The sequence below is a fragment of the Chanodichthys erythropterus genome, chromosome 16 (assembly GCF_024489055.1).
Source record: "Chanodichthys erythropterus isolate Z2021 chromosome 16, ASM2448905v1, whole genome shotgun sequence".
NCBI classification, from domain to species: domain Eukaryota; kingdom Metazoa; phylum Chordata; class Actinopteri; order Cypriniformes; family Xenocyprididae; genus Chanodichthys; species Chanodichthys erythropterus.
Genome location: NC_090236.1, coordinates 26,751,130 through 26,961,129, shown reverse-complemented (window position 1 = coordinate 26,961,129; position 210,000 = coordinate 26,751,130). Strand labels below are relative to the sequence as shown.

The following is a 210,000-nucleotide window of genomic DNA, read 5'->3' as shown; positions in this document are numbered from 1 at the left end:
CCTTTTGTTCCCATCACTTTGTGCAGTCTCAGATGACTCTGACACGGCAAACAATCACCTCCCTCCCAGCCTTCACAGGTACAATGAGAAGGCCAGTTAACACAAAACAGGAAGCACCAGCTTAGAGCTCTGTGGCAGGACAGAACGGCCCGTTGCTCAGAGGGAGGAGTTGTGTAATGTTCCTTATTTGGTGGAAAGAGATCACATGGGCTGCCGCGTCTGAACAACAGTTGTGAAGAAGTCAAGGAACTTCGAACTCTGCCAAACCCAGGACACTTGGGGTGAGACAGAGAGAAAAAAGACTCAAGAAAACAAACAAAACAGAGCACATGGTGTAAGGGAAAATGCCCACCAACTTCACAGTGCTGCCGGTGGAGGACTCCCCATTATCAGAGCCAGACTATGATGGACACATACTGAAAGAAGAAGACAAGGAGGAGCCAGACACGGTAGCAGGACCCTACTCAGGTGAGAGCTTTCTGGGGAAAAAAATCCTGCCTAGACATGTGCAAACAGAAGAGCAGAACTTTAAAAGGCTTACAGTTAAAGGCGTGGGGTTTTTTTTTCAAACATGTGTCTGTGTAAGTACATCCTCAAAGAAAATGTGTGCCATGTTTACTACCATGTGTTTGTGAAATCATCTCCCCATGGAGTGTAAACAAGTGGCAGTTTCCTGATGCCTTTTTTCCTTTTTCCTGTTTCTCTTGTTACTCTGACGTCTTTTCGGTGCTTATCTTTAGATAAATTACTACACACCATTGCACCACTTTTTTGTACACAATAAAAGTGACCTTAAAGCCAAGTTGCTCTACTGTGGAGGCATTTGTAATATTCTTCCATTCTGGTTCTTCTGAACTTCTTTCTTTTGTGGGTTCCATTCAAAGTGAAAGAGATTGTTCACCCAAAAATGAAAATACTGTCGTCATTTATTATTTTCTGTGGAGCACAAAAAATATATATTTTAAAGAATATTGGTAACCTAAAGGTTTTGTGACCACTGACTTTGATTGCACAGAAAAAAAAAAAAACTCAAGATGCAAATGGTATTTTATGTTCCACAGAAGAAAGTGATACAGGTTCGATGAGGGTACAAATCATGACAGAATTTAATAAGAGCTAAATATGAGTTGTTGTTGTGGTGTTGTATCATTATTTATATAAAAAGTAATTGTGGTCTGGTGCCAACAACCCATTGGTCAGTGATCCTTTCTTTTCGGGACACAATAGGAGTTGCTGTCATCATCTTAAAGGTGCCTAAGAACGTTCTGTCACAAGATGTAATATAAATCTAAGGTGTCTCCTGAATGTGTCTGTGAAGTTTCAGCTCAAAATACCCCGTAGATTTTTTTAAATTAATTTTTTTAACTGCCTATTTTGGGGCATCATTAACAGTGCACTGATTTACACTCGGCGCTGCCCCCTTAAATCGCGTGCTTCCTGCCACATGAGCTGTCGACTATATTACAGCCTGATTACAGCGTATTTACAAAGTTTACACAGCTAATATAACCCTCAAATGGATCTTTACTAGATGTTCGTCATGCATGCTGCATGCATGCTTCAAATTATGTGAGTAAAGTATTTATTTGGATGTTAAAGTTTTATTCTGAGTGAATTTGAGGCTGTCCTCCGTGGCTAACGGGCTAATGCTACACTGTTGGAGAGATTTATAAAGAATGAAGTTGTGTTTATTAATTATACAGACTGCAAGTGTTTAAAAAATGAAAATAGTGACGGCTCTTGTCTCCGTGAATACAATAAGAAACGATGGTAACTTTAACCACATTTAACAGTACATTAGCAACATGTTAACAAAACATTTAGAAAGACAATTTACAAATATCAGTAAAAATATCATGATATCATGGATTATGTCAGTTATTATTGCTCCATCTGCCATTTTTCGCTGTTGTCCTTGCTTGCTAGTCTGATGATTCAGCTGTGCACAGATCCAGACGTTACTGGCTGCCCTTATCTAATGCCTTTTATAATGTTGGGAACATCATGGGCTGGCATATGCAAATATTGGGGTCATACATATTAATGATCCCGACTGTTACGTAACAGTTGGTGTTATGTTGAGATTCGCCTGTTCTTCAAAGGTCTTTTAAACAAATGAGATTTATATAAGAAGGGGGAAACAATGGGAATTGAAACTCAATGTATGTCACTTCCATGTACTGAACTCTTTTTATTTAACTATGCCAATATAAATTCAATTTTTGAATCAAGGGCATCTTTAAAGTTTATAGTTATCCATTCACATTCACATAAGAATTGCACAATCCAGATGTTTTCTTTTGCGTGTGTTAATGTGTGTACAGGGGTGTGTAGCAGAACTTGTGGAATTTGTCCTCTTCCTTTAAATTGCTCTATTTAAATCATTCCATGACAAAAATAAGTTTAATTGTGCTGTTCCCTTTTTGTAATGAAACTGCTTGCGAAAATACCTTCCCGTGGCTGTGAAGGAGTTCTGTATAGAACATTGCATAATCAGTTGATAATTTGATAATTTAACCCTCATTAACCCTATAAAGTTTACTGCATCATATATATATTTTTTTATCATTTATTTATTTTACTTTATCATTTCTTAGAAAAAAGGTTCACTGTGTTCTAGACTCATTGTTAAAGAACCTTTTATGCCAAAAAGGCTCTGTATACAGAGCAAATATCTTCAATGATTGCATAATACTTTAACGTTTAATTTCTTCTAAGTGATGTAGGCCCGGTTTCACAGACAGGGCTTAGCCTAAACCAGGTGTCAGTGTTATGTTGAGATTCGCCTGTTCTTCAGAGGTCTTTTAAACAAATGAGATTTATATAAGAAGGAGGAAACAATGGAGTTTGAGACTCACTGTATGTCATTTCCATGTACTGAACTCTTGTTATTCAACTATGCCAATATTAATTACATTTTTAATTCTAGGGCACCTTTAAATTGTAACAGTATTTCACAATATGACAGTTTTCACTTTATTGATCAAAATACTTGGAGCCTTGTTGAGCATAAGAGATTTCTTTCAAAAACGTTTAATAATCTTATCTGACCCCTAATTAAGATCTTGATAAAAACTATGAACTTTTCCAAAACATCACAAATTAGTCCCTTTTGGGATTTCATCATTTATATACAAAATTAGCTGCGCACAAGATTGTAAACACAATTTACAAGCCACACGGAAGGAATTCTCAGGAAAAGGATGTTTCTGAGGCCTTGAAAGCCTTTTATGAACCGACGCTGTTATTGTCCTGTTCTCACTGTGGAAATAGATGTGAAATTAGATCAATGGCATCACAGGTCAGGAAAACAGATATTTCCCAAGTTTACTTTTTTCAAAATCTGCTTTCTTATAAACTACTTAATATAAATATTTTACACAGCTTGTTTTAATATATATAATTATTTAAATGTCTTATATTAAATTACTTTTTCCTCTTGCTCTGTAATTACACTAGCATGCAGATGAACTAGATTTCAAGGTTTCTCTCTGGAAATAGTCTTATTCAGCAGACTAACTGGTTTTTAACTGAAAATCCCCTCCCCTATTCAAGTTGATCAGAAGTTATTTAAGACTTGCGCTCAGTGCCGGCAGGCAATGATCCTGTACTGAGGGTTAAAGAAACACAGGAGTCACGGAGTCAGTCTGATGCTGTTATTGAACCTCAGAAAGAACAAAACAAACTGGAGGGCAGGGAGAGGCGGATATCACCAACACACAGCATCTACTGGAGCCAAAAAATTAGTGAAGAAGATAGAGAGTTCGAGACAATAGATACGAGAAGTACAAGACTTGGACAACCAACTGCGGGAATACAGACACAGACTGATCCCACTCAGATGGACCAACATTCCTCTTGACAAAACTAAGGAGTTTGTCAACAGTGCATTGAAATTCAAATGAGATTAGCTGCACGGTTCAAAAGATAGTGTTGCATCAGAGGAGACTGTACAGGATTTTGCAGAGGCAATAGTGTCTCATATTTAAACCAACAAGAGACAAGGTAAAAAGGTTCTCACTAGACACACCTTTGTCTCCCTCTCAGCATGGAGTGTGAATCAGATTTGAATGCAGAGACATTAGGTGAGTTTAAATCTCATTGATATGGATCATTAAAAGATCATTACAATGGCAAGAGTAAGATTACAATTTTAAATAACTTTGGCATTAGTGTTTTGTTGAGCATTTGTAATTTTATTTAGTAGGAAATCGTTTTACTTTTCTTTTTAAGGCCACAATATGTTTCAGGCAGAGGTATTCACATGGGCGGTAGATGTGTACAGTTCACAAATTTGCTGTTGTGGGAGTTTAAGGAGATGTAAACAGATTAAAACATTAAAAGAGTTCTACGTGATCATACAGTATTTATCATATCTTAGAAAAAAGGTTCAGTGGGTTCTAGACTTAATGTTAAAGAACCTTTTATGCCAAAAAGGCTCTGTATGTGGAGCAAATGACTTAAATGATTACATACTTTCCTGTTTCATTTCTTTTAAAGGTGCCCTAGAACTTTTTAAAAAAAAGATGTAATCTAAGTCTAAGGTGTCCCCTGAATGTGTCTGTGAAGTTTCAGCTCAAAATACTCCATAGATTTTTTTTAAATTCATTTTTTTAACTGCCTATTTTGGGGCATAATTAGAAATGAGCCGATTAAGGGTGTGTGGCCCTTTAAATCTCGTGCTCCTCGCCCCAAGAGCTCGCGCTTGCCTTAAACAACATAAAAAAAAGTTCAAACAGCTAATATAACCCTTAAAATGGATCTTTACAAAGTGTTCGTCATGCAGCATGTCTAATCGCGTAAGTACAGTGTTTATTTTGATGTTTACATTGATTCTGCAATGAGTTTGAGGCTAACGGCTAATGCTACACTGTTGGAGAGATTTATAAAGAATGAAGTTGTGTTTATGAATTATACAGACTGCAAGTGTTTAAAAATGAAAATAGCGACGACTCTTGTCTCCGTGAATACAATAAGAAACGATGGTAACTTTAACCACATTTAGCAGTACATTAGCAACATGCTAACAAAACATTTAGAAAGACAATTTTCAAATATCACTAAAAATATCATGTTATCATGAATCATGTCAGTTATTATTGCTCCATCTGCCATTTTTTGCTATTGTCCTTGCTTGCTTACCTAGTCTGATGATTCAGCTCTGCACAGATCCAGACGTTCTGCCCTTGTCTAATGCCTTTCATAATGTTGGGAACATGGGCTGGTATATGCAAATATTGGGGGCGTACATATTAATGATCCCGACTGTTACGTAACAGTCGGTGTTATGTTGAGATTCGCCTGTTCTTCGGAGGTCTTTTAAACAAATGAGATTTATATAAGAAGGAGGAAACAATGGCGTTTGAGACTCACTGTATGTCATTTCCATGTACTGAACTCTTGTTATTTAACTATGCCGAGGTAAATTCAATTTTTGAATCTAGGGCACCTTTAAGTGATAACGTGTGTTAGCTGTTTAATTAATAAAATGTAATCAAATCATAAAAAATGAATTAAAACCAATTAAAACATATGAGTTAATTAATTAATTAATTAAAACTAAATCCATCAGATCATCCCATGATGGGAACACCTAAAAGGTTCTATATATGAAGCGCCTGACAGAAAACTTTTAAAGGGTTAGCTCACCCAAAAATGAAAATTCTGTCATCATTCGCTCACCTTCATGTCACTCCAAACCGTATAACTTTCGTTCATCTTCGGAACACAATATACAGTTGTTAAACACATCAGGAGGATAATGTTGAGGAGAACACAGGTTGAGTGTTTTCTGGATATGGATGGACAAAAATAATCTAGATGATCTGTTGGAATTTTAACTTATCGCACATCTTTCAGTTGAAAAAATATATCATGCTTGTTTTCTGTGTATTTACCATGTAAATTAAAAGTTTCGGTTTCATTTCTTACTAAAAAAACAGAAGAGTTGTGTGGAAAATATTACAAAACCTGCATGTTTTTCCAAGACAAGAATAAACATGTCAAATACAGTTAACACTTTCAGTTTTATTGTTTTTTGTACAGTACCTGGGACACAACACTTAAAAAAAAACAGATCTGAAAAATCTCTACTTAAGGCTGAATACATTTCATGACTCTTGCACAGATTTTTGCCCTGATTTGCAGTCTAAAGGAGTCGAATTTAGGTGCTGAAAATTAGAGCAAGTCTGCTGATTTTGGCCAGTTGGAGATGACAGTTTTCAGAGAAAATCACATAGTGTACGATGGGCACATAGTCTGTTTTTTTTTTTAGCTTTGGAAACATTTTAGAGCACTTATTGTTTTCATCTGTCATGCATCTTGAAGAGAGGTATGTGTTTACGTGAGTTTGAAACGACTTTAAAGTCTGTTATAATGATCAGTTAGTGTGATGACCAGTTTTTCACAGTAACCATTTACTAAGTCAGCAAATGCATTCTGCCTATAATGTTTTAAAATCTTTTCTGCGATTATGCTAAAATCAACCTCTCTAAACTAAAATATATGTTTGTTTTCTGTTATTTGCCAGGTGAAAACACCCCCAGAGAAACCAGCTCTTTAATCAGTACAGATCATGATGACAGCATCTACGGCAAGAATATGGCTCTTTATGAGGTAACAAGTAGCTTGAAACCCATACACCTTTCATCCTTGTACATCAGCTATCACTGTAGGAATATTTTATTTTCAAATGAAATACCTCAGCTTATGAAATTCTTTTATATTGTGTCACTAAGTTGCAACACTGTGCTGTATGTATTAAACTATTTAGCTCCTCCATGTCTTTACTCACAGGATGAGATGGACAGCACTCCGATGGTGTCATCCCTCCTCAACAAACTGGCCAACTACACCAACATAACCCAGGGGGTCATCGAGCATGAGGAGGCTGAGAGTGAGGATGGGATTCAGAGAGTCACCGTAAATGTGAGTCTCCAACAAGACTCTCAATTAAATATGGACAAAACCAGGAATTGGGTTGTTTTTACCCAGCCATTTTTTTCAACCAATTTTGGATTTATTTTTTTAGCCAGCAATATATTAATATAGTAAAAGGCATGTTTTTGCTCACCCCCAAATAGGGGCAAATTTGTGGGGTATTTTAAGCTGAAACTTGACCATACCAGAGACTTATATTACATCATGTGAAAGAGGGCATAATAGGTGCCCTTTAACCCAACCTGCTGGGTTTGTCCATATTTTACCCAGCTTGGGTTTTTTAACCCAGCATTTTTTAGAGTGTGGAATCGCAGTTTGTCTTACATAGCTTAAATGTTTGGTTTTGTTTTGTGTGTCAATCTAGCTTACATGTTTTTGTTTTGTGTGCCAATCTGTTTGAAGGGCCCTCAGATGGGCACATTCATAGGCGTGTTCCTGCCCTGCATGCAGAACATTCTGGGTGTGATTCTGTTCCTGCGGCTCACGTGGATAGTGGGTACCGCCGGAATCATGGAGGCCCTTGCTGTCGTCTTTATGTGCTGTATTTGCGTGAGTTTTTCCCATTGACAATTTAAAAGATCTTTTTTTGTAATCTGGTTTACTTAGAGAAGGAGTTTTCAAAATGTGGGGTGGACCTCCCAAAGGGGGCGCGAGGGCACATCAGGGGAGGCGCAGAGGAGTAGGGCTATACATCCTGGAGACAAGTGTCAAATTGATAGCTGTATGTAAATGTATCCATGCAGTGCAGGACTGCTTAAAGTTACTGGCATGTTAGATTTATAAAGAAATGGATGAGAAAAATAGCGGAATGTGCTTGATAAGTGCAAGAGAACTAAATTCAGTGCTCACACCGAAGCATGCGCGCAGAAAGCTGCCTCTCAGACAATGTGGGATCTGGGTTCTGTGGCTTAAATACACACACATTTGTTTGTCAGAATGCCCATCATGTCTTAAGTGAACGTAAACAGTTGGGAAAGAAAACTGATGTGTACAATGTGTACATTACATCTGTGCTTTAGGTCTTAAAGTGACAGCAGCCTAATAAAACTGAAGTATTTTTACTTGAATACTAGGCTAGATCCACCTGAAAAACTTAAAGGATTAGTCCACTTTTAAATAAACTTTTCCTGATAATTTACTCACCCTCATTTCATCCAAGATGTCCATGTCTTTCTTTCTTCAGACGAAATAAGTTTTTGATGAAAACATTCCAGGATTTTTTTTCCATATAGTAGACTTCAATGGGCACCAAAGAGTCGAAGGTCAAAATTAGTTTCATTGCAGCTTCAAATTGTTCTACACAATCCCAGATGAGAATTAAGGGTCTTATCCAGTGTAACCATCGCTCATTTTCTGAAAAAAATTTAAAATTATATAAGTTTTATCCATAAATGCTCATCTTGAACTAGCTCTCATCTTCTTCTCTGTTTGAATTCCAGCATTGTAGACACTGCTAAGTGTATTACTACCCTCCACAGGTCAAAGTTTTGAACTAATTTTTATATGCTAGTTCAATAGTATATAACAATTAGTTCAAACTTTGACCTGTGGAGGTCAGTAATACGCTTAGCAGTGTCTACAATGCTGGAATTCAAATAGAGAAGAAGATGAGAGCTAGTTCAAGATGAGCATTTATGATTAAAACTTATATAATTTTCAATTTTTTCTTTTTTTTCAGAAAATGAGCGATGGTTTCACTAGATAAGACCCTTATTTCTCATCTGGGATTGAGTAGAACAATTTGAAGCTGCAATGAAACTAATTTTGACCTTCAACTGTTTGGTGCCCATTGAAGTCTACTATATGGAAAAAAAAATCCTGGAATGTTTTCATCAAAAATTTTCATTTCTTTTCGACTGAAGAAAGAAAGACATGGACATCTTGGATGACATGAGGGTGAGTAAATTATCAGGAAAAGTTTATTTAAAAGTGGACTAATCCTTTAAAGCACTACTTAATTTGTGTCTTTGTTATGTTGCTTGTAATTTTCTTTGTAATTTGCTTCTTTCTTATTTTATTACTGATTGTTTACTTCAATAATTGTTTAAGAACTTTTTACATATATTAGGCTAGGTTTGCTGTGGTATGGAAATTATTTGTGTTTGTCATCAGCATCATGCAAGTATGAAGGGAGGCCCACTGTCTTTGACTTTGAAAACCCCAGACCTAGAGTATCTAGATGTAAAAGACACATGAAGGCGTTCCTTTAATCATTGCTTTAATGCCTTTTTGTCAGCTTTGACAGTTTGGCACATACACAAAAGGAAAACTTGACATGGCCAAGAGTATGTCAACATGTCCTCTTCCAGTGAAGAAAAATCTTGATTTGAAACATTTCAGAGAAATGTGTGCTTGAAAAAAATTGTGCCAACAGTCTCAGCATGACAATGCCTGTGCACATGTTAAGTATAATAATAATAGACATGTTAAGATAAAATATAAAAATCATAAGGCCGCACAGAGAAAGTGCTTTTTGCTTAGGCCCTACGTGTGGTTTCAGTTGGTATTACATTTTTTCATGAATTTAGAATAAATTTTAGTTCAAAAGGATTTGGTTAATGATTTTTTCATGAAAACATTTCACGCACAAGTTTGCTTAATGATTGAGTCCCAAAGTTCTTCTACAAGATTAAATTGTTTTTTTTTTTAATGGCTAAAAAAAGTTAAAAGTTACATAAGATAGCAATAACATTAGACCATGCTGAAAAATTAACTTACATTAAAACTTAACATTAGCCCTAAAATACTAAAACTTAAATAAAAACTAAAACTGAAACTAGAAAGCTCTGAAATAAACTGACAATAATAGAATGAATCATAACAAAAAATAAATCAAATTGTGAGTAAAATGGAAATAACTAGGCCTAAATTAAAAATGATAATTACCCTGCAAGGATATATAGGTTTTGTTTTACATGAGTCTTTTTCTTCATCCATAGACCATGCTGACTGCAATTTCAATGAGTGCCATTGCGACTAATGGTGTAGTGCCTGGTATGATTTCAATATGTTATGTTACACTTATATTATTTTTATTTTCTCCATATTTGTTTTAAGTCAACTTCTCTTTCCATTCAGCTGGTGGCTCATACTACATGATTTCCAGAGCATTAGGCCCAGAGTTTGGAGGAGCAGTGGGTTTGTGTTTCTACCTGGGCACCACATTTGCAGGTTCTATGTACATACTAGGAACCATGGAAATATTTTTGGTGAGTCAAAACTTGGACCAACCCTAATATTTTCTTGTAAGCCAATACATACTCGTTCTGCACTACAGAAGAGTTCATCAGCACTGAGCTAACTCGAGTCAGCAGATTCTATCAACTTACCCTTTAATTGCCCTAGTCACATGACCTCAAAAATCAGATTAATTTTTGCACCCTCAGTAAACCTTTCTCTCTCTCTTTCCTTTTATACCCTGCTACAGACATACATCATGCCCACTGCTAATCTGTTCAAAGATGAGCCAAATTGGATGCAAAATAACATGCGTGTTTATGGCACATGCTGTTTAGCTACCATGACCCTGGTAGTGTTTGTTGGAGTGAAATATGTCAACAAGCTGGCCTTGATCTTCCTGTCCTGTGTGGTGCTGTCAATTATGGCCATTTACGCAGGTGTCATCCAAAGCGCATTCAAGCCTTCCAATTTTCAGTGAGTAATGCTGTGATTTTTACGTGCACATTTTCCACAAGCATGGAAAACATTATCTCCCCAGGCTCAAGGACAAGGCTTAAAGGGATAGTTCACCCCAAAATGAAAATTTTATGTTTATCTGCTTACACCCTGGGCATCCAAGATGTAGGTGACTTTGTTTCTTGATGATTTTTAACTCCAACCATTGCCGTCTGTCAGCCATATAATGCATGTCAGTGGGAACTTTGTCTATAAGGGTCAAAAAAACACGACAGTCAAATCCAAATGAAACACTGCAGCTCGTGACGACACATTGATGTCCTAAGACATGAAACAATCGGTTTGGGCAAGAAACCGAACATCAAACCAACATCAAATTTTCATTTTTGGGTGAACTATCCCTTTAAGGCCAGTCCCAGACTAAAATGGATGCTTGAGCTCTTTTAACTGAAAGCAACTTGCACTGACACATCTTAAAATATGTCAGTGTTTTGTCTCAAGATGCACACCAGGAATGTTTTTTAGGGCACGTTTATAAAAACTACTTAAATGTCCAAATTGAACAAAGGCTTAATCCTGGTTTAATCTAAAACCCTGTCTGTGAAACCACCTGGTCTATTCTGCCTTCAATTACTTGGGTAAAGTTGGTTTTATGTTCGCACATTCGGACATCCGTATTCAATAGCCTTGTTAATCACACTACATTGGACATTCAGTGGACATTCACAAGTAAATATGCCATTAATACTTGCCTATTTTGATCGACTTTGAAAAATGTTGTAAGTTGACAATCGTTGGTTGCCAATATCATGTCGCTGCTTAAAATTCGCAAACATTAATTTATTGTACATTTATTGGAAAGTCTGAATTTATCAGAAGTCCGAATGTGTGAATAAAACCAACTTTACCCAAGTCCTACAATTACAAATTAATATGTCTCACATTCAAGTCGGAAACATCACATAGAAATAGACACAAAATAATTATACTGTGAACAATAAACCCAAATAATAACTACTAGGCCTACATCTGATTTCAAAATAATGAAAAATATCCATTGCTATCATTTATGGTATCACAAATAAATGTGAAGCAAACGGTGAAAGTTGAGTAAGTAACACCATTTGCTATATACTTGCTTTCCGCTCACTCAACTCTCTCTTTATGATATTATGAATCTTATCGATACGTGTTTCCATCAGGTTTCAATTCGACATGCTCATTCCAAAGCCCAACTTCCAAGAAGGACAAACTTGGACACTCGTGCTTCATCTAGAATTCAGAGTAAATACGCTTTGTTTGCTCATTAATATGCTTCAATCTTTCCGTCTTCACTTGAAGGACACATTTATGGAAGTACTGAGACGCGGCAAAACGTACATCTGTCTAGCTAGCACATATTTTACATAGTAGGCTACAAAAAAAAAGGCTGCGCAGTGGAACGCAAAATCGTTCTACACTTGGAGCGATGCAACGCAATCAATCACAGAACAGCCAATCAGAACAGTACTTGCCGTTTGCTCGCGCTCTCTTGCGCGGGAACCTCACAGCTGCCGAAAAGTGTAAACTAAGAACATATAGGCTACCTTGTATTCTCGTGGCGTCCGTGATGCTTAACTGGACGGCAGGCCTTTAGGGGTTTCCTTGTGGAACTTGAGAAATTTGTCAAATCATATCCGTTTCTAAACTTCAACAGTAATTTTTTTCCACGACACGTCCTTGTTCGACACGTCAGTATGGGCGCCTGGGCGGGGCTACCTGGCACTTATGTCACAACAAAAGTGCTGACACTGCTGAGGTTTTTTCGCTTGTTTGTTTGTTTTAGATGCTTATGCTTTATAGCATTTGATTGAAATATGATAAAGATGTTTATAATTTTAAGATAGCCTATATCAGATATTATGGAGAGTGTTTAATTTGAACACAGTTAAATTAATCTATATTTACGGTCTCTTGTGCATCAACAGAATCTGTCTGCTAGGCAACCGCACCTTGCAAAATTCTAAGTTTGACAAGTGTCTAAAGACGGAGGTCATCGACAATGTAACCCACCCCACCGAACTGTGGAAACTTTTTTGCAAAGGTGACTTTTATGTAAATGCATCATGTGATGAGTACTTCACCAATAACAATTTGACGGAGATTGAGGCTGTTCCTGGCTTGCTCAGCGGGGTCATATCAGGTGAATTCTCAAATAAAATTACACAGCAAACTATACACATCTTATTTAACTCAAACAAAATCTTAAACTGAAGTCTTATGTTTGTGAAAATGCATCAGCTGATAAAAAAAAAAAAATCAGCTGAAGCATTTTCACAAACATGAGACTTTAGTTAAAGTAACTCAGTGCTAATCAAGTGTTATTTGCTATGTATTTATGTTTCTCCTTCCTAGATAACATGTGGGGACACTATGGACAATACAGGGCGGTAGTGGAGAAGAAGGGACAGAGTTCAGAACGGGTTTCAGATAACACGGACGATGATATTTTACTGCCTTATGTCTTAAATGACATTTCCACCTTCTTCACCCTTCTGGTTGGAATCTACTTCCCCTCGGTTACAGGTATAGTTTTCTAAAAAAGAAATAGAAAACGTAAATGTCTTTTACTTACTCACCTTCATCATGTCATTCCAAACCCGTATGACTTTCTCTGTTCTGTCGAAAGGTGAATTTTTGTAGTACTTGCCATTTTCAATATAATGTAGATGAATGTGGACTGGGATTTTCCATTTCCAAAATGACAAAAAAGCTCCATAATAGTGGTGCACACAGATCTTTTCTATAAATCAGTTCAGTTGACCTGATTCATGAGTTCAACAAGTCATATGGTCACATGGAGCATGGAAGTGACCAGAAGGTCTACATGACTCAAAATTCTTTTGTTACACATGGAAAAAAGAAAGTAATGCATGTTTGAATTATGGATTTTCATTTTGGGGTTATTTTTGACCTAATACATGTTTTTATATGTGTAAAAATATCTTAAATGTGTTATCTTCATGGCTCAAAACAGCTTTGTACTTGTGCTTTTGTGGATTTTTAATGTTTTTGATACTCTTTTGGCTGCAAATTGCATTTACCTGCAGCAAAGAGTTGTCCTCAAAGTGTACATGCAGGAGTTTAACTTGATCTTCACCGTTTACAAACACGATAGGATGCTTCTGTAGATTTGGTTTCAGTGGATTGTGGGTAAATATCCAATTCATCGAGCGGTCTTTTTGTTCAAAAAATTTAGAAACCATTCCAAATTATTCAGTATATATGAGTGATCTATAAGAATGATTCAGACTGAATCGAAAACTAATTCAAGACCACTTGGTCGATCATTTGAAAAGAGGTGATTCATTATTGGGCATCGCTGGCAGGAATTACCAGGAATTTCAACCTATGCTGACTGCTGAAATATTGTCGAGGAAATAATGTAACATTACATAATCTGTCAACACTCCCTAAAATAAGTCACAGCTTCACTACTTAAAATACTACATGGTTTAAAAACTAGCAACACTACTGAAAAATGTAGTTAAACCTATTGCTTCACCATTCGTGATTGTGTAAAAGCTGTTATTAAAGTATTATGAAACACATCAGATGTTTTTCTCTGATTTTTACAGGAATCATGGCTGGATCGAACAGGTCTGGAGACCTTAGAGACCCTCAGAGGTCCATTCCCACTGGTACCATTCTGGCTATTGTAACCACCTCTTTCATCTGTATCTTTTTGCTGCAAAAATGGGAAGAAGAAAACCTCTAGGAAAAGAATTTTAAGCAGTCTATTTTATAAACAATTTTATCATTTACTCATTAACCCCTTAATTATGCTAAACAGACATTTCCTGTGTAGTGTTATTTGGAGCATGTATTGAAGGTGTGGTGTTACGAGACAAGTAAGTGCTATTTGGTAGTAGTAATAATAATAAACAGTATGTAATAACAGTGGGTTACAAAAATGCTTGATAATTCCATTCAGATAAGACATTCTTCCTGTTTTTACATGTTTTTGCATGCTTGCTTTCATAATAGGTATGGTGACTCAGTTAAGAAAACTCTAGTTGTTGCAACACTAGCTTGGCCATCGTCATGGGTCATTGTGATTGGCTCGTTTTTCTCCTGTTGTGGAGCGGGGCTACAGAGCCTCACCGGTGCTCCCAGGATCCTTCAGTCTATAGCGCGAGATGGCATCATGCCATTCTTACAGGTAACAACATGCCCTTTTATGATTTTTTTTATTAGTTAAACACAACTTTACATGTCTTGAGGCACAAATGTTTGTATAAAATGCTGTTGTTTACAGAAATTGTATACAAAGAAAGAAGTGAAAGTGTACAACACACTTGAGAGAACAGTCTTGACTATAATCCTATGATGTAACTAACATGACCTACGTCTCATTGGCAGGTGTTTGGTCATAGTAAAGCTAATGGTGAGCCAACCTGGGCCTTACTCCTAACTGCAGCCATCTGTGAGATTGGGATTCTCATCGCTTCCCTGGATGCTGTTGCTCCCATCCTGTCAATGTGAGTGTGTTCCTCTTGCTTTCACCTTTTTACTTTGTGGCAACTAGAGCCAGGTGGAATTTGCTGGGGTTTTTTATGTATTATTATTTGCATTTTTGTGCGTTTTTTTTTTTTTTTTTTTTTTTTGTATGTATGTATGTAAAAAAAAAAAAAAGGCTATAGTTATGTGAAGGGCTCAACAATAAGGACTACCCGATGGCCTGGGGCCAGTGTAAACGACATTCAGGGCAGTTGACAGAACTGTCACTTGGCCAGTCGGGCCAGTGCTGCATTGTCACCAAAGTTTATCATTTGCATGTGTTAACTTTAAGTGTTGCCAATTTAATATATTTAAGCGCAAGAAGATGCAAAAGAGAGCTCAATTTGGAACTCGCTGTGTGAGAAGTTTTGGGTGCACAACACACATCTGAAGCTCACACCCAGAAAGCCACCTCCCAATTATGTTCTCTTTCACATCTTCTTGCCCTTGAATAGACATATTCACACAGTTGTCAACATGCCTGTATTGGCGACTATCCTTGTAACATAGTCAGTTATGTCTTAAAGGTGCCCTAGAATTAAAAATTGAATTTATATTGGCATAGTTAAATAACAAGAGTTCAGTACATGGAAATGACATACAGTGAGTCTCAAACACTGTTGTTTCCTCCTTCTTATATAAATCTCATTTGTTTAAAAGACCTCCGACGAACAGGCGAATCTTAACATAACACCGACTGTTATGTAACAGTCGGGATCATTAATATGTACGACCCCAATATTTGCATATGCCAGCTCATGTTCAAGGCATTACACAAGGGCAGCCAGTATTAACGTCTGGATGTGTGCAGAGCTGAATAATCAGACTAGGTAAGCAAGCAAGGAAAACAGCGAAAAAGTGCAGATGGAGCAATAATAACTGACATGATTCATGATAACATGATATTTTTAGTGATATTTGTAAACTGTCTTTCTAAATGTTTCGTTAGCATGTTGGTAATGTACTGTTAAATGTGGTTAAAGTTACCATCGTTTCTTACTGTATTCACAGAGACAAGAGCCGTCGCTATTTTCATTATTAAACACTTGCAGTCTGTATAATTAATAAACACAACTTCATTCTTTATAAATCTCTCCAACAGTGTAGTGTTAGCTAGTTAGCCACAGAGCACAGCCTCAAACTCATTCAATATCAAATGTAAACACCCAAATAAATACAGTACTCACACAATTCGATGTATGCATGCAGTATGCATGACGAACACTTTGTAAAGATCCATTTTGAGGGTTATATTAGCTGTGTGAGTCGAGAGCTCGGGAGGGGGCGGAGAGCGTGCGATTTAAAGGGGCCGCAACCTGAAATCGGCTCGTTTCTAATGATGCCCCAAAATAGGCAGTTAAAAAAATTCATTTAAAAAAATCTATGGGGTATTTTGAGCTGAAACTTCACAGACACATTCAGGGGACACCTTAGACTTATATTACATCTTTTTAAAAAAAGTTCTAGGGCACCTTTAAGTGAACGTAAACAGTTGAAAAATTACAGTACAGTAGAAAAAAATCCTTAAGGCCAAAGTATACCTCACTTTTTACACGTACGCAAGGGTCAGCTTACTGTACGTGATGCAAATTTCGTCATCAGAAAAGTACACGCATACTAAACGCGCGCCACTGAATTTTTGTAACCGCGCTTACTTTGTACGTGCAGGTCGCATATGCGCATTTAATTTTTTTTGCAGTAATTTCTTTATCCACAAGGTGGCAACCATGCCCTGGGGTGCCAATTCACAAGGTAGTTCAAGAAAAACTACATAAATAGAACAGATCGGAATGCGTTCGCACATAAAAAAACAAAGTATACTTTCTGCTTTAGCATTGAGCCCTGTATGTGCACTAAAATATTCATTGCTTCTTGACTAAATTATGTGCTTAAATGTATTTGAGATGCAATCACTTTGATTTTGACATACTGACATACAACTTCATTTCATATTCCTTGTCATTTAAATAATTTAAATGTCATTAACATTAACAACACACCATTACACAAATATGAATTTTGTGTCAAAATTATTACTAAGTGATTTTTAATTTTAAAATGTATTCTAATTTTTAAATGTTTATACTTTGAATGCACTCTAAATGTGACCATTACATTCAGTTTGTGAATTTCGTGTTTTAGTATCATTGAGATACTGTTATACAGGTAGTCTCAATTAATAGTTTTAATTTTTTTTTGTTGTTTTAATTTTAATTTTTGTTAAACATTTAGCAACCTTTCTTTAATGTCTATGTAGTTTTCATGACATTTTATTTTAGCTGTTTTAATACATCAAGTTAAACTAAATGACAATAAGAAATGTTTCCTTGGCAACCAGCTGAAATAAATAAAATAAGTTTGTTTTTTAAATATTCTATTTTATTTCAGCTAATATTTATTTCAATTCACATTTTAAGGTTTTAATTAAAAATGAACTATAATAACCTTGGATTCAATTACTATATTACAGGTTTTTCTTAATGTGTTACCTCTTTGTAAACCTGGCCTGTGCTGTCCAAACACTTCTACGCACCCCAAATTGGAGGCCAAGATTCAAGTTCTACCACTGGTAAGACATGTTTGGATTTCCAAAGGAACAATCAACAGCTTTGTTAGAAGTGCATATTCTGTTTTCCTACATGCTAACAATGTCATGCTGTTACGTGGACATGGGTTTTTCATTAACTAAATAGGTGTAGTGTAATGGTTATTAGTTCTTTCTACATGTGAATTGAGGTAAAACGGAGCAGTCAGAGTTAATGTTTGCTTGTATTAACTACCATTAAATGCACCATTGGATTTGTTTAAATGTCTGCAGGTCACTCTCTTTCCTTGGGATGAGCCTGAGTCTCTCCCTCATGTTTGTTTCATCTTGGTACTATGCTTTGGTTGTCATACTTATTGCTGGATGCACCTACAAGTACATTGAATACAGAGGGTAAGCAAGTGTCCATCAGATTCGCTGTGTTTTTAGGTTAAATGTTTTATATTAACTTTATTCCTCCCTATTTTATTTCCCCAACACCCCTCAGGGCAGAGAAGGAATGGGGTGATGGGATTCGAGGATTATCGCTCAACGCAGCTCGTTATGCCCTAATAAAACTGGAGGAGGCGCCACCTCACACCAAGAACTGGAGGTAAGCATTCAACATCTTCAGTGCTATATAAACATCATCATTCTTGATTCAAAAATCATTTAACTCATCTTCCAGACCTCAGCTGCTGGTGCTCCTAAAGTTGGACTCTGAGTTGGGGGTAAAGCATCCACGTCTGCTCTCCTTTACCTCACAGCTGAAGGCTGGGAAAGGCCTGACCATCGTCTGCTCTGTGCTGGAGGGCACCTACATGGCTCGTGGGGCAGAAGCTAAGCTCTCTGAACAGGTGACGGCATTAGGTCAAAACCAAATCAGAGATGATTATCAAATACAGAGATGATTGTTATCCAGGGAAGTGTGTAATATCTGTACAACTATTGTCAGCACATGAGATACAAATGAAAAAGAATTCTTCAAATTTTCTGCATAGTTTTTGTCACCTTGCCCTTTAGGGTGGCTTACAACCATAAGAAAAAATAAATAAATGTGAGGTTAAAAAAATGTTAAAAAAATTAATAAATAAAATAATAATAATCATCATCATTTTGCAATTGTTTTTTTCACCAATTATCCTTATTTCACCAATGATACTCAGGGCTGGTTACCAGAAAGGTTGCTCTCTCAAACCCTACAAGAAGCAAGCCATGACCATTGTGCCCTTGAGCAAGACGTTTAACTGCAGATTGCTCAAAAGTGAAAGTCCTTGTTAATACATTTATGGCTTATGGTGACATTGCGTGACAATCACGAAAGCAAATTCCCCTTTAGAATCCTGACCTTCCAGTCATTTTAATCTACCCTGTAGTCAATGTTGTCTTTTTGTTAAACAAAGTTCTGGGGATTAGTAGTGATTAAACAAGACATTTGCTTATAAATAAGACTTTCTGACAGCATATGCACTCAGTCATCTCCCATGGTTGGTAGTCAGTGCATTTTATTGTATTCACATTTTATATTCAAATTTATTCAACATTGAGTTTTACTAACATATATCAATGTCTTTGTTTTTGTATTTCACAGAATATCAAAGCAGCTATGGCAAAGGAGAAAACGAAGGGTTTCTGTCATGTGGTGGTGTCCTCTAACCAGCGGGATGGTTTCTCTCACCTGATCCAGTCCGCAGGCCTGGGTGGCATGAAACACAATGCAGTCCTTGTGGCCTGGCCAGCCAACTGGAAACAGTCAGAGAGCTCCCTCTCCTGGAAGAACTTCATTGGTGCGCACTTGTCATTTTCTGATACTAAGCTGGCAGTAAGTCAGATAATCATTTTAAGGCAATGAGGTCAGGGATTATTATAGAGGATTATAAGGGTTGAGAGGGTAGCTGAGCTTTATTATGAGTGAACTGTTGAAGGCTTTAGGTCTCAAAGAACTGAAAAAAGCTGGTTAAAGAGGAGTAATTCCACATCATTTTAGATCAGTTTGTGAAATATTCTGTTGTTCACAATGATGTGAAAACATTGTATGAAATATCAATCAGATTGACAAAATAGTAAAAATGAAAATGTTTTTTCCCAAAGAAACCATCAGAGAGACAACAGAAGCCCACCAGGCTCTGTTAGTGGCAAAACACATTGATACATTTCCCACAAACCAGGACCGGTTAGCTGAGGGTACCATTGATGTCTGGTGGATTGTCCATGATGGTGGTCTACTCATGCTTCTTCCTTTTCTGCTCCGCCAGCACAAGGTAGAAGGCAACAAATTGTCTTGATACAGCAAAGTTGCTCTTTTTTTTCAACCAAAGATTTCACACTGTGCTTTACCCTGTCCTGAAATCATGTAGGTTTGGAGAAAGTGTAAGATGAGGATCTTCACAGTGGCTCAGATGGATGACAACAGCATCCAGATGAAGAAAGACCTGCAGATGTTCCTGTACCACCTACGTCTTGATGCGAAGGTGGAAGTTGTGGAAATGGTGAGCAGTGTTGGGGGTAACGCATTACAAGTAACTTGAGTTATGTAATCAGGTTACTTTTTTTCAAGTAACTAGTAAAGTAACACATTACTTTTAAATTTACAACAAAATATCTGTTACTTTTTCAAACAAGTAATGCAAGTTACTTTGTTTTTACATTTATTAACTGACAGCTCTCCTGTCCCCATGTTGAGAGAAATCGTGAGTAAGTGCACAGGCATTGTGTGCGCTGCGTGAACATGATGGTTATTGTAGTTTTAGAATAAATGTGAGCAGGCATTTACCCATCTCAAAAAAACAAAAACAAAAAACAGTATTACTCACAATGAATAAAAAACAGTGAAATGCAATCTCAGAATATTATGCAAACATGCAATAATTAAATATATTAAATTACACACATATACTTTATGTACTTGATCTCACTTTATTAACCAAAGTCTTTGCTGCTAATTACATATATTAAATTACACAAATATACTTTATGTACTTGATCTCACTTTATTAACCAAAGTCTTTGCTGCTAATTACATATATTAAATTACACAAATATACTTTATGTACTTGATCTCACTTTATTAACCAAAGTCTTTGCTGCTGACCTTCGATGATCCACTTCAACCATATTAATAAGCAAAAATGACTTTAGATCACATTTGTTTTATTTTTTAAATATTTGCTGAAGTAAGCGTGTTGAACTTTCTTCTCCTGCATTCTTTTCTTCAGTCCAGAATGGCTGAACAGCTGAATTTATTTTAAATATTTTTATTTAACTATCGCGTTCCAGAGGGTAAAATCTTTTGGCAGCGTTCCCCTGGTAAAATTTGCATTCCAGGGGATAAATATCATGTTATTTGGGGTCGTGTCAACCCACGGACATGAAAACAAACTTGAGGCAACAGTGCTAAAGTAGCGGGAAAACCGCAGACTTGGCAACACTGCCTCTACTGTACAGGTGCGAATTTACATTTCTTTCAGCCTGAAGCTTATTTGTTTCACTTTTGGTGTGAAAGGCCCTTTACATTTGACAAAAATAGAACCTTTTTTGTTGTTATTACAACAAGCATTATAAACAAGCAAGCCTTGCCCAGGTGAGAAAAAGTAATGCAAAAGGAATGTAACGCATTACACTCTAAAAAATGCTGGGTTAAAAACAACCCAAGTTGGGTTGAAAATGGACAAACCCAGCAATTGGGTTGTTTTAACCCAGCGGTAGGGTTAAATGTTTGCCCAACCTGCTGGGTAGTTTTATTTAACTCAACTATTGTTTAAAAATTACTGTATTGCTTAATTAAAATTAACCCAAAGTATGTTGGAAATGAACATTTATTAATGTTCAATTAATAATTATTAAACAATAAACATTTATTAAATTGCTTATTAATAAATTTATATTAATAAACTATTAAACTATTAAATGTATATTAATAAAATATTAAAGCTTATTAATAAACATTCACCTTTTGTCTATTATTGTTGTCTCTAATTGCATCTGGATTTTAATTTCCAAACTATTTTGGGTTCATTTTAAGCTAGCCATATAGCAATTTTTAAATAATAGTTGGTTTAAATAAAACTACCCAGTGTTATGATATAGACACGGAGGCAGAGATAAAAGCAATCCAGGTGAGTTTATTGGAATAATATGTGGAACACAGAGTGGTAATGGCTGTTATCAGGTTCTTGAGAGATGAATATAAAGTAATACTGTCCTTGTGTGGTTTGTGGATCCAGGAGTTGAGCTGAGATGGAGGGAGACGTTGGAGACACTCACACACACAGATGGGTAAGCACACGAAGGGACCAGGAGACGAAGGAGATGAAGGAGATCGCTGGAGCAGGTAAGTATGTTGAAGGGGAGTCCTTAAGGTAAGCATATACATGGCGTAGTGCAAACGAGACCGGACAGTGAGTGTGTGTGAGAGTGGTGGCTTTGTAGTGCTGGTGATTGCAGAGTGAATGAGGTGCAGGTGGCGGTGATTAATAAGCTGGTGATTGAGTGCGTGGGTACTGTGGTGAGGTGGAGCCTGGCGTGTCTGTGACAGTACCCCCTCCCACGGCCCGCTCCTGAGGGCCGCGGACCCCGACGTCGTGGTGGTCTTCCCCTGGGTCGTGGGGCAGGTCTGTCTGGATGGTTGGTATGGAAGTTCTGTAACAGAAGAGGATCAAGGATATCGTTCCTGGGAATCCATGAGCGTTCCTCGGGACCATAGTCCTCCCAGTCCACGAGGTATTCGAGTTTACCACCACGGCGCCGGGAATCCAAGATCTCGTGGACCACGTAGGCTGTGCCGTCCTCTAGGAGAAGTGGAAGGGGGGCTCGGCGGCTGCCACGTCAGGCTCTGTGGAGGGAACAACAGAAGGGTGGTGAGGTTTAAGTAGAGACACGTGAAATGTAGGATGGATTCTACTATACTGTGCCGGGAGTTGGAGACGATAGGTGACGGGGTTGATCTGCCGAAGGATGGTGAACGGGCCAATGAAGCGGGGACTCAGCTTTTTGCAGGGCAGACGCATCCTGATGTCCCGGGTGGACAGCCAGACCTTCTGCCCCGGCTGGTAGACAGGAGCCTCGGAGCGTCGAAGGTCGGCTGCCATCTTGCGTCTGCGCAGGGCCCTCTGCAGCTGGTGGTGAGCTGAGTCCCACACCCTCTCGCTCTCCCGGAACCAGTAGTCGACTGCCGGAACGTTGGAGGGTTCCCCGTCCCAGGGGAACATCGGGGGTTGGTAGCCGAGTACGCACTGGAAGGGTGTTAGTCCCGTTGAGGCTTGGCGGAGAGAGTTTTGTGCGTACTCGGCCCAACCCAGGTACTGGTTCCAGGAGTTCTGGTGGCCGTGACAGAAGGTACGCAGGAAGCGGCCGATCTCCTGGATCTTCCGTTCCGTCTGCCCGTTCGACTGAGGATGGTATCCAGACGATAGGCTGACGGTCACACCCAGGAGGGAGAAGAAGGCTTTCCAGACGTGTGAGACAAACTGGGGTCCTCTGTCGGAGACGATGTCTTCAGGTAATCCATAATAGCGAAAAACATGATTAAACATTAGATCTGCGGTGGCCATGGCGGTAGGTAGACCCTCCAGGGGTATCAGACGGCAGGACTTTGAGAAGCGGTCCACCACCACCAGGATGCATGTGTGACCGTCAGATTCGGGGAGATCGGTGACGAAGTCCACTCCCAGGTGTGACCAGGGTCTCTCAGGAACGGGCAGAGGAAAGAGCTTGCCGGTGGGAAGATGGCGTGGGCTCTTGGAGATGGCACACTCCCTGCAGCCCTGCACGTACCTCCTGACGTCGTTGGCCATGTTGGGCCACCAGAAGCGTTGTTTGAGCAACGAGAGGGTCTCCTTGACCCCCGGGTGACCAGTGCCAAGTGAAGAGTGAACGTTGTGCAGGAGTGGAGTGCGACGTGTCCGTGTGATGTACTGCAAGCCCGGTGGGCAACCCGGCGGAGTGCGTGTGGAGGCATTGGCGGAGGGAATGGTTTCTTCGGACCACTGGATGGGGCCCATGAAGATGGACTCCGGCAGAATAGTATCAGGTTTTTCGGGCTTTTCCTCAGGAGCATAGAGGCGAGATAAGGCGTCAGCCTTCGTATTCTTTGAACCAGGACGGTAGGAGATGGAGAAGTTGAATCTAGAGAAGAACATAGCCCAGCGAGCTTGGCGAGGATTGAGTCTCTTTGCGGCCTTCAGATATTCGAGATTCTTGTGATCAGTGAGGACTTGAAATGGGTGAGTAGCTCCCTCCAACCAATGCCTCCACTCCTCAAGGGCAAGCTTGACGGCCAGGAGTTCGCGGTCACCGATGTCGTAGTTGACCTCCGCCGGGTTGAGCTTGCGGGAGAAGAAGGCGCATGGATGGAGTCTACTTGGTGTCCCCTGCTGCTGTGAAAGGACCGCTCCCACTCCGGTGGTAGATGCGTCCACCTCTACTATGAACGGGAGGTCCGGGTTAGGGTGGACGAGGAGGGGAGCGGTGGTGAAGGCCTTCTTCAGGGTCTCAAAGGCGTCGGTGGCTAATGGAGACCAGGACAGAGACTTGGGCTGGTGACGGAGGAGGTTGGTGAGTGGACTGACGATTGTGCTGTAGTTTTTGATGAACCGGCGATAGAAATTGGAGAAACCTAGGAATCTTTGGAGTTCTTTGATGGTGGTAGGAGTGGGCCAGGACTGTATGGCGGAGACCTTCCCCTCGTCCATCCGGATGCCACTGTGATCAATCACGTACCCCAGGAACTGGACGGAGGGTTGGTGGAATGAGCATTTTTCAGCCTTGAGGAAGAGATGGAACTGCCGTAAGCGCTGGAGGACCTCCGCAACGTGGTGGCGATGTTCGGCCAAGCTCCGGGAGTAGATGAGGATGTCATCTATATAAACCAGAACGGACTTATGGAGAAACTCCCGGAGCACCTCGTGGATGAAATCCTGGAATACGGAGGGGGCGTTGACCAGGCCATACGGCATCACGAGGTACTCGTAGTGTCCAGTGGGCGTGACGAAGGCGGTCTTCCACTCGTCCCCCTCACGTATCCGGATGAGGTTATACGCGCTGCGGAGGTCCAACTTGGTGAACACAGTGGCACCGCGGAGATGTTCCAGGGCCGCTGGGACGAGGGGAAGTGGGTATCGGAACTTGATGGTGATCTTGTTGAGTGCACGGTAATCGATGCATGGCCTCAAGCCTCCGTCCTTCTTTGCCACGAAGAAGAAGCTTGAAGCAGCAGGGGAAGTAGACGGGCGGATGTAACCTTGTTCGAGTGCCTCCTTGATGTATTCCTCCATGGCCTTCTCCTCCGGTATGGACAGGGGGTATATGCGTCCCCTGGGCACTGGTTCACCCGGCAGCAGATCGATGGCGCAGTCCCATGGCCGGTGTGGAGGAAGCTTGGAGGCGCGTTGCGGGCAGAAGACGTCGCTGAAGGGGGCGTAGTCAGGGGGAACATCCACGGAGCGCTTCTCAACAGGGCTCTCGATGGACGTGGCATTCACGAGAAGAGACTTGGAGAGTGGAGGTCTTGGAACAGGAAGCGCTGGGAAGCAGTCTGGGAAGCAGTGATCGCCCCACTTCAGGACTTCGCCCGTGCGCCAGGAAATGTTGGGGTTGTGTTGTTCCAGCCACGGGCGCCCTAGAACCACGTCAGCGGTGGATTCCTCCAGAACCAGCAAATGGATGTGTTCAGTGTGCAGGATACCGATGCTGAGTTGTAGTGGGCCCACGCAGTGACGGATGTGTCTGCGGCTTAGGGGTTTGCCCGTGATGGAGTGGATTTGATAGCTCGTCGGTGAAGGAGAGATCTTAAGGTTGAGTTGTCTACAGAGGGTGCCTGAGATGAAGTTTCCGGCTGACCCTGAATCAAGGAGCGCCACCACTGGAACAGAGGTGTTAGCAGCAGTAAGAGTTACAGTTGTAGTGAGTGGTTTCATTTTCTGAATGGAGGGAAATATTGCACTCACCACGGGTCGAGGAGGACGGATTGGGCATGTGGAGAGATTATGCCCCATTGTTCCGCAATAGAGACAGAGATTCAGGGCCAGCCTTCTTTGTCTTTCGTTAGGGGTGAGACGTGAGTGATCAATCTGCATGGGTTCGTGGGCTGGTTCTGGGGAGCTGACGGGTTCGGACCGACGGAGGAGGTTAGTGGTGGATGACTGGCCCTGGTGTTCTTGAATGCACGACTGCATACGGGACCCCACGCGGATGGCGAGTTGGATGAAGCGTTCTAATCCCATGGAGTCCTCGTATGCAGCGAGATGCAGCCGCACGGAGGGTTCCAGCCCCTGACGGAACGTGGTGATGAGGGCTTGCTCGTTCCATCCGCTGGTGGCGGCTAGCGTTCGAAACTGCAAGGCATATTCGTTAACAGATAGGTTTCTTTGCTTTAGATTATAAAGTTTCTCACCAGTCGAGGAATCAGTCAGAGGTTTCCCGAATACTTCCCGGAAGTGGGAGACGAACGCCGAATAGGATTGGACGACTGGGCCTTTCTGGGTCCACAACGAATCTGCCCATTGCAGAGCCTTCCCTTGCAGTTGTGAAATAATGAACGCTATTTTAGCCGTGTCTGTGGTGTAGAGGTGCGGCTGCATCTCCAGGACCAGCTCACATTGGAGAAGAAATCCGCTGCATTCCTCCGCCGATCCAGAGTAGGGCGCCGGTTTGGCCATGGGACTGGCGGTGAATGCAGGTGAAGGAGTGGTGCTGGTGGGTGCGGAGACAGCCGTGTTGTGGGATGACGATGTTGAGGGCTGTGGTGTGAGTGCTCGACGCAGCACGTCCACGAGTTCCTGGAATGGATCGTTTGTCATCATGCCGTTAGTTGTTATGGTCCGGTCTTCTGTTATGATATAGACACGGAGGCAGAGATAAAAGCAATCCAGGTGAGTTTATTGGAATAATATGTGGAACACAGAGTGGTAATGGCTGTTATCAGGTTCTTGAGAGATGAATATAAAGTAATACTGTCCTTGTGTGGTTTGTGGATCCAGGAGTTGAGCTGAGATGGAGGGAGACGTTGGAGACACTCACACACACAGATGGGTAAGCACACGAAGGGACCAGGAGACGAAGGAGATGAAGGAGATCGCTGGAGCAGGTAAGTATGTTGAAGGGGAGTCCTTAAGGTAAGCATATACATGGCGTAGTGCAAACGAGACCGGACAGTGAGTGTGTGTGAGAGTGGTGGCTTTGTAGTGCTGGTGATTGCAGAGTGAATGAGGTGCAGGTGGCGGTGATTAATAAGCTGGTGATTGAGTGCGTGGGTACTGTGGTGAGGTGGAGCCTGGCGTGTCTGTGACACCCAGCAGGTTGGGCAAACATTTAACCCAACCGCTGGGTTTGTCCATTTTCAACCCAACTTGAAGCATTTTTTAGAGTGTACTTTCCAAAAAAGTAACTAACACGATAAGTTACTTTTTTAGGGAGTAACACAATATTGTAGTGCATTACTTTTAAAAGTAACTGATTGTGAGATACAATTTGGATCCATTATCATGTTTTAATAAAGCTTATATATTATATTATATTATATTATATTATATTATATTATATTATATTATATTATATTATATTATATTATATTATATTATATTATATTATATTATGGTGTAAAGTTTGCAGGATACTGGAATTTCACTTTTAGGTAAAACTTAACTGGCTACTATATCATTATCTCTGTAGCATGCAGGCGATATCTCGGCCTTCACCTATGAGAAGACACTTGTGATGGAGCAACGCTCTCAGATGCTGAAGCAGATGCAGCTTTCTAAGACAGAGCGGGAGAGAGAGGTATTATTTCTTCAGCAGTCTGTTCTTTTGTCATTATTGTCAGGTTATTATGGGACTGTGCTGGGTATAAATCCATATGGTTGAAGTCAACACACTTCACACAGAATCATAACTTTTAGAAGCAGATTTCAGCCATTACTTGCATTAGAGTAAGTTAGGGCTCTGTTTTACATAAGGTATCTTCCTCCTACTTAACAATTTTGGATTGTTTGCTCTGTGGCAACTGCCAGATTCAAAGCATTTCAGATGAATCCCGGAATTCCATCAGGAGGAAGCCCTGCGGGCAGAAGCCATCTCACAACAACAAGTTACAAGTGCCAACTGTAATTCTGGACGAGGAGGTAGCTCAGGGGGTTTATCTCTTACCGTTCACTCTTTGTCAAGGCGGCTACTACTAGATAACCATCCTGTATAACTCTCCTGATCTGCTCCATCCAAACCACCTCTTTTCCACTGGGGCTGGTGCCTGAGCTGGCTTGTGTTTCTACCGATTTGGGAACTGCGCAAGTTCTGCCCACTGGCATCACAGGTTCTCTTGTTCGAGACCCGGTTTTGGGCACACGAGAGTTTTTTGTGTGTAAAAGTGCAGCTCTGTTCCAGATTGGGCAATGGCTCTGGCACCAGCCTGAAAAGTGGTAATTCACATTGTGAGACATGACAGAGCCACAGCTTTCATCAAGGGCTGAGTTATGCAGCTATAATTCTGCTATGGTTTTCACCTCACACATTTGAAAATTCCTTATTATTTAGTAATAAGCATAACATGGCAATGAAAATGACTGTGGCCCTGAAAATGTCAAAATTTTATTTGTTTACAGCATGTCTGCATGTCATTATAGAGCATGAGTGAAAAAAGTTTATCGACTTCTGAATTTTGAGTGAAAACGTGTGCAGCTCTACTAAAAGTTTAGGGTTGGTTAGATTTTTTTGAAAGAATTCTCTTATGCTCGCCAAGGCTGCATTTATTTGATCAAAAATACAGTAAAACAGTAATATTTTGAAATATTATTACAATTTTAAATAACTATTTTCTATTTTAATATATTTCAAAATGTAATTTATTCCTGAGATGGCAAAGCTGAATTTACTCCAGTCTTCAGTGTCAAGTGATCCTTCAGAAATCATTCTAATATGCTGATTTGCTGCTTTAGAAAAATGTCTTATTAAGGTAGTCTTTGATAAATAGTTAAGAGGTTTGATGAAGTTCAGAAGAATAGCATTTATTTGAAATACTTGTAAATGCAATTTCTGATCAATTATATGCGTCCTTGTCATATAAAAGTATTAATTTCTTTCAGATAAATCATACTGACCCCAAACTTTTAATAAGTAGTGTATACATTTATTTATTGTATATTATGTACTGTAACTGTAGAGTGTTTGGTTTTATGAATTAGTCTGATTACTAATTCATAACTCTGGATGTGGGTATTGCAACATTCTTGCAACACTCATTTCCCCGCTGAAAAGATCAGCATAACTGGTTTTAAATACTAATGTGCTGGTGATAGCTTATCGAGCAAAACTTGCTTTGTCAACCACCTTGATCTACAACCACACCAAACCAGCATAAACCAGCCTGGACCACCATGAAGTTTCACGTTGGCCCAAGCTGATCTTTTCAGCACAACCTTTTAACAAAGTTTATCTATCTAGGTCCTGCCGACCTGCTTTCCAGCAGCATTGAATGTTAAGGTAGTTTATTGTTGTAAGCAGTGTGTGTCTTGCTCTTTCAGCCTCAGCTGATTCATGACAGGAACACTAAGTCACATGCGATTCTGAACGAAAAGCCCACGCCTACTTCAGACCGGGTCCATATGACCTGGACCAAAGAAAAGCTGATTAGTGAGAGAAACCGCCAACATCGAGAGGCCAACATGCCTGTGCGGGACATCTTCAATATGAAACCGTGAGTTCATAAGTCCATTATTGCAGTTTATCTTAATGTTTTTATCATGTTTCAAAATTAAATTGTTTTGTTTCTTTCATGCTAAGATATTTTGTTTTGTCCTTCCAGAGAGTGGGAGAATCTGTAAGTTCCTTTGACTATTATGCAAGCAGTTTGTGTGCTTAAGAGTCTGCATCAGTTGTCTGTATTACAGAAGTAGATGTAAACAGGATGTGTTGAATGTGTGTCACACTAAAAATGCAGCATGTGTCTCTGTGTGTGGCCTGCTTAAGTCAGTGTGAGTCATAGTCACAGCATGTGTCAGCATGAAGAATTGTGACATAGATTTTTCTGTCTGCATGTGTATCAACACTAACTTTGTGCTTACTACAGTTAGTCAGATAACATGATGGCATTCATATTTTTAGTGCTAAGTCCAGTGTATTAATTATAATAATAACAACACATCTTTATGCTGTTGGCATGTTTTTGGTCATTAATTTGTTGCTAATGTTTAATATTAACATGTAGATGAATTGTACATTTATTTTACATTTCACTCATTTAGGCTTATCTGTTTTCTAGCAAAGTAGATTATTGCTTCATATAATCCTTTGCAAAGACTGGCCTTTAAAGGATTAGTTCACTTTAAAATGAAAATTACCCATACTTTACTCACCCTCAAGCCATCCTAGGTGTTTATAACTTTCTTCTTTCTGATGAACACAATCAGATTTATATTAAATAAATATCCTGATGCATCCAAGCTTTATAATGGCAGTGAACGAGACCAACGAGTATGAAGTTGAAGAAAGTGCATCCATCCATCATAAACGTACTCCACACGGCTCCGGGGGGGTTAATAAAGACCTTCTGAAGCGAAACGATGCATTTGTGTAAGAAAAATATCCATATTTAACAAGTTATAAAGTAAAATATCCAGCTTCCGCCAGACCGCCTTCCGTAGAAAAAGAAAGTGTAATGCCTCTCGCAGTTCAAAATGCTTATGGTATGTCCTACACCTTCTATATTCAAATTGGGGGAAAAAGGCGTAACTGACACGAGGTCAGTTACTCCGTGTGGAGTACGTTTATAATGGTCAGATGCACTTTCTTCACCTTCATACTCGTTGGTACCATTCACTGCCATTAGAAGCTAGATTATTCCGGTATATTTTTCTGTTAATATGAAAAATCGTGTAGATGTAGCAATATGGCAGGTGTATGATGTATATTCAATGTTATGATAAACTGTATGCCTTTCTCCACTGACGTTCTGAGTTGTTCTAAGGATACTGATTGTTAGAAGGCAGCTGTCTGACTGATATTGTGAACGGGAACATGGTTTGAGTAACATTAGCAACACATGATTAGCTGTTTGATAACATAGTCAAGCAAAGGGCAAATCATATTACCGTTATGTGTCTGATGTTGTAAAGAGCGATACCATTGTGCAAGTTGACCAAGTGGATCGCTGAGCTGGCGTGAGCGAGTGGAGGTGGGGCTTATTTGCATATTCATTGATCTGCGTATATTAAATGAGGCAATAGTGTACAGTTACATTCAATTTATTTTAAGGAATGAAGAATTTTTTTCACAGGAAAAAATGTTTAAATATGTCGTTTTTGAAAAGATGAGATTTAAGGGATAAAATGATTGACTACATGCAGGGAGAATTCTGAAGTCTAATACTTAATCACATCTCTATCAATGAGGTTATCATTAATGCCTAGCATTGGATCCCTATCATATTTCAAACCATTTTTTAAGGAAATACAACAAAATATGCTCACTGATATCATGATGTAATGAACAAACAAGAATGAATCTCTGCTAAAGTTACTTTACTGATTAATTCTTCAGACATACACTACTAACTACAAACATACACTAAAATTCTAACGTTTGGGGTCAGTAAGATTATTATTATTATTATTATTTAAAAATGTAATACTTTTATTCAACAAGGATGAATTGAATTGAAACGTAACCAAACTTTGTTTATATATATATATATATATATATATTTTTTTTTTTTATTTTTTTTTTTTAAGAAAAATCACACAAATAAATTACATTTTTAAATATATTAAAATAGAAAACAGTTATTTTAAATTGTAATAATACTTTACCACATTAATATGTTTTAACTCATGTTTGATTAAATAAATGCAGCTTTGGTGAGCGTAAGACTTCTTTTAAAAAAAAACATTTAAAAAATCTGATCGACCCTAAACTTTGTTTTAAGTTTTGATGCTAAATGTGAATGACTGAATTTTTCACAGGGATCAGACTAATGTGAGAAGAATGCACACTGCAGTGAAACTGAATGAGGTTGTAGTCAACAAATCCCAGGGAGCCCAACTGGTGCTGCTGAACATGCCAGGACCACCCAAAAACAAGGGCGGGGATGAGAACTGTATCCTTTCATCAGCTGAAATGCAGACAGTGGCACATCTACTTAAAGGGGCTGTTATGTAGCTGAAGTGTAATAGAAAGAATCATGAAAACTTGGTCTGTTATTTTCTTTCAGACAGAGAGTTACACTTTAAATGTCACCTTCATATACAGCAGAGCATTTGCAGTTCTCCACACTTCTCCTTCACTCTGAGTTCAGACATGGAGTTTCTGGAGGTCCTCACAGAGGGATTGGAGCGGGTGCTCCTGGTCCGAGGTGGTGGCAGGGAGGTAATCACCATTTACTCGTAGCATCAAGCAAGAACAGGCACTGAGGAGAGCATTTCTGTCAGGAGAAGCTGTCCAGAGCTGCACAGATACTGTACAAATGGGCTCAGGACAGGAAGTCCCACTCCAGCTGCAGGCCAGCACAGCACATTTGAGGATTCTTCTCATTTAGCATTGTCCACTTTTGATCGGATTGACAAAAACACACTATGGAAAAACCCAGATGTAAATGCGGCCTTGGATGTGGTCCTTATTAATCATTTAAATAGAGACAAGCCAAAGACTTAGATTTATCCCATAAGACTTGAAGAGAGTGGCATCGGCTGTCTTGTTTCTCATGTAACCTTAAGGGACAGTGTTTGAATCATTTCAAGTATTTGTATAAGTAATTTTGTATTTTTTGTAAATGTAGTTTTTCATCTCATCGCAATATTCTGCTGAGCTTTATGTAATGTGTCATGTTAGTTTGATTCAATAGATTTTGGTAAGTTTTGTATCAGTGTTGCTCACATTGCAGTATGAGTAAAACTGTGATTTTTATCATCAGCCAAACCTGAAATCTGTCAGTACTAAAGATTTCATATACTTTTAATACTCCTTTTCTTCCCTATAATGTTAAAGTTTGATATTCTTTTCATGAATTTTTTTTGGTATTATTTTTCTCAAAACAAATATGTATAATTTATATGAAATTTTCTACATATTTTATATTAAATAAAAAAGGTTCTCACAAGTGTCCATCATAAAGGTTCATATAATTTTTTATATGATTACACTCATTGTTGGAAAAAGTGTAAATAAAATGAAAATATAACTATATGAATCATTTATGTGTTGCTGTATATTGTTGTCAGGAAATGTTTTTTGTCAACAAACATAGACCTTATGATCAACTCTTGCAGACAGGCCTGATGTACAATTCACACCCTCCTCTCCAGTAGAGGGGGATGAACACAAACCATTAAATACTCCTATTGTGATGTTCTGTTTTGAAAATGGCATCTCAGCTTTCAGTGCTATTGACCAGAAAGGACTGAAATAATTAATATGTTTTATATTTAATTTTCTGTGGGTGCTGTCCTGGACACTATATGAAAGATTTATTGTCAATACTTATATTGTCAATACTTGCAAAAGAATACTGACCATGCAAGAATATACTTTTAGGGAAAATCGCATCTCTTTATCATGTAAGACACTAACTACTTGCTTGATATGCTTCTTGATTTCACATAAGGCTCTATTTTCAGTTAATTCATTTGGCTAGTTTTCTTGTCATGTGTTTTGGAATGACTAATTTCAACAGCTTACAGTCATAGCGCTCTTCCAAGTGCACATCAGTACAAAAAGACACTGTATCCTGAGCTATTCATATCTCACCTGCCTTAAAGGGATAGTCCACCCAAAAATAAAAAATCAGTTACTCACCCTCAAGTTGTTCCAAACCTGTATGAGTTTCTTTCTTCTATTGAACACAAAAGAAGATATTTTAAAGAATGTTGGTAGTCAAACAGTTGATGGAAACCATCCTTTCATCGAAGGAAAAAAATACTATGGAAGTCAATGGCTACAGTAAACTGACTGGTTATCAACATTCTTCAAAATATTCTTTTGTGTTCAACAGAAGAAAGAAACTCATAGAGGTTTGGAACAACTTGAAGGTGAGTAAGTGATGTGAATTTTCAGTTATAATTTTACCAAGGGACTTTCTACATGATTTGTGCTGTATTCAGCAAGAAAATGCAGAAGGTTCAAATATGGTGATAAGATTACACAATAAAATTAAAGCTGCAAGAAGCGATGAAAGGGCCCTCGTACCCGGGGCCACCACCACCCGGTGGCCTTAGGAAAACAGTGAATAGTGGGTGACATGCATGTAAATACAGTTGAAATATGGCAACGTCATTTTAACATGCTACACTTCCTGCTGCCAACAGGTGGCATGTTGACTATAACTGAATATTGCCATGTAATTGTCTTCAGGCCAGGACTATTATCAATCATATGAAGTTTGGAGCAGATCGGACATTGTTTGCCTGAGTTACAACAACTTCCTGTTTCGTGGCGTTAATCGCAAACATGAAGCATCGGATCACAAATGAATCAGTGTGTCGAATCATGATTCGGATCACGTGTCAAAGGCGTGCCGGTGTTACAATATATTCGGTTCCTGAAATATTCTGTTCCACTGGGTGGCGCTTACGCGAATATTCATGATATCCTCCTTTTGTGGGCGTGTTCTTGAGACAACGCGCAAGCGAATGGAACTGAAAATATTAGTAGACGTTTCTCAAATCGCATCGGTTTAATGGGTTTTTCGAAAAGGTAATAAAATATTCCTTTGGAATATACCTTTGGAACTTAGTTTTGATGACAGTCTTCATGCCAGCAGCTATTTAAAGAATGCTATTTTTGTTCAAAATATTATAATTATGATAGGAAATTATAGTTTAGCTTCATTATATTTAAAGTTTGACAAGGCAGGATATTGCAATACAAAACCCTGAAATGTGTCAAATATGACACATAGGCTACTCAAACAACCTTATGTAGGCCTACCTGATTTAAAACAATTTAAAAAGCAGTCAAATAAAATAATTCTGATAATAATAATAATAATATAGTTTTTTTTTTTTTTTTTTTCTGTGAGGTAATACAGCACAAATGAACAGAAAAAATAAACAATTGGGTAGCTCTGGCAGTGTGTGATCTAGACATAATGAAGGCTGTTCCCGAGTGCCAAGGCCCTGTTTTAATATTTACCTCAGTACCTCACATTTAGCATTTCCTCTTTTCACACATTGTTTTGAATGTCTTTTCAATTTGAGTTACATCAATTACTACTGTACTTGTTATAACATTTAATGTAATTAGTATTTATATGATTTGTTAAAAAAAAACACCAAAAAAGAAAAGTAATTTTTCAGGATAATATTTTAAAGATAATTTTGTACAATCCAAATGAGCTTTACAGATCTTTAGAAAGGGTTTTAACAATGTCTGTCATGTTTTTCAATTATTGCACATGCACCTATAGGTCAATCAAGGCCAGTTACAATAACTTAGGACACTAAAGAGTCCTTTCTACTTACTCTGAAAAACACCAGAATAAAGATGCCGAGGGTCTCTGATCACCTGTGTGAACGTGCCTTATTCCTGCTGCAGGAGACAAGAGGACTGCAAATGTGAACAGAGCAATAAACTGCAATGTCCGTAATGTAAGATGCCTGAGACAGTGGTAAAGGGAGACAGAATGACAGCTGATTGTCCTTCCAGTGCCAAACCACATGTAACCATAAGTACCCCAGACATGTTTGAGAATGTGAAATGCCATGGTGGAAGATTGGAGTAACATCACACAGCAAGAGCTGCAAATCTGGTGCTGAGGATGAGATGCTCTAAAGCAGCTGGTGCCACTTCAGACTTTCAAATACTCTGTTCATCAAATGTCTGTGAAATTTGTTCAGTTTGTCTCAGTTGTTGAATCTTTTTTTTTTTTTTACAAATACTTTAAGAAATTTGCTGGGGGAAAAAAAATGCTGAAAGTGAAAAACTCAAATTTTTCGAAAAATTTTGTTGTTGCTTTGCAACAAAAATATGTGACAAATAACATCAAGTATTACTTGTTTGACTTTGTCATGATATCCAGTAAAATATGAGAAAACGTGAAATATTTGTAGTTTAGAGTTGATAAGGGTAGCCTCACTGTGGTGATAAACACTGAAAATATCCAAATAGTAAAGAAATTAAGGATGACAGTATATTCACACCAGGCTATAGCTTATACACTTTTTATTAGGTCACAGATACATTTGTAGAGGTTTATTTCAAGTTGTCAACACTATGCAGTAGATAGTCACAAAATGAAAACGAAGGAAGCAAACTATCAAACTATTCAAAAACTTTCTTAAAGCCTCACGAATAAAAACGCTAAACAGAAAACACATCGGTGTACAAGGTTTTTCGCTCATGTTTGCTCTGCTGTATCCTTCTGTTTATCTGAAGGCCTGTACTCAATCAGGCAAAATAGCTCAGACGATCATATTAAACAAACTGCATTGCTTTGAACATGTGAACTGTTGATTAACACTGAATATGTTATTACCTTTTCGAAATAATCCGTTAAACCGATGCGATTTGAGGAGCGTGTACTAATATTTTCAGTTCCATTCGCTTGCGCGTTGTCTCAAGGACACGCCCACAATAGGACGCTATCATGAATATTCGCGTAAGCGCCACCCAGTGGAACAGAATATTTCAGGAACCGAATATATTGTAACACCGGCCTCGAGTCTCTCAAGGAGGAGCTCCGGAGGCATAAAAGGAGGAGCGACTACAGTGAAGGATGAGAGAGGACCAGGCCTGGACTTTATTTTATGTTTTATTATGTTTGTGTGGCCAGCAGACGTCCGCGAGGGTCTGCCGGCATTACTTTCGTTTTGTTCTTTGTTTATTTTATATTAAAGTTTGGTTCAACGGTCGCCGGTTCCCGCCTCCTTCTTCCCACAACTATTAACCTCGTTACATTATATATATATTTTTTATTATTATTTTTTTTTTTTTGTCATTAATTTTGTAATGAATAAAAACATTCATCCAGGATTCCACATCCAGTTTTTCTGTCTTTTCTCACAGACCGGAGATGTGCTCTCAACATAATGGGTTCTTTTGTTCACAGCACTAAAGGATACAAGTGTTTTGTGATGATTCCTTGTGCCAAAGCCTCTCTAGCTTTTCACACTGAACATTCAAAGTGATTTAATGATCATGCCACATAGTTTTATCTATATCATATTACTTAAATATTCAAGATAATTTGTTAAATTATATTTATGGTCCATATCAATGCTGAACTTCTGAATGTCATTTTTATTTCTAATTTATTTTTTATTAAATAAAAAATTAAATCAAATTCTTAAAGAAAGAAAGAAAGAAAGAAAAGGGAATCTTAGCCCACATACTATGTGCCTTTCCCCTTGTTTCTTTGATCTTCTTGAGAATGAGCAAAGGTATTGTGTAGGTGTCAAGTGAATGTCACGCTGAAGATCCTAGATTTGACCAGGGTCAACACATAGCTGCAGTATGAATGTCTTTCTCCTCCTAGTCCTCAAAGTCAGAACATAATAACAGTCTCTTTCATGCTAGGGTAAAATGTAGGTGGAATAGTCTTAAAAATAAAAGACCTAAATAGAGCAAAAGAGTGTTTCATAGCTGATGCTATAGGAGAACCTTTGTCTCATATCGAACTTTTTATTTTCTAGGTTTCTATTACAACAAAGAATACACGAGTAATCAAAAATTCTGAAATCTGCCATATTTTTGCGTTAATCACCTGAGCTGTAAAGGCCATAGCTGCGCCTGCATACGAAGTCACATACTTCCCTACTAAATATAGTAAACGAAAAACTGTATATGACATAAGTATGTCCGAATTCACAGGCTGTGTACGAAATCGCTCCCTATAGCCTCATTTACTGTTCCCTATATTAGTCCACTAATATAGTTCACTTGAGGGAGTGAATGTAAACGAGTGAGTGAATTCGGACACTGAGTGCACCGGAAGGGCTGCAGCTTTTGCATAGTTTGTGCTTGCTGTTTAATAATTATTCGTAACTTAGTAAGCTGGAGCTCCAGTAGTAATGAAAAAATGTATCTTGAACTCTGTCATGGAAACTATGTATAAAACCGTAATTATACAAATTAATATCTAATTAAAACGGAAATTGGTACCTGTCTGATATTACACTGTACCCACATTGGATCAGCGGTTTGGAAAATCGATGGATAAATGACGAAGCTGCGGGCGCCATCTTCTGGTCAGATGCAGGAATTCATTCGGCACGCAACTCTCACAGTGCATTATGGGTATTCTCTAGTCGCTGAGCGTACACCGCTTGTACACACGTTATTGCGGTGCATTGTGGTATTGAATGTGTGCACTCGATAGCATCCACTATGGTTTCAGACATCACTACAAATTGCTGTCCCCTCAAATAGTGCACTATTTAAGGGTGGCAATTCTGGACACAGCCACAGTTAAAAGTTTTTTTGACAAAATAAATATTTCTGCAAGCAATATATATAGGCTTTTTGGTAAAATTTCACTGTTATATCAAAGGTTTTACTAGTGTAATTTAAATTTAAATAAAGGTACAGTATGTAACTTTTGGCCATATAGAGGTTAAAAAACAAAACTGCATGCATTTTGCAGAAGAACATTGTTTTGGTTGTGCTTCGGCTCTGCGTGACTCTGCAGATGAATATAGTTATGATCATAAAACATTCACTACTAGGCTTAAGAGATATACAGTAACCAGTTTAGATGGAAAGGATCTGAAGCTGACTAGTTGAAGACGTTACTGTAGCTATACCCATTAATAGACATGGTACTTCCTTGAAAAATAAATTACAGCACACCCCTACAACAACCATAATGACCCTTCACAATAGATAATGTTTTTCAATTAACTCTATGAACTCAATAAACAGTGAAATCTGAGAGCTACAAATGGCAATTTATTTGTTCAATAAAATACCTAACTCACCTGTTGAGTAATGAAAACACCATCTCTGCGTAACTTTTACAACATTCCAAATCCCTCAAATCTCCGAAAAGCCAAGCCAATGTTGAATATTGTTTTATTACAAGCTCTGTTGTGTTCACTTTTTGCCAGCAGACTCTCAGTTAAGCTTTTTTTTTTTTTTTTTTTAAATCAGATGATTCCTCAGAAGATTAGTGTGGCCCATGTCAACGTTTTTCATTCATTGTAACACTTAAAGGTGCCGTAGGATGGAAAATTTAATTTACCTCGGCCGTTGTTATTTTCATTATTAAACACTTGCAGTCTGTATAATTCATAAACGCAACTTCATTCTTTATAAATCTCTCCACCAGTGTGTAATGTTAGCTTTAGTTTGTTAGCCACGGAGCATAGCCTGAAACTCATTCAGAATCAAATGTAAACATCCAAATAAATACTTACGCGAGCTCGGGGGGCAGGGAGCGCGTGATTTAAAGGGGCCGCAGCCTGAATCAGCGCATATTTAATGATGCCCCAAAATAGGCAGTTAAAAAAATTCATTTAAAAAAATCTATGGGATATTTTGAGCTGAAACTTCATAGACACATTCAGGGGACACCTTAGACTTATATTACATCTTTTGAAAACACATTCTACGTCACCTTTAACCTATGCCACCAAAGTTCACCATTGCAACTTTAGGTTAGGTGAATTTCCCTGTGATAGGCTGGCCATCTATCCATGGTGCTTTCCCTGCCTCTGGCTTAGGCTCCAGCCCTATGACTTAGAAGGTCATATAAGCAATAAAGAGAGAGAGAGTGATACCTTTAACCAAACATTAAGCCCCTTTAAAGGCGGGACTAGATTTTTTAACATTCTTGTTATGTTCCTCAATAGCTCTGATTCAATCAGTGAACAACATTCACCAATTCACCAGGATGTCTTGACTTTATTTCCATTTTAGATTATAAATCAAGACCACTCGGATTTATCCACAGTAAGACACAAGGTCTCCTCTGTGATTATAGACTACATTTTGGGCTTGACTGCAGTAATAAATGTTGCATGCTGAAAAGCGTGAGGTCAGTATTTTATGTAATTGACATCCTCGCCAGTGCTAGGGAGCCCTCGTGCAGCTAATATCACATCCCACGAAATGAAATTCCTCTCGAGTCACACTGTGTCAGTGCTCCCAGCCATGTGAATGCAGAGTCTGTTCCCTCTTCTGAACTTATGATATTATTTTGTTACTATAGCAGTAAACAGTGTAAAGGTACACATGTTTGATGTTCAGATGCCATGCTGAAAAAAATCAGCTTAGAGGTCTAGAATGGTTTGTGCTGGTTTGGTGCTGCTGCTGCTGCTGCCTAGCTAGTTGACCATGTTGTCCTGCTGCTTTTTATAGCTAGTTAAGCAGCCTGGTGCACCATGGGGACATCAGGACAACGGCATCCCAGTGTTCCTAAAGGTTTCCTTTAAATTCTATGCATATCATCAGAACAGTTCTGGTGCATGGAAATAAAATGACTTAATGTTTCCATTAGAATCCATTAGAAAACTGACTTTACAGCCACCAATAAATAAATAAAGCAGCTGCACTACTGAACAAGCCATTCAGTTTTTTTGTATTCGCAATGTTGTCCATCACAGCACCAAATAATAAAGATAATAAAAGTGTATGCCGACAACGAATAACCAAATATCCTTGGTGTCCATTTACATGAGATTTAAAATTGAATTAACTTCTGAAGTTAATGAATAACTAATGAGAACTGAAAACCAAGTCAAAGCTTTCAAAAGCAAGTAAATAGAGACTTATGAGAATAAGGAAGGGAGCTGTTTCCCATGTTTATATGAGAGACACTGTCTTTGAAGATGAGGAAGTTGATCAGAGAACATTTCAGCAACATCAAAAACATTTAAACAATCTCATGTTAGTCTCATCAAACATAATGAGTCATCAGGAGGCTGGGAAACACATCCATCGTTTTTTGTTTGTATACATTATAATGAAAACAATTTTTCTATAACAAATCCAGGAACTGACTGCTCTCTGAGACCAGACTTTCACATTTTGCTACTAATCTACATAATGTTTATTTTAGACACTGAACTTGGGTAAACAGAAATATGGGTAAATATTGATTTTAATATTGTGAATAAATGATGCTAAAACCTTGTTCTCACTCTCACTACTTGTTCAGTCAACTGGATGCTTTGCTGTTGCACATTACCTTCTTCTGGGAAGCCTGTTCAAGCTACTGTCATATGCTGCAAAGCTTAAACTAGTTAGTCCATCTAAACTTGGCATCTGTGTACTTAACCTATTGCTGAGGTCAGCTGACATCTGACCTTGTCAACAACCCATTATGTTTGAGTTCTGTCAGAGCTTAATCTGGGTGCAACTGACATTAAAACATAAAAGGTAGGGTAGGAAATTGCAGAGAGGCTAGCAATAGCAAATAGCAAGCTAGCTTTGAGAGCATGAGATCCCACCCTCCTTTCAGAGCCATCAAAAGCCAACAAAAATATATCTCCAAAGCCATGCCTCCTTCAAAACACATGAACTCGCACAGCAGAGTCTGCAAAGTGCCATGAGATGAATTACCTCATGTCTCAAAGCACATAACTTTACAATAATAAGGAATGTAAACAAGTTACAGAGCTCTTACTTGTACCACCTGACTGCTGAAGATTCATTTCGGCATTGATAGTGTTGATATAGAAACGCATAAATCCGAGTCAGAGGACGTGAACAGCTCCGGGCAGAACGTCATGGGTTGTCGTCTCATAATTACGTTTATACGACATGGTGTGAATGCAGCATAGGCTCATTGTTTTGGTTCAGGAGGAACTGAAAAGGCAGCTGCTGTTTGTTTGTGGCACTCAGTGACTGTCTGTCTACAACTCTGCATAGCCTTATGGAACGCGCTGATGACGATGTCAGCGCGAGCGTGTGCTGAGGTATGGAAATACATGTTGAAATGCATCTTTGTTTTACTTCAACTTAGAAAAATCATTACAACATTATGTCAAAATCATTTATGTCTAAATGCAAAACAATTTAGCTGCTCATATAAAGGTGCTGGTCATATAATTAGAATATCATCAAAAAGTTAATTTATTTCACTAATTCCATTCAAAAAGTGAAACTTGTATATTATATTAATTCATTACACACAAACTGATATAATTCAAATGTTTATTTCTTTTAATTTTGATGATTATAACTGACAACTAAGGAAAATCCCAAATTCAGTATCTCAGAAAATTAGAATATTACTTAAGACCATTACAAAGAAAGGATTTTTAGAAATCTTGGCCAACTGAAAAGTATGAGCATGTACAGCACTCAATACTTAGTTGGGACTCCTTTTGCCTGAATTACTGCAGCAATGCGGCGTGGCATGGAGTCGATCAGTCTGTGGCACTGCTCAGCCCAGTTTGCTCTGATAGTGGCCTTCAGCTCTTCTGCATTGTTGGGTCTGGCATATCGCATCTTCCTCTTCACAATACCTCATAGATTTTCTATGGGGTTAAGGTCAGGCGAGTTTGCTGGCCAATTAAGAACAGGGATACCATGGTCCTTAAACCAGGTACTGGTAGCTTTAGTACTGTGTGCAGGTGCCAAGTCCTGTTGGAAAATGAAATCTGCATCTCCATAAAGTTTGTCAGCAGCAGGAAGCACAAAGTGCTCTAAAACGTCCTGGTATACGGCTGCGTTGACCTTGGACCTCAGAAAACACAGTAGACCAACACCAGCAGATGACATGGCACCCCAAACCATCACTGACTGCAGAAACTTTACACTGGAGCTCAAGCAACATGGATTGTGTGCCTCTCCTCTCTTCCTCCAGACTCTGGGACCATGATTTCCAAAGGAAATGCAAAATTTACTTTCATCAGAGAACATAACTTTGGACCACTCAGCAGCAGTCCAGTCTGTAACGAGGTTAGTAGATGTGGGAAGAAGGAGGCGGGAACCGGCGAACATTCAACAAAACTTTAATATAAAATAAACAAACAAAACGAAAGTAATGCCGGCAGACCCTCGCGGACGTCTGCCGGCCACACAAACATAATAAACCATAAAATAAAGTCCAGGCCTGGTCCTCTCTCGTCCTTCACTGATGTCGCTCCTCCTTTTATGCCTCCGGAGCTCCTCCGTGAGAGACTCGAGGCCGGCACGCCTCGCAGGTGACGCTCATTATCACTCGCGTCACCGGCCTCGCGCCGTTCCCTCACGGCTCTCGCCCGCCCTGCTCGTCACATACCCCCAACGCCCCTCGCTGGCCGGGGGGTACCTCCGAGACTGCGCTTTACTCCCCCCCGGGGCCTGTCTCGGCGGCCGCAGCACCTGGGGGTAAGGACAGACGAGACGAGAGAAAGGAGACGGAAGCAAGGGGAGCGACAGGACGAGAGAGGGGAGAGAGGAAAAAGAAAGAAAAAAAAAATGCTGGGTCCGGCTCCCAGACACACTGCCGCTCGGTCCTCAGCCTGCCAAGAGGCTCTTCTTCGCGGTGCCATGCGGTGGCATTGGACGCTTGGTGGACGGCCCGATCCTCGACCGCCTCCTGGCGGCCGGCGATGGCTCCTCCGACTGAGGGCAGCCGGCAGCGAGTCCCCCGTCCCCTGCTCCTCCCCTTCATGGCGGACGGCAGCAGGCTCCGGCCCACGGCAGACGGCGGCGACTCCTCCGCTCCCTCCAGGTCCAGGACGGCAGCCACCCCACCTCGTCCCAGGAGCACGGCATCCGGGTCTCCGTCCCACCTTTCACAAGGCTCCAGCACCACCGCCTCGGGCAGCCTTTCGCGGTCTTCACTTCCGCGCTGCCCGAACTCCGCAGCACCGCGATCCCCCTCAGCAGCGAGGGCTCTCCGACAGCATGTCCCTCCTTCCTCCCGGGTTTCGGCACCAATGTAACGAGGTTAGTAGATATGGGAAGAAGGAGGCGGGAACCGGCGAACGTTCAACAAAACTTTAATGTAAAATAAACAAAGAACAAAACGAAAGTAATGCCGGCAGACCCTCGCGGACGTCTGCCGGCCACACAAACATAATAAAACATAAAATAAAGTCCAGGCCTGGTCCTCTCTCGTCCTCCACGGTAGTCGCTCCTCCTTTATGCTCCCGGAGCTCCTCCGTGAGGGACTCAAGGCCGGTGCGCCTCCCAGGTGAAGCTCATTAACACTCGCGCCACCGGCCTCGCGCCGTTCCCTCACGGCTCTCGCCCGCCCTGGTCGCCACATACCCCCATCGCCCCTCGCAGGCCGGGGGGTACTCCCGAGACTGCGCTCTACTCCCCCCCGGGGCCTGTCTCGGCGGCCGCAGCACCTGGGGGTAAGGACAGACGAGACGAGAGAAAGGAGACGGAAGCAAGGGGAGCGACAGGACGAGAGAGGGGAGAGAGGAAAAAGAAAAAAAAAATTCTTGGTCCGGTTCCCCGACACACTGCCGCTTGGTCCTCAGCCTGCCGAGAGGCTCTTCTTCGCGGTGCCATGCGGTGGCACTGGACGCTCGGTGGACGGCCCGATCCTCGACCGCCTCCTGGCGGCCGGCGATGGCTCCTCCGACTGAGGGCAGCCGGCAGCGAGTCCCCCGTTCCCTGCTCCTCCCCTTTATGGCGGACGGCAGCAGGCTCCGGCCCACGGCGAACGGCGGCGACTCCTCCGCTCCCTCTTGGACGGCAGCCACCCCACCTCGTCCCAGGGGCACGGCCTCGAGCTCTCCGTCCCACCTTTCACAAGGCTCCAGTACCACCGCTTCGGGCAGCCTCTCGCGGTCTTCACTCCCGCGCTGCCCGAACTCCGCAGCACCGCGATCCCCCTCAGCAGCGAGGGCTCTCCGACAGCATGTCCCTCCTTCCTCCCGGGTTTCGGCACCAATGTAACAAGGTTAGTAGATGTGGGAAGAAGGAGGCGGGAACCGGCGAACATTCAACAAAACTTTAATATAAAATAAACAAACAAAACAAAAGTAATGCCGGCAGACCCTCGCGGACGTCTGCCGGCCACACAAACATAATAAACCATAAAATAAAGTCCAGGCCTGGTCCTCTCTCGTCCTTCACTGATGTCGCTCCTCCTTTTATGCCTCCGGAGCTCCTCCGTGAGAGACTCGAGGCCGGCACGCCTCGCAGGTGACGCTCATTATCACTCGCGTCACCGGCCTCGCGCCGTTCCCTCACGGCTCTCGCCCGCCCTGCTCGTCACACAGTCCTTTTTGTCTTTAGCCCGGGCAAGACGCTTCTGACGCTGTCTGTTCAAGAGTGGCTTGACACAAGGAATGCGACAGCTGAAACCCATGTCTTGCAAACGTCTGTGCGTAGTGGTTCTTGAAGCACTGACTCCAGCTGCAGTCCACTCTGTGAATTTCCCCCACATTTTTGAATGCTTTTTGTTTCACAATCCTCTCCAGGGTGCGGCTATCCCTATTGTTTGTACACTTTTTTTCTACCACATAATTTCCTTCCCTTCGCCTCTCTATAAATGTGCTTGGACACAGAGCTCTGTGAACAGCCAGCCTCTTTTGCAATGACCTTTTGTGTCTTGCCCTCCTTGTGCAAGGTGTCAATGGTCATCTTTTGGACAACTGTCAATTCAGCAGTCTTCCCCATGATTGTGTAGCCTACAGAACTAGACTGAAAGACCATTTAAAGGCTTTTGTTGGTGTTTTGAGTTAATTAGCTGATAAGAGTGTGGCACCAGGTGTCTTCGACATTGAACCTTTTCACAATATTCAAATTTTCTGAGATACTGAATTTGGGATTTTCCTTAGTTGTCAGTTATAATCATCAAAATTAAAAGAAATAAACATTTGAAATATATCAGTCTGTGTGTAATGAATTAATATAATATACAAGTTTCACTTTTTGAATGGAATTAGTGAAATTAATCAACTTTTTGATGAAATTCTAATTATATGACCAGCACCTGCAAGTGTGTTTATTCTCAGATGGCAAATCATCCAGCTTCACAATCATAAAATATTTCTGCAAGAATCGCTCATTCCCTGAGCATGAGTTAGTGCTCCAATTAGTGGTGCATGTCAGGTCATCTGCATTCTCCAGGATTTCAAAGGCTTTCACACAAAACCATTAACATTTCAAGACTAGCTAATTGCAGGTTGTTGACAAGAATCACCCATTAATTTATCACCTTAACAAAATGCTTTATCTTGTAGACTTTTGTGGGCTGAAATACGAGAGCTTAACTGAACCGGAATGAGGACTCTTGTGATGATAACAGGGAGAGTGTGCTAGTGAAGAATAGAAAGGTCTCTCGTGGAGAAGGATCTTTTGTTCAGGACCAAAGTCTTCTGTCTGACACAGGATCTGTACCCCTGATTTGTTGCATTGTTTCAGAGAAAGGTATGAGTGCCTTGAGGCAGCTCTGCATGTCTCTGTGGGGACAGTATGGGGTTTAAAAGCCCCCTGGTGAAAATCAAAAAAGGCTTTTGCTTCCTGGGTGGTCCTTCATAGACGTTATCTTCAAGTAGGTCTCTCAGGAGTTTGATCGGTATGGTACAAGGATTCCCTAAGTATGTACTCTTGTCTTAAAAGCACCAGGGAATAAAGAGGAAATCCATTTTAACTTAATAAAAATGGTGGAAAAAACCTTTGTTTGATAAACAAGATATTTGTTCTTGCATGCTAATGGAAAATATTAAGTACAGAACTCAAAATATTAACTTTTGTAAATCAAAATTGGAAATGCGGAAGATGAATACAAAAATTAAGGCTTCTAAATTTGATCATGGTGTCTCAATATTGTCTATAAGAAGTCGCTGATCAGAATTACTGATTGTGGTTTAAGGATCAGTCCTTAAACCCAAAAGTGAAGGAGCTTTTTCAAGCCTGGGAATTTCCAAAAGATTTCGGAAATGCAGTTTTATTTATAAAATAAACAAACAAATGAATAAATAAATCTCCAAGGTCATTGTTCGATTCTTAGGGAATGCATGAACTGCAAGCTGCTTTGGGTAAAAGCATCTGCCAAATGCAATAAGGTCTGTTATTCATATAAACAAACACTACTGTTCAAAAAAGTTGTAGAAAGTAATACTTTTATTCAGCAAGGAAAATGCATTAAATTGGTCAAAACGGACAGTAAATACATTTATAATGATACAAATTATTTCTTAAAAAGTAGCCTACATATCAGAGTTTCCACTAAAATACTGTTTTCAACATTGATAATAATATGAACTGTTTCTTGAGCATCAAATCAGCATTTTAGAATGATTTCTGAAGGATCACGTGACTTAAGACTATATAAATGAAGCTAAAAAAGTCAGCTTTGCCTTCACAGGAATAAATTACATTTAATAATAAATTAAAATAGAAAACAGTCATTTTAAACTATTATAATATTTTTTTAACTGTCAAATAAATTCAGCCTTGGTGAGCATGAAGAGACTTTTTTTCCAGAAACAAAAATCTTACCGACTTCAAACTTTTGAACGTGATAAATATAACCTACCACAAGGAATTGAGTTTACCTACTTGATTAATCACACAACAACAACTTATAAGCAGCATAAAGGCCTAAAAAACTTTCTCTCCGGTTTGGCCGACTAGTTTGGCATTGAGATTGAACAGCTTTAAGGCTACAATATTGTGACGAAATGCTTGTTTTATTTCCCTAAAGAGTACTGTAACGTTAGATGTTTTCTACTTGAGCATTTCGTCGAGAGTAAATTCGTAAATAAACTGCGTCTGACCGTGAAACAAAAAACGCATTTCATATTTTCTTCTCGGTGCAACATGAAAAGATTCGTGAGCAACACCGACGCGTGTTGTAACAGCCAAGGATGATTAAAAAAACCCTCATATTTGTTAAGGGATTGGACAGCCGAGCTGTTTATGGGGTCACTGCACTAAAACGGATTTGAAAGAGTGGAGACCGTCGCTTCTCAGAGAATTTTCGGGGTCGGATTTCAGCAGTCCGTAGCGCTGCATAGTGCGGAGACTGAGGCAGTCTTTGTTCAGACAGTCTGAAGTGAGAGACTGGAGAGTCAGTCAGGAGGAGAGAAGTGAGAGAGGAGAGAGAAGAGTGGGTGACAACACTCTGGAAGTGTTGATATCCACGTTTTTGCACTAATCTTATGCTCATACTTCTGAACAAAATGAAACTTCGGTAAGTTGATGGGATGAATATATATAATTGCTTCATGCAAACAATTGTGGATATGTTGTACTGTATTTGCGTTTAACATCACTGCATTCGTTTAGCCTCCTGTCGTGGCTCGTTGGTGCGCATCTCGCCTTGTGTCTCTCATCTGCGCTTCATGTGATGGAAGGTAGGTGAATGATTTAAATACTTTAAGTGCACATTTAGTACTATATTGACATCATGTAAGTCACAAAGTTGCACTGAAGGAATTTTGCATAACTCTTTACAGTACAAACTAAACTATTTCTACCTGAGTTGACCCTTAAAAATACTTTAATTGCTGTTGTACAGACAGTACAGTATATATTTTGGTTGATTTTGTCATATTAAATAATACATTTGACTTAAATCAAACATGAAGTATACTTTTAGGGTTTTTTTTACAAAGTTTTACAGTGTGTTAATGGGAAACCAGTGTCATATTGTGGTAGATTTTTCAGAAAAACTGGCAAATCTGACACCTGTAGGCCTTTATATGATGTAATGAACATGACAGAGTTGTAGACAGGTAAGATTATGACTGAGGTCACTATGCATACTTGATATGATTTCTTTATTATACTTATAGTTTTTACTGATGATTTATAATAAAATTAATCAAATGAAACCAGCCATGCTTAAGCTTTAATCAGTGTGTGTGTGTGTGTGTGTGTGTGTGTGTGTGTGTTATACATCTATCTTTGTGAGGACCAGTTTGAGTTTTGGGCCAATGGAGTGAGGACAAAGAGAGTTAAGTGAGGACATTTTGGCCGTTGTGTGTGTGTGCTTTCTGTGTGTGTGAGAAAGAAAGAGATGCTTCATCAGTTGTCTTATGATCACCTATTGGCTATGGTCACTTGGCAAAATTCTAATCAGATCTTAAAATGCCTGGCAGATTAATAACTTTATTGAACTCCTACATGCATGTGATTTTAAATCTAGATAGATGTTTATTTCAGGTATTTGATTTCCGGTCCAGTATTGTATTTATATTATAAAGCAAATGCTTCTGTTGTTTTATTTTTGATATAATGCAGGCATTTATTTATGTTTGCTTAACCAAAAAAATATAACTTTTTAAGAGTAAACCAATAGATGCACTGAAAGGACCTGTGAGATGTTATAATGTTTTTTTTATCCAGGCCTTGACATTTTGTATTTTTATGATAAAAGTTTTTTTTTTTGTACTGTAAATATTCAAGTTGAAAGAAATTTTGTCAGTCTTAAGGAAGCACTTGCAGAGATTATAGCGCATCTGAAGGGACGGATTAACCCTAATCTCAAAAAATCTAAGTATCGTGGAGCCTTCAGAAAGGTCCGTTATGACCACATCATAATCCATCCCATCCCTCACCAACCATTTAACAGCATCCTTCGTATAGAGAACAAAGTGTCTATGTGTGTCTGCTTGTCATCAGGTTTGATGTGGCTGCCTGTGCAAACTCTGAATTAGGTGACATGCACAGGTAAATGTAGGTAAACATTGTTTTGTCTGATGCCAATTTCTGACAGCACCAATAGAACTGTTTAGAGAAGGCAGGTGACCTCTCTTTTATTGAGATATTGTTGTGTATGCTTCCATCGCTGTCCAAAGCTTGGAATAGTAGCACGCCACGGCCTACATTTTTCAACACAATTATGTGCTCAGACGTCTGGAGTGGCCAAAAATTGGGGGATAAACTGTCAGAATAAAGTAAATCTTTCATATCCTCTCTGTGCAGGTTAGTTAATGAGCTCACTTTTTCAAAAGGCAGTCATCCAAACAACCATGTAACTTTAGATGCTCTCCACTGACCTGAAGACCCTCATCAGTCTGACTTTTATCTCTTTTAACTGCTAGCACTTTTAAAATCATTAGAAATTTTAAGTAATAAATGTCTAAACATTTGCCAGCACTTTATAATAAGGTTTTACATGTTAATATTAGTTATTTACATTAAGTATCATGAATTCACAATGAACAATAACATTTTTGAACAGCGTTTATTAGTCCTGTCAATGTTATTATTGTTCATAGGTCATATTACTTATGTCAGAGGTGCGTGTAGTTTAAGTCCAACAGATAATGCGTGATGCAGAATGAACGATTAACTAGCAACTTTTAATGAACACGAAGATATATCTGAAGCCTTGGTGCCCTAGGCGAGATTTTAGATTCCCACCATTAAAAAATTCAGAAAATGTAGATTTTTCAAAACGTTTTACTATAATATAACATAACATAACATACTAAGTATTAAAGGTAGAATTTGTGATATTTTTTTCCGCTAGAGGTCGCTAGAAGCCTATTCAAAACAAAGGCGTAGATTGACGACGCCAAGTTTTAGAGCGGAAATTTGGGACATGTGGTCTCCATCTCAAAGGACAGTGCAAAAGAATAGGGATTGGAGTCTGGAAGAACTCATGTTCGTGGATGCGATTATTAACGTTACTGTAGTATGAAGCAGAGCAGGACCGAGTGTTGCGGGAGCTGAACGAGGAGCTGGAGCGATTGATCAACACACACCTCACGAGCAGCAGGACTTTTATTATGACACAGTCGCCGGCGCCGCTTCCGCTTTTTTGGTCATGAGTTTACGGGAGCTGTCCTTGTCGACAGAACCAGCGGCAGATGGTAAACAGTAATTATGTTCCATAAATAAGTAACACAATCCACCATAAAACAAGTAGAAGTAAGAAGTAAATAAGGAACTGCTTGAAGCAAGCTAGTGGTTTGCTGGACGCTAGACTCTACTTCCGCATTTGTCCACGGCACTGTTGTCATGTGGTTTCTACGTCAGTAAAGGCGGTAACAAAGGTAACTGGCGTCATTGACAGGCGACTGCACTGCCCCGTGTCACTGTTTAGAATGGGAATTTTCTCATGATTTACAAGTAGTTGAAAACATTAGAGATATTGTTTGTAATCAGCTGGACAAAATATATAACACTAGCCTAGTGGTTTTGGGATATTTTACTGCAAAAATTTTACATATTGTACCTTTAACATAAATAAAAAGTAGTAAATCAATTGGTGTAGGAGCACACGATGGTCACAAGAGGATGCTCTTCAGAGAAAAAAACTTTTGTGCAGCTCCCCCAGTCATTTTGTGCCCTAGGCAACTGCCATTGTCGACTATGCCATGGGCCGGCCCTGTCAGAAGCTACACATTCAACTAGGGTTGTCAAAAATACTGACTTCGGTACCAAGTCGGTATTGACATTTTAAAAATGTGACAATACCAGCATTTCCCCTAGCATTTTGAGCACTGTTGAGCGGATTCTTAAACACCTCTGATTAGCCATTGTGTTCACGAGCTCAACAGAGATGACTGTGATTGGCTACAATGATCAACGCTTCAAAAACATGATGTAAATAGACATGATGCTTTGATGCTTATACAGATACACATGAGAGTATTTCATGTTTGAAATCAGGCGTCTATCAGCAGATATATATGAGGGATGCTTTCAAACACTCCTGTGTATCTGTGTAAGCGCTCGGTGAAGAGCGTTAAAGATTAATACACGGAGGAAGATCATTAACAGAACAGGGAGCAGGTGTGTACTAATCAGAAAACATGACAACAAGTAAGGAATTAGAACACAAGCAAAACAGAGGGTACGTTTACATGACAATGATGTACTAAATACGGAATAGTTTTTCGGTCGAGTTTTTCATGTACAGATGACAACATTTTCAAAACAATCCCTGTTCACACTGAACTGCAAAAGCTATTAAAATATATTATGCTCCTAGGTCAGTAGTTGGCGATGTCACTTTGTAAAAAAAAAACTATGCGCCTAATACGCGTAATACGCATATGCATGACGTCACTATTTTCACAAATTCGTAGTTTACATGGAGACAATAACAGTATCGTTTTTAAAAAAATTAAACCTTAAAAACCATTTTCAAAAATGTGCATTTTCAGACCTCCAAAATGCCATTTTCGTGTAAATGAATGGCCAAAATGCATAAAAAGTTTTCCGTTTTTAGTTGAAAAGGGTGAAACGCCCCTATGGACAGTCTCTCGTTTATTTAAAAGTGCTCTAAGCGATCCCGGTGGAGTAACTTCCTGTTGATGTTCGAAGTGTTGTCAAACAAAACAGAGGCTAGCTAGACCCTCCCTCCTCCTCCTCCCTCTCCCCTCCGTGCTTCCTGAAACAGTCATGAATGCGCATTTAAAATGGAAGTAGCTTGCCTATTGGCTGGAGCATGTTTATTATGTTTCATGGTCCAGACTGCACCAGTTTGTTTTTGTTGCCGTTTTTGGAGCTTGTGGTGTCTACAGAGACCGCGTTTTTTACAGTGTGTTCAGGGGACAGGCAGGTAGCGGATAGTGAGGAGATGTTTGCTGTATGTGACAAAAAAATGTTTTGGCCTAAAAACACGTGACATCGCTTAGAGCACCTAATCAAAAATACCGTGAAGACAGAAATATTGTTAAAATATTTTTTTTCTATTCGAATATATTTTAAAATGTAATTCATTTTAGCATCATTACTCCAGTCTTCTTCAGTGTCACATGATCCTTCAGAAATCATTCTAATATGCTGATTTGCTGCTCAAGAAACATTTCTTATTATTATCAATGTTGAAAATAGTTGTGCTGTTTAATATTTTTGTGAAAACCATGATATGCATTTTTAGAATTATTTTATAAATAGAAAGTTCAAAAGAAAAGCATTTACATCAAAATAAATCTTTTGTAACATTATAAATATCTTGACTATCACTTTTGTTCAATTTAATGCGTCCTTGCTGAATAAAAGTATTAATTTTAATAATCTTATCGATTAATAAATGCTGTAAAAAGTATTGTTAGTTTTTGTGTCACTTTTGTGTTGACTAAAGTTCAAATAGTAGTATTACCATGGCAATATGTGGCTTTCAAGTATGGATGACACAAAAAAATGGTCTTGTTCTTTTTGATTATAGATTAAATCCTCAGATTTAATGAATGATGGAAAAGCAATTTTAAACAAGCAGCTCTGTTTAATATCTGTTTAAGTGAGTGAACACTGAGAACAAGAGAGAGTTTGAGATGTTGTTGTATCCTCATTCTATGTTTTATGCAGCTAATTCTACATAATTTCTCCTTCTGTCTGGTTATATTGAATATTATTTAGATGTTTCATTTTTGTGAGCCTTTAATGCACACTCTAATCGAAACCTACTTCTTAATTGGTTCAAAAACTATTATGTTTGTCATATTGTACATGGGTTCATCTCTCCCATTCACAATGAAGATGAGGGTTAAAAGTAGTAGCATTGTAGTAACAGAATATTTGTATAGTGTAGATAATAATATAGAATATTTTTGTCATTTGTCTGGGATTGTCTAACTACTTTTAGTTAAGACAGCATTTACTCACTTGTGGCCAAATACGGATTTGTGGAATTTGAGCCAATTTAAGTTCAGATTCAGCAGTGAAGCTGTCTGAGGAGAGATCAGACACTCTTTTTGCCACTATTCCAATAATAAAATGGAATTTTCAGTAAATTTCATACAGAGATTGGTGAAGTAGACTGTTGCTGATGCTGCTGAAGTTTGATTCATTCCTGTACTGCTCATGTTATGCATGGCTGTGTCCTGTACCTGATGTATAGTTGTGTATAGAAGGTCATTTGTATGTTTTTACAGTGGCTTGATTAGGATTTGTTGGCATAATTTATGGCATCATATTTTTTGGAGGTTGTCACTGCATTTCTGAATTCACATCGAGAGGAAGGAATCCTCTAAATAGCCTAATATCTTTGATCTCTTTCTTGCTGTGATAACACCTGCCTAGGAAGTCCTCTAAATATAGCAAAGCAGTCATGTAGAATGTGTCAGTTTTAGCCAAGTGGTTAGATAAATATAAAATATAAAGCTTGTATTATTGTTTATCTACCATTTGTCACCGATATGTTGATGGTTGTGGTCTGTGGCTTATGCATGACATACTTTGCTCTGTTGAGTTTAAATGGCTGTGTTTCACTCCAAAAAGTCCCTGTTTGATTTTTCTAGCCTCAACACTACAGCAGACCAGATCACCTTAGAAGAGTTTGTAGCATCTTTCCTTTGTTTTCCTTAAATGAATCAGATACTGTAATACGCTGAAAAAGTACATTGACCCTAAAAGTGACATCATCAATTTGCAAGGAAGTTCCGCTCTGCAGTTTTTCTGATTTACAATACATCCATTTAGCCCATACAGTGATATATTACACACATCGGAAAATACACAGCATGGAAAAAAACACATCACCCCTCCAGCCCCCCACTCCATCAAGCTCATCTTTCCCAGGGAAGTCTTGGTAAGGGTCAGACTGAGTTTGAGAATGGCCTGAATGGATAGCTGTTGTCCACTGTTGTGTTTTCTTCCTTGTCTACACTGTGCTGGTCTAGGGTTTGTCAGTGTGCATGGTGTACATAATTACCTAATTCCTACAGACAGTCTGTCACAGCACACACTATAATGATCCTGGAAATAAAGGTATGCGAGTTTGCAATTGTGTTTGTATGTGAAATCACAATGGGGAGTAGAATTGCTATAAATTGCTATTGCTAAATGATTCTATCTAATGAGTCTAAAAATAGTGTGAGTTTGCAAGTGTAGTTTTATGTGAAGTCACAATGTGGGGTAGACTTGTTATATATATATATATATATATATATATAGAGAGAGAGAGAGAGAGAGAGAGAGAGAGAGAGTGCATGTATGTGTTTGTTTATTATTAATTTTATTTTTAATATGGTGAGTAAGGTTTATTATATGAATCTTTACCACCACATAAACAAACGAAACAAATAATAAAAAAAACAACAATTATCTACACTGATGAGCCAAAATATTATGAACATCACAGGTGAAGCAAATGTCATTCATCATCTCATAACAAGGCCACATATTAAGGTCTGGTTAGAATAGATGGTAAACAAACAATCTGCTTTCATAATCAACGTGTTACATGCAGGAGAAATGGGCCGGAATAAAGATCTGAGCAACTTTGACAAGTGCCAAATTGTATTGCCAAAGCGACTGGGTCAGAGTGTCTCTGAAACAGCAAGGGTTGTGGGTTGCTCCCGGTCAGCAGTGCTGAGAATTTACCAACAGTGGTCTGAGGAGGGACAAACCAAAAACCGGCAACAGGTTCATCAATGCACAAGGGCAACGGAGGCTATCCCGTCTGGTCTGAGCCATCAGAAGGTCTGCTGTGGCACATGTCACATTAGATTTTAATGATGGTTATGGGAGGAATGGTTCAACACACAGTGCATTGCATTCTGCTGCATATGAGGCGGCGTAACCGGAGACCACTCAGAGTGCCTATGATGACCCCTGCTTGGATGGCCATGTATGTGTGCACCATTTACCTCGGGAAATGATGACACCAGGATGCGCAGTTCAAGAGTTAATGAAGACTTCAAAGTGTTGCCCTGACCTCCAAATTCCCCAGATCTCAATCCAATTGAACATCCAATTGATCATTTTGCTGGTCCAATGCTGGTCCATGCTGGTCCTAAGCTGGTCCAGGTCCAGCATGGACCAGCATAGGAACAGCTCTGGACCAGCATAGGAACAGCATATGAACAGCATGGACCAGCATAGGACCAGCTCTGGACCAGCATAGGAATGGCATAGGAACTGCATGGACCAGCTCTGGACCAGCATAGGAACAGCATATGAACAGCATGGACCAGCTCTGGACCAGCATAGGAATGGCATAGGAACTGCATGGACCAGCATAGGACCAGCAAGGACCAGTATAGGACCAGCACTTGACCACCATAAACCAGCTCAAACCAGCATACCAGCTTCAAAACCTACCTTAACCAGCATATGCTATTTTTTTCAGCAGGGTTGTCTGTCTGAGCAGCCTTAAGTTAAGAGCACTGCACCACAGAACCCACAAGTATGTTTCTCTGGGTTAATATAGTCAACAATCTGCTCCTCTAATGATGTCCATTCAGTTGGTTCATTGGATTTGTCTTTACTCTCACAGTGAACCACAAATATTCAAAGAAGCAAAGTCAGGCACATTTAAAAGCATTTAAACAAACTTTGTTAACTTAGTTTTTTGGTATTAGCATTCTGATATCAACATCTGTCTCAGTTTATCTGATCACAAACCCCATTTCCTGGAATTCACTTCAACATGAAGCATCACATAAAAGTGTTATACTTCCCTTATGTCCCACAGAGGTACCCCAAAAACCTTTTGAGGGACGCCTTTTCTGTCTCTGTGAATATTCTTTGCCTTGCTCTCCTTCTCTATGCAATTTTGTAATTACTTTAGGGAGCCTCCTTTATTGTCAGTCAACTGTGACCTCCAGGTGGGTGATTGAATGATTTAGGATTGACTGAACTGTGATTCTGGGGCCTGGACATTCCTATCATTCTCTGCCCAGGAGACGAGCCTATCACTGACCCTTAGGAACACTGAACATGGTAAACTCCGACTTTACTGGTACACATAAGAGGGAGTTATAATGTATAGCATGTCCTGCTGTTGCCACATTCATGCTGAACTCCTCTTCATATTTGTATAATTGAGTAGAAGTTGTAACTTTCTGACACTACACCATCCATGTATGGCAAATCAATGGTGGTTCAATTTAAAATGTTTCACAGTTTAATAAGGAAAGTTAAGCAGTTAAATGTAAGAGGAATGGATTGGTCACTGTAAACACGCATAAAACCGAACATTTCCTGCTCTCAACAAGCTGCAGAAAGCTGTGCTTACTTGCATATCTACAACAAGAAAAAAGCGGGTGGGGACTGTTGCCATAAAGAAAACAAGTTACACAGAAGCAGCATTGAGTTTGAGCTTCTTTCTACTCTTATAGGTGTGTGAGGAGGTTATAATGACCTGAGTCAGAGTGAAGAACACTAGGCCACTGTCTGCTCGGACACAGTTCCTCCCTCCCACCCAGCAGCTTAATTTGATTGGTTCAAAAAAACTGACTTTCTGTGATGTCACACATTGGCTTATGTCATGGTACCAAAGAAAACACCCACAAATACATATTGCTGAAAGCTAAAATAACTTGACTACTAAAATATTTGGCAAGATCTCACTTTAGTGTGGAGGAGATCGTTTTGTTGGTGTCCAAATACCTGTGTACGTGGTAAAGGGTTCATCTCATGGCACATTTCAGTAAAGTTCTTTCACTTAAATAAGTTCAAAATAAAGGGCAGTTCTTGCGTATTAGAGGGAATTTACTGTAACTGTACTAGATGGGTGGATGCATTCGCTACTTATTTACGATTTAGTTCATGCTTGAATTTGCCTAGTGGCCCCAAAAAAAATTTGGACACTTTGGTGTCACTTAATGTATAAATATCTTTGTATTATAAAACAGAACATCAAAGTGGCTTTTTATTTGTTAATTTATTAGTTTTATTATTTATTAAAGAATGAGTGCAAAAGTACACTTTCAAAGCACAGATGAGTTTTTTAGGCTTGAAATTACAAAGACAAAAGTTTTATGAACATTTTCTGACATTTATTTCTTTCTGACATGAAGTTTGACCTAAGTGTCCGGAAGGGTTCAAATACTTTTTGGGGTCACTGCGCAGTACACAGTATTTACTATAATTTAGCCAGATATAAAGATTCCTTGCAAAGCAACAATCTCCCTATCTAATTCAATAGCCAGTGCCCACTGATTGTTTCCCTGGGTTGTAGCTGTGGGGTTTCTTCTCTTAGTTGGAGTTGATGATGTAAACAACTAATCAGACAACAGGCCACAAAATACCGTCTGACATCAAGTATGCTACTGCCCTTGAGTAACAGCCCATGGAGTCACTAAAAAAAACAGACAAGTGCAGATTTTACTGAAAAGCCTCTGGAGTGTGATTTTGATTTAATGTGGCCAAGCACTGTTTTTGTTCACCCACAAAGCCTCCTTCATTTTGCTAATTGATTACTGAAGCCCAACTACTGTCAGCTTCTGTTCTCTCACTAGCGCTGATGCTAATCCCTCAGTACTAAGACCCTCACATGCACTTACGACCAATCAGTCAACACAATGGACCACCACACTGATACTTGAGCCAGTGCAGGGTTCAAACTCATAATATGTGTTTCTACACCGAAATATGTTTTGATTTAAAATGAGTGATTAGCATATTAGCTAATCGCTTTGTTTATATGTCTTCACAGGATTTTCAGTATTTATACATGTTCGTGGGATACAGTTCCTGACACATTTTGTGTCGTTTCTGTGAGCTTGTTTGAGTGACTTGGTAGATCTTACACTAATGGTGAGTTTCTGTAATTCACCACTAGGGAGAGCTGGATGATCACTGTTTGTGATATTACCAGGATTCTGACACACACTAGTCAGTTTGATTGTTGAAAGGGTTCAAATTTAATTCCATTCCATTTACAGAACCTTCACAATATGTGATTCTAGAGTCAGTTGTTATTATATTCTCAAAAAATGTTTTTTTTTTTTTTATAATTAAGTCTCAGTGCCTAAGTACCACAATAAGTGCTTCAAGAGGTTGAATCATGTAGTAATTGGCTATTAGAATATATTTACTCTGTATAAATACTGACTTTTTCAGTAAGAGAAATGTGATGCAAACAAGGTGTCTAGGACTTAATTCATGTCTAGCTCTTAATTCAGGCTTTGGCATTTAGAGGACAGTACTGTCTAATTGGTCCATTAGGCATAATGCCCTTGAGTGGAGGCCATGGGCTGCTAATTGAGACTTTTCTATAGACAAGAAATCCACAGTATTGCACAGCTGATGACTTTCAACAATAAACCAATTACTGAATGTTACTGGGGTACAGGAAAGGGAATAATGTGGTTGGTTGGATGGGAAAAACATCTCTGCTGCTTAACCTGTGGGTATCAAATAAAGGATAACAGTGTGAGTTCCTTCATATTCACATGAGACACAATGGCAAGCTGACCCTCTGCCTTCCTTATTATTGACCTTTACACTTCAAAACCTCTTTTTTTTTTCAGGGTAGATTAAGAGTTACATTTTCATTCACCCAGAGTCAGGATTTGACTCTGTGAGACAGGATCTCAGACCACTTTCGGAGAGAATCCCCTGGACAAAAAGAGTACAACAGTTTATATAGAAGAAGTGCATGGCAAAGGTGACGATTCATTAGGCCTACATAATTTTTCTCTATGATTGTTTTATCATATTTGTAATTTTCTGTTACTAGGTAAAAGCAAATTTGGATTTCTTGATAATTCAATTTGCTACTCAAGTCTTGAGGTCATATATTTAGACAGCTGTCTAGTTTTGTTTCCTCTTTTGTTATATAACACACACTAATTTTGGTGGACATTGGGGACATTTAGTTTTCAAAAGCATGTTAATCCTGCAAGAAAAAGGAATGTTAGATATGATTAATTAAAAAATTCCATCACAATAGACACATCAGATTGGTAAATGAAGCAGGATATATTAAGTGGATTTTAAGGCTGAAGGGCATTAAAGGCAAGTAACTGTCAATAAAATCAGACTGTTTCATTTGTTCAGCTCAGAGTCTTTGTCAGTTTTTTTTTTTTTTTTCACATCTTTAAGTCTTACTGTATGTTTTTATTTTGACAGATAAATGCAGGATTAACAGTTACTTTAGTGTGAATGTCCCCATTGGCCCTTCAGGTCTACATGAAGATGAAGCTTTTCTTCTCCCAACAACCCTATTGTAAATTAAACCCTAACAATCTGCAACAATCTCAAGCACACACTGTCACCCTATGGATCAGAACAGACTCTCTTTGTCACTGTATTGATGTGCTGTGATCACTGAGCTGTGGAGACTTGGCTGATGAATTTGGCTCAGTATTTCCATGCCCTGGTTTTTCCTTCAGCTTGCAAAGTACAAACTCCTAGTTTTCCCATGTTCCAGTGAACATAGAGGCCCAGAATATGACTGTCCTTCTGAGAGTTGTCTGATAACTCCAGGCTAAAGTTTTAATAACATAGAAAGTACAAACCGTTCAAAAGTTTGGGTCCAGTAAGATTTTTTTTTTAAAAATAATTATTATTTTGAAAAACATTAAAACTTTTATTCTGCAAGGATGCATTAAATTGATCAAACGTGACAGTAAAGACTATTTCAAATAAGTAGTGTTTCCTTTCCCCAGGAAGTAAGGACATTGGGGTGGTACTTAGTGTGTTTCGACCGCAGCGACCAGGGTCTAAATGAAGTTCCGGGTAAAAAATTCCCCCTCAGAAAGTCTCAGGAGGTAGCACTTTTTCAAAATTCTGGAACTTTCTGGGGTGGGACTTGGGTGCTGAACATGCTGATTGTATGAGTTCACGCAGTATTTTGATTGGTTGACTCCACGCAGCATTTTATTTCAACCCCCATTTATAAAAGTCTGTTGCAGTGCATGTTTGCTATTCAAATCAACTCGAAAATCTGACTAATTTGCATAATCTTCACGGTACTTTAGACCGTGATGGAAATGCAGACAGCAACAGGTGTAAGGGAAAATATTTTCCTGGAAAAAACAAATTGTTCCTTGTAATTTGGGTGGAAACGCAGCTTTATATGCTGTTCTTTTGAATTTTGCTGACTCTCATCAAAGAATCCTGAAAAAAATGTGTCACAGTTTAAAAAAATATTAAGCAGCACAACTGTTTTCAAACTTGACAATAATAATAAATGTTTCTTTTTAGCATATTAGAATGATTTCTGAAGGATCATGTGACACTGAATGCTGGAGTAATGATGCTGAAAATTCAGCTTTGCCATCACAGGAATAAATTACATTTTAAATGTATTCAAATGGAAAACAGTTATTTTTTTCCAGGATTCTTTTATTTAATTAGAAATAGAAGTCTTTATTGTCACTTTTGGTCAATTTAATGCATCTTTGTACCGCTGATCTGTTGTATTACTTTCTTTACCTTCCTGAACTTTTACTTGAACTGAATCCCAGTGGCACTGAAAATTCATCCAGCATCCTCATGCCTTCTTATGGAAGCGTGCTACTCCCTGCACTCAGTGTAACTTTGCTTGCACTGTATGTCCTTATAAGATGAAGAAAAATATTTAGCAAGCTTTAAAGCGCTCCATAGCTGCACACTTTTGTGAAATCCTCCATTTTTTGTAAGTAAACACCATTGCCATGAGCTGAATGTTTGTCAGAGTCAGAGGTGGTAAAAGGTGGAGGGGGTTTAAGGAGGGGGCCGAGGTGGGGGTCAAAGGCTGTGCATTCTCCCTCTGTGTGTGCTCAACAATCCCATTATGATGGCGTAGAGGATCGGACATTTGGCTGCCTTGCTGAATACCAAAGTCTGCATGGTGCACTGGGGTACCGAGGGGGTTCCTAGGGGGTAGAGAGCAGCCGTGCGGGCGGAGCGTCATAGCGCGTTCTGGATGTTTTGCAACAGCGGTTGACGCACGCTCATCTACCTCGCTCAGACAAGCAGCATGGCTGTCCCGGTGCTGCCGCTGACCTGTCTGTTGCTCCTGAGCCTGGTCAGTGTCTCCTCTCAAATCCAGTGGTTCAGGTTTCTATGGGTCCCAGAGAAGACCTCACCCACACCTGCTGTCATCATATCTGCACCCATCACCACAACATCAGAGGAGAGCAGAACCCCTGTCCTCCCAACCTCCCCTCCTCGGCCCACAGAGGGATCCGGCAAAGCCAGAGCTAAGAAACCTCTCAGAATATGGAGTGGTGAGTGTTGGTGCACTGTAAAAAAAATGTTCGTAATTTTTGCAGAAAATAACCTTAACATATGGTGAAAAACTTTAAATAGTTTATTAATGCATTATATTTAATTCTACTGTAAAATACTGTCAGTTTTTTTTTTAAATTGCAAGTAAAAACTATTATAATTTATGGTGAAAAACAATAAAAGGACATTCCAGAAGTCCCTGCATTACACAACATGATTACATTTAAATAATTTAACACGAAATATTTTTTTTTTCTCTTATTTTTGTTATCAGTAATGTACATTTGTGTGTTTTGTGTTACATTTGATGTTGTTTAAGTCATGTTTATTATATTATTTTAGTGTTGTTTATTATGATGGTGTTTTATTATGTGTGTATGATCCTGTGCACCATATGAATATTGGCATTGTTTAGTGGACAGTCCACTTACAAAAAAACTGATTAATCTTGTGGCTTTTTGTTGCACTCCTTGTTCTATTGTGGTGGTTATTGGTACATTTCAAGGTAAAAAGGCAGATTTTGGCAGTTCAAGCAGGTATATTAACATTATATCACTTAATGAAATGTATGGTTATAATTGTCAAATATACAGGAATCCTGTGAACATTGTCACAGTTTGCTTTTTTTTCAGTGAATTTCTGGCAACCATAAATTTAACGAGAGTTTTCACTGTGTGGGAATGGGGGATGAGGGGTAAGTGTTGAAACATGTTAGTGAAAGGCCATTTTCGATGTTAACTCAAAGACGCAAACATCCTCATTGACTGTAAATGTATTTAGTTTCATTGAGGATTTCATAATATATTTTGTAATGAACCAACTGGAGAGATTTGTATACGCAAGATGTGTTATTGTGTATTGCTGTATTACTGTCTTATTAGTTTTAACTTATCCAAATGTAATTTGGATTTAGCTCTGCAGTTGAATCATTACTGAGATTATGTTTCACCCATGAGGCTAACAGATATTAAACTGCAACTTTACTTTAAATTTTAACTCTAAAATGTTTCTAATTGCGCCATCCCATCGTGTGAGAGAAATCAGCCTGGTGGTGTTTGATGAGCTCTCTTTTCTCAAAGAATAGCTTTAAATCCCTATCACATGATATTACAATAATAGGATTAGCAGCAGGAGGTTTTCTGGAAATTGGTCTCTGATGGAGCGTTGGTTGCAGGTCCACCTGCTGATTATAGGCATAGAGGAAGATTGTGAAATTAACCCTGGGGTCCAGACTTGTTCCTTAATTAAGATTTCATTTATCCCATTACTCCATAGTCACTGAAGCAATTTCACTCTATATATCTACTCTATGATATGCAGTATAGTGTAGTACTTTGTGTCTCTGCTACCTATAAGCTACATGTAATTTTCTTTTATAAGTTAGGAGCTACTTTCACATGGATTTTGATTGGATCGATATCTACAATATTTCATGACAATACTTTTAAATAAGGTCACTTTTTAATTCGTACATGATGTACAGTGAGCATTATATTTGCCTATTAATCATGTTTAATGTTAATGGATACAAACACAATAGTTCATTGTTAGTTCAACGGCAACTTTTTAATATTAAAAATATATTAATAAATGTGTAAGTGTTATAAAGTGTTTCCCATTTTACTGTACAGTATTATGTGATAATATTATCTCCTTCATGTTGTAACAAATAGTTCTTAAAGACACAGGCAGCATTTCTATCAGTAAGCAGAAATGGTGGAAGAGAAAACCCACATGTTCGAAATACTGTGGTTGTTTTGTCACGGAATGTAGTTTTAAGAGCTTTTCGGGCTAGAATGTAGTTGTTTAAAATACGAATCTGCAGTTTATTTATAAAGATAGCACCTAATTGAAAATTTGCTCTGACATTTTCAGAGTTGCGAAGACTGGGCGATCAGCGCTCATGTACTCCGCCAACATTTGCCGCTGGCTACTATTGGATGTTTCTGTAGTGGTTAAATATAAACATGCTCTACTCAATAATAGGGCTGGGCGATATATCGCATGCGATTGTCACACGCATTTCGTCAGTAAAGTCGGTTCCCTGATTGCTGCTAAATCGCCATCACCTGCTTTCAAATGGAGCGGCATTTAATAGACAGAGCCGTAGTTCACTGACAAGCCACGCAATATCGCGTTCATATTGCAGATGAATCGCCTTCGATAATGAACGCGATATTGCGTGGCTTGTCAGTGATCTACGGCTCTGTCCATTAAATGCCGCTCCATTTGAAAGCAGGTGATGGCGATTTAGCGGTAATCAGGGCACCGGCTTTACTGACGAAATGCGCATGCGCTGTGCCTTAAACAGCAAACACAAAGTTCACACAGCTTATATAACCCTCAAAATTGATCTTTACAAGATGTTCATCATGCATGCTGCGTGCATGGATTGGATCATGCGAGTATAGTAGTTATTTGGATGTTTACATTTGATTCTGAATGAGTTTGATAGTGCTCCGTGGCTAACGGCTAATGCTACACTGTTTGAGAAGGTTGTTTATGCATTATACAGACTGCAAGTGTTTAAAAATTAAAATAGCGACGGCTCTCTTGTCTCCGTGAATACAGTAAGAAACGATGGTAACTTTAACAACATTTAAAAGTACATTAGCAAAATGCTAACGAAACATTTAGAAAGACAGTTTACAAATATCACTAAGAATATCATGTTATCATGGATCATGTCAGTTATTATTGCTCCATCTGCCATTTTTCGCTATTGTTCTTGCTTGCTTACCTAGTCTGATGATTCAGCTGTGCACAGATCCAGACGTTCTGCCCTTCTCTAATGCTTGAACATGGGCTGGCATATGCAAATATTGGGGGCGTACATATTAATGATCCCGACTGTTACGTAACAGTCGGTGTTATGTTGAGATTCGCCTGTTCTTCGGAGGTCTTTTAAACAAATGAGATTTATATAAGAAGGAGGAAACAATGGAGTTTGAAACTCAGTGTATGTCTTTTCCATGTACTGAACTCTTGTTATTCAACTATGCCAATATAAATTCAATATTTAATTCTAGGGCACCTTTAAAGTGTTCAATGAAAATTGTTAAATGAAAATTCTGTTGAACTGTTCCTTTAATAAACATGAAATATTATTTAAAAGAACAATGGAATTTATATATATATATAATATGTATATATATATATATATATATATATATATATATATATATATATATATATATATATATATACATGAAAAAATCTGTGTGTGTTTAGGGCCTTCTAGTCTTCATTGCAACACTTTTCTCGTTCTCGTTTTAGATTTTCATATTTGTGAGAAGGGAATTTATGACTGTGTATATTGTCCTTCATTTTAACCATTCTCTTTGTTACTGGGTGATTTCTTTTAGAGCGAGGGTCCAAGGGTCATCTAGTGCTCACTGAGCTAATTGGCGTTCCTCTTCCTCCATCTGTGTCCTTCATCACTGGCTACGAGGGTTTCCCTGCATACAATTTTGGGTCTAATGCTAATGTAGGTCGACTGACCCAGTCCTTTGTACCTGAGCCCTTCTTCACGGACTTTGCCATTATTGTTACCCTCAAGCCCTCCAGCTCTCGAGGAGGGGTCCTGTTCGCCATCACAGATCCCTCCCAGAAGATTGTGCACCTGGGCTTGGCCCTGACACCTGTGGAGGACAAGACCCAGAGGATTGTACTCTATTACAGCGAGCCAGGGTTTGCTGACACCATGGAGGTGGCTTCCTTTAAAGTGCCTGACATGACACAGCAGTGGAACCGCTTCACACTGACGGTCGAGAATGAGGAAGTTCGGCTCTATATGGACTGTGAGCAGTACCACAGCACACCCCTGAAGAGAAGCAAGCAGCCCCTCAGCTTTAAGCCAGGCTCGGGCATCTTTGTGGCAAATGCAGGCAGTACTGGCCTGGAGAGATTTGTGGTATGTCACCATCTACATTTTCACAAAACTCAGAAACATTCTTTAGAAAAATACAGTTTACATACCACATAAATCATAACTGAAGATAAGCTGAAAGCCCATTGAGTTTTCTCATTTTTATATTCATATTTACCTTGTCCTTTGATTTTTAAGTGGTGTGCATTTATTTCCAGGATATGAGTTATAACTTTGTTTTGATTTTGACTGAGCATATCAAGTGCCTTTAGTAAACTGACTGGGGCACAATGACATTCACATTCACCTTGACAGTTTATCATCTATTACTGATCCATTATCAAAAATTTGGTTATTCACAGCCATCTAGAGCAACATAAGAGTATAGGCACAAGTAAGAACTCTTCAAAGAAGTGGTGTTCTGTCATTTGAGTGATAATGTTTGCTGTGATTATAAACTGATATCGGATAGGACATTTTAATTTATTGTTATCAGCTGATATTGGATTAATTGTGCATGCTTATTTCCCTTTGTCCTCATCTAACACTCAAAGTGAATTTCATATAAAACAATTTGATATAATCTTCAGCAAATCTCAAATTTAAAATCCATTTCTCATACTATACGTTATAATGTTGTGATACCTAACTCAGATTTTAGTTTTTAGTAGGCCTGTCAAACGATTAATTGCGATTAATCACATACAAAATAAAAGTTTGAGTTTGCCAAATTTTTCTGGGTGTACTGTGTGTAATTATTATGGATATATAAATACAAACACGTTCAAGTATATATTTGAGAAATATTTACAAGAATATTTATTTATTTATATTTTTATATAATTTATATTATACATAAATAAAAATATTTTGTACATAAATAAAAATATTTTGTACATAAATAACATATTTCTCTTAAATATATACATTAATTTGTGTGTATTTCTATATACATATTAATTACACACAGTACACCCACATATATTAGGCAAACTCAAACTTTTATTTTGTATGCGATTAATCGCGATTAATCATTTGACAGCCCTAGTTTTTAGTGTTTTATTTTGTGTATTTAGATGAAATAGTACAGAATTTAAATATTATTTATTGGTTATCTAAAGATGCCCATGTCCACCATATAAAAAAAATCCATGCTTTGGTAAATCAATAATTATGACATAAAAAGTGATAATTAGTCCAAAAAGAAATCCAAATCCTGTTAATACTTCCCCCTTCAAACCATACTATCGTATGTCGTTTGTAGAAACGTGACTCCTCCCCGTCCAGTCAGTGGCATAAAAGCAACACGAAGGTGAACACTGGTTCAACCAACACATAGTGATGGCGCACGAGCAGTGAGCCTTGCGCCTTCACTAAACTTTGTCAGTTGTATTTGTTTTAAGGTTTGCCATTTTGGACATTCAAGTGATTTTAGATGATTGCATGTATATTATTTAGAGCTACCATACTCGCGCAGCTGCATTGTGGCACTTAGTGAAATCACTTTCACCCTTACTGGTACTGTGCTAATTTATCTTAATCTGATTTACAATGAGCAGAAATCTGTAAGAAATGTTACAAACCATTGATAAAATAACTGCTGAAAGTGCGCTGTTATGTCAGATCACTCTTTCAATAGGTAAAAATGACACCTTTAATAGTCAGGCATATTTACAGTACAAACCTTGTCAGTGAACTATGAGGGCAAAAAAAACCCGATTATAAACATATAATCGTTATATACATAATAATCCTTCATTAATCGCAATCGAGGGAAATTTTCAATTAATCGAGGTTTTGATTTTAGGCCATAATCGTCCAGCCCTAGTTCCACACCCGTAAGACCTTCGTTCATTTTCGGAATACAAATTAAGATATTTTTGATAAAATCCAATGAGTCAGTGAGGCCTCCATTGTCAGCAAGATAATTGACACTAATAGATAATTAACACATATTAACACAATAACACAAGATAATTAACACAGAAAGCTACTAAAGACATCTAAAACTATTCATGTGACTACAGTGGTTCAACCTTAATGTTATGAAGCGACGAAAATACTTTTTGTGTGCCAAAAAAAACCCAAAATAATGACTTTAGTCAACAATATCTAGTGAAGGGTGATTTCAAAACACTGCTTCATGAAGCTTCGAAGATTTACGAATCTTTTGTTTCGAATCAGTGGTTCAAAGTGTGTATCAAACTGTCAAAGTTTCGAAATTTCGAAACATTTTGTAACACTTATGACATAACGAAGCCTCGTTTACTAAAATCACATGACTTTGGCAGAACGTCGCGATGCGCATGTGGTGCATATTCCAGTCGCATTGAGATGAAAAATTTTCAAGTTTTCAGAGTGCCGCAAGCGCACCGCAGGTCACGTGACAAGAGCTTCAGTCTTTCCGTAACAAAACATCGAAAGCTCAGCTGAACAGGTGATCATAGCTGTGCAGGGTGGTTTTTATATCTCATCTCCATAAATATATCTAGTAGTAACGCTAATGCAAGTGCTAGAAATCAATTTATTCTTTGCTGAAACTTCCTCGTCCTCTTGGAGAGCGCAGTTCATGGTTGCATAGCAACAACAGACACATTTTTTTAGATGCGATATGTGAATGGCCCCTAAAGCGGTCATAGTTTTTTTAGCCATTATGGCCCAGAATTTTAATATTGGTGCATATACCTGTTTGGAACGTTCAAGAGTATAATTTAATAATTTGATCATTTAAAATTTTGCTGAATAATTTCTTTGGCCTGTTGGCTTTGTTGATTGCTTATTTTGTTTTCAAAATATTTTTTAACACATAACATAATAATAAAAATTACTATACAAAGTCATTAGTTGACTATAATTTCATCGTTCCTTAATTTATTCACATTAAAACTCTGCCACACTGACTGTACCAAAAAATGATTTCAAAAAGTTTTCAGATGTTTTATCCTCTGCCCATGATTGAACTATTCCAGCTGAGGAGCTTTTGTCCCATTAGATGTTGTGTTATTGTGTTTAGGGAGGCTTGTTGGCATGGAGAAGACTTCGGGAAGTTAGAATCCTTTGTGTTGAATGGCATAATGCTATGGGCCTCCTTCAGGAAAAAAGATCCACGACTAACAATGAAACTCTCACACACTCTTCTATACAGCTACAGACAGAAATGATACATTTAAACCTGGCTAGTACCCCAAAGGTCTCAGGTTCAAACTTCTAGAGTGTTGCAATTACTGTTGTGCCCTCTTAGAAAAGCACTTTTGAGGTTTGTCAATTTTGTTGTTGAGCTTTTGTTATTTCATAGTTCCCTTCAGAGGCAATACTAATGAAAGTTATTGTGTTAATATGTGTTATCTGCGATGGCTTTAATTGAATTTTGCTCGTCATTGTTTTATGGTTGTTAGGACTGGGACATTTCATAATGCTTTTAATAATAAAAAGTAGTTGATGGCCATCATACTGTAATTCACAGCTGTGCTTTAATGAAAGTGTGGCTAAAAGAACCCATTAAATCCTAATGAGTAAAGCAGTAGGTGCTTCATCTGAAAGCCTGCTGATAACTGTACAAAATTGATTACCTTCCCTTAAGTGCTGCTGGCACATCTCCAAGCGCTGGATGAATCTGTGCTGCTATTCTCCTGAACGCTGTCTGCTGCTGTTAGAATGAAAATAACAGAACAGATTTCATTATGAAAGTAGTTCTTACAGCTCCAGGCAGCGCTTAAGTATGAACGTGATTGGAGTGTGATTAACCGCTTGGCATTCTGCAAATATACACAGCAATCTTTTACACAAGCAATTTGATTTTGTTTTAAACGGCTGAACAACTATTCCCCACATTTGTCTCTGTCTTTCTTTTACTCTCTCTTTCTTTCCCATTCTGTCAGGGGTCTATCCAGCAGCTGGTGATAAAACCGGACCCCAGGGCAGCAGAAGAGCAATGTGAGGAGGATGACCCCAGCGTAAGTGCATTTTCATTACTCTCTCTGTCTCTTATTCATCTCAGAATAACAGTACACTGTCCTTGGCCATTTTTATAAAGGCAATAAAATTTCTTATTGTCAAGTGAAAGAATGTATCTTTGGGGATGATGCTTGTAAAGCTGGCACTCCCTCTTGTGGTGGAGTTCTGGTGCAGTTGTGGTGCAGGCTCACTGCTGAATGTTTTGCAGGGGGACAGAAGTGGTGATGGTGAAGATGATGAAGAAGAGCATGGGAGACATAACGGAATCTTCGTAACGGCAAATGAGAGAGAAGATAAAGAAAAGGTTTGACAGAGGCACCTCATTGCAAACATTGCATCACATTATTTAATAACCTGATTATTTAAATAAAGACAGTGTTCAGTGTAAATGAGTACACCCCCTTTGAAAAGTAACATTTTAAACAATATCTCAATTGATACAAAAACAATTTCCAAAATGTTGACAAGACTAAGTTTAATATAACATCTGTTCAACTTTTAACATGAAAGTAAGGTTAATAATATAACTTAGATTACACATTTTTCAGTTTTACTCAAATTAGGGTGATGCAAAAATGAGTACACCCCACAACAAAAACTACTACATCTAGTAGTTTGTATGGCCTCTATGATTTTTAATGACAGCACCAAGTCTTCTAGGCATAAGTTGGCGACATTTTGCAACATCTATCTTTTTCCGTTCTTCAAGAATGACTTCTTTTGGAGACTGGATGCTGGATGGAGAGTGATGCTCAACAGCTCATAGCTGTTCGATTGGGTTCAGATCAGGAGCCACTGAATCACTTTCACCCTGTTCTTCTTCAGAAATCCAACAGTGGCCTTAGATGTGTGTGTTAGGATCATTATCATGTTGGAAAAGTGCACAACGACCAAGGGCATGGAGTGATGGTAGCAACTTCTCTTTCAGTATAGAGCAGTACATCTGTGAATTCATCATGCCATCAATGAAATGCAGCTCCCCGACAGCACTAGCACTCATGCAGCCGCACAAAAGGACACCGCCACCACCCTGTTTCACTGCAGGCACCATGCATTTTTCTTTGTATTCCTCACCTTTGTGACGCCATACAGTTTTGAAGCCATCAGTTCCAAAAACATTTATCTTGGTCTCATCATTTCAGAGTATAGAGTCCCAGTAGTCTTCATCTTTGTCAGCTTGGGCCCTGGCAAACTCTAGGCAGGCTTTTTTGTACCTGGGCTTTAGGAGAGGCTTCTTTCGTGGACGGCACCCATGTATGCCATTCCTCTGCAGTGTACGGCGTATTGTGTCACGGGAAATAGTCACCCCAGTTTGGCTTTCTACTTCTTTAGATAACTGCAGTGAACTTGCATGCCAATTTTCTTCAGCCCTTCTCATCAGAAGACGCTCCTGTCGATGTGTTAACTTCCGTGGATCACCTGGACGTCTCTGTGAGATGGCTGCAGTTTCATCTTTTTTACATTTGTACCACTTTTGCTAGAGTATTCTGACTGATAAGTAAAGCTTTGCTGATCTTCTTGTAGCCTTCACCTTTCTTGTGTAAAGAAATGATTTTCTTTCTCAAGTCTTGTGACATTTCTCTTCCTTGTGGTGCCATTGCTGACAGCATGAAATAGGAAGGGGTTTTAACACCCTTTAATAGTCAACTGTCTGCTGGACACCTGTGTAGCAAATAATTAGACTCACTTGTGGTTGAATTCTTGTTAAATTCTTGTTAAATCTCGTTTTGCATCACACTAATTTGAGAAATTTGTTCTCTAAGTTATATTAATAATTTGTTCTCTAAGTTATATTATTAACCTTTCATGTTATAAGTTAAACAGACGTTATATAAAACTTAGTCTTGTCAACATTTTGGAAATTGTTTTTGTGTTATTGAGATATTTTCATTTACGCTGAGCACTGTAATTAAAAAAAATATATTTTTTTTTAGAACATTTTTAGAAAGAAAAAAATCTATTAACCCAATTACATAGTTTTGTCATTAAAATGTATTCCCATCACTAGTACTTTCTGTGGCCTATCCAAAAATAATTGTGGCTCTTTTTTTTTAAATTGTCATTTATCAAATCCTTACATTATCCTGGACCATTATACCATTAAAAAATGAATTGATTTTATGTTTTTTTAAGGTATTAATTTACCCTGCTGTTCAAAAGTTTGGGGTCAGTAAGATTTTTTTAAAGAAATTAATAGTTTTATTCAGCAAGGGTGTATTAAATTTATCTTATACTATGGGGCTATTGAATGATCAAATCTGATTGGTTGACCAACATTCTAAGGTGCAGAATTATTTTCAGGGAAATGCACGGCTAAAGTAGTTCTAGCAGGACTTGACCGGATACAGTTCCATATCACTTCACCAAATGATTTCAGTTAGGTCCTACAGCCTACAACCGCAAAAGAACCAAAACCCACAACGACACAGAACAAGCAAATAAATATAGTAAACAATGGGATGAAAATGACAAATTATTGTCATGGTTTTTCCCACAAGACACATTTTATTGTGTCCTGAAAGCGCATACTCTCTCTATCTCTTTCACGGACACACACTCGCACAGAAACGTTTGGACAGCGCTGCTCTGACAAATTAATCAGTAAAATAGTTTAGCAGCTTAAGATACATGACTCACCAGCGAGGTAATAACTGTGTGGTTCTTGAGATAAAGTTATAATTTCGCAATTAGTAGAGAAACTGCTGCCCTTAGAGACGCACAGATCAGGTAGGCTAATTCACGTATGCTGCTTATTCTCTCTCTCTAACTGTGTTAATAACTGTATCAACGGTATTATTTTGCTATCAAGGCTCAAGCCTTCGTTACTAATTCTGAAATGACGTTTTGGAATTAGCAACGGAGGCTTAGGATGAGATGTGTAAGAAATTAGTCCCACACTCAAGAGTGTTTTAAGGACAAAAACCTGACAAATGTCTTGAAATGTCCGCTTCGCATTGTGGCCTCATTACCTCCTTAATAATTATTATTCAGTAAAATGTATTAAAATATAAAACAATTATTTAAAATTAATAATTATTATTCAGTAAAATGTATTAAAATATAAAACAATTATATTGATTTGTAATAATATTTTACAATATTACTCTTTTTACTGTATTTTTAATCAAATAAATGCAGTCTTGGTAAGCATAAGAGACTTCTTTCAAAAACATTAAAAATCTTACTGACCCCAAACTTCACAAAGGCTTCATATTAATTGTTTTCAGATTTTGAGTTAAGTTTTGAAAGTTTTGTAATGAATTAAATGCAAAAATGCATAACATTTTTCACAACTGATTAGGTGAGCATGAAGTAGAAATCATTGTTGTATTTGTTTGGTTTTTTATGTGCGTGTTAGTAGTCAATGTAATTATTTCTTTGCAGACATTATGCTTTATTTTTCTTTGACAAACAGGAAACAAAGAGATTGATTCTCACTCCAGGGTGTTTAGCTGTGTTACAATATTCAGAGGCATCAAAAGGGTTTAAATCTTCAGTTCTCTCCCAAATCATGACAGAAAGAGCATAATTATGCATCAGCGTTGAGTCAGAAGTGTAGCAGTTTTACTTTCTTTGCACACTTTGCACACTTTTTTTATAAAGTTAAAGGGATAGTTCACCCAAAATGAAAAAATAAAAGTAAAAAAATTCTCAACCTCATGTTGTTTCAAAATATATTTTGTTGGGTTTCCATGTTTTATGGAGACTTTCCATAGACATAATCATATACTATATCCCATAACCTTAACCCTTCCATTAAACACAACCCTCATAAAAAACATTCTGCATTTTTACATTTCCAGAAAAACATAATTTAGCATAATTTATTAGCTGTTTTTCTCATGGTGACCAAAAAATGTCCCCACAAGATCAAAGAACACTATAAATTTGGTCTATACAAGTCTTCTAAAGCAATATGATTGTTTTCAAATTAAAATACTGTACATTCAAATATGGCACTCCAAAACACATAATGGCAGTGATGACAATAATGGCGATCGGTCACAAGAGACATAAAAACCACATGCGAACCTGCTGTTAATTATTAATAATTGCAATGCATGACAAGAGAGAATTAATCTGTTACTCCTCTTTCATTTTTGTTCAGTGAGTGCGACAGCCTCAGAGACTTCTCTTACTGTTATTAAGTTGTTTCAAGTTGGCTAGTGCAATGCTGGTGTTTCCTAGCTTGGGGCCCTGTGTAAATTTAATTAAAATAAAATGCAAAAAATTAAAACTAAAATGCTAATTAAATTATCAAAATGATTAAAAATAAGTTATTTTAATTATGTTCAGATAGCAGCGTGTTAAGATGTTGTAAAAATATTTAAAGTTACTTTAAATATCAGAGGGCTTCAAGTAAATAATTTAGGTCATAGGGGTTCAGCTGACAAACAAGGAAACTTGGGAACCTCTAGTTTGAGAGATCCGACAACTAATGACAACTAATAGATCAACTAATGGCGTGAGTTTAAGGCTGGGATACCTGTTTATCCAAATGATGGAAGATGTGGGTCAGATAGGAGGAGTATTTAGAAACCTGCAATTCCAGACTACTGATGGAAAAATTGCACACTGGACCCAAAAATGAAAATTGTCATTAATAGAGTGGTGCAGGTATGACATCACTTTGTGGGCCAAAACGCGAAAGTGAGTTAGCATTTTCCGGTTCCATTGCCCTAAAGTCTATGGGTTTTTTGAATGGGTTTTTGCTAAATCGCCTGAAATAAGGTCTGTGGTTAACAACGCCTCTAAATATTTTCACGTTTTGATCTATAACATAAAACACACCAGTTATTGTAACGAATGGGAGGCTCAGGCAGGAGATCCAAGTGCAGCATTTATTTACAAGTGAGAGTGGTTGTACAGGCAGGGTCAAAACAGGAACAAACAGGAACAGTGAGGAACAGGCAGAGTCGTAATCCAGGTACAGGCAGAGGTCGGGACTGGCAGATATCACTCACAGGTCGGTACACAAAGCAAGGGTCAGGACAGGAAGCAATGGGTCAATAAACAGGAAACAGGCAGTAACGGCAACAAACAGGCAGACAGGAATAATAATGCTCGGAAATGACACACTGGGTAATCAAGACTTCGCGATTGGATGGTGTGAGTGAGAGTCCTTTTATAGTCCAGGTAACAAGCTGCAGCTGGGTGTAGTGATTAGTGTGGAGTGTGCATGACTGTATGTGGCAACAGGTGATTGGTGGAGTGAGTGCATGTGATTGAAAGGGAGGATTATGGGAAATGGAGTCCGGAGTGAACAGGAACAGACTGTGACCGTGACATAACGCCCCCCTCCCGGAAGGCGCGTCCTCGCGACGTAAAGGAACAGCTAGGGAGGGGGGGGTGGGTGCATTGGAGATCTAACAGCAGCGGGGAACGGGATCTCCAATGCAGCCCCCGGGACTCAGGCAGCCACGGTGGGTCAGGTGGCTCGGGTGGCCACGGCAGGTCAAGCGGCTCGGGCAGCCACGGCTGTCTATGCAAGTTTTATTTACTCTTATAAAAGAAGTTCCCATTGACCCACATTATAAGACTGACAGACAGCAACGGTTGGAGTTAAAAATCATAATTTGTGTTCTACTGAAGAAACAAAGTCACCTACATCTTGGATGCACTGGGGGTAAGCAGATAAACATTACATTTTCATTTTTGGGTGAACTATCCCTTTAAGTAAAGATCATGTTCCATGAAGATATTTCGTAAATTTCCTACCATAAATATATCAAAAATGTATTTTTGTATGTGGATATGCATTGCTAAGGACTTCAGTTGGACAACTTTAAAGTTGATTTTCTCAATATTTAGATTTTTTGCACCCTCAGATTCCAGATTTTCAAATAGTTGTATCTCGGCCAAATATTGTCCTATCCTAACAAACCATACCGCTTATTTATTCAGCTTTCAGATTATGTATAAATGTCAAAAAATTAAATTTCAAAACTAGTTTTGTGGTCCAGGGTCACATTTTTGATGAAATCTGAGAGCTTTCTGATAGACTGCAAAGATATTACCACTTTCAAAGTCCAGAAAGGTAGTAAAGACATCGTTAAAATAGTCCATGTGACCACAGTAGTTCAACCTTAATGTTATGAAGCGAGGAGATAACTTTTTGTGCGCAAAAAACAAACAAAAATAATGACTTTATTCAACAATTTCTTCTCTTCCATGTCAGTCTCCTACATTGTTCACATAGTAAACAGTGCAGCGCTTCAAGGTTCTACATCAGAACGTTGACTCATTATTGGCCAGCTCTTGCATCAGTATCACACGCATACGTTGTGCTGCTCACGTGAACAGCTTTGGCCAATACTGAGCCGGCTTTCTGATGTAGATCCTGGAATCGCTGCACTGTGTTTACTATGTAAACTACGTTTATTTGCACACAAAAAGTATTCTTGTCACTTCATAACATTAAGGTTGAACCACTGTAGTCACATGGACTATTTTAACAATGTCTTTACTACCTTTCTGTGCCTTGACAGTGGTAATTTGTGTTGCAGTCTATCGGGGACCAAAAAGTTCATGGATTTACTAAAAAATAATTTGTGTTCCAAAGATGAACGAAGGTCTTACGGGTTTGGAATGACATGAGGGTGAGTATAAATGACAGAATTTTCATTTTTGGGTGAACTAACACTTTAAAATACTTTTATGAAATAGGTCTACCATTGTTGTTTTTTACCACAGAAACAATCATCATAATAGATTCAGATGTGTAGTTTACATTTATTATGGCCAATTTATGTTGTAAGAGCATATGCATATGTATCAGTTGGTGTATTTTTGCTTGCAGACACATAGACCCACCTTTCCTGTGCAAGCCCCGCCCACTGTGTCACCTGAGGTGGAAGAGGGTGAGTTCTCAGGACATGTGGTTAGAAGTGAGAGGACACTCTTTAATTAAATATAAACAATTTGCTTTGTTTTGCCTCTCTTGTGAATGTTCATTTTGATTATTATCTAGATTTCAAAGTTTGGAATAATTAAGATTTTTTTTTTATGTTTTTGAAAGAAGTCTCTTATATTCACCAAGACCGCTTTTATTTGATAAGTAAAAACTGCAATTCAGTGTCACATGATCCTTCAGAAATCATTCTATGTTGATTTGGTGCTCAAAAAACATTTCCCATTATTATCAATGTTGAAAACACTGTTTTTACTGTAGTTGTGGAAACTGTTATACATCATTGAAAATCTGGGGGTAAGAAAGATTAAAATGAACACTTTTGAGGAAGGACAGAAGGCGCATTGATGTGATTACAAATGACTGGAAATACATTTATAATGTTACAAAAGATTTATATTTCAAATGCCGTTCTTTTGAACATTCCATTCATCAAAGAATACTGAAAAATATGTGTTATGGTTTCAACATAAATATTAAGCTGCAAAACCTCATTGAAAATAATAAGTACCATTATTAATAATCGAGCAGCAAATCAGCATATTAGAATTATTTCTGAAGGATCATGTGACACGAGTAATGACTGCTGAAAATTCAGGTTTGCCATCATAGGAATAAATTACTTTTTGAAATATGTGATGTGATCTGCGAAAACCCATCACATGGTGAAATTTTACCTATCACAGGTCATCTGAATTTGGCTGATCGCTCTGATTTTCAGGAATTCTGAGAAAAACAGGTTTAATTAACTGTAACCCCCTTTTTTCGCATAGAAATGAAAATGCACTATCCAAACATAAATGGTTGTAATTCAAGAATGCTTTGGAATATAGACCTAAGGTTTAAAGAAGACACTTGTCAGATTATAGTAGACATGAAATATATTATGAAAGTGAAATAAAACAAAGTTTATGTTTATGAAAATGTAAAGTTTTAATTGTTTATATTTTATAATAATATATTACAAAGCATGTTTTACTCTTAAACTGCAAGAAAGTAAATGCCAAAAATGTCAACATTCCAAATTTTAGGTTGAAATATTTAAAAATGAGCTTTCAGTAAGATTTAGTTTGGGTGCAGTACCAAACTTTTTCACTAGATGACACCTAAGCTCCATATCTGACCATTTAAGTGCGCCTCCATTTATTTGAGTGATCTGAACCATATAGTTCCATATTTTCATCCATTTTATGAAGTAGACATCCTATTCAGAAGTAGAATGGGCAGTTTGGCAGTATTTGATTTGAATTCAACCAATAAACACATAATTAGAACATGTGTGTTTATTATAGCTCCATTGTTCTCTTGTGCTCCGCCTTTTCACGATGACGTTGTATTACAAAAAAACACAGGACTGGTGGGAAATTTGCATTAATACAACTTCATTCTACATGTTATGTGGTTTATTTTGATAGGTGAACTGTGTAGTGTTAAGAGAGGGAAAGCTATGGCCGTTTTTTTTTTTGTTGTTGCCACTATTTTTCTGCACTCTCCAAGATATTTTCAGAAATGATGTTATAGAATGATAATTTAATGAAAACCCAATTTTGACAAAAAAATGACATTCAACCTTTTTTTTGACTTTACTGAAAACGTTCCATCATGATATCCGATGGGTTTTCCCAGATCGCATCACATATATTAAAATAGAGAGTCTTGGTGAACATAAGCGACTTCGTGGTATCTGTCAGTTAAAGGTGCTATCGAACGTTTTTTTACAAGATGTAATATAAGTCTAAGGTGTCCCCTGAATGTGTCTGTGAAGTTTCAGCTCAAAATACCCCATAGAATTTTTTTAATTAATTTTTTAACTGCCTATTTTGGGGCATCATTAACTATGCACAATTCATGCTGCTGGCCCTTTAATTGCTTGTGCTCTCCGCCCCCCCAAAGTTCAAACAGCTAATATAACCCTCAAAATGGATCTTTACAAAGTGTTCGTCATGTAGCATGTCTAATCGCGTAAGTACAGTGTTTATTTGGATGTTTACATTTGATTCTAAATGAGTTTGATAGTGCTCCATGGCTAACGGCTAATGCTACACTGTTGGAGAGATTTATAAAAAATGAAGTTGTGTTTATGAATTATACAGACTGCAAGTGTTTAAAAATGAAAATAGCGACGGCTCTTGTCTCCTTGAATACAGTAATAAACGTTGGTAACTTTAACCACATTTAACAGTACATTAGCAACATGCTAACGAAACATTTAGAAAGACAGTTTACAAAATATCACTAAAAATATCATGATATCATGGATTATGTCAGTTATTATTGCTCAATCTGCCATTTTTCGCTATTGTCCTTGCTTGCTTACCTAATCTGATGATTCAGCTGTGCACAGATCCAGATGTTTTACCCTTGTGTAATGCATTGAACATGGGCTGGCATATGCAAATATTGGGGTCATACATATTATGATCCCAACTGTTGCGTAACAGTCTGTGTTATGTTGAGATTCGCCTGTTCTTCGGAGGTCTTTTAAACAAATGAGATTTATATAAGAAGGAGGAAACAATGATGTTTAAGACTCACTGTATGTCATTTCCATGTATTGAACTCTTGTTATTTAACTATGCTGAGGTAAATTCAATTTTCAATTTGATGGCACCTTTAATAAACAATAAAGCACAAGAGACAGGAGTAGTGAACTTCATCCATCTTGTTGTCAACTTCTGTTACTGCTTCACTTTCATTCCATCCGAACACAACATTTTTTCAAAACAGTAGTCAACAGTACAATTCACTCATGAACACAACAGAATTCTTTCAAAAACATTTAAAAATCTTAGTTATTCCAAAAGTATTTCAGCAATTAAATATTAATATTAATTAATATGGTCTCTATTTGATTATGTAAAATATTGGTTGTTAATTATTTCAGAGAGTTACAAAACACATCAAACGGAGGAGATTACAGCAGATGTAAGTGATAAACTTCATTGATGGTTGTAATAGGTAAAATTATACTTACTTTTGAAAATAAGTGATGTTCTTTAATGATGGTTAAAATGATGCAATAATCCTGCACTGAGTTTCCTCTTGAAATGTCTCAGCGTTCAGGTCAGGGACAAAAAGGGGAACGTGGAGCACCTGGACCTGCAGGCCCCCCAGGACCCCCTGGACCTCCTGGATCATCTCTCCCACCCAGAGATTCAGGTCAGCCTGGAAAGAGAGGCCCACCAGGTCCAATGGGTCCACCAGGAGGACCAGGGAAAGATGGGCAACCTGTAAGATTATTTCCTGTAGGATGATGAGACATTATTAAATATGCACTGATTACACTTTTGCTACTTCTTCCGATTCTTTGTGAGACTAGGATATGATAACGATGTCTGTGTACATACTATTGAACATTTCATGTCTCTGTAGTATAGATTGAGTGAGCTATCAATTTTTTAATCTTTTGAACTCTTTCCTCTTTTACAGGGAAGCAAAGGTGAAGAAGGAAAACCAGTGAGTAACAATTTGCTTAGATATGGACAGTGGACTGGTATGTAGAGATTAAGGACATCCATTCAGTACAGTATTACACAATGTTGAATTAATATATTGACATTATTGTGCACACAGTAATATTTTTAATTGAACAGTCCTTTCCATTTAACAATATATTTATTGTATTTTCAGTTTGCATATCACATCAGATTACACAATGAATAACATGTGTCATGTAAAACACAGCAAACATTTTTCACCCTATTCTCCCTCCATTTCCCTGGCTTGAACAATCCTTTCTGGTAGAAATACAATGAGAACTTTTTTTTTTTTTTTTTTTAGACCAGATGACATTCAAAAAGAGCACATGGGTTCTCTTTTGGTTTAGCATTACAGAGACGAAAAGTATAATTTGTAATTGTTATAAAGATTAATGTAAAAAAAATAGAGTAAAAATATCAAGCCCCTAGTACCTTAATAGTTTTGTATTGCATCACATCCTGTGACATAAATACCCCTTTGTTATGTTTAAAATATTATGTTACAAACTGCTCTAAGACACAAAGGTTGAGGATCCAAGTTCTGTTTATTGAGGGGTAATTCAAAGACGTAATCCAAAAAGCCAGGCAAAAGGTCAAAGCTCAGGGTTAACAGTCCAAACATTAACAGGGTACAGGAACAGGGGGATAACAAAGACATGGATAACAAAGACATGGAGAACAGGGAACGTTCAGAACTGCAGTTGTAACACTAAATAAGATTTTGCAAAGAATGATTGCAAAAAAACAGGCTTATATAGGGTAAACAGCAAGATAATGAGGCATAGCTGTAGACAATCAGTGATGATGAGTCCTGGCAAAGGATTATGGGGGATAGAGTTTATGAGGGAATGACAGTAGTCTGCTAGTGGACAACCAGGGCACTCTGGTGATCGTGACACATTTGAAGCAATAAATATTCAGTGTCATTTACTTTTGACAAATTTGCAGAATTTTCATTTAAATCCAGCTTATTTTTTTACGTAAGAACAAGCACAGACATTTTTTTTAATGTGCTTTCGCTGTCAGCTGCTTGACGTTGCAAACTTTTTTATTATCATATTATTTTAATTTATTACAATAATCATAAACACACTGTTCTGTAATGCTTTACTGCACTTTATTCTACTTCTAATTATTTACCTATAACGGCTAATAAATCAGTCTCTTCATGTGAACATCAATATTTATAAGCAGTGCTGAAGGTTTCTGTTCCTTGTTTGTATGTAGTTTGTTGTGGTTCATTTTTGTGTAGGTATTTTAAAACTTTAATAAAAAAGAAAATAAAAAAATGAATCAGAAGTCTTGAACATTTACAGGAAATATATTACTTCCACGTTGAAAAATAATAAATAATAAAATGATAATAATAAATAATAATAAAAAAAAAAATAAATAAAATGATAAAATGCCATGGCTTCATGTTTACATCTGTCTCCGGCTCTCCGCTGATCTTAATATATCAGTCCACGTGTCTCTTTAATACAGGGACAGAGAGGACTGCCAGGACTTCCGGGATTACCTGGAGAATCTGGGGTTAAAGGAGAAAAGGTGAGGGATAATGCAGTTGAGTTGCCTCCCAAACATGTGATTATCCACAATGTAACATTGTAGCAAGCACTTCCTGCTATGGCCTGTTGTGTTGTTGTTTTTTCAAGCTTGAAAATAAAAGCTTGTATTTAAATCTTTTTTAGGGAGATCCTGGGATGGGTAAACCTGGATTGCCTGGTCCACCAGGGCCTCCCGGCTCACCAGGGCCATCCAAACCAATTAAAGTTCCTGTGAGTATATTGCACAAAATTCGTGGCTTGAAGTATTGCTTCATATTGGGGGGAAAACTGAATTTGTTGCCAAAGCATGTGATTTGTAACTGCACAATTTTTCAAAATAACATCTTTGAGGGCTGGACGATATGGCCAAAATTTATATCACGATATAATTCTTAATTTCGGTTGATACAATATAATTCCGATATCGATATGAACTATATAATAGCCTCAGAAAAACTGCCAAGAACGGCCACAACGGTTGTCTGTACCTACAAACGTCTGAAAAATGAATTTGCCAAATCTATGAAATCTCTTCCTATATAAAAATATTTAATATTTTAGAAATAAAAACAGTACAAATAAATGTATGTTCAGCTTTTATTTGTATTTAGCCTTCATACAAACATAAAAATAAACATAAGACTCACTCACTTTAGTAATATTAATATCTTTAACATTAAACTATAACGTAGGCCGATTTTATTATTCTTAAAGGGTCATGAAACCCCAAAACACTTTTTTTGAGATGTAAACAGATAGGCTGCACATCATTGAAAACACTGTCGGTAGCCTACTCATTAATGTTATTCATAAGTGAAAAATAGTTATTTTTGCATTTTTCAGAGCAATTTCTGTCTTCCTGTTTGAAAAGCTGAGTCGGAGCAACGTCACAAAATCTGACATAATCGTGTACTTTCGGCCCAAGTATGGGCATGGTCGAACATGCTGACGTAGACCGTTTCGAGCGAATCTCGACATATATTCATGACATAAAGCTCATTTAATCCAATCACTGCGCTGTAGTATGCATAAGATTATAATTGCAGTATTATGCATGAGGAAACATCACTTCTCTCGGAAGTGGATTGTTTTGCTGTAATCTACCAGTACAAATGGAAAATATGTTCGCATGAGATCGCATTACAGAGGAGAATTCAAATAACACAAAAGTGCTGTTCATTCACCTCTGTCTGCTCTAGCTGTGTTCAAACACGCAAGCCGTAGGCTGTTTACCTCAGCACAGCACGTGTGTTGTTTGTATTTTGCTCGCGATGCGGTCAGAACTGGAGTTTGAATACGAACACATGAAAAATACGATTGTTTTTTATGATATACAGGCGGAGCGCGCATATGCATGGTTTCAGCGCGGAGCTCCGCGATGAGTTTAATAACACTAGCCACGTGACACATAGCTCATACAGAATAAAGTATCCGTGTTTAAAGTTTTTATTTAACATATTCTCCTGCACCAAACATTAACCAGCACGGTGTAGTTATGCACACATATTTTCATCAAGTTGTGGAAGCTTGTTCCGTCGCATTTGCATCAGGTGTACTCATTTTGTAAAACTTGCCGCTTTCGCATTTGATCTGAGCACTGGCTGGTGGCTGCATGTCTCTGTGGTGTAATCACGCAGCCAATCGCGTTCTGCTCTTAAATGTGCTGTAATATCGAAATACCGGAAATGTGTTTAAAAGTCATATCACCGTTATCGAAAAAAATTATATCGCGATATATATTGATATTGAATTATTGTCCAGCCCTACTTTGACTACTGTAAATCTGATAGTCTGATGTAAAATTGGTCATACTGTGCATCCTGTTTATTAAAATGCATCACCATTTTTTTTGACAGTATGGATTTGATGCTCTCGGCTCTGGATTTGGAGATGTTGACATTGATACAGAACGTCTTAGAGTGAGTAAAATCTGACCATGTTGAGAGGCATGGTTACATACTGTATTTAATGGCAATTAACAGTAAGGATTATCATTGTTTATATGTGATAATGTCATATTCTAGGGTCCACCTGGTCCTCCAGGCCCTCCTGGGAAACCTGGTCCACCTGGTCCTAATGGCTCCTTTGGGGGTTTGCTCCCTGGACCTCCGGGTGCCCCTGGAAAGGATGGGAGAGATGGGCAACCTGGAATTCCTGTGAGTTTGTTCTCTCTTCGCTTAAATCAGCTGCTGAGGAAAGGCTCGGTTTACATTTTGTTAGAATTCCTATCCCATCTCTGTACTCCTTTTGTTGTTAACTCTGATGCACCCAGACAACCTAAAATGAAGCTACGTAAAAAATTATAAGTAACTCAGACCAGCAGATAAATTATTCATTCCACATCAAGCACTTCTTGAGACCTCCTAGTGTTGCTAAATGATGGCTATACTGCAGTCCTTATCTGATTCGTGTTGTCTTCTTTTCTTCTCTCAATTACCCAGCTGTTTGAGGACTGGTTTAGTGGGTCTGGCACTGACTCTGGGTTTGGCTCAGGGTTTGGCTCGGGTTTTGGTAAAGGACAGACATTGCCCTGGTTCGTTCAGGTCACTGAACCAGTAGGTTGGAAAAGACAGAATTTTCTCTCCAACAATTTCTGCTTTTCCTTATTTGCCTAAATGCAAACTGAGATTTGCAATAGGTTACAGTGTTATATTTATGAATGTATTTTCTCAGTTACCCAAGCAAAAACTCTTCCATCACGTTTCCTTTTTACATCTTAAAAAGTCTAATCACTATTAATTTAAAAAAAAAAAAAAATCACAATTAATGAAGTTAATTGCAACTTATCTCACAATTTAGCATTTTTTCTCAAAACCATGAGATATAAACATTCAGTTGCAAGAAAAAAGATGCAATTATCTGTTTTGTTTTTTATTCCATGACAGAAACAAACTTCCATGGCTGCTAAAAGTTCTAGAAGTTGTCAGATATCTTTTTCAGGGTTTTCAGTTTTCAGTGCAGACTTAATTTAATTAATAATAGAGGAATAATGAAGTATACAAACAAACACCATTTCTAATTAAAATAATTTCTCAGTAAAACAGTAACATTAGTCAGATGTGGTTGCAGTTTTCAAAGAAAAACAATGGCCATTCTGTTTGAAAGGGTATGTACGCACAAACTACAAGGTTGCATTTCAGGACAGCTTGAAACTATGCTGCCTTTTTCTAAATGTTGGAGAAAATCTGTCTTTTTAATTTTGAACTGTCTGCTTGTACTAACAGCAATGGCAACTTAAAACATTATGTTGACACACAGCATAATCATATATGTCATATAAAGACACACACAAAAATGTATACTACTTTTAATTCATATTTGCTGCAAAAACAAAATGTAATGCAGTGTGTCTGATCAGGGGTGTCGAAGTTCTAGAGGGCCACTGTCCTGGAGAGTTTAGCTCCAATTTGCCTTAACACACCTGCATGAAAGTTGTTAGTATGCCTAGTGAGATCTTGATTAGCTGGTTCAGATGTGTTTAATTGGGGTTGGAGCTAAACTTTGCAGGATAGTGGCCTTCCAGGAACAGGACTGGTATAGATGCTGACTTTTATTGATGTCAAGTTGTGTCATAAGCTGGCGTTTTGATCTGTTTCACCTTTAAAGGGTATTCCTGGTCAGGAAGGCTTAAGTGGACAACAGGGTCCAAAAGGAGCAAAGGTATGAAAATGACCTCATCTTAATGAAAGAACTCACTCAATGTCATATAAAACTGAAAATAAAATCTTTCAGAAACGTTCAAGTTTGAGCTTTACACCTCATGACTTTCTTTTATAGGGTGAACAAGGAATAAGAGGGCCCCCTGGACCTAAGGTATAATGTTTATTATGTACAAAATATGATGCACAAGGGTACGTTTTAAGGATGAAATCCAGTCATTTTAATTGGAATTCATTGGAATTCACGTCACCACATGTGAGAGGATTTCCCAATGCAGATTTCACAACAGGTTCAAATTAGTACAGATTTGCAGAAAGTGACTCCTGTGTGAGCTGTGCTTCATATATTGCTACACAATTGACAATAGACAACCTTTTTTGTTCGCGAAATTTTGCCAAAAATGTGGCTGCAAGTTGAAACCACCATTATTTTCAATTTTATTCCTCATTATTTTGTTGGTTTTATTCTTACTTTTTCTAAAGGGTGAAAATGGTGACCCTGGCCTGAGAGGTCCACCTGGCCCTATTGGACCTATGGGGCCGAGGGGTGTACCTGGACCACCTGGCCCTCCTGGCCCACCAGGGCTCTCAAGCAATAACTTCAAGGTGGACACTTTGATGGTCTGAAAAATCTACTAGCAATTGATTTAACAATAGATATCACAGAAGTCCTGTTTTGTTTTTTAGAGGCATCTTTAGAGGACATTATGGTCAACAGCGGACTACTGTTTTGAAATGATCCTGCTATTGGTTCATCTGAAACATAATTACTGTGACAAGGGTTGAGATAATCAGATCCTCTAATGTTTCTTGAGTAATTATACATAAAAACAGGTCAGGCTTAGCCTCAGTTAGTCATGTATTGATTTAGTGGAATGCCAACTTCAGTTAGTCAAGTGCATGATTTAGTGGAAAACCAACTTCATGTCGAAGGCCTTTTTTGATGAAGAGAGTCTAAAGCAAATAAGCTTTCAAAAGATACATTCATGTGACATGAACAGGACGATTCAAGGATCATATCAGATCTAATTTTTCCTTGGTTTTTGAAGTTTTAGTTTTATCATTTTTTGTTGTAAATCAAACTCATAAAAGAGAGCTGTATTGCTTTTGAGATAATATCAGTTCTTTGAGGCAGAAACTATTCAAACATCACTTTTCAAGGCCAGAACACCATATGGTCCATTCAAACCCTTAATTATTAATTTTGAGGCTTTTCAGTTGGTCTGGCTTTTATAGTCATTTGTCTAAGGATAGGGGGTGTTTTATTCTAACAGGATTTGGACGGTTCTGGTGAAAGCGAAATGTTTCTCGGAGCCGGAATTTCAAAAGGCTATCAAGTGAGTGTACAAAAACCATCACAACTGTCATGCCATTCTCAAATTCTATTCACATATCAAGGTCTTTTATTAACCTTGGATGCATCATCGCATGCTACATTGGTCAGAGTTCATTTTACTTGTGCACACAAAAGCTATTTGTTGGATCTTTCTCCTCTCCTCTTTTCTTATCTCCTCTAATTTAAGGGGCTTCCTGGTCTTCCTGGCCCACCAGGACCTCAGGTCTTTTTATCCTCAGAAACATTAAATATTAATTTTATTTTTATATATATTATATAGTATTAATATACATGTTCTGACTCCTTCCTGTAGGGACTTCCTGGAGCTGACGGAGCCCCCGGTTTGTCTGTAAAGGTTTGTCAAACTTCACTACAGTTTCACTAAATGGCTACATAAAAACACCCCAAATAATTTCTAAACTCAAATGAGTTTGTTTCATTTCACAATGTCATGTTCCTGATCCCTGTCTCTTCTCTATTCAGGGTGAACCAGGATCACCAGGACCTGATGGAAAACCTGGATTAGCTGGTTTACCAGGAGTCAGGGTTAGTCTTCTGTTTCTTGCATTCTTGGAGAAATCATGTAATAATGTACTAAATAAGTATTCTAGCAGTAATAAGTGACTGGTTAATTTGTATAGAGAGAACAAATTATTAAAAAATACGGAAGTATCTGTGGCACAATAAAATGTGTAATGTTTCTGGCTGTTGTTTTTGCTACCTTAAACAGGGGCCAAAGGGAGACAAGGGCAGTCCAGGAAAGAAGGTATTATATTGTTTATTATTTTGAGCAGTTATGTGACATTATCATCTGACCTTTGACCCTCATTATTCACACCAGATAATGAATAATACATGATGATATTCAGCCCAAGCCGAGTGCACAGTGTGTGATTTTTGCAGAAAAAATTCCCTTTGTGTGTAGTACATGCTGTAATTTGCTGTATTGATTGTGACTCAGGGTGAGCGAGGTCAAGATGGACTGAGCATCACAGGGCCTCCCGGCCCCCCTGGCCCTCCTGGACCAACTGTTAACTTTCAGGATGTAAGTGTGATTACCTGCTTTGCTATAATATTATGTCTGAGATCCTAAAAAAATAATGATTTCCCCCCCTCCCTCCAGCTCCTTTTTAATGATACAGCAGCCAAATTAAACCTCACTAAGATCCGAGGACCGCCAGGCCCTATGGTATGTAAAGCAGCTCATTGTTTTCCCCTCAAAAGCTTTTTAAGATGCAGCATGTTTAACATGGATAATACAAACGTCAGCTTTTAAACTATATTTTGCAAGAAGCGTGTCTGGGAGCAATCAAGTTCCCGCGCCTGATGGCACAACGCTGCTAAATGCCTGGCATGTCCACATGATCTGGAATGGGTTTGTTCTTTGATCATGCATCACATAATTGCTTGCTTCTCTGTGTGTGGTGCATGTTGCAGGGCCCTGAAGGCTTGCCTGGCAGAGCAGGATTTCCTGTAAGAATATCATTCATCTTTCAGTCTGCTTTATACATTGAAACTATTTTAAGATGATAAACTGGTGATAAAATGATGCAAGGAAGTATTCAGACTTGTAGTTTGGTTCTCTTGGTTCTTTTATTCTGGACCAAAACAGAAAAATATACATTTCGTACTGGTTTGATTAGAGACTTAAGACTAAACCTAGCTTTTATGAAGTATATTTTGCGGTGGAACTTAACGAACATCCAAAACAATGCTGTATGCTGTCTCTGATGCCTGTAATGGGCATCATCGTGAATATGATGAAAAGGACCAGGTATGGTTGAGCATTCTGGTCTTTTTAGAGTCACATCTTGTGACATCACATCCTGTTCTTGGTTTGATTAGATGTCTTTGATCTGTGTTGCGTTCATATTTCAGTCAAACTGCACCAGAGTTTGTTTGGATGTGCACTAAGACCCACCTTTTCAGTGGGTACAATTGTTTGGTATTTGGTAAAAGGTTCGGATGGCAGCATTCACACTCCGCACTAACAGAGTAATCGCACCTGAGTTTGTTTTAATTGAACCAAACCTGCCAAGTGTGAATACACCCTAAGTTGCTGAAAGCAACAGATCCCATGGGTTAATCCATCTCAAGTGGTCCAATGAAGTTTGCTTGACCATTTTTTATTTTAACAACAGATGTGTGGTTTAATAAAAATAAAAAACTGGTGGGTTTTAAGAAAGGTGTGTAATAACTCAAAAAAAGGTCAAGCAACCAACTTTACTTGAGAAGTTGAGATGTACTGATCCATCATCATACTGTATAGCGATTTTGCCAGTTTACATCAGTTACCTAAAATGTTCATAATTTGGTGGTTGTTACATTTTTCTCTCCTCAAAAATGTGTGGTAAAAACCACTACTGAAGGAAGATTTCAATACATAAGTACAATACATGTATAAAAAAAAAAAAAAAAAAAAAAAAAAAGAGGGAAATAAATCAAGGTTACACAGAGGCACTTATAATGGAAGTGAATGGGGACAGTTTTGGAAGTATTAAAAAGCAAAAATGTGAAGCTTATAAAATTATAAAGTTACTTACCAATGCAATTCTTCTGTTCAGACTTGTGTACAAGTATGTGCTTTGTATTTGATTTTTAAAAGTTTAAATCTTAATTTTTAAGGGTTTACAGTGTTACATTGTTATGGTCATGAAAACTGGATATAACTTAACACTAAAATTATTGTAATGCATATTGTTTATGTCTTGTGGTTATACTATTGAAACAGTGAGTATTTTAATGTTTACAAGTTGGCCCGATTCATGTCCATTGCAAGTGCCTCACTGTAACTTCGATTTTTGCTGTTTTTACAGAAAAGAAGGAATATGTCTGAATTATTTTTGTGGTAATCAAAACTATGTGAGCTGACTCTGTTTTTTGGGGTTATAAACTTTTAAATAAATCATTATAATGGTAGAAATAACTTGCACGAATATTGTCATGCTCAGGGCCCAAGGGGACCAAAAGGTGAAATTGGGTTTCCTGGTATTCAAGGACCTCCAGGACTGAAGGTATTAGTTTAAAAAATGATCAGAAATGACCTGCTGTACTATAATGAAGCACAAATTCTCCCATCAATTTATTGTATCATTTGAAAGGGAGAAAAAGGGGAGCCAGGCAATTCCATAGCCGCCGATGGCTCGCTAATAACAGGCCTGAGAGGATCCAGAGGACCAAAAGGAATGAAGGTTGAAACTATTTCCTTTTAAGCTTGATAATTTTTTGCTCCTCGATTGTTTGACATTGATGTCGTTGTACTTTGCAGGGAGACATCGGTCCCACTGGAGAACCTGGGATTATGGTGAGATTCATCTCTAACACCAAACTAAAAGCATTCATAAATAAATACTACTATAGAAGAATATATATGTTTTTCTATGATCTTTAGGGGCCGATTGGACCTCCAGGACAAAAAGGAGGATATGGAATGCCTGGTCGACCAGTTAGTTTTATTAATTTTTATCTGTTTATTTATAGTTTTACATCTCATAAATGCTTATTTCTACTCACTCCCTGAAATTTCTTTTAGGGTCGGCCTGGAACAGTTGGAAGGAAAGGGGACAAGGGAGATGCTAGTGGGCTCCCTGTAAGTTAAACATTATTTTCTTTGCTTCCATTATGTTTTAAATCTTTAAATCTAATTATTTATGACAACTTACCTGTATTCAAGGGTCCTCCTGGTCCACCTGGACCTCCAGGGCCACCAGGACGAGTGATTGGCCTCAATGGAGTAAGTTTGATTCTCTTAGCAGATTTGCAGTGTATTGAAATTAAATTGAGCGTCACAGTGAGGTTTATCCTAAAATGTGCAATTTTCACAAAAGTTATGAAATGATTCTGCTCTGAATCTTGAAGACAGTTTTCCCAGTTCCTCCTAGACCACACTGCAAAATACCAGTAAGTTAATGCGTGAAATTCTCAGATTGGTGGTTTGGCGCATGTCATTCTGGCTCGGCTCCTTTGCCTAATACACTAGCCCTGCCCACTTTGCTCTCTAAGGTGCTTGGGTTTATGGTCTTAAAACAGCATAGAACAGGCTTAATTTACAAAACAGAAAATTACATTTTATTTAAAGTCAATATATATATTTTTAGATATTTGTCAGCTCAATTATGCCTGCCTTATGCTGTCATTTACAAAAGTAGGAATGTCTCTTCTCTTCATGGTCCTTTAACCCAGTTTCTCTTCTCATCTGAGGTGTTCTCCTAAGCTCACCAAAGCATGTTGCATGAGCTCTAACATTTGTTGGGCTCATCAGTGAATTCATTTTAGGATCTGGTGTGCTGTGTACATTTTAAAATGTCGCACTAACAAAACAGTTCACTCCTGAATATGCTGACATTAGTCGACATGGGTTCATATTCATTTTATTATTTTATATCAGACAGTATTTTCATAATCATCGGTTCTGTCCAAAAAGTTGTCTAATTTTATACAAAAATTGTTTGTCTTATAGGTCAACAACAACAATTCACAACAAGGTATATGTAGCAGCCTTTTCAACAATTTGTTTTTAATAGTTAAAAACAGATTAAATAATGAATAAAGAACTTTTGACGTTAAAAGGTTAAATCTGTTTTTTTTTTTTGCATTGAAACAGGCAATGGAAGAGTGTCATTTGGAGTCAAAGGGGAGAAGGGTGATGTGGGAAATCCTGGGTTGCCAGGAGCTCCAGGTATAATAAAAATGTCTTATTTTGAAAAATTAACCATTAACCTCCTCATGCTCACTAGTAAAACGCTGTATGCTCAAATTCCAGTCTGACATGATATTTCTCTGTACTATACGTCTCTCAGTTTGTAATTAATTTCTTGTATAAATGTCTCAATTACAGTAGATAGTAGGCCTATAGATAACAGTCATTTCTGTTGGGTTTATTTTGTTATTGAGAGGAAAGCACATGGCACATATTACATATGTGCTGCTCTCAGCAGATCACTAATTGTATACCGGTGCAAAGGTATTTCAAACTTCTTTTTACCCCTAAGCAAAGAATGAAAAAGAACTTAAATCTTTGCTAACTCAGTTTTTTCCACACTCCCTTTCAATTTCTTCTTCTTCTTCTTTCTTAAATTTGATGTTTACTCTGCATTTATGTATAAGGTTAGCAATTTCATTAAAACAATATTTGAACTCCATAACCTTAGATCTATTGATTATTCCACAGATTCTCAAATCAATATATCACTAAGGGCATTCTGGGCTGAGCGAGTGGCCCTGAGCAGACTGAGCGAGCAGAGAGGAATCTTCAGAGAGGCACTCTCTGCTCCCCTCAGCTCACATGCTCTGTATAGCACACATTGACAGGCAAAGAGTCCAATGACTAGTCATCAACACTTTTGTATTGTTTTATCTCTTCACAGTGCCTATGTTTCCCCAAGATTATGTGGTAAGTACTTGTTCAATATCTCACATATCCCATGAATAATATCTTTTTTAGCATTTGCATAGAAGGACACTTAAAATAGACAACATTTTGCACACACCCTTGAGTTTAAGATAAGTTAGGGGTTTTCAATCTAGGGTCCGGGGATACTTGCAGCTGTAGGGGAGCAAGTGTAGCCTCTCTAGTTCACACCTGCCCGCTCCAAGCGGGATTCAAACCCGGGCCCGTCTGCATGGGAGGTGGGCACTCTAACAAGGAGGCAAAAGACCGCAGTCTCTAGCGTCAATCACTAGAGCACCTCTTGTGTTCAGGGGAGTGAAGTTTACACGCATATCTCTTACTAGCCTACGTCTGTTACACAAGCTCATAAAAGATTAAATGCGCTTCAGTTTTTCGTGTTTGTCTGGATTATGACAATTTACTTCGCCAAAATCGGCAGCAGAAAAAAATCTGATAAAAATAGTGTAAAAATGTTTAGATATATAACTAGTAATAAATAGTAATGATTTTTTTTTTTTTTTTTTTGGCTGTTCATGAAGTGATTGACTTTGCTATTGTTTTGTGTATGTATGTATGATTTTGTATGATTCTGAGTATGTGTCTCTAAGGGTGTTAAAGGTGATAATGGCTACAGAGGGCAAAAAGGAGAGAAAGGGGATCCAGGTTTGCCTGGCACTCCAGGGCTCCCTGGGAGAGCAGGCCTTGTGGTAAGTCTACTATAACTAATCAGTTCAGAACCAATACAAAAAACTAAATCTTACTATTAAACTAGGTCTCTAAATGAAACAAAAACTTGAACCAAGTCTGTCCTTCTTTTAATAAGCCCTAATATGACACTGTGTTTTTGCATTTTAGGGACCTAAAGGGGACTCTATTGTTGGCCCTCCTGGGGACACTGGTGCCCCAGGCCTGCCAGGACTGCCTGGGTATGGAAATCCAGGACCACAAGGGCCACCAGGACCACCTGGGCCACCAGGTAGCCCATCTGCATATGGCTCAGGTGACAACAAATACTTTATCATGACTTAAAATAGTGAACTTTTCCAAACTTTTGTTATCAAGTTATTTTGAGTGACTTTATCAAGGCAAAGAACTTTTTAACAACAAGCATCAAACTTCTGCTTTACTTGTTTCCGTCTCAGCTGCGAGTCTTCCTGGACCTCCAGGTCCTCCCGGGCCGCCTGGTGCTCCAGGCCATGGAAACCCTGTAAGTCAGATGTCACAGAGCTCAGCTGTAGGGGAGCAAGCTCATAAAAGGATTAAATGCGGCTTGATTTTTTTATGTTTGTCTAGATTATGTCTGCTTACTTTGCCTTTCCAGGTGAGCACATATAGAAACAGTCAGACCTTGATGAGAGAGACCGGTCGAGCTGCAGAAGGGACACTGGGATATGTTAACGACAAGAGTGAACTGTACATCAGGGTACGAGGTGGCTGGAAGAAAGTTGAGGTATCTACTTATTTTCACATTTCCCTATATAACGAACATAAATAGATCAAAATGTCTTTGTTGTCTGCTTATTCTTATTTTGATGCGTAACTGTGTTTTTAGTTAGGAGAGCTCATCCCAGTTCCCCAAGAGAGTTCCTCATCTGAATTGTCACAAGGCCTGAGCAGACCCAGTGACCGCAGTGTACCCAGAGTTCACAGCCAGGTGTGTCCATAAACCATACACAGCTGTTATTAAAATTCTGTGCTGTTTTAAATAAATAAAAATTACAATCAGTAATTGTACTGTTACAAGTAGTAGTAAGTTATAAGTGAATATAGGAATCACAACATTATAACATAATTTTAAAATGGATATCCATTTTGCGATCAGTGTTATTTTAGAATCTATATTCTATAGTACTATAGTATTATTTTTATATTTTCAGTTATTTCAGTTTTAGATTAAGTTTTATTGATTTTTTTCCAGTAATTTTTTTGTTTACATTTTTCTTGTAATATTTATATTTTATTTTAACATTATTTAAATTGACAAAAGCTATTTTTAACACTTTTAGTTAAAAGTATTTGAGATTTGCTAAAAATTAAACTTAACAATGTTAGTAAATTAACTTAAGTTAAATATAAGTGAGAATTAGATTATGGCAAAGGCGACCTAAATTTAAAAATAGGGGAAATTGAAGCATGAAAAATTAAATATCCAATATGGTACTTTTAAATTATAAAAATCTAATATCGGAAAATAAGCGACATGGTACAGATATCCATAATATGGCCTTAGAATCATTGCTTGTCTACTACCATTTATCAGACCAAGAGAAATGTTAAAATATTCTGGAAACAAATGCTTATTTCAGCAATAATGTTATATACTGTATCTTAGTTTCTGATGTGAACATATAGTGTTAATTGCAGGAGTTAAAGAGTGTCCTGCCAGGTTTCAATGTTCTTCCACACACTGTACACTCGATGCCTGCGGTAAGGATTGCTTAAACCTTGTTGCATCCTTAATGATTGATGTGAAAAGGTGCGCACTTTAACATGACCTCTGACCTTTGAACCTCACAGTTGCACCTGGTGGCACTCAATACCCCATTCTCAGGGGACATGCGTGGAATCCGAGGGGCAGATTATCAGTGTTACCAGCAAGCCCGTTCCAGGGGCCTGACATCAACTTACAGAGCTTTCCTCTCCTCTCACCTACAAGACCTATCCACCATCGTCAAGAAAGGGGACCGCTTCAACTTGCCAGTGGTGAACCTCAAAGTATGTAGGAGCATATTTGCATGATAGATTGCAATGAAGAGTTTTTTAAACAATGTGTTCTCATTACATGTAGTTTGCTTAAGTTTAGCCTGTCTAAATGAAGCTTCTTGTGCATCCTCTCTAGGGAGAAGTGCTCTTCAGCAGCTGGATGGCTATGTTCTCCGGCAATGGGGCTGTTTTTGATCCGCTCACTCCGATTTACTCCTTTGATGGAAGAAATGTCATGACAGATCAGGCTTGGTAAACAGCTTTTTCTTTTTAATTTTTTAGACATGTAAACTGAATTTTAACAGTCTAAATAATGGTCTATATCATTGGTTCCCAAACCTGTCCTGAAGGACCCCCAGCACTGCACACTTTGGATGTCTCTCTCATCTAACACACCTGATTCAACTCATCAGCTCATTAGTAGAGACTGCAAGACCTGAAGTAGGTGTGTCAGATGAGGGCGACATACAAAATGTTCAGTGCTGGGGGTCCTTCAGTGCAGGTTAGGGAACCACTGGTCTATATGTTATAATACTTAATGTATTAAATATCTAAACATGAACAAACAATGAACATGCATTTATTAGGGGCCAAGCACCAAAGGTGTGTAAACACCTATTGTAATCGTTAGTGTTCCTATTCTTCTTCTTCTTCTTCTTCTTCCGCTCTTGAAGTCTATGGCAGCCCATAGAACCACTTGCATGAAAGTTATGAAATTTGGCACGTAGATTGAGGAGAATCTGAACATTAACCACAGCCTTGTTGGAGTCTCTAAGTTAATTGCTCCAGTGCCACTAACTTTCCAAATTTTCACTTACGTTGATGCTAATAACTTTTGAACGATAAGGGCAGAAAAAAAGTTATTTTTTCCACTAATTCCTTGATTCAAGACGATTGCACCCTATGACGTCATTTTTTTGAACATTTTTCCATCGTAAGAAACTACTTTTTAGAACTCCTCATAACCTGTTAGTTTGATTTACAGGAAAACTAAAACAGATGTATCAGACCATGCCGACAAAAAGTTATGGAATTCAAGATGATTCATCAAACCGTTCTTGAATATTATGCGAACGAATTTGACAAAGAGTACACCAAAATGAAAGTGAGGGTATATCTCCGCAACGCTTTAGCATATTCTGACCAAACTTGGTGTGTGTTATGACAATGATGACCTGAGGCTACCTGCACAGTTTCAGCACAGTACCATCTAATGGTCAGGCAGGAAATATGAATAATTGCTACTTTTACTTATACAGTGGGTACGGAAAGTATTCAGACCCCCTTAAATGTTTCACTCTTTGTTATATTTCAGCCATTTGCTAAAATCATTTGTTCATTTTTTTTCCTCATTAATGTACACACAGCACCCCATATTGACAGAAAAACACAGTTGACATTTTTCAGATTTATTAAAAAAGAAAAACTGAAATATCACATGGTCCTAAGTATTCAGACCTTTTGCTCAGTATTTAGTAGAAGCACTCTTTTAATCTAATACAGCCATGAGTCTTTTTGGGAAAGATGCAACAAGTTTTAGAGTACCCTGAAGGTACTCAAAAAGTTTCAGTGCCACCTTGTCAAAAGTTATAATGAAATTTCAGAAATTGCTGAAAGCTTTTAATTAACTTTGCCTAGACAGTTGTTCCGATTTTCACCAAAATCGAATTGTTGACAAAGTTGACTATATGTATGATTTTACAGCCATCTTTGTTAAAAACAGGAAAATCCCGCACACGATCAACTTGCAAAGCAATAAAAAGATACTTTATTAGCAACGTTTCGATCGTAAGGTCTTCATCAGGCATAAACATTGTATTCAAACTCCAAGTTGATCGTGTGCGGGATTTTCCTGTTTTTTCATATTTTCATACACTAGATCAAAATTGCATTGTTGAGAGAAAAAAAACACAGTCGCACTGGTGTACAAGTCACATTTTATTATTACATTCAGATATAATGTAAAATACCTGTAAATAAAACAAACATTATAAGCACTATAAACATTATTTTAGTTCCCCTCACTCTGCAAAACAAATTATTTAAATTGAATAGCATTGAGAACAGAACAGGAATTAAAAAGAAAAGTATAAAACAAACATAGGTAACACTTTAGTTTGAAAGTCCACTTTAGACATTCTACTAATTATACTTAACTTTGCAACTACATGTCACTTACCAGTCATTAAAGTATTAGTAGACTGTCTGCTTAATATCTCCTAACACTTTATTTTGATGGTCCCCCAACAGACATTCTACTAAATATAACTACAAATAACTTTCACGTCAAGTACGTCAACTTACAGTTACATAAATTGTAATGGCATTCATTAAAAACACTATTTATTATAAACTAATTAATTGAACAGAAATTACCAGCATGTGGGAAATGTGCTATACAAATAAATTTGGGCTCATGTACCTTTCTCATTCGGCATGAATCCAAATGTGTGCGCTTTGTATGCTTGACGTTAATTCCATTATGTAAGTTGCTTTGGAATATAATTCATTTTAGATGATAAGAAAGTGGCATTCTGTAAATGTTAAAATATTTTTAACATTTCAAGTTGTCTAAATGAATATTATTTCATATATTATGAACAAACATAAATTAATCAGTTGTACATGTTACTATGACTCAAGGCCTCAGAAACTGGTGTGGCACGGCTCGAGTACAGTGGGCATCCGAATAACAACTAACTACTGTGAGGCATGGCGGACGGGTGACGTGGCGGTGACCGGACAGGCATCTCTTCTGCAGACCGGCAGATTGCTTGGGCAGCACACACGTAGCTGCTCAAACCACTTCATTGTGCTTTGCATTGAGAACAGCTACATCCAGGACCCTGGAAGGAACTAGAAAGCTGACCATTTTAAAGTAAAGTAATGCAGATGTAGGGAGCAGCAGTAGCTGGACTGCTAGGGGAAATATCCAATCTACTCTTTTTTTTTAAGTTTATATTTAGGGATAGAGTTCCTGTGAGAAGCAACAAGCCAGGGAAAATGGCACTGCAATCATGTTTCAGTTCTTCTCTGAGCATGGTGTAAATATGTATAAATCACCCACTGATATTGTTCAGTCAATGCCCCACCGTCTTTTATTCAACTATTAGAATACCAAAGAATACCTCAGCCAGACATCAAGCAAGTGTAGATCCATAGTATGAATTCACTGCATTATTGTGTGTCTTCTCAGATGGTCTCAGTCCCTCCTTAAAATGACTAATACAGAGTTTTCTGTGTGTATAATATTAACTACGAAATTAAAACCACAAACATCGATAGACACAAGATGCTTTCTTTTAATCAGACTAAATACCAATATTTAGATATCAGTATTTGGATATATTCAAACAACAGTTTTGGAAGTTGTTTAAATGCACTATATTAATAATTTCTTGTGTTTTTTGGTTAGAGTTTTTCATACCCGTAAAGCTACTTTCTGTGAACTTGCATTTAAACTAGTATTTAAAAGAGCAAAGATGTCTAATTTATCATGTAAAAGCACATAAAACTAAAACCCAGTGCCAAGTACATACTTACATAGGCATTCATTTCAAAAGTTGACAGTGGCCACAACCACATTATAACTCTTCACTGTGTTTAATCTTTCTATATGACTTATTTAGAAAGACAAACTAGAAAATAAGATACATTGTTTATCTTCTAGAAGTCGGGTATGATTCAATGATACAATGATAGAGAGACACCTACCCCTTTCTTTTTTTTCATATTTGAATGGTGCTCAGTGAATAAATGTTTTGTTTTATAAGTATGGCTGGTCTTTCTTTAAGTTGTGGCACGTTTAGTTGTGGGGGGAAATAGAGATTTAATGTACCTGCTGTCTCTTCTTCAAGGGCAAATGAGACACTCCCTTTCAAATGCTTGGGGTTTGTAAGATTTTTGTAATGTTTTTGAAAGTTTCTTATGCTTACAAGACTGCATTTATTTGATCAAAATTACATTAAACAGTAATAATGTGAAAAATCAAAATAAAATATTTTCTATTTAAATATATTTTAAAATGTAATTTATTCCTGTTATGGCAAAGCTGAATTTTTAGCATCATTACTCCAGTCTTGTAACATGATCCTTCAGAAATCATTCTAATATGTTGAATATTTTTGTGGAAACTGATACATTTTTTTCGAGATTCTTTGGTGAATAAAAGAACAGCATTTATTTGACAAATATATTCTAACATTATAAATGTCTCTATTGCCACATTTGATCAATTAATTCATCCTTGCTCAATAAAAGTTTTAATTTCTTTCAAGAAAAATATTACTGACCTCAATCTTTTGAATGTATATCAGGTCACAAGGGGGCAGAGTGGAGACAAAGCAGGATATGTTACTCAAAAAAGCACATAGTTTGATTCAGAGCTTATGTACTGTAGGTGTACAATGTGACATTAATATAATTCTGTGCTAAACTTGGCACAAATATTATTTTAGTGTTATTCTTTGCAAAGCTGAAACTTGCTGATGCCAAGTTTTCTCTAAAAAGTATCTCAAATGTTTTAGCTCTTGTCCTAATAACCAATTATTGTTGGCCTCATTCTATTACATTGCATCATGTCATTGCCTATTTTGTATGTCTGCAGCAGCCAGAGACTAGTTTACTGAGCAGTCAAACAAATAGAAATGCTCTGTCAGCCTGAATCAAATGGCTCAGTTCTAACAACAGGAAGAGGAGTTTGCTATAGAGTGCTAACTACAGATAATAGCTGCTCATCAATCTTTGCCTTCAGGCTGTGTGTCTGCCCTGGCTTGTTTCATTCTCAGGACATATAGTTCTGCCATCTCTGGCCAGCCTCATTTCATTCACAATAATGATTTAAAACCTTTTTTCTTTCTTATTATGTCTTTACACTACTGCCCAAAAGATGCATCAGAAGCAGCATATATAACAAGAAAGTGCATTTACAGTGTTTAGACTGCTACATAAAGGCATCATAAATGCATTTACAACAAATACAATAGCATGTTATGGTATTAATAATGATTTATATAATAAATTATATTCTTATAGCCTTAATACAGAAATAATAAACAAGTATGAATATATATATATATATATATATATATATAATTTATATATGATTGTTTTATTATTAATACATTATTTAGTATTTAACCACCAGTATAAACCAGCAGCAAACCATTTGGCTGCTAAAGATGTCATATACGATTAGATTAACTGAAATATTTTAAATCCCTGATCATGAGAACTGCATGTGGGATGATCAGATTAATTTCCTAACAACATTCACAGGACAGATTCGCAGTAGTTTTGAGGCATAGCTGAAGTCCCCGGCTAAACTGAGGCAGGGTAACTAGTGATCAATGTGGGCGGAGCATATTTCTCCGTGCTGACCAATCAGAGCGCCCCCTTTCTCGAAGCAAAGACTCGACTACTTGAATGTGTGAGGAAAAAACTGACCAGTCCTAAAGAATCATCTCTACCACGATGGACGTGGGAACATTACTTTGCCGCTCGTTGCTGCTGGCTTTACTTGTATTCTCGGTGATCAAAGAGGCGCGAGGTAAGTGTTTGGGACTGTAACACTTCGTAGTTTCCCCTCGTCAACATTTTCTTAAGTTTTATCTGCGCGTGTTTCTTTTTTTTCTCAAAATACTACCTAGGGGTGTTCAAATATGGCGCAGGTGTTTAGAAAGCCGCGCTGGCATGAGTGTTTAGTGTCTTTTTGTGCCGTGACATCGGTTACATCCACATCAGTTTGCGCGAGAGTGCGTTTTTCGTAGGGGGAGATGGAGTGACTCGCGCATGCAATCGGAGCACCGCGCGAGGTTTGGATATCGCGACCCAGTATTTATTTACCATACTTCAAAGCTCCTGTTAATTTATAACAACCTCTAGATCAAATGTTCAGTCATCTGAAACTGTTGACGAGATTTGCTTTCATGAGCGAGCTTGAACAGCAGTTTACTTTCAGTCAGTTCCTATTTTACGTCTGTTCAGCACGTGTTTTGTGGTGATGGGCATTTTTGCTTTCATAAGACGACATTTAAAAACTCTCTGTCGTAAAATGTCAGACTCTTTTACTCGAATGGGTTTTGGGACATATCCCAGACAGATATTTCCGATCCACTCGAGTGACATCAAAGGCTTCGAGTCTGTTATCAAGTTATGTGAGCTGACAGGAAACCCGTTTTACATGTTTACGTGAGTTGTAACAGATCGGGCTATTTATGTACGTTACAAATATCATAGGCTATTCTTAACATATGGCACAGAAAACCAGATCTAAGATAGCTGATATCTTCCATCCATTATTTTTAGTTAAGTCAATTTAATATGACTGAACGTTTAAGGATGCAACAGTTTGTTTGATCAGAGGCGTTTTCTCGTTTCCCACAATACACGCGTCGTAGCTACATCGTTACAGACGTCATAGTTCATATATATATATATATATATATATATATATATATATATATATATATATATATATATATATATATATATATATATATATAACGAGGATAGAAATAACAATGCATTTGTGTATAGCACATACCATTCAAATGTTTTTGTTAACTAGATAACATGACGAGGCTTGTTTGTATTCTGTCTGTTAGGCGTTCCTTCACACAAACAAATGCGTTTTACTTCACTCAGTCAAAGCATGAAGGGGTTTTTAATTAATGCGAATTCAACATAAAACAATTTATTACTACATTCAACTATCAAGGGATATATGATGGGCAGAACAGAGGAAGAAAAGGAGGACAAAATTAGAGGGTATACCTACAAACAGTGATGGAAACATTTTGACAAAGAATGTCAAACATGGTTCATATTCAAGGTGTTTTGAAAGCTTTCTTATTAATAGACAATGGGATTGTAGATAAATGCTAATCAAGTTCTTGCTTAAAGACATTACACATTTTGTGTATTTACATTTATGAATGTAAAACTGTGATGCACATGTAAGTGGGATGTCCTTGATTCACATACTGTGATAGGCAGTGAGGAAACATCCTATATTTACTCCATCCCTCCCTTCCTCTCCCATCACTGAGCTTCCTCTAACACAAAGATTTATTTAGTCTGATCCTGAAATATCAGAAGGAAAACAGCAGTGTTGTAGTCGAGACCAGCTCATTCGAGTCTGAGTCAAGACCGAGTCCAGAGAGGGTCGAGTACGAGTCGAGACAGAGACCAAAGAGGGTCGAGTACGAGTCGAGACAAGACCTAAAGAAATCTAAAAACCTAAAAGAATATGTATATGTTTGATGGAAACAATAAAATTGGTACCATAGGCCTACTCATCAAATATACCATGGCATGTACACTGTATTTTATGTACTTAGACTGATATTGGTTTAAAAAATATTATCAGTTTAGGGTAAAAAGGCCACATAGTAGCTGGTGTAAAGGCAGTTTGTTAGAAAAGATTTCCATTTTGAATAAATGCTGTTATTTTTAACATTTTTAAATAAAAGATTTTAAATCAATCGACTGAAGGAACACAGCATGTTATAAAAAATATTAAGCAGCACAACTCCACTTTCCAACTTTGAAAATGAATCATCATATTATAATGATTTCTGAAGGATCATGTGACTGAAGACTGGAGTAATGATGCTGATATTCAGATTTGCATCAGAAAATATATTTTAAAGTACATTCAAATAGAAAACCATTATTTTAAATTGCAATAATATTTTTAAAATATATATTGCTGTTTTTGATTAGATAAATGCAGGCTTGATGAGCATAAGACACTTATTTCGTAATGCCGCATAAGCTAAAAATGATCAAAAAAGGTAATATTCACGTCACCATTTCACCAGCCTACACATAATAGGCCTGTAGGTGGCACTTTGGCTTCATTAGCCTAACTATGATAGTTTCATCAGATGCTAAACGATGTATATCCATTTTGTCAGCGATGCAATTTAATTTATAAAATGAGACAAACAGCAGAAATCGCTCATCTGTCCATATAATTTCCACTTCACGTTGTCTAAGGAAACTTGAACTTGTTGTGCCAGCCAGATCACAATTGGTTGGGGTGTTAAACATGACTAACCGGCATTGGTGATTTATGTAATATTTTAAAATATATAACAAATAGATTTTTAATTAAATCGACACGAGCTTCCGTCGAGCCATAGGCACTCAGTGAAGGAACCATATATGGCTAGAGAAGTTTTGAACACTGTGGAAAATCAGTCAGTCTCACACGCACGCAACCCATAGCAACGCGTTATGGCAAAGCCTCACACTGACGAATTTTCTGATTCGTTACTATTGTATATTGTCATGTTAATTATAATTCAAATGCATTTTGTTTTATTGACCACAATATTATCATTGCTCTTTGCCCCCGAACATTAAGCATGAAATATTTTGAATGGTACTCGACTGGTCTCGGGAATGAGTCCGAGTCCTAATATGCACAAGTACGAGTCATTTCCGAGTCAATATGCACACGAGTCCATGACAAGACCGAGACCGTTACAATATGGCCTCGAGACCGAGTCCGAGTCTCGAGTACTACAACACTGGAAAATAGTTTCAGTTTGTGTTTGTTGAGTTGTGTGAGCTTGTGTTTGTAACGTGTCAAAATGTGGAAAAGTTCAGTGGGTATGAATACTTTTGCAAGGCACTGTAGCTTGCATGTGTTCTGGTCTGTTTTGTTTATGCAGATTTTCTTCAACTACCTTGTGAATCGACACCCCTAGGGCACGGCTGGGGGTGTGCCCTGGGGGCGTCCACGACCACGGTGCGCAGTTGTCATGCCTACCGTCACAGCCCTAGCGCACTGTAACCTAATGCATGGATTCAATACACTGATACTGGTACACATCTTTCGCTACGGTTTACGTTCACATAACTAAGCCATAACAGACTATGTTTACTAGGATACTCGCTGAGACAAGATTTTTGACATATTTATTTGTTAATTTGTCCGTTCAAGTGCAAGAAGTCGTGAAAGAGAACTCAATTCAGTATTTGCATGCTGTCTGAGGTTAACAAAGCAGTAACAGAGTAATGAATTGAGATCTCTTTTTTTCTGCACCTTTTGCATCTTCTTGCACTTGAATATTTGAATATTTAAATTGACAAACTGTCCCGAGTGTCATTCACATTTATTTACGTTCATGTTCACACAAAATTGCATTGTTTGAATTCATAAAAATTTTACCGGTCAACTGGTGACTGACACTGTTACATATACTCGCCAATAATGATTTTTACTTGCATTTGGCGCCTGGCGAGTGTTAATTTTAGGTCCTGTGTACATCCCTGTTATTATGTGTAAAATATTGTTTTCTATTTCAATTTCTGTATTCAAGCTCAAATGTTCCTATACATCAGGCCAGGTGATACTGCCACATAAGAAGATCCATTTCTTCTCTCTTGACTTTAAATCTACACAAGAACAAAAAACCTACATGAAAAGAATCAGGTAAAAAGACAAACACTACCTGTAACAAAACCACAGTTAAAAAATGTATTTTATTGGGATTTTATGTGATAGACCAACACAAAATCGCACATAATTGTGAAGTGGAAGGAATATGATAAATGGTGTCCAAAATCTTTTACAAATAAATATCTGAAAAGTGTGGCATTCATTTGTATTCAGCCCCCCTGAGTCAATACTTTGTAGAACCACCTTTCGCTGCAATTATGGCTGCAAGTCTTTTGGGGATTTGCAAATTTTGCCCATTCTTCTCTGCGAAATAGCTCAAGCTCAGTCAGATTGGACTCTATTTACTAATTAGATGACTTTTGAAGGCAATTGGTTCCTCTGGATTTTAGTTAGGGGTAAAGGGGGCTGAATACAAATGCACTCCACACTTTTTTTTTTTTTTAGATATTTATTTGTAAAAAATTTGGACACCATTTATCATTTTCCTTCCACTTGACAATTATGTGCCACTTTGTGTTGGTCTATCACATAAAATCCCAATAAAATACCTTTTTGTTTGTGGATGTAACGTCACGTGTCAAAATGTGGAAAAGTTCAGTGGGTATGAATACTTTTGCAAGGCACTGTACAGCAACAGATATATATATATATATATATATATATATATATATATATATATATATATATATATATATATATATATATATATATATATATATATATATTCATACCGATTGTAAGAACAGGTTAGAAAGTACCCTCATTTGTACAACTCTAGCATGAAAGAATACAAATATATTTACATGGGTTGTAACTCGTGGCGAGAGATTGCTCAAAACTGCGTGTGTTGAATACATATGTACGCGTATGAGTCAACTGAAATATACTTTGCAAGGCTGTGCATTCGACGAGTGTGCGCGTAAAAAACATGTATGCCCAGGGCTTAATTGCCTCTTTTTATGTTTAGATTGCCTTTCGCATCATCTAATATTCACTTTAAAAACACTCATAATTTAATAACGTATTAAATGTAATATTTAGAAAATTTCAAAATGATTATCTATTTTTCAGTACTGTACATTATGCTGTGCTGCCTAAATTTATTTTAGTATTTTGTGTTTTATTTAACATCAGTTTCCTCAAAATAGTATAGAATTTTACAATTGGCCTTTTATCGGTTATTTACCACAACATGAAAATATTGTATCAGCCAAAATTAATTAATATTGGTATGTTTATGTCAGAAATGTCAGATGCACATAGCTGTGAGCTGTAAATCTGTATGATACAAATGAAAATGTACTAAAGTATGTGTCTTGTGTAATGGTAAAACAAAGTGCATGCAGATTTGTCTTTGTGAGAGACCTAGTTTTGAAAGCTGCATCTTCCTTTGGAAGATTGCGTTAAACTACGCAACTTGGATGGGTTTTCATTCCTCAAACCACATTCGGAGGTAGTCCAAAACACATGGGACCACATTGCTGTTCTGTTGTATATCAATTATATTTTTAGAGCATCTGTGAGAACTTTTCTTTTCTTTTTTTTTTTTAATTTTCCTGTGCTAAACATTCAGATGCATGCTGATGTAATAAGACATGAATTCCACTTAAAGGAATCCAATCACAAGTTTGGATTGAGACTGAAGCACTAAGTGTGAACAGTAATGTCACTCTGGGTGAATCAGATCGCCCAGTGGGCCTTGTGTATAAAACTTTGCATAGATTTCATTCTAAAAGTATGTGTATGCACAAGTGGCAGGTTGTACATACTTACAAATGTTTTCATATTTATAAAACTATGCATACACCACAACCTGTACACAAAACACTTTATAAATCCCAGCTGGAGATTATATGTACATGCACTAGCTTTATTTTTTACTCTGAAATCCTAGAAATTACCATAAATGGAGCTTACAAACTTTATTGTTCATAATTTCACCTGCATGTAATTTTTTGTGCATATTGCCATCCAGACACATGGTACTGATACTAAAAATAATTTTCTTTATATTTTTATATATTTTATTTATATTTTTTCCCTGTAAAATATCTGAATATCCTTAAAAAAGAGGCAAAATTTAATATATAGAGAATATATCTTGATTAGATCTATTATTCTCACAATACTAGCAGACTGTTTTTACATGTTTTAAATTATTTCATACAGTATTAAAAACAAGACTTTGTAGAGTTTTAAGCTTTTGAACTTTTAAAAATAAAAACGTACACAATGTGCTATTTCCTTCATTTGACTTGGTCACAGGGGTTAACATTGTGATCAGGTTTCAGTGGGACAGTCCCCCCTTTCCCCCCTACTGTGCATTGCAGTATGGTTTTGCCAATCCCACCAATAGCACACCTGTGTAGGACAGAACAGTACACAGACATCAGATGAATCCAGACAGCCAATCACAGACTAATGGTGCGTTTGACTACCAAATGTGTCTGGCAGTGGCACTGTCACTATACAGTCTGTCTAACCAGACCAACTCTCATAAGTCAAGTGTCAGGGCTCAACGCTAAGGATTTTTTCTACTGACCCGGTTGGGCCAGTGGTTCAAATTTTTACTTGCCCTGCCAAAATGTTCACTTGCCCCACAACAAAATATTAATAAAGAAAATGGGCCTATAAAATAAGCCTAGTTACTGTTTTTGTTGTTTTTGATACATGTAACCTTAATAAATAGGGTTGTGACACCAAAAGCTACTAGATTAACTCACTTAAATTTTAAATATTGTTAGACAAATAAACAGTAAGTAATAAAATAGTAACAAATAATCAAATTATGAGTAATAGCAAAAATAAATACAACGGAACAAGCATATAAATGAAATCAGTGCTTTTCATGTAGGAGACTTTCAGGTACAGAAATTGTAAACTAGTGTATAACTATATAAAGATAGATTAATCAGTCAAGAGCAGTTACAGATGCATAAATAATGTTTTGAAATGTTGAAAATATAAAACATTAAATACTGTTGTTTGAAATTATTTATAAAATGAAAAGACACTTTAAATGTGAAATTAAACCCGCCAGTAGGTGGCAGCGAATGCCATTGAGATTTAACCGATTCATTCAAACGGCCGATTCATTCAGGAAGTGTTACTCAGAGACGCAAAACAATACTATTTTCATAGGCAAAATAGAGTGAAACAGGCGATTTGGTTTCTAAAATGTAGCCCAAGTCACTTGATATTAGGTTCTTGTTCATTTAACTGTAGGCTATGCTGTATAAAATCAATATCACACTTGTAATCATGCTGATATTTGGAGAAAAACAGCGCTCTTTGTTTGTAAACTATATTAAATTATATAAATATGAAAGATTTACAGGGTCATTCGTGTGCATTCTAAAAGCATTTTAGTAGACTAAATCACGCAGTGAAATCGTGCACTCTAAATATGCACACACACTAGTTTAACCTACCAGACTGTCACGTAGTGCATGTGTGCACTCAGTGGGTGTTTTTGTTTGTTTTTTGTAAAGTGAGGGACATACTCGATAATTTCAGATCATTAAATCAACAATTGCAATATCATAGACGATATATATTGCACACCCTACAGCACTGGACAGTGACCGTTCCGTCTACTGTCCCGAGCGTTGTTCACACTGGCCCCGGGCTATCGGGCAGTCCTTATTGTCGAGCCCTGAGTGTACATCAGAGACTGGTCATAATTTGTGTGAAAAATTTTTTACTTTTAACCTCGTTAAAGGGATAGTTCACCCAAAAATGAAAATTCTGTCATTATTTACTCCCCTCAAGTTGTTCCAAACCTGTATGAATTTCTTTGTTCTGCTGAACACAAAAGAAGATATTTGGAAGAATGTTTGTAACCAAGCAGATCTCACCCCATTTTTTTTATTATTGATTATAATTGACAAAAAGGCCCATCCTTACTAATATGTGAATATTTGTTTGGCAAAGTCGCCAGCGTTAGGACAGTTGCAATGAACAGTTTTTTCATTGGGCTGAAGATGTGTTTGCTCTCGCCTTACAAAAAATGTGGGTCAGCACATATACTGATTTTCTGAGATTCTTTTCTTAGATTGAACTTTTCTGAGTCAGCCCGAGGAACTCAACTTGTGTCCTGCTCACTTTTGTAAAATATGACCATGATTTTCCCTTTTTTTACCCCTCTGGGGTAGAAATTCTTGAGCTCAAGACAGACCACAGTTAACATCACATCCAGTGATTAATGAGTAACCTCTATGGACACTGTCACTGATGGACTGATATGAACCTTTGCTAAGAGAAATCCATAGAGAGAGTAGGTGGTTTGTGGTTTACAGAGAGATTCGTGCATGCCTGAGCGTATTCTCTCATGTGGAAATGGCGGCGGGTCAACATGAATGTTTACGGAGCAGGTTATTGACTCGTACCATGCTTCAGATAACAGCAAATAAACTGAAATTGAATTCTCAGAAAGCATTTCAGTCAACAAATGAACAGCCAATGATTGTTCTTACATTAATTTAGCAAATATGCCTTCTCAGACTGAGGTTACACTAATTGAAAAGAAAAAAAGTTGGTGGGCCAGAATTGAGGTAGGATATATTCTAGACTTTTAAGTCGTGTTTTGTTTATTTCCCTCCTCATTGTTTGATTTGGTCATATGGTTGAATATCGAGTGTCACTTGGTTGTAGTAATCTAAATTAAGTTGATGGCGTTGTGCTGCTGGCTATAGTGTCTTTCGTAGTGTGACTCACAGCAGGGGACTGATTTGGCTGTGTAATATACTCCAAACTTGGCAGCTTAGGACGTCTGACTCCCTCCTCCAGACAAGCTGAATGTGCGTATGACTAAGGAAATATGTTCAAAGCCAGAGGGTTCTCTGATACTATAAAATTGAATGTCATAACATATGTCAGAGTGGGAAGTTTGAATAATAAAAACTTCTTAAAGGGATAGTTAACCCAAAAATGAAAACTATCCCATGATTTATTCACCCTCAAGCCATCCTAGGTGTATATGACTATCTTCTTTCAGACACACACTTTTGGAGATATTTTTAAAAATGTCCTTGCTCTTTAACACTCTGAGGTCTGACGGTATCGCCGGCGATACCACCGTGGTTTTTTTCTTATCAGTGTGAAAGAGACTAAAAATACTCCGTCAATGTTGCACATACAATTAAGAGTTATACACCATTTTAATCTGTGGAATATCTTCTTTCATTTGTGTACACTCAGAGTAAAAACAGAATGTTGTGCTTTTTGTAAAATAAAGAAAACTAACATGATGCGTGATCTCTCCTCTCCCTCTGAACGAACTCCAATCTGATAGTTCTCAGAAAATGAACTGTAACTTAGTGAATACTAATGACAAAAAAATTACACTTATGTCTAAAAAAACGTTAAGATGTCAGGTTTTAAATCATGTAAGTCAAATCGAAAACAAACCTTCTTTGTTTATGTAATCTGTATGAAAAGAGAGCCATGTCAGAAATCCGTGATTCAGCTCATTATCTGCTAATGCGGCCACGCCCACGGAGCCAGCGCTATTCAGACGCTAATTCAGTCAATACATGCATTCATCGTCTCAATCGTGTATTTATTGTCTTGAAAAGTGTTTATCTGGATGTAAAAGTCATGGTTAGCGATCTCTAGAAGACATGCAGTTACTTCCTGTTTACTTTTCTTCTACAGATGAATTTTAGATGAGTTTTTGTTTCTTTAGCGCCCTCCTGCTGCTGTATGAATTGGAAACTCCATTCATGGAATAGCCGCTTCTTCTTTTAGATGAATTTGTGGACTAAAAATACACAGTGCGCCCTCCGACTTCAAGGATGAATTGAAAACACCAGCGCTCATAGTAATGACAATGAATATTAAGTTAATATAACTCCTCTGTATAGAAAATTGACATAAGCATATGAGAATCCAATATTTCTCCAAATGTGCATGCTTTTAAACTAAAAGTCTATATCTATATCTTTTTGCATCACAGAAATACATTATATTTTAAAGTATAATATAAAATCATTACTTTATATTGTAATAATATTTTTCTGTATGTTTCATATATCATAATGAGCTTGAGACATCACAGAAGGTTTTTTTTCACAGCCTACCTGACTGAAATGCCTCATTAATATGCAAGTCATTTCAGCTCATTACTATCCAATTCTTTTGTCTTCTCAGGTGAGAATGGCCCATTTTCAGTGGTGATTCACGCCTCCTCGCATACTGTGTTTCTTGGCAAAAAGTGTCTTACAAAAACTAAATCAATATATTGTTTTATATGAAGGAGTAGGCAGCATAATTTTTACATAATTTTGAAGCAAAAACTCTAGTCTACAACCTCCAATACCCTAAAGTCTTATGAACACAGATTTATTATACTTTTTTTGGCCTTATTTCAGTGACTTAAGTTTTTTGTTTTTTCAACAACCACGCATAAATGTTATTCCTTCAAAAACACAAACATGTACATACATGTTCCTCACATATTATTGTAGCCTAGTTTGTGCTGAATACAGTGTAATGACACTTTTTCCATTAATATGTTTATGAACAACTGAAAAAAGCACAAATGTCAGGGCATGTCAAAAGTTCTCCAGGCCCCAAATCAGCCTCAGACTCCAGAGGGTTAAAGGGTTAGTTCACCCAAAAATGAAAATTATGTCATTAATGACTCACCCTCATGTCGTTCCGAACCCGTAAGACCTCCGTTCATCTTCGGAACACAGTTTAAGATATTTTAGATTTAGTCCGAGAGCTTTCTGTCCCTCCATTGAAAATGTATGTATGGTATACTGTCCATGTCCAGAAAGGTAATAAAAACATCATCAAAGTAGTCCATGTGACATCAGTGGGTTGGTTAGAATTTGTTGAAGCATCGAAAATACATTTTGGTCCAAAAATAACAAAAACTACGACTTTATTCAGCATTGTATTCTCTTCCGGAATCCTTTCCATTGAATTGATTCCATTGAATCCTTTCATCTGTCGGCGTTGGTAATGCACTTTTACGTCACCGTGGTTGTTTTTGGCGATTAGGACATCCGCGACATGCACACTTACGCACCATTTTAAAAAATATAGCAATACCAAAATAGTGAAGTGGCTTTATAATGGTAGTGAAGAAGGGGGCCAGATTTTGAAGCCCAAAAAAATGTATCCATCCATTTTAAAAAATAATCCATACTAGGGCTACACGATTAATCGTAATTGAATCGAAATTGCGATTTGGCTTAGTGCGATTATGACATCGCAAAGGCTGCGATTTTTAATGATATAAATATGTACACAGCGTGTTAGTGAAGAACTGCTCTGTGATCAGTAGTAAATGACACTCCATCTGAGAGCACTGCATTAGAAAAAGCAACACATGTCAAACATACAACAAAACAAAACACAACATTTAATGTGCTTTTACTCCAAACTCACTTCATAACGTCAGTTGAGTGTTTGAAATAGCATTTTAATTAGCATTGGATTATAAATATACTTTATTATTTCGGAAATACCCGAGAAGGCTTGAAGAAAACAACATATAAACCATGTATTGTTGGTCGTCTGTTTATTTTATTCATGTTTAATCAATCAAAGCGTTTCTACCTTCTTTTTATTCAGTCACAGCGGTAGCATGATGCACACTGGGGATTTCCTGGAACAGCGTTTGTTATATCGCGCATATTTGGAGTATCTGCTCAAGGGCGCCCTCTGGCGTCCAGTATGAAACATATGTTTAGCACAAAGTAATTTCAGGGTAAAAATAGGAAAAATAATTCCTCTCTCCAAAGAACTTTGAGGGAAACAGATAATTAATGTTTTTCTCCAGCATACATAAAGTGTACAGGTTTTTTTTTTTTTTTTTCACAGTGGATGCATAAGAGGCATGTAGTTCATATGTATTAAATAAATGGACTCCATTTTTGATTTTGCATACCTCCTGACAAAAATAAAGAAATTATCATAATAATATAATATTTGATAATAAATCCTTAGACCTTTTTACTGATTTATAGACATACTGCTTGCATGTTAACAAGTAACCCCACATTTTGTCATACAAGGTTTAAATATTATTTTCTAATTATTATAGGCCTAGTTATATTTATAATTAAATACTAATGCTAAATACTTTAATAATGAAAGTTATTACAACAGTAATATTTCTTATTTGGTTTAATATTTTTATTTAACAACAACAACAATAATAATAATAATAATAATAATTAGTCAAAATAATATATTAGCACAAAATTTCAGGCCAAATTGTGCAGCCCTACAAACAAGCAAAACAAGCTTGGTATTGTTTATATATATTTTTTTTTAATTTGTTTTATTAAATCGCATTTTAAATTGCAAATCGTAATTTTAACCAGAAAAATCGCAATTAGATTTTTTCTCCAAATCGTGCAGCCCTAATCCAGACGGTTCCAGGGGGGTTAATAAAGGCCTTTTAAAGTGAAATGATGCGTTTCTGTAAGAAAAATATACATATATAAAACTTTATAAATTCAAATATCTAGCTTCCAGCGGACAACCATACGCATTTGTTTTGCTCTATCCTCTGAGTTCATCATTACATCATGCATCGGGTCAAAGGCTACTCTTCCAATGCAAATCAATGTGTACGGCCACCTGCTGGAAGCTAGTTATTATAATTAATAAAGTTTTAAATAGGGCTGGACAATTATGACCTAAAATCAAAACCTTGATTAATTGAACATTTACGATTAATGAGCGATTATTTTGTTTCTGTTTTGTTTTTGTTTCTATGGTTCGTAACATTTCTTACAGATTTCTGCTCATTGTAAATCAGATAAAGATAAATTAGCACAGTACCAGTACGTAATGAGAGCGATTGCATGTGTGAGTTAGTCATACCGTCTCTATTTATTGTGAAGCTGTGGGTTGTAAACGGTTACTTCAAAAGTAGAAAAATATATGCTATAATAAGTTTTGAGTTTCTAAGCTACTTTAGTGATAAATCACAGGACAGCGCTGACGAGTTTTTGCATTCCTCTCTGTGTGCGCGATCTTCACATTTTGCGTTGCTACTGTTTGTATGAGTGTTCGTGCCACAATGCAGCTGCGCAAGCACAGTAGCTCGATATAATAATACACATCCGATCATCTATAATCGCTTGAATGTCCAAACTGGCAAACCAAAAAACATATACAACTGACAAAGTTTAGTGAAGACGCAAGGCTCACCGCTCGCGCGCGTCTCTGTGCGTTGATTCTGTGTTTACCTGCGTGTTGACTGGACCGGGCGGAGTCACGTGACTACATACGCGGTAGTATGTTTTTAAGGAGAAAGTATTAAGGATTAAAAAAACAAAATAACCGTCATGGGAAAATTACATCAGTTAGAGGTTCTGAATTTCAGTTTTGATTAATCGTCCTGCCCTAGTTTTAAATATGGATATTTTTCTTACAAAAACCCATCGCTTCACCTCAGAAGGCCTTTATTAACCCCCCTGGAGCCGTATGGATTACTTTTATGATGGGTTTTATGAAATCTGGCCCCCCTTCAAACCATTTTAAAGCTTTTTTAAGGATATTTTTAAATATATCTTCGATTGTGTTCATCTGAAAGAAGATACCCTCAAGCCACCCTAGGTGTATATGATTAAGTAATTCATGGGATAATTTTATTTTTTGGGTGAACTATCCCTTGAATATTTTTATGGAAACTATTACAGGTTTTTTTTTTTTTTTTTTTTTTTAATGAATAAAAAGTTCAAAATATTTTGTAACATTGTGTCTTTACTTTCACTTTTGATCAGTTAATGCATCCCTCGAGTCCTGAATGAAAGTATTATTATTATTATTTTAATCTTAGTAGTCCCAGACAGTAGTGTTTGTGTTTATGTTTGTCGGGTCGGGTACCTTCATCTTGGTTATGTAGATACTGATTCAGATCTGCATGTCTGGGTTTTGTTTTGTCTACCGTTTTCTATATTTCCTGTGCTATTAAAAGAATGTGATCCTTCCTATTCAGTCACCCAGGATGGAAACCTTTAGTTTTGAGTACTAAATGGAAATGCCAGCACACTCAGTTATTACTCATTACATTGGCATGGCTGCGGTTTAGTCCGTGCTGTCTGGACACGCCCACTTCTTTTTTTCTAGCCTGATGAATTTTCAGTCCTATCGCAGTGAGTGAGAAAATGCCCAGCCATAACATGAGCTCTTCATCTTGTTTTGTATTTTAGTACATTTGAACAAACATCATCATTCATCCAATGTTAAATGAACAAACGACTTGAATAAAGACAGTTTGAAATGCCAGAGTGAAAATAGGGCAGACATAAGATAACTTTTTTTTTTTTTTTTTTTGAAATTGTAATTAATACATTACATACCTGCATTAATATACTAATTTTACCATGTTTTACAAGCATTGCTGTAGTGTTGAGGTGAGGTGACTGGATGGGTGTAGGCTCAGAATGATTAATGGGATTTTTAAAGGTAACTGAAGGCAATGGGTTCAGCATGTGCTGCAACTACAGTTGCTAAGCGACAGAAGTAATTGATTCTTTTTTTTCTGTGGTTGCATTTTAAGTATGGAGATAAACATAAAAAAAAACTATTTAGTGTCGTGGGCTTTCCATCGGAAGACAGATTAACTAGGTAAACCTAAACCAGTCCTTTAGTTAGCTAGGTTGTTCACTCACATTCACCATTTGTTTTGTTCTTTAGGTGTGTGTTGTGATTAAAATTGAATCAATAATAAATGTGTTGTATAAAGGTGCCTGCCAATTCCCATCTGTTAACTAATGTAGAAACTTCAGAGGCCTCCATAGTGTATTATTGCAATTATTAATGGCAGCTTTTGATTAAACCTTTTGATATTAGTTAGTTAGAAACTCTCATTTACTTACAGCTTCATTCAGAGGAGTGACTGTGACAGCCCGCAGCATACATAGCATACATAATGACCCCAGTGGGCGTAGTGTGAGACACTTTGTTCGACTTTCTGCTCCTTATCTCTTCTCTTAGGGAATCGCTTAATTGGAACATTGCTTGATGTAAAATCTCACACCTATAATCAATTAATGTTGAAGTTGGCAACATGACACAAGGTTTTTCTCCTGTTGGGCCAACAAAACTGCTCAAAATGAAGTATGATTTCAATTTTTATTTTGAATAATGTACATCCTTGTGAAATTCTTATGTGCGAGACTGATGTACTACACGGAGGCCGCTTTTTTCTTTTTTTTTCTTTTTTCTGGGTCGTATTCACAAAAAATCCAGTTACAAAAAATCTATTTTGTTACAAAAATGTAGCTTGCCATTTTTTCTGAGGCTCAGGGTTGTTATGGTTCACAAAAAAAAAAAAAAAAAAAACATTAAAAAAAAAATTGTTACTTGAAAATAAAATAAACCAAAAAATAAAATATAAAAAATGTACTCATTTCATTTCAGATAAAAATTAATAACTAAAAACTATAAAGACATTTAAAAAACGATAAGTAATAAAAATTAAAAATAATTGAAAATAAAAACATACAAAATATTAATACAAATTATACTAGTATCTCAATAAAATAACTTTTAACTTTATTAAAGGTTTCAAATGTATTTTCTTGAGAATGTTTGTTTGGTGACTTGCTGGTGAAAAGAAAAAAGCCAATGCAGTTGTTTCTCTGTTTGATGCAGTATCTTCTTAGAACTTACAGTTCAGATCTTGAAGTGATAATTGTGAGAAGTCAGATCTGAAGTGATAATTTATCCAAAAAAGAAATTTTGTCATAATTTTATTCACGTACCCACAAGGAGTTCCAAACAAATATTTCTGTGGAATACAAAAGGAGATATTTTGAAGAATATCCTGGCCACTCTTTCCAATATAATGAAAGTGGAAAAAAGACAAAAGCTCCAAAAAAGTATAAATGACTCATGCTCTATTTTCTAAGTGCTCTAAAGCCATATGATAGATTTGTATGAGGAACAGACTGAAATTTAAGTTATAGTTCACTAAATATTGAAGAAGCACCGAAATTTTAGCTACTGAACATTTCCGGCCGAAATAGCTGTTTTCTGTTGAGAGTGAACTAAACTTCACTAAACATTTGTAGCGTGCCTGCCATCCAGTAATTGCATTAAGCTTTGTGCTTTGCTACTTTTAATATGAAACAGTTTCATCTTTCACATTTTGTAAATTTGATCATGAAATTCAAAGAATAAATGTCATTTTGGCTTTTTAATACGGAGTGACAGGACACTCACTGTAGCCACAACAGTTCAAGCAGCAACATGTATCAAGCTCACATGAACTGATCATCTCTTTCTTTACTTCTAGTTATAGCACTAAAAGATTTAAAATGACTTGGTGAAATGTATCATGTCTCATGTAGCCTAATTTCTCAATGTGTTTCAACTGCAGATTTTTTTTTCTTTTTCTTTTTTTTTTCAGTTTCGGTTTCGGCCTAATGCATCCTGAAGTTTCGGTTTCGCTCTAGAAAGTTAATTTCTGTGTAGCACTAGTAAATTTCTTGACATAATAATGTCTGATTCATGAATGAATCTTTCTCTTCAGTCTCTTCCGCAATGGTTAACAACACAAGCAAGATTTTCAGTGAATAACAACTTAAATGTTTGTGTACTTTCTGCAAAGCTATGGAAGTTTTAGTGCATGAGTCATATGAAACACTTATGAGATATTTTGATGGTTGTTTTGTCTTTTTTGAAGCTACAGTTCTGATTTATTGCAATGAAATTCAAAAGAGCTACCAGAACATTATTCAGAATTTCTCCATTTGTGTTCCACAGAAGAAAGTCTAACTATCCCTTTAAACGTTCTGTTTTTTGGATCTTTTCCTGCTTCTTTTAAATGCCAATCATTTTGCCACATGCATCCTCCTCACAGTGAATTTCTAATAGGGGTAAATGAAGTGCTGTTGTGAAGTTTTGTCTCTTTTTCCATTTCATGAAATGTTGGTCAAATTACCACTAAAGTATTTTTTTTCTCCTTCCTGCTGTTTTTCTTTCTAAAGAGTCTATTATCTGCATCTTGATGACTGAATCTATGATTATTTCCTGTGGCATGTTAGCAAGCTAAAGAGAATCACTTTAACCAATCAAAATTTCCAATGTAATTACAAAAAAAAAGCATCATATCTAATACACCAAAGACAAATGTTCATCTTACATAATCTAAAAAAACAAAAAATAAAACCACAGCAGAAGTCAAAGACGTTTATATGGTATGTACAGCCTGTGTACAAAACTTTACCATTTTGAACTGCATTTATACTAAGAGTTGTGTTTTTATTCAACCCTTCTGATGCTTTTTAACTACATGGTCTTTATTGCTCTGAGTTAAGGAACTTGTCATTTTATAGGTGTGAAAAAATTTCATCAGGAGATAAAGCTGATGAAAGCAACAGTCTGTTGGGAAAGTGCATAAGGGGAGGGATGCATGTGATTTGTTTGAAGCCAGTCTGTAAATGTAATGTTAGTTCTTTGCATAACCTGTGACTACCAACCTGTAAAGTTAAGGGATGGTTCACCCACAAATTAAAATTCTCTCATTATTTATTCACCCTCAAATCCAAACAACATTGGACCCAATTAACTTTTACTGTAAGGACAAAAATAGACATTTTTCCACAGAAGAAAGTCATAGGTTTGGAATCAATGACAGATTTTTTTGTTTGTTTTTGGGTGAATTATCGATTTAATGGGTCAGTATCTTGTTGCATTCACTTAGGGTGTACTCCCACTAGGCACGGTTGCCTTGAACCGAGCCTGAGCGCGATTATCCCCACTCCCCCGCTGGCCCGCACTCACACTGCACTTAACGTTCCAGGCCGAAATGCACAGATACTGCCTAATGTATTTATCATTTATCATTAATGCCGTGCACTTGACACGTTGCGTGCAAATTGAAGCTATTAGGACATCGCAAAAAGATTTGTCAGCACAGAAAACACTTCATCACTGGATAGATTTTTATTTTTTTCATTTATTAAAAGTGTGGTTTATGTCAGCTGCATGTGTGGGATGCCTGTCAGAAAGGTAACATTGTTTTGAGCACTATTCACATCTAGCGGTTATACAGGGGGAAAAAATTCAAATTGCGACACATAAAACATGGATTCGGTCTTCCGAAATTTAGCATTGTGCCCATTGATTTAGATTATTATGTGGGAGGGAGAGAGAGCTAATATGCGCCCTATCACAAGTGCAGAAGTCAAATAAGGCTTTGGCGGAACAAAAATTTGTTTTGGCGGCTGCAAAATTTTTTTTAATGTAGGAAAAACCCTGAAAGGAAACTATATTACATTTGCTCAAAATTGGTTATATCAAAATGGTCAAATATCAGATGAATTTTGTACATGGCTTAATCTTTTAGGACACTTCCTGTGCTGTTTAACAAGCTGACCATCTAAATGTATCCAAACCTAGAGTCTCTTTCTCTCTCTTTTCTGAATCAGGATTGCTGTGTTTTTGTGAGCGATGTGTAAATAGGACATGCAACACAACCGGCCTGTGTTTTGCGTTTGTCACAAAGTCTGCCGGACAGATCGTAATACAGGAGGGTCAGTGCATTCAGCAAGATCAACTTTACCCACCGGACAGGCCTTTCCAGTGTGCCCCCTCCAACACTCTCAAGCATCCATACTGCTGCGACACTCATATGTGCAACAAGAACCCAAAAGTCAGCCCAGGTAAGAGAATAATGTGATCATGATGACTTTTGAGTGGGCTTGTTTTGTCAAGAATTTGTGACTCTATAACTTCAGTATGTCAGAGTTTGTCAGAATACCTGATTTCATATTTGTATTGGGGTTATGTTTTTAAATTACTTTACATGTTGATTTTGGTTATAGCATGCATTGTTTTTTAGTGTGGCATCCAAATTCTGTGTTCACCTTGGCTCTATATCAGCTAAAAAAAAATTTGTGGTGACCTTGAGCTCACAGACGCAAGACCCCATTGTGTCAATGCATTTCCATGTCGGTGTTGGATATAAAAGACGTATTGTGTCCTGAAGTAGTCTGAAAACCTTGGGAGTGCACACTGGCTATTATGTTACAGACAGGGACGTTTAGTAATGAATATATGGCTCTCATGCTCTCCACTTTACAGTGACACTAGGGATATAAGTGCTCTTTAAAGCCTGCTTTGTTGCTTAATTATTTCATTAGTTTGAACCATAAGTTTAGATTAAAAGAAATTGTGATGTGAGACTTTGATGTAGCCTACAGTAATGTACCAAAGATAGATAACTCCGTTATTAATTTGTGTTTTTTATGATGCTTTTGCATTGTCATCACAATTAATTCTGAATAGCAGAGATTCACAATATGTCAGCACTTTTTTTTTTTTTTTTTTTTTTTCATTAATTTATTCACTTATTTATGGTTATTGGATATTTATGTCAATAAAATGATCAACAATCTTTTGGGAAAAAGTACATTAAGCTTGATGTTATATAATGTTAATGTTGTTTTAACATTACTGAAACTTCTCATTTCAGTAATTTATTATGAGCTCTTATGTTATAGCAGGTTACAAAAGTAATATTTATTCTATTTATCTTCTATACTGTAAATTTATACATTCACTTAAATTAAGCATAAAACGTTTAGTGTTTTAATTTTTTAATAGTCTTTTAATTTTTCTTTTTTTTTCTTTTTCTGATCTGATCCATGTCGTGTTGTAAATGATGATTATTTTATTTTATTTTTTTATGCTAGTGCATGAATTGCTTCAGACCGGTCTTAGACCACATATCACAAAAAAACTTCCATTGCAATAGAAATGGGCTTGATGAAAATAGTTCACTTCTCCAAATCTGTTTAAAGGGATAGTTCACCCAAAAATAACAATTTACTCACCCTCAGGTTGTTCCAAACCTATATAAATTTCTTTGTTCTGCTGAACACAAAGGAAGATATTTGGAAGAATGTCTGTAACAAAACAAATCTCAACCCCCATTGACTAACATAGTATTTATTTTTCCTGCTTTGGTATTCAATGGGGGATGAGATCTGTTTGGTTACTGACATTCTTCCAAATATCTTCCTTTGTGTTCAGCAGAACAAAGATATAGGTTTGGAACAAATGTTGATGACAGAATTTTCATTACTGGGTAAACTAAGTCACCAATCAAAACAATCGGTTAGTATAAATTGATACAGCCACTTTTCACCACAGGAGCTCAAAAAATTCTCACAAAAGAACTAACAAAGGACAAACAACACAGAGGAAATATCACATACCAACAAGAATAGCCATCCACATAGTTTGGGTGGCACATTCACATGCTTTCACCTTTTTAATGTTAATAATAAAGAGTTTCAATAGTTTAACCAAAATGTCTTTGTGTTAGTTCAAATTGAAATCCAGAGAAGCAGAGACTGACATTAGCATTAGTGGATGAACAACACAGACAGAAAAAAAATTGCTGAAAATTGATTGTCGGATAGTCACTCTCTTAAAAAAAAAAGTCAAAAGAATGACTTTCAAAGTCTCACTATCCTATTGTGCATATTGAATAATAAAGCAAGGCTGTTTTTTCCCCAACTTATCCACATTTCCCAGAAAATAGTTTTGGCGCGACCAAGGCTTTTATACAACTTATGTTGTATAACTTTTTTTTTTTTTTACTCAAGTTTTTTTTTGTTTGTTTGTTATTGAAAGGAAAAAGAATATTCACAACAGTGGGGGGTGGGGTGGGTGGGTTTGATCCGTCAGCTCCAGTCCACTAATTTGAAGTGTCTCATGCACAGTTAAGTCTTCTCGTGCGCGCGAGCCTTTCAAAGATACTCCTTTGCCCTCTGAGCGCGCAAATCTTTCAAGTATACTCCTTTGCCCCCTGAGCGCACAAGCCTTTCAAAGATACTCCTTTGGCCTCTGAGCGTATGAGCCTTTCAAAGATACTCCTTTGCCCATGAGCGCACAAGTCTTTCAAAGATGACATGGATGACATGGATGACATGGGGTTGAGTAAATTATCAGGAAATTTTCATTCAGAAGTGAAGTAGTTTTTTTTTGTTTGTTTGTTATTGAAAGGAAAAAGAGTATTCACAACAGTGGGGGGTGGGGTGGGTGGGGTTGATCCGTCAGCTCCAGTCCATTAATTTGAAGTGTCTCGTGCACAGTTAAGTCTTCTCGTGCGCGCGAGCCTTTCAAAGATACTCCTTTGCCCTCTGAGCGCGCAAATCTTTCAAGTATACTCCTTTGCCCCCTGAGCGCACAAGCCTTTCAAAGATACTCCTTTGCCCCCTGAGCGCGCAAATCTTTCAAGTATACTCCTTTGCCCCCTGAGCGCACAAGCCTTTCAAAGATACTCCTTTGCCCTCTGAGCGCGCAAATCTTTCAAGTATACTCCTTTGCCCCCTGAGCGCACAAGCCTTTCAAAGATACTCCTTTGCCCCCTGAGCGCACAAGCCTTTCAAAGATACTCCTTTGCCCTCTGAGCGCACAAGCCTTTCAAAGATACTCCTTTGCCCTCTGAGCGCACAAGCCTTTCAAAGATACTCCTTTTCCCCCTGAGCACACAAGTCTTTCAAAGATACTCCTTTGCCCTCTGAGCGCGCAAATCTTTCAAGTATACTCCTTTGCCCCCTGAGCGCACAAGCCTTTCAAAGATACTCCTTTGCCCCCTGAGCGCACAAGCCTTTCAAAGATACTCCTTTGCCCTCTGAGCGCACAAGCCTTTCAAAGATACTCCTTTGCCCTCTGAGCGCACAAGCCTTTCAAAGATACTCCTTTTCCCCCTGAGCACACAAGTCTTTCAAAGATACTCCTTTGCCCTCTGAGCGCACAAGCCTTGTGACATGGGGTTGAGTAAATTATCAGGAAATTTTCATTCAGAAGTGAAGTAATCCTTTAAATGGAATTGAAGACGGGGGCATATCTGGAATCATCGAGCCAATTGGCATTAGTTCACTCTTTTGATAAGTAAGTTTATAGCCAGACAGTTGGCCAAATTCATTAAGTAAATGTAACAAATTTGGAAGACTCGATGCTGTATAACTTTTTTGACTCTAAAGCCCCCCTTTTTCTGAGACAGTATTCGAAGGCCTTCTTATCCAAGTTGATATGTAAGCTGATGGTACTTCTGTTGTAATAAAAACAAAAATATGATGTCAGTTTAATGTTGTACATATTTATTTTTAGTGTTTGTCTGAATTGTATTAATATTAATATAAATTTAAATTATTTTTAAGACATTGGGGGCCCCCCTGGAAGTTTGCTGAGGTCCTCTTTTGGGCTCTGGTCCCCTGATTAGGAACCACTGGTTTACAGCCTAAAGCAGGGTTCCTTAAATCCAGCCCTGGAGGGTCACTGTCCTGCAGAGTTTAGCTCAAACCATGATCAAACTCACTTGCAATTTTCTGTTAACTGTGAAAACCTTGACTGGCTTGTTCAGGTGTGTTTGATTAGGGTTTGAACTAAACTCTGCGGGGCAGTTGCCCTCCAGAACCTGATTTGAGGAACCCTGGCCTAAAGCATGTGCTTTGCTGCTTTCTGTTTCAGAGTTGCCTGATATTGAACCCCAGTCTCTGAGTCCCGTAGCCTTGGCCGCAGTGATTGCCGTCCCCATCTGCATTCTGAGCTTCATGCTGGTGCTGCTCTTCTACATGTGCCATAATCGCTCCATTATCCACCATCGTGTGCCAAGTGAGGAAGACCCCACTATGGACCACCCGTTCCTCGCTGACGGCACCACGCTGAAAGACCTTATCTATGACATGACCACATCTGGATCAGGCTCAGGTATTTTACATACTATTATTAGCTCATTATTGTTTGCCTTTCTACTTTCTAAGAATCCAGCTGTACCGTTTTTTAATATCACTTAATGTACAAAGATTCCATCAAAATCATTAAATTCCATTTCATTTTTATGTATTTGGAGGATGTTTTTTTCTGTATTACCCATCATCAACCTCAAAGTATGCTCAAGCCAATTCTTTACCATAACTTTTTTTTCAAAGCCCCTTGGGAACAATTGCGGATGTTAAATTGACAGTTTAATGCTTTCCGTGAGTTATGAGCCTCACGCCAAACTGGAATCGCTGTAGGCTTTATCTTTAGTCTAAGATCTTAGTCCAGATGCTGGACTAAATGGTTTTGTCTAGTTTAGAAACACTGTTTATTTGGCAGTGTATTTGTTTTTTTTTAAGCACCTTCATTAAGTCTTCATTAAGTGTTCAAGGTTTGTCTGGTTTGCATGGCTCTATTATCCCCTGCTGGCAGATGCCGTAACTACACTGTTTTAAGGACAAAGCATCTTTCTCCATTGACAGTAGACGTTGTTGTGTATTCTGACAAAATATATATTTTTAATGATTTGTAAGCTTGAAGTTGACTTTTCTGTATTTTTCCCTGACTGCTTTTTCTTGTCTTCTATAGGTTTACCACTGCTAGTGCAAAGGACCATCGCCAGGACCATCATCCTCCAGGAAAGCATAGGGAAGGGGCGATTTGGAGAGGTGTGGAGGGGCCGCTGGCGTGGAGAAGAGGTGGCAGTGAAGATCTTCTCCTCCAGAGAGGAGCGCTCTTGGTTCCGAGAAGCGGAGATCTACCAGACTGTCATGCTTCGTCATGAGAACATCCTGGGATTTATTGCTGCAGACAACAAAGGTCAGACAACAATGAAAGCGCTTCAGTTCCATTAAGTTTGATTGAACCATATTTGCTCTCTAGTCTAAGTGTTTAGGAAGGTAGCACTTCACATTTCTGTGGTGTTATTAGTCAGTTCTACTATATATACAGTGTTTTACCGTCAGCGATCTCACAGGATAACAGGGAATTTTGAAAGTTTTGATTTCCAGGCCCAGAAAAGTAAAAATGATAAAATTCCCGGAAAAATCATGGAAAATCATGTTTTTTTTTCTATAATTATTATTATTATTGGTTATTATAGCAATGTTCTTGTTCTGCTCTGCTCTAAAATCAACTAGATTTTACTCTTTGTGAAACTTCACAACCCAACATAGTAACATCAGTCTTTCAGCTGAAAGTAACCCAGGTCATTCATTGGACTATAAGTGTGTCGTGGGACACATGGCGGCCCAGAAAGTCATATGATCCATTGAGCCACATTCAAATCTTGTTATAAATTTTTTCATTTACATAAATCAGACATCAGCTGCCCTCCTGTGTAGATTTTGCCATTGGATTTGTCCATAAAAAAATAGTATCAGTCAACCACTATTTAACAGTGTCCTGCATTTTGTTTTAAAAAGATATGTGTCAGCATATACAATAATGATCTCAATAAAACTACCCAACCAACATTCAGCAAAATGTATAAAGTATTTTGAGCTGCCAGAAACTAGAAGTGTAAAGCATTGAGTGGTTCTGCTCTTTCTATGCATCTCAGATAACGGCACATGGACTCAGCTGTGGCTGGTTTCTGATTACCATGAGCACGGCTCCCTCTTTGACTACCTGAACAGGTACACGGTCACAGTGGAGGGCATGATCAAGCTGTCTCTCTCCGCCGCCAGCGGTCTGGCTCATCTGCATATGGAGATTGTGGGCACTCAAGGTGAGTCACAATACACATATAACTTTTATCTTTTATCCGTCCTGAAAAACCAAACAAACATTTTCATATAAATAAGGATATACCGATACCGGTATCGGGCCCAATACCAAGCTTGTGTACTTGTACTCGTAAAGATACCCCCGATACCAAAGACCGATACCTCACGTGACGTAACTGACAGAATTTTCAATGCACAGAGACACCGGCGGCAGCAGCAGAAACAATGTAAGCCTCAGGGGTGTGGAAATACTTAAAAAATGAATGATGACAACCCACACATTGCGAACTGCATGCTTTCAATCACAATTCGTTATCGATTAGTGAAGGCGGGATAGGTGGAATTGCACTGAATGACACAGACCAGAAGTGGTCTTTCTTGCGCGTGATCCCAGTTCTCTCAGACAGCACATGATCAGTTCTCCTTGCTCCTGAATGGTCAAATGCACACATAGTTGTCAAAATGTCCATCGTGTGGAGTATCTCACGTTAATACAGTCGGTTATGGCTTAAGTGGACGTAAACATTTGGGTGAAAACAGGATGTGTCAGTATCCATGGATTCGGTCTTAAAGGGACCTATATTTGTCATTAATGTTAATAAAACAACAAAAGATGTTAAATAAATGTATACATGGTAAATAAACCTACTGTATCTGAAAAACAAGTTTATTTAATTTGTATCTCTATAGTATTTGTTGTATTGTTTGTAAATTTCTTTTTATATAACAACAATTACATATATTGGTAATTATGCCCTTTGAAGGTTATGGGACACTGTGAAATTTTTTTTCTTTAAGTTTGTGACAAGCACATAAAAATGATTACTTTTTTCATTAGAGTAATAATAAAGAAGCAGTCCTTCATTAGTCTCACTGTGTTGTGCTTGGAAAACTGCAGCATCACAAAAAAAAATCTATAATAAATGAGAGGGAGAGAAAGAAATCAATAAATGTATAGGCATTGGTATCGGTATCGGCAAGTACCAGAAAAAAAGTAACGGTACTCATACTCGTGAAAAATGGTACGTCTATATAGTTATGTAGACGATTTTGAACTCTGTGCGACACGACAGGAAAAGAAACAAAGCAACTGACTGAGGGTGTGTTCACACTTTGCTCACAGGTTGTTTCTCTTGGTTGTTTAGATTTGAACCAAAAAAGAAAATAGTACATATAAGCCCCGTTTCCACCGCAGGAACCTTCCCTAGGAACTAGGGACTTAAGGGTGGCACTTGGTGTGTTTAGACCGCAGGAACCAGGGTCTAAATAAAGTTCCAGGTAAAGATTCCCCCCTCAAAGAGTTCCTGCTCTCGAGGTAGTACTTTTTCAAAGTTCAGGAACTTTCGAGGGTGGGACTTGGGCACTGAACATGCTGATTTGTTAAGTTCACGCAGCATTTTGATTGGTTGACTCCACGCAGCATTTTATTTCAACCACCATTTTTAAAAGTCTGTACAGTAAGAGTTGTTTGCTATTCGAATCAACAATGGAGTTTAAAAAATATGACCTATGGACCGACAATGAGGTTTATTAAGCTTATACATGGAGGACAAAATCCAGTGGGAACTGGAAAGTCGTGTGCAGTCGTGCACTTGCCTAATCTTCACGTTACTTTAGCCCACTAAGACTGCATTCACACGGGGCGCCGGCGTTAACGCTTCTCGTTTACTTTGAATGGGTGACGTCATGCGTTGCCGAACTGAATTGTGGGTTCCGTCGCGTCGCTTCACTCGCGTTGCAAGCGGCAGAAGTTGAAGATTTCTTAACTTTTCAAGCGCCAACGCAGGCGTCATCCAATCAGATCGCCCTATGCAAATACCCTAGAGCAGTCGCAGCCAACTGCGTTCGTGCAACACCGGAAAGTAATGTGATTGGATGTAATCACTATAACGGTTGCGTCAGCACAAGCTTCAGACACGCCCTCCGTCAAGCGTTGGCGCTGACGCCCCGTGTGAATGCAGCGTAAGGAAACGCAGACAAGCAACAGGTCTGGGGGGAAAAAAGTTCCTGGGACAGATTGTTCCAGGTAATTTCAGTGGAAAAACAGGTTTAGCGTTCACACTGTTATTTTTAACACCAAACCTAAAAATACAAAAAAACAGCTTTTATGACGTATATTTAGAGATGGAATTTACCGAACATCCAAAACAATGCTGTGTGCTAGGCTAAATGTGCTCGTTGTATGTGCGAACATATGATAGTATTTTCACCAGTTGTGAATTCATGAAGAGCTTATAAAATGTGTAAAGGAGTCAAAACAGTGGCAGGAATTCCTCTTTCAAAGACACATTCGAAAATCTGCTGCAAGGAGAGTGTTTCTGATGCCTGTACCAAACTGTAATGGGCAGCTTAGCTTTTCTATGAAGAGAAGTACGCTAGATGCAAACTCCTCACCTTTCAGTGACAACTTTATGAGATCAAAATAGGTTATTGCATAGATCCAATGAGAAAGTGTTTTATGGGGGGTCGGGGGGTCCTACAAGGGTAAATAAAGAACTGGTTGTTTCAATAAGTACTGTACAGTGCTTCCTTTACACTTTACTTTAAAAACTATGTCTATAAACAATAATATTTTATGTATTTAAAGTCTGAAATGTGGGAACGGTGAAGAGAGAGCATTTATTTCCATCTAATCAGCCAATACCATCTTAAATTGTGTGCATAGCATTTTATCTTTTATAACATGACCCAATGTTGACTTTGGTAAAATGTTTCAACAATGTTAATTTTTTTTGTGAAAAGTTACAGTTTTGGACATATAAGTTAATAAAATAATTAATTTAAAAAACCCTTAAAGTAACTACAAGTGAGCATGTTAAGCAAATATCTTTAAAAAATATTTCATGTGGAGCATACCCCCTGCCCCATGCAATGTTCTCACCTTTTTTCCCCCTTACTTGTTTGCATCTCTGGCTTGTGCATTCTGTCCTTTTTAAGATCTCTTGTGACATCACATCATGTTATTAGTTTGCTTAGATGCGCAAGTCGACTTGGGCCAAATGAGTAATCCCCTGATGCTATATATGACGCAAGACGTAGGAGTATTGTAAGTTTAGGCGCCTCTTGTGGTTCAAACAAATAGGGCTGGGCAACAAACTCAAGCTCCTCTTCTCTTATTTCAAAGTCCTCCATCATTTCTCTTTAAAACATTTTGTCTGTTCAAAGGTAACACTTCCGCTCTTTGCTGCAAATCAATGCGTACAAAAGTTTTAAATACGGATATTTTTCTTACAAAAACCCATCACTTCACTTCAGAAGGCCTTTATTAACACCCTGGAGCCGTATGGATTACTTTTATTACTGGTGGATGCTTTTTTTTAGGTGTAAATCATGGGATAATTTTCATTTTTGGGTAAACTAACCCTTTAAGAAAAAGACTCAATTAAGATGGAACCATTTAGTCTTTTGGAGAATGTTAGACATCAGAGGAGTACTGATTTGAAGCATGTTTCATGCTGTACTGCATCTTGTCCAATCCTCAGGTAAGCCTGCCATTGCCCATCGTGATCTGAAATCCAAAAACATCTTAGTGAAGAAGAATGGTACTTGCTGCATCGCTGACCTTGGATTGGCTGTGCGCCACGACTCAGCCACAGACACCATTGACATTGCACCCAACCACAGAGTGGGTACTAAAAGGTCAGTAATTCATCACTCTGCACCGTTCACAGTGACGTGTCTAGATCCAGTCAACAGACTCACGCTCTGCCACAGTGTTTGTTTGAGATGAGGGCTTTGTGTGCCTGTGAATATTAGGCCCTGTTTACATCTGGTATTAAGATGCGTTTTGGTGGATCGATTCACAAGTAGTCGAGGGAGACACATTCCTGTTTAAACCTGGTATTTTAATCCATCTCTTTTGTCCACTTTCAACCACTTCTTTCCTGATTTCTTCGAAGGGAGGGTCTATGGACAGGTAAATATGCAGTTTTTTTTTTTCTTTTCTTTTTTTTCTCAGATCTTTCGATCTAATAAACAAAATAAGCTTGCTCAATTTACATATGAATGTGCCCAGAGATGACACAAAAATGCATGGAGAGCATCAGCTTTCATTTCTGCTCTGACAGCCCCAAGACCATGCCGAACCCTATGGGCCAGATTTACTAAACGGGGCAAATTAGCGTGAGAGCGCAATTCCACAAATGCGCAGATGGGAGTGACAAGTTTTGCGCATGATGTACTGTTGATGCGCAAATTAAAGTACGCAGACGCGGTCAAATCATTTACATAATGACCAACGCAATCTTAACAAGAGCTGCACAAATTAGCATTGGGATGCAAATAAGCAGAGCTGATGCTCATCAGGTGTGGGTCAACACAGGCACACTCTCTCTCTCTCTCTCTCTCTCTCTCTATAAGATATATATATAATATATATATATATATATATAATATATATATATATATATTATATATATATATATATATATATATATATATATATATATATATATATATATATATATATATATATATATATATATATATATATATATATATATATATATATATATATATATATATATATATTATATATATACAGGATGTGATTTGTAGGGGAGGACGGGGGGATTTCCCCCCTTCTGGTCTATGTATCCCTGCCTCTGCTGAATTATTTTTATCCCCGGTAGGGATAAAAAAATATCCCCCCCGGGTGACGCTACTCCACAAACCACCAACAGAGCATATAAAATAGCAAAAATAAAAATATTTTTTTTAAAATATCGCCAAATAAAACGCTGCGTTTATAAAGAACTGTCATGCATGTATTTATTGACATGGTTTTAAAGCTATTGTTATCCAATTTTTTGACCTTAAACCGCTTAAAAATGCACATATGTACACCAGGGAAATCTAAATTTTCTCGGGGGAGCATGCCCCCGTATATAACTCCACTGTGGTTTTTAACAAAAAAAAAAAAACTTTTCAAAACATCCCCCCCCATCTGTTTTTTTCACAAATCGCTCGCTGTATGTGTATAAATATATATACATATATATATATATATAAATATATATATATTTATATATATATATATATATAAACATATATATATATCTATATATATCTCTATATATATATATATATATATATATATAATGCGCCAACATGGCTTGGTAAATGATATGTTCAGATAATGTCTTCATCTGGAATTCCAAAGAAATTAATATGAGTAGAACCACACTCCCTTCTACCACGTGCTCTCTGCGGTGTCTCCTCCTAGCAGCAACAATTGCAGTCATGGTACAAGATGGGTTAAGACATGCTTTTTTTGGGGCGTTGAATAATGGCGCAAATACCAGTAAATTGACGAGGGCAAATATTAGTAAATCGAATTGCGTGATTCATTTAAATGAAAGGGAAACTCCTACAAATGCATATGCGATAAAGTCAGCCGGAAAACAACTCAGTCCACACCTTTTCAGCACTAATTTTGCACTGCATGCCTTTAGTAAATCCTGACAGTAGTTTTTTAATGCCAAAAGAGGGTTTGCGCTGGCACAAGCTGTTAGTAAATCTGGCCCTAAGAGTGTGTGTTAGAAATCAGGAATGGTGAGAGAACATTGTGCTTGGTACATTTTTCGTCTTCAAACCAAACTGGGTCTCCCGTCTGGCTAGCACTCTTCCCATAATGCTGGCATGTTCATCTACCTCTGGAAGTGGTCAAAAGTGGACAAGCTCAAAACGGTTTAAACCCCGTTTACACCTGTATTTAGCATTATCCACTTGTGGATCAACCAAACACACATTTTAAAACCAGGTGTAAAAAGAGCCTTAGTGTTGTGAAATGACCAATGATTCAGGTTTTTGCAAGAGTAAAATGTGAGTGGTTTCTTAGGATAGCACTTAGAGCCTGTTTGTTGCAATTCAGTGACATAACATCTCTTTCACACTTTCACAAGAGGGTAAAAAAAAATCCCAGAAATAAGTCACATAATGCACGTTTTTTGACCCCTCAACCAATCACATCCAGACAGATGCTCCTGTAGACTGGTATGTTTTTTTTTAATTGTTTGAAAATGCAATTAATATAAATAATTACTTGATTGCACATGTTCCATGATAAACATTCTATCATAAAAGAATACATTTCTTAGAAAGAAAACTTTATTTAAACAGTAATAGTGTAATGTTATATTTTTAGTTATATTAGTTATAATTTTTTATTAATAATAGTAATCATTTTATTTTATAATATATATATATATATTTTTTTTAAATCAACAAAACTGCTTTACTATGTAATTTCAAATTGTAAAATGTAAATTGTAAATTGTAAATATGTAAATTGCTGAGCAATATAATGTAGTGATTTAGTAGCGAAGCTAATTTATTAACAAAAGTCACAGAACAGTGTTGACAACAAGTTTCTGTGGTCCTGAATTTTCTGGTACACGGTTTTATCACACACCTTCCAGTCAATCAGAATCGAGTATTCTGACAGAAAATGGTAAAAGGATTAATCACTTGTGATATGTCAAAAAATGTCAAAACTTCACAATCTCTCTCCCCCTTTAATTGATGATGCTGGCTCGAGTGTGGGACAACTTGTCACTCACATGAGATCACAGCAATAGCAAACCACAACTATCAAATCAATTCCTGATAGACAAAAAACTCCCGCCCTACATTTCTTTATTGTTCGAGAACTAGGGATGGGCATTTTTGGCAATTTTTAATTTCGATCATCGATAAGTTTCAAAAACGAGTAATCAAGTACTCAGGGGGTGGGGCGTGTGCGGGGGGCGGGGCATGGACGTCATTTACATAAAGAAAATATGAAAATGAATGTTAAAAATAAAAATATGACATGAAAACTTGTCTATGAAACCATGAACACATGATTAGAACAATGTTAGATTATGAATGATGCAGCAATGTTATTAGTAAAGAAGCATCTAAAAGGAATAGCTGCCTGAGGTAAAGTGACTTTATGCCAGTGAACTGAAGCCTGTTCTATGACACATCCTAAAAGACGTAACATTACAACCGGTATCTGCACACAAAAGGATGCAAATGACAGTGAACTTTTAAGTTATGCGCTATAGCAAGAGTGAGAGAGAGCTCCCGCCGTGATGCACTTTCATGACCGCGCACTGAAACGCGCTGAATTTACTATAGATTTTTATAATGTTCTCATTATAATGCTATGTTTATGGCAGATTTGTGCTATATTTTCATCTACATTATTAAGTCATTCCATAAATCGCATGCACGTTTTCAAAGCCATGCAAATTATACGAATTAGCCTATGCTATTGAACAAATATGATGGAAAAAAGCACTGCTGCATTATTATAACATCAGTATTTTTATTTTATTTATTTTTTTAAAGAAATAGCTATCTAAAAGCAATATGACAGTCTCAAATAACTCAGATATTGGGCATTGCATTTGAGCATGAAACTAAACACTGATATGCAGCGCATTCAGCATGTTAGGCTAATAAATGTTGATATCCCAACGCATCCTATATTAGATTAATCAGATGTAGCTATTACAACTTTCATCTGCAAAAAGTTGCACTATAAAAACACAGCCAAAGAAAACACAACAAAATCTATTAGGGTACGTAGTGTCACTATTGTAACTTTTTTAAATTTATTCTAATATTTCATTATTTCATTAATGACTCACCCTCATGTCGTTCCAAACCCGTAAGACCACTGTTCATCTTCGGAACACAGTTTAAGATATTTTAGATTTAGTCTGAGAGCTTTCTGTCCCTCCATTGAAAATATATGTACGGTATACTGTCCATGTCCAGAAAGGTAATAAGAAACATCATCAAAGTAGTCCATGTGACATCAGTGGGTTATTTAGAAGTTTTTGAAGCATTGAAAATACATTTTGGTCCAAAAATAACAAAAATGCTAGATGCTAGAAATTATTCACCCTAAAATTATTTTTAGTGACCCATCATTAGATGATCCAAAATTGTTATGCAGGCTTCTTTTGACATACTCCGTTGGGAGTGGGCCCTCACTCCTCAGGCACCCTCAACAGGTCTGAGGTCTTCAGTTGACTCAGAGGACACTCAGAGGGTGAGATGTGTGTTGTGAAGGACAGTGCTGCGGGGACGCCATTCCCCCTGTTGTCACCACAGGAGTGTGTCACATCTAATATACAGCGAGAGGCTCTCAGCGGTGCGCCCATTCGCTTCTGTGCCCCCTGGACACCATTCGCATACACACACACACACACTGCAATTGACTACTCTTGGGTGTAACAGGCTGTGGCACCCACACACTGACACTCAAATTTTTCAGTATACAACACCCACTACCGTCTCCTGCTGTGATCATAACTGAATGCGACTTTTGAATGTCAAAGTGCTCCCTCACAGCCTTCTGTCCCCCTAGGGTTCACTTGAGTGATGTTGTCTTGCTCTGTTTTCTCGGTTTCCAAAGGAAATCCATGTTTTAGGCCTCTATGTAACCCTAAGACACCTGCACCAGCTGAACCTTTAATGCTCTGCCTTAAACACATGACAGAGCAATCCTACCTTAGCAACTGTTGCTGTCTGCCATAATATCAGTATATGTAATTTTGCATAAATTACTAAAAAAGTCAAATGTTGTTGCTTAACAATAGTTTTTTTTTTTAAATCTTTAAATAAAAGGGTCACCCTTCATTCCCAAATGAACATATATCAATTCCCCAGGATTTTGTAGGACTTTTTCTGATTTTTGCAGACCAAAATAGTACAATTTTCTTTATATCTTCTCTGATATTTTGGTGATATTTGTAGCATTTTTCAGTGAAAACCCAGGGCCAGCGCTACCTATAGGCAGAGCAGGCACTTGCCTAGGGCCTCGGGCATGGAAGAGGGGCCTCCATTACCATAACATCCCCCTAGCAAATTCTAGGCTTTTTTTCCATTGGATATATGAATTAACGGTGACTCTCACCTGTAATTGTCTTAGAGGTGCTAAAGAGGATGTTTTGTTTTATACATTTTTACATCATCTGTGCACGAGGTAGGGCCTTAAAAACATCAGCCAATTGGCCCTCTGGCTTGTCAATCACTGCCGTGACGTTCCTTGTGAGAGACGTGAGCGGATTGGCCCTCTGGCTTGTCAATCACTGCCATGGCGTTCCTTGAGAGAGACGAGCGCGGCTGCGCGCTCCGGTAACTTTCCACACTCCACAGGCGCCGCATGCGATGTTTTTGTCCGGAGACAGGAGTAACAACTGCAGATTATGAGTTACCTGCGGTGAGTCCGACATAATGAATCCACTAACACGATACAGCGAATTCCGGTGGTAAACACTTGTGTTCCAATACTCGTGCACGAGTTTTGGGAGGCGTTCCCTCGAAAGGAGGGGGGGTTGTTCTTATTTCAAAAACTCAGTAACAGTCTTTGGTTTCTCAGTTGACGAAAAGATCCTCTTTATCACCTTTAACTATTGTCTTACCTACTGAATACATGAAAAAATTTATGAAAATGCAACTTTTCTGCAGCTGACTGACTTTAAATCATTGAATTATGATTGCGCCGACATGATCGTGGGGTGCAAAGCCAAAGGCCTAAACAGTCACGCAAAGAAGTGCAGTTCGTAATGTAGGTGTGCGAGTTGTTCTCATCATCTCTTTAGGATTGATTGTAATGTAAAAAATAAACACGTTCTGACGATCAGCGTTATTTCTGGATGTATCATTTGCCGGTTTATGAGTTTAAAAGAGCGTGAGAGCCGCCGACGTGTCCAGACACTTTAAATTCGTGCGTAATGAATGACATTGTGTTGGGAGCTACCAAGATACTTAAATAAAAGCAAAGTTCGCATTCAAAGTTGAACAGCTAGAGTAGGCTATTACAGCACTAGAGTACTTTTTTAATGTTTCAAAAACTGTACCTGAACTGTCTGTATCTTTTAAATTCTGCTGTTTACATTACTGTTCGACCATAGTACTTACAGTTTTCAAATATTGTTGTTATATTTATAAAAAAATAAGAGTATTTTATAATTAACTATTTATGCTTAGTAGTTTGTCTCTTTAACTTTTACTATAGTAGTTGATTTGTGTAGCGTATAAACATTTTAAAAAATAAGGTTCTTTATTGGCATCTGTCTGTGGTTACATGAAGAACTTTTAAAATCCACGGAACCTTTCCATAACTCAAAAGCTTCTTTACTGTGGAAAAAAAAGTTCTGTTACATTGTTTTAGAATGTTCTGTACACTAAGTAAAAAAAAAAAAAAAAAAAACTGAGGTTCTTTGGGGAACCCAAGGTGGTTCTTTTATGGCATCACTGTAAAAACTCCCTTTTGGAACCTTTATTTTTAGGAGTGTGTAGTGCACATTTTAAGTATTGCACTGCAATACATATGATAATATTGTCTAAATTGGTTCAACAGGAGGGGGAAATCCTCAAAAAATTATCAAGGCATGATGTTCATTTACTGAAGTGGTTTTCCTTTTCTTTCATTTTACTGTAGGCCGCATAGGCAGAGCGTGTGTAAGGTTTAGCCTTCCCCTGGCCATGGGTCAAAAATTAATGGGGGTTCAGCCAAAAATTCAGCTGCACATTTAAACTAAATCAAGTAATAAAGTGAAATTAAAAACTAAATGAAGTGTCGATTGTAGCATTTAATATAGATCTGCTCATGTTATGTCATAATTTTTACACATTTTACAGTGTTGCGTACTATAACCAATCTCACACAATTCTGTTGAGCTTACAACTGCAATGGCCAATCAGAGGTATTCAGATTAGTCATCGCTGAAATGCCGGAGTTTTGTTCAGTGTGCGAGCTGAACTCAATTCTGACTGAATTCTGCACTCTCGCTAATGCTCTCAGTCTCATCATAAACTGATAAACATAAACAGATTTGGTGATTGTGCTCCTTAGAGCGTCGAAACTAATATATAAAAATTCTCAGCTTTCAAACTTTGTCATTTTTTTTTTAAGAATTTCAAACAATAAATACTGTTTTGTGGCTCTTTAATGTGTCGTGACAGACCGCTGTAGCATCTCAGTTCAAGTGGTACGTGAACCGATCATCTCTTCCTACTAGTAATAGACATGAATTAACATTAGAACCAATAGAATGTTAGAAACATTCACACACCATTTTTTAAGTTCTAGTCCACCGATGTGAATTTATTAACTCTCCTGACTGGTTTGTCAGACAAAATGATTGGTCAGATCACCTATCAATTAAACTCCAGTGAAGGGTGAATTGTGGTCCTAGAAAATATTAACCCCAATTACCCGAATTATATTCAGTTTTTATATATATTTGAAAATATCATTAAAGCTGTAGCTTATAAACGTTCATTTCTTTTCAAATGCTTAACATGGAAGGATTCAGAACTATGGATTTTGATTAGTGAAGACAGCCTGGATTTTCGTTTGTTTAATGCTGATTTTTCCCCATCAGTTGAATATTTCTTTGCAGAACAATTGCATAAATAAGAAATTCAAGCTAGTGTAAATAATGAAGAATTTGTTTGAATTTCCATTAATTCTTATGATATTGGGTGTGTACAACATCAGTAATTGCCTATATTTGTTCAAAGATAAATTACTGTTATTAACCTAATGTTAATTCATTTATGTATTAGGATCAGTTGGGAACATTTCTGCTCACACTAATATTCTCTCTTTTAATTGCTTTCAAATATTCATTAATTTATTCATTTGACTGTGATATGTGATTTCCATGATTCTGATTCCCAGTTTCCACAGTTTTTAATCCCGTTTAATCATGTAATTTAACAATTCCTAAAGTAAAACGGCAGATAAAAAATACTTGGCAGTGGGACGCTTCATACCAGCCTGTGTAAGAGTAATACCAAAAATGTTTGACCACTTTATGAGCACATTTTACTGAAAGTCATGCTGTTCACAGAAAATGTCCTGTGGAATGTTATATAAAGCTTTTACTGTTGTGAAAGGGAAGATTCATTTTCTCATTTTGACAATCTTTGGATGCTTGTCAAAACAAGCAACTGTAACCAAGGGGGATGAAATGGATGTTTAGATGTGGACAGAGATGTGTGAGGTTGTGTAAATAATTTGTAAAGCCGAGGGACATCTGATGACATTTGTCATGTTCACAGGTATATGGCCCCAGAGGTGTTGGATGACTCCATTAACATGAAGCACTTTGAGTCTTTTAAAAGGGCAGACATCTATGCCTTGGGTCTGGTGTTCTGGGAAATTGCTCGCAGGTGTTCAATCGGAGGTAGGACACTTTGATGATGATATTGGCTGATTAATGTTCTTCAGTGACGTATTTGTTTATTTTCTGTCTTTCCGTTTGTCGAGTTGCATGATAATGATAGCTTTGTTGTGAGTGCTTTATCTTTAGATATGCAAAAATACAACTTGTTTAGCGATTCATGGTGGTGCCTGAAGTCTGAGACCACTATTTAAAATTCTTGTTTGTTTGTTTTTTTGCAAGTTAATTTAAAAACAGCACATTGGAAAATGTATGTATGTAATGTAATATGTAAATGTAATGTTGTGTGTGTATGTATATACATATATTTCATACTTTATATTGTCCTTAACTACTATGTACTAACATAAAGTGTGTCTAATATATAATATATTATAACGTATTATAATTAATCCCAGATAAATGGTTTCAGACTTTTGGAGCCCACTTACAATATTATACATACAATATTCTTAGAAACTATAACCTCTTATGCTAAAAGGTCATTAAATATGTGCTCTAAATTCTCCATTCAGGCATCCATGAGGACTACCAGCTTCCTTACTATGACCTTGTACCATCTGATCCGTCAGTAGAGGATATGAAGCGGGTAGTGTGTGACCAAAAGCTTCGTGCCAACATCCCTAACAGGTGGCAGAGCTGTGAGGTGAGCTTTCCTTCAGGTTTTTTTTTTTTTTTGTAGATGACTTTGTTCATAGATGTATTCACCCAAAACTGCCCTTTTTCATTTTGTTGATCTCCGTTAGATTACTTTTCCTCTTTTATTTCTTCAATCATTTGTTCTCCGCTATCAGCATAAGAGTAGGTGCCACTCTTTCAACCCTCTATCTTGATGTGCTTTTTACTGCTGTGAAAGGGAAGGAATTCAATTGCATTCAATTTGCAGTCCTAAAAAGCCTCTAATCTAACTATCTGTCTGCACAGCTATCACAGCTTGCCAATGTAAAAGACACATTTGATTACTGTGCTTCTCAATATTAAATGGCTGTTCTCTGATTTTCACACTTTGTAAATGGTTATTTGAGGGAAAACAGATGGGGAGAATAAGCTTATTAGATCAGGCCTGAACTGACATGCTAGATTAAATATTTCAACCCAATGCTGTTAAAAAGTGTCTTGGGTTTTGTTTGTTTTTTCTAATACTAAATGTCATCAGATCTTCAACCAAAACCCCTCATGTTTTTATTGTTTATATATTTTGAATGTGCTTTTAGTAATTGTATGTGCTTTTTTCATTTTGTATTATTTTTTGTTACTTCAGATTAAATGTATTTATTTCAGTTAGTTGCCAAGGCAGCATTTCTCATTTAAGTTGTTTACAGTTTTTCATCTAATGTTTCTAATTTATTTCAGCTCTATTTAAATTAATTAAAAGCCTTTAAATAGATTTAGTTAACAATAATGCTGGATGAATGCTGTACTTAGTCACAAAAATTAAAAAGTTATCACTGGTTTTGATTGATTTTTGATCACTTCTGTGTATCTGAGATCTTTGGCCGTCTCTCTCTGTAGTCAATAATTTTATCCCTTAAAGGTGTGGTTCAATGTGATTTCACTTCTTTAACTTTAGATGGTGTGTAATGTTGCTGCTTGGGCATAAACAGTATTTGCAAAGTTACAGCACTGAAAGTTCAATGCGGAGATATTGTCTTAGTTAATTGTCTAAGTTATGGCAGTTTAATGCCTACAATTACGACCAGTTTGAAATACAACAAGCTTCTTCCCGGGTTGGTGACATCATAAACCCTGTAATTAACATGAACCCTACCCCCGGGAACACGCAACAATACGGAAGACAGCTTCCAGAATCTACATGAGTTCAATGCTGAATTTGCACAAAGGCTATTACTGAAAGATGAAGCAGTTCCCACTTTAAAAGCAGAAGCTGTTTATGGGCCCCAACCTGTAAGCATGTTTTATTGTTTGTACATGTCTTACATAATGTCTTGTCTTGTCTTGGACATAAACAAAGACCAATGCAGTTTGGCTTCGCTAGCCAGTTAGCTAAATTCTATTGCATACTTCTCCAACAAACGCCTACAAACACCAACAAACTTCTATGGTCGTAGATAAACAGTTGTTCATGCTATAAATTAAACAATACCTTTACAAAAATGCTACTACTCAGTCATGTATTCAGCTACAGTAAAGCTTTAATCAGGATAAAAACTAGGGATGGGAAGATTAACCGATATGTATCGATACGCGGTCATGAGCGTGCACGATGCGAGTGCATCGGTAGAGCAGCAGAGGATGAATGAAATTTTGGAAGCATATCGAGATGCATCAGTTTTTGCGAGATGCATCGTTTTTTTCGAGATACAGCTTATCCTTTTAATACAGATTGTATTTCTGTATTTATTAACAAGTGTTGTCAACCTGTTTTTTGCGCATAATTTAATCGACCTATATAAAGTAGGCCTATAGCAACGGACTTGCGGATGTGTGTACACTACAACTCAATGTATCAGCTGCGCGGATGAAGCCAGTGATGCGCCCAAAGGTAGTTGTCAGGAAGCGAAAGAAGTAAGCAAAACAAACATGTCGGACACCGAGATAATTTATCCTCCACTGAATTTTAAATTCTTAAGTTTGGGATCTCTGGATTTTACAAGAAAGACGGACGACTTGACAAGACAGATGCAATTTGTAAAATGTGCCGTGCATCTGTAAAATACACGGGCAGTACGACTAATGTGATATCTCACTTGAAAAGCCAGTTTGTAAAAAAGTATTGGTTTTACTTGGTTAATAAATAATCAAACTAATTCAATGGCACCACATCCTCTTTCAAATCACCACATATACTTGATCTAATTAGCTAGTGCTGAATTATCGCATCTTATCGTGATGTGGGTGTGTATCGTATTGCATCGCAAAATGCCACACATGTATCGTTAAAATGTCAGAACGGATACTCTGTATCGAGATGCGTATCGGATCGGCATTATACCTTAGATGCCCAACCGTAATAAAAACGTATATTGAAAACTAACATAAACAGCAGTAACATTTACAAGTGACAGCATAATTAAACACTTTGACACAAATACAAATGGAAACACTTACCATTCAGAAACGTCCTTTAAAAACCGTGCTTGCAGAGGTTCTGCTTGACCCTGATTCAGGCTCAATTTGATAAGGCAATATAGATGCCATTATTTACATTTCCACCGAAGCACATGCAACAACTAATGGTAAGGGGTGTGGTTTTTGTGGATGCTTCAGCGAATCACGATACACTGGGCCAGCTAACCAATCTGAGCTCATTGTGTATTTCGGAGGGAATTCTATCATAGAACCAGGAAATCAACCAGCCGTTCAAATTACAATGAAGAGAGCGGTGTAGAATAAAGCTAAAATATATGAAAAATACAGCATTTTTTTAAAAAAAACAAAGCATTAAGACGTGTTAAACTGCGCCCCATAAACACAATCAAGCCTAGAAAAAAACTGTGAACCACCCCTTTAAAATTCATCTTTGATAATCAAAACGACATATTTAAACATTTCCTGTGAAATCATTTGTTAATGCCTTGAAATAGGTTGAATGTAACTCTACACCCTTGCTTCATTTAGTATACGTGGAACCATGAATATGCAAATTAGTTTCCGTCTCCACTCAATCATACCAACTTAGACTACATGATCTGCTCGATCAACTATAATAAACGCTACGCGATGGCAAGTGGAAATATTAGTTTAATTCAGCTATATTTGTTTGAACCAGAAACTGATTCAGAAGAAGAAGAGGAAGAGTGAATTATACACAGTCCTGTCGATGTATCAGATTGGTAATGCGTTTTATGTTTTACAACTTCGGACACATAACAGCAATTGATATGATTGATTAGCCTTTGGCTTGACTACATTATCAAACAGCTAATAATTTGTTGCTAATGTTAAACAAAATATGTTCCATTCACCATCTCGAAGTCAGACAGCTACTTCCTAAAAATTAGCATCCTTAGAAACGCTTTGAACATCATGGAAAGTCAGTGAAGAAAACCCCCGCCCCACATGCTGAAGGGATTGGTTATATATTTGTAACGGTGGGAAACAAGGCAGTTTCAAAAAGGGTTTTTTTAGACTCTCATTGGTACACTGCAGTTTTATGACACACATTCAATTCAGATGTTACTCAAAGAACCTGCACATCTCACTCTTTCAAAAAACTGATTCATGTCAATTTACTTTCAGAAAGTTTCTGTTTTAAAAGCTTGGTGAACTCTGAGTTCACCTGATATAAAGTTTGTTTTGAACGTTTTCCTGAATGCCCACTGTCCATTGCACAGGTGTGTTTAATAGAAAGAGCTGTCTAGACGGTGATGTTAAATGAAAAGGATGAGAAGGCCACAGCTGATGCTTAATGCTGTCTACATTTAAAGGTCCTACAATGAAAATATATCAAACCCAATCTTTGTTAAATGTTGATAGTATTCAGAAGCAGCTATATGCTATGAGGTCTTTCACACATTACATTGATTTCTTGATTTCTCCATTGACTTTCGAACACTTGTGTTTGCCGAAGTCACGAATGTAGGTCAAGAAAATGATGAGGGAGTCATTCGTTCTTAAATGAAAAGGTTTAGAAGCCAAATTACCTTTACAGAATTCCTTGATAAATATGGTTGCTGTCAAAAATGCTTTGGTTCATTGAGTTAATAGCTTTTTACTTTAGCTTTTACCAATTCACTGCTGTGTTGAAGAGAAGGTTTGGTATATTCAATATGAAGATTAATTAGTTTTATTTAGAATACATTTGTTCCACTTTTTACACTGTCCTTCTAGTGATTATGACTGCATTTGTGCCTTATAAATATCACTGTTTTGTAAGAATATATAGGCCTGTTTGAAGAAAAAAGTAAAATGTGGTTTCAACCAGTTTTTTTTTGTCAATTCAAACAATTGGACCTCACATTAACCAGTAACCAATATTTTTTTGTAAAATATTTGATAGATTTTTTTTTTTTTAGAATACCATTATTAATTTATTAGAACAAAACTATTATCAGTGTTATTTCAAATTGTTTATGTACTTTTATAGTATTTAATAATATTTTGAATTACCTTTTGAAATTTTTTCTAAATTTGTTTTGTGCTTTTTTCATTTTGTTAGTGTTTTTTATATTTCTATTTAGCTTTTTGTTTATTTATTTTTTAGCTTCAACCAAGGCAACATTTTAAATTTTTGTTTAATATTAATATATGATATTTGTTTTATTTCAGCTTTATTTCAGTTAAAGCTGCAGTCAATAGCTTTTTTTTTTTTTTGGGTTAAAAATTATCCAAAGTCTATTTTTGAGCAAGTACATAACCAGACAGTCTTCAAAACTATCTCCTTACCTTTACCCGATTTATAATGTAAGCATGTAATAATGTTTTCTAATAAAATCGGTACTGGTGGGTTTCCGCGGGAAATTCAAGCATGTAATGCTTTTTTTTCTCTGTTGGTTAGAACAAAAGTGGCAGACATGTTACTTACTTGTTCAGATGACATTTTCCGGTGAAAATTATCATTTTGGTCGTACTCCCAAGACGTAGAATCTGTGATTCCGAAGTACAGTATCCACACCGGTGTGGTGACTGACAGCAAACATCGGATTCATCCTCGCTGAGGAGCCGTGCCGATCCACAACCCATGTAAAGATAATACTTCCGCAAATAACTGTAATTGCAGGTTTCAAACAGAGATGGCGACAAAGAGCCAAAACTTACAGACTCCAGCTTTAACAAAACTTAACCAAATCTATTAAAAATCATTTAACAACACTGGTGAATATGTATCTAATTACACACCGTCAAATCAACAAACCAAGCAGTAAATAGACTGATGTAAAACTCACAAACCTGAAATGTTCATTTTGATTTGAAAATATGACTCTCAGTTCAGTGAGGGAGTCTGTTGTAATGGCTCTGAATGATTGAGTCTGATTCAAACCACTAACTTTGTGAGACAAAGTGTCTTGCACTGTCTTCATGTGGAACTCCAACAAGATGATATCTGACTCATATGGATGTGCACAAAGATTTACAGACTAGAAATAGATTTAATTGATTGGTGACAACAGAAATATGTTGCCGGCAAAGGTCAGTGTTGTGCTTGTATGCAAGAGAGTGAGGATGAGGAAGAAAGGTAATGGAAGTGTATAGCATAGCAATTATATCTGTGATAGCATCAATGTCCTCTTGCCCGCAGGCCCTGCGTGTAATGGCAAAGATCATGAGGGAATGCTGGTACGCCAATGGAGGGGCTCGCCTCACCGCGCTGCGGGTGAAGAAGTCGCTATCCCAGCTGAGTCAACAAGAGGGCATCAAGATATAGTGCAACAACTCATCATCTTTACACTGCCTATCCACTTCCTCCACTCATCTAGAGAGGTAAGCGAGGGAGCTACATCCGCTGTGGAGGTGAATCAGGGATATCAAGGGGCCAGAAGCAATTGGTGCTGTTCCCTGTTGTCCATGAAAAGATACGTCCTCATCATGCAAAACAACCTTAACCAGGAGTCCGTCACCCATGCTTCAACTGGTGAGTCACCAAACAACTAACCAGCCATTCGGTGTCATTGATGTGCTTTGCAAGCTGGACTTGAGCCTTTATGGACTTCTGTATATAGTCTGTTGTCTATAGCTGTACATATGTGATTGGACTTGCTTGTATGTATTTCTATGCTCGTATGTGGCTCATACACAGAACCACATACTATGTATATGTAGTCCTTACTGTGTATATTTAGTCCCAGAAAGTGCCACTGCTACCAATCAGTCATGTTTACCATATTTGGTAAAAAAGGATCTTTGTAGGTATCAAGTACTATGTCTTTTTACAGTGGACATCAGATTCACCAGAAGCTCTTGTTTGCAAACAGCTCTGCAGTTAAAGGATCATATTCTGCTGTAACATCGACTCAAAAGTCTTGCCTGATTATGCAGAAGTGTTTTTGTAATGTGATTTCACCATACCACTTTCCAGACACAGAGTGAGCAAGGCAGCACATTCAATCATACTGCATATTAGAAGCAGCCTGCGGTGTTGCCTAAAGGGACCAGTCCTTAAAGAATCAGGCAGAAAACTGGGTTAGTTATAAAAGCCATTTGTACAAAGACCAACTTAACTACAGCACATCTGTGTTAAAGGGTTAGTTCACCCAAAAATGAAATTTCTGTCATGTCGTACTCATCCTCGGAACACAAATTAAGATATTTTGATGAAATCCGAGAGTTTTTTTTTTTTTATCCTCAATGCTAAGCAATGAAATGACCGCATTCAATGTCCAGAAAAGTAGTAAAAATAGTCAATGTGACTACAGTGGTTCAACCTTAATGTTATGAAGTGAAGAGAATACTTTTTGTGTGCAAAACACAACAAAAATAACAACTTTATTTAACAATTTTTTTCCTCTTCCCTGTCAGACTGTTACGCAGTTGGCGCAATGCAGTGTTTCCGTGTTTATGTCCGAACGCCGGCTCATTATTAGCCGGCTTCTGCGTTAGCATCACACGCATGCCTCGTGCTGCTTACGGGAACAGGCGTTGGCAAATACTTGGTCGCCGTTCAGACGTAGAACCTGGAAGCGCTGCATCGAACAGGGGAGAGATTAATTTGTTGAATAAAGTCATTATTTTTGTTTTGTTTTTGCTCACAAAAAGTACTCTCGTCACTTCATATAACATTAAGGTTGAACCACTGTAGTCACGTTGACTATTTTAACGATGTCTTTACTACTTTTCTGGACATTGAATGTGGTAATTTCATTCCTTTCAGTGGAGGATAAAAAAAACTCTCGGATGTCATCAAAATATCTTAATTGTGTTCCGAAGATGAACGAAGGTCTTACAGGTTTGGAACGACATGAGTACTTAATGACAGAAATTAAATTTTTGGGTGAACTAAACCTTTGATCTAAAAAGGATGTGTATGTTTTGTTTAATGCACATTTAAAAACATGGTGCTGTTGTGATTTATTAAGATCTGATTATATTTTTCTGTATTACTATTTACTGTTTCCATTCATGCTCCTTGAGACTTTAAGAGAACATGGACACATGTAGCTCAGAAAGACACAAATTATGACCTATCTATTGTATTTTGCTCTGTGCATATAGTCTGTACATGTTCCTCGGTTTTGCTGTAGTTTTGCTGTAAGTGCTGTTTTTATGGAGCCTTTTTCATTCAGATCAGTACAAGACACCATTTTTGACTGTTTTAAATAATGTGACCTCACACATATTGTTGAGCAACAGTAATTGAGCTGCAGTGTATCTCGTGGATGTATCATACTCTTTCTGTGATCTCGAAACTTTTTGTCACTTTAGAGAAATCTGTCTTTATTTGGACAGTCAAACATAAAAAAGAAAGGATCTTTTGGAGTGTCTTTCACAGTCAAGTCAGCTGGAAATCATATTCTCTGCACCAAAGATACTCTTTGAAGATGTGATCCAGGTTACATTAAAGGGTTTGTTTACCCAAAAATGTAAAAATTGTCATCAGTTACTCACCCTTGTGTCATTTTTAAATCCATAAGGCTTTTGTGCATCTTTGAAACACAGATTTAAATGAAATTTAATGAAAATGAGACATTTCCATCCCTCCTTCTAAAGTCCATGTAGTTAAAAATTTGACACTTCCAGAAGTTCATAAAAAGATCAATGTCAATCGAACTATCATGATAAAAAGCGATTTTGCCTCTTTAGAAGACTTGAATTAAACTGCTCAATTTATGTGGATTTGTTTTAGAGTGTATTAATGAACATTTTGAATCATCAAACTTATGGACTTCCAATGGACTAAAAGGAAATTAATTTCATTACAAATATCTTCACTTGTGTTTTGAAGATGAACTAAAGTCATACAGGTTTGGAAGAACATGAGGATGAGTAAATGACAGAATTTTCATTTCTGCATCACTCTTGTGACTCTCATTATAAACACACGTCAACAATCACCAGCAGTGTTCAGTACGTTCCTGTCAAAGAATGAAGCAAATATCTAGGTTTCTCTAGATATCCACAACCTCACATTGTCCTGAGATTCAGTTACTATTTTTTATTTGCTGTTATTTACATTGTCTAAAAAGTCTACATGTTCGCTTTGATGGCATTTTGAACACATATTTTCAATCATAGCTTATGAGGGGGTCGTGCTTCAGTAGCACCATACTGTCCTGCAACCCATACTGGCATTAACTTTATGAATGAATGAATTGCACAGAAGGGCAGGAAATGATGTGGGATGCAGCCAAGAACACTTTCGCTGTAATATGCAATCTCACTGTGTTCTCCAGTGCATGATGCAATACAAGTGCCTCGATTTTATAAAGATTTGTGCTCTCTGTAAAGTCCAAAACTATTGGTTTTCATAAGGCCCCAAATGTAGAATGAATCTATTTGTAACTATTTCCTGATATTTGAAGGTCATCATACCTCTTCTCTGTTCATTCCAAGGTCCTGGTTTATGTGCGGACAAATGTTGATATTCAGATTTAGTTTCCACTATACATCATTCCAGAAGCCTTTTTATAATGAATTGGTGTAAATGTAATTAGTTTGGGTCACATTTGGCATCTTTCAAGAGCCAGAAACATCATTTTGAAAAACACTACTGTGCAAAACTCAACCATAACTCATGGTAAAGCATATTACCTCTTTGGACCAATGTGATCATTTACCTCAGTGTATATAAAAGTTTTATTCATTTAGATGTGACATTAATTTGTACAAAGTGCTTGCGTAAAAATGTCTGTGTGTTTTGTTTCTTTAAGAGAAATTGTTAATGATAGTATTCTAGTGCTGTCCCTAATATTTGAAACACTGCAGTTGAGAGGCTTTTGAATCTTATTTTCTTTTTCAGTGTCATGTTGTTATTCAGAGTAGAGTGATCACAGGTCAGATTAAAAAATTGTCACAGTCACATTGAGATGAATCACTATTTGAATGAAAATATGAATGCTCAAAGAATTGTATTGGATGTCTTTTTGTCTGTCTGTTAAACTTGTACATTTGAAATCAATGTAATAAATAGGTACTTATTTTACCTGAAAAAGAATTTGTTGTTGTTTGTTATGAAAGCTGGCTTTCAATACATTGTCGATGTTCTCGTATGGATGTCTGTAGTTTTATTTCTCTGTTGCATCATTAAACATCTTGAAGAATTATCTTTCATTGATGCCAGTTTTGATTTTTGCCACAGCTTTTCTTCTCTGGTTGTTCAGAACCACTAAGATTTCTCCACTAATCGACCTCTGAGGAAAAGCATACATACACTACCGTTCAAAACCAATTGTAGTCAGTAAGAGTTTACTTTTGTTCATACTTTATTCAGCAAGGGTGCGTAAAACTGATCAAAAGTGACAGTAGAGAAATTTATAATGTTACAAAAAATTCTTTTGAACTTTCTTTTCGTCAAAGAATTCTGAAATGTATGGTTTCCACAAAAATATTAAGCAGCACAACAGCTTTCAACATTGATAATAATGAGATGTTTCATGAGCACCATATCAACATATAAGAGTGATTTCTAAAGGATCATGTGATACTAAAGACTGGTGCTCCACAACCCAAGAGCTCGCGCTTGCCTTAAACGCCGTAAACAAAGTTCACACAGCTAATATAACCCTCAAAATGAATCTTTACAAAGTGTTCGTCATGCAGCATGTCTAATTGCGTAAGTATAGTATTTATAAGGACGTTTACATTTGATTCTGAATGAGTTTGATAGTGCTCCGTGGCTAAAGCTAACATTAAACACTGTTGGAGAGATTTATAAAGAATGAAGTTGTGTTTATGAATTATACAGACTGCAAGTGTTTAAAAAATGAAACCTGGAAAAAAAAGAAAGTGCTAAATACTCATAAAAGTTGATTTGACTGAACTAATGTTTAATTTAAGTTTGTTCTACTCAAACCAATTAATTATTTTGAGCATTAGAGTTTACAGTGTAGTGTATCTAACAGCTACATATGTTGAAGGACTTGATTTCTGTAAAGTGTGGTAACCTTCTAGTTTACTTTCAGGTGTTGCACTTATCTAAGGGTCCTCTGGTGCACTGGAAGTCTACCAACTTATTTGTTTGTCTTTCACAACACGTCAAAGTCCATCTGCTTCTACTACCTCTACACAGCACAAGTCAGGGATGGGCAGAATGTAGGATCTCACAAGTAAAAGAAACGGCATATCTGAAAATCTGACTTGAAAAGAAACTTGACCATCAAAATAATATACACTGTAAACATCTAGTCGAGTTCATTTAATCCCTGCGGACACTGAATATTTTACTGTGTGCGAGTCTATGATGCTGCCTCATGTTCCACAAACTGAGGATTTGCTTACACTTGTTTCCTGATTGTTGTCTATATACATTTTTTTTTTTTTTTTTTTTGCCAACTTGCATATTCAAACAACATAACATTTTTTTAACATCGAGTGAAAGAAATGATTTGCAGTGACAAGCATGTAGACAAGACCAGGGCGATGCATTTGTAACATTTTTCAAACATTTTCTTTTCAAACCTTTCCTTTGTTGTTCCATCTAGAACATTTGTAAAAGTATAATAGATTCCGAGTGCCTGTTCTTTGAGCCCTCTTCATATTGTGTGCTTTGAAAGTGAAGAGAATAAACTCATCCACATTCTGGACTGTCTGCTCAGTTGTGCTCAAACTTTTATGAAGTCTGCATTATAAATAAATGAGAAGAGCTGAAGGTCAAACAAAGGTTGTCTTGTGATGCGGCTCACAGGATATATGGCTTGTTGAAGCACGTATTATTTATTTTTTTCCCGTCCTCCACTCTTACGCACCTGAAAACAACCTAAATGACATACCTTGAATTTGACATGATACGGAATTTGCGATAGTCCAGATAGAAAACATGTAGAGCGGAACTTGATTTCATCCATTGGGAATTGATGGTTGGATGGTTTTGCTCATGTGAATGACAGGTTGTCCCGCCCTCGCAGCAGTAAACACGTAGTCAGAGAAGAGATGTTGTTACAAGAGGGAGAGAAGGGTTTTTTTTTGTTTTTCAAGTGCCTTCGTAATCTTTAGTGATTTGCACAGATGAAATACTAGATACTGCAATACAAAAAAAGGGAAAAAAAGCAACCCCTGCCCTTGACCTCTCCCCAACCAGACCCTATTGGGCCACGGACGGAGTGAAGAACTACTTTTTTTATAAATTAATTCAATGGAAATGATCCATTGATTCCATATTGCAGGAACATGAAATGAGATGGGGTGGTTTCAGTCATTTCACGACGTTCTCAAGGCCTCTGCATGCAAGTAATTATAGAATTACATTGTTCACTGTGGGGAAAAATACATGAAAGTGAAGTCTAGACTTGAAATTTCATAAGGACAGATCTGCCACTGCTGACATGCTTGATCTGGCCTCCCCTCAGAAGAGAATCGCAACACTGCTTCAGGATTTACAGCTTCATCACAAGAATGACTTTTAATGTGCTGATTTCTTGAGAGACTGAATGAATGTGGCCCTGAATCAAACAATCTCAGATCTAAACACAAGCTCAGATCAGATATGATCATACAGAACACAGTTCTCTTTCACAGTTTGTCCTTTGGCCTTTTAGTTCACCTTAAATGTCCTCAGATGCATTTTGTAAGATTTACCTGAGGTTTACAACTAAGGCTACACACCTGTAGGGCTGTATTTAGGTTACCACAGGGGTTTCTTTGTCTTCTTCACAGTTTATTACGGTATAGACAGAGACAAGGGTTTTCAATGCCTTGAAGAGAATGAAAATTCTTATGGCCTTTTCCAAACAAGGCGAATTTGATTAAATGTTGCATACGTCATCATTCTAAGGAAGAAATGATGACATAACGAGATAGAAACTTGGCATGTGTTCCTTTTCCCTCAGTATACAATGGTAAGTACTAGTAAAGAGGAAGAAACTAGAGATTATTTTGCAGCGCCACCTTGTGGTGGAAATTAAGGGTAATTTATGTAACATAAGCATAACAAATCTTGTATATATTTATGTATTACATATATGATATTGATTATAAGTCACATTAATATATTAAATATTTATATTAGTTAATACTATTTTACTTATTATATTAATGTAGTTTCTAAATAATACTAATAGGCTATTTCAAACAAAGAAATTTTGGCTAGATAGGCTAATCCAGACATCTTGTCCCAAATATGTTCTCTAACAATAGCCCTACCAAGTACCCAAAATTCCTGCTGAACCGCAGAGTAGAGTATGCAACAAACAAAAACTTTTCATTTACCATTCTCATTGTAAGTTTGAGGTTTGTGTTACGATAAAGGATTCCTTCCCATGTCACCTTTTGTGATACTAATATATCTCACTATATCAGTAGTCAGAAAGCTATGGCCCACGAGGTCTCTCGCCCATTACCAACAAATGATCGATACATTTTTTTGAAAAATTAAACGCATCAAGAGAGATGAGCTTTCTGCAGAAAAAGCAGCCAATTACAATTCCTTCATTGTACAGCCTACCAAAGTTAATTAAAAGTTTAGAATTACAATATATTTCAAGTTGTAGCCTAACGTAACAGGTGTTGTGCCGAATTTCGACTCCCTGCCAAATTATTACTATCAAGTTGAAGTCGCTATCTGACTGCCTAATCCTAACCCCTCCCCCACCCCTAATCCTAAACCTGCAAACCACTAAATTTGTTCTGTGTTATGCTGCGTTCAGTGGCGGAGCCAGGATTTTTTCATAGGGGTGGCCAGGCAGGAGCCAGCAACCAGTCTGGAGTGGCACAGAAATCTTCATTATTTCAACATAAAAATTAGTCTGATTATAATGTAGCTACTGGACTGTGCCTACAACACAACTGAATACAGTTTGTTTGTTTGTAGCCTACTTAATTGTAATTGAGATCATGGAATGCTGAGTGAATTTGACCCCCCTTTTTTTTTATCATTCCGCACTTGCAGGCATATTAATAAAGGGGCTTATATTATAGCTAAATTTCAACTTGCTCAGTCACTTCTGGTTCTCAGAACCCCCAATAGTTGTTCTTCATTGCTGCATCACCATGGATGAGACGATAACTACATACTTCAAAGATTATTCAACCTTCATTGAATTTTATGTATAATCAATGAACTCTGAGTTCATTGAATTCTGAGGGATTCCAATGAATTCTGAGTTTGTCTGTTTCAAAAAGTAACCAAAAAAGTAAACACAATGTTTAACTTTCTATATTGACAAAATAAATAATTGCAACAGTTCTATCATACTTAAAATTAAACTCATTAGGCCTACAAAGAAAAAAAGTGTTCTCTTTTGAATTCCCATTTGCTGATGCATTTAAATGTGATAAATTTTTTTTGCATCATATTTGCGTGTGATTGAAAAGTGCGCGGTCTTGCAACCCACCAGCTGAGAAACATTTACGTAAGCTATAGCTATTTAATGTTCGCCGTTCACTGTTGTTCTGCTGAAGCTCATTCGGCACTAGGGTGACCACCATCAAACAAACCAAATGTGGGATGATTACTAAGTTTGTGTGGGACAATGTGGGACATGTTTCCAACACTAAAACATAACCTGAAGCTGTTATATAATGTCTATCTTACTTAATAACAACATTTGTATTCTGCCTTTCAGCTGATAAAAATACTTTGTTCTTTAGTCCCTTCCAGAAAACACCATTACATCACAATGTATGTTTTTATTTTACATGTCATTTAAATGAAATATAACTGACCTAAAGGCAGAAGGCATCGTGCAGATAACTATTTTTGAATTAGGTGACCAGATTTCTGAAATGAAAACTGGGGACATTTCCTATTTTAGGTGAACAAAAATCTCATTTCTATTTAAAAAACAGGGACAATAAATTTTTTAATGTTTTTTGTTTTTAATTGTTGTGGGTTCCTTATAGGCTATTATTACATGAATAATTATGATTTAGTTTTATTATTAGGATTTTTGCTCAGGTTTAAATACAACCAAAAAAAAACTTTTACACGATTAATAACCACTGTAAAAGCAGTTCTAAACAATACTGTTATAGTCTAACATTCGTGTGACTTTACAAAAACATATTCAAAAATAAAACATAAATAAGCCTATAAGAAGATAAATATTTAACAAATATGTTTTAACATTATTGAATTCAATATTTTAATTTTCACATGCTGTTTTTAGCTACTGTCCAGAAATTAGGCTACAACTTTTAACTTTTTAACTAATTTTAACTATTATTTTGCATTTTAGACTTATTTTAAGCAAAAAGTATGTGTATTATTTTATTTTATTTTTTATTTATTCATATCTGAGTGTACCTTCACCACGTAGTTAAGACGAGTGTGTGGAAATTGCTGCGTTGTGACTGCGGAACTTTTGTGGACGTTTAAAATTGTGCAAAACAATCTCGCACCCCGTTGAGGCCCTGTTATAAAACATACAAACAGTTTGAATAGTTAGTATGTTACTAACCTTGAAACTGATAACGATGTTTATTTTGATATTTGACGATAATGGCGCTTTGCTCTGGTCCAGATCCAGATTACGTTCCTCATGAAGTAGCGGCGCGCGCGCAACCAAGTGTAGCTGCACAGCCCCCTCTGTTGGAGAATGAACGCACCTTTAACTAGTGATGGCCGATTTCGAAACACATGCTTCATGAATCATTTGTTTCGAATCAGTGATTCGGAGCGTGTATCAAACTGCCAAAGTCACGTGATTTTAGTAAACGAGGCTTAAATGTGTCATATTTAATCCACGCAGCTTTCAGTTGACAATATTGTTTGAAGTTATAAATAACGGAGCATGAATGAATAAGTAAAGAGCGGGATGTGCTTGATATTAAAAAATAATAATAAAAGCGCAATAAGCCGCGAGAGAGAACTGAATACTGATAGGATGGTTTCTGTGCATAGTGGCCTGTCTTTGGTTGCGCGCCTAAAGGTAATATTTTAAAATGCCACCATGTTGAGGACACATAAACACAATCGATGTAAGCACAGTGCGTTGTTCTGCTCCTCAGTTGGTAACTCAACCTTACAGCGAAATCCCTGCACAATTAATTCATTATTGCAACTTATTTATTGTTTGTTGCATTTGTTTGTTTTTGGTTGTCTGTGGACATAATAAAGTTACTATTATTGAAATGTTATTGAAAAAAAAAACACACACACACATATATATATATATATATATATATATATATATATATATATATATATATATGTGTGTGTGTGTTTCAATAATAGTACAAACATTTCAATAATAGTAACATATATATTTATCTATATATATATATATAAAATAAAATTATTTTATTGTTTTTTTAGGTTACCTAAAAGGTTTAACCTAAAATAAAATAAAAAAATCGCTCTTTGGTCAAAAAAGTTTCCCGACCCTAGATTTATGAATGTACCTGTATGTTATGTATATAATATAATAAATAAAATACTAAATATAATTCATTAATAATCCACATAAATAGGTTTAATAATAACTAATTAAAAACAAATGTATAAATGTATTATTAAATAAATGTAATAAATATATGTAAAATAAGCAAAGCTATACATTTTAAAAGACCAACTTTATTGGGGTTATGGGTGATCTGTTTGTTAAAAAAAATAAATGTACCATGCAGTAGATTTCAGTCAATGACATTTTCATAGTCAATAAGTGAAGAAATAAAATGTTTGATACTTTTAGAGCACTCTTTTTTTAAGTTTTCTAACAATTTAGTAAAATTATAACGCATAAGCAGGCTCTTGTTACACAGATCTACTATTACCTCTGACTCTCTTTTATGCTGATAGAAAGATGGAAGCATTTCAATGTCTATATTTTTGTTTTTGTACTCTTACTCCAGTTTGTAAGTTTCCTCCAGTGATGCCTGAGTTGTTGAGCTTCTTCAGTTTCTTTCTTTTTTTCTTTCTTTCTTCCTTTCACCTCACAGACTTTAAGTTTGAGTAACAAAAAGTCACTGAGAATCTGTAGTGTTGTTGCTCAGGACACTGTGTTCTTCTGTTTATTTCTTCTGCGAGCCCTGCATGACCTGATCATAGGAAGGAGGAGGCTGGCTGTAGTAGGACGGCAGGGCTGAATACACTGCAGTCACGTGACCGGGGTGGGTCTGCACTGGGTAGACGGTGGAAATGACTGCAGTCTCTGAGTCTCCATAACTGTGAAAGCCAGCCTGATGCAGTCCTGCCAACACACAGAGACAACATACACAGCAGATCAAACCACATTAATGGTGTTTGCAGGACAGGGGCATACAGAGAGAGTACCTGGAGATATGATGGGGTGTCTGGTGAAGGCCACGTTAAAATCAGGTTCCCCAGGTGGAGGGTAAGGGTGGACACGTCTGCGAATGAAGTACCCAGTACTGCAGCAGCACAGAATTCCAATTATCAGCAACAGCCTAAGGACCAATCAAAAATAGCCCATAAAATCACATGAATTGCTCCAATCCAGGATGGCAGCACTTTCATCTCACAGCGAGATAGGGATGTGCAACGATTAATCGTTTGCAAAATAGAAGTCTGTGTTTATGTAATATATGTGTGTGTTCTGTGTATAATAATTATGCATATATAAACACACACACATACATGTATAAATTAAAGAAATATATGCATGTTTAAATAAATATATATTTTATATTACATATAAATATTTTATATATAAATCTAACATTTTTCTTAAATATATACATGTATGTGTCTGTATATATATATGCATAATTATTATACACAGAACACACATATATATTACATAAACAAAGACTTCTATTTTGCAAACGATTAATTGCGATTAATCGTTGCACATCCCTACAGCGAGAAGATCACTGTACTTTGCAACCTTACAGAGGACGAAACGGTTTGGAAAATGGATGGATGTTCCAATAAACCCTCTGAGCCAAATAACATTTTGAATGCAACTTCCCCAAAAAAACTCCTGTAGTTATAAAAAACAATTTGAAAATGAAGCAAGTGACTCACCAGAAATACCATATTCTCTGACCAGAAAGGGCTCGAACACAGCATTGTGTTCCACAGCAGTCCTCATATGTCTTGCATCTAAAAGACAGACACATATTCTTCCTCAGTCCTTACTGTAGCCCTTCAATATGGCTTGAAGTTCATGCTAAAATATGTATGATTGGTTATACGGTATATTCATACATACTACCGTTCACAAGTTTGGGGTCAGCCAAGGATGCATTAAATTGACACGGGCTGTTACACTGGTTAAAATAGCTGATTTCTCTGGATTTAAACATTGTTGGAACCAACTGGGATAATGTACAAATCAACAAAATATACTGTATAACATTTTTAGTGTTTTTTTTGGATATTTTAATCAAAAAAACGTACATATTGTGCCTTTAAGCACCGCAACTGTTTTCAACATTTATAATACTAAGAAATGTTTCTTGAGCAGCAAATCGGCATATTAGAATGATTTCTGAAGGATCATGTGACACTGAAAACTGGCTGCTGAAAATTATATATATTAAAATAGAATGTTTTTTTTTATTGTAGGCTAATAATATTTCACAAAATTATTGTTTTTACTGTATTTTTTATCAAATTTCAAGTTTGAATAAAACTTTTGGACGGTAGCATTTATATATATATATATATATATATATATAGAGAGAGAGAGAGAGAGAGAGAGAGAGAGAATTTATTCAGTTGCACTGTAAATAAATAAGAGTTATATCACAGTAAGAAAAGGTGACCATCATCTACAAATTTATATAGTTTATTTACAGTTTAATCATAGTTTAAGATAAAACCTAGTAGTTGGTGCTGCACAAATGATTTGTGGGCACTGCACAAGCAAAATTGATGAATGTATGTCCTGTTCTGAACTGAATGTAGTTAAGGAGCATGAAGTACTGTCTGCTGTGGCTGCAGGAGAATTAATCAGTGGGTTTGGTGTGAAGACTGAACTGTTTGTACCTCACCTCCTGTGGCGTATGTCAGAGGCTGGGAATACGGGAGCACTTGTGATAAATTACTTTTATTGAAACTAGTAAAGGGTTTGGAGGGGGTCTGAGCTGAAGAATTCTCTTTTTTTCAATGTGCATCTGAATGAACCGCTGTTCTACTTTTAAAGGAAAAGGGGTGAGGTTAGTACAGATAGGGGTAGTGAAGGTCCTGGTTTTTTAGCTTCTTGTTTCTGTCCTTCACACACATATATATATGTGTGTGTGTGTGTGTGTGTGTGTGCGTGCGTGTGAAGGACAGAAACAAGATTTTATATATATATAAAATCTATTATACGTACATGAAGTATACTGGATAATCTCCTTCGAAATACCAACAGTACTTTTTTTCAGCAACAGCCTGCAAAAGAAGATTTTGTTTTTATTTTTTTTAAAATAACGTCACATATGTGCAGAAGTGATTATCTCTAAACTGATTCAGTTTTCATGGAAGAGCATACAAGCTGCAACTAACCCAATTATTCTGAAAAGAAAAAAAAAAAAAAATTTAAACACTGTTTGAAATCAGACATTTCAGGCAACTTTTGTGTTTTCTCTCTTCTGTCATTTTGTCTTGTTTGCATAAAGTTGTGAATTACCATGTTGTGACACTCAAGTTTTTCCTGTCCAGCCAGTTGAGACAACTGTTTACAATGGTTTCCAGTGATTAAATACGATAAACTACTGGCCCATTTTACCAGACATAACCCTATTTATATGCTAAAACCAACACAAAATTAACCACTGCAAAAATAGCAAATAAAAAATAAATGACTATGACAGTTTCAACCTCAGGAACTTATTGTGTCCTTTAAAACCATATTTTAACATAATGGGCATTTTTGTGACAGTTGTGGACTGCATCTGACACCATGGTTCATGAAAAATAAACTACAAAGAGCTTTTTGTCTGAGTCCTGGACAAGAACAATAAACAATGTTTTGTGCTAGATGGACAAAGTCTGTGTGTGGAATATATTGTAAGATATTTGTGTCACAGAGACTGGCGGAGCAAGATATGCACGACAACAAAATGATAATACAAAATAAAGTCTAGTTCAAAACTAACGTGTTGTTGTTAACTTTGCTGAAAATAATCAAAATAATGAAATGCTGTTACTCACCTCAGCAAATAAAAGTGTGAAGAGGAGGCCGCATAATTGTCGCATTCTGTATTCAGGCCTCACAGCGCGAGATCAGCCTGCTGTACCTGTCTTACCTCAAGACCCGACAGAGAATTCAAGACACATGCAGAGGTCACTGAACCCGCTCGACAGCGGTGATGCTCGTTGTTTGATGATGGGTTGTTGATCCACATGTCCTGGACTGGAACATTATTAGACCCTCAAGCAGCGCTCGTGCAGTGGCATCGCAGTTCCCCATTATACAGTGAGGAGCATGAGAAGGATGACATCACATGACTTTACATCACAAAGACACGCTTGTGCAGCTCTCCTTTACACATTTAGTCACCAAATAACCTAAACTAGACTTCTTACTGATTACACTTCTAACAGCTAGTAGTTTTTTTTTTCCCTTCTTTTTTTCAAATCTTGCTAGTTTTGTGCGCTTTCGTTAGGGATCTACGTTACTTCACACAATCAATGTTGTGTTAAAACTAAAAGGCACTTAAATATAGCTTATCCCAAAAAGTTGAGCAGTAAGCACGAATTTATCATCAATTTATGATTATTACCGTAATAACAATCTTTAATTTATTATTAAAGTTATCCAGAAATTAAAATTCTGTCATTGTTTACTCACCCTTCAGATGAGTTCAAACCTATGTCGTTCTTTTATCCGTGAAAGATATTTTGAGGAAGGTTTTTTTTTTTTTTGTCCATACAAAGGATATCAATCCAAAACTGTTTGCTTTACCAATATTCTTCAAAGTATCATCTTTTTTCTGCAGAAGAAATAAAGTCATGTTTAGAACGACATGAGGGTGAGCCTGAGAGAGACAGAATATTAATTTGGGGGGTGAACTATCCCTTTAATCTTTACCTTCAATATCCAGTGCTGGGTCGTTAGTGATTACATGTAATCTGGATTACATAATCAGATTCCGAAAATTAAGTACTTGTAATTTTATTATATGACATGTTAAAATACTCATAATCAGACTAGTTACTTTTTATTGATTACATATTATTCACACAATGGCAGTAAATCATTCATAATTTATTGATTCTCCCTGCTACTTTTTCATGCTTTAAATTTTCCTTTCTAAAAAGCATCATATACATGGGTCAATGACGTGACTGGTCATTTTTTGGTCTTTTTTTTTTTTGGTACAAAGCCCTTAATAATAATAATAATAATAATAAACAAAGATATGACATCCAAAGTAAGGTAGTACAACTAGATCTCTTTTATTGAATCCAAAAGGTTTTAATTTTATTTTGCTACATATAAAGGTATTTTAAAGATTTTGAAGTGTCAAAAGGTCATTCGGTTTAACCGTCCAAAGGTTGATATAGCCATTTAATTTGTGATTAAAATATCTTAAAATAAATTTATTTTTTTTTTTTATTCTGGCATGATTTTATAGTATGATTTATAGATTTTATAACATAGTGGAAAATGGTATTACAATTATGTGTAGAAGTCATTGCTTTGTTATGAGAAAAAAGGTTCAGGAAAAATGAATTTCATTGATGTCATTTGGAGTAATCAATATAAAGTCAGGATGTAACATCATTCAGACGTCTGCAAAGGACCACACGGTCATGAGGCAAAGTAACTAACTCTCTTTTAACTATTTAAAAAAATTCATGTTTTCACTTGTTCATTCGCATGTCCCAAAACATTGTGTCATTTGGTACAACCGTCTTCTAGTTTTGTGAAATTGCCCTTGTTTGGGAAACCCTGACTATGTAATGTTTAATGCACTTCATGTTATTGATAACAAAGAATGGAATATTTTTTCATTGTATTTTTATATCAGTATGGTACAATATTATCTGTTTCAATTCAATGTGGTAAATGAGTTGGGTCAAAAGTAATCTAAATGTAATCAAAAAGTAGTCTGATTATATTACCTAAAATGTGTAAAGTAATGGATTACATTACTAACTAAAATTTTTGTCATGTAATTTGGAATCAGTAAAGGACTACAATTTATAATTAATCCACCCATCACTGTTAATAATCTACTCCAAAGTAGGCAACAACAGATAAAAAAAAAATCACCACTAACAACAATTTATCATTTGGATCTTTTATTGCGGCATATGGTTCCAGTGTTTTTCACTGATATTTTCCCAGAAATCCGAAGAATACAATTTGCGTAGGTACAGACGACCATTTTCTGTGTTTAATTAATCTTCTCTCAAACATCAGTAGCATTACTATACAAAAATATACATTTGTGTTCACACTCTAGGAAGAACAGATATTCTGAACATTTTTCAATAAAAAGTCCAATTTAAAACAACATTCTCGTACCATGATAGCACAAAGCAAAGAGATGTCTTCAGAAATCACGTTGCCTGTATAGACACATATATAAAGTCTTTGCTCAAAACTGAAACTCTTACAACAATGAAGTTCAGATCAAAGAGGTATTGTATCATTTAGATCTTCCCATCATCAAACATAAAAATTAAAGTCCTGGCTTGGGTATGACACTATTTTTGAATGTGGCAGTGATGATTACACTCATAATACCAGAGAAATTCCATTGGCATTTATATAATAACAGTATTTGCATAGATCAATAAATGACTAATGACAAGTAAACTGAAATAGTCAGTCTCAAAAAAGAAAGAAAAAAAAAAAAAAGGGAAAAATACATTCTACTGTAGAAACATTTATCTAGTGTTGATTTAAGATTTTCAAAGTATAAATAAAAGATTACTCTTTCCAAGTAGCAAACATTTCAATTTAATATTGAAATGATTCTAAAGAATTTCAAAATTCTAATTAGCCAGGAAGGTTTTGGTTTGCAAAACTAAACTAATACACAACCCTTGTCCAGTATTAAAAATTTGTACTTAGCTTAAACATTCCCACAACACAGAAAAAAAAAACAAAAACAAAACAAACAGTACTTCTAAATTTTTAATGTAACAAAGAAGCCAAAATATTGTAATGCTTTTTCTAGACAAAATTAGTCTATTTTGCGTATATTCCGACATTAGCACTATATAATCTACACTGTGTTCATTTTAACACAGCAAAACATGAGTGTTTGTGTAGTAGCTTAAAGGGATAGTTCACCCAAAAATGAAAATTTGATGTTTATCTGCTTACCCTCAGTGCATCCAAGATGTAGGTGACTTTTTTTCTTCAGTCGAACGCAAATTATGATTTTCAACTGCAACCGCTGCCCTCTGTCGAATAATAGCAGTAGATGGGAACTTCAACTATAACAGTAAATAAAACTTGCTTAGACAAATCAAAATTAAAACCTGCGGCTCGTGACGACACATTAATGTCCTAAGACACGAAACGATCGGTTTGTGCGAGAAACCGAACATTATTTATATAATTTTTACCTCTAATACACCACTATGTCCAACTTCGTTCAGCTTCCTGTTAGTGAGGTCAAAAAACGCGTTGTTATGACGGAAATGTCTCGCCCATATACTTCAATGAGCGCGAGACATCACTTCCGTTGTCAGAGTGCGATCTGACCTCACTCACCGGAAGCTGAACAAAGTTGGACATAGTGGTGTATTAAAGTTAAAAAATGATATAAATACTGTTTGGTTTCTCGCACAAACAGATCGTTTCGTGTCTTAGGACATCAATGTGCCGTCACGAGCCGCAGGTTTTAATTTGGATTTGTCTATGGAAGTTTTTTTGACTCTTATTGTTCAAGTTCCCAATCACTGCTATTATTTGAATGACAGACGGCAGCAGTTGCAGTTAAAAATCATAATTTGCGTTCGACTGAAGAAAAAAAGTCATCTACATCTTGGAAGCACTGGGGGTAAGCAGATAAACATCAAATTTTCATTTTTGGATGAACTATCCCTTTAATAAATACAAATATTTAAAACAAATAGTCAATTAAATAACAGTTTTGGCTGCTACTTTTTGTGGATTTTAAAACTCACAATCTAAGCAGATTTAATTAATCAAGCTAAATAAAAAGGTTTCAATGTAGTAACATAAAACATAATCTTCTAAATTAAGATCTACTCAATTTAAAACGACCTATGGCCTAAAATCATCATGACTACTAGCACAAAAAAAAAAAAAAAAAAAAAGCAAAGCAAAATAAAAAGGAAAAGTAATTTGCACAACCATTCAAAAAAACACACAAGACACCATTTCGGCAAAGTCCAGGACCTGATTCTAACAGTAACAAAGCCACTAAAAAACACTCACCCAATGATTGTAGAGCAACTGCGTAAACAAGATACAAGGTAGTACTTGGTAGTGACACTACTGAAGAGCAGCTTCATCTTTGACATCTGCACTATGAGAATTAAAAGACATCAGGTCGGCCTCTGCTTTGCCCTCGGACCAGCTGCTCTTCAGAGACTGTGGCTCATCAGAAAAACCCTGATTGACATCAGTTTCTGAGGGGAAAGGTGAGGACTCGTTTGGTTGCATGGGATATTCTGCAGGCAGAGCGGATGACTCGAGATGAAGGCCGGCGGGGTCAATGAGCAGGGAAGAGATGTCTATAGGAGGCACAGAAGATTCGAGCGATGGGATTGAAGAATTCAAAGACGCCATGTCTGTCGGCATGCTATGATCAAGAGGCAGATTTGGGAGAAGAGGGTGGGAGAGAGAAAGGGGAGGAGAAACATCTGAAGGTGGTGTAACAGAGGAACTGAAATCCACAGCAGGGTATTGCTCTGTAATTTTCTCGTCAAGACAAGGAACCTCACGGCCTTGAAGCTCCTCTGCAAAAAGAGACACATTTTTCACAACTTAGACTTGAGCTCTCCGATTGAATCCTGTTCACCTAAAATGAGCAAAGCTGCCTCACCAACACCTGATACGTCAACGTCCTCTCGGACAGCTAGGGATGTGTTTGTCATGTCAATGGACGAAACGGATAGGTCCAGTCGGTCTGCCATGTCTGACACCTCTGAATTCATCATGGCCACTTCTGACTGATCTGAGAAACCTGGAGGAACCATTGCTTTGATGCATTACAATGTCTTTTCATGGTTCTTACTCTACAGAAGAGACAGATGAAGCACATATTTTGATGGCTTACCAGGATCCATGACTCTCTGAATGGGAGGTGGAAGTGGGGTTTCAAGATCCAAGCCGCTCATTGACTGACCAGACGCCATTAAGGGCACCTGAGGATATCGATTCCAGTAACACTGTTTTAAGTATATCTACCAAAAAATTCAAACCTGAAGCAAATTTGTTAATGTTGTTCAACCAATTTATGCACATGTGTGAAAAATTTAAAGGGATTATCAAACCGCAAAGGCTGTGATTTAATTAAATAAATACATGTTCTTACACGTGAGCAGCTTATTATCTGCCAGTGTTTGCAGCATCATTTTGGTCAAAATAAAAGTATCATGGTTTAGAGTTTGAAAATAAAGAACGTAAGACAGCGGTAATTTTACAGATGTAGTGAGCAGAGTGAACTATCCCTTTAAATAATATGACATCATACTACAGTCTTGTGAAAAAACTACCTCTGTGAATCCATTTGTAGGAAATTCTTGCTCTGGCGTCCCTGCCACAGGAGAAGTGATTTTTTCAGATTTTGGGCTGTCGGGTTGTGCTGGGATTCGGTGCAAGTAGCCATATCCAATGCCACAGCCAAGACTACAAAGATGTAGGAAGTTATCAAGATGTAAATTATTTCCTCATAACAATGACTGGGTCAGGACTTCATTACAGTATTTTATCCTCAGTAACAGGGTTATTACCTTCCTTCTCCCCCCCAGGCACCATTTGGTGTGACAACCACTTCCCTGCATTTATTGGTATCTGTATTGTAGACCAGCAACTTCAATGGTTTTCCCTCATGGGCTTCAATTAAGGAGAAGAAATCCTCTGACTGTTGGGAAATCAAAGCATTGCTTTATTGTAAATAACTTGCATGTTTGCTTTTGTTCTTTTTTAACACCATCCCAGCTTCTATGGCTATTTGCATGTTGAGAAAAATGTAAATCTACAGCTGTAGAATGATTGCTAAATATGATCACTGAAGGCTGTGAAAATAAATCTGCATTGTTTATCCTTTTGATCTTTCATAAAAAATAAACAAGTCACAAAAATCTAACCTTTCGTTGAAGTAAAACTAATGAATGTGGGCGAGGGTCACATTATGAGATAGATGTTTTTCTCTAATACAAGTTGGCCACAATAATTGGTACCCCTAGAAATTCTTACGAGTACAATATATCTGAAGTACATTCCCTTAATATTTACAATTAGCACACCAGGGTGACTAGGAACATATAAACATATTGAACAGTATAAACATGAGATAATACAATGGCCAAATTCCCTTAATTATCTATCACAATGAATAAAACTAAAGAATATAGTTCTGATGTGCAGCAAAAGATTGTAGAGCTTCACAAATTAGAAAGTAGCTCTAATAAAATAGCTAAAGCATTAAAAATTGCCATTTCCACCAATAATTAAGTGCCCAGTTTCACAGACAAGGCTTAAGCTTAGTCCCAGACTAAAAAGCATGTTTGAGCTCTTTTAACAGAAAGCAACCTTCACTGACATATCTTAAAATATGTCACAGTCATTGTTTTGTCTCAAGATGCACATCTAAGGCACGTTTATAAAAGCTACTTAAACGTCCAAATTTAACTTATGCCTAATCCTGGCTTAATCTAAGCCCTGTCTGTGAAACCTGGCCAAGAACTTCCAATCAACAGGAAATGTTACAAATCTGCATGGAAGGACGCATGTCTACTGTCTATATTGTCTTAACGTACGTTGAGGAGGATAGTCCGAGTGGCCTAAGACTCTCCAAGGATCACAGATGGAGAATTGTAGAAAATAGTTGAGTCTTGTGGTCAGAAAGAAATATATATATATATATCAGTGCCTACATCACCAAAAGTGGTTTGGGAGGGTTTCAAAAAATCCTCGGCTCGCCCTCGTTCAAAAACAAACTCCAGCTTATTCATTTGTCAGACACTACCGGAACTTCACATGGAACTGGGTTATATGGTCAGATTAAAAAAAAAAAAAAAATGGCAGCAACCCATGAGATGGGTTTGGTGCACACAAGCAATGCTATATGATCATTACCAATCATAATGTACGACATGGATCTACTAAACTTGGGTATGACATGTATGTAGACTGTACGATGATGATGGTCATGGCTAGGAAAAAAAGGCCAACTTGGCATGCCAATTTTGCAAATGGAGCTTGAGGTAAGTAGTTTTAAGTTTTAGGGCCATGTCGCATTGACTAATATGCCATTTCATTTTTATTGGTTTGTCAGAAGATGGTCATAGCAGCAAACACACTTTGAGATGATCATACTAAATTTCTGACAGTATCAGCAAATTATCACAGGCTATCTTTGGTCCCAAGACCGTGACAACGGCCTATTTTTCTGCCAGAGGTCCTTGAAATCTTGTTCAGATACATGGCATCAAATACCAACAAATAAAGAAATAAAAAGTTGAGCCTCTGCTCAGCCTCTGCTAGAAATCGTATAAGGGGCCGTGGATGGAGCTTTCATCAGGACAATGATCCAAACAAACATCAAAATAAAAAAATAAATAAAGATTCACTGAGGACAAAATTAAGGTTCTGCCATGGCCATTCCAGTCACCTGACCTGAATCCTTCAGATAAACTGAAGAGGAGAGTGTATCAACATGGACTTGGGAATTTGATGGATCTGGACAGATTCTATATTGAGGAATGGTCTCTGATCTCTTGTCAGGGGTTCTCCAAACTCATCAGGTATAATAGAAGACCACCAATGTGGGCAACGTGTATTTCATAAACATTTATTTCATAATGAGCCCCCCCACACACAAACTTCAATGCAAGTGTGAATGTTAGATTTTTGAGATTTTTCTCAATAAAAGGTCAAAATGATTAACAACGAAGATTTATTTACACAGGCTTCTTTGGTCATACTTACCAAGGGTGCCAATAATTCTGACCATGACTGTATATCACGTTTTTTTCCGATCTATTTTTGCTAAAAACTCAATTTGAATTTCTTCAAAAGTGTTAAATGAGTAAAAAAAAAGTTTCTCACAGGATTGAATCCAGTACAATCTAATAAAACATGCTTCAGGGATGAATGGTTCTGACAGAAAGAACACAGTAGTGGATATTCTCCTAATGTTAAAAACTTGCGTGTCGCCCTGGAATGGCCTGTTCCACAATGGGTATAGACAACCTGGTCCCATCAGTTTGAAAATTGATAGCAACTTCTTCTCCCAACATTCAGGATTATTTCATGCAGTTTGTTCATAGTATAAGATCCCAATAACTTGCAATGCATAGAAACAACAATCAAGCATTCATGATAATAAATCACATCTTACATCTTGCAGAACCTGGTCAGCTCCAACAATGAAGTCTGAATGCTCCTGGAGTCCGGCCAGTGCTGCCGGTGAATTTGGCTCCACATCCTAAAACCGGAGGGTGCAAAGTAATTACACAAAAAGCCAAAGTATTTAAAGAAATGCAGAGATTGCTTATTAGACACAAAGATCACTTACAAGAACATGCCAAACATTTTCATTGGCTCCATGAAAGCTACAGAAGCGGACACTGGCTCCCAGAAGTCCTTGACCTCCCCACATGTTGCTGGGAACCACTTCCAATTCCCGGATCCTCATGGTCTTTGTACTATACACTTCCATTTTCACTGGTTTCTCCACATTAGCCTTGAGGAGGTCCTTGAGCAAATCATTCTCCTGATTCTGTTCAGATAGAATATGACCCATTATAATCCAAGCAACAGTGACCACATCTACAGTACATGAAAATCATTTCTGATTAACAACCATATTTTGGTTAAAGGGTTAATTCACCCAACTCATTTACTGGACCTTGAATGATGCCAATAATGTTTCTTTATATGGGGGATACAAAAAAAACCTTGGATTTCATCAAAAATGTCTTTATTTGTGTTCCAAAACTGAACGAAGGTCTTATAGGTTTGGAACGACATGAGGGTGAGTACATAATGACAGAAATTTCATTTTTGGGTGAACTAACCTTTTAAGTCTTTATTCCAACTAAGACATGTACTTTTATTTGAAGTTACTGACTACTCTGAAACATTGAGGATCATTATTTATAAGACATTTTGAAGTGTTTACATGAAGAATGCATAATCAAAATATGAAAACTATATTACATATAGTTATATATAATATCTAATTACAATATTAATTAGAATATTCTTGTGTATGTAAACCTAATCAATGTTGACAATGATTACATCACTGTCACTGATTACTGAACTCAATTAGGGGATGCAAAGAGTTTTACAAATACAAACTTACAAGACGATTATTGCCAATGGATATGATGAAATCAAAAAAGGGCTCCAAACCAGCTTTCTCAGCGGGCGAGTCCTCTTGAATCTGTAAAGGAATTGGAGTAAATTACTGCAGAGCACAAATTACATTCAGATCTGTGGAGACTTTATATTTCAAATGCATTTAAATTCCTATTTATTGACGTTGTATGCATTATAGTGCACACTGGGAAGTTTAATAACATCCACCGAATTGTGTGTAATCTCAAATAGTGCTGTCAAACGATTAATCGCATACAAAATAAAAGTTTGAGTTTGCATAATATGTGTGTGAGTAATGTGTGTAAATAATATGTATGTATAAATACACACAAATTAATGTATATATTTAAGAGAAATATGTTATTTATGTACAAAAAATGTATTTATATATAATATAAATTATATACAAATATAAATAAATACATATACTTGTAAATATTTCTCAAATATGTCAAATATTGTATTTATATATGCATAATAATTACACACAGTACACCCACATATATTAGGCAAACTCAAACTTTTATTTTCTATGCGATTAATCGTTTAACAGCCTTAATCTCAAGTAATGAATATCTGTAAGAATATGTTTATATAAATATTACGTTATGTCACTCTCCCCCTGCGGGTTCATTCTTCAATGACGTGGCGGCTACGCGTAAACATATTACTAAATCCAGGAGCTGTTGGGATTACTGACCATGACACTATAGTAAAACAAAAAACATACAAACTATGCAAACACTTTTACACACTGAAGACTATGTAACGTGACCTTAATGTAAGTAAACGCAAATGTTAAACAAGAAGGTGTTTTCGGACCTGTCAGATTTACAGAACCTATAAAATATGCAGTTGCCACTTTGCAAGCACTTTTCTAAGCTTGAAAAGACTTTCCCATGTGTTTATACTGTGTATCTGACACGGCTGTTTATTTATAAGATCATTTAAAAATATATAACTGCACACACTCAAAGCTAAAGCAATGCGGACATTAGAACTTCATCAAAGCATAGCTAGCATACAAAGCTGCTTGCTGTCAAATGCACTCAGCAAAATTAAAGACATTTACCCCATGCACGTGATATCCTTCTGTTCCCCCCTCAGGTGCACCACTGCTCTGCGTTAAACCCATTGTTCTTAAGGGTTTCGATGTTTTGCAATGTTATGTTTAGCTCTCTGAACAAACGACCCAGACAGAGATTACTCATCACATCGTGGCCATGTTTTCCATCCGGGCAGGAGAGAGCAATCGAACGTGATACCAACGATCAAAGGATTTTTCTATCTCGGAACTCACGTCGTTTATTTTGAATATTTGCCAGTTAATTCTCATTCTCAAAACTAAATCTAACCCCAAACCTCAACAGCTGCTCTGATTCAGAGATTATCTGCCTTTATTTCTTTAGGTGGCCTAATAGTGCACCCCAGAAGACAAACGAGGGCCTCTCTTCACAGATCACATTTTCCTCTACTTTTGCTGAAGAACTGCAGTTTAATTAATAAGTTGAATGAGGCTAAATTGCGTAATTACAATACAAAATGTATTCATATCATTAAATATAATACAACAAAAAGATTTTTTGTGTGTGTGTGTGTGAGTAGTCACACATATTTGCCTTAAAGGGGTAGTTCACCCAAAAATGAAAATTCTGTCATCAATTACTCACCCTCAAGTTGTTCCAAACTTGAACACAAAGGAAGATATTTTGAAGAAAGCTTGTAACCAGGCCGCTTTGTGGCACCATTGACTTCCATAGTAGGAAAAAAAAAATACTATGGAAGTCAATAGTGCCCCAGAACTGTTCAGTTTTCCACATTCTTTAAAACATCTTCCTTTGTGTTCAACATTACAAAAAAATGTATACAAGTTTGGAACAACCTGAGGGTGAGTAAATGATGACAGAATTTTCATTTTTGGGTGAACTATCCCTTTAATTTCAACCTCTTTGTTTGACAATTAATTCAGCTTGGTATAAAAATCTGTTCTTGCTGTGTTTTATTGATCATTTTGTCTTTTTTAATCTTTCATTTATTTTCAGACATCTTGGGCTACATCTGTTGTTTACTGAGGCCCTCTTGTGGGGTTTCTAGGGAGAGAACAACAGTAAAAAAAAAAAAAGCTTAAACGGCAATAATTTAGAGTATTAGTGTGAAAAATAATTACACTACTTCAAGTCCCAACTTCAAATTTATGTCAATTTTTGGAAATAGATAATATATATATATATATATATATATATATATATATATATATATATATATATCTATATCTATATATATATATATATATATATATATATATATATATATAAACAATTGTAATATCTTAAGAGTACTGGAATTTGCTCAATAATGCCTTGTTATAACAGATTTCATTATCTTCCATAATGTTATTGTGTATTGTCAATAAGGCAGTTTTCAAGTTCTTTTTCTTTCATGTAAATCAGCATTTCTCATTAGTTATGTGAAAATTTTATTAAGATGAGTTATTCCACAGAAAAGAAAGCTGGACATATTTAAAAAATGTCCAAAAACATTCATCAAAGTAAATACAGAGTAGGCATACCACTGATGAATGAACTATTCTCAAAGCAAATGTAGCCAGAATTTCTTTATATATTACAAGTCATTCTTTCAAGTGAAAAACATTAAGGCATGCTGGCCCTTGAAATGAGAAGACCTACATGAAACATGAAAATGGCATTTTGACGTTTAGAGCTCATTCGAAGCACTAACAAATACAATTACTGTGCTACACAAAAACAAAACTTTGATTCACATACATGATCACTTAAAGCAAAACACATTTGAGAAATAAATATGAATAGACTTTTATAGGTAAACATTTAACAGTAAAACTTTCTTTACTGCAATGGGGTTTATTCGAGACCTTATAAAATGGTAATCAAGCCATTAGTTTATGAAGTATAAATATAAAATCTGACCTGAAATTAATGTACAAACTCTCCAAGTTTTTTGGCAACAAAGTAACTCATGATGCTACACAGATTTAGGCTGAGTGGTTTAACTGTATTGACACTATAGTCATGAACGGTTACAGACTATATTAAAATCATAAAATATATTTATAAGGAATATCCTTAAATTCAGAAGTTATTTACAGTTTATCTCATAGTATATGAGATTAAATCATGCTGTACAACTGTAAATGAACAAGGCTTGTTCATCTTTAAAACATCAGTAAAAATACTGTTCTGCTCTGATCCCTATTAAGAAATTCCTACAAGAGATTCCAGAAGATTGACTCCCGAGTCCTCAATTTGAGCAGGACTGGGACAACGGGGGAACTGGAGGTGTGAGATGTAGTCCATGTGACTGTACACTTTAAACTGATTGTGGCTTGGACCATACTCAAGAAAAGTGTCAAAAAAGACCAGGTCAGAGTCTGAGGACAGACTGAGGTCCATGTAACAGTTTACGGTGTGATCCGGAGATGCAGAAGGTGTATTGGGGATGTCAAAGGTGTCGTTTACACATTCCATGGTGGCCTGATTAGCATTTTCATCCAGATACTCCAATTGAGATGTACTAGTGCTGCTTTCCTTTGTGGATGTGGCACCAGCAGCTTCTGTGGACAAATACGGACATCCCTCTCCATCAGAATCAGAAAAACTGAGAATGCGAGCGAGTCCTGTGTCATCCACGTTTAGCGTGGGTCGCTCAGAGGAAGGCTTTCCATCTGTCTCAGAGTCCAGACTCAGAGAAGAAGAGCAGGAGTTGTCAGTCATGTCACTGCTCCAGCTGTTGTCTCCCTGCCTGCTCAGGTGGAACGAGGAAGAGTCTTTTTCTACTGGAAATGTGATGACTCTGTTCCTCGCTATTGATTGTTGCTCAGTGGCGATCACTCTGTTGTCATTGAGCAGCCTCTTTTCCAGCTTCAGCTTCATGTGTGTGTGGATATAGTGGCTCCGTACACGACTAGAGTTAAACTCAACTCGGCCTGCAGGATTCCCACAGCATTCCTTTGAACATCCACAAGGAAAATTGGAGCGATCCATCTGTTAACAGATTACATTTATCAAAAAACAACCAATACGACAGCACAACTTCAATTCTCACAACTGCTCCAGTGTCTGTAGGAAAGAACCATCATGGATAAGATCTATTCAGTATCTCAATGAGACTAGTTGGAGATCAAATGAAGATTTTTTCTGTCTCCAAAAGATTTCATTATGAATTCAAATATTTTTTAATTTTTTTAAAGAAATGAACACCTTTATTCAGCAAGGATGCATTATAATGATCAAAAGTGATAGTAAAGACATTTTTAATGTTTATATAAAAGCTGATCTTTTGAATTTTCTATTCATCAAAGGATCTTGGAAAAAAGTATCATGGTTTCCACAAAAGTATTAAACTGTTTTCAAGATTGATAATAATAAGAAATGTTTCTTGAGCAGCAAATCAGCATATTAGAATGATTTCTGAAGGATCATGTGACACTGAAGACTGGAGTAATGATGCTGAAAATTCAGCTTTGATCACAGGAATAAATTACATTTTACAATATATTAAAATAGAAAACGGTTCATTTAGATTGTAATAATATTTCACAGCATTACTGTTTCGTTGTATTTTTGATCAAATAAATGCAGCCTTGGTGAGCATAAGAGACTTCTTTCAAAAATACTAACTTACTTAATCTTACTTTTGAACAGTAGTGTACTACTAAGACCAAATTATCTGAGCTATGCCATCCACATTCATAGCTCTCGACTTGTACTGTACGCCAAAAATTGTCTCATTTAGGTCTAATTTATATCTGAGACAAAGTTGATATCCAAATTAAATACAGTAGAGAACTCCATTAAATATTCTGAAAAATCCTGTGAGCAACAAAATATCCCCAAAAAAAATAATAATAATTAGGCACCATCATTAATGAAAAATATAAAATTAATTAATTAATTTATAATTACTTGGCACTTGATGCCAGCCTGGCTGCAGGCGCAGGTCTCCGGCTCGCAGAAGCCCTGGCAGTGGCATCCACAGTCTTCCCTCCATCGCCGCAGTTCCTGCAGCTGCCTCTTCTCCTCCCGGTCGATTCGCACAACTCCTGCTGCCCTCAATAACGCACGTCTGCGTTTGGAAGAATAAGGACGGAGGGATCCCATATCCTTGAGCTTTGCGCTACTGAGATCGTCATCTTCATCTGGGACATCATTCACTGTCAAGCTGGCTGCTTCTGTCACTGAGAGAGTCCCACTGCTGATCAGCTATAAAAAAAAAAAAAAAAAGTTCATGAGTTCACACTTAAATATAACTGGATAGATTAAATATTTGGCTCCCAGCTCAAAATTTTGGCCCAAACCCAGAGTACTCCCCCCATATCCCTGACTGGGATAGGAACAATTGAGAGTGAAGAGTTGGGGTGGTGGAGGGATGCTGGGAAAGAGGTAAGTCAATTATATATATATATATATATATATATATATACACACACACACACACACTACCAGTCAAACGTTTGGAAACATTACTACTTTTCATAATAAATACAGAAAAAACAATAATATTGTGAAATATTACAATTTAAAATTACAGTTTTCTATTTTAATATATTTTAAAATATAATTTATTTCTGTGATGCAAAGCTGAATTTTCAGCATCATTACTCCAGTCTTCAGTGTCACATGATCCTTCAGAAATCATTGTAATATGATGATTTATTATCAATGTTGGAAACAGTTGTGCTGCTTAATATTATTTTATAATATATTAATATATTTTATAATACTTTTTCAGGATTCTTTGATGAATAAAAACAAGAATATCAAAAAATATCAGCATTTATTTAAAATAGAAATCTTTTGTAACAATATACACTACCGTTCAAAAGTTTGGGGTCAGTAATTGTTTTTCTTTCTTTTTTTGAAAGAAAATAATACTTTTATTCAGCATGGATGTGTTAAATTGATAAAAAGTGATAGTAAAGATTTATATTGTTAGAAAAGATTTATATTTTGAATAAATGCTGTTCTTTTTAACATTTTATTCATCAATGAATCCTGAAAAAAGTATCACAGGTTCTAAAGAAATATTAAGCAACACAACTGTTTTCAACATTGATAATAACTGAATAGCAAATTAGCATATTAGAATGATTTCTGAAGGATCATGTGTCACTGAAGACTTGAGTAATGATGCTGAAAATTCAGCTTTGCATCACAGAAATAAATTATATTTTAAAGTATATTAAAATAGAAAACCGTAATTTTAAATTGTAATAATATTTCACAATATTTATTATGAAATAAATGCAGCCTTAATGAGCATAAGAGACTTTGTTGTATTATATATATATATATATATATATATATATATATATATATATATATATATATATATATATATATATATATATATATAAAAATACAAGCCTCCTCTCATGTTGATTGGTATATCATCTGAACATGCTCCTCCCGAACATTGTTAATAAAACATCATATATTGTTTTTGGATATTTGAAAAAAACCATCTCACCTTCTGTCTCAAGGCCTCCAGCCTCTCCTCTTGGAGCCGCTTGCGGAGTCTCTCCATTCGCAAACGCTCCTGCTCTTCCGCGTGCTCCGCCAGGGTGAACTTCTGAAGGGCAGCGTGCCGTCTAACCATGCCTAGTGTGCAGCCACCATGGCTGGGCACACTGCTGAACCCTTGACAGCGCTGGAAGAGGAACACTGTAACCAGGCCAAACCGAATACTGCCTTTGGATTGAGTATCTTTTGTCTTCTTCAGGATGGATGAAACTGAAAGTAAAAAAACAAAATGTGTTCATTATTTTATGCTAGCTGTGACTGTTGCAGTTGCCACTAGAGGGCAGCTGAGTCAGATCTGTCAACAAGTAAACTGAACTTACATTAATGAGACAATAAGGAAATAATAACAGTGATCTGATCATTTTACATATTCAGTTCTAAAAGGAACAATGTCTTTCTTCAAGAATGCAATGTTTAGAACATGTGCCATTCAGATCTAAGTGTTTATTTGCAATGCCAGTTTCACTCTCTGAATGAGGATAATGGGATGAGGTTGTGCGTCAGATGTGTTTGCACTGTAGTAGCTCTTGATAAATTAGCTTTATTTGCAGCACTTTACTTGCAGTTTTCACTGTAAATCAACAATGAAAAACACAGTGATCCAGGCATGTCCGGGCACACAGACAGACAACATAATCTCATAGTATTACCTGCAAAGGAAAACACTTACAGATAGGCGCTTTCCCAGTCAGGATGGTGTAACTGATTATGGCTTGATAATTGGTGTGCTTGGTTTGTGGGTTTAAAATGACTTAGGGTGACTGTGCACAACATCTTGTGATAAACAACTGTCTGTTTCTCTTCTTATCATGTGCGCTGCACAATAATGCTGTGGTCAGATAACAAGACACCTCCTTATGTGTGTTTAAACACACTGGAGGTGACAACTGTTGGTTTGCATCGTTTGAAAAAATGCACAGTTACTATGCGTGACTCACTTGGCATGTGATGGCTTGAAGAGAAAGAGCCAAAATGCCCAAAGTCCACACTATCAGTTTGGGGGCTGTCTTCATCAGAGTCCCATTCAGAGTGTGATGAGGGGGATGAGGAAGAGTAAACGGCATCCTCATCTGGGAAACCATATTTTCTCTTTAAACCCCCACGCTGTGATGTAGTCATGGCGATCTGTCAAATTATATAGGAGAAATTAAAGCATAATTTTACATATGTATCAATCATTTGAAAAGTAGATATTAGCAAATGGGTCAATGGAAAATGTTCATGATAACAACAAGGAAAAATCTAGTTTATGTGCCAAGTTCTTATAAATTTTTCCAGTTTCAAGGAAAAATTCAATTCATTGATTCTAAACAAAATAACATATATTACATCTTACAAACAAATAAATACATCTTTATTATTATTTTCAAAAAGTATATACATTTATTTTTCAGGGCAAAGAGTATTGTTTTACAAATATTAAAAATCATTAATTATGTAATAAGCTGTGATTTATTTATTTTTATTTAATTTTTTAATGATGGATTTCTTCATTATATAAGGACGGATACAGTTTGCCTACCTACAAAACATAAAAATGAATTTTAATTTAAACATGATCACCATAGAAGAAGTGTATTCAAGTCATTTTATGTATGAATTGCTTTTTAAAAGTGTTTTTCCATAAACAGGTCATAAAATAAGCCATCATGTCACTTTTTTTTTGTATATCAAGTCTGAAAATAGAATTTGTGGATGTTTGGTAACCATTAGCATACAAATCCTAACCAGCAGCAACTGGACACCTCTCTCTTGTTCAGGCCGGTTCCAAAGATTCACATCTTCACTCTTAACGAAAGCCTGTTTAACAGGTTTCTCAATACGACAAAAACTTGACTTGAACCACTACAACATCACAAGCGCAGCTTTCTCAGGCAAATGATCATTGTTTTTAATCATATTATGGAAAGAGTATGCAAACACATAAGTGTGCATTATGCAAGCAATGATAAGTCTGGAGGGAATCAATGGTTCCTTCTATCTCGCTCTGGAGTCATTAACATTCCTCAGATGTTTTGAGTACTTCAAGAACAAAATGTTAAGACATTCAGCTCAGCTGAACTGCATGACCAAATTTGTAAACTGATACTTGTTTTATTGTACAATCCCCCAAACATATGATAGCATTTGCCAATGTCAAAGCTTCTAAATGCATGCTGTGTGCAAAAAACAAAAGAGGAAACGTAACACAAATCGCACATTCTACTGAAGTTTAGCTGCTTGAGTGGGTGTGCGATGGAAAAAAAAGCACAGTCTAATGCATGCACACAGAGAACTCTGTGTACCTCGAATAACACTACCTCACACCGCACGACGGAGCAATCTGCATCACAGATCACCTGGTTCTTGTTCCAAGTGCATCCAGTCAAGCCCAACCCACACAAATGTCTCCTATGCCAAGAACACTATGTGCCCCTGTGCACACCGCCTGTATCCTGGACAACCTTAACTTTCTCTCACACCTCTTTCACACAGGTCTGGCTTTCTTTGGACAGTGTTATGCAAACACCTGCAATGTAATCCCAGATGCCACAAAGTCAACTATGTAAAAGGTTATAGCTGCATGAGATAAATGAAACTTTGTGTTGCACATAATTGTAAAAGTAGATTGTTGTACCATACAGTATGTGCGCAAGACTTTCATATGTAATTGTTGCATAGCAAATTACGCCTCTAAAGAAAGGCAGCATCAACTTGTGTGGTGACACATGATTAACTGCTTCCTCAAGCTGTGACAAAGTGATAGATCTCTTAAAACCAAGACCATTCATTTATTCTTTTGCGAACAGTATGTGGTGCGGGTGTGAATGTTTATGTAGTGTAGGGGTAAGACAGGAGGGCAGCTGATTACAAGAACATATTGGCCTAACACATACAATAAAGCCAAAGAGAATCTATCAATTCTTGGACTGCCAGTGTTAGCTATTTGGCCAGGCTACAACTATGCAAATGAACAAGCGAATGTTAGAATGTAAACAGAAGGAGGAGGTGGAGTTTGTAGACTGTGAAAGGGGAAAGTAGACAGCTGTCAGGTGGAAAAAATAGGTTACAGCAAACAAAAACAACCACACTTTTTCTCATCTTTACTGTGCAGCAAACTAAGAAGACTTAAAAGCATAATGTATTTGTAAAGCAGGACAAATACAAGTAAAGTGAGACCACTTCTGATGTTTCAGTGTCCTTCTATACTAGCATAATGTTGTTTTTTACTGGCTAATGGAGGAACATACACATAATGACAGATTATTAAGATAAAGTGTCCTACTTTACCTTTATTCACCCTAAAAACACCTTTAAGAATGCATCAAAAGTAGTCAAACCCACTCTTAACGTGTTTCTCTCAAGTCATACATGACTCCGTGACATGCAGGTGCATTTAGTCCTATTTTCTGTCAAAATCATTATCCTTCATATAATCCTCACCATGTTGCGCATAATTGCACTGTAGGCTATGTTATTCAAATATCATTGATATTCAAACATTTTATTCCATTTCTAATGTAGCTACAAAACAGCTCCGTTCCACTTTCGACATTTTATGCACAAAGTTAAGTAGAAAATTCAAAGTCTAAGCAGAGCGGCTGTTTAAATAGCAAGAGAGTTAATATATGCAACTTTTTTTTTTTTTCGCACACGAGCACTTTAATTCTGCAGCTGGTGAACTTCCGTTGCGGACTTTCTCGCGGTCATGCTTTATATTCAAGAACGTAAGTGACCGCAACAAACACAACAATAACAAATCATAACAATAAACTATACGGTCCACGGTGGTAGTTAGTGATTAAATCGCTTAGAAGACAAACTGTAGCTATTATTTTGTGTTTGCGTTTGATATATTGTTTCACGCGCTGCGAGAGATTCTTGAACAAAATCAAACACTCACCCAGTAACTGTGTATCTGTGTATCATGAGTGGAAGAGACGACCATACGATGCTTGAAAAGTTATCAAGATAGCAACCGACGTTCCCTTTCTTAGTCCTCGATAAACGTATACAGTGAGATCAGCTGTTGTTGAGTTTGTGTTCGTCAGTGGAAAACTCCCCCCACACTGCCTGACGTAAACAGTAATATGAGGACAAAAACAGCACTCATTACGCTCAGCGCGTGCACACAGACACACTCACTGACGGGCATGGGAACAGTCATTCTCGTCAGTTACGATGAAACTGGCAAAACAAACTTGTCAGTGACGAAGAACTACAGAAGCTGACGCCAAATCATTCTGCTGCCCACCACACGAGGATGTAGGCTTCTGAATGTCCTTAATTTGGTTTGTGTGAACACCCATATAACTCACATGGGCCACAAAAGGCTCCTAATAATAGTATGTAATATCAAAATGTTTTAGATGAGTTCTTAGACCATAAAACCATTTTTGTTTTTTTTTGTTTTTTTTTTTTTGTCAAAGTCTGTATTTGTTTTCTCTCAGTGAACACTTTAAAATTGAGGAAGTCAGTGTTCTGTTCTATGTAAATGTCATGGACACTGTATTTTGGGCTTATTTTGGGAACCGACCTTTTGTGAAAAGCATATGACAGTTCATATATAATGACATGAAGTTTTCTGTTTAATGGTTTCCTTAAATCAATATAATCTCCACAGAAATATAGAATAGGGGAGACCATGGTTAGTTGTCACACTTTTTATTGCAGTGCCCATTTCTAAGGGTATAGGTTTATTCTTGTAAGCCAGTTTCTATAGGCATAAACCTTAAAGGTGCCATCGAACGTTTTTTTTTACAAGATGTAATATAAGACTAAGGTGTCCCCTGAATGTGTCTGTGAAGTTCCAGCTCAAAATACCCCATAGACTTTTTTAAATACATTTTTTTAGCTGCCTATTTTGGGGCATCATTAACTATGCACCAATTCAGGGGCTGCTGGCCCTTTAAATCTCATGCTCCCTGCCCATCGAGCTCGCGACTCTATAATACAGTGCATTTACAAAGTTCACACAGCTAATATAACCCTCAAATGGATCTTTACAAGATGTTCGTCATGTATGCTGCATGCATGCTTCGGGTCATGTGAGTATATTATTTATTTGGATGTTTACATTTGATTCTGAACGAGTTTGAGGCTATGCTCCGTGGCTAAAGCTAACATTACACACTGTTGGAGAGATTTATAAAGAATGAAGTTGTGTTTATGAATTATACAGACTGCAAGTGTTAAAAAATTAAAATAGCGGTGGCTCTTGTCTCCGCGAATACAGTAATAAACAATGGTAACTTTAACCAACAGTAGCCTACATTAGCAACATGCTAACAAAACATTTAGAAAGACAATTTACAAATATCACTAAAAATATCATGGATCATGTCAGTTATTATTGCTCCATCTGCCATTTTTCACTGTTGTTCTTGCTTGCTTAACTAGTCTGATGATTCAGCTGTGCACATCCAGACGTTACTGGGTGCCCTTGTCTAATGCCTTTCATAATGTTGGGAACATGGGCTGGCATATGCAAATATTGGGGGTGTGCACCCCGACTGTTACATAACAGTCGGTATTATGTTGAGATTCGCCTGTTCTTTGGAGGTCTTTTAAACAACATTATTACACAACCTTTATTCAACTATGCCAAGGTAAATTCAATTTTTAATTCTAGGGCACCTTTAATGTCTTGACTATAAATTTTGTTCAGAATAAACTGTAAAACAAAATTAATTTTAAATAACTATTGCTCTGAAAAAAATACAGTTCACTGAATGAACATTGCCCAATCGTGCCATAGACAGCTAAAACAATTCCGAAACACATCACAATTAATGAAACGGCAAAATACAACATATCAAACAACTGTTCTAACCAAGAAATATCGAAATGTATCACTTATGTGACAACTTGCCCCAACCTGACATTTATGAGAAAATAATGCCACAGAAAACACACATTATAGTTAGTGAGATATATCTTTTGTGACAACTAATATCTCTCATATTTATTTAGCCTGATGCTTTCTGCAAATGGATTAATGGGTCTTCTCTATTATTTTCTCTTATTAAGTCTGTGCTGATGAAGAAAAGAAAGGCAGTACAGGGGTCAGGTAAAAGGCAGAGCAGAAAAACATGAAGACTGCTGCTCCAGCCACTCAGCCAATCACTAGAGAAACACTCCCTGGATACCAGAGAGCTTCTCCATGGCAATGACACTGTGAAACATCCATCACAGGAGACTCAGGCATCATGGATTCAGAGGCAGATGGTAACATCTCTGTGCCTCCCTCTCACTCTTTCTTTCTCTCCTTCTCGCACACACATAACACTGACTGTATCACCTCAATGATTTCCCATCTGTTTGGTAATGAAACCACAGGGTACATATCACCCATCAACCCCCCTTTCTTAGCTGGTGGTAAGACAGACATACAATAGAACCACAGACGATTAAAGCAGGTTAAAACATGTCAACAATACACTAGGGAATGAGCTTTCAAACATAATGCATCCGTATGCTGAAGGGTTCAGTGCTTTGTATGAAAGATAATGTGGTTATTATGAACTATTCTGAGAATTATCATAAATCACCAGTACTGAGAGACTGACCACAAGTGGAGAATGTGATTTATGCTAAGCTGTGTTTCTGCCCAACTTATTTTAGTGCATTTGCACAACATAAGCAAATCAATTCAAAGCATGGACCATAAACTGTAGCATGTTAAAGTGGAGAGAAAGCAATAGGTTATTAGCTCACAAATTGTACATCTGAGCATAATACAAGTAGAATTAGAAGTAGAATTTGATGATTTCTCAATCCAATGAGTATTTAGCCTCTAGCAAATAAGATTATGTATGCATTATGTAACTTTTTTTGATTGTTTGTTCGAAATTAACACATTTTAAACAAGTCAATACATCATCAGTCTTTCTTCCAAAATGTGTTTTTGTCTTACCCTGATTCACTATGGTAAGTGTGTTTATATTTTAGACCTGTCAGTATGGTTTTTTCAGGAAATTGCGTACATACATTACTCATCCATGCGTGTCTCCGTAACAAGTATAGTCAGTTTTGGTTTCATTTTCACTGTGTTCTGTTCCTGTTTTACCTTCCTGAGTTCCTAGTTAGTTTCTTTGGTTGTTAATTAGTTTCACACACCTGTTTCTGTTTAGTTTAACTCCCTGCATATTTAAGCCCTTAGTTTCCTCAGTTCTTTGTTCGGTCTTGTTTATGTGTAGTGATTGTGTTTTCCTGTATTTCTCTGCGATCTCCTGAGTGCTATTGGTTTAAGTGTTAAAGGGATAGTTCACCCAATAAGGAAAATTTGATGTTTATCTGCTTACCCCCAGCGCATCCAAGATGTAGGTGACTTTGTTTCTTCAGTAGAACACAAATTATGATTTTTAACTCCAACCGTTGCCGTCTGTCAGTGGTATAATGCATTCATCAATCGATTTGTGAGGTCTGATCGTGCTCTGACAACGGCAGTGATGTCTCGCTCTCATTGAAGTGTATGCGCAAGACATCACTGCCGTTGTCAGAGCACGATCAGACCTCACGAATCGAGTGATGAATGCAGTTGGACATAGTGGTGTTTTAGAGGTAAAAAATGATATAAATACTGTTCGGTTTCTCGCACAAACCGATCGGTTCTTGTCTTAGGACATCAATGTCTCGTCATGAGCCGCAGGGTTTAATTTGGATTTGTCTGTCGTGTTTTATTTACTCTTATAGTCCAAGTTCCCGCTGCAACGGTTGGAGTTAAAAATCATCATTTGCGTTCTACTGAAGAAACAAAGATACCTACATCTTGGATGCGCTGGGGGTAAGCAGATAAACATCAAATTTTCATTTTTGGGTGAACTATCCCTTTAATAAAGTTTTCTGTTAAATTCTCCTTTGTAGTGTGATCACTGCAGCCAACCTAGTAGAGTTCTTTTTTTCTTCCCCCTCACCAATGGACCTGCAGACCAGTTATCATTGGAATCATTTTCCTGCTATATACTCATTCATATATTTCATAACCATCTGTTACAAACTCGTTTTTTTCTCCACAGTGTTCAAACTGTGTCAACATATGCTGTTTTTTTTTTTTTTTTCAGTGAATCTCAATCTATCCCCCTTCACCAAGGCAATCGACTGTTGTGTAATAGTTAACCTACATTTCCCCCCCTTGCTCTCAGGTTGCTGCCACTAGCACTTGTGGCCCACTTTCTGTCAAGAAGTGGCCTACATACAAGGAGATTCTGACAAACTTTACAAAGCTGTTAGCACAAAAAGCTCTGGCCTAATTTCTCACCCTTCACTGAATTCAGTCCAATAAAGTCACATCTGCTCCACTGATCTCTGCTGTCATGGTGGGAGTCTATACAGTACAGTGCTTTGGACTTCCTAACATTAATTCAGCATGTAATACTGAGTGACACATTTCCATTGCTATTATTTGTTTATGACTTCAGGCAATGGAGAGTTAAAGACATCTAATCAAATGACTGATAAATACAGGTTGGCTTTAGATACAGGTTTTAATACAAAATGCAAATCTAAGATGCAAATCTAATGGCAGTGCCTTTGTGTTTGGCCATTTCAACAGCAACAGCTAAGGATCTGTTTTACTGGTGTATATCTATCCATCTGAATAGACAGGCTGAACTCTAAGACTCTTTGTTTGCACTTTTGCTTGTGTTGTCATAATGATTTTATCAACCAGGTGTGTCCTACTCAATCTGCAACTTTACATGGTAAGAAAAGGGCATGGAAAGCAAACTTACATTGCTTTGTATTTTCTCTTTTTTACATATATGCATTTATGTTGTCAGTTCATTCTTTAGAGAAACTAACCAAAAGTCGTGAGTAATAAATTAATATGTTCCTAATTAATTCTTGTGTAAAATTAAAAGTTGAATTTGCCCTCTGTTGCTCAGACCCCTTACACACACACAAACACACATTACATTTTCGAAAAACATAAGTATGATTTACAAGCTGTTTTCCTCTTGAGGAACAAAAAAATGTCCCCACAAGGACAATCATTTCCGATATTGCCATCTTTGTGGGGACATTTTTCCCCCATAACGTAGAGTTTACCTGAACCACACACACACACCTTTGCCCCAGCTAGTAATTTGCATTGTGCTGCTGAGGATTCTCCTGGGTTTATCCTGTTTCTAAGTATAACTATCTATAAAAAGTTTGCCAGAGTGCTACACATTGGTTTGGAAGTACAGCACCCCTTTCTCACTCCCAGAAGTCTTTGTACAGTTGTAGACAAAGAAATAGACAATGTGTAATCTAAGACCAACAGGAAAAATGAAAGAAAGTATATGCGTTTTACAAATACTTGAGAACTGTATGTGTAATGACAGGCAGTCTGTGATAAGAAAATGTTTTACAAGACACAAAAACATGAAAAAAAAATGTTTTCCTTTGTAATACAAAATGCCCTTCATTTTTTCCTTATAAAAAAGCTTTATCTTGGTTTTAATAATTAATAGTAAGTCATAAAAGCACCAAAAGAGAGATGACCCAATACATAATTATCTGTTTCATTGCTATCTTCCCCAACATCATTCACAATATAAATGTGACACATTCATCCTCATGTTGCTTCGAGGTCACCATGGGAACAGTGACTATTCTGAATTGAAAGGATATGTGACCAAATAAGGCTGAATGATGACTGAGGTCATTTTACATGTAAATTAAAAGAATGACAGCAAAATATGGGTTGCAAAATGTGGATGTGAGTTATTGTCTTGTAAAGAAAAGGGAAGAGGAATCTCATTATGAAAGTTCAGCATTACAATCAGCATCAAAAATTAGAAACTTAGACTGTCGACACTACTTACATGTTAAAGCAGCTATGTACATCCATTAACATATGTATAATGACATCATGTACCTATAATTCAATGATACTGGAACAAATAATAACTACAAATTTATGGTAACGAAATGGCCATCTAGTGGTGAAGAAACAACATTGTTTCTATAATATGGCAGTGAACAAGTAAGAAGTCATGAGGAAAGCAGAAAGACTTTTGGAGAGATACATCACGGTATAAAGTATTAGTCTTTTGCATAGTCTTTTGAACAACATAAGTACAGGTTTCATTAGATATGTCATAGCAAATCCACAGAACCTCATGATTTATTGTTCACTATATCTAATAGAAACTGTGCATTAGTTTGAATTGCTGTTTTTGCATAAAAGAGGTCGCATGTAATAGAATTCTGCTGTTCCTTTCTATTTTTGGAGTTTAGGATCTCAAATTTCCAAGACTAGGCCTACTCTTCACTGCATGACAGAAAGAGCTGAACAATGTTAGGCATTCATTCGTTCATGCAGTGTCTCTGAATAGCAAGATGATTTCCAGAGCACACGTGACCTCAGTGAGTGGATGCTAACATTTACATTCCTCAAGTGTTTTGTCTAGACTAGACTGCCATAACTTGAAACACTCTTGTTGATGAGGAAATTAGCTCAAAAGAAGATTAATATGCTTACATGGAAGGAAGCAGTTGTCATATAATAATCATTTTTTTCTTAAATGCCCTACTGAATTATAAGCACTATTATCAATACTCATGCTTTGTATAAAGATCTTATTTTACCTTTTATTCAACCCTTGTCTAGAAAAATTGGATGGGAAATAAGTGATCACACAGTTTTCAGGCTGTAAATGAGGGACTTTGGCCTGTGTGACAAGAGTGTCTTGTGAGTGATGCTCCAGTTCACACTGCACAGCGGAACAGAAGGAAATGAGGAGCGCAAGACTGATCGCTTAAGGTAACTCTCTAGCTGAAGATGAATTGAGATGATATTTTGTACGTCTTTTTTTTGGGGGGGGGGGGGGGGGTGTACTTACAAGTCATACATGCATGCTTATAGGCTAATTACTCAAATTTAGGCTAATGACAATTTTGTCATAAATGGACTGCAGTAACTGTGCACTAACGTGTACTAATTCTGATTGACATTCCCTGACATTTCTTCTATTCACTTTCATCTTATTCCTTTGTGCATGATTATATAAAAGCTCTCTACTTTTTTTGCTTTTTGCACATATTATGTGAAAATTGCACAATACAGCAAAGCTTTCAATGTGTAATGTAACAAAACATATGAATGATAAACATTAACTGAGTCAGATGAGAGAAGGGCTGACGAGCAGGTGCATCATGTGACCAAAGTCATTCACACTGTTTTACTGGTGCTGTTACACTGGATTAACAAGTACTTTAGATATATATATATATATATATATATATATATATATATATATATATATATATATATATATATATATATATATATATATATATATATATATATATATATATATATAAAAATAAAATTTAAATGTATATATATATATATATATATATATATATATATATATATATACAGCTATGGAAAAAATTAAGAGACCACTCCAAGTTCAGAAATCAATGTTAAGTGGTCTCTTAATTTTTTCCATAGCTGTATATATAAAGATCTTATAAGATACATATATATATATATATATATATAGATTATAAGATTTTTACATTTGTTACTTGTTACACAGTAAAAAAACGTTGGGTTGTATTATTTACCCAACCGTTTGGTTATACATATTGGGTCACTGTGTTGGCCCTAGTAAAAAAGTAAAATATTTAAAATACATTTGTCATACTAAATACACCTCAAATCTATTAACATATTTACTGACATGTCACATTAGATTTACTGATATATTGCTTTAGACTTACTTAAACTTTATTTAGAGTACTACTTGTGCACAATGCATATTTCTTAATATTAGGCCTAAAATGTGTTTTAATTTCACTATTGATGAGTGTTATATGATATTTTAATAAAATCAGTCTTTAAATGCAAGATATTTAAAGTGTACGTAAAGTATACATGCAATAATTCTACTTTAGCACAATAGTATACCAGTTTAGTATACTAAAAGTGCAATCGCATGATATTTTTATTAAGTACATAATATGTAAATATATTTGTAGTATACTTAGCATGAAATAAATGTATTTCAAATATTTATTTTTCAAAAATGTTTTATTCAAAAAAATTTTAACCCAATTTTTGACAAGTTGCTATACTAACATATAGTTGGGTTACTTGTTAACCATTATTGAGTGAGTATATTTATATATCACAAATGTTTGAATTAATGGATTTTTTTTTTAAATCCTTGATCCTTTAACCTACTGTGACTTTTAAAATGCATATCATATCAAGGCAGTTCAACAAAAACATGATAGAAAATATTTTGTCTTTGATTTACTTACTGATGTTTTCACCACTAAGATGAGCTTTACTTTGAGAAGAAGTCAGTCCCTTAGGAGCCTCTCTGGAGGTCATAGTTCATGGTCTACATCAGAGGTGCTGTTTTGGGACCGAAGAACACCTGTGTCTCAGCTTGTTCAAAGGTAAATATGCCAACTACCATATTCCATGTATTTGCCTTTGCTGTACTGACCCTTTTCTTTGAAGTTTGTGGCCTAAACCTGACTGTTTTCACTAGGTATGAAAGCTGTGTGGAGCTCACAGATGTTGCCTGGTCTAAGGTATAACCACTTGATTCATCATGTATTAAGCAATACTTTCAGTGAAATCCGGCTTACATGAATGATCTCTGTTTTCACAGTCATCTAGCCTAAGACCAAACCATGAAGAGAGTAAAGTTGAAAGTCTCTGGCGGAGATATGAGTCCCTCAGTGGGGTAAATTCCACGTTGTCCAGAAGTATTTCAATGGACATGTTGCCCCAGCCGGACCAGATGGGCACTAATTCTTTGAGGGCCGTGTTTGAGTCAAAGAACGCCCTACGACAGGACTACGCCAGCAGCCCTCGTCTCAACGTCACGGCACAGGCCAAAAGCAGCCCAGTGAGTCACATTACCTCACTGGGGAGGGCGAAAGGTTATTCTGGTGCTACTACTGTCACCAATTCCAAAAAAGACAAGGCTCATCAGGTGTGTAACTGTCACGTCATGTTTTATTTCTGTTTGTGTTTATGCAACATGGAGAGACGTGACTCAGGAAAGGAGCATGTGTGCTTTTCTCAATGTAGTCATTAAATTATGTGTTTAGCCTTGCTTTAAATATTGATGAACCTTCCAGTTTGACTGAGATGAGCAAAAAAATGGTCCATTATATATAAATAATACAACAAATATAGTATGAAAATTAAGTCAAGCAAAGTTTGATTTTTTTTTTATTCAGGGTTATTATAGTTAATTAAAACTAAAACAATTAAAACATTTTTATTAATTGAAAAAAAGATGAAAAATATATTAGATGGAAAACTTGAAGAAAATTATAAATTTTGCCTTGTCAACCAAGCTGAAGCACTAAAATTACCATCTGGAAACAAATAAAAACTAAAACTGAATTAAAATATTTAAAATGAACAAATACTAATAAAAATGACAAGAGCACATAACCAAATTACTAAAAATTAAACTAAAATAAATACTGAAAATATACAAATAAAATCTGATTCAAAATATTAATATTATATAAAACTATAATATAAATTTATATTTAAATAATACTAAAATAACACTATTGAAATGATTATAGTCAATTCAATAGGAGTTCACACATTTTAAAAATAAAAAAATAAAATAAGATGCAAATAATACCTCAAGGTAATTAATACCTTAATATTAGTAATATTACTTATTAAATATAAATAATATAATATAAATAATATAAATATATTTATAATTAATATTATTGTTTAATGTTAATAATATTAATAAAATAACATTTATATTAAATACATTTATATTAAAAGATTTAATGAGAAAGAAAATGTTAATTTATTTATAAATTAAACAAATAGAGCAGAGTTTTTTTTATTATTATTTTGAGTCCATTCAATAGGAATTCACACATTTTTTAAATGAAATAATTCAATAAATAATTTTACCTCCATATAATTACTAATATTATCATAAATATTAATATAATATAATTTGTTATTTTTAAAAATTTGATTTTTAAGTTATAAGTTTAAAAAATGCCCTTGCTTCCCTTAATAGAAAGAAAAAAGCTTTGAGACAATGAGGAGGAGGACAGTCAGTGGGGTTCCCGGATATGTCACCCACTCCTCCGCTGGGCTGAATGGTAAGTTGATTAGCACATTATAAAAACAACAAATTATTTGTACAACTAGTGTAAATGATTGAGCACAATCACCAGTTATTTCATTCTTCTTGACTCAGCTGTGATGTTAGTCAGTAACTATGAGGTCAAAGGTCATTTGAACTTTGTGCCCTATGTGAGACAAAACCTTGGCATCTAAAGTCTTCCTACACAAGCATGTGGAGCCATCTGAAGTTCCCATAGTGAAGGAATCCGCCGGCTGTGTCTGTGCGTTAAAAATATTCCTCAGATAATCCTAACAGAATAGTTTTGACTTCTGTCACATACACAAAATCCTGTCTGCAAATAGTGAGTCCTATTTCACAAGTTTTCAATAAGGCTTGAGAGCAGGATTGAATGTGTAAGTATGCGTTCAATGCATTCAGGAGACATAACTTACTGCTTAAGGTGGCAGTTGTGACACAGACCCCATGCATTGACCTTACATTCATCACGCTTGAGTCTGAGTGACACTTGGACTGTGTTGATTCAGTGTCTTTGGGTTATAGTTGTTTGAAAGGGGTTTGAGAGACCTTTCAGTGTCTGTGCTGTGCCCACCAATGCTGTTTTAGGTTATACAGTGGCCTCAAAAGTTTTTTCAGATAATTAAACCACTTTTAACAATGTAAGAATGTCATTTTATTAGATAGCAAAAAATAAATTAATAATAACATATTTATTAATAAATATTAGACATGTGCCGATATTCAGTAATACGATATATCACGACAATGAATATGCACAATATTGTTATCGCGGGAACTTCAAAATACTGTGTATAATTATTTATTACTAATTAATAAAATTTTTATAATGCATTTTAAGAAGACTTTCCCCATCAACCATATAAAATGCACAACACCACTGTATGTTGCGTCAAAGTGACACGCGCACATGTAAACAAACCCAACGTGCACGAGAAGCACGTGGTGGAATGAGGGCGCTGATGGAACAGCAGAAATAAAGCGGTTACCCCAGAAACCCCGTAAACAAAGCAGCTGCACTACTGAGCAGTAATTAACATTCTTCAAACAGCCATTCAGTTTTTTTGGATTCGCAATGTTGTTAATCACAGCACCAAATACTTTATACTTAAAGACTTAATAGGCTATTTATTTTCAAACTTAAACATTTTTATATTTTAATCTGGACTACAACATGCCCTAATGTTTGAAAATGTTCTGATTATTTGTTATTGTTCAGTAAAACTTAGTGAAATAAGGCTTCATTAGATAACATGTTAATTCATTATTACCAAACTGACAATGAAAAATATTTAAAGCATTATATAATGAAGCATTTATTAATCTTCTTTTATGTTAATTTCTTAGTTAATGTTTAATAACATTACCAAAACCAAAAGTTGTAACTGATTTAATGGACCTGAACTAAAACTAACAATGATCAGTTGTATTTCTTAACATTCACAACAAATAATACCTTCTGTAACAAATGTAGCTATTGCTCTCTCTTAATCTTAGTTAATCCATTAACTAATGTTAAATAATGAGACTTTATTGTTGTTAATAATTTGTTTGCACTTTAATCTGTTTGAAAATTTTTACTTTATAATTTTTTTGTGTATTGCGTTATTGTATTTAAACATTCAGAGTTCTTGTTGTTATAAGAAGAGTTCTTAAACCTGTTATACTATGAAAACACTTTTTTTTGCAACTTATTTCAATATCATGATAATACAGTATAACGTGATAAAAGCTTCAGCAATTATCGCAACATGAAAATTTGATACCGTCCTAATAAATATACACAAATATAAAAATATAATTAGAATTATTTAAACATTTATTGATATAAAAATCATATAATTAATGTAATATTCATTTTTATTAATATACATTTATATTAATGAAAAGTTGCACAAGCAACAGATATTTCACAAAAAAAGAGGTCTTTAGAAAAAAATATATTTGGACTTTGTCAAATGTCAACTGTTAGTAGAACATATTAATGTTAAGCGATGAACTGACTTCATATTGTCAATAAAATTACCTTTTAAAAAGTGTGAGTTAAAGGTTTAGTTCACCCAAAAATTTGAATTGTGTCATTAATTACTCACCCACGTCATTCCACACCCGTAAGACCTTCGTTCATCTTTGGAACACAAATTAAGACATTTTTGATGAAATCCGAGAGCTCTCTGACCCCTCCATAGACAGCAATTTAATTACTACTTTCAAGGCCCAGAAAGGTAGTAAAGACATTGTTAAAATAGTCCATGTGACTAGAGTGGTTCAACATTAATTTTATGAAGGGAAAATTAATTCTGAGTTGGCGTTCTGAAATAGAACCTGGAAGCTCCGCACTGTGTTTACAATATAAATTGCGTAGGAGACTGACAGGGAAGAGAATAAATTGTTGAATAAAGTCCTTATTTTTTGTTTTGTTTTTGCGCACAAATAGTCACATGGACTATTTTAACAATGTCTTTACTACCTTTATGGGCCTTGAAAGTGGTAATTAAATTGCTGTCTATGGAGGGGTCAGAGAGATATCAGATTTCATCAAAAATATCTTAATTTGTGTTCCGAAGCTGAACGGAGGTCTTAAAGGTTTGGAACGACATGAGGGTGAGTAATTAACGAATTTTCATTTTTGGGTGAACTAACACTTTAAGTGTCCAAACAATTTTCAGAACTGCTTTACACTATATTTTGTCAAAATACAGTTTGTTTATAGTCTTTATACCCACAATGCTTCTTCACTTGAATGTACAACAAAGAGACCATATTAAAGCTTAATTATGTAACTTATACAGAAATAGTACAAACAAATGGTTTACCACAGGCTCTGTTTCAACAATTCATGAGTATTAATACTTACAAGTACATCTATGGCTTTAGTCAGTGCCTTAATTATTTTAAGATGTATTAGCAAGCTCTATAAAGCTCATCAAACATCACTGGACATTACGTTCTTATTAGCGGTGTTCAGTTTTAAAATTTAAATTATAAACAGTTAAAAATAGAGATGTTACATGAGACTCTTTCTAAAAAATCAGCCGTAAAATTTATTTCAGTATTTTTAAAACATCATTTGGCATTAAAGAGCAAATCTAAGCTAATGTGGGAATTGTGGGAATTCAAGGGGGTTCCCTGTACCCCAGTCACTTCCAGAACCACTGATTGACTCAGACGTGTGGAATACCGCCCATGCTGCTTCCAAAATAGCAGGCTGGCCTCATCACCGCTCTGAAGTGAGCAGTGATAAAAATCAGCTGTCACCCATTAGAGAGGGACAGAGTGAGACAGGACTACTGCTACAGACAGCATCAGAGTCAGACCAACACAAGAAATCACCTGCGGAAATATACACGACTGAGGCTTTAAAGACAGTAAGACCTGCTATCAGGAACCAGCAATTCACTCTGTGAGTACAGCAATCAGTGTGGACAGGAAGCCTGTGAATTAATCATAAAAACTAAAATGTTATAGTATAAACATAATATAGCATATTAAAGAGATAAAAAGTAGCATACATTCAAATACAGTTTAAAATTGGTTTGTGAATTATTCCTTTAGAACATAACGTTTGATTGTCATGTCTATGACTCAAAGCGATGCTTGTGAATTTTAAATGATCCAATGATGTTGAGCGACATGTCTTCAGATGTAATGATAATTACCTAAGATGTATAATAATTAACCCAGAGTAAAGAAAATGAGAACATACATCATATATGTGCTGTTCAATTTAACCTAACAACAGGGCTGTTAAAGTAACATTTTGAGACACACACACACACACACACACACACACACACACACACACACACCTGTTCAAAAGTTTGGGGTCTTTTGTGCTTACCAAGGCTGCATTTTTTTTTTAAATCAAAAATACAGTAAAAATTGTAATATTGTGAAATATTATTACAATTTAAAAGAGCTGTTTTCTGTTTTAATATATTTTAAAATGTAATTTATTCCTGTGATAGTGAAGCTGATTTTTCAGCATCATTACTCCAGTCTTCAGTCACATGATCCATCACTATCATTCTAATATTATGATTTGCTCAAGAAACATTTATTATTATTAATGTTGAAAATAGTTGTGCTGCTTAATATGTTTGTGGAAACAGTATATATATATATATATATATATATATATACATAGTAGTGGCCAAAAGTGATGTCCGTAGGGAATATTTGTTTTTTATTACCCTAAAAGTTTGATTAAATGATCAAAATATATATATAATATATATATATATATATATATATATATATATATATATATATATATATATATATATATATATATATATATATATATATATATATTATATGAAGGAAAAACAAAACACTTGGTTACTTGGTTTAAGTATTTATCAAAATTATTTGGCAAAAGGCTTTATTTTATGAAAAAAATGCATAGAAAAACAAAAAGCTCAGAGGAAAAAGCATACATTAACTACAACATAATAAGTTATTAATATTTCATTGGTTCTCTCGTTTTTGTATGTGTTCATATTTTTTTTCTATGACAGCCAGGACAAAAATTACAGTATATACACACATACTTCACGTTTCATTGCGTTATCACAAATAAAATTATTCACTCCAAACACAATATGGTTACAATATGGTTAACAATTTTTTTAATAATATTTAAATAAAGGGTGAAGATGTGCATTTTCCTAGGCCGTACATCACTTTTGGCCACTACTGTAACAATATAAGTCTTTACTGTCACTTTTGATCAGTATAACTGATCTTACCGACCCTAAACTATTGAACGGAAGTGTATACAACACCTGAAATCACCATGTTGAATATGCAGTAGCTAATATCGTGACAGACAGAAGTGTCAGCTAAACATGCCTTTGTCGATGCTGCCCTATTTTTAGCAGTGTTTTTAACAAGACCCTTGAGCGCCCACAGGAAACTAAGGAAGGCAGCTGACGAGAATAAATACCAAGCGCATATTACAATAATTTGGACAGCTGTCAGAAGCACAAAAGCACTCACATTCTAGGACGCTAATAGCTGTGCTCTCCATGAATGGGGGGCTGGTCTCTGTGAAACTTTCATTCAGCTGACATGATCCTTGAAATACATATCTAAGATATCTAATGAATTGTATCACAGATGCAAATAAATGCTTAAATTATTTGACCCAAGTGAAAGAATTATACATGAGAAAGAAAGCAGGCACTGTTTACAACTCCACAGAGGCCTTTGAACATATTACAATTCCTTAATTACACCCTTTATGTCAGATTAGGCTTAAAGGAAATGCAAGCAGGCACTTTTATCACATGACAGTGTCACAAAGTTCAAGCCTAACTTGACACAGTATTTTCATTTAAATCCTGAGCAAAAATATTGTGAGGTTGCTGCTGCTGCTCAAAATGAAACATTTGTTATCTTAGTAATTTGACAAGATGCTACAGTTTTTGTTTTTTTTACAAATCGGAGAGCACAGTATTCAGGCTTGTAAACCGCTTAATCTCTCTCTGCTAAACAGTAACGTCTAGCTAGACCTCAGTATTGTATGGCCCTGTTATTCTGTGTGCTCATCCAGCTATGCAAACGTTTTAAGCCCAGACTCGTGAGTGGCGCCAGTGATGGGCCCTGTCCTTTTGTCCGAGAGCTTACAGAGTGAAAAACAGAGGTATGCTCGAATATAGTCATTAGTTACAGCTGACAAACCTGTGCTGCCTCTAGTGCTCCTGACCTCAGAGAGGCAAGGCTTTTGTTTTGATCATGCCTACAGCAGCTTTACAATAAATTTAATGTGCTGCTCCAAACCGTAAATACATCACATATCATCGTCATCCTGAATAATAAGTAATTCAGCTTTCAGAATCCTCAATTAAACTTCTCAGTTCACATCAAACACACTAAAACAGAAGATACAAAAAAAAAGAAGTCATTTTTAATTGTTTGCTAAGAATATTGATGTGCAGTACTATTATAGGGTGACCATTTTGAAACCATGCTAGCAACATACAATTCCCAATGTAAAGGCTAAGATAGAAACATGAATCAGGAAAGCTTTTTCACAGTGTTTTGTCCCCTGAGAATGAGAAACCTTAAAAATGGTCACAATTCAACTGACACCATGACATTTTACAATGGCATGTAGGCCACTGTTTTTCTTTAGTTAGATGTCATACTAAGAAATACAATCAAATTGTAACAGTACATCTGAAAACAGACAGCTGCTTGTAACAAATGTCATTTTTAAAAATGCAAAAACACCAATATTCTTGCATATACACAATCATATACTATGTGTGGAGCTGAATAGTTTCCATAGGTCCTTGAGGTATAATAATATCCCACAGATAAAAGCATACCAACACCAGCTCCAGTCTATATATAGCCTACACCACTATCAGAGCCACTAGATGGCCAAGGAACTAGGTCAGGTCACTCTTGTCTTATTTCTAGCCTACTTCTGGATTATTATCCAACAATTAATGTTTATGATATTTTAAAAAAAAAACACGCCACAGATATTTTTGCTTCTGTTATTTTCGGGTCACAATTAATTTGCATACAGACCTCAAACAGCTGTATGTAGGTGCTATTCTTATCCAAAATTAAAATGTTTAACACACATTCAAAATTTTAAAATAATCTACAAAAGGCAGTTAATATGTTATGTATGTTAATAAATAAATAACACAAAGCAGATAATTTTTCCAAAAATTCCATTCTCAATACCAAAACAAAAGCCATTCACTATCAAAAGCCATAAATTCTTATTCAAAAGCAAAAGATGATAAACCATAAATCAAAAACATACAACAATCAATAATCTAACAATTACTTATATATATTTTTATTTAAATTTTAAATGACTCCAACAAGTTGCATATTCAATAAGTGAGTCACTGCTATTTTTAGCTTATAAATAATTTCTGATTGTATTTCTGTGCAACTATCTTTGTTTCTTGTGTGAATTAGATGAGAGGAGATATTTAAAAAAAGACCAGAGACAATCTGCCTCCTATCAAGAGAACAAACAGAAGTACACCTCCTCTCCTATCCAGAGCGTGAAAGATAGATCTGCCCTTTACCTCTCAAAGGTAGCAGCTGCAGACTCCTCAGGATCCATCGAACAGCAAGTGAGTGCTCATTGCATCTGTCATATCACTCACAGCACACAGGCATCTGTAAGGTCAAGTTCTTAGACTGGATCGCACGCATACATGCAATGCTGTAAAGTCTGGCATGCTCATTTTGCAATACAGTAAGTCTTTTTTTGGCCATTGTTTTCCTCAGTCACTGAATAAGTTGTGTGTTGTGAAAAACAGCTTAAAATCTAAAGGGCCAGATTTACTAAACAGAGCCAAGAGCTCAATTCCAAAAAGCGCCGATGGGAGTGGAAAGTTCTGACGACGCACAAATTTAAGGACACAGACGCAGTCATATAATTTCCGTAATGACAAACGCTATCTACCAAGAGCAGCGCAAATTGGCATATGGTTTAAGATGATTTTTTGGTCAGAAAATAATGGCGCAAATACCAGTAAATTGACTAGCGCAAACCTTAATAAATCACATTGCATTATTCATTTAAATACTGTACTCCCATAAATTTTGCGTCTGAAAAGGAAACTCCTACAAATGCAAATGCAATAAGGTGAGCCGCAAAAATAATTGTCCATGCACAATTTGTTCACTGCTTGTAAATCCTGACAGTAGTTTTTTAACGCAAAAGAGGGTTTGCGCTGGAGCAATGTTAGTAAATATGGCCCTAAGTGTTTTATATGAAAAATTAGTAGGAATAATTAATCATGCTTCTTTCTCAGGGCAGTGTGGTCCAGGAGCACTTGTTCTCAAGCGGAAAGAAGAAAAAACAAAGCAAGGTATGAACAACAGTTTTTGTTGACTTTCTGAGTCTGCTGTGTGACTAATAACTAATGGTAAAAGGTGTGACTAATTTAGAAACAAATATAATAGTCTTGTGACTGTCTTAGAATATTAAAATAAGAAACAAGAAGAACAAATTTAGCAATGATTTATTATCATATTTCCAAACAAGCAGGATAATATATTACAATTATTAAAAAATCTGAATCACAGCCATGGTAAAAATATAGTCATGTAAATGACTGAATGATTTGCACTACAGTGAAAGTAAAGTAGACTTCTTAACGTAGAGGGAAAAATCATTTTTGTAGTATTTTTGCAAATTCCTCATATTTAGATCAACATAAAAATCTGAATAAATTTTATAATATTTCTGCATTTAGTCGGCATTATAGCTGGTAAACGGATTTTTTTTTTTTTTTTGGTTACTTTAGAAATATTCTTGTTCCTATTCTCTTTCATTTTTTATTTTTATTTTTATTATTTCCAAAATGTTTGGAACTGTGAAACTGCATTTGTTATGGAGCATGAATTTTGTACTAACAAGGCTGACAACCATGAATGAAGTCAAACCTCACAAGAATAGGCGTGCAGTGAACTAAATCAGCTATTCCCTACTAAACACAGAAAGAGGTAAAGTATGACTTTTAAGCTTAAAAATACTAACGCTTTAGAATTAAGAATATACTATTATTTATCTCATTGCATTGTGGAGAGTAACTTGAGCCTTCATACTTCTTCTTTGCATCCAAGATGGCAGAAGTAGCCAAACAGATAAAAGTGACCGATGCAGCCAGTGGAGATGATGATTTCCCTCCCCCTCCACCTCCTCTACCAAGACCTCAGGTTCTGGAGTCACTTCAAAAGGATCTAAGCCAAAACTTACACCCTGTACCACCTCCAAAAGAAACCTTCTCAGAGTTCTACCAGCAACGACAAAAAAATGAATTGAAGCGTCTTTTTAAACACATTCATCCTGAATTGAAGATGAATCTTGATGATGTGGTAGATGATGAACTGATAGACGCAATAAATCCCCAAGCAGTAGATACGGCATATCAGGGGGAAGTCCAGTCCATGCGTTGGATATTTGAGAACTGGACTCTTGACAATATTGGAGACCCGCATGAAACTAAAAAATTACTTGATGAGGAAAATCTTCAAGGTGGGGATGTGAGAAGCAAATCCTCTTTGTTTGAGCATTCAGTGTTTGATGGTCAACACACAACAGCTGGTGAGAGACCAGGTGTAGTCAAAGGAGATGTTCGCACGGCCACCTGGTTGTTTGAGACACAGCCTCTAGATTCAATCAGTAAGTCAAAGACAGAGGATGAGGAAATCGTAGAGGTGGTACTGAAGGAACCTGTTCAGAAGGGAGATGTGAGAGGTGCACGTCTCCTGTTTGAATCCAAACCATTGGACGCTTTAGGCCGCTGCTGCTCTGTTGAAGACCAACACTTGCTAACACTCAAATCAGAACTTCAGGAGAATAAAGGAGATGTGAAAAAAACTGTCAAACTCTTTCAAGCAGATCCCTGTTGTGCGATTAGGGATAGCAGTGGCAAAATCCATGAAATCAAATCAATCTGTAGAGAAGAAATCCAAAGCAGTGACTTTAAAACAGCACGTTGGCTTTTTGAAACTCAACCCTTAGACCACATTAATAAAGGAGCTGGTGTGCAGATCATTCGGGGGATCTCACTTGAGGAAGCCCAGAAAGGTGGCGTTGATCAGAAGAAATGGATGTTCGAGACCCAACCACTTGATGCAATTCATGAAGGTCTTGTGGAAGAACAAAAGTTCAAAGGAACAGTGGAGGACATCTCTAGGGAAGCAGATGTTCATAAACTAAAGCAGCCCCTGTCATCTCGTAAAGGAGAGTATGTGGGTGAAGTTTCAGAGAAGGAGGCAATTGTTGGAGGAAATGTAGGTTCCACCCTATGGCTTTTTGAAACTCAGCCCATGGACACTCTGAAAGACAGCTATGAGGTGGGACATCTCCAGAAAGTTATGGTGTCAAGTGATGAAAAAGGAGAAGTTAAAGACAAAAAGCTTCAGTTTGAGAAATTCAGTGTTGGTAAAACAACAGGTGATAGTGGAAACAAAGTTCAAGATGATGAGAAAGGAGATGTGAAGACTTTCAAGAACCTTTTTGAAACGTTGCCTCTTAGTCACATCTCTGTTGAAGCACAGAGTCAAATCCAAGACATTGCAGTCGGGGATGTCAAAGGCAACCGTTCATTGTTTGAAACTACACCGCTGTATGCAATTAAAGACTGTGCTGGAAATTTCCATGAGGTTACAACTGTCAGTAGAGAAGAAAGCATCAAAGGGAATGTACAGAATTACAAATGGATGTTTGAGACAAGACCCTTAGACCAATTTGAAGAATGTAGTGGAAAAGTAGAGCTCATCAAGGGCATTACAAGGCAAGAGGACATGACAGGTGATGTGAGGACAGCTAAATGGATGTTTGAAACACAACCTTTGGATTGCATCAATTTAAAGAGTAAGAAAGAAGCAAACACAGCAGTACCACAGGAAGAATTTCAAAAGGGTAATGTGAAGACATGCAAATGGCTATTTGAGACACAACCAATGGACATTTTGTATGAGAAATCAGAAAAGAACCAGGAAGTAGAACCAGTACCCAAAGCTGATGTGAAGTCACACACTTGGCTTTTCGAAACACAGCCATTGGATAACATTAAAGACAAGGAGGACTTCAGTTTGAAATTGTGCAGTAGTGTGCAGGAAGATGTAAAAAGTGATGTGAATGTGAAGACAGTGAAACACCTGTTTGAAACAGAGACTTTGGACAGAATAACAAAGCAAACAGATTCTGACCAAAATGTAAGATATGTCAGTCAGGTGGATGTCCAGTCTGGAGATGTCTCACGTGTCAAGGAAATCTTTGAATCCAAGTCACTTCATGAAATAGGAAGCGAATGCGTCAAAGAGTCCGAGGAGACGAAAAATGAAATTCAGTCAGGATCGATCCACAAATTCACTTGGCTGTTCGAGAATCAGCCCATAAGCAACATTAATGAGAAAGAGGACAGAAAAACTCACAGTGTCAGTGATGTTGAGGGTGGTGATGTTGGAAGCAAGAAGTTTATTTTCGAAACGTTCTCTCTGGACAAAATCCAGGATAAAGACGAACTACTTGAGCACCAGTCAATGAGTGTTGAGAAGCCCGTGAACAGTAGCAGTGATGTGAAATCCAGCACAATGCTTTTTGAATCCCAGCCATTATATGCTATAAGAGACAAGGACGGACAGTTTCATGAAGTTACCACTGTAAAGAAAGAGGAAGTGATGAGAGGAGATGTCAGAGGTGCAAGGTGGATGTTTGAAACCAAGCCACTGGATACCATTCAAGCAGGCAAAGAAATCTACGTCATCCGTGCAGTTACACAGGAGGATGTGTGCAAGGGGGATGTGAAATCAGCACGCTGGAAGTTTGAGACTCAGCCTCTTGACTCCTTCAAACATAGCGAAGGGCCCTCAGTAAGGGTTGTTGAAGATATAAGCAATGGGAAAAGTGTGCAACAAAGAAAGCAACTTTTTGAGACTGAGCAAGCTGCCCAAAAAAAGTATGTGCGAATGGTGAGCGTTACAGACGTTCAACAAGGTGATGTACGTACATCAACCTGGCTGTTTGAGAATCAACCTATTGATACTCTTAAATGTGAGCCAGATGAGCAGAACGCCTTGACAACTGTACATCGAGAGGATAACGCAAAGGGAGATGTGAAACGCTGCACTTGGTTATTTGAATCACAGCCCTTGGATAAAATAAAGATTGAAGAGTTTGTTTCAGCAAAGGAAGAAATCCCCAAGGCAGATGTCAAAAGCACAACATGGTTATTCGAGACCACACCTCTAGACAAAATCACTGTAGAGAGCGTGACAGACATTCTCTATCGTCTTTGCCACTCTTCATTCATTCATTCAAGTGGAATCATCATCCAGGCAAATGATTATAAGTACGTAAACATGGCAAAATATCAGATTGTGAACAATGAGGAGACCCAAGTTCAAAAGGAGGAAGTTGTTGAAGGAAACATCAGGAACATAATGCTGCAGTTACTGTTCAAACCAAACCTGAAACCTAAAGTTGTTCTACTTAAAGAGGACGAACAAGGCAAGATACATAGCACAGTGCTTGAAATCCCACTTCAACAGCCTGGATGTGCAACTAACCCTGAGGCAGAGTGCAAAACCCAAGAAGCAGTTAAAATTATTGAGAGCTTGCTGGTTCAACAAAAAACAGTCAAGACAGGCTTGGTGATGCAAGAATCTGAAGGTGGGCAGGCAGAGATGACAGTGTATTCCCTCCACTGTCAAAGCAGCATGACTGAGTTGCACGACATAGCTCGAGGAGATGTCAAGTCCACCATTGGCAACCTCCTTGCCACAGTCCACAACCAACAGACAAAACCATCTTGCAGACTGGAACAAAACGAAAGGGGGAATGTTGATTTGTATCGAAGCTGCATTGAAAAGGGCGACCTTAAGAGTCTACAGCGAGATCTTTCTGAGGAGGAACCAGAAGACTCCTGTAGAGACCTAATTGAAATTGTTCAGGGTGATGTAAAAGAAGCAAAGCGACACCTAAATCAACAAAGAGAACAAGCTGAAAGAACAATCTTGGATGTTGTACCAGGAGATGTTAAGAATGTAAAAAAGGTTTTCTCAGATGTCTGTACAGACCCGGGTGTTGGAAACTGCGTGCCAAGGGAGGAGATCGTCAGAGGTGATATTTTGTCGGCAAAGCAGCAACTTGACGAGGCAGTCAAGCAGCCAGTCATGGTCCAGAAAGAGGAAATTGTTTCTGGGGATATTAAGGCAACGCTTGAATCCTTGGAGCGGGCAAAACAACAAAGCATGCACATGGAGCGTGAGGTCATCAAACCAGGCACCATTTATGATCTGAATATAGAGGTAGAAGAAATGTGCTCAGAAGATGATGAAAGGAAATTAATTAAGGAGGAAATCATTTCAGGGGATGTTAAGGCTGCCAAAAGATCCCTGGAGAGAGCAAAGAACCAAAGCATGAGAGTAGAACGAGAACATGTCACTCCTGGAAAGCTGTATAATCTAAATGAATCATCTCAGTGTCAAAGCAACACAACAGTGGAGCAGTCTACAACATCCTCCTTGAGTAACCAGCGGATTACTACAACATTTCGAAAGGTTAGTGACATAGAAAAGGATCAGGGGTCCACCGAAAGATTTTGTTGTCAGAATGAAGTGGGAGGGAGAGAAAATATAATAGATATTAGTATGGAAAATGGCTCAAGAGTGCTAGATAACACTCCTCAGGTGTCAGGGTTAGAGCCAGATATTGTTAAAGGTGATGTGAAGGCTGCTATTCAGTCTTTACAAAGTGTTGCGAAAGAGCAGAGAAGTGTAGACAGAGAGGAAATTTTTGGAGGTAATATGCAAGAGACACTCCAGTCTCTCGAGAGATCTAGCATTAATATTTCTAAAGGGGATTTCAAGGCAGCAATGTTATATAGACAATCTGGACAGTCTTACACACAAAGCAAAATTACAAATGACTCAGGGACTAAATGCAAGCAGAGTTTTGTTCATTTGCCTTCATCTGATACTCAATTGTCTTCTTCGGTTTCAGTGATCGGAAGTGGGCATCTGATCTTCTCTGCACTGAATTCAGAATCTGTTAGCTCCAGCACGGACAATTCAAAGCTCTCTAGCACTTTCGCAGAAAAAGATGATAACCCACCACCCATCCCTCCAAAAACTGCTCATCAGGTTAAAAATCAGAAGCCAGTTATTCCACCAAAACCACTGCACATCAACACCAGCTCCGAGCATATTGCAGAAACACCACAAATTTGCCCAAGCTCACCTGATTGTCTGATTAATAAGCAGACGCCAACAATCCAACCCAAAGTGATTCCCAGCAAAACATTTTCGCACGAAAAAGAAACCAGGGAAACTTCAAACAAAATTAACGACAAGCAATGCAACATTCATGAACCAGTTCAACGGACAAACTTCACAGATCCTGTGGATTTGCAGAAGATGCAGTACACTGAGCAATGGCTTCAAAATTCCCACATGCAACATACAGACACTCCATCAGTCAGTAAAACTCTTGATGAAGGTTCCTTTGCTTCTAATAGAATAGGAATGGAGAAAAATGTGATTCAGAAGATAAATGCTGCAGAAGAGATCAGGATGTGTATGCAAAGTTATTCAAAGGACAATAATGAACTAAACAGGGGGTTTAAGGTTGCACTTCAGAATTTTGGGGAAAAGAAAACCACTATGGACACAACCTCAACTTTCCCAAAGAAAATTAAAGTTGTGCAAACCTGTTTTCCCAAAACAATCCAGGAACAGGCTAAAACTCCCAAAGAGAACACAAATAAAGTTGAGTTACACGTCGCCTGCAAAGACACCCCTTTAACACCTGAAAAACATGAAGTTCCTTCAAAGTACAATCAAACCATTAAAGAGCACAATGATTCTGAGAACAAAGTTGTTTTCAGAGAAAAGAAAGCAAGGAGAGAGACAGAAGATGAGCGCCGCCAGAGGCTCTCCGTCCACAAAGACGAGATCATGAAAGGCAATGTAAAAGCAGCCATGGAGATCTTTGAAAACCTTATGAGACGAGAGGAGCTTAAGATCATTTTGTCAAAAGTTCAAGAAATAGAGGGGGAGACCTGTGAGGTAGATGTTAAATCTCTGAAGACTTTGTTTGAGAATGTGCCTGCTTGGATTACCAATCCAATAAAAAATATGAAATGCAGACATCTTCCAAGAGTTGGCACAGAGACAGAAGGCTTAAGAGATGATACAGAGAGCATATCCTCTGTTGAGGCGGCATTCGAGGACCTAGAGAAAGCAAGCATGGACATCGTCAATTTGAAAGAACAGACATTAGCTAAACTCTTGGACATAGAGGAGGCAATAAAAAAAGCTCTGTACTCAGTCTCAAATTTAAAGTCTGAGGCAGACATTGCAGGGTTGTCAGGTCTGTTTAGTGAATCCTTAAATGCTGATTATGTCTCTCCATGTACTAAAAACATTAGGAAAATTAGCATTGTGTCCAGCAAAGCAAAACCTGTGCAACCTAGCAGTGATAACAGGGGTCAACCCAAAGAAGCACCACATGTACATCAGGTTCAAATGGGTAAAACATGCTCAAACATCCCCTCCTCACCTTCATTTATTTCTATTCATTCTGCTGCAAGAAAACCTGTGGAGTCACCCACATCCCCACATCCTCTCTCAGATAAACCAAAAGCAAACGACCAACCTCACGCAGGTAGCCCCATCAGACAGTCCTCCCCTGAGAAAATCTCGGTTAGCCATGTTTGTAGCCCTCCAAGTCCTAGAAGGAAAGTCAGCGTTCTTGAAGTGCAGCAGGTTCCTGAAGTTGCAAGTGGAATCATTGGCACTAAAACCGTCAGTGAGAAATATGAAGAGATAGATTGCTTTGGGAATACTTACTTTTCCTCCGAAAGATCTACATTTGTAACCAGGCAGTCAGAGATGAAATTACCTTCCTCGTATGATGTAGTTATCAATCCAGGGAGGTATGAAGGAATGACTTCACCTGTCCGGCAAAGATCTGGCCAGACCTTCTCCTCAAATTCTCTGAGTAAAAGCAAAGACAGAAAAGTGTTTGTAACTTTCGGCCATCCCAATACGGAAAAACATTAACCAAGCTGCCCGTTCTTTTTGTAACAATTTTTTGGTGATGTCATTTTCATTTCCAGATTTTGATTTCATTTCCATATTTTGAATACATATATATTAGATTTATTGATCATTTTTATGTGTGTAAAATAAAGTTTTATTGTGATGCTTTGATTAAGAGCAAGTTTTTTTGTACTGCTGCAATTAAGTGTTAATAAAAGTGTTAATGTTAAATATTTATGTTTGTTTCAAACTGTATATTATCTAAAATAAAATACATGCAAAGCAATATTTGTTATATTTATTTTCTTAACAGTTAGACTAAACTCTATAGCATCTTTAAAATGGCATGCTATAATCATTTTTAACTTTTTCTTCCTGCTGTGTATATCATACATAAACTCATATTCTATCTATGTCTATATTGTTGTCATAGTTCCTGTCACCTGCTAAAGAGATGTGCTCTGCATGCCTGATGCCGGTTTACCCAATGGAGAAAATGGTGGCAGATAAACTAATTCTACATAATAACTGTTTCTGCTGCAAACACTGTAATAAAAAGCTAAGGTGAGAGAAATTCAGAAATCAGTTTCCAAGACATTAGCAGGCAAATCAGTTACAAAATAGTTATTAATGTAATACTGGAACATTTGATCAAACCTGTGATTCATAATGAGAAATACATGAGAAAATGTCCTATTAAAATATCTAATCAAATACAATCTGTATGATCTAATTTATATTGGATTTTAATTAATTTTATCCAATCGCAAATCAAATTATATATGACTTGATTCCCTGGGATTTTTTTTTTATTTCACAGTATATACTTTAACATTGAATCTTCATTGGTGTACTATTATTCATTACAGCATTCACAATTACTCTGCTCTTTATGGAGAGTTCTACTGCACATATCATTACCAACAGTTGTTTAAGAAAAAGGGCAACTATGATGAGGGTTTTGGCCACAGACAGCACAAAGACCGCTGGCTTGCTAAAACAGAGGAACCTAAACCTACTAACAAGTTCAGCTCAGAGCCTACATGTGTTGATGGTCCTCTGGGGTCATCTACAGGTGCTTCATCTCCACAGCAAAGACACAGAGATGCTCGATTCAAAAGTCCTGACAACAGGAAGCTTACAATTAGCTGGCCACCGGAAAACAAGGGGACCAGACAATACCCAGTTTCACAAAGTACCTCCTTAGCCTCAAGAAGGACAACAGACAGGTCAAATGGTGACCATTCTTCTGCAAGAAGCTCCAGAAATTTTCTTGAAAAGAAAAGGTTTAATTCTGGGCTGGATGAAATGGACAGATCTGTTCAGCTATCACCTCGGGTTTATGAGAAGACAAATACATACTTATCTCCCTTCACAATTAAAGGTGGAGTTAAAACACCACCTTCAGAGCCTGTTTATACACCTCATCCAGGAGGTTCAAAAACATTACAGAAGATTGCAGATACATCTTCCCAATCTAGAACACGAAGCAAAGTTTCAAAAGGTGGGACAGCGATGAGTAAAGACTTGAACTCTGTTACCTCAAGACCAGATTCTGTGAGAGAACCCAGTTTGGCTGAAGATGAGAGAGCTGATAGCCCAACAAAAATAAAAAAGTCTGTCCGGTTTGCTTCAAATTTAAATACAGACGGGGAAAATAACACCCAGATCAGCAGTGAGGAAGTTGAAAGCTCTACTGAGGCCTTTGTTGAACCTGCAGTTGTCAATGGTGATGTAATGACAGCAAAGAGAGATATGACAACATTAAAATCAGGAATAGAAATAGAGGAATCATCTGAGGAATGCTTAATTGATACAATCCACAATTTAAATGGCAGTGATTCTGTCACACATCCTAAAGCTTCAGACGGACAAATGCAGGATCCTTTTCATCATAGTACAGGAATAGGCCTGCAGGAAAGCATCTCCTCTGTGCAAAGCAATTTAGGAGAAACAACAAAGGTAGATGAAGCAAAAATGAGCAAGATGAAAACGATCCCAAATCCTGAAGAACTGCAGGTGAATGACATCACTGCATGTGGTACAGAATCTTTCAAACCAAATAGTGAATTGTGTGATTTGGAGCAGGATGCAGAGATGAGTGATGAGGGTGTTACTGAGACTAATGCCAATGTTATAACCTCCAAAAATCAAGAATCCACAGACATAATTAAAGATGAATCTAAAGACCCTGACATGGTGAACATGCCTCCAAAATCTGATGATAAAAGAAACACAAAGGTTAGTGACAAAAAGGCCACAGATAAAGGGAATAAAGGGTCTTGGTCTAAAGGTAAAAGCCCTCTTTCCAAACTCTTCACATCTGGCCCAAATAAGAAAGAGAACAAAAGTGAGCCAAAAACAGAAATCAAAAGACCCGATAACAAACCTAGAAATTTACTGAGCAGACTGTTTTCAGCCACTGAAACGGAGTCAGAAATTAAGAAAACACCAGAAATCAAAACAGAAACTACATGTGAGGAGGAGTCAGAGAAAATCGTAGGGACAGAAGATGGAGTGAACACTGCATTGGATGCATCTCTTCCTCTGACTGAGACCACCTCTCAAAATACACCTCAAGAGAGCATGAAACCAAGACAAAACCTATTAAGCGATGCTCCAGAAGAACCTAATCCCACCGAGAGCTGTCAAAATCCTATCTTATTTTCTAATGGAAGCTCTGCAGATGAGATGGTGCCATCAATAGACCTTGATCCAACTGAACAACTCAAGTCTGCTTCTGATGGTTTTGGGGAGATTGATAGCAATGAGGCTCTTATTTTCTCTCAAGAATACATTAATGTAGATCTCACCTCTCCAGAGTCTTTAAAACCATCAGGTCTTGAGGAGAGCCTCGACTCCTTTTTGCCTCAGAATGAAGACACATCTGGTTTTCTCGATACATCTGATGCGTTCACATCTCAAGTTACGAGCACCAGCACAGATATCATGGCTTTTTCAGATTCAAATACACTTGATTATACAAACAGTGGCACATTGACAGACACTGAGAATTTTGAAACACTAACAATTGATAAAGGGAGCTCTTTTATTCAAGGACACCCATTTGGAGAAAAAATACAAGGCGATTCAATACTAAATTTGAATGAAGATACTCTAGATATTTTTGGTTCATCAGATTCAAAAATTGAGGTAAACTCAACTCAGCTGACTGAAATCCATAAGAATGAAGCCAGTGTTTCCTCAGGACTGACTAATGACCCCTTTGGTATTGACAATTTATCAGTACAAGCAATAGACATCTTTGGAGGAGACAATATGCTCACTGGCTCTGATCAAATGTCCACAAACAATTTATTTGATATTATGACAAACAGCAAGTCTCAAAGTCAAAACCCTTTTGAGGGAATTACAGATGGTCAGCTGGAACCAAATGGAGTTTTTGACTTGATAAGTTCTGAAGATGAACCATCAACACAGAAAAGGTCTGACCTCGAACAGGAAATTCTTTTTCAAAGTGAGGTTAATAATGTTTTTGAAAGTAAAGGCAATCCACCAACCTCTAATGTGCTTGATCAAAACCTTTCCGGCCAAGAGCAAACTGAGTCATCTCAAACAGAGGTTTTTGATTTCTTCAGCTCTGAACAAGATCCGTCCAGAGCAGCATTTAGTCCCATAAGTGTCAATCCTTTTCCAACTGACATCTTTGCAAGTGCTATTAACAACCCAAGTGCAAATACATTCAGTGTGGAAACAACACAAAGAACTGCAAACCCATTTGATGATTTCACTGGGTTAGAGGGTCACGGAGAGGCTTCAGAAACCCAAGCAAGTAACTTATTTCCAGATGACATATTCTCATCTATTCCTGCCATTTCTTTAGAACCAGCACAGGACACCTCCACCCTGATAGATCCAACAAACACTGACACAAATGCTGTGCTGCCACAAAAGCTCGAAAATGATTGGATGTCTGACATGTTGGGGTAGTGTCTTTGCCATAGTTCAGAAAAATATAAAAATCTTTCAATTAAATAAGCAGGTATATTGATTTGCCTTTGCTGTACTGTTCTATACAATTCACAGATTTTATTACTGACATTTAATTGATTGTTTAAATCAATGTATATTTAAGTTAAAGTATCCATGTATAATGTGGTGTTACTTTTTTATATCTGAATAATTAATCAATGTATACTGTATATTAAGTTAACATTTACGGGTCAATATCTAATGTGGTGTTACTTTAAAAATTTTAGATACAAAAAAATGTTAAAGTATTTGACAATTACGGCATTGTGATTCAACAAAAGATGTTCAGTTAAATCAGACTCAGATTACTTTTACTATATTAATCAACTTTTTAAATTGATTATTAGGCAAAGTTCACTTTAATAATCTCTGTTGTCATCATATAATCAATAGATTTTAATGCACAAAAAGGAAATAACTTTCAAGTTAATGTTGATCATCAAACAATGTAATTATAACGGTGTTCATCAAAGACTAACTGGTCATAATAAATAATAAAACAATAATTCACACAAGGTTTATTGTATATTATTATTTTACATACAGTGATGACAGAACACTAAATCTACAAATCTTTTCATAATGCTAAATGGCAAATAAACTGCAGAAATTATTAAAAAACAAATTGTTATTTCTACATATCTTTATACTGTAAACCCTTAAACAGAATATCCAGCATCTTGCAAGAAGTGAAGAGGTTACAACTTGGTCGTTTTGATGTCTTCACAATTCCTAGTTGCAAGATTAGCCATTTTTGGTCTCCTTTGGGGAAATACAGGTGAAATAGCGTTATTTTCCCTTGGTAAAAGATAAAGTGTTTCAACAACCTTAAACATATTTTAAAACAATATGTAAGATACTGACTTAGGTCTTTTCACACTGCACTTAACCCTGGGTTATCAATGTTCTAAACCCTTATCACCGTTCTCACCCCCGGGTAAAGGAGCGTTTCACACTTGTAATATAGATGCGGGGTTAGCACCGCTTTTTACCCGGGGTTATGAAACCCTGCTCTGGAGCGGAGTTAGCACTGCTTTTGCGGTGTTAAACTTGTACAATGTGAAACGATCAAAGACTATAGAATAAACAAGACGCGTCACTTGTATCGTTTTGAATGGGAGAAAGTGCAACTCGCAATATGGCGGAATAAGTCCTGCCTTCAAAAATAAGAGCCAATCGCCGATTGGTAAAGTCATCGCATCACCTCAGCGGCCATTAGAAGCTCCGGTTCCTATAGAAACAGTCAGACGCGTGTCCGAAATGAGACTGTGCATGCGAATTAGCTTGATCCCGCCTAAAAAAAATTTGTGTCAATTCGAGCATTTAGAAACGACATTTATGACTGATTTTTTGTCAGATTTCATTGGTGATTTCAAATATGAAATTTAATCGAAAGCTTGGCAAACAGTTTGAGAATTTGTTGTTTCCCCATTCAAAGAGAGCTGCACTTGAATGCCCGAGAGGCGTTTCAAAGATGGCCGCTGAGTGAAATGACTTGTCTTAAATGGACTTTGGAAACGATGCAGTGTTAGAATGTTACAGCTAGATGCTTAGCAAGCTACAACCAATCGTGTGCCTTATATTTACGCGCTTTGGGCAGTCAAGGAAACACCGTGCGATGTATAAACAGTCGTTTCTGTGTATGATAGGAAAAATGTCAAACAGCGATGGAAAACGCGACAACTGGAATGAAGAAGAGACCGTCATTCTTACCTTTATAGTTCGAAAAGTTCACTCAGAAAAAAACTTGATATTTCAGTCAGCAATGTGTAATATGAGGGTGTGGAATGCTAGAGTTTTAAACAGGTCACGTGCTGCGTTTGTCCAGTCAGTGACACTGACACCGCAAATATGCAGATAAGGACTTTATCCTGGGGTTTAGGAATGTGCAGTGTGAAACGGTAGCTTATGAATACCCAGGATTAACTGTTAACCCCGGGTATAGTATAAGCAGTGTGAAACGTGTATAAAGATAACCCAGGATTCCGTTTAGCAGGGGTTTAGAATGACCCAGGGTTAACAATTTCAAGTGTGAAAAGCCCTAATGGGTAACTTGGGTATTCAAGAGTAAATAAACTGATTTTAAGGCATGTAAAAATTGCTAAAGCAGTTAAATCTGCTGAACGTCACTATATAAAACTATTTTTACTACTTGCATGAAAACTCTTGCATGTACCTCTTGCCCTCTGCCTCCTCTGTGGAATCAGGCAGCTCAGTGCATCTGGTCTCGGGCAGCAGGAAGGCCATTATCCCACTGCCAAGTGCCAGGCTGCCAATCACAACAGTAGGAATAGTGAAGTGATAGATCTCCAGCAGATTCACAACGGGAGATAACATACTTGCAGCTCGTGCAGCTGTGGAGCCCAGCCCCGTGGCCGTCTGACTGGAAATCGACAAACAGATTATAATATAACTGCATTAAAACAACACTCATTCATACCCGTAGAAAACGACACAGGCCCTTGCCTACCGAATGGAGGTGGGGAACAGTTCTTGAAAATAAATGTTGCAAATACTGCCTGCTCCGTTCATGAGAAATCTTCCACATGTGGCAAGAGCAGCGATGGCGACGTAATCACCTTAAGTAGAGCATCACACGGTTAAGTGCTGATTCGTTGTATGTTATAGTGTTACATATGTAAAAAGTTTTACTTTGTGGAACTGCAAGAATCAGGAGACAGAGAAACCCTCCCACTATAAGGGCACCCATTAGAGATGCCTTCCTTCCAGCTGTTTCCAATGACCACATGCAGAGGAAGTGGACAGGAATCTCAGAGAGGCCGAATATGAGTTGAGTGAGAAAAATATTAAGCCCGAACTTCCCCACATTGAGAGAGAGGCTGTAGTAGGCTAGATTTACAGCACACCTGAGTATTAACATAAGAGAGCCATTCAAGAAAACACATTTCAAAATAGTCAAAATATTAAAACTACCGTGAGAAACGACTCACCAAGCAAAGGTAATGGTTACGAAATATTTCCTGAGAACACGGGACGCAAAAAGGATTTTTATACCTCCTTTTTCAACAGGCTTTTCTTCTAGGACCTAAATCAAAATAACAAAAAGATGTTATCCATATTGTGTTACTTAGGAGATATAGCTCTGTAATTTGGCTTGATATGTTAATTTATGAAATATATCTCAACCTTCTCCACTAATGAGTCAGGAACTGTACGTTTGTTGATCGCCGCTGCCTTCTGAATGAGTTTTTTCGCATCTGTAGTTCTTCTGCGGTCAAGAAGCCATCTGGCAGACTCTGGAATAAACCTATATTGGTGTGCGCATGAAATTATTTAATTCACTTACAAATTCATCCAAATGTAAAGAAATGTAAAAGGCAGAACAGTATTGACCATACATACCATATGTAGACAACTATAAATCCAAGTGGGCCAGCCATTATAAACTGGTCCAGCCTCCAGTCCCTGATGAAATACACAACGGCAAGAAACATGACCTGCCCCAAAGCGGCCAGGACTTGACTCAGGCAGGCTGCATAGGATCTCTGAGCGACTCCAATCCACTCTGTGGCTACAGTGAGGATGAAAACATTGTGATAAGCACATAAGCAATTATAATGATGGAAATAAAGCAATTCTGTGTGTTACATTCACATAGCCGATGTGTAGCTGATATAGTCTTACACAACTGGTTTGTTGATGACACAAAAATAAGGTCTAAAAATGTAATGTTTTGTTTCTTCTAGAAAGAGTTGTCTGATATTTTACATGAATTATTCAGTCAGCCAATGTAAATAGCCAGATAAATGTTGAAAACATCAATACTGTCTCATACCGAGGATAATGCTGTTGATCCGAAATCCTCCGAGGGCAACACCAACAATGAACTGCGATGCGAGGTACACATAAATGTTTGGTGAGAGACCAGTCACGACTGTGAATATTAGCATGAGCACCATAGGTATCTGTGTAGCTCGTTTGCGACCAAACCTTGAGTTCAAATAAGAAAAAAGAAAGAAAAAGGAAAAAAACTTCACTGAAAAGTATTGATGACATCAAGCATGAATGGAAATGTTAGCTGAATATTGACAAGTTTATTTAGCATGTCCTTTAGATAGAGTAGCTTCAGAAATGTATGCATTATATATGATTTAATATAAACAAATATTTATATACATTACAATTTTTTTATTGTATAATTATTTGTATATTTTAATTCTATATTT

The 210,000-nt window shown here is 37.0% G+C and overlaps 9 protein-coding genes across 19 annotated transcripts in view; 5 read left to right on the top strand and 4 right to left on the bottom strand.

Annotated features, from left to right (window-relative positions):
• Positions 1 to 39: 39 nt before the first annotated feature.
• Positions 40 to 32,934, top strand: slc12a7a (solute carrier family 12 member 7a). Of its 5 annotated transcripts, none has more exons than XM_067364167.1 (26): positions 40 to 468; positions 6,530 to 6,615; positions 6,796 to 6,927; positions 7,342 to 7,488; positions 9,879 to 9,933; positions 10,018 to 10,148; positions 10,367 to 10,593; positions 12,543 to 12,757; positions 12,970 to 13,140; positions 14,193 to 14,291; positions 14,408 to 14,465; positions 14,602 to 14,776; positions 14,977 to 15,095; positions 17,585 to 17,683; positions 17,933 to 18,052; positions 18,147 to 18,251; positions 18,327 to 18,495; positions 19,230 to 19,425; positions 19,730 to 19,899; positions 19,996 to 20,127; positions 27,305 to 27,412; positions 27,643 to 27,753; positions 29,149 to 29,321; positions 29,430 to 29,444; positions 31,585 to 31,718; positions 31,917 to 32,933. In XM_067364167.1, the coding sequence occupies exons 1-26, from the start codon at positions 345 to 347 to the stop codon at positions 32,006 to 32,008; spliced, it is 3,363 nt and encodes a 1,120-aa protein (XP_067220268.1). In that variant the 5' UTR covers positions 40 to 344; the 3' UTR covers positions 32,009 to 32,933. The 5 variants fall into 5 exon arrangements, with proteins under 5 accessions (XP_067220268.1, XP_067220269.1, XP_067220272.1 ...); XM_067364169.1 differs by lacking the exon at positions 40 to 468 and adding an exon at positions 3,611 to 4,085; XM_067364168.1 differs by lacking the exon at positions 29,430 to 29,444 and having other exon boundaries at positions 31,917 to 32,934.
• Positions 32,935 to 47,512: 14,578 nt separating this feature from the next.
• Positions 47,513 to 97,847, top strand: col15a1b (collagen, type XV, alpha 1b). The gene is made up of 43 exons (XM_067362967.1): positions 47,513 to 47,642; positions 47,738 to 47,805; positions 64,660 to 65,207; positions 69,041 to 69,115; positions 69,325 to 69,420; positions 75,916 to 75,976; positions 78,911 to 78,951; positions 79,083 to 79,256; positions 79,456 to 79,482; positions 80,991 to 81,053; positions 81,197 to 81,283; positions 82,909 to 82,971; positions 83,077 to 83,208; positions 84,659 to 84,712; positions 84,830 to 84,865; positions 85,195 to 85,332; positions 85,986 to 86,048; positions 86,235 to 86,270; positions 86,361 to 86,402; positions 86,531 to 86,593; positions 86,778 to 86,813; positions 87,009 to 87,092; positions 87,171 to 87,236; positions 87,485 to 87,520; positions 88,999 to 89,061; positions 89,149 to 89,238; positions 89,316 to 89,351; positions 89,439 to 89,492; positions 89,580 to 89,636; positions 89,721 to 89,780; positions 89,906 to 89,947; positions 90,507 to 90,531; positions 90,651 to 90,725; positions 91,414 to 91,439; positions 92,045 to 92,143; positions 92,292 to 92,436; positions 92,579 to 92,643; positions 92,758 to 92,886; positions 92,989 to 93,090; positions 93,801 to 93,863; positions 93,954 to 94,151; positions 94,276 to 94,391; positions 96,783 to 97,847. The coding sequence occupies exons 1-43, from the start codon at positions 47,611 to 47,613 to the stop codon at positions 96,997 to 96,999; spliced, it is 3,783 nt and encodes a 1,260-aa protein (XP_067219068.1). The 5' UTR covers positions 47,513 to 47,610; the 3' UTR covers positions 97,000 to 97,847.
• Positions 97,848 to 99,558: 1,711 nt separating this feature from the next.
• tgfbr1a (transforming growth factor, beta receptor 1 a) lies at positions 99,559 to 143,495 on the top strand. Of its 4 annotated transcripts, none has more exons than XM_067361986.1 (10): positions 99,562 to 99,687; positions 103,472 to 103,584; positions 117,957 to 118,190; positions 122,011 to 122,250; positions 122,890 to 123,120; positions 123,863 to 124,030; positions 127,511 to 127,667; positions 136,098 to 136,222; positions 136,735 to 136,865; positions 142,419 to 143,495. In XM_067361986.1, exons 3-10 carry the CDS (start codon positions 118,160 to 118,162, stop codon positions 142,542 to 142,544), a joined length of 1,209 nt encoding a protein of 402 aa, XP_067218087.1. In that variant the 5' UTR covers positions 99,562 to 99,687; positions 103,472 to 103,584; positions 117,957 to 118,159; the 3' UTR covers positions 142,545 to 143,495. The 4 variants fall into 4 exon arrangements, with proteins under 4 accessions (XP_067218085.1, XP_067218086.1, XP_067218087.1 ...); XM_067361987.1 differs by lacking the exon at positions 99,562 to 99,687 and adding an exon at positions 102,279 to 102,973; XM_067361984.1 differs by lacking the exon at positions 103,472 to 103,584 and having other exon boundaries at positions 99,559 to 99,687.
• A 9,028-nt stretch (positions 143,496 to 152,523) lies between these two features.
• Positions 152,524 to 156,495, bottom strand: vopp1a (VOPP1 WW domain binding protein a). The gene is made up of 5 exons (XM_067363649.1): positions 156,309 to 156,495; positions 155,488 to 155,546; positions 154,194 to 154,271; positions 153,480 to 153,613; positions 152,524 to 153,396 (listed from the first exon to the last, which is right to left on the bottom strand). The coding sequence occupies exons 1-5, from the start codon at positions 156,351 to 156,353 to the stop codon at positions 153,218 to 153,220; spliced, it is 495 nt and encodes a 164-aa protein (XP_067219750.1). The 5' UTR covers positions 156,354 to 156,495; the 3' UTR covers positions 152,524 to 153,217.
• Positions 156,496 to 160,122: 3,627 nt separating this feature from the next.
• gorasp1a (golgi reassembly stacking protein 1a) lies at positions 160,123 to 167,103 on the bottom strand. Its single transcript, XM_067363648.1, has 9 exons — positions 166,712 to 167,103; positions 165,623 to 165,703; positions 164,831 to 165,034; positions 164,654 to 164,740; positions 162,042 to 162,172; positions 161,805 to 161,937; positions 161,366 to 161,453; positions 161,132 to 161,272; positions 160,123 to 161,045 (listed from the first exon to the last, which is right to left on the bottom strand). Exons 1-9 carry the CDS (start codon positions 166,772 to 166,774, stop codon positions 160,579 to 160,581), a joined length of 1,395 nt encoding a protein of 464 aa, XP_067219749.1. The 5' UTR covers positions 166,775 to 167,103; the 3' UTR covers positions 160,123 to 160,578.
• Positions 167,104 to 168,100: 997 nt separating this feature from the next.
• On the bottom strand, positions 168,101 to 176,245 carry csrnp1a (cysteine-serine-rich nuclear protein 1a). Its single transcript, XM_067362528.1, has 5 exons — positions 176,083 to 176,245; positions 173,138 to 173,324; positions 172,147 to 172,409; positions 170,583 to 170,879; positions 168,101 to 169,661 (listed from the first exon to the last, which is right to left on the bottom strand). Exons 1-5 carry the CDS (start codon positions 176,125 to 176,127, stop codon positions 168,873 to 168,875), a joined length of 1,581 nt encoding a protein of 526 aa, XP_067218629.1. The 5' UTR covers positions 176,128 to 176,245; the 3' UTR covers positions 168,101 to 168,872.
• A 5,355-nt stretch (positions 176,246 to 181,600) lies between these two features.
• xirp1 (xin actin binding repeat containing 1) lies at positions 181,601 to 202,114 on the top strand. 2 transcript variants are annotated; one of them, XM_067362523.1, is made up of 10 exons: positions 181,601 to 182,531; positions 182,776 to 182,928; positions 184,456 to 184,577; positions 184,673 to 184,715; positions 184,796 to 185,122; positions 186,197 to 186,281; positions 193,232 to 193,392; positions 194,080 to 194,136; positions 194,894 to 199,339; positions 199,782 to 199,920. In XM_067362523.1, exons 3-10 carry the CDS (start codon positions 184,456 to 184,458, stop codon positions 199,782 to 199,784), a joined length of 5,244 nt encoding a protein of 1,747 aa, XP_067218624.1. In that variant the 5' UTR covers positions 181,601 to 182,531; positions 182,776 to 182,928; the 3' UTR covers positions 199,785 to 199,920. The 2 variants fall into 2 exon arrangements, with proteins under 2 accessions (XP_067218624.1, XP_067218623.1); XM_067362522.1 differs by having other exon boundaries at positions 182,336 to 182,531; positions 194,894 to 202,114.
• A 132-nt stretch (positions 202,115 to 202,246) lies between these two features.
• On the top strand, positions 202,247 to 206,328 carry LOC137002698 (microtubule-associated protein 1B-like). The gene is made up of 2 exons (XM_067362525.1): positions 202,247 to 202,384; positions 202,690 to 206,328. Exons 1-2 carry the CDS (start codon positions 202,275 to 202,277, stop codon positions 205,769 to 205,771), a joined length of 3,192 nt encoding a protein of 1,063 aa, XP_067218626.1. The 5' UTR covers positions 202,247 to 202,274; the 3' UTR covers positions 205,772 to 206,328.
• Positions 206,329 to 206,439: 111 nt separating this feature from the next.
• Positions 206,440 to 210,000, bottom strand: part of slc22a13a (solute carrier family 22 member 13a) — a 5,037-nt gene continuing 1,476 nt past the window's right edge. The window contains exons 3-11 of one of the 3 annotated variants that reach the window (XR_010891906.1): positions 209,610 to 209,764; positions 209,177 to 209,345; positions 208,961 to 209,081; positions 208,765 to 208,859; positions 208,466 to 208,680; positions 208,284 to 208,392; positions 208,153 to 208,196; positions 207,990 to 208,082; positions 206,440 to 206,575 (exon numbers count right to left, since the gene is read on the bottom strand). Coding sequence is in view for 2 of the 3 variants with exons in the window: in XM_067362526.1 (XP_067218627.1) it covers positions 206,512 to 206,575; positions 207,990 to 208,196; positions 208,284 to 208,392; positions 208,466 to 208,680; positions 208,765 to 208,859; positions 208,961 to 209,081; positions 209,177 to 209,345; positions 209,610 to 209,764 (1,135 nt within the window). In the remaining variant the exon portion in view is untranslated. Of the gene's footprint in view, positions 206,576 to 207,989; positions 208,197 to 208,283; positions 208,393 to 208,465; positions 208,681 to 208,764; positions 208,860 to 208,960; positions 209,082 to 209,176; positions 209,346 to 209,609; positions 209,765 to 210,000 lie in introns of all 3 variants that reach the window. The other 2 variants (XM_067362527.1, XM_067362526.1) reach the window with 2 other exon arrangements.

Excerpts from the sequence above, each read along its gene's own strand:
- slc12a7a (XM_067364167.1), top strand. The coding sequence starts at position 345 with ATGCCCACCAACTTCACAGTGCTGCCGGTGGAGGACTCCCCATTATCA. Across the intron at positions 12,758-12,969 it reads GCTCAGCGGGGTCATATCAG|ATAACATGTGGGGACACTAT; the intron begins GTGAATTCTCAA and ends TCTCCTTCCTAG. Across the intron at positions 19,900-19,995 it reads TTCTGCTCCGCCAGCACAAG|GTTTGGAGAAAGTGTAAGAT; the intron begins GTAGAAGGCAAC and ends GAAATCATGTAG.
- col15a1b (XM_067362967.1), top strand. The coding sequence starts at position 47,611 with ATGCTCATACTTCTGAACAAAATGAAACTTCG. Across the intron at positions 47,643-47,737 it reads CTGAACAAAATGAAACTTCG|CCTCCTGTCGTGGCTCGTTG; the intron begins GTAAGTTGATGG and ends GCATTCGTTTAG. Across the intron at positions 89,948-90,506 it reads GACCACACTGCAAAATACCA|GTCAACAACAACAATTCACA; the intron begins GTAAGTTAATGC and ends TTTGTCTTATAG.
- tgfbr1a (XM_067361984.1), top strand. The coding sequence starts at position 99,612 with ATGGACGTGGGAACATTACTTTGCCGCTCGTTGCTGCTGGCTTTACTT. Across the intron at positions 99,688-117,956 it reads GGTGATCAAAGAGGCGCGAG|GATTGCTGTGTTTTTGTGAG; the intron begins GTAAGTGTTTGG and ends TTTCTGAATCAG. Across the intron at positions 127,668-136,097 it reads CACAGAGTGGGTACTAAAAG|GTATATGGCCCCAGAGGTGT; the intron begins GTCAGTAATTCA and ends TCATGTTCACAG.
- vopp1a (XM_067363649.1), bottom strand. The coding sequence starts at position 156,353 with ATGCGACAATTATGCGGCCTCCTCTTCACACTTTTATTTGCTGAG. Across the intron at positions 154,272-155,487 it reads GATTATCCAGTATACTTCAT|ATGCAAGACATATGAGGACT; the intron begins GTACGTATAATA and ends TCTGTCTTTTAG. Across the intron at positions 153,397-153,479 it reads ACACCCCATCATATCTCCAG|GACTGCATCAGGCTGGCTTT; the intron begins GTACTCTCTCTG and ends GTGTGTTGGCAG.
- gorasp1a (XM_067363648.1), bottom strand. The coding sequence starts at position 166,774 with ATGGGTTTAACGCAGAGCAGTGGTGCACCTGAGGGGGGAACAGAAGGA. Across the intron at positions 161,454-161,804 it reads CTACAAATGGATTCACAGAG|GTGCCCTTAATGGCGTCTGG; the intron begins GTAGTTTTTTCA and ends CGATATCCTCAG. Across the intron at positions 161,273-161,365 it reads TCAGAGAGTCATGGATCCTG|GTTTCTCAGATCAGTCAGAA; the intron begins GTAAGCCATCAA and ends TGGTTCCTCCAG.
- csrnp1a (XM_067362528.1), bottom strand. The coding sequence starts at position 176,127 with ATGGTCGTCTCTTCCACTCATGATACACAGATACACAGTTACTGG. Across the intron at positions 173,325-176,082 it reads CACAGATACACAGTTACTGG|ATCGCCATGACTACATCACA; the intron begins GTGAGTGTTTGA and ends ATAATTTGACAG. Across the intron at positions 172,410-173,137 it reads TTCAAGCCATCACATGCCAA|TTTCATCCATCCTGAAGAAG; the intron begins GTGAGTCACGCA and ends TTTTACTTTCAG.
- xirp1 (XM_067362522.1), top strand. The coding sequence starts at position 184,456 with ATGAGCTTTACTTTGAGAAGAAGTCAGTCCCTTAGGAGCCTCTCTGGA. Across the intron at positions 184,578-184,672 it reads GTGTCTCAGCTTGTTCAAAG|GTATGAAAGCTGTGTGGAGC; the intron begins GTAAATATGCCA and ends TGTTTTCACTAG. Across the intron at positions 186,282-193,231 it reads CTCCTCCGCTGGGCTGAATG|ATGAGAGGAGATATTTAAAA; the intron begins GTAAGTTGATTA and ends TGTGTGAATTAG.
- LOC137002698 (XM_067362525.1), top strand. The coding sequence starts at position 202,275 with ATGTGCTCTGCATGCCTGATGCCGGTTTACCCAATGGAGAAAATGGTG. Across the intron at positions 202,385-202,689 it reads CACTGTAATAAAAAGCTAAG|CATTCACAATTACTCTGCTC; the intron begins GTGAGAGAAATT and ends TATTCATTACAG.